At 40.6% G+C, this 288,358-nt stretch overlaps 12 protein-coding genes and 1 long non-coding RNA gene across 22 annotated transcripts; 5 read left to right on the forward strand and 8 right to left on the reverse strand.

Moving 5' to 3' along the window:
• Positions 1–7,490: 7,490 nt before the first annotated feature.
• On the reverse strand, positions 7,491–8,849 carry LOC124112590 (ras-related protein rapB-like). Its single transcript, XM_046472756.2, has 3 exons — positions 8,708–8,849; positions 7,934–8,107; positions 7,491–7,714 (listed from the first exon to the last, which is right to left on the reverse strand). The coding sequence occupies exons 1-3, from the start codon at positions 8,847–8,849 to the stop codon at positions 7,491–7,493; spliced, it is 540 nt and encodes a 179-aa protein (XP_046328712.2).
• Positions 8,850–26,936: 18,087 nt separating this feature from the next.
• On the reverse strand, positions 26,937–32,281 carry LOC124112546 (ganglioside GM2 activator-like). The gene is made up of 4 exons (XM_046472697.2): positions 32,134–32,281; positions 30,689–30,890; positions 30,238–30,436; positions 26,937–27,143 (listed from the first exon to the last, which is right to left on the reverse strand). The coding sequence occupies exons 1-4, from the start codon at positions 32,210–32,212 to the stop codon at positions 27,009–27,011; spliced, it is 615 nt and encodes a 204-aa protein (XP_046328653.1). The 5' UTR covers positions 32,213–32,281; the 3' UTR covers positions 26,937–27,008.
• An 11,191-nt stretch (positions 32,282–43,472) lies between these two features.
• Positions 43,473–50,878, reverse strand: LOC124112583. Its single transcript, XR_007221996.1, has 2 exons — positions 43,727–50,878; positions 43,473–43,632 (listed from the first exon to the last, which is right to left on the reverse strand). It is a non-coding gene; the product is annotated as an uncharacterized LOC124112583 (long non-coding RNA).
• A 987-nt stretch (positions 50,879–51,865) lies between these two features.
• On the reverse strand, positions 51,866–125,114 carry LOC124112581 (proprotein convertase subtilisin/kexin type 5-like). The gene is made up of 16 exons (XM_046472748.2): positions 124,566–125,114; positions 92,637–92,741; positions 76,913–77,020; positions 75,384–75,518; positions 74,681–74,757; positions 74,384–74,472; positions 73,298–73,470; positions 72,676–72,888; positions 71,764–71,864; positions 69,459–69,562; positions 68,856–68,973; positions 67,882–68,192; positions 59,760–59,923; positions 58,270–58,361; positions 56,964–57,157; positions 51,866–53,818 (listed from the first exon to the last, which is right to left on the reverse strand). Exons 1-16 carry the CDS (start codon positions 124,761–124,763, stop codon positions 53,442–53,444), a joined length of 2,559 nt encoding a protein of 852 aa, XP_046328704.2. The 5' UTR covers positions 124,764–125,114; the 3' UTR covers positions 51,866–53,441.
• On the reverse strand, positions 62,236–66,141 carry LOC124112582. The gene is made up of 2 exons (XM_048399163.1): positions 66,124–66,141; positions 62,236–65,733 (listed from the first exon to the last, which is right to left on the reverse strand). Exon 2 carries the CDS (start codon positions 63,288–63,290, stop codon positions 62,325–62,327), a length of 966 nt encoding a protein of 321 aa, XP_048255120.1. The 5' UTR covers positions 63,291–65,733; positions 66,124–66,141; the 3' UTR covers positions 62,236–62,324.
• A 14,158-nt stretch (positions 125,115–139,272) lies between the features above and the next one.
• On the forward strand, positions 139,273–143,152 carry LOC124112580 (alpha-ketoglutarate dehydrogenase component 4-like). The gene is made up of 4 exons (XM_046472747.2): positions 139,273–139,358; positions 141,220–141,277; positions 142,023–142,189; positions 142,889–143,152. Exons 1-4 carry the CDS (start codon positions 139,326–139,328, stop codon positions 142,904–142,906), a joined length of 276 nt encoding a protein of 91 aa, XP_046328703.1. The 5' UTR covers positions 139,273–139,325; the 3' UTR covers positions 142,907–143,152.
• A 1,038-nt stretch (positions 143,153–144,190) lies between these two features.
• Positions 144,191–165,787, reverse strand: LOC124112579 (protein AF-9-like). Its single transcript, XM_046472745.2, has 5 exons — positions 165,670–165,787; positions 164,074–164,260; positions 152,670–152,896; positions 150,019–150,156; positions 144,191–148,320 (listed from the first exon to the last, which is right to left on the reverse strand). The coding sequence occupies exons 1-5, from the start codon at positions 165,679–165,681 to the stop codon at positions 146,971–146,973; spliced, it is 1,914 nt and encodes a 637-aa protein (XP_046328701.2). The 5' UTR covers positions 165,682–165,787; the 3' UTR covers positions 144,191–146,970.
• On the forward strand, positions 154,208–182,664 carry LOC124112577 (DNA polymerase kappa-like). Of its 6 annotated transcripts, none has more exons than XM_046472743.2 (13): positions 154,208–154,313; positions 167,432–167,632; positions 169,974–170,108; positions 172,526–172,644; positions 172,798–172,950; positions 173,352–174,075; positions 175,581–175,705; positions 176,323–176,489; positions 177,013–177,045; positions 178,501–178,597; positions 178,745–178,916; positions 179,237–180,701; positions 182,144–182,664. In XM_046472743.2, exons 2-13 carry the CDS (start codon positions 167,455–167,457, stop codon positions 182,250–182,252), a joined length of 3,477 nt encoding a protein of 1,158 aa, XP_046328699.2. In that variant the 5' UTR covers positions 154,208–154,313; positions 167,432–167,454; the 3' UTR covers positions 182,253–182,664. The 6 variants fall into 6 exon arrangements, with proteins under 6 accessions (XP_046328699.2, XP_046328698.2, XP_046328696.2 ...); XM_046472742.2 differs by lacking the exon at positions 154,208–154,313 and adding an exon at positions 166,011–166,064; XM_046472740.2 differs by lacking the exon at positions 154,208–154,313 and adding an exon at positions 166,022–166,233.
• Positions 182,665–188,870: 6,206 nt separating this feature from the next.
• On the forward strand, positions 188,871–232,735 carry LOC124112576 (ceramide transfer protein-like). The gene is made up of 14 exons (XM_048399174.1): positions 188,871–189,232; positions 214,717–214,833; positions 215,607–215,714; positions 216,012–216,144; positions 216,499–216,603; positions 216,871–217,025; positions 217,807–217,893; positions 219,488–219,574; positions 220,374–220,448; positions 221,139–221,306; positions 221,907–221,970; positions 222,658–222,857; positions 223,700–223,823; positions 224,464–232,735. Exons 1-14 carry the CDS (start codon positions 189,002–189,004, stop codon positions 224,589–224,591), a joined length of 1,782 nt encoding a protein of 593 aa, XP_048255131.1. The 5' UTR covers positions 188,871–189,001; the 3' UTR covers positions 224,592–232,735.
• Positions 232,736–235,084: 2,349 nt separating this feature from the next.
• On the reverse strand, positions 235,085–244,022 carry LOC124112544 (perlucin-like). The gene is made up of 4 exons (XM_046472696.2): positions 243,951–244,022; positions 240,182–240,270; positions 237,363–237,456; positions 235,085–235,468 (listed from the first exon to the last, which is right to left on the reverse strand). The coding sequence occupies exons 1-4, from the start codon at positions 244,006–244,008 to the stop codon at positions 235,227–235,229; spliced, it is 483 nt and encodes a 160-aa protein (XP_046328652.2). The 5' UTR covers positions 244,009–244,022; the 3' UTR covers positions 235,085–235,226.
• On the forward strand, positions 235,888–239,190 carry LOC125372391. Its single transcript, XM_048382277.1, has 2 exons — positions 235,888–236,125; positions 237,378–239,190. Exon 2 carries the CDS (start codon positions 237,606–237,608, stop codon positions 238,689–238,691), a length of 1,086 nt encoding a protein of 361 aa, XP_048238234.1. The 5' UTR covers positions 235,888–236,125; positions 237,378–237,605; the 3' UTR covers positions 238,692–239,190.
• Positions 244,023–254,186: 10,164 nt separating the features above from the next.
• LOC124112575 lies at positions 254,187–257,383 on the reverse strand. Its single transcript, XM_046472738.2, has 3 exons — positions 256,972–257,383; positions 256,297–256,614; positions 254,187–255,589 (listed from the first exon to the last, which is right to left on the reverse strand). Exons 1-3 carry the CDS (start codon positions 257,361–257,363, stop codon positions 254,230–254,232), a joined length of 2,070 nt encoding a protein of 689 aa, XP_046328694.2. The 5' UTR covers positions 257,364–257,383; the 3' UTR covers positions 254,187–254,229.
• Positions 257,384–260,355: 2,972 nt separating this feature from the next.
• On the forward strand, positions 260,356–277,205 carry LOC124112573 (uncharacterized FAD-linked oxidoreductase ARB_02478-like). 5 transcript variants are annotated; one of them, XM_048399196.1, is made up of 8 exons: positions 260,356–260,484; positions 261,436–261,739; positions 265,874–265,979; positions 269,114–269,171; positions 273,932–274,331; positions 274,493–274,580; positions 274,897–275,680; positions 276,787–277,205. In XM_048399196.1, the coding sequence occupies exons 4-8, from the start codon at positions 269,153–269,155 to the stop codon at positions 277,143–277,145; spliced, it is 1,650 nt and encodes a 549-aa protein (XP_048255153.1). In that variant the 5' UTR covers positions 260,356–260,484; positions 261,436–261,739; positions 265,874–265,979; positions 269,114–269,152; the 3' UTR covers positions 277,146–277,205. The 5 variants fall into 5 exon arrangements, with proteins under 5 accessions (XP_048255153.1, XP_048255159.1, XP_046328691.2 ...); XM_046472735.2 differs by lacking the exon at positions 260,356–260,484 and adding an exon at positions 260,661–260,743 and having other exon boundaries at positions 269,114–269,248; positions 273,934–274,331; XM_048399190.1 differs by lacking the exon at positions 260,356–260,484 and adding an exon at positions 260,662–260,743.
• Positions 277,206–288,358: the final 11,153 nt, after the last annotated feature.

Genomic DNA, 288,358 nt, shown 5'->3' on the forward strand with positions numbered 1-288,358 from the left:
ACTCACAATAGAAATGTGTACCCTACTCACACACAGGAGTCCCAAAGAGGAACGGGTCAGCTGAAATTGCTTCGGCAGAAGGCGACCTCTTAAACACTTAATGCAACAACAACTTACTGTAGCATTACAACCTGAAATTGCTATCAGAGAGAGTAATAATTCGCAATCATGGAATATCGTAGAAACCGAAAACCTCGACAATGGGATTGTTTCGTTGTGGGAGAGAAATCCACTAGGACAATCAGCAACCCTTGCCGGGTGTGCAACCGTGGTTGTCGCAAGGGCGTGTTTTGTGAGCAGTGCAAGGCGTGGCACCACCCTAAGTGTGAGGGACAAGGAGATAAGTTCGAAGAATTGTCTGCCAGCAGTGGGGAGTATTGCTGCACATTGTGCAGATTCAACTACAGTGCTGTACTGGACACATTTGAGGAAGCTGCATCCCCCGGTAAGTTAAAAACCCCGACTCTTTGCACTTTTTTGTTGTTGATTTAGATAGTTCGTTCTAATTAAACATTTTTGTGCAGAACAATAATAATATAAAGCACCATGCAAGATCTACACTCCGATAAACTACATCGTTTTTAATTTAGATGTTAGTTTTGGAATACAGTTTTCCATGGAAAGTATTTTATGACATTGTCGGAGAGAATCAAGCAATACGCAATTCATCGAACCGCCAATTTGTTATAATAACATTAATTTATGGTATCGGTGAATCCAATTACTTGCCACTACTCACTACTTAGTATAACCCTTGCGAACACAATCTGCAATCGCCTAAACTTGTTATTTTAAAGGTATTGAGAGTCTCATTACGGAAGTCCAAGCCCTGGTTTCCAATTTGCCTGAACTGACTGTAAATAACAATCCGCACAGCGTGACCACAAGTTCTATTGATGATATTGCTGCGTCAATTATTCAACAGTACGGTGGTAAGATGCCGGTGACTCCACTGAAGGTGACAGGAAACGGGAACTGTCTGTTCAACGCTGTCAGTATTGGTGTCTTTGGGTCAGAAATCAGCTACAGAACTGCGAGAGAGGACATGCATTGAAATGACACTGAATGATCCATACTACACTGAATTATCAGACAACAGGTGTCTGACTCTTGTCAGCACAGACTACACAAGCGCCACCCTGGAATGTGCAAAGGATAAGTCACACTCATCTGCTTGGACCTTGCACGCTGTGGCTTCTGTTGTTGGAAGAAACATTATCTCGTGTTATCCCCCAATCAATGGCATGATGGATCAGTCTCTTGCTATCCTCATCCGTACATTTGAATCTGGCAGGACATCTTCCGCAAACCCCATTAAAATACCTTGGAAAAGTACCACAACACCCCCTGCATCGGAACTCGACAGGATTTGGTTACCTAACCATTTTGTCCTACTAAGTGAGCAAATTCACCCCCCGATGAAAAAGAGGAAATGGGCTACAGTGGGACTACCAGATATTACCGTAAGTGTATGTCAATTATTTTTATGTATTATATTTATTTTGTAACAAAATTATTTATAGATGCGTTTTTAGATGCAATAAATGTTGTATAACGTCGGTTATAACAGGTAACAATATAACATTAACACTTTAGAGCTATAATTCCGATCAATAAATAAATAGATAATAACAACTAATTAAGAGGCTTGGATAGGATCATCGTCATTTTAAACAACTTCAACAGGTGATGAATACTTTACACATTGCCCTTGAAGAGATGACATATGCATATTTGTAACATTCAAATGAGATCATATTATATGGCATTCTGTTATATTCCTTCATCTTTTCCATATAGTATTATATTTCACTTATGTTCCAGATTAGCAACTGTCTCTGAGATCAAGGCGACGGTAGCAGTGGTGAAAGAAAACTCGATGAAAAAGAGACCAGGGATGCTGTCAACACCATCTCGCCTGCACCATCAGTGAGGCCTCCTAAGATTGTAAGTGCTGATTCTGATGTAAATTTAATCTGTAATATATGAGATCAGAGGTGAGATATGGTTAGTTAGTCGACCAAAATATTGAATGGTCATCATCTCTTTGCAGAAGAAGCGTAAAAAACATTTCCAAAAAAAGAAGAAGAAGCCTCGTCACAACGACAAGACACAAACCGAAAAAAACGTATGTCACACATAGACCTGTATTAGCTGTATGTCTAGTGAAACCATATATTTATGCTATATACTAAGTGCTACATATCGGATACGTCTTGTAAGTTTTATCAATATACTGTTTGGTTGCAGATGAAACCAGAAACGTCTTCTCCGGTCTTCAGCGAACCCCGATTGACATGGATATCAGCCAAATAAAGGTACCATGATCTTACAAATTATTATGTCAAAAATGTTGATTAGAAAATGATAAGTACGCAAATGATTGTCTTAATATGAATTAAGTTGCCTAATCGGCGTGTACATGCAAACCATCGAATGACAGTACAACCTAAGATTATTCACTTTACAGGACGTGAACTGTTCCCGTGCTGCCGCTCTTGCAGATGAAACGATGGACCTTGATCTGACGTCACTTGAGTTTCGAGTTTATATAAAAAAGTGACGAGTTCCCTCTCCATATATATATAGAGAGAGAATTCGTCACTTTTTGCTTTTCAATACGAGCCTACGATAATGTCTTAGACGGGGTTCATATTTCACGTTCATAATAATAATTAACACTCGTGACGAATTCTATTCATCATATAACTTTTCTATTTAAATCTAATTCGCACCCGTGAAGACCCGGGGTAGAATAGGTCTTCAGCAACCCATGCTTGCCGTAAAAGGCGACTATGCTTGTCGTAAGATGCGACTAACGGGATCGGGTGGCCAATTTCGCTGACTTGGTTGATGCATGTCATCGATCCCAATTGCATGCATCGATGCTCATGATATTAATCACTGGAAATTTGTACCCATGTCGGGAATCGAACCCGGGTCTTCGGCGTGACGAGCGAACGCTTTAACCACTAGGCTACCCGACCGGCCGTTTTTTGGTTGTAAGAAAATAAGTCTGATATGACCAACTGCCTCAGAACTTTCAAATACCACCTGTCCAGAGGAAATACGGTAGAGAATTTAAACGCAGATAGAACAATATGTGGAGCTATTCGTGGTACCAGGCGCCAGTTTCTATAATATGAAAATAATTTTACACCCATGTCCAAAAGACGACAATCTATAAATGTAAAACATTATATATATAAAGGTTATATGGCTCGTGAAGATCTCTGTGATCTTGTCTCAGTGTTTGCTGGTTACAATATAAAAACTTCTTCACACCTGTAGACTGTAAACGCTAGAACTGTTAACGACTACGAATACTTTCTACCTAATACAGTGCGAATATGGAATGAATTACCGGATGATATTCGGTTAAAATACTGCATGTGGTTTCTCTAAAAGTATCACCACAACTGAAAATATAAAAATGGCTGGCTATAAATTAGACTTCAACTATAGCAACCCTTCTGTCAAATTATATCTCTCACCTCAGATTTATCATGCGCTGATATAAATGCACTCAGCCATATTCAGGATTCTACTGCCTGCTCTTGTGGATACTATTATGAGGCTAATACACATTACTTCTTTTCATACTATAATATATAATGATATGACTTGAATTCAGTATTGTATGAAAATGCTGACATATCTACTGATATTAACCTTGCTATTATACCACCTGTTCACGTTGTTATTGTGAACACAAAAAGGTTTGAACTTTTAAATATGTGGGGTTTTAACAATTACATCAATCTAATAGGTGAGGTGAAATGGTGTTTAACGTCGCGTCCAAGATTACTGTACTTATAGAACGACGTGCATGTAAGTGTGTGTTTGTGTGTGTGTGTGTGTGTGTGTGTGTGTGTGTGTGTGTGTGTGTGTGTGGCTGCTTGTACTATTCCGGACTGATGCCGATTTATAGTGCTAGCTCACTGAGATACCATGCCGCAGTTTAACATGAATACCCCACTCAGACACAGTATACTGACTCCGAGCCAACCAGTCCTTGTTTTAGCCCCTTAATGTCGAGCGCCAGACAGGGTAACAACAAGTACCAGCTTTTAACGTCTTTTGGTATGACGCTCTCCGGGCGGACGCTCTACCACTAGACCACGGAGGCGGTCGATCAGTCTAATAGTTGTTTGTATGTGTGATATACTGGTATGAAGAGGTATATGTGTACAGGCGTATATACATGATATTATATGATTATTCATATGTTTACGACACGAATGATGGAAACAATACACTAGTAGGTAATACATATATGCATATGTGCATGGATGCACCGGTTTGGTAAGGTACCGGTATTTGTATGTGTATATTTGCATCCTGATATTATTTGCAACAGTAGGTATAGTTAATCTCAGTGTATTATGTACAGTTTACTTTTATTAATATGTTTAGGGAAACGTGAAGACTCCCCAACACAACATCCTTCTGTATTCCTGGAGGCAAACCCGGGTGTTCTCCCAATGTCAGACTGATTGGGAGGCACTGAAAACAATGTGGTATCGAACCACTTGTCACTTGGGATGCAAGCATGACATTTCGAAAGCGAGGTCTGCATATTTGCCATGTTTTTTCCAGAATATTACCAATCACATTTGTTTCAAAAGGAACAGCAAAACCATAATATAAATGATTTCATTTGATTTATCAAAAAGATCAGGTTTGTCTGCCTGGATAGGTCTGAGATTGTATACGGGCCTATTCAAAAGAATTTTCCTTTTACCATTCTCCATGAAGCCATCTATATATTCTGGGTCGTATAGGGAAGCATAGGGAAGACAGTAACAAAACGATAGAGACACGCCATCATGTCGCTCAAGATACTGTGTTTATGCCAAAGCTGGGACATCCACTGACAATGTGTTGGACACCCTCATTAAATTCATTGCATAACCTACATATTTAAATCACGGTTTCGAGTGGGAACTGACTGGTCAGGAGCAGTAAACAGGACTTTTAATCTTTTAATCTTTTAAAATTAACATTTAAACTGATTGGTTCTGATTTATAAAGTTTCGCTTGGGTCATTCATTATTCGTTCATTCATTGTCCTGATTTGTGCATGGATAAAAGGTTTCAGTCGAAGGATCATTTTCGATTCGTCTTGAAGAAGTGTTCTGCCTTTTATTGTTGGTTTCTCATTTAATCTGTCTCATGTCAGGTACAGTGTGATGTTCACGAAGACAGCTCACGTAGAAAGGACAAGACAAATTGTGTGTTCGAGCACTGTGAAGCGTTGATAGACAGCAGACTGAGGGTTGGTTGAACAGTATGGTTGACTTCATTATCTAGTCCCGGTTAGGAAAAGTAACTGCATCAACGATACTGAAAATGATGATTGCTATCATCGTTTGAGACAAAAACATCGTCAACGTTCATAAGCAAACTGTCGATTAACCTCGGATCGTTCTCGTACATCTTCACCACTAATTCCTTCTGGAGGTGACATATTGCACATTTTTCGTCTAGTTACCAAACATGCTCAAAACGAGAGACAACGAATATTGCAAACCAGAGAACCAGATTCGAATGACTGTTAATTTTAAAAATATTACATTTCAATGTCTGTCAGATCTGACCTATGATGTATTTTTTAAAAAAGAGACGAGAAAAGCCGATTCTACATCGGCGACTGAATAATTACTGACCTTCCAGTTATATCATATAACCATTCAAGTGTTTTTTCTTCCCCATCTCCGGTTCTTTGATTCGTTGCATTCTATTCACAATTGCGTTTTCTTTGTTTAATTAGATCGCGAAGGAGAACCTTTTATCCGTTTCCTATATATTGAAGTCAAGTTGGTTATGGTATGATATGAATGAAGCAGGATATTTTCTTATCGAAAATAAGCAACAGGCAGAATATTTTCATCAAAACATTTTGTAATAGAGAACGATAGAGAAAACATTTCATGAAACGACACGATTTCTCTATATTGTTTTAATGTGTAATTTGTTCTTGGCATTGGTAGCAAACACTTTCTACATGATACCATTTCTTAGGTTTGGGAATGTCTGGTGTATTTCACTGTTTTCCTTATATCTGAAAATTAATCTTTGACAAAATTCTTTAAGAATATTTTCCTTTTCCCCAAATGTTCCGATGACACAGTTCCGACATAAGACAAGCCAGGTGGGGTTCTAATAAAGTCCTGCAACTTCCACAGTGGTCGCAGAAGAGTTTAGGGTATTCGGTAGTCAAGCATATGTTGATTATATGCTAAGGAAATTGTATTTCAATAATACATACAACGTAGATTACCATATAATACAGGCTTGTCTCCATAATGGATTTATGGATTTCAGAAAGCTGATTGAAAGGCAGGCATAAAGTCTTTAACCTAGGAAGGGCATGAACGATTAGTCAAACTGATGGGAAATGAAGCCCAACCTTTCATGACTGTACCTTAAATGAGAGTTGAGTTTAAGCGCAGTTTAAGCGTCTCTCTAAGATTACCCATGGTCAGGAAGATGACACAAACTGGACATGAAGACAAGAACACCCTACAGGAGGACACATTTATGGAATCCTAGAAGGGTCATATTCATGTTGTCACGCATTATAAAGGTCAAAGTGTCGCAATGTTACAGTTTTGGGCTTCACTTAATTTTGATACTTTTTTGTTGTTTTTGTAAGGGCGACAATGCGGCAACGTGGAAATGTTCCTCCCAGGATTCCATACAAAATCATGATCTTACATGGTACTATTTGTTTTGCACACTCTGTATAGTTGATCTTCAGTGATCCATTCAGATAACTCTCATAACTATGTTGCCTTTTACGCCTATTGGAGTTTGTCTTGGTAGATACTTGATACTGATTATACCTGGCGTTGACGTTTGGTATTATATTGTTGCAATGATTAATTGCTACTGTTCACAAAAGTGTTTTATTTGCGATTCTACACGTATACCTATTGATTGTTTAGATGCATTGAAGATGTATGTAGATTGTCATGAATTGTGATTGTGTTTGATTGTGTTAGGTGTTGAGTGAGGTTGATGTTTTACAGTTGGGGGGAGTTGATTAGGTATTCAATCCATTGAAGAGACTGGCACATTTCTAATTTACTTTCACAAATTCAGTTCAGTTCCGTCACGTTTAGGTAATTTCCAAAATGTCCAATTCCCTATACATACCTACCATATATTACCGTGCTTGTTTTTTTACATGGATTTGTGATTAATATAACATGATGTATGATGTAATTGGAATTGTACAATGGATTTTACAAAAAAATATTTTATGATTATAGACCATTGTCAAACGAACGTCCATGTTATGTGTCATTTTAGGTTTTCATCCTCAATTCAAGTTGACATACCATTTTGCAAACATTTTAAAGAAACATAAGCACTTTCTTATTGATGAAACACTTTTCTTCTTTCGTGTTGAAACATAACAATAAGACAAAGAAACTAACTATAACAAATTTATTGAAACAAAATAAAAAGAATGTAATCATGATCTAACACTCAGAACCGGTGCTGTCTAAACGCTGTTTCCTCCGACTGTTCATGGCCATCAATAAAGTCCCAAAGATATGATCAACGTCTTCAATGTTCATGGCACTACACTCCACGTGGCTACAATGGAGAGTGTCTGTGGCCACCTTGGATGCTGTGTGAGTGGGGACCACTCTGTTACTGTCCGACTTGTTCCCGACCAGAACTATTGGAGGTCTGTCAGAACCTGAAATGTGCAAGAAGAACGTTTAAGATATAACGAGATGAATTCAACAAACGTCACGTAATGGTACATGTCATTATAAGGAAGTATTATCATGGAATGAAGTTTGAGAAATAACATCGTCACATCAAATACGTTTTGGCAAAAAGGGCAGATTATCAAAACTCAATAAAAAAACTGTTCACATCCAATCTCATCACCTACATTCCTATGAAAACTCACCTCGAATCATTTCTATCCGAAGGCATATTTTAAGGGCTCTTGCGAAGGATTTGGCATCATCAACAGCATACACTACGACATAGCCATCCGCGTGTTGGGTGCGATACTCTCGCATACGCTGTCGTTTCTCCGTCCCAGATGTGTCGACAAGGTCTACAGAGAGCTGGCAGCCACCTGATCAAAGCGAGGAAACATTTTAAATAACTGATGTACAATCAATAACAGGATTGGGATGGTTGTGTGGTATTAGAATGACGCTACCTGACAATCAAAGGTTTATAATGTATAACGTCAGTGCAATTGAATAACACATACTATTCGTGTGATAACTCACCGCGAATCATTTCTATCCTAAGGCATTTTTCGGGGACTCTAAACAATAGCTCTAGCATCATCAACAGCATACACTAAAACATGGTCATCTGCTGCTGGATGCGACACTCTCGCATGTGTTATTAGTTATGGAGGGGGCACGGGTGGCCCAGTCGTCTAAGCCGCCGAAATTCGCTGTGCAGAATTGTGTCCCTTCGGCACGCCAGAAACCTGTGATTGTGGGTTCGAATCTCGGTTCGCCCCGATTATGTTTCTAGGTTTGTCAGCACCATACCCGTGCTCGTTGGTTTCACCGAAGTGGTAAACGTCTGAGCCCTGCATCACTTCGGGCTTTCCACCCACATTAAGCTGACACGCTGTGATATAACTGGAATAATGTTTAAAAAATCAGTGTTAAACCCAACTCACTCACTCACTCACTCATTCTATAACATGTCTCACCAGGCAGATTGGCTGTGGTTGTGTAGTAGTCCTCCTTTGTCTTGCGATGTTTAGCGGGGAAGGTTCTGGAAACAAACTGTTGAGCGATGGCAGACTTCCCCACTTTCTCTGCACCCAAAATAACGATATTTGATTCGTCCATTTCAAGTTGCTGGTGTAACGAACGTTTAAAGATGTCTTTTCTCTTGAAGAGTACCTGACTTTCTGCCGATCTATTCGGCTTTTATACCATTTCATTCATTGATGTCATCATGTTTATAACACCTTTCTTCGTAGATATATGTATTGAAACACAACCTTACATTCAATGCGTGACATTTAGATACCCCCACTGGGAACTATATTTAAATTTGACAGAACCTATTTTTCACAAGCATATGTTCATGTGTTACAAACAAAATACGATTACAGCAGGTGATCGAGAGCATCATGTCCCACAGTGGCACCCTGTCACAACACTGTGGAACCCGTCCCGAATACACGCAAAGTCAACTCATTTGTTCACCTGAAAAAAACACGGGGACATATCTTACAAATCAAAATAGTGAATTGCATCGAACATCATTTTGTCAGTGATGCGTCACATTTGGAAATGTCCTCCACATGTCTACCATCAGATTTTTACTGAGGCCTTGAATGTTCTAACCTTTATCAAACAACTTTTTTCAAGTTGGGGTGGGTAAATAAGTGGGAGGGAATTGTCTATCTTATTGTTATTGAACTATATCAAATCATCGATATACCTGAAGCTTAAGTTAGACTTCTTGGCCAAATTCCCTTGTTTGGACTTTGCCAATCCGAGCAGAAATTCCTATTCATATGCATAAAGAATCTTAATTTTAAGAATGTGAAGAGTCCGACCTTTGTTAAAATGCCCCAGCCGAGGAATTCTTTTGGAATCTTCAGTGTTAATGTCCTTCTCTGTTAAGGCTAGCCTATCTCTCTTCACCTTAATCAAACAGAACCAGTCATTTTAAATGTTAAAACACATCTGTGACGTCATTCTATTGTTTGAACGCTCCATAACCTTTCAGGAATGGAGAGTTTTTTGTCAACTATACATTATCTTGGATCAACATTCGAATTAATTTCCACTTAGAACAGAAGGAACTATTTTTTACTTTTATTGACAAGTAAATATATATTTCTTTCCGAAAGCATGTGTGGCCACATCCCTCTATATTTCCTATTATTCCCATCAGCATGTATTGACAATATGCAAGCGATTGATAAATACTAGTTTAGGACCCAACACAATTATGAAAAGCTGTGTACCATGCATTGTAAATGTCAGCTCGCGACGAACCTTGGCGCACGTGCAACAGCGGCTGATAACGCACTCTTCGTGCATCACTGACACAGTATAAATACAGACAACAAAGAGTTCTGCTTTATTTTTCAAATATTTTCCACAACAGAATATTTGGTCAAGGTGTTAAAGTAGGGATGAGTTTTAAGTAAGGGAATATCCTCGAAACTCGCCATTCCTTACAAATAATGGGCCTCGCCCCGTGCGGGGCCAGATATTAACTCGGACATTCCCCTCTACTTAAATATAGACACGATGCCAATAGGTTATCTAACCAATCAGCTTACTTTTCCCTTTCAACAGCCATTGAATTTAAAACTTATTTCTAGATATAATGCATGCGCACATTCGTTTGTCTTTCCATTTGCAACTGCTGAGTCGAGGTTGTGGAAACGTGTGTGTGTGTGTGTGTGTGTGTGTGTGCGTGCGTGCGCGCGTGCGTGCGCGTGTGTGTGAACGTCTCATGACGGCAACAATGATAGCAGAAAGGTTCGTACTGTTTTATTCCAAGTCCTCTCCATTCAGTCAACACTAGGCTACTGTCATTCATATCGATGTTAAAGATTTGGAGATTGGGACACAGCCGAAAAGATTTTTAAAATGTTCATCACCTGCAGAGTAGAAACGACAGGGTAAACGTGTTAGACAGTTTAACCAATGGAAGTGGTACAGTGTAAGCTGTGATGTAGTGCAAAAAGCACCCTTGCAAAATATCGCCAGTCTGCTTACTTAAAAGATATTCTGATCAACTATTATCCTAGAATTCTCTTAGAGGCTAGACCTTATGATAAACGTTAGGGTGTTGAACTATCTCTACATGACCTGAAAATTGTATTTCCTCCGAAATGGAGAGGAGAGAATTTACTGGGGAAAATATGTATGGAAGTCAGAGGTGTTCTCATAACTAAATACGTTGTTTGATCTAAATATGGGTGACAGATGAAAGAGACATTTTGTAAACGTGGAAATATGTGTTGTACAATCGCCTTCTATGGTCCATCAAATTTCAACAAGCATTACAGAAACAGAGAAAAATCAAGTATAAAGTCAAGAAAATAAGAATATGATAAGTGAACTATAGGAGTCCACGTTTGAGAGTATGGGTGAACTACCGAGATGAAATGTTTGATGTGGACCTGGCTGACGCGAGTCGATATGCTAAGGCAAAACATGGATTGCGATATTAACTGATTGTTATTGATATCCTGTCGAGGAATTTGTGGGTTGTCCCGTTACTGAATAAAAAGCCTGTGACGGTCACAAAAGGGTTGAAAACTATCTTCAAAGAGGGTCGGATTCCATGAAGAATTCGAAATGACAAAGGCATGGAATTTGCTGGAGAGTTTAGAAAGTATGTGACTTATCAAAACATAACGCTGATTGTGACTCAAAACGAAGACATAAAGGCTCATTATGCCGAGAGAGTAATTAGAAAACACTCATATCTAGATATCTGACACACAACAACACTGAAAAAATGTATTGATGTGTCAACAGATTTAAGGTAGAACTACAATCATAGTGTACACAGAAGCCTTGGACATTGGGCTCCTGCTGATGTGAGAAAGAAAAATGAACTCAAACTTTGGAAGCACTTGCGCATTAGACCAATGCTGATACATGTAAAAAGCAAGAAGCCATTCCATAAATTAGAGTATAAGGTGGGATATATTGTATGTATTAATCATTTGAGGAAAGCTTTCAGGGAGGAACACAACTTCCGCTGGACTGAAGAATTATTCAAACATGTATGATTTCCATGACGAGATCTTAAAAGGTCGGTTTTACGAGCAAGAGCTTCAAAACGTAAGCAAAAACAGGTATGGAATATTAAAGGTGTTGAAACAAAAGCGAAAAAAGGCGAAAGAGCATTACTTGGTGTGTTGGACTGAATGGCGGTCCAGTTTTGATTCGTGGGTAGAAAAAAGTCAAGTGCAAAGCATTCAGTCAACATTGGTTGTCATTATGCACAGGTATGTGGTCTTTAATAGGTTTGATTCCAAAGTCTATTTTTTTTAAAAACACCCTACCGCTTCCATGTCAAATTGTAACATTGTCTACGTTTCGAAGTTGTGTGGATGGTTGCCCTGGCTGAATTAAGGTTTTATAAACTGGATCTGACAACTATCGATAACCCTTATATAGACGTGTTGTGCAATGTGTGTAACTACATGCATTGGGGAAGAGTTTAAGCCCTTACTTAGGCGTGTCGAATTTAGAGATGTACCCAATTACCAATTTGAACACATGTGGTTTATGCCAGTAATACGGAAAGATGGCTCTGACTGTTCACATGGTTCACATTTAGTTCTTTAGTGTCACTTCTCCTCCGACATTATGGAGCGCCGTCTGTAAATTCCTGGTATACAACGGTGGATACAGTTCTTTGAACGCAGATCTAAAGCTCCTATCAAACCTGTAGTGACAGACAGGTCGTCCTCGATTTTACCGAGGCGTTACCATCGAGTTTAGACCTTTTCGAAATGCCCCCTTATCAAACAAGTATCTCGCAACAGTTCTAAGTGAACGTACGACCCCTGTCCGCTATCACCGACTCCAGTCCTGTGGAATTTCTCATCTCTAACGGTGGAAGTGATTATATAGATCTGAAACGTACTCGCTTGCATGTCCAAATGAGAGTCACTCATGAAGATGGAAGTGTTTTAACCGATAAAGAGCCATGGTCTCAAGTATTAGTGTACTTTCAAGTCCATCTGGTACGGCAAAGTACAATTTAGGACGGCCCTCACCAGTACACTCAACGCAATAGTACTCTCTCAGTCGCCTGCTCTTCTAGAAGTCGACCAGACACATGACGTATTTGTAAACTAAACAACATGAACAGAGAACAGTTATGGGGTGCCATTGACTACGATCCCATGCCACAAAAATGGGGTTACAGATGGGGTTACCTTCTTACCACTCGGAACCCAGTCTTTCCCGGGTTTTCACTCGGGAATCTAGTAACAATTAAATTTGGTCACGCAAGTTTCCACATAAATGGGCCTGGTGGTGTTCGTTCCCATTTAGACCCACAGCGTTGGTCTGGTAGCGACGTTTCCGTCATTTGGGGCTTAGCATTAATTATCTATTAACAATTATGTTTGGCGACGCGAGTCGGCACACAGCTAAATTTGGCCTGGCGTGGTCATGCCATTTAGTGGTTGGTTGGTTGGTTGGTTGTTTAACGCCGCACTCAGCAATATTCCAGCTGTATGACGGCGGTCTGTAAATAATCGAGTCTGGACCAGACACTCCAGTGATTAATATCATTGGATTGTCTGGTCCAGACTCGATTATTTACAGACCGCCGTCATATAGCTGGAATATTGCTGAGTGCGGCGTTAAACAACAAACAAACAAAATAAGTTGGCGGATAGTAGACATGGTAGAGTAGGCGAATAAATAAAAACATAAGCAAATACAACATAGAATCTAATAAATATATACAATCTGATAGTTACTCTTTTAATTTCTAAAATATAATATATATATCTTGACCTTGACCTGAAGATGGCAAATCCTGGAGTGGGGTCACCCTGGCCTGTCAGTCCTACCTACTTGTGCCTTTGGGGTCGCTATCTCTGCAGACAGATTTCAGCAGGCCTTCGATCTCCTTGAGTTGTCTGGGGGGACAGTGGTCTTGTTGATGGTGCAAGTCTTCTTGAGTGTTGATTTCCTCTGCAGCAGGTCATCTTCGACTTGGCGGAGGTACCTGAGGAAGTTCTCGTATGGCTCATCCTGGTCTACTTTATGGCTGGTTAGATCCTTCAAATCGGCACGAAGGCCAGTCCACAAGGTATCCCGAAGAATCTGTTCCATGTCGCTAGGTTGGACCCTACCAAGGATAACTCCTTGGCTGAGAATATCCTCCAAACTTCAGGCCCATTCAGTCTCATTGTCACCTTCCATAGCCGTGTACAACTGCGCCATGATGTTGAGCTCTGTGTGTATATTGCCAAATACACTGTCCAGCTTGTTGATGAGGGCATCCAGTGGGGCATTCTTGTCCACATGCATAGCCACTCTGGCCGCCTTGCCGCGAAGTGAGCGCCTGACTGCTTCCTGGACAATGTCCGTGGAGTAATGGGAACACCATACATGTATACTCGTGTATCCACTGATCAAAGTCAGCATCTCCCTTCCTGTCACCTGAGAAGTATGGTAGCTGTGGACTCATAGCTGAGGTGACGGTTGTGGGTAGAGAAGGGATAGTAGCAGCTGCTGTTGGTTCCTCCTATTCTTGATTCTTCCTACTAACCTCGGCGATCCATTGCAGTAAATCTTCAGGTGTTTCAGCTTTAGGTTGCAAACCTAACTTCTTCAAAGAAGAAACCAACTGATCCATCTCCTCCTGCGACATATTTCGTGTTGCCATACTGAAGTATGAGAAGCAGAATTACCGAGTGAATAGAGAATTGCTACCAGTGAATACACCTGGGTAATGTGGAAATGAAGCGCCAAAGACAAAATGGTACCTTGTTAAAAAAACAACAAGGGAAAATAAATTCTCACGTGGAGAACCGTAGTGTGGGAGGCTTAAAAACTGAGACTATACTGTTGGTTAGTATACTATACAATATACAAATGATATACGAGCTGGACGTACCTAGCGCAAGAGAAGCATAATGCACACATTCATGTGCACACTAAAGCACTGTGGAATATGACAGATAAACATCACTGAAATAGGTTCTGGAATAGGTTAGTAACCTACCAAACAGGTTACCTTGTGGCTTACCGGTGAAATATGTACTCTTTACAGTACGCATTTACACTTAACACAAATTTACCTGAGATGACCAACGCTTAGATAAGGAATAACACTAAAATAATGCTAAATATACTTAAAGAATAATGCTAAGATACAACTAATGTTTAGTAGCCAATATTATTCATGCAAATTGTGGCAGTGCAAATCGTAAGCAGACGCGCGCAATTGGATGCAGGTACGGGGCCAACAGGATCAATGAACGTACCATACAACATGAGACAATCGCACCAACAACCTAAGAGAAAGAAACAATACAGAACAGAACCTACGACACTAAATATTTACAGAACTATAACATACATTACCCTGTTATCAGCAAGCACCAGGAATAAACACATAAACCACACGTAATCTAACACAACATACCTAACAGTTTATTTAGTTGTAATAATTTTAGTAAGATAATTAAATAGTTTAGTTTTACTAACTACTTATAGGTTGCCTCAGCACATCATTCATTCACACACACACACACACACACAGATAGTGGCTGTTATTGATGCGAGAAATATGAAACATCTAATACAAAATCTAAATAAAATAAGAGTTTGAGTGCGATGGGGTATAGCGTCGCGTTCAAGATTATTGCACTTATATAGCGACACGAAGAAGAACACTAAGAGATTAAGTGTGATAATAAATATGGGAACTAACTAACTTACTAACTAAGGAATACTAAGAAAATACTAAGTCGGAGCGCTCCTGTTGAAACTAAAGTTTACATGTTATATTTATTAGACAGCACACAAGCAGTAGATACAAGTAATCGGGGTAACGTCACAAGTGTGGAAGGAGTGAAAACACATTGTTGTTGATTTCATATGTCAGTTACGTGAGGCTGCAGCACAATCTTCTGATACCAGTTGCATAAACAGCAATAGTCACATATATTAATAAATAGTCAAAAGTCACACATATCGACCAACGCACAGACACATCACATGTTGGCACAATCCGAGGAGTGGTTGTCCACGTAATGGCACTTGGTGGTGGTAGCAAAGACCAACTAGGACGCTTATTTATGTTTGTATTGACGCATGGACTTAAACACGTACGTCAGCCTGAAACAATGAAATAACAACATAGAATCTAATAAATATAAACAATCTGCTATAGTTACTCTTTAAATTTCTAAATATAGATATCACTTTCATTGAATAAATAGCAGTTACTTTACATCATCTAATTCTGTACATATCTGTACAATACATCAATACACAGATACGAAATATATTATTATGATAATAAAGTGATAACGAACATACTGTAGGTAACTTTGGTAAGAATTACAAATCATGGAATATAGAATATTTCTACCATATCTAAGATGACATTACATACCAGATAGGTGAGGCCTCTACTGGTAATACCGGTAACAATGCGTACACGGCGAACGTTGCCACTGACAAATCTGCATAATAAAGGCACATCTTCAATGTGGCTACAATGGAGGGTGTCTGTGACCACCTCGTATGCTTCGTGAGCGAGACCACCACTCTGCTACTGTCAGTCGTGCTCACGACCAGCACTATAGGAGGTCCGAACCTGAAATGTGAAAAAACAATGTGAACATGTCAGATAAAACAAATATAATAGTGAAAATCATTGAAAAATTATTATAATGGGAGGAAGTTTGGCTTTCGACAACTAATAGTTACCGTTGTCAACTAATGTGTATCCTGAAATATATGTCATAATATGCATGTTGTGGTCAATGCAATACAAAAACTCTGTTCATCACCCAATCTCAACACATACTATTCGTGTGATAACTCACCGCGAATCATTTCTATCCTAAGGCATTTTTCGGGGACTCTAAGCAATAGCTTTAGCATCGTCAACAGCATATATTAAAACATGGTCATCTGCTGCTGGATGCGATACTCTCGCATGTGTTATTAGTCATGGTGTCTTTAGTTGCCGTATACGGTGCCATATTAGGTTAGCAGGAAAATATTGGGCGAGGCTTGAGACGATTATGATATAAAAATGAGTATCCGAAATTATTTGTGCTACCTGACTTTCAGAGGTTTATAAAATAAGAACGTGAATGCCATAAAATAATCAGAAACAGATTCCCGAAACAGTCATGTCCAGTAACTGATATACAACGAAGTAATTGACATGCAGAGTAGGATACTTGACACACATCTGATGTTCAGATCATGTGCTATATCGTGTCGGACCTTGCGGTGTATAGTGGGGATGGTTTCGATTTAAAACATATTTATTCACAAGGAGTAAACGGGATTGGGGGACAAGTTCTTTCAACTTAGATTGCCCTCTAATATTTACAAAATTTCACAATTTCAAATTCAATACATATGCATACAACACTATAGAAGTGACATAAAATGTTGAGAGAGAGAGAGAGAGAGAGAGAGAGAGAGAGAGAGAGAGAGAGAGAGAGAGAGTTTGAAGGGAAGAGATGCATTGTTGAATGAACAGTTTACTTTACACACATATTTTAGTTGTACATATATAATGTTGTACTGCCTTAAATATAGCTTCATTTTCTGTAACAACGTGATCTGCATTGCCGTATAACAGTGTACATCAACAGGTATGCTATGAACAATATTTTTCTTCAATTGACTGCACATGTATCTCTGTTTTGTGTGTAAGATGTTATAGGTTCTTTTTCCATATGCGAAGAAAAGCAGGTGACGTGGGGTGGTGCTTTTGTAAAGAATTTTTAAAACAAAAAATCGTAGAATTTCGATCTGATAACAGAATAGAGTTCAACAATCGGATAGACGATGGGTAAAAGGATTCACACGAATGTCTTCGTCTTGTGAGAGGAACACTGATGTTTTCAGAGTTTCTGAGGCATATTTAGGTAGACCGGTTACAATGCGTGCAGCTTCTATTTGTAATTGTTCTAATTTCTCACTTTGTCCTTCTGTGCAACCATTCCATACCCCACATGGGTATTCGAAGAGTGGTCTTATGAACATTTTATATATATTGTTAATAGTATTTCTGTGGAATAGATGTTTGAGTTTTCTCATTGAGTAAATCATCTTGGAAGTTGTTTTAATTAATGTATCTATATGACAAGACCATTTGCCACTGGCTTCAAGCATAACACCCTAGTGCTGATGATTATTTACAGAGCTGATTTCTTTTCCGTTGAAATATGGTTTTAGACTTCCATTGGAGTCTTTGCGAGAGAATAGAACAGCTATAGTCTTTTGGGGATTGTAAGTTATCAGCCAAAGTTTCACCTATTCACTTAAGATTGCTAAATTTGTTTTTAAGGAACGTTCCAGTACACTGTTATCATTAGATGACATGTCAATCGATGTATCGTCGGCAAACAGTCTTGTCATACAGTCTAATTTATCAGTAATGTCATTTACATAAACAGTAAAAGAGTAAAGGGCTAAGCAAGGACCCATGTGGCACGCCAGCCTTCGTGCATCTTGGTTTGGATATTTCCCCATTCACAAATACGCTTTGGCTGCGTTAACTTTACTAACTGGTAAGCCATTTTAACAATTGGCCTTTTATATCATACCTATCTAATTTATACACATGTCCACTGTGCCATACACGATCAGGGGGCACGGGTGGCCCAGTCGTCTGAGGCGCCGCGATTCGCTGTGCACAGTTGCGTCCCTTGGGCACGCCAGAAACCTATGATTGTGGGTTCGAATCCCGGTTCGCCCCGATTATGTTTCTAGGTTTGTCAGCACCATACCCGTGCTCGTAGGTTTCACCGAAGTGGTAAACGTCTGAGACCTGGATCACTTCGGGCTTTCCTCCCACATTAAGCTGACACGCCGCGATATAACTGGAATACTGTAGAGTGGCGTTAATCCCAACTCAATCACTCACCCATACACGATCAAAGGCTTTTGATACATCATAGAATACAATACAATAGTTTTCTTTGTTATCTAACGCTGTACAAATTTGATGATAAAGTTCTATTAGTTGATGGACAGTTGAGTGACCAGCCTGAAACCCAGATTGGTACTTATACAACAATTTGTTCTCATGAAAGTAATTATATAAATGTTTGAACACAACTCTCTCAAACAATTTTCCTAAACAGCTAATGAGTGATATCGGTCTATAATTAGAAACGATAGTGTGATCACCTTTCTTAAATAATGGCATAACGTTTGCTTTTTTCCACACTGATGGAAATATACTTGATTGTAGTGACATATTTAACAGTAAACACAATGCTTCGCTAATAAAATATGCAGTTTTCTTTAATAATTTATGACAAATTTTGTGAGGACCGGAGGCTTTGTTCTGAGGCAAACACTGATTATGTCTTCAATTTCTTTTTTAGCTATGACTATGTTGTTCATCTCTGTCTCTGTACGAAATGTGAAGTCGAGCATAGTTGTTCTTGTATCATAGACATTAGATATAGATTGAAAATATATATTCAGTTTCTCTGCCTTTTCAATATCAGTAATCATTGGCGGGTGTTCGTCCGTATTATACTGTTTGAGAGCGACTATGCTGTTAGCTGAGCCAGAGTTCTTCACAACACAACGTAAAACTTTCCAGTAAGAGGGTTTGTTTTCTGCATGTAATTCGGACAGCAATTCATCGAGGTTTGAATACAAATGTTCTTTAGCGTGACATTTCATGTTATTTACTTTGTTCCTCTGATTTTTATATCCCCGAATGTCGTTTTCCTTATTACTTTTTTAGCTTTCTTTTTTAATCTATCTCTTTTCCTGGATTCTCGTCTTAAACTGAAATCATACCAAGGTTTGTCCTTTGGAAGAATGGTTACTACTTTGGTTGGAATGCATATTTTAACATTTTTATTCAAGTATTTATAGAACAGACTACATGCTTCATCAACATTTGAATTCTGACGAGATAATTCATTCCAGCAAGTGTTTTCAATGAGCGAATTTAGTTTATCATAGTCACCGTTTTTAAAACATGAAATTTATCTTTTATATGCTAATTTTGTTCGCAAATTATTTCTATTTCAATGTAAATTCCCCTATGGTCGCTAATTTTACTATCACAATCAATCAAATACACCACAGCCGATGACGTTTATATCTTCACTGATAATAATGGGATCCAATAAACTACTGGTATGGTCAGTAATTCTGGTAGGCTCGGTTATGATATTGTGTAGATTCTTCCTATTTAGTAATTCATTTACTTTTAAGCTCCTAGGCGGTAACATTTTTTTTATTTATGTCACCAACAACAGTAATCTTGCACGAAATATCCAAGGCATTTTCAATGCTATCATCTAAGCGAGTCTAAAAAATCGCTGAATTATGTTCGGGTCTGAAGACAGTGCACAATAAAACTGAGCTTTGAGGTAAGCATATTTGAATCCATATCGATTCGTCGTGTATGTTTTCTAATTCATGTCTTCTTTTAAAAGATAACAGCTTATTTACATATATCATAACACCACCTCCGAACATATTTCTGTCTTTTCGTACCGGGTCGTAAAAAAAGAATTCCCACCTCAAGTCTTCTTTTTTTAATACTGTCATCTAGGTGTGTCTCGGTAAAACAAACGACGCTGTAATCCGAAAGGTATTCACTCAAAAAAGAGAGTTTGTTACATATACCTCTAGCATTTAGGGGGGGCGGTCGGATAGCCTAGTGGTGAGAGCGTCACGCCGAAGACCCGAGTTTGATTCCCGACATGGGTACAATGTGTGAAGCCCATTTCTGGTGTCCCCCGCCGTGATATTGCTGGAATATTGCTAAAAGCGGCGTAAAACCATACTCACTCACTCACTCTAGCATTTAGGGAAAATATAGACTGTGACTGGTCTGCGTTGTCACGGTTCGGTGGTCCAGGATTTGGATACACGTCCCCGGCTAGCATAAGCAACAACAACAATACAATTGTTACATTAGCGCTTCTGATCTGAGCTTGCAAGAAATACAAACGCACTGCACGCTCTGCATTCGACATGCAGTATAGTATATCATACAATTTGTAAAATTCGCTGAGAAACGATACAGTGAATGAAGTACTACTTAGGCTGAATTTATGTGTGCAAAGCAGGCTCTTTTGACTACAAAATACAATTGAAAACCCCGATCACCACACGGTGTTGAGTTATATCATTACCCATTCGGTCAGATGAATATATACATGCTTCTCATAGGTATGTGGTAGTGTGATCGGGAACACAATAGTAAGATAACATATCATCCATATTTAACAAAACCGACAACGGAGATCTTGACAAGGAATTATGGCAAGGAGAGTTAGTCATCATAAAACTGTGTACACCAGAAAGCAGTAGGAAACGGATACAGGAAGGTTTCAGTAGGAATACGTAGAAAAGCTGGCAGAAAGTAGAGACAGAGGTAAACTTATATACAATTATAGTCTAAACGGCAAAGGAAAGTATAGGTTGTTAAACAGCGATAACTAGTGGAAAGTGGGAATTGGGAATATGACTGCCCAGGAACAGGTACCAAAAACACTTCACCCGAACGCGCCACCTTTGGCGGCGCTCTTGCCGTGACACAAAAAGGGGTGAAACAGGCTTCCCGCCTATGGCATAAACTGCAAGTGCATGTTAGCTGTATAAATGCGTTCGTCTGCAGGGTATAACCACACATGATGAAAGCACACAAAAAAATGCCACGACTTTCACAGGAGCAGAGAGAGAGAGAGAGGGCCATCGGTATTGCCGAAATGGGGCCAACACAGGTCCAAATTGCCAGAAGGTTTGGTTGTACACCATTGACAGTAGCCAGACTGATTCAATGGTACAGGAAGAGAGGGAGGACACAGGACAGACCTAGAACCGGACGACCCCGAGTGACAACACCACTTGAAGACAGTCAGATACGGCTCATTCACCTGCGAAACAGATTCGTAACGGCGACGGCGACGGCATCAACAGCGTTGAGAAATCCCATTAGCCAACGTACAATACTACGACGACTTCGTGCTGCTGGAATCCGAGCGTATCGTCCTTTCCGAGGAATGGTACTGACTGTTCAACATCGACGCCTGAGACTTGATGGGCGAGGCAGGTTTGACGCTGGAAAGTGAGAAAATGGCGTCGAGTGCTGTTTACTGATAAAAGTCGGTTTAACTTGTTTCGAAATGACGGCAGAGAACGACTTTATCGACGCAGAGGGGAACGTTTGGCTCCGGCGTGTATTCGAGAGGTCCATCCATTCGGCGGGGAAGGTGTCATGGTGTGGGGCGATATTTGTAGAGAGATCAGAAGACTGATCTGGTGATTATACAGGGAAACCTGAACGCTGTGCAGTACAGAGACCAAGTGTTGCAGCCAGTTGTGCTTCCGTTCTTACAAAACCAACAGCAGGGGACATTGTTTCAACACGACGATGCCAGACCCCATACTGCAAGACTGACTCGGAACTTTCTAAACAAGCAGAACATTGACGTTTTGCCCTGGCCTGCCCACTAACCCGATATGAATCCTATTGAACATTCTTGACAGACAGATTAGAGCACCCCATCAGCCTCCCTTCAACAGACAAGAATTGCAGCAGGCCCTGTGAGACGAGTGGCAACGGATTCCAGTCCACGTCATCAGAAGACTAACGTCGATCACAGCATGCATTGAGGCAACTGGACGCCATACACGCTATTGAAGGCAACTGTGTCGACAATGAACTTGTAGTGTGTCTGACAATTTTTTGGTGACAACTTTTGAAAATGAAATTTCTTACCCCATCATTGTTTACCCTGAGCTTACATTACCTGTGATTGCACAATTTCATTCAAACTGTGGTTGATCAATCATTTGTTACCCCTCCCTAGATTATATTATAATTCAGAACAAAACCTCTTCTTGTTATTTTTTTATCGATTATGGAACTCGACCTTTTCTTTTTTGGCCGCCCAGTTAAGTACATGACTTAACTAACAGTAACAACAGATACATGGTGTGTTTTCCGTTGTGTGGACACGTGGCAGTAGTTAGTTTATGTATCACTGTTGTATCGCAGTATGAGACCGCCTCCGTGGTCTTGTGGTAGAGCGTCCGCCCGGAGAGCGGAAGGTCCGGGGTTCAATCCCCGGCCGCGTCATACAAAAAGACGTTAAAAGATAGTACTTGTTGTTACCCTGTCTGGCGCTCGACATTAAGGGGCTAAAACAAGGACTGGTCGGCTCGGAGTCAGTATACTGTGTCTGAGTGGGGTATTCATGTTAAACTGCGGCATGGTATCTCAGTGAACTAGCACTATAAATCGGCATCAGTCCGGGCTAGTACAAGCAGCGACACACACATATACATGTGCATGCACGTCGCTATATAAGTGCAATAATCTTGGACGCGACGTTAAACCCAATTTCACCTCACCTTACCTATCGCAGTATGAATCACTTGTAACTGAAGCTATACAGTGCAGGGTACAAATCTAATGTAATGTAAGTTCTCTATAACATCAACGATATCTGTCCAGGTCAGATTCGCACAGAATCACCCTCATAACACCCTCGGGTTGTTCCTCAACATACACTCGGCCATCATAAGTCCACGTGGAAGAGATTAGTTGTTTTGCTTTCTCAGGTCAGTTTGAACAGTTTACTTCGATGCTTGGTTAACTCCTCGTTTATATAGACTGAACTTCTATTTTGTCTCAGCATTCTTCTGTTAGAAATTACTTTGTTCCTGTTTCTATAGCTGACGAATTTTATTACGATGATCTGTCGGTTCCTATCCATATTTTTCTTACCAAATCGGTGGCACCTGTCGATGTCTGATGCTGCATGTCAGGTTTTGTCACTGAGGACTCAGGTAGGCCCCTAATTCGTAGAGAGTTTCTTCCACTGCACTGTTCAAGATCATCAGTTCATGTCGAAGATGAATGATTTCTTGCTTTAGCGGTTGTACAATATCTCTGGCTAGGCCTTCGATAAGATCCTTTGCTACACTCTCAAATAACTTGGCAAACTTTTCTTGGAGTTGGGACAACATGAGAGCTCTGCTGAGTTTAGTTGTGAGAATGTCAATGGAAGCATCATTAATAAAGTTAAACATCGTTGATGGATATGAGATATCCTTCCGATTAGCCGACACGTTCCTAGAAAAACTGTCCTGTGAGAGATTTTGATTTTGATCACAGTGTTGTTTCTCAATTACAGGTTCAGTGTCCTCGTGACAGAGAATCACGTATGATCTTGCGATGTACAGCGGGGATGGTATATTAAGGCTTATTTCGCACTTAACTTCGATGTTTGTGACACCATTCTTTGACACCCAGTATCACTGAAGACGCCACGTGAACAGCAGAAACATATGTCCTTGTAAATTAGTGAAAGGTAAAGTGAATATAGCTTCTATGTTTCAAACGTCAACGTCGAAGAAGAACCAGTCTCAATTATCAGACGAAACATATTCTATTGGGCACAAAAGACAAAACAGCCAAGTGTTCGCGAAAAGGGTAAATTAGTAAAAATGTAAGTGGTTTTTTTGTTTCGTTGTAAATACATACATTGAAACACAACCACATTGCATTTGATGTGAACCTTTAGATACTTCCCATCGTGAACTATATTTTAACTTGACTTGGTCCATTAAATAATTTATAGATACTGATCATTTTAAACGAATTTCGAAATCATGTTTTGTATCCTAAGTTTTCCAACGTCATGTAAACATTGACATCAACTTTATACAACAAAATAAGTATCTGGCAAATACATGTAATGTATAAACTGATGTTAAATCTGTCCTTAACAAAACAACTCGGTGATCTCCATAATGGTAAGCCTGAAGTTATGCTCAATGGCATCTATCTTGTATTCATTTGACATTCTCAGTACACGACCGACTATGCCTCATCAGCACACCATTATTGATCACTCAGTCAAACATGATTGAAGTGTTTTCTTTGACTTGGAGCTCCGAAAACGCAATTTAAAGCAAGGGTTTGTTCTTCCTTATAAGCCGTTCTCTGAGAGACCATCAACTCTAACAACCACGTTCTTGCATACGTACTGGTGTATTGCTTAGGCTACAAATGACCGAACCTAAGGACATGGACACACAACAGTAGAATGCACTTTCCAGGATCTACACTGACTTGATATAGTGACATGGACACACTTCAGTAGAATGCACTTTCCAGGATCTACACTGACTTGATATAGTGACATGGACACCCTTCAGTAGAATGCACTTTCCAGGATCTACACTGACTTGATATAGTGACATGGACACACTTCAGTAGAATGCACTTTCCAGGATCTACACTGACTTGATATAGTGACATGGACACACTACAGTAGAATGCACTTTCCAGGATCTACACTGACTTGATATAGTGACATGGACACCCTTCAGTAGAATGCACTTTCCAGGTTCTACACTGACTTGATATAGTGACATGGACACACAACAGTAGAATGCACTTTCCAGGATCTACACTGACTTGATATAGTGGCATGGACACACTTCAGTAGAAACACTTTCCAGGATCTACACAGACTTGATATAGTGACATGGACACGCTACAGTAGAATGCACTTTCCAGGATCTACACTGACTTGACAAAGTGACATGGACACACTTCAGTAGAATGCACTTTCCAGGATCTACACTGACTTGATATAGTGACAGGGACACGCTACAGTAGAATGCACTTTCCAGGATCTACACTGACTTGATATAGTGGCATTGACACACTTCAGTAGAATGCACTTTCCAGGATCTACACTGACTTGATATAGTGACATGGACACACTACAGTAGAATGCACTTTCCAGGATCTACACTGACTTGAAATAGTGACATGGACACACTTCAGTAGAATGCACTTTCCAGGATCTACACTGACTTGATATAGTGACATGGACACACTACAGTAGAATGCACTTTCCAGGATCTACACTGACTTGATATAGTGACATGGACACACTACAGTAGAATGCACTTTCCAGGATCTACACTGACTTGAAATAGTGACATGGACACACTTCAGTAGAATGCACTTTCCAGGATCTACACTGACTTGATATAGTGACATGGACACACTACAGTAGAATGCACTTTCCAGGATCTACACTGACTTATTATAGTGACATGGACACACTACAGTAGAATGCACTTTCCAGGATCTACACTGACTTGATATAGTGACATGGACACACTTCAGTGGGGTAAGTTACATTAAAAGCATCTTCATTGTAAAGACAGATCATATTGACATAATGCAAATATATAAAAACCAACTGTCCAATGGGTTCTTCGACTGTGCGAGCCTTTTGAATGTTGCACACTAAAGGCCTCATAAGATTAGCCGGGTCTTTGTGGGACATGTAACTTTCCGAACTGGACAGTTGGTAAAGTATGTGAATGGATCTAAGTATCTCTTTTTATACGGGGTTGTATTACGTCAGGAAAGTTTAATGTCAGCATTTTATGTGAACGTGTCTCTTGATTATTGTTATTGACGCAAATGCGTCAGTGCTTCCAAGTTGATCCTTTACACGCCTCTCATATGAATTCAACAGTCCATCCCTGTATTGTTCATTAAGATATTAAGGCATGACAAGACAATTTTATTGAGCTTTGATTTGGAGCTTGAAATAGCAAAACATTCCTATAGTTCTCATCATTATGGTGTGCCTGTGTACAACACATCGACCTGTACAACTAATCCTCATCCTAATTGAACAGTGGTGTAGACTAGTGGTTAACGTGTTGGCTCGTCTGGCCGAGTGTTACCTCATTGATTCTTATGCCCTCAAGGGCAATTGGGTAGACCAGTGGTTAACGAGTTGGTTCGTCTGGCCGAGGGTTACATCAATGATTCTTATGCCATCAAGGGCAGTGGGGTAGACTAGTGGTTTACGTGTTGGCTCGTCTGGCCGAGTGTTACCTCATTGATTCTCATGCCATTAAGGGCAATGGGGTAGACCAGTGGTTAACGTGTTGGTTCGTCTGGCTGAGGGTTACATCATTGATTCTCATCCCATCAAGGGCAATGGGGTAGACTAATGGTTTACGTGTTGGCTCGTCTGGCCGAGTGTTACATCACTGATTCTTATGCCATCAAGGGCAATGGCGCAGACCAGTGGTTCAAGTGTTGGCTCGTCTTGCCGAGTGTTATAACATTGAGTCTCATACCATCAAGGGAAATGGGGCAGACCAGTGACAAGTGTTGGCTCGTCTGACCGATGACCTGGGTTCGACTCGAAGGTCCATCTTTATTATTATTTATTAAATCATCACATTATTATTGAATAACAATTCCCAACAATGTATTTATGCGATTCTTCTCCGTTTACCCGAGCAAAGCCATCCGGTACACGACCGCTGTATGGCAGCATCAAAGTGCACACACCCGTACAACTCTCCAGTGTCGGGATTCAAGGCGCGGCCCTCGATCGTGTAGTCACCCTAGTAACATAGAATAAACGTCGATAAACAAAATGCAGGATTGTGGAACAGACATCGTAGTTTGACACTATTTTAGCAAAGGAGGACATGAGGAGGCGAGGTGGTCACACACACGATAGTTCATTCAGCAGAGACCGCCTCCGTAGTCTTTTGATAGAGCATCCGCCCGGAGAGTGGAAGGTCCGGGGTTCGATCCCCGGCCGCGTCATAAAAGACGTTAAAAGATGGTACTGTTGTTACCCTGTTTGGCTCTCGGCATTAAGGGGCTAAAACAACTGGTCGGCTCGGAGTCAGTATACTGTGTCTAAGTGGGGTGTTCATGTTAAACTGCGGCATGGTATCTCAGTGAGCTTAGCACTATTAATCGGCATCAGTCCGGACTAGGACAAGCAGCCACACACACACGTGCATGCACGTCGCTATATAAGTGCAATAATCTTGGACCCGACGTTAAAGACAATTTCACCTCACCTCACCATAATCCAGCAGAGTCCGTTTTTCGACGCTTTCAGCAATAGTCCAGCAATACCACGGAGATGGGCTAAGAGAAATGACCTTCTTATTCGCCTGTGGGGGAGCAACCAAGTTGAGGTAACTGGTTTTAAACGTGTAAGAGTCCAGGTCCGCGATTGTCTCCTTGGTTGGATATTCCATGGTGATGACCTGAGGTCTGATTATGACGGACTACTTTCCTGATTGTAATTGTTTCTAATGCTTCAGTCGAATTCACCTACGTCTGTGTGGCGAAATGTCGAGAGATTTTAGAGTATTTTCTCTGATCTTATCTTTGCATTTTCAGCATCGCCTTGAAAATCCAGAGATATAATTGAAACCTTTTGTGGAGGGTCACACTACATGTAGGTATGAGCATTAAGCAGTAAGTTTAATGACGTCCCTCGTGACGGTTGGGTGATGTATTAATGCGCCACTGCAATCATGAGAATAGATTAAAGGTGGTGAAATTGGGTTTAACGTCGCGTCCAAGATTATTGCACTTATATAGCGACGTGCATGCACGTGTATGTGTATGTGTGGCTGCTTGTACTAGTCCGGACTGATGCCGATTTATAGTGCTAGCCCACTGAGATACCATGCCGCAGTTTAACATGACTACCCCACTCAGACACAGTATACTGACTCCGAGCCGACCAGTCCTTGTTTTAGCCCCTTAATGCCGAGCGCCAGACAGGGTAACAACAAGTACAATCTTTTAACGTCTTTTTGTATGACGCGGCCCGGGATCGAACTCTGGACCTTCCGCTCTCCGGGCGGACGCTCTACCACAAGACCACGGAGGCGGTCGAGAATAGATTAAATATATATAGATTCGATGCTAAAATGGGGTGAATTTAGGTTGTGTAAGAAAGAAATTGCAGCACACATGCCTTCAGATACCGCGAATCTTATAACTCGATGTTACAAAAACAACTCGTTGTAAAGTAAACGGTATCTGATAGAAACACGTGCGGTAATTAATCACCCAATTAACCCATGTGGGGAGTCGAACCCGGGTCTTTGGCATCGCGCTAACCCATGCATCGCCCTGGTATTTAGTCTCGGTCACAATTCTACCGAGAGTTCCTGACATGAGTCGACATCTTCATGTCAGTGGTAATTGTGTACAGCCTGCCTTTACTCGGACGCATTGCTGACATTCCCCGCTGTGGGTGTTTGATATCCACACTAGGCCACAAGACTACACACTAGCTGTTCTCATTGCACATGACCCCAGCCATCGGATCGGTGTACATTGAAACTGCATTCTCAGCGCCCTGATAAACACATGACAAACTTGCAGTAAGGCTCCCGCGGCATTGCATACACATTACCACCTTACCGGGCAACCATTCACTGCATCTGCTCTCAGCCACCAGCGGTGCTAGTCTTGATCTGTGGAGATGTGTGATAGGCCTCAACCCATATTACTCACATCAACCTCTGGTACTCACATCAGTCCCTGGTACTCAGTCCATCCCACCCCTGCATCTGGTACTCACATCAGCCCATCCCTGCACCCGGTACTCACATCAGCCCCTCCCACCCCTGCACCTGGTACTCATATCAGCCCATCCCATCCCTGCACCTGGTATTCATATCAGCCCATCCCTGCACCCGGTACTCATATCAGCCCATCCCATCCCTGCATCTGGTACTCACATCAGCCCATCCCTGCACCCGGTACTCACATCAGCCCCTCCCATCCCTGCACCTGGTACTCACATCAGCCCCTCCCACCCCTGCACCTGGTACTCACATCAGCCCATCCCACCCCTGCACCTGCACCTGGTACTCATATCAGCCCATCCCACCCCTGCACCTGCACCTGGTACTCACATCAGCCCATCCCACCCCTGCACCTGCACCTGGTACTCATATCAGCCCATCCCACCCCTGCACCTGCACCTGGTATTCATATCAGCCCATCCCATCCCTGCCCCTGGTACTAACATCAGCCCATCCCACCCCTGCACCTGGTATTCATATCAGCCCCTCCCATCCCTGCATCTGGTACTCACATCGGCCCATCCCATCCCTGCATCTGGCACTCACATCAGCCCATCCCACCCCTGCACCTGGTACTCACATCAGCCCCTCCCATCCCTGCATCTGGTACTCACATCGGCCCATCCCATCCCTGCATCTGGCACTCACATCAGCCCATCCCACCCCTGCACCTGGTATTCATATCAGCCCATCCCACCCCTGCACCTGGTACTCATATCAGCCCATCCCATCCCTGCACCTGGTATTCATATCAGCCCATCCCATCCCTGCACCTGGTATTCATATCAGGCCATCCCATCCCTGCACCTGGTATTCATATCAGCCCATCCCACCCCTGCACCTGGTACTCACGTCGGCCCATCCCACCCCTGCACCTGGTACTCACATCAGCCCCTCCCATCCCTGCATCTGGCACTCACATCAGCCCATCCCACCCCTGCATCTGGTACTCACATCGGCCCATCCCACCCCTGCATCTGGTACTCACATCAGCCCAGCCCATCCCTGCATCTGGTACTCACATCGGCCCATCCCACCCCTGCACCTGGCACTCACATCAGCCCATCCCATCCCTGCATCTGGTACTCACATCAGCCAGGATGTCTGCTGCCTTGCCCAGTTCCGGCACTTTGATAGTGAAGGTCTGCACATCCAGATTCTGGACCGCTATCGGACAGGCGATGCTGAAGTTGTTGTCCGACAGCATCTTCTGGACCTGAGATCCGACCGACTGCTGAGCTGCATCACCAGTTGTCATTTTGCCCAGGATTGTACAACCATCATATGTGCTGAAGACAATACACGAAGGATTGTAAATAAACACTTTGAATGAAGTCATATTCAAAGTGACGACTGTCAAACCAAAACTCAGTATGCGTTGGGATTATAACGTCTGAGACTGAGAACGATGAACATATATCAACTGTTTTGCTTGAAACACTCACCTAGACGGGAGACAATCAGAGCGATGAACTCACAAAGACCCGACATTCAAAGGCAATAAATTCACCAAGACCCGACAATTAGAGCCATTAACTCACCAAGACCCGATGTTCTCCGTACAAGGCACCAGTACCGTTGCGACGAATGTATGACGTTTGACGCTCAACTTGAGGCTCCATTTGGGGATGCTTTTGGTGACCTGCGCCTTGACGTGGACGACCAGATCGCCCGGCGTCTTCACAGGCATGGGGGACACCGACAGCTCCAAGATCTTCACAGCCCGGTTGGCATCACTCGCACCTGTCGGATAATCTTACACTGTCAAACTCGAGTCTTCCCTATTTAACTCGAAGCTGTAGGATAATCTTACACGGTCAAACTCAAATCTTCATTATTTAACTCGAAGCTGTCGGATAATCTTACACTGTCAAACACGAGTCTTCCCTATTTAACTCGAAGCTGAATGATAATCTTACACTCTCAAACTCGAATCTTCATTATTTAACTCGAAGCTGTAGGATAATCTTACACTGTCAAACACGAGTCTTCCCTTTTTAACTCGAAGCTGTAGGATAATCTTACACTATCAAACACGAGTCTTCCCTGTGTATTCTCATGTGGGCTAGCAATATAAAAAGTCCGGACCAGTACAAGCAGACACACGCACATTTTATTTCACCTTCAGTGCAGAACTGAAGCTAACGGATAATCTTACACTGATTAATTCGAAGCAGCCGAGTGAATCATTTTACGTCGCATTATATGTTGAGTACATTTATCACTTATTTGTGTTATCTATATATTTGGCCAACGCCACCGTTCCAGCGAAGGTTCATGTCAAGTATACGAAGGTTATAACCTATCTTATCTTGGATCAGCGCGTCCAGTACCGGGCTGAATATATTTCGTAGGTTCACATGTAACAATGCCGAAACCTTCAGGTTCAAATTTCAAACACTTTGAACTTTGAACAGTTTTACGATTTTCAAATCCAAATATACAAGCATACCTGTAAATAACGTTGGTAATTGAGATACATAGTGATGTAATTTTATGACATGTGGATATTTAAGTTATATCGTGGCCTGTCAGACAATTGGGGAGGAAGGCCCCAAGTGGTGCCCGTGGACGTTTTGACATTACTGAAGAATCACACGAGTGCGGCTGTGGTGCTCACACAACAAGAACTATTACCAGACCGAAGGTGAAATTCGAACCCAAGATTATAGGACCTTAGAACGCCTAAGGGACACCTAACGGATTTTCTTATCAAGGTCAGTGGAAACTTTTATCCCCCGCATATTCATTCAACTACTGCTAATCTGATAATCTAAATCAGCACATGTAACAGCTGTAGTGTAAGTGTCAAGACACCAGGGTATATTTGGAGACATTAGCGACAAACGTACCTTGGGTACTGACGCCCTGAAATCCGTAATAAAAATAGGTATGCACATTATTATACAGTATTGCTGATCAGAAATACAAAGACGTGTTAATAAAGTTGTTGATATAATTATAAAATTTAAAAAAATGTTCCTACCACAATCAGACCATGTAAATTGTGTTATTTTGGCGCTGACTGCCAGGACGAGGCATGGAAGGAACACGAGACACTTCATTGTTGCCAGGCACTTGTTCCAATATGTGACGTCCAATGTCAACTGATAGCAGCACCTGCTCGTCTCCGTGACGTCACGCTTGGTTTTCTTTTCGCGACATTTTCAGTGTGCAAATAGACTAAACTATCAACAAAATGTCCAACATCATGTAAGAAAAAAGCAATTTAACATGTGATCCTTATAGTTTGCATCAAAAAAAGATATCGGTGACATTTAAGGTACGTCTTGATGTTCACAAGTTTTATGACAAACGACAAGTACATCAATGCACAGCTGCCAATTGACGTCATTGGAAATCCGTTACCACCTGTCTCTCGGTGGGGCTTCCAGCTGTTGACGGTTCTGTAGAGGATGAGGATGCCTCCTTATCTAACGATCCAGGTGATCCCACATTGTTCAATGGGGTATAAGTCTGATAAGCGAGGGGGCACGGGTGATATATATATATATATATATATCCGTCTCTCTCTCTCTCTCTCTCTCTCTCTCTCTCTCTCTCTCTCTCTCTCTCTCTCTCTCTCTCGCCATGGTCAATGCGGTCTATACAATCTAACTACAAATGACGTAGACGCGGGGACCTATAAAATATACTGCTAGGTACCATGATCACCAAGAATCGCAACTGTGACTGTCTTGGACCACCATACAGCCTCATTAAAATCAGATCTGAGTTCTTGCTGCCGCTTAACAAAGATCTGAGGGCATCCCATTACGGGTCACGTCAGGCGGACCTTTCGCGAACTCTAACCGACTAATGGAATTACTGACAAGAAGTCGACATTAGCCAATCAGAAGGCAGCTTTCTCGTGCTTTACGGCACTAATTTCAAATTGGCGACTACGCTTCGAAACTTATTTTGACAAATTCTCGCTTAAAAATTTGAAACCTGAACAAAAGAACATTCTCGAATGGCTAATATATGGTCTAGATTGTATAGATTCAGTCGTTAAGCCCGTAACTATCGTTCGGAATACCCCGTTTTAAGGTTTTCGAGGCCGCATGATGAGATATCACATTCCGACTGTCACTTTCATGATCTGGTAAGCGACGCTCTGATTGGTCGGATGAAAGGTCGTTCTGACGTGACCCCTAATGGGATGTCCTCAGATCTTTGTTCTAGCGGTAGCGAGAACTAAGATCTGGTTTTAATTAGATTGGGCCACCATATGGCCTCTACGTGTCTACAGACTATATATAGCATGTTAAAAGGTCGCGTTGTCGCCTTCCTGAAGTGTCAAAACTAATCAATGCGATTATTTGTGGCATTGTCCTGCTTTGAATACTTATTTTTATTTGTAAGTAAAGGGCAGAAAAAAATGAGACAACGCGACATTTTTCAAGGCAAAAATATGTCGAGTTGTGGCATTGTCGCCTTATCTAAACTGTGTACAAAAGTGGTTAAATGCGCGATCATACGACATATACATCATGTGGCATTCTCCCATTGTCGCCCTCTATAATTAATGGTGCACATATGTAGTAAGTGAATTAATCTAAGCATGTGCACAATGGTTATACTCCTTTTCAAACTCGTGTGGTTTTTTTTTCAGCGCTAAATGTTCCAAAGTACTAATGGGAATAAGGTTTGCTTTTCTCAAAATGAAAAAAATTCTTTGATAGTTTCTTTAGAAATTGTTTCATATATCGTTACTGTCAGTGTCGTTTTATTAAAAAGAGTCACGTACCAGCATACTATGATCGTGGGTCCGAATACCAGCACCATACACTTGCTTCACTTCGGACTTTCCTCCCACAATAAGCAGAATAAAACTGTCAAATACTCACTCTCATATGATATCCCTTTTGACTGAACGACGCTGGGAGAGCTTGGTAAATTAGGAACATATTTCACTATAACGTTTTTCAGATAACACGACCCTTTTAACTCACAGACTTCTGTCAGCACCTTCCTAACGGACGTATGTATGCGCATTTGTAATTAGTGTGCCCACATTATTTCGAATTAAAAGCATGGTTGTTGTTTAACGCCGCACTCAGCAATATCCCAGCTATATGACGGCGGTCTGTAAATAATCGAGTCTCGGCCAGACAATCCAGTAATTAATATTGAAAGACATTTACACAAGGCGAAATTCCAATGTATACAAAATATACAATTTTGTATATATTGTATATAAAAAAATATACAATTTTGTATTTTTGGTATTTCCAAAAATATACAATTTTGTATATATGGATTGATTTTACCTCTGCTTCATTCAGTTTCTTTACACTGCAGACATTAATGCTCACAGTATGTGGTTGCTATTGAAAATATTACTAAGAATACCGGACAGTATTATTGTATGTGACAAGTGTATACTATTGTCATTATGACAACTCTATTTGGAGTGGTATGAAATAATTTGTATTTATTTATGTTGACAGCATTTTACATAATAAAGAAATAGAACACTTGAGCAGACAGTTATATCAATAATATATATAATAAGTGCGCCATCTGTTTACAAATACGAAGATCTATACATACAAGTCGTTCAGAGTAGTTTTAAACAATGAAGGTAAAATAAATATATCATGAATATCGGCAAATATGAATATATACAATTTAATATATATGTTTCTGTTATGTCATGGTATGGTGATTCTAAATCTAAAATGTTGCTTGATATTGTTTTGACAAACAGTTGTATGCACTGTCCAATGTAATACTCCTACGCAAGTATATAAAAAAGGATGTTCGTTTAGTCAATTGACATGCGTTCATTGTAAACAAGGATTAGTGTGACAGGACAACTTAGTTTGTCATCTGGTATAATGCACTTCCTCGATTAGCATAATTAGAACAGAGTTTGTAATTAGTTACATCCGGACTCCAGTTAACCAAGGCAGCCAGCATCAGTGGAGAGTGTGAGCAACTGGAGAAGAGGCGAGCAACTCAATGTGATTTATGAATTTGTGGAATTTTAATAAATAAACGAACGCCTGTCACAAAAATGTAGTTGAACAAAGAACACACAGAATCGCAGATTTTTCTATCGTACATTTGAGGGTGAACGTGAACGAAGCCGTGCAGGGTGCCTTACATCGATTTTACTTCAGAACACACAGTGAGCTCAGGTAAGTTTATTAATGATGATATTTTTATTCATTCGTGCAATAAATATGGCAATCATGAGCGATGACTCTGTATGTGTTCGCAATAGAACATTTGGAAGAAATATAAAATATGACTAACAAGTCTAGTACACAACAAAGCCATTAAAAGTGAATATCAAATAAATTGATTCACAATGTGACAACATCTTATCCAAAATTTGTTTAATGCAACAGGTTTAAAGCATTCAGAATTGTACAATCATTATTATAAAATACAGGATGTTTATAAATGTGTGTCGCTACCGCTCTCATGTTAAATACATAAATGTATAAAAATGTTTTAATATAATTTAAAATTACTATTAGTTTTACATTATAAGTAACATTATGGACCCTAGCATGTCGAGCCAAGAAACTATTGTATATATTATTCACCTTGGAATGTTTGTTTACTGTGTTTGCGGCGGGGTCCAGGCAATTCCCCAAGTGGACAATTCCAAATACTACTGCGTTAAATAGTAATGCCGATTTGGAGAAAATTACCAAGGGATGAAAGCAAGTAAAGTATAATCCAAAGAAAACAGAAACTGTTCAACTTCACGTTAAAGTCAGTCTAAATGCAATACCTAACCGTAAAATGAAAATATTTTTTTCAATGACTTTTGGTTAAATGTTTCAGTCAGATTTATATAGCATTCTGATATTGTCGATATAGTTAAAAAGCCCTGTGATTAATTGCCTTAGAAGTCTTATAATACCTTTCTGGTGTCCCCTGTCGTGAACCATACTCACTCACTCAGTTAAATACTTCCTTTCACATAAATCGTTAGAAGCTATGTACAAGCTTATTGCCCATATCTTTGCTCCCATATTTGGGATAATTGTACCAAAGAATAAGAACCAATCCGAGAAAGTTTACACTGCATTACGGACTATTTGTGGGGGGACAAGGGGTACAAGCCATGAGGAACTTTATTGAGAAACTAACATAGCCAAAAGAAAACACTATTATACAAGATGGAAAACATCTCTTCTGTTAGTGATTACATTTAAAGAAATCGAACCAATTTACAGGCTGCCAGTTGTAGAACAGAATGCTATGCCAAATCATTCTTTCCTGATACCATTAATACTTGGAATAGTCATCTGATATAATGGATTATTAAACTTGGACAATGTTACTAATATCCAGTTAAACCATTATACCAGATTTTGTCACATATCCTTTATCGCCTCGGATTTGGCTGTAGTGATTTAAACTTCCATCGGCTTGAAAGACACGTCTCAGATAAAGCATCATGCATGCTCTTGGGCTAAAGTATACTGCATTATATTTTCACATGGCCTTACTACAATATTTTAAGAAACGAATCGTCTTTCTATTCTAAAGGTTAGAGTTTTAATTCAGTGCTTCATGGGAAACAATCTGTCCATATAGAAATTTTAAATTCAGTCCATATCTACGTTCTGATGGATTTGTACTAAAGTAATAACTTAAGAATTTATTCATATTTTAAGCTACGTATTAAGTATTAAATAGTTAAATAGCTTTTCTTAATAATTGAACACCAGTCCATCAACCGCACTAATTTGTTGACCACTCATTTTTGTTCTATTTTGATGTATATATATGTTATGTTTTATAATTTGTATGTATATGTATAAACCAACACATATCAATATTACTTGATAAATATCATTTTGTTTCTGGAGCAGTTTTTACCAATCCCGATTCATTTACTGAATAAAAATATGTTAAAAGCATGTACAATTTCCCATTCTTAGTAGGACATCTCACAAAATCCCCCTTTTTTGTTGTTGTAAGAATTAATAAGAGGGCGTTTGGTGGCGGACTTTTGGGATATGAGAAATGAATACAGACTGCCATGTTGTCTGAGTGTAGATCTTAACAATCACCGTGTGTGACCATATAGACAGGATATCATTCGGGTTTCTGATTTTGACAATGACTCCATGAGCATACTGAGTATTGTTGCTTGGGGATATCAAATGTAACAGTTTGTTATCAGAGGAGATTGATAGTGAACTTTTAGTACCAGGTAGATATGATAGCTATATGATTTATGATCCTTTCTTTCTCTTTGTCAAAAGATTGTGGGTATATGTGTAGGTAATTCTCTCGCAATGGCAGAAAGTCACTCAACCAGTTCATGTATTCTACGTCAAAGAAGATCAGAACCCGTGTATAATTACAACATCCCCAGAATACCAATAACAACGAAATGTAGAAATTAACAAACATGGCCAACATTATTATTTCATGTTAATCTTTGTGCCATGCATGTAACTGCAGCTAGATAAACATATGTATACTTTTTCGGTCTGTGTGAAGTCGTGCATAAATACAGTTGATTACTTTCTTACTTATATTGGAGATTTTACGTGCGCTTTCCGACTGCAGCGAATTTCGCACACGGGCCCGGCCAGGCCATTTAATGTGTTTCCGAAAAGGGGAAAAAGTTGTTTGGCAATCCAGTATGGGTGTTTTAGTGGTTGCTTATATAGAATTTTGGAAATTTTGAGATTTGGAAAAAATGCCAAGAGGGTTTGGGGGGCGAACTACGGGAGCTGAGTATGGAAGTTTGTTAGTTTGATTATGTGGTTTGGTTTTGATAGTTTATTGGGGTTTTAAATGCGATTTATTAGTCCTGTTTTGATTAAGTATACGCCTAAGGCTTTGAATTTTCTATTTTATTTTGTGGGTTTAGGATTGCTTCTAGAGTAAGAGCCTTATTTAGATTTAGGGTGGTTTGTAGTGTTGTTCGGTGTGTTAGGTAGTGGGTGCAGTGTATGAGTGCGTGTTCTGGGGTTTCTTGTTGTTTGCAATGTGGGCAGGTTCCTGTTGCGTGTTTTTTTTTATATTTTGAGGTGGTTATTTAGGTTGGTATGTCCTGTTTGGAGTTTAGAAATTTCTTTAAACATTGCATATTTAGCAATTTCGTGCCGTTTGAACAATATTCATACCAACAAATGTAATAAGTCAGTGGCAAAAGTAAATAAGTCAAATAAACAAAGATGGCGGATGCAGTAAAATTTCAAAGTTAAATCAGTACTTTAAAAAAATTGGGAATAGCTTCAGCGCACCCGGCTACCCGCCAGGTCTGGGAGCAATACTGCTACAAACGTGCAATGTCTGACTCTTTTCCCATGTTGAAGAATATTGAGAAAAGCTTACCTTGTACTTACTTACCTTTTGTAAAACATTAATTGCAACATATATCTCCGTGTTATGAGTTTTCGGATGCTGAATAAACATCCATGGTGTTTTCATATGAACAACTCTAAAACATCTCATTGACTCATAAAAACAAGCCATCATCGGAGTATTTCTGTGTCATGCCACACCCCTCGTTATAGTGCAAGTATTCGTGATAGAAAATGTATGTTGTCCGGAAACTTAAGATCAGACAATAATAGTATTGTGTTATGAATAATAATAAAGGCATGTTTGATGCTGAAAGCTCTGATCGAAAACAGGACAATCCGCGACGGCTGTCCGGAAACACGATATTTTTACGCGGAAGATGATTTTTCCAAGGACTACTGTTTTAAAAAACGCGATTTTCAGCGTTTCCGCGGATATTTCACATCATAACAATGTATACCGTACAATTAAACCGTACAAACCAAATTCAACACTTTTATGTAGTAATGATTAGCTTTCATCCTCTGTGCAATCCACTCTGTTGGCTAATCTGCTATGCGCACGAGAGCATGTTACAAATCACATCGCGGCATCCCGTACAAACCAATCCAAGCTCAGCACAAATCGATTTCAACACTTTCAAGTGATTATAATAAAGAAGTCACCGCCAATGCAATCACCTGCGACTGCTAATCCGCTCTGTATATTTGACATTAAAGTCAACCCACATACCAAGCACCGCGCCAGGAAGAGTACCAGACGCCTCAATCGCTTACCCGTCAATATCATTGCAAGGAGAGTAAGGACTCCCGCTAACAGTGAGGAGTACTAATTAAACATCCCAATAATGTTACACGCCACTATATCAGTTTTATTTGTAACTTGCTAATAATATTGATCGGCATTTTGCACATACAAAACAATTATGGAACAATGCACAGCAGTTACCCCCCTTTATCAACATTTACAAAGAAACACAGTGCTCAACTTAAAATACTTCATTTTGCACATATACAATAATTATACACGAATATATTACAATTATCTCCCTTTACTAATATATACAAAGAAACACAATTTTGGATACATCATATATACAAAATTGTATATTTTTGTATATCTCATCATTCCAAACTTGTATATGCTTTGGATATACCATCTTTCCAAAGCATATACAAGCTTGTATATGTGGATTTATTTTTTTGCAGTGTTAGAAGTGTTACACCAAAGGAATAGAATTTATGGATGTCAACTTCTAAGTTAAGTAAGAATTAAGTTTGAATGACCTCATAATTGCGACAATTCCCAACAACCTCTGTTGTCCATGATTTGATGTTCTTTGTGCAGGTTTTGTCTGATTGAAAGATTCTATGATTGTATTTAGAGGACTCATATAAATGACAAACAGGTACACTGTTAAGTCCGAACGAATTGTTACAATGACAAACAGGTACAGTGCTTGGTCAGAACGAAATGTTACAATGGCAAACAGGTATACTGTTTAGTCACAACGGATTGTTAGAATGACAAACAGGTACATTGTTAAGTCCGAACGAATTGTTACAATGACAAACAGGTACACTGCTTGGTCATAACGGATTGTTACAATGACAATCAGGTACACTGTTAGGTATAACTGATTGATACAATGACAACCAGGTACACTGTTAGGTCACAACGGATTGTTACAATGACAAACAGGCACACTGTAAGGTCACAATGGATTGTTACAATGACAAACAGGTACACTGTTAGGTCACAATGGATTGTTACAATGACAACCAGGCACACTGTTAGGTCACAATGGATTGTTACAATGACAAACAGGTACACTGTTAGGTCATAACTGATTGATACAATGACAAAAAGGTACACTGTTAGGTCACAACGAACTGTTACAATGACAACCAGGTAGAGTGCTAGGTCACAACAGATTGTTACAATGACAACCAGGCACACTGTTAGGTCATGACTGATTGATACAATGACAAACAGGTACACTGGTAGGTCACAATGGATTGTTACAATGACAAACAGGTACACTGTCAGGTCATAACTGATTGATACAATGACAAACAGGTACACTGTTTGGTCATAACGGATTGTTACAATGACAATCAGGTACACTGTTAGGTCACAATGTATTGTTACAATGACAAACAGGTACAGTGTTTGGTCAGAACGGATTGTTAAAATGACAAACAGGTACACTGTTAGGTCACAATGGATTGTTACAATGACAAACAGATACACTATTAGGTATAACTGATTGATACAATGACAAACAGGTACAGAGTTAGGTCATACCGGATTGTTACAATGACAACCAGGTACATTGTTAGGTCACAATGGATTGTTACAATGACAAACAGGCACACTGTTAGGTCACAATGGATTGTTACAATGACAAACAGATACACTGTTAGGTATAAAAGATTGATACAATGACAACCAGGTACATTGTTAGGTGACAACGAATTGTTACAATGACAAACAGGAACACTGCTTGGTCATACCTGATTGATACAATGACAATCAGGTACACTGTTAGGTCACAACAGATTCATACAATGACAACCAGGCACACTGTTAGGTCACAACGGATTGTTACAATGACAAACAGGCACACTGTTAGGTCACAATTGATTGATACAATGACAAACAGGTACACTGTCAGGTCATACCTGATTGATACAATGACAAACAGGTACACTGTTAGGTCACAATGGATTGTTACAATGACAAACAGGAATACTGCTTGGTCATAACGGATTGTTACATTGACATTCAGGTACACTGTTAGGTCACAACGAATTGTTACAATGACAACCAGGTACAGTGCTAGGTCACAACAGATTGTTACAATGACAACCAGGCATACTGTTAGGTCATAACTTATTGATACAATAACAAACAGGTACACTGTTAGGTCACAATGGATTGTTACACTGACAAACAGGTACACTGTTAGGTAATAACTGATTGATACAATGACAAACAGGTACAGAGTTTGGTCAGAACGGATTGTTAAAATGACAAACAGGTACACTGTTAGGTCACAATTGATTGTTACAAGGACAAACAGATACACTATTAGGTATAACTGATTGATACAATGACAAACAGGTACAGAGTTAGGTCATACCGGATTGTTACAATGACAACCAGGTTCATTGTTAGGTCACAATGGATTGTTACAATGACAAACAGGCACACTGTTAGGTCACAATGGATTGTTACAATGACAAACAGATACACTATTAGGTATAACTGATTGATACAATGACAAACAGGTACAGAGTTAGATCACAATGGATTGTTACAATGACAAACAGGCGCACTGTTAAGTCATAACTGATTGATACAATGACAAACAGGTACATTGTTAGGTCACAACGAATTGTTACAATGACAAACAGGAACACTGCTTGGTCATACCTGATTGATACAATGACAATCAGGTACACTGTTAGGTCACAATGGATTGTTACAATGACAAACAGGTACACTGTTAGGTCACAGTTGATTGTTAAAATGACAAACAGATACACTGTTAGGTATAACTGATTGATACAATGACAAACAGGTACACTGTTAGGTCATACCTGATTGCTCCAATGACAAACAGGTACACTGTTAGGTCATAACTGATTGATACAATGACAACCAGGTACATTGTTAGGTCACAACGAATTGTTACAATGACAAACAGGAACACTGCTTGGTCATACCTGATTGATACAATGACAATCAGGTACACTGTTAGGTCACAATGGATTGTTACAATGACAAACAGGTACACTGTTAGGTCACAGTTGATTGTTAAAATGACAAACAGATACACTGTTAGGTATAACACTGTTAGGTATAACTGATTGATACAATGACAAACAGGTACACTGTTAGGTCATAACTGATTGATACAATGACAAACAGGTACACTGTTAAGTCACAATGGATTGCTCCAATGACAAACAGGTACACTGTTAGGTCAAAACTGATTGATACAATGACAATCAGGTACACTGTTAGGACACAATGGATTGTTACAATGACAAACAGATACACTATTAGGTATAACTGATTGATACAATGACAAACAGGTACAGAGTTAGATCACAATGGATTGTTACAATGACAAACAGGCGCACTGTTAAGTCATAACTGATTGATACAATGACAAACAGGTACATTGTTAGGTCACAACGAATTGTTACAATGACAAACAGGTACACTGCTTGGTCATACCTGATTGCTCCAATGACAAACAGGTACACTGTTAGGTCATAACTGATTGATACAATGACAACCAGGTACATTGTTAGGTCACAACGAATTGTTATAATGACAAACAGGAACACTGCTTGGTCATACCTGATTGATACAATGACAATCAGGTACACTGTTAGGTCACAATGGATTGTTACAATGACAAACAGGTACACTGTTAGGTCACAGTTGAGTGTTAAAATTACAAACAGATACACTGTTAGGTATAACTGATTGATACAATGACAAACAGGTACACTGTTAGGTCATAACTGATTGATACAATGACAAACAGGTACACTGTTAAGTCACAATGGATTGCTCCAATGACAAACAGGTACACTGTTAGGTCAAAACTGATTGATACAATGACAATCAGGTACACTGTTAGGTCACAATGGATTGTTACAATGACAAACAGGTACACTGTTAGGTCATAACTGATTGATACAATGACAAACAGGTACACTGTTAAGTCACAATGGATTGCTCCAATGACAAACAGGTACACTGTTAGGTCAAAACTGATAGATACAATGACAAACAGGTGCACTGTTAGGTCACAACGAATTGTTACAATGACGAACAGGTGCACTTTTAGGATATATCGTCTCTACTTCAATATGATTATCTCCCTCTGTCAACTTACAATGATTGTAGTAGGTGTAGGTGGCCAGGTAATGCTTCACATGAATAGTTATATTTATGTGTCAGCCTTCAAGGGCACTTTGTTCTAACTGTACCAAAAACAACAGACAAAATTCATAGTAAATGACATTTTATTCATAAAGAAAATATATGTATATATGTATGTATAATATATGACAATGCATCAAAATATAAAGTTGTTATTCACAGATTAACCCCTTCATACATACCTAAAGCCAAGGCAATGCAATGTTCCCCTTTATACCCCATGACTTACCTACAGCCAAGGCTATGCAGTGTTCCCCATTATACCCCATGACTTACCTACAGCCAAGGCTATGCAGTGTTCCCCATTATACCCCATGACTTACCTACAGCCAAGGCTATGCAGTGTTCCCCATTATACCCCCTAACATACATACCTACAGCCAAGGCGATGCAGTGTTCACCTTTATACCCCATGACTTACCTACAGCCAAGGCTATGCAGTGTTCCCCATTATACCCCCTAACATACATACCTACAGCCAAGGCGATGCAGTGTTCACCTTTATACTCCCTGACATACCTTCAGCCAAGGCGATGCAATGTCCCCCTTCATACCCCCAAACATACCTACAGCCAAGGCGATGCAATGTCCTCCCTTTATATCCCCTAACATACCTACAACCAAGGCAATACAATGTCACCCTTTATACTCCCTGACTCACCTACAGCCAAGGCAATGCAATGGCCTCTCTTAATATCCCCTAACATACCTACAGCCAAGGCGATATAATGTCCTCCTTTAATACCCCCTAACATACCTACAGCCAAGGCGATGCAATGTCCTTCCTTTATACCCCCTGACATACCTACAGCCAAGGCGATGCAATGTCCTTCCTTTATACCCCCTGACATACCTACAGCCAAGGCGATGCAATGTCCTTCCTTTATACCCCCTGACATACCTACAGCCAAGGCGATGCAATGTCCTTCCTTTATATCCCCTAACATACCTACAGCCAAGGCGATGCAATGTCCTTCCTTTATACCCCCTGACATACCTACAGCCAAGGCGATGCAATGTCCTTCCTTTATACCCCCTGACATACCTACAGCCAAGGCGATGCAATGTCCTTCCTTTATACCCCCTGACATACCTACAGCCAAGGCGATGCAATGTCCTTCCTTTATACCCCCTGACATACCTACAGCCAAGGCGATGCAATATCCTCCTTTATACTCCCTGACTTACCTGCAGCCAAGGCGATGCAACGTCCTCCTTTAATACCCCCTAACATACCTACAGCCAAGGCAATACAATGTCATCCTTTAATACCCCCTAACATTCCTACAGCCAAGGCATTGCAATGTCCTCCTTTATACCCCCTAACATACCTACAGCCAAGGCGATGCAATGTCCTCCTTTAATACCCCCTAACATACCTACAGCCAAGGCATTGCAATGTCCTTTATCAACATTAACTCACTTATTCAACTTCTTACAGACAGAAAAACGAGTGTATCCCAACATTGATACAAATATGTTCTCCACAGCAACACTTCCTGAAGTAGAACCACTATGTTGAAGAAGAATGAGTTTGGGGAGATATGTCCACACCTACTGATCAGCTGATATGCTCACATGAAAATAAACAATTTAATCACTGTGGATATAGGATTTCTGAACTTTTCAAAGAACATTTTCAAATGGGGAGCTAACTGATGACATTGCAAGTCTCTATTATCCTTTTCTACATACCAGGTCCAACACAAAGACTATTAACAAAGTAATCAAGCTACCTAGAATCTTCAAATGCAAGGTCTGTTGCAAATCGATTCTTGTACAAATCATGTGTCAATGCTATCAATTAATACATATATCAATATCATTCATCACACACAGATGGATCACATGCTTCACATCCTGTTAAGACATCCTAATGTCACAAATGTTCTGCAATGCTACAAAGCAGGCAGCCCAATGTCCAGAATGTGTGACCTCTCCATGCCATCTGGGTAAGATATAGGGCTCCCTTGAAAGGGACAATAGGCTCCTCTGGTAGTCAATCAATTCTCTTAACTGACAAGATCCATCATGCTTAACCTGTTTGCCAATCCTCTGACTTTCAATTATAAGTTGCATTTGTACATTGGATTCACAAAATACTGTTTAAATATATAAATGAAATTCTATTGAAAGTTGTGGTCCGGCAATCCCCTTTTAAGTTTCAACAAGCATAAAAATGTTGGACCTATTCTACCTTTGTTTGCACAACAAGCACCTCACTTTCCATAACCACCATGTTAGCACAGATTGATGAGGAATCAATGTTATCACATTTACATTAATTGATAATCAACAGGTAACACATGTAAATATACTACTCAACTTCTGATAGGGATACTCACATATTTCATATTCTACAATTACAATCATGAGCTCTGTATTCTGATTGGTCTGATTCCACTGGACAGGAAATATTTTTTTGAAAGCACTCCTTTCCCAAACCTGGCAACATTTACTCTCATTATGTTATCAAGTGGAAACACTGTGTTGCAGGTTATTTCTGGATCATTTATAGCATGTCAAAATATTTTGTAACAGAAAGCCCCCATACCAACATATTCTGATTTTTCAATTCAAACCTCAAGCTAATGCACTCATTTCAATGAAATTTACAGTAATCAAATCTGTTTGACACTTCAAAACTGTATGTTTATCTCTTTATTGAAACACAGTGGACATCTTCTGCAAATGTGTTCTAAAAAGCAAAGTGTTTCGTGGCAATATCGACAGATTTCACATATCCATGCAGTCACATTTATCTGGCTTCTCACAGTATCCCCATCAATAGTTGACAAGTCTAACAGATCACTTCTAAAGAAACTGTAACCAGGGTAGGAAAGTCTCGGCTTATGACAACTAACTCAACTGACACCAATATTATGTTCTGCCACATTCTACATACAAGCTGCTACTGCTGAGGTTCTGGTAATGAGCTGTTGACATGGAGTGGGTGGGTGGCTGCAGAATGGTGTCACTGTGCTGGTTTATTGTAGTGCCGGGTCCATGTGTTGTGTTGTTGTGCTGGGTCTTAATGTTGTCTTGTATTGCTGGGTCTATGTGGTGTGTTGCAGGGCTGGGTGTATGTTGCATTGTGTTGTAGTGCCGAATCCATGTGGTGTGTTGTTGTGCTGGGTCTTAATGTTGTCTTGTATTGCTGGGTCTATGTGGTGTGTTGCAGGGCTGGGTGTATGTTGCATTGTGTTGTAGTGCCGAATCCATGTGTTGTGTTGTTGTGCTGGGTCTTAATGTTGTCTTGTATTGCTGGGTCTATGTGGTGTGTTGCAGGGCTGGGTGTATGTTGCATTGTGTTGTAGTGCCGAATCCATGTGGTGTGTTGTTGTGCTGGGTCTTAATGTTGTCTTGTATTGCTGGGTCTATGTGGTGTGTTGCAGGGCTGGGTGTATGTTGCATTGTGTTGTAGTGCCGAATCCATGTGTTGTGTTGTTGTGCTGGGTCTTAATGTTGTCTTGTATTGCTGGGTCTATGTGGTGTGTTGCAGGGCTGGGTGTATGTTGCATTGTGTTGTAGTGCCGAATCCATGTGGTGTGTTGTTGTGCTGGGTTTTAATATTGTCTTGTATTGCATGGTCTATGTGGTGTGTTGCAGGGCTGGGTGTATGTTGCATTGTGTTGTAGTGCCGAATCCATGTGTTGTGTTGTTGTGCTGGGTCTTAATGTTGTTTTGTACAGCTAGGTCTATATGGTGTGTTGCAGGGCTGGGTGTATGTTGCATTGTGTTGTAGTGCCGAATCCATGTGTTGTGTTGTTGTGCTGGGTTTTAATATTGTCTTGTATTGCTGGGTCTATGTGGTGTGTTGCAGGGCTGGGTGTATGTTGCATTGTGTTGTAGTGCCGAATCCATGTGTTGTGTTGTTGTGCTGGGTCTTAATGTTGTTTTGTACAGCTAGGTCTATGTGTTGTGTTGTTGTGCTGGGTCTTAATGGTATCTTGTATTGCTGGGTCTATGTGGTGTGTTGCAGGGCTGGGTGTATGTTGCATTGTGCTGTAGCGCAGAGACTGAGTGTTGTGATGCTGGGCCTATTTGTTAAGATTGTGTTGTACACATGGTTGGAAGTGTCAGGGTACTGGCTATGCATGACAGTGTTAGTTTGAGCACTTTCTTCATGGGTAACCAGTAGCGCCATTGCTGGGCAACATGACATAACAATGGAGCTGTATCACAGGAATCAGTTTAAACACTCATGTGAGATCAGGGTAATATTAAGCAACGATATCGAAAGATAAAATAATACATCTGAATTATTTCAACAAAATGACTCAGTATTACTTTACCTAACTTCTGAAAGAGTGAAAGTTCAAAAGTAGCCAAAAGCATATCACTGCCTTGAAGACAGCCATGCTCCTGCATCTCCTCTGTTCCCACCATCATGGCTACTTCCACATTACATCCATTCACAAAATGTTATCATATTCATTGGACAAGTTTAAAGTTGGCAGATTTTCATCCTGAAAGTGTAAGCCAGGCATATATATAGAAGTCTTTGAGGACTGACCATTTGATATTGTAGGGTTGGGCCTGGGAATTTATTGAAAAAGAAAATTGTGCCAGAAAATGCTTTATGAAATCATTGTGCTTCTGAACATTGAAAAAAAAGGAAATTGTTAACCACTAAAGATACACTGTTGCAATCTATTTCAGGTAAACAAGTTTTAATTAAAAAAAATGTTTTTTGAGATGTAGCTGAAAAAATGGCTACAAAATCCCAGCCCCCCCCCCACACACACACAAATTCAAATGGTCCACCCCTTATCACCATGGAAAGTGAACAAGGCAGGTTTCAATGAAAGGCTACTTCTACCTTGACAGCACATCTCCCAAAATAACAACAAACACAAATACATTGGAAATATGGGACACATAAACACTGCTTACAAGTGGGGAAAAAATATCTGTTACAAAATATACAACATGTAAACCTTGTGAAAAGAAATATTCTCCTACGACAAGTATCTGCAACGGCTTTCTAACCCTCTTCTTAATCAGTCCACAACATATCAAGGCGGACTGTCTTGATGGAGCAGTAAACGTCCTGTTCAATAAAGTCTTACATCAATGGTGACAAGAAGTATAGATGTATGTACAGTTCTCAGTGGGGATGGATACCGGAGGTTTTACAATGTATCACAATATTTTACGATGCACAAGGCCATGATTACAATACGTATCACAACATATTGTATAAAATCTTAATTTTGAATTCAGAAGCAATTTGAAACAGCAGTGTTTGAACTGAAGTTCATAAATGGAACAACACAAGATGCTGGTACAACGTAATGTTTACGCATTTAATAAATAAACATGGGTATTTGGCAAGTATAACATTAAACACATAATAAATAATAGCGAAATCACCCAGTATACCGAGATTCAAACATGATATTGTGATACGTATCGTGGAAAGAGTGAACCTCAATATACCAATATACCGGTAATACCAAGTACCCTTAGTTGTTAGGTTCCATCAACTGTTTCTATTGTGTACATACTGGACACAAGAAATCATACATCAGTGTAAAGAAAACATACATGACAGCAAAGAAAATCATAAATATACTACTCAAAAAAAATTAAGAATCACAGCATGAGGGATCAACTATATGAAAGAATTGTTTTGTTTGTTTGTTGTTTAACGTCGCACTCAGCAATATTCCAGCTATATGACAACGGTCTGTAAATTATCGAGGCTGGACCAGACAATCCAGTGATTGACATCATGAGCTTCGATCCGAACAATTGAGATCGATGACATGCATCAACCAAGTCAGCGAGTCTGACCACCCGATCCCGTTAGTCGTATCTGACAAGCATAGTCGCCTTTAACAGCAAGCATGACTACATACAAGATGGCCATCATCTCGTCCCGTCCAGATCATGGCGACATTCACCTGGAAGTAGAGGAACGGGTGGCCCAGCTGTCTAAGGCTTCACAATTTCGCACAGTACATTTGTAGTCTGAATGAATCCCAGATTTGCCTTGATTATGTTTTTTTGTTTATAAACATCGTAACAGTGGTCATGGGTATCACCAAAGTGGTAAATATCCTGCATCACTTTGGGCCTTCCCCCCACAATAAGATGACATGCTGTGGTATAACTGAAATACTGTTCAAAGTGACACTAATCACTCACTCATTCATCTAACATTATGTAACTGGTCAACAGTCACTAACGACTGATCTACACAATGTTTTCAACTTTCTCAGTGACTTCAAGTGCTACTCTCCCTACCACTGCTATGACATTAGCAAACCCTGCAGTACAAATGAAATCCATCATTTAACCTAAATCTTAACTTGCTGCTTCTAAAATATTTCAAGGCCAGACCAATATAGTTACTGGGATATATCTAGACCCAATCAGGTCGATATTCAGACCCAAGTCTGAAGCAAATGACAGTAAAAATTCCCAATCTGACTTTAAAAATTCCCTATTCCTCAGAATGTACAAACATTAGAACATTAAATACATCCAATTTTTTAACAATATCATGATTTTCCCCAAAAGACACTTACTTTGGAATCCTAGATAAATTCCTGAATTACTTGCCGTAAGGATTTGTCCAAAAAAATTACTGAAGAGAAGAGAGAAATACAACAAAACAAATCTCTTTAATAAATAAAGAAATCATGGACTAAATTTATTATTGCCTTGTGTGTATTTCTCTATTCTGTAAAACACACACACACATTTTGAGGTGTTATTTTATTCAATTTTGTTTGTTCGAGTGAGCCACATGTCAACATGTCATGGTAATTGTAAAATTTAAGAGGGCACTAAGATAAAAGGTTCCTTAATGCAATTATTTCCTGTTATTTGGGGGGAAAGCGCTAACAAGTGACAGTCAGATCTGTAAATCAAGTACTCCAATTGGTATGGCCTAAATTGCAAAACAAACTTGAACTTAAATTACTGAAAAACAGTGCCCTGCTAATGTGACCTTGACGTGTGTCACACGTGAGTCCCTATCGATGGATTCAAAAATGTTATTTTGTCGTTTTTCATCAGCACTTTTCTTGCCTGTCAGGGGAGAAGCATTTCATTACAGACTTCATTTGTGATATATATTTTCTGTTTAATGATGTGTTCAAAATTATATTTCTCCAAATAATATTCTTTAATCCCTTCTATATAAAAAAAAATATGTTAGAAATAATTTCAGTCTAGGAGGATAAAATATATTATGACCTCAGGCATACAGATCAGCTGGTGACTGTTCCAATGGCATTCTAGAACTTGGTGAGTAAATAAGAAAACGTACAACATTATGGATAACAACACTCCAGCTTGATGACCATGTATGAATCAACATTGAATCATTGCTAATGCAACAAGAGTTTGCCACTAACGTGGCTATATCCCCCACCCCTGTTGCAGAATTTTTGACATAATTAAATCTAAACAAACCCTAACCTTTTTTAACCGAGGTCGAACTTGTCATGGAAATTGTGAAAAAAAGAAGAGTTTGGAACCTAAGTCCATCTTGCTGCCATGGAAACGTAAGAAAATAAAAATTTCTAAAATTTCTAAATAGCAAAAGGCACCAGTTCAGCATGTACCTGACAGACCTGCAAAGTTTGATGGAAAAATATTGAACGTTTTATGAGTTATGCTCCGGAAACGAACCCTACCCTCACAGAACCTAAGTCCATCTTGTTGCCAAGGAAACGTAAAAAATAAAAATTTCTAAAATTTCTAAATAGCAAAAGGCACCAGTTCAGCATGTACCTGACAGACCTGCAAAGTTTGATGAAAAAATATTGAACGATTTATGAGTTATGCTCCAGAAACGAACTCTACCCTCACAGAACCTAAGTCCATCTTGTTGCCAAGGAAACGTAAAAAATAAAAATTTCTAAAATTTCTAAATAGCAAAAGGCACCAGTTCAGCATGTACCTGACAGACCTGCAAAGTTTGATGAAAAAATATTGAACGGTTTCTGAGTTATGCTCCTGAAACGAAACGTGACGGACAGAGCCCGTTTCTATATCCCCTGCCAACTTTGTTGGGCGGGGGATAATAAACCAGAAGTTGTTATCCATAAAGTTGTACGTTTTCTAAGATCAGCTACAAAATACTGAAGTCATTGAAGTAACCTTGTTATTCAACTCCTGCCAACAGCTTCATGGTAATCTGCCGTCTGTGAAACAACCATGTACCAGGCACACAGTAAGCTCATCTTCACAGTGTGTCCATTCCAAGACACAATCTTAGTGCTATAATAATCTCCAACAACTCCTGTATTTTAACATACACAATGACCAAAGTGGCAGTGCTATGATGGGGACAGAGTGCTGGTTCCTATCCTTATTAATTGCAAGGCTCATAGATACTTTGATATTGCAGTTGTATTAAACATGAAAAAAGAAAGTCATGTTTCATCCGGCAAGATCTAGACCCAGCAAAGCCTGCTTTTTGGAGATATATTTTTTGTTCCATCTACTGGTAATCACTTTACCGGCTGATGGGATATTTGTGGTACTGGGGAATTTTGCTGTTGTGCTCCAAGACAGTATTGTGTAGAGAACAAATTTAAGAAGCTACAGTTGTTAAAACTATAAGACTCCCGCACCTTGATATAACAATACAGTCCTGTCATGAGAAGTCCATCTATGCCATAACATTACTATGGTAGGTCAGGAATTACCAGCATCTTAGGCTACGTATAAAGCCTGGAGCCTGGAGCCTGCAGCCTGCAGCTTGGCGCCACGGCAGATCAACAGTGATTGATATGGAGGTGGAAGGTTTGATATGATCAATGTACACAACAGTATTTACAAATTGTATGAAAATCAGAAAAGCCATAGAAACAAAACATTATCTCATGTCTAATAAAGAATGCCATTTTTATAGCAACCAGCATATATCACCTTTTAGATTTATGTTATATTGTGCATCAGTTTAGTGTTTGTGGGATGTAAAAAAATAGAAAATGATTATTCCATTTGTAACATATACATACATATTCCAAGAAACAAAGAAACAAGTTTGATCTAACGCTGAGACAAGAGGATCTGTTTTGATTCAATAGATTCAACATCTCCTACTGCTCTTAGTTCCCTTCAGTGATTGAAGATGGGACTACAACAGGGGAGATAACTCTACTTCACACATAAGCCCAGAGAAAAGTTCTCTGAAACATATTTTTTAAAAGCATTTATGAGGTTTATGGTTGTTGTAACTCATTGACCAAAAATGATTGTGGCTAGTTAAGTCCCTTTGATCATTATCAAGCTTAATTTCAAACAGTCTGTTAAACTAGATTGAACCACCTCTGTTAGAATGGCTTAGACATCCTTCTTGGTTATATACATAGGATATATTTTGCTGCAAAAATCAAGATTTAATGATCAAATGAATTCTGATACTAAACATAAACCCTTAGTGATACGAGACAGTTTATCCATTTACCCACAGGGAATTACTGATGAGGACAGGATACACACGAGGCTCAGCTTCAGTACCCAGTGTATGTCCAGCTGCACAGAGCCAGGCTTATATGTCCAGCACCCTGACAGCTCAGGGCCCACATGCACAAAGCAATCTTAGCGCTAAGATGATCATAACTCCCAGACGTTTACATATGCTTAAGATAATCTTAATGCTAAGATGGCTTTGTGCGAGTGGGCCCTGCCCGGAGGACCGGAATTTCAATAGACACAGTATTGTAATGCTGCACCAGTGAAACAATGAGGTGAAGAAAGACTTTAAAGTGTTCCCATCTTACACCACTGTAAACTGTTAAAAAAACTGAACTTCAACGGTAATAATATCTTCAGCCTCTCAGAGAAGGAAAAGTCTATCTTCTAACAGCTTTGTGACATCTGTACCTAACCTTCACGATGTAATAAACAAGGTGTGTCAAAATGAAGGCCTGAGGTTTATCGTGTCATACAAAATAAACAGAAGATGTAAAAAACTGCTGCAAATGGAAGCAAGCGCCTCTGCTGTATCGGGTGACATTCTTGGAATTATGCACAGATATATTATAGTCAACAATAATGTATCACAGGAAACTAGCTCATGTCATCTTCGTTATCTAAATCTGCTCTTGTTAGGCCAATTAGGGACTCCTTATCACTTGAAGGTAATTTGTTGTAATTATAATAGGACCAGCATAGGCGCTGGTTGGTTTTGGCGTATATGAACCCAGCAACAGCAAGTATGAGTACAATCAAGCCTGCACATATAGACACTAGTACCACCACAACACTACGTATTGAGTCAGGCATCCAGATGTTGAGTGACGACCGCTGTCCTTTCAGGCGGTGGTCTCCCTTGTCAACACACTTCTCTTTCCACAATACCTTCCCAGCCACACAGGCAGTGCACTTGTTGGAGAGATCGGAACATTTCTCGCACATCCTGGAGCACCTCAGACATTGACCATTATCTGCAGGGAAAATAAGACATTGTACATAAACAAGAGTTAATGAAAGTCCTTGTGTAACTTCATCAGATCCCAGATGTCTTTCTGATATTTCATTTAAATCAGTTTGAGCCGTACTGAAACAATTTTACCTCACCAGTGAGTCTTTAAGACTAAGACCATTTTTTATCTCATACAAATACCATGCATGCACCAGAAAAAAAAGACACTCTTTCATATCCACACACAACCTTACTCATGAATGTATGGTCAGTCACTTATGAATGTATGTCCTGACACACCCTCACTTATGCATGTATGTCCAGACACACCCTCACTTATGAATGTCTGTCCAGACACACCCTCACTCAAGCATGGATGTCCTGACACGTCCTCACTTATGCATGTATGTCCAGACACACCCTCACTTATGAATGTCTGTCCAGACACACCCTCACTTATGAATGTCTGTCCAGACACACCCTCACTTATGAATGTATGTCCTGACACACCCTCACTTATGCATGTATGTCCAGACACACCCTCACTTGTGCATGTATGTCCAGACACACCCTCACTTATGAATGTCTGTCCAGACACACCCTCACTCAAGCATGGATGTCCTGACAGGTCCTCACTTATGCATGTATGTCCAGACACACCCTCACTTATGAATGTCTGTCCAGACACACCCTCACTTATGAATGTATGTCCAGACACGTCCTCACTTATGAATGTCTGTCCAGACACACCCTCACTTATGCATGTATGTCCTGACACACCCTCACTTATGCATGTATGTCCAGACACACCCTCACTTATGAATGTCTGTCAAGGACACACCCTCACTTATGCATGTATGTCCCGACAAACCCTCACTTATGAATGTCTGTCCTGACACACCCTCACTTATGCATGTATGTCCCGAGACACCCTCACTTATGAATGTCTGTCCAGACACACCCTCACTTGTGAATGTCTGTCCAGACACACCCTCACTTATGCATGTATGTCCAGACACACCCTCACTTATGCATGTATGTCCCGACACACCCTCACTTATGCATGTATGTCCAGACACACCCTCACTTATGCATGTATGTCCTGACACGTCCTCACTTATGCATGTATGTCCAGACACACCCTCACTTATGAATGTATGTCCAGACACACCCTCACTTATGCATGTATGTCCAGACACACCCTCACTTATGCATGTATGTCCAGACACACCCTCACTTATGAATGTATGTCCAGACACACCCTCACTTATGAATGTATGGTCAGACACACCCTCACTTATGCATGTATGTCCCGACAAACCCTCACTTATGCATGTATGTCCCGACAAACCCTCACTTATGCATGTATGTCCCGACAAACCCTCACTTATGCATGTATGTCCCGACAAACCCTCACTTATGCATGTATGTCCACACACACCCACACTTATGCATGTATGTCCACACACACCCACACTTATGAATGTATGTCCACACACACCCACACTTATGCATGTAAAAAACACTCTTTCATATCCACACACAACCTCACTCATGAATGTATGGTCAGAGTCACTCATGAATGTATGTCCACACACACCCACACTTATGCATGTATGTCCACACACACCCTCACTTATGCATGTATGTCCACACACACCCACACTTATGCATGTATGTCCACACACACCCACACTTATGAATGTATGTCCACACACACCCACACTTATGAATGTATGTCCACACACACCCACACTTATGCATGTATGTCCACACACACCCACACTTATGCATGTATGTCCACACACACCCACACTTATGCATGTATGTCCACACACACCCACACTTATGCATGTATGTCCACACACACCCACACTTATGCATGTATGTCCACACACACCCACACTTATGAATGTATGTCCACACACACCCACACTTATGAATGTATGTCCACACACACCCACACTTATGAATGTATGTCCACACACACCCACACTTATGCATGTATGTCCACACACACCCACACTTATGCATGTATGTCCACACACACCCACACGTATGCATGTATGTCCACACACACCCTCACTTATGAATGTATGTCCACACACACCCACACTTATGCATGTATGTCCACACACACCCACACTTATGCATGTATGTCCACACACACCCACACTTATGCATGTATGTCCACACACACCCACACTTATGCATGTATGTCCACACACACCCACACTTATGCATGTATGTCCACACACACCCACACTTATGAATGTATGTCCACACACACCCACACTTATGAATGTATGTCCACACACACCCACACTTATGAATGTATGTCCACACACACCCACACTTATGCATGTATGTCCACACACACCCACACTTATGCATGTATGTCCACACACACCCACACGTATGCATGTATGTCCACACACACCCTCACTTATGCATGTATGTCCACACACACCCACACTTATGAATGTATGTCCACACACACCCACACTTATGAATGTATGTCCACACACACCCACACTTATGAATGTATGTCCACACACACCCACACTTATGCATGTATGTCCACACACACCCACACTTATGCATGTATGTCCACACACACCCACACTTATGCATGTATGTCCACACACACCCACACTTATGCATGTATGTCCACACACACCCACACTTATGCATGTATGTCCACACACACCCACACTTATGAATGTATGTCCACACACACCCACACTTATGAATGTATGTCCACACACACCCACACTTATGCATGTATGTCCACACACACCCACACTTATGAATGTATGTCCACACACACCCACACTTATGAATGTATGTCCACACACACCAACACTTATGAATGTATGTCCACACACACCCACACTTATGAATGTATGTCCACACACACCAACACTTATGCATGTATGTCCACACACACCCACACTTATGAATGTATGTCCACACACACCAACACTTATGAATGTATGTCCACACACACACACACTTATGAATGTATGTCCACACACACCAACACTTATGAATGTAAGCCTGTAAATATACACACAGGCTCACACATGTATGCCCAGACACACACCCACACACACATACACATCAGGCATGTAATACCCCAAACATGGTTATTTGAATAAACTCACTTTTATAGAAGCCGTCAAAGCATTCTTCAACACACACATGCTCCTTTGAAGTGATCAAGAGATAGTGGCCATCACGACACTTGATGCAATCCGACAAGAGTGGTCCTTGGCAGGTACTGCATGACTGATGACAGCTTTGACACATCTTCAGTTCCTTGTAGAAGCCGACTGGTGGACACTCTTGTACACACTCGCTGCAAGGACAATCAACCAGCTCAGCTTAACACAGCATAGACAATCATCTCAGCTTAACACAGCACAGACAGCCAACTCAGCCTAACACAGCATAGACAACCAGCTCAGCTTAACACAGCACAGACAACCAGCCCAGCTTAACACAGCATAGACAACCAGCTCAGCTTAACACAGCACAGACAACCAGCCCAGCTTAACACAGCATAGACAACCAGCTCAGCTAAACACAGCATAGACAACCAGCTCAGCTTAACACAGCATAGACAACCAGCTCAGCTTAACACAGCAAAGACAACCAGCTCAGCTTAACACAGCATAGACAACCAACTCAGCTTAACACAGCATAGACAACCAGCTCAGCTTAACACAGCATAGACAACCAGCTCAGCTTAACACAGCAAAGACAACCAGCTCAGCCTAACACAGCATAGACAACCAACTCAGCTTAACACAGCATAGACAACCAGCTCAGCTTAACACAGCATAGACAACCAGCGCAGCTTAACACAGCATAGACAACCAGCTCAGCTTAACACAGCATAGACAACCAGCTCAGCTTAACACAGCATAGACAACCAGCTCAGCTTAACACAGCATAGACAACCAGCTCAGCCTAACACAGCATAGACAACCAGCTCAGCTTAACACAGCATAAACAACCAGCTCAGCTTAACACAGCATAGACATCCAGCTCAGCTTAACACAGCATAGACAACCTGGTCAGTAAAAACAGCATGAACAACCACACCATTGCATCACAGCATAGACAACCATGCCAGTATACCACAGTAGAGACAACAAGCTCAGTATATATCAGCATAAACAACCACACTAGTGTCTCACAACATAGACAACCACTCCAGTGTACCACAGCATAGACAACCATGCCAGTGTACCACAGCATAGACAACCAGCTTGGCTTTATGCCATGCCAGCACATTCAGTAACAACAAATAAGACCATTCACCTTCTCTACTTCAGATTTCTGCTGAAATGCACCTTTCATCTTAATTTCGCATAAATCCTTCAATAACTGTGTCACAAAGATCAGTCAGCAGCAACGAGAGCCTGAAGACAGGGTGAACAGCAAGTTGGACTGGAATGGACTTACCCTGTGGAGCTGACCCTGAAGTTAGCACACTGCACGCACTGTGCGGGACTGGGGCCAGTGCAGTTGTTGGCGCACTGCTGGTCACACTCATACTGCAGGACAAACACAGAACATACAGCATCATTAGTAAGACATGAAATAGCTGATTTCATAGGACAGGTGGTAATGATTGCATGACAACAGTGCCATAACTTCTAGACATGAACATAACTTCAAATCTGCTGACACCTCATATGTAGAAGCCTACTTAGGGACCAGTTCAACAGTTTGATGTCAGATGAAAAACTTAATTTCTTGAGACATCTCCCCCACCCCACCAAACAAGAGTCATCAGAAAGATGACATATCCCCCCGTCAGCTGTCTGTAAAGTAACAACAAGTAAATGTGCAATTCTGTATGTAATATAAGTCAAGAGTTGAATGTTCTTTAAGAAGCATACATTGTTTACCAACAAAAAATACACCATGGTCGCATCCATATGAAATGGAAAGTAAAACGTGTGTTTCTGTGGTTTTTTTTAATGCAAACAAATGACAAATTACAAGAAACAAGCGTATAGTCAACGAAGTCATCTATATCCCCCACCCATTTTAACACGTTATTGTCCCAAACCAGGTAAATGACCCAACATTTCTCTTATCCCGTGTCAAAAGAGCTGCATTGGAAATTCTAAAATAAACATTTCTAAAACTCCTTAATATCAAATGGCACCTGTTCAGTATGTACTTTATATATGGACATGCAATGTTTGGCAAGGAAATATTTAACAATTTATTTGTTATACTCCATAAGTGAACCCACCTTATATGAAAACTTAAATCCAACTTGTTGCCATGGAAACGTAAAAAATAAAAAAATAAAAATTTCTAAATAGCAAAAGGCACCAGTTCAGTATGTGCCTGGTAGACATGCAAAGTTTTGTAAGAAAGTATTTAACGTTTTTTGAGTTATGCTCCGGAAACGAACACCACCCTTATAGAACCTAAGTCCAACTTGTTACCATGGAAACATAAAAAATAAAAATTTCTAAAATTCTAAATAGCAAAAGGCACAACTTCAGTATGTGACTGATAGATATGCCAAGTGTCGATCAAATACACTGAATTATTTTCGAGTTCTGCCCCGGAAAAGGAAATGATTACGGACGGACAGACGGACAGACAGACTGGCTGATTGCTATATCCCCCCGCATTATATGTCGGGGGAAAAAACCCCAACAAATCCTGAAAATGTTGAACTTAGTGGCCTCTTTTGTCACGCATTCTCATGTTTTGTCCATTTTTGGGGGGTCAAATGAATTGTGTTGATAATCATTTGTAGTTTTTTTATAGATCTTATATGTCATCATATATTACGCACTACACTAGATGGTCTATGTCGGCGACGATAAAACCCTAGGAAAGGCTGGATGTTTTTTAAAGACAAATCCTAACAGCATATAAATGAAAATAGGACCTCACAGGTGGAGACACCATCTGCCCTCTCTTACCGGTGTGGTGGGTCCAGTGCCTGGGGCCTGAGTGGACACTTTGTCTGATGCTGGAGTGGATGGTGCTGGTGTGGATGTAGCAGGCTCCTGAGAACCCTCGGGGAGAAGGTGGACGGGATCTGATGCCGTACCATGCAGGATCAGAGACCACTGCTGTAAAGTGCCTGTGTACAACAGAAGGAGAGTACAGCTAGACTGTAATCAGCAACAGTTCTAAGTCTGCTGCCATGGCAATCACCATGATGAGTACCTCACAGCTCAGTGGCCACAGTGCCAACACCTTCATCTTAATCCACCCCCTGTTTAAGATGGGTACTGAGTTTCCCACAGATACTACAACTGACTAAAACTTGTAGAATTTTCCTATTCAGAATATTCTATAAGTAATACGTTACCACTGTTATACCGAGGCTGTTGTCTCCCACAACTGCTCTTATAGCGAAATCTACCACAGCGATTCAATTACCTCATGCAGCACGTGCGTAGCCACCTGAGCTGCCATGTGACACCCTTCACTCTTGTCTCTTGTGAGAGCAAGTGCTTGGGGGACAGTCGGGCGGGCATCAGCCAAGTGGTAACGTATTACTTATAGAATATTCCGAATAGGAAAATTCTACAAATTACATTAAGTAATATGCTACCACTGTTATACCGAGGCTGATTACCACAGTAGGCGGTGGGGAGCGCTACAACCCAAACCTGACTGCTCGTTGTTCCTTTTCCGACCATCGGAAGTAAACAAGGCGGAAGCACACGATGCACATGCTCCCAGCTTGGCGTTACCCTATAGGAATACCAAAGCACTGTCAAGCGCATACCGCAAGGCTCAATCGTCTTTGCCAAATGATTGGTGACTCCAAACGGCCTCACTGGATAGGTATTTCATCGCCGCAGCGGATGAGAACACAGTACCCGTGTGAGCTGAATCTTAGATCAGGTTAAACAGTCGAGAAGAGGGAAATTAATTTCATCCAGACTGTATATCCCAAAGCAAGCCTACTTAAAGTATGCGATAGGCGCGTGACCTAATTCCAGTATTTGTAAGCATGCATTACAAGGTTGGAACACATGACGGACAATTAAATAAATAATTGTCAAAAATACAAATAAGGACAAAACACACAAAATGCCGCCTCACCTGTGTTGTGAGAGCGCTGGTTTGCGGGACCCCCCACTCCTATTACCCACGGCGGTGGGAACATTGGAGTCGACCCAGATTGACCACCGTGCAAAGGTCTGAAGCCTGAGGATTTCGGAACTGCGCTAGGCACACCCCTTAGATGATCGCTTGCGCTGCGATCAGCGGCCCAAGACGGTGCACACCTTCCACGTCTTCATCAGCAACCTTTCTGAGGTAATGATTGGCAAATACCGAGTCAGAACGCCAGTAACAACCTCTCAATATTCTGTGAACAGAGATATTAGAGTGTAGGGCAAATGTTGTCGCTAGCGCACGGATCTCGTGCGGGTTTGACCCCGCAACCGGTACCCCCCGTGACCGGTATGCCAGATTGATGACAGAACGAAGCCATAACGAAATCGAGTTGCGAGTTATGTCATCAGTCCGATTAGGGTTACACGATATGAACAGACGGTCGCGCCCTTGTCTACGTTCATTCGAGGCCTAACCGGACACAGTGATCTGTCCTCGGTATCAGCAGGATGTAAAATTTCATTGAGTGATCTTACAGTGAATTCTCTCTCCGTTTGGCCAAATTTCTGATTCTTAGCGACGAAGCCCATGAGCAGGCCCAGGCGGACCGCTCCTTCGTCGCCCCTATCGAATCGAACCTTGGTGACATCGAGTGCGTGTATTTCCGACACTCCTGCCGCCGTGGCAAAGGAGAGGAGAAATGCTGTTTTCCAAGTCACATGCCGGAACTAAGCACTACTCAAGGGTTCGCCCGGAGCCTTCGTAAGTGATTGCAACACTAAGGAGAGATCCCAGGCCGGTGCCCGAAGGCGGCCCTTTTTAAGATCTTGCTGCTTGAAACCCTTGATAATACCCCGAATCACCGGCTCTTTTGAGAGACTTGTAGCCATAGCAACGCCCCGTACCGTAGCAACGGATGAGACATAGTTTGCAATGGAACCCCCGGAGAGTTTCTGTTTCATAAGTGAGACATGAAACGAGCAATATCCAGCACAGATACCTTATCTGGCGAATGAATGTGATGTTTACAACACCACTTCGTGAAAATAGCCCAGCGTGCATTATACACCTTCTGGGTAGAATCACGATGCATACTAACGTATGCCCGAGACGCCCGACGAGAGAAACCTTTTCTCCTCAGTCGCTCGGTGACAACATCCACGCGTGCAGATTGAACTGCCCTGCGTTCGGTGCAGTCTTGGGCTGATACAAGTAGCCCTAACAGCTGTTCCCAAAAGTGAACAGTCTGTTGCACCGCGAAGACTTTGGCAATCATCGCCTGAATCATGTGCCACCGATCTTGGGGGACAAAGAGGCGATGGGTCACCGTGTCGAACCGACCTCCGATGAACTTCAAGTTCTGCGAGGGGGTTAACTCGCTCTTGGGGAGATTGACAATCCACCCCAATTGCTCAAAGAGCTGAAGTGCGAAATCGAGGTGGCTTGACAGGGTGTCCGTCATTCGATTGACCACTAGCGAGTCGTCCAGGTACGCGAAGTACCTGATACCCCTCTTGTGGAGGAACCCCACAAGGGGGCTGGTTAACCGGGTGAACAGCCAGGGAGCGGACGATAGGTTGAATGGGAGTGCTACCCATTCGCCGGCCTTGAAAGACGAACCTGAGATACCTATGATGGTCCGAATGAATCAGAACATGCAGATAAGCATCCTTCAGGTCGATCGATGCGAGCCAGTCGGCGGCCATGATCAGTGCTTTCAGGTCCGCCAAGGTCAACATTCCGAACTTGGGCGGTTTGTGTAGGTAAAACTCGTTGAAAGATTTCAGGTTGTGAATCATTCTGAGTTCGGCACTGTCCTTCTTGGGAACGAGAAATATCCTGGAGTAAAACCCTGGTGTTATTTCTGGTAGGGCTAACTCCCGTACCGCCCTCTTCTCCACCAACCTGCCAATGGCATCGGCAAGGATGGGAAGATCGGCTTCCGAATAGAAACCTTCCAACGGGGTGGCGGTGAGCGGCGGATCCGCCTTGAGATCTAGCCGATAGCCGTACCGGATCATGTTGACCACCCAGGGGTCGTCGAACACTTGTTCCCAATTCTCCCAGTAAGTCTGGAGTCTGGCTCCTACCGGGGAAGGAAAGGGAGGCCTGACAGGCTGCGGCAGGCGTAACTGTCCAGGGTCGAGTGTCTCGGGTTCGCCTACGGGCCAACCTAAGTTGACGCTGTCGGCATACGAACCCCTCCAGTGAGAGTCACCTGGAGGAGCCCTTGCCGTCCTTAGACGGTTTCGGCTGCCCCCAGTGTCCCTTCTTCCCGCAAAAGGGCGGCAGATTGCCCTTACCGGCGTCCTCGGGGCGGGGCTCCCTCCCGGAGGAAGAAGGACCCGACCCCTTGGACCTACCGGCCGCAGCATCATGGCACCCGGCACCTAGGCGTTGATGCAAGGACCCAACAAGATCCAGCTTGTGCCGAGAGGCCTCAGCAGACACAGCAGCCTGTTGTTCTTTGAGAACGCCAGGGATCTTGTTATTAAACAGGGTCCGTGCAGACCAAGGCTGCGAAAGGAGGCGGCAAGGTACGCTTGCGGTCTGAGGAAGTGGCACGTGCCAGAAAGAAAGGCCGAAGCCCCGGCGACGTACTCAAGCAAAGCATTTAAACCGATTTAACAGTTGTAAATGCGCTGGTTTTGGTCCGTGGGAGAACCTTCGACCAGACTGGCCGCTGCTGCCAAGTAGGTATCCCCGTGCGACATAGCGAGCATGGAGCGCCTAGCGAGGGTGTCTAACTGCTGCAAGGTAGCCTGGTGGGGCACGAACACCCAAACGCTCGACGTGGGCCTCCGCGGTCATGCACCGGGAATGAAACCTTTCTCCATGACGGCGGTGCAAAGGGAGTCCCCGACCGGAGGCTGCTGCAAAAGCTTTCTCCAGGGAAGGCCTAATACCGCGCAACAAGGTTGAAGCGGGGAAAGCCTTGTCGGACGACTCCTCGTAGACCTCAGCGGAACCCACGGAGCCGTGGATTCCACGCGGTACTGGCAAGGGCTTGGGCATGTCCTCAAAGAGTTCATAAAGCATGGCCACCCAGTCCTTAACCGATAGCGGACCCAACGGTTCGGGGGAAGGACCGGTGACCCCGTCGGGAGCCCCCCCGTCGCACCGAAAGACCCCACGTCCGAACCGAAAGGCCACCGAAGAGGCCGGGGACAGAACAGCCAGCGGCCTATCTTGGTATAAGGACGCCAGCTTGGAGTCAACGCGGTAACGGAGTCCCCGGTCAGCCCAAGGGCCGCCGGGGGATCTGCTGCAGACGTGGAAGTGGTACCCGCAAGGGGACCCCGACCGGACGAGCCGGCCACCTCAGGGATGGAGACAGACTGCACGTAGAGCCTGTAGCGCTCGAACGCCTCAGGCCCGAGACCGTTGCACAGGGCGCACCGGGTGTCCCCGCAAGGAACCCTGCACCGCGGGCAACGACCGTGGGAATCACGGGCCGATAGAAATTTGCGGCACAGCGCGCAACGCCTGGTTGCGGGAGTGGAGGGGGTGGAGCACGGTGAAGTGTCCATGTCAGACATTGTTTAAGCTATAAACAAAGAACAAAACATGGTTACAACACAAGCGCCACAAATATTCACAACGAACATTTTCACAAGAAAATAAACGAGTAATGCGAAAATATAGAACATACACATATTTTAGCGTGAGAGAAATAGGTGATGTAAAAAAAACCAAACATACTTTAACAGGGGAACGTAAGACGCAACGTGCAGACAAAACACCCCCTAAGTATATAGAGAAAAGGGCGGGAATTTTTTTTCCTTTTGGCGGGAAAAATATTTCCAAGCATAGTTAAAGCAAACGCCCTCAATAGATACAGTTTATATGCTTTTAATAAACAGTAATAAATATCACCAAAGGATGAAGAAACAGGAACGCTTCCGAGCAGTCTTTGAACGTCTTGCTGAGACAAGAGTGAAGGGTATCACATGGCAGCTCAGGTGGCTACGCACGTGCTGCATGAGGTAATTGAATCTCTGTGGTAGATTTCGCTATAAGGGCAGTTGTGGGAGACAACAGCCTCGGTATAACAGTGGTAACGTATTAATTAATGTAATTAAAATATCAACTGTTGTCCATTACTGGATCTTAACATAATCTGTAAATATCAAAAGATCAGTAAAGAAATTACTAACTGGTAACATACATGAAAAATCACAACTTTCACATTTACAGATATTTATCACAATCAATCCAAGTAAACTGAAATGGATCTACATACATATGAATTACTTCAATGAGAGAGGTAAAACATTTTGTTTGTTATCACAATGATAAAGTGAATTAATTGAGATCGAGACAGTAGGTGACGAGAGCTTACACACAAAGCAGAAGCAAACTAGAATTGGTGAAAGTCTTCTGGCTACAACTTACCTTCACTAGACTCACAGAAAGAACATCAAAACAATACACTAGCACAAAGCAGAAAGAAGCAAGCAAAAAATAAATATATACCAGTCAACTTTAGAAACAAATGTTAAGAAAATATTTACAAATACATCTAATCTCTATCAAAACTTGAGTAGTAGTAGTATATCAAGTTTTGCCTGTATGTACATCAGTCATGTCTCACCTGTCTGGTCTTACCTGTCTGTATGTCTCACCTGTATGTACATATCTCAGGTCTCACCTGTCTGGTCTTAACTGTCTGTACATCAGTCATGTCTCACTTGTCTGTACATCAGTCATGTCCCACCTGTCTATACATCAGTCATGTCTCACCTGTGTGTTGTTCAGTAATGTCTCATCTGTCTGTATATCAGTCATGTCTCACCTGTCTATACATCAGTCATGTCTCACCTGTGTGTTGTTCAGTAATGTCTCATCTGTCTGTATATCAGTCATGTCTCACCTGTCTATACATCAGTCATGTCTCACCTGTCTGTACATCAGTCATGTCTCACCTGTCTGTACATCAGTCATGTCTCACCTGTCTGTACATCAGTCATGTCTCACCTGTCTGTACATCAGTCATGTCCCACCTGTCTGTACATCAGTCATGTCCCACCTGTCTGTACATCAGTCATGTCTCACCTGTCTGTACATCAGTCATGTCTCACCTGTCTGTACATCAGTCATGTCCCACCTGTCTGTACATCAGTCATGTCCCACCTGTCTGTACATCAGTCATGTCTCACCTGTCTGTACATCAGTCATGTCCCACCTGTCTGTACATCAGTCATGTCTCACCTGTCTGTACATCAGTCATGTCCCACCTGTCTGTACATCAGTCATGTCCCACCTGTCTGTACATCAGTCATGTCCCACCTGTCTGTACATCAGTCATGTCTCACCTGTCTATACATCAGTCATGTCTCACCTGTGTGTACATCAGTCATGTCTCACCTGTCTGTACATCAGTCATGTCTCACCTGTCTGTACATCAGTCATGTCCCACCTGTCTGTACATCAGTCATGTCTCACCTGTCTGTACATCAGTCATGTCCCACCTGTCTGTACATCAGTCATGTCTCACCTGTGTGTTGTTCAGTTATGTCTCATCTGTCTGTACATCAGTCACGTCTCACTTGTCTGTACATCAGTCATGTCTCACCTGTCTGTACATCAGTCATGTCTCACCTGTGTGTACATCTCTCAGGTCTCACCTGTCTGGTCTTAACTGTCTGTACATCAGTCATGTCTCACTTGTCTGTACATCAGTCATGTCTCACCTGTCTGTACATCAGTCATGTCTCACCTGTGTGTTGTTCAGTTATGTCTCATCTGTCTGTACATCAGTCACGTCTCACTTGTCTGTACATCAGTCATGTCTCACCTGTCTGTACATCAGTCATGTCTCACCTGTGTGTACATCTCTCAGGTCTCACCTGTCTGGTCTTAACTGTCTGTACATCAGTCATGTCTCACTTGTCTGTACATCAGTCATGTCTCACCTGTCTATACATCAGTCATGTCTCACCTGTGTGTTGTTCACTTATGTCTCATCTGTCTGTACATCAGTCACGTCTCACTTGTCTGTACATCAGTCATGTCTCACCTGTCTGTACATCAGTCACGTCGCACTTGTCTGTACGTTAGTCATGTGTGGAAAATGATTGAGTAGGTTTAGATATATCATGGATCTGAACAAAAAGCAGTACAGTTATGTGTTTTTAAAATGTCCATGTGCTTAACCCAACAGTAGATGATTTTACGAGTGTTTCTATCACTTTTAGCAGTCAAGACATATCATCCAGCAACCCTGTCCCGTTTTTTATTGTAAGTATAACATACAATACATATACCACACACACTACATACAAAACATTCACCACAAGACTCAAAACTTAATGGCTCTTCATTCAACTGGTATCTGACAGCTGTGACTGCTGTTGACTGCCATTAAGAATATTAGGCCTAAAATATTATGTGTTCCAATATCACATATTAATAAAATATCAAAAGTGACATTAATCTATAAGCATAGTATTTGCAATAGCATTTTTCAAAAAGATTCAGCAGAATATAGGGTAAATATTTAACACTATTTATACATATACATAGGGGTAGGGGATGGGGGTCAGAGGGAATAAGGGGAGGGTCACCAAAGGAGGTTCATAAAAACTAATAAACATATTTGGGGAGGGTCATAAAAAGAAGGCCATTTAATAATAACACATGAAGTGCTTTTGTATTTTGTATTTTCAGGGAGTGTGGAAAAAAATGTACAAGGAGATGGGGAGGGACATCCCAAAATATGACAAGCATTAGATCAGGGTCATCATTTTCAGTAGATTAGCGCATCCAAAAGCTCGGACACCCAAACCCAACCCCCTGTAATAAATTACTGGTCCCTAAATCAAGTGATCTGAAACACATTTTGTTTTAAGCCTATTTGCAAAAAGAAAACAAGCAACATACCAAGCACAGTAACAGGGAGAATAGACAAGCCGTTATAGCGATAGTTGCGCCCAAAGTAGGGCAGAGAGGAGTAGGGGGACAAACTACCTCCCCCGGACCCATAGCTGCCAGCATCCTCAATCTCCAGCGTCCACTCCCCTTCTGACCGCTCCCCCCAGAAGTGGACGGACAGAAACGGCCAATTGTTGAAGTTTCCACCCATCGAATCATTTGGGCGTCGTGGTAGAAGTGTGGATCTCGTCCCACTGGGAGAGGTGAGGTATATTTTGACGTCACCGCGACGGTGGGCATTTAGCGACACTTTGGCCTGGACGTGCTCCAGGAACCTCACCTCCCTGTTTGTACCACCACATCCATCTGTTCGGATTTTTAATGTTACTTTTGTACCTGATAACGCTCTGTAAAAAAAGTTGAGAAAACTTCCTCACTCAAATCCATAAAGTCATAATTGTCGCAAAACTATCATTACAAGTCTTGAGAAATGGCAATATCACACAACATTAAACACACTCTAAACACATTATTCTTATGCATAATGTCCAGTATTCTATCATGGCTGCAGGTGAGCTCAAGGTCATCATTGCTTATTGGACAACAGATAATGTTGTACAGTGTTAAGTGTACCATCTCTCTCAGTATGAAATGCTTTTCTTTAAATAAAAATAGTATCTCTATTAGGTCCAAGCTATCCACTAATACACAACAGATCATGCCAAGACATATTTCATTTCTTAATCCACATGTATTCATGCTGTAGGTGAATGATCAACTCCAACTGGAAAGATGTTGTTTGCTTGTTTGTTTTTGTTGTTTAATACCGTACACAGCAATATTACAGCTATATGACGGTAGGCTGTCAATAATGGAGTCTGGGTCAAACAATCCAGTGATTGACATCACAAACAATGAACTACGCAATTGGGATATGACATTTATCAACCAAGTCAGAGGGCTTGTCCACCCGATCCTGTGAGTTGCCCTCTTATGACAAGCAAGGGTTGGTGAAGACCTATTCTGACCCAGATGTTCACAGCTGTATAAAGCCAGGAGGTAGTACTAACACATTCTGCTGCGCGGAGTGAACTTCACAGATGTGCTGCTCCGGCACGTTGGTCCACTGAAGGGCAAGGTCAACCATCTTGTCTCCGTCCATCAATCCATACCCATATCTCAGACTCACTAACAACAGACAAAAGAGTCAGGTGAGGGTACAGTTCAAAAAGTTGCAGGATAAAACACTTTTATTCCAAAAGCATTGAGACAGATGCCACCATCAAAAATAATGAAAATGTTGACATAATCAAAGATATTTTTGTCCAGTAAATCCTACGTCACAATCATTTAATAAAGTTGATGGCGCTGCAGAGTTTTCGACTTTGTCAAATTGACTGTTTTTAACTCAACTGACGACAGAGATACCGACCTTAAACTGTAAATCCCCTCAACAATTGATTTTGTCATATAGAAAACTTGTAGAACTCTTAACCTTGCAGGCCAAAATGAATTTTATCTGACATTAAGTTTTTAACAGCTCAATTAACATGATTAAAGGGATATGAAATATGTTAATGTCAAACATGTATCACACTCAATAGGAAACCAAACTATCAATTTCTGTTGATCTGTTATTCAGGTACCAACAAAAGGAAGTAATCTCTCATTACCTTTCCTCTTCAAGGCGTTGACAACCCACTGTCCATCAACAAAGGGTTCTGGTGTGGCAGCCATCAGCGTGATATACTGGACGTCCCTCCACGTCAAGCTAGGGCTGAAACAGCACAATACAAGGTGAGGGTACCTGGTGTGACTGTGGGTACAAGGTGTGACTGAGGGTACCTGGTGTGACTGAGGGTACATTGTGTGAGTGAGGGTACATGGTGTGACTGAGGGTACCTGGTGTGACTGTGGGTACAAGGTGTGACTGAGGGTACCTGGTGTGACTGTGGGTACATGGTGTGACTGAGGGTACCTGGTGTGACTGAGGGCACCTTGTGTGACTTAGGGCACATGGTGTGACTGAGGGTACATGGTGTGACTGTGGGTACATGGTGTGACTGAGGGTACATGGTGTGACTGAGGGTACATGGTGTGACTGTGGGTACATGGTGTGACTGAGGGTACATGGTGTGACTGAGGGTACATGGTGTGACTGAGGGTACCTGGTGTGACTGTGGGTACATGGTGTGACTGAGGGTACCTGGTGTGACTGAGGGTACCTGGTGTGACTGAGGGTACAAGGTGTGACTGTGGGTACATGGTGTGACTGAGGGTACCTGGTGTGACTGAGGGTACAAGGTGTGACTGAGGGTACATGGTGTGACTGAGGCTACCTTGTGTGACTGTGGGTACATGGTGTGACTGAGGCTTAATTGTGTGACTGTGGGTACATCGGTGACTGAGGCTAAATTGTGTGACTGTGGGTACCTGGTGTGACTGTGGGTACATGGTGTGACTGTTGGTACAAGGTATGACTGAGGGTACATGGTGTGACTGAGGGTACCTGGTGTGACTGAGGGTACCTGGTGTGACTGAGGGTACCTGGTGTGACTGAGGGTACATGCTGTGACTGTGGGTACATGGTGTGACTGTTGGTACAAGGTGTGACTGTGGGTACATGGTGTGACTGAGGGTACATGGTGTGACTGAGGCTACCTGGTGTGACTGAGGGTACATGGTGTGACTGAGGGTACATGGTGTGACTGAGGGTACAAGGTGTGACTGAGGGTACATTGTGTGACTGAGGGTACATGGTGTGACTGAGGGTACATGGTGTGACTGAGGGCACATGGTGTGACTGAGGGTACAAGGTGTGACTGTGGCTACAAGGTGTGACTGAAGGTACATGGTGTGACTGAGGGTACATGGTGTGACTGAGGGTACATGGTGTGACTGAGGATTCATGGTGTGACTGAGGGTACAAGGTGTGACTGAGGGTACATGGTGTGACTGAGGGTACAAGGTGTGACTGTGGCTACAAGGTGTGACTGAAGGTACATGGTGTGACTGAGGGTACATGGTGTGACTGAGGGTACATGGTGTGACTGAGGGTTCATGGTGTGACTGAGGGTACAAGGTGTGACTGAGGGTACCTGATGTGACTGAGGGTACAAGGTGTGACTGAAGCTACATGGTGTGATGGGGCTAAAAGATGTGATTGAGGAATGGGGTGCTGGGTACACATTCTAACCCAGATCACAACTGGGTGAGGACTACAATGAAAGTTTGAGGGTGGTGTGCATGGTGTGACTGAGACCTACTTTGCCAGGAGGGCGAGGGCAACAATCTCGGCTGTGAGGGTGGTGTGCATGGTGTGACTGAGACCTACTTTGCCAGGAGGGCGAGGGCAACAATCTCGGCTGTGAGGGTGGTGTGCACGGTGTGACTGAGACCTACTTTGCCAGGAGGGCGAGGGCAACAATCTCGGCTGCGAGGGTGGTGTGCATGGTGTGACTGAGACCTACTTTGCCAGGTTGCCAGGAGGGCGAAGGAAACAATCTCGGCTGTGAGGGTGGTGTGCATGGTGTGACTGAGACCTACTTTGCCAGGTTGCCAGGAGGGCGAGGGCAACAATCTCGGCTGCGAGGGTGGTGTGCATGGTGTGACTGAGACCTACTTTGCCAGGAGGGCGAGGGCAACATTCTCGGCTGTGAGGGTGGTGTGCACGGTGTGACTAAGACCTACTTTGCCAGGAGGGCGAGGGCAACATTCTCGGCTGTGAGGGTGGTGTGCATGGTGTGACTGAGACCTACTTTGCCAGGTTGCCAGGAGGGCGAGGGCAACAATCTCGCCTGCGAGGGTGGTGTGCAGGGTGTGACTGAGACCTACTTTGCCAGGTTGCCAGGAGGGCGAGGGCAACAATCTCGGCTGCGAGGGTGGTGTGCATGGTGTGACTGAGACCTACTTTGCCAGGAGGGCGAGGGCAACATTCTCGGCTGTAAGGGTGGTGTGCATGGTGTGACTGAGACTTACTTTGCCTCGAGAGTTAGGGCTACAATCCCAGCTGCAAGGGGTGCGGAGGCAGAAGTTCCTGTGTGAGAACTTGTGCACCGGTCATGGAGGTCCACCGTTGTCTGTCAGCAGTCAGGATGAAAAAAAAAGGAGGATGAATTAGCTTCAAGGATATATTTTCTGTCTGGTGTTTTTTTCGCATTGAATTTTATTGTATTGTAAACTTAAAAAGTCAACGTATCATGTAAACTTGAAACATCTGATAAGGAAATGGGAAGAATACCCATAGGTTACAAAGAGAAGAATAACTTATGACATTTGCACATATTCATTTCAGCATTTCTGCATGTTGACAGTTGAAGCAACATAATGTCACATGGCTTCACTGTTCATATCACAGATTGACAACATGAGAACAATAGCATGATTTCAGTGTTTCAGTGTAATGACACGGCTCATCAGACATTTCTTCATGTTCTTGAATCTCAACGAAAAACAAAAAGTAACCTGGTCAAATCTTGTATGATCTGTCCATCTCGAATAAATTTTGTAAGGCTAAAACCATTCCTTCCTGGACAGATAAACTGTAATTCCTCCAGCTAGCATCCTGGATGATCCAGCGTGTTGTACCTCCATTCTATGATGCTGTACACCTTGGACCCATTCTCCATTCTCTACCATAGATTTGTTTGGCCAGTGCCATCCCCAAAGCCATCACCGTTACCAAGCACATCACACAGACCCTCCTTCACTCAGGAGGGTCCTTTGTTTGGGTGGCTGAGTTCAGTGTTAGCTATCCATATCGGGCTCAACACATAGCTGTGGTGATGGTTAGCTTGAGGGCAGCCATAATAGAACAGAGCTGTAACACTGTGAACCACAGAGGATGTCTAGCTTGTTGGTTATTCTCTACAGCTGCTTGAGGTAACTCACGATCTGCTTCTCGTTGTAGGCGCCACTGCTGTAGGTGGTGGCAAGGGTGGAGCTGCACTCCTCCAGGTACCATGGCTTCGTCCCCTTCTCAGAAGTGCTGCTGATGGAGAGGGTGTAGATACTGTTGGTATACCCATCACAGTTACAGGAGTCTTGCGCACTGCCACCGTTACCGGATGCCCACACAAAGATTGATCCTTTCCCACCTCGGCCCTTCACAAGATAGAAACATGAATTGAACAGGGTTAGATGAAAACATCAACACAACTGATGTCGATAGACTACCGCAGCCCTTCACATGATATGAATGCACTGAACTGGGTTACATGAACACAACTGAGGGTGTATAGGGACAATATCAACTGATATCTAATGCTGTCGTTGTTGTTTGTTGTTTAACACCACACTCTGCAATATTCCAGCTATATGACCGCGAGGGACACCAGAAATGGGTTTCACACATTGTACCCATGTCGGGAATCAAACCATGGAGCTTCGGTGTAGCGAGCGAACACTTTAACCACTAGGCTACCCGACCGCCCCCATAAAATGAGAAGGAGACTAATGAGTGAAAAGATTTCCCATCATAAATGTTCTCCCTTGAATTGACATATTTCTCTACCTTTACGATGCCTTCTTTAAATGCTTTCTTGGCGAGCGGTCCAGGCCCGTCAACAACTCGGCCATCGTCATCCGGGCCCCAGCTGGCAGAGTAGATGTCAATGTGAGTGTTGTTGAAGCTCAGTGATGTTGCCTCAACAGCATCATATACCTCACCATCCAACATACGTACACCTGAAACACAGGAGTAAGATACAAGTGTGCCATCCATGTATATGACACATGCAAGAGATAACACAAGCAAACTGCATTATCACGATCTCCTGCCATGGGGCTCATGACAATTTTGTTTGTTCATAGTAGTGAATATAAACTATTAAAAAAAAGTCCTATAAAGCCATAAGAAGAGAAAAAAATGATTAAATCGTGAAAATAATACACACAAAGATCCCTCTCAGGAAAAATAATTTATGGCACCAATTCTTAAACTGACAAGTATCTCTTAGATAAGCTAACTTTAGTAGTTTCTGAGAAAACTTGTCCCCACTGCAGACACTATGCACCTTATAAAATAACATTGATCAAGGCCCACAACTGTGTATGCTGAAAATCTAAAAACATCTAGCCATAAAAAATATTTATGGCACCAATTCAAACTCAGTCTTGATAAGCATCTCTTAGATAAGCTTATAAACTTTCATTCATGTAACTTCAGTAGTTTATGAGAAAGGGTGTCCCCTCTTATGCACAAAGTTGAAAAGGATGAACAAAGGGCCATAACTCTGAAGAAAATAATTAAGACACCAATTTTCAAACTCATCTGAGATCGTGACAAGTAACATCAGTGTGTAAAATTTCATTTCTTTAACTTCAATAGAGTTTGAGAAAATTTGTCCTCCATTGATAAGGGACAGACGGACGGAAGGATGGAAGGATGGAAGGATGGATGAACTGCATTCCCATATCCCCAAACCCATATTGCTTATACATGAATAGGAAAACCTGTCTATTTATAGATTTCATATAACATGTCACACTTATCAGTGTAGAAGTGAAAATACGTCAATATTTCACATGCCACAATTTTCAGTTACAAAACACAAACAAATGATAACCAGACATTTACTGGACAGAAATGTGTGAGTACCTCCAATTCTGGACCTGTAGGCGATACCGACTCCACACTTGGAGTTGTTGGCCGCTGCAGACACCTCCCCTGCACACCGCGTGCCATGTCTGGAACACACACCTCGCATTGCATTCCAATTGTACACCTCAAAACCGATTGTGGAACTCTATTCCTTTATGAGATCAAAATTTTGTATCTTTGTACACATTCAAATACATATGAAAATGCATGTCATTACCTCTGGGAATATACATTGTTTAGTCATCAGCGTGTATTTATGTTTAAAACCATATATCACATCAACAGACTACAGACCTGTTCTCGTTTGTGGGATCATATCTCGGCATGGGATCGTTATCATGGCCATTGACATCATAGCTCGCGTAGGGATCCTGCAACAGAATGTGTCTCTGGGTCCAAATTTGATGTAATTTCAAGAAACTTTGACATTGGCACATAAACGTGGCAGAAAGGAAACACAATCAAGCAAGTGTGAGTGAGTGAATGAATGTGTACGGTTTTACGCTGCTTTTAGCAATATTCCAGCAATATCACGGCGGGGGACACCAGAAATGGGCTTCACTCATTGTACCCACGAAGGGAATCGAACCCGTGTCTTCGGCGTGACGAGCGAACTCTTCAACCACTAGGCTACTCAACCGCTCCCAATCAAGCGAGAGAGTTGAATCATTTCCAATAAGGAACTTTCTAATGGTTAACTTTGATGGTACACCTCATGACTCCCATGACACAGGGCTTGCAGCTATATTCCTAGCCAGTTGTTTCTCTGTCTATTTTCTGGAAGATGTTTTGTTTGCTTTTTTTGTTGTTTAATGCTGGACTCCAGCTACTATGATGGCGGTCTGTAAATAACCGAGTCTGGACAAGACAAATCAATGATTGATATTATGTGCAACAATCAACATCTTCAGAAATGAAGAATCATCTTTTATAAGATAAAATTAGATTGGGTAAAGTTCAGATTTCAACATAACCATGACAGAAAGTGAAAGCCTACATAGTTGTCAATGAGATCAGCGTGGTTCCTCTCTATCCCATCGTCCAGAATCGTGATGACGACGCCCTTGCCCGTGTAACCACGCATCCATGCTGGTATGACATTCATGTCAAATCCATTAGCAGCCCCGCCATGCTGCAACGAACAATAGTTATCAATCGTGAGATAAGAAGTCATTCATTTTACTGCTGCCATCACAGGGGACAGATGATTATGGCATCCATTAGTGAAATGGCATCACAGCAGTTTCACTTGAAGTGCAAAGAAATCCTTCTCCTAAAAGTACATACTTACTGTGCTACTTAGAATCTTGATCAGGATCCCTATTCTACTCTCACGTCTTGTTCCAGGTGCAACCTGAACGTGATTGCTTGGGGACATTGCCATATGAATCATATTCAATACTGACATGAGATTGATGTATTTCCAACTTCATTTCTGGCCACATTTACATAAGAAAACATCTTTAATACTCCTTTATATGAAACATCTAAAAAAACAGAAGGATATTTGATATATAAATACAAATTGGTTGCCTCTTAAATCTCAATCTCAGAGTGCAAATTATGAAGAGATTCTGCTGTCAATCAGAAAAGGTGGCGCAGCAAGGTTTGGCCACACTGTGTGGGTCACATTCATCGATAACATGGCAACACATGATATATCTCACAATAGTATCACTGACACAGGATATTTAACAATCCTCATACACCTTACTGTCACATGATGGACCCTACTGTCACATGATGCACTTAACTGTCACATGATACACTCTACTGTCACATGATACGCCCTACTGTCACATGATACACCCCACTGTCACATGATACACCTTACTGTCAAATGATACACCTTACTGTCACATGATACACCTTACTGTCACATGATGCACTTAACTGTCACATGATACACTCTACTGTCACATGATACACCCCACTGTCACATCCTATTGTCAAATGATACACCTTACTGTCAAATGATACACCTTACTGTCACATGATGCACTTAACTGTCACATGATACACTCTACTGTCACATGATACACCCCACTGTCACATGTCACACCCTATTGTCAAATGATACACCTTACTGTCAAATGATACACCTTACTGTCACATGATACACCTTACTGTCACATGATACACCCCACTGTCACATGATACACCTTACTGTCACATGATGGACCCTACTGTCACATGATGCACTTAACTGTCACATGATACACTCTACTGTCACATGATACACCCCACTGTCACATGTCACACCCTATTGTCACATGATACAACTTACTGTCAAATGATACACCTTACTGTCACATGATACACCCAACTGTCACATGATACACCCTACCGTCACATGACAAACCCTACTGTCACATTATACACTGTACTGTCACATGCACACCCTTCTGTCACATGACTGTCACATAATACACTCTACTGTCACATGACACAAACTACTGTCACATGAAACACCCTGTAACATGATACACATTACACACACACACACATATATATATATCTGCTTACCAGGTACCACTGGTCGCTGTAGTTGGGGTCATTCAGATGAAACGGAGGTGCAGGCTGGAGGTCCCTCTTCACCCTCTTCCTCTCGATCTGCTGCTCGAACCACAGCACCTGCAGCAGCAGCAGCAACAACACATTCAGCACACCATGTGACATAATAAACAACATTCTAGTTTTCCTCCATGGTCCTGAAGATGGAAAGTATGCATTCAAACTCAACCAAGGTTTACCACAAATGTAAACTGCACAAAATGTTGTCATGTTGCACAAATGTAAACTGCACATAATGTTGTCATGATGTTGCACAAATGTAAACTGCACATAAGGTTGTCATGATGTTGCACAAATGTAAACTGTACATAATGTTGTCATCATGTTGCACAAATGTACACTGTACATAATGTTGTCATCATGTTGCACAAATGTAAACTGTACATAATGTTGTCATCATGTTGCACAAATGTAAACTGTACATAATGTTGTCATCATGTTGCACAAATATACACTGCACATAATGTTGTCATGTTGCACATTTGTAAACTGAACGTATTGTAATCATGTTGCACAAATGTAAACTGAACATATTGTTGTCATGATGTTGCACAAATGTAAACTGAACATATTGTAATCATGTTGCACATATGTAAACTGCAAATAATGGTGTCATGTTGCACAAATGTAAACTGTACATATTGTAATCATGTTGCACACATGCAAACTGCACATAATGTTGTCATGTTGCACAAATGTAAACTGCACATAATGGTGTCATGTTGCACAAATGTAAACTGCACAAAATGTTGTCATGTTGCACAAATGTAAACTGCACATAATGTTGTCATGATGTTGCACAAATGTAAACTGCACATAAGGTTGTCATGATGTTGCACAAATGTAAACTGAACATAATGTATCATGATGTTGCACATATGTAAACTGCACATAATGTTGTCATCATGTTGCACAAATGTAAACTGCACATAATGTTGTCATCATGTTGCACAAATGTAAACTTCACATACTGTTGTCATCATGTTGCACAAATGTAAACTGAACATAATCTACATTCATGTCCTGTTGTACAGTGGTACACTTGACTTCAAATTCAACAAGATTCCATATGTTTTTATTCAAATACTTTATTTGAAACAAAAACTAAGAAATTGTAACATGGCTACATCAGAATTCACCAGCAAACGTTACAGATGTTGAAACAGTGAAGTTGTGAATAGCCTGTATTGTGCACAAGTTGGGGGAGATTGATTTGCAGGGTGCAGCCATCAGAAAGGCCTGGTCACACTAAATACCTTGCCACCTTCAGTCATCAGTGACCAACTACTTGCAAAGCTTATGTGGGATTAACAAAGTTAAAAAGTCGAAAAATACATTATTCATTCCTTCTCAAATGTTTTAGGCAGTAACAAGAAAATTACAATTTGATGCCAATTATCATGTGTAAAAGTCCCTACTGGTGTGAAGAGATCTTTTGTGACCAGATGTGTTCCCCAATATCAAGGCTGACTCACAATGCAGGACATTGAGTTATACCACGGAGAATTATCTTTTACAAATATTCCTGTATCTGCACAGTATGCACACAAACCTCTCAAACTCGGTACACACTGGGGGTATCACTACACCGCTGCACAATACCAACATGATCTTGGATGATAAATGGACAACATTGATAACGGCTCAAATGACCCTTAGCAGATACTGATGAAAGTCTACTATGTACATGGCAAGTATAATATTGTACAACCCCCACACAGTGACAATATATATGTCTTCATGGTATATGCCATTCAGCAACTGATGTACTTAGGGTATATGTCATTTGGGGGCTATTGTCCTCATGGTATATGTGATTCAGCAACTGATGTCCTTCTATATGCCATTCAGCAACTGATGTCATTATAGTATATGCCATTCAGCAACAGATGTCATCATGGTATACGCCATTCAGCAAATGATGTCCTCGTGACATATGTCATACAGCAACTGATGTCTTCCTGTATGTGATTCAGCATCTGATATCCTCATGGTATATGTCATCTGGGGACTATTGTCCTCATGGTACATGTGATTCAGTAACTGATGTCCTCAAACCGATATCCTCATGATATACTTCATTCAGCAACATTTCCTCATGGCATGTCATTCACATGTTCACATGGCAACAATCATACACCATTATCTACACATGGCATATATCATACACCATTATCTACACATGGCATATATCATACACCATTATCTACACATGGCAACAATCATACACCATTATCTACACATGGCATATATCATACACCATTATCTACACATGGCATATATCATACACCATTATCTACACATGGCAACAATCATACACCATTATCTACACATGGCATATATCATACACCATTATCTACACATGGCATATATCATACACCATTATCTACACATGGCAACAATCATACACCATTATCTACACATGGCATATATCATACACCATTATCTACACATGGCATATATCATACACCATTATCTACACATGGCATATATCATACACCATTATCTACACATGGCATATATCTATACCATTATCTACACATGGCATATATCATACACCATTATCTACACATGGCATATATCTATACCATTATCTGTACATGGCATCAATCATACACCATTATCTACACATGGCATCAATCATACACCATTATCTACACATGGCATATATCTCTACCATTATCTGTACATGGCATCAATCATACACCATTATCTACACATGGCATCAATCATACACCATTATCTACACATGGCATATATCTATACCATTATCTGAACATGGCATCAATCATACACCATTAACTACACATGGCATCAATCATACACCATTATCGACACATAGCATATATCATACACCATTATTTACACATAAATATCATACACCCGGTTATTTACACATGGCATATATCATACACCCGATTATTTACACATGGCACAGAGCATTCAGCAACATGTCAACATGGCACAGAGCTTTCAACATCATCATGATCATAAACACGGCATAATGCTGATGACTTCTTTTTCCATGTGTTCCAAGTCCAGTCGGGTCAGAATTGATTTTTCTTCAGTGTTCTTTGCTGTTTTTTGTCAAATTGTTCAAGCTAAACACACTGCATCCTTGGGCACCATACCAGTTACATTTTCCTGTGGGAAATAATCTCTTGTCAACATAAAAAATACCAAAGACATAATTGATTCCTGTCTGATCCAATTCATCAAGCCTGGATCATGTGTTTTGTGTGCTGGCCCGGAGGGACTTGCAAGCCAGCATCTGCAGCGTCCTGTATGGCAGCTGAGAACAACAGGCAAATCCATCACCACTCGGTGACAAAGCAACAGATGAATCGATGACCACCAAGTGAAACAGCAACAGGCAAATCCATCACCACTCGGTGACACAGCAACAGGTGAATCCATCACCACCAAGTGACACAGCAACAGGTGAATCCATCACCACTCGGTGACACAGCAACAGGTGAATCCATCACCACCAAGTGACACAGCAACAGGTGAATCCATCAGCACTCGGTGACACAGCAACAGGTGAATCCATCACCACTCGGTGACACAGCAACAGGTGAATCCATCACCACCAAGTGACACAGCAACAGGTGAATCCATCAGCACTCGGTGACACAGCAACAGGTGAATCCATCACCACTCGGTGACACAGCAACAGGTGAATCCATCACCACCAAGTGACACAGCAACAGGTGAATCCATCACCACTCGGTGACACAGCAACAGGTGAATCCATCACCACTCGGTGACACAGCAACAGGTGAATCCATCACCACTCGGTGACACAGCAACAGGTGAATCTATCACCACCAAGTGACACAGCAACAGGTGAATCCATCACCACTCGGTGACACAGCAACAGGTGAATCCATCACCACTCGGTGACACAGCAACAGGTGAATCTATCACCACCAAGTGACACAGCAACAGGTGAATCCATCACCACTCGGTGACACAGCAACAGGTGAATCCATCATCACCAAGTGACACAGCAACAGGTGAATCCATCACCACTCGGTGACACAGCAACAGGTGAATCCATCACCGCTCGGTGACACAGCAACAGGTGAATCCATCACCACCAAGTGACACAGCAACAGGTGAATCCATCAACAGGTGAATCCATCACCACTCAGTGACACAGCAACAGGTGAATCCGTCACCACTCGGTGACACAGCAACAGGTGAATCCATCACCACCAAGTGACACAGCAACAGGTGAATCCATCACCACTCGGTGACACAGCAACAGGTGAATCCATCATCACCAAGTGACACAGCAACAGGTGAATCCATCACCACTCGGTAACACAGCAACAGGTGAATCCATCACCGCTCGGTGACACAGCAACAGGTGAATCCATCACCACCAAGTGACACAGCAACAGGTGAATCCATCAACAGGTGAATCCATCACCACTCGGTGACACAGCAACAGGTGAATCCGTCACCACTCGGTGACACAGCAACAGGTGAATCCATCACCACTCGGTGACACAGCAACAGGTGAATCCGTCACCACTCGGTGACACAGCAACAGGTGAATCCATCACCACTCGGTGACACAGCAACAGGTGAATCCGTCACCACTCGGTGACACAACCTAGACCACTGTGACAGTCTCATTCAATATCAGAATACATCGACAAGTGTGGCACAGCCCCAGTTAAAAACTACTGAGTGTACAGACCACTGTCAAAGCCTCAGTTAATAACCGAGTACGGACCACTGTCACAGCCAATTGTCACAGCCTCAGTTAATAACTGAGTACACAGACCATGGTGAGTGTCACAGCCCCAGTTAATAACTGAGTACACAGACCACTGTCACAGCCCCAGTTAATAACTGAGTACACAGACCACTGTCACGGCCCCAGTTAATAACTGAGTACACAGACCACTGTCACAGCCCCAGTTAATAACTGAGTACACAGACCACTGTCACGGCCCCAGTTAATAACTGAGTACACAGACCACTGTCACAGCCCCAGTTAATAACTGAGTACACAGACCACTGTCACGGCTCCAGTTAATAACTGAGTACACAGACCACTGTCACGGCTCCAGTTAATAACTGAGTACACAGACCACTGTCACGGCCCCATACAGTTGAAATATTTCTGAGTGCGGCGTTAAACAACATACAAACATGATTTGTTAAGTGAATATTAGGTTATTTGATGAATAAACTACTGAGATGGTTGGTCAGGACATTTGTTTATGAAACACTCAGCAGCAATTTAGCAAGTGGTGCTCAGAAGGAAATACAAATATTAACTGACATATATTCACATAATTAATCATTATGATATATTAACGTGTCAACCCTTTAATGATGTTATGTCTGAATCTTGACAAAGTTGTAGGTTTTGATAAGTCAGTTCCTCCATTCGTTTTGAAAATTGTCTTATCAGTTGGCCTCAGTGTTTAAGATCTCAGCTGATTTGACCTTGACCGATATGGAAGTGGCCACCCACATTTAATCAAATGGAGCTCTTATCCTGGAGATCATGTGTGCCAATGTTCAGTAACAAAACCAATCACAAAGTTGCTGATTGATTCAACTGCTTGTCCAATGACCCCAGGCAAGAACTAGCAAAGGGCAGTTTCAATTTGTCACCAAATCAGTCTTAATATGTCATGACTCAGTCCTCATTGATAATGTTATAGACATCTCAGCTGACATAAATAAGCCTGAACACGTTTCTTTCTTTTGTTACATGGTTGTCCATTTATCATATTTATTTAAAAATATGACATGACTTGTCAATTTGTTTTCTTATATTTTACCCTTAAAATTTGTTTTCTTTCATAACTAGCAATTGATCCATTCCCCTGAAATAAAGAGCTATGCTTTGAAGTAGCAAGTGTCTGTCAAGTGAGCCTGATGCACACTTTTTCTTACTTGTATTTATGAACTGATTCCCTGCTTTATTGTGGAGGGGGATCTTGTAAACATTTGGAATTGAAGGTTGTTATATAAAATTTGCCAACATTCAGAATTTTTCAAAACTTCATGTCTACTTTATTCCATTAGGATGTATCAGATGCCAAAGCAGTGAAAGTCACTAGCACCTCACGCTTATTTCCCCTTGCAGATGCCAAAGCAGTGAAAGTCACCAGCACCTCATGATTGTCTCCCCATGCAGATGCCAAAGCAGTGAAAGTCACCAGCACCTCACGCTTGTCTCCCCATGCAGATGCCAAAGCAGTGAAAGTCACCAGCACCTCACGCTTGTCTCCCCATGCAGATGCCAAAGCAGTGAAAGTCACTAGCACCTAACGCTTGTCTCCCCATGCAGATGCCAAAGCAGTGAAAGTCACCAGCACCTCACACAGATGCCAAAGTAATGAAAGTCACCAGCGCCTCTTGCTTGTCTCCCCATGCAGATGCCAAAGCAATGAAAGTCACCAGCGCCTCACGCTTGTCTCCCCATGCAGATGCCAAAGCAGTGAAAGTCACCAGCACCTCTCGCTTGTCTCCCCTTGGAGGTGCCAAAGCAATGAAAGTCACCAGCACCTCTCGCTTGTCTCCCCTTGGAGGTGCCAAAGCAGTGAAAGTCACCAGCGCCTCACACTTGTCTCCCCATGCAGATGCCAAAGCAATGAAGGTCACCAGCGCCTCACGCTTGTCTCCCCATGAACATGCCAAAGCAATGAAAGTCACCAGCGCCTCATGATTGTCTCCCCATGAACATGCCAAAGCAATGAAAGTCACCAGCGCCTCACGCTTGTCTCCCCATGCAGATGCCAAAGCAATGAAAGTCACCAGCGCCACACGCTTGTCTCCCCATGCAGATGCCAAAGCAATGAAAGTCACCAGCGCCACACGCTTGTCTCCCCATGCAGATGCCAAAGCAATGAAAGTCACCAGCGCCTCACGCTTGTCTCCCCATGCAGATGCCAAAGCAATGAAAGTCACCAGCGCCACACGCTTGTCTCCCCATGCAGATGCCAAAGCAATGAAAGTCACCAGCGCCTCACGCTTGTCTCCCCATGCAGATGCCAAAGCAATGAAAGTCACCAGCGCCTCACGCTTGTCTCCCCATGCAGATGCAAAAGCAGTGAAAGTCACCAGCACCTCATCCTTGTCTCTCCATGCGGATGCCTGTTCCAAAGAAGAACAGGTTCACCTCATGCTTGCTCTGACAGGAAGATTGAAATAGGGATTGGGTGGTAATCTGACAGAATGAGTAATAGCATCCCTACTACTGGATCATTGTTCATGCAGTCACCCACTAGCTTTTCTCATCCACCCTGATTGTTGTGATATACTTTAAATTGCAATTTTTTTTACTGCAGTGGACAAATTGGAAACAAGATCAATTTGACAAGCCAACAAAACAAATCACCACTGCAAGCAAACATGCACCATCCATGTAGTCCAGGCTAAGTCTAATCGATGCACTGCAGCCACACATCAACAAATCACACTTTCCCCTCATCTGTCATGCTGCTAGAGGGGTGTCATAATCATCCACTAAGCTGCCAGAACATTATTTATGACCAACTCGTGACAAACAGATGTATCTTCCAAAATTCTGTCTCCTTCATCAAATTACAGAATTTTTTGGGGGAAGAAATTAACTGACGCTATCAGCCTAACACCACGATCACTGGAATTGAATGGCACGTTCATGAACATTTCAGATGTATTTGGTGACATATGAGTACATCAGCAAAATGGCCTCATCACTGAAAACATCCCTGACTAACCAACTTGTTGACATCTTACAAAGAGTGCTCATGCAAGGCTGTTATTCCTGCTTGATTTACAGGTTTGGGTGAAAAATCCCGGTCATGCTGTTCAGCAGCAAGAAAAGAAAATGTGGACACAATTTATATTTTACTGTAATAGCAACGTTTCGGTATACCAAATTTTCTTGAGTATAGTGCACACTTTTTAAAAAAAACACGGCTGTGTAGAAGGGGGTACACATTATACACACCATAATGAGATTTGATGGTTTTTTCCCCAAACACAAAGACATTACCGTGAGCTTGTAAAGCCGGAAATACCATGTCAACAACTTCGTACTTGAGTACGCAATGTAAACTTGTAATTACACTGTCTGGTTTTAAAATGTGTTCAATGTATATCTGGACTTATGTTTGTAACCTATTTCATTAATTTTATTCAAAATTCCTTTGAATATTGTTTAAATTAATTTTGGCGAAATCGTGTGTGAAGCAATCGGAAGATTGCACAACTCATCGTTATTTACAGCAACCACGGTCAGATAACCACTATTGATGCCTTGAAACGATCCTTATACTATTGCAACAGTATAAGGATCCATAAGCAACATAAAGAAGTTGTTATCAATAAAATGTGTCAAATTTGTCATCCGTCAACTTCAAAGAAATGCCTATTATACAATTCAAGAAAAAGAAAAGAATTTTCAAAACACTACCTGTGTATATTGCTATGAGGGTCACAGTTTTCATGAAGCTGGTCTTGCAATATAAACTTTTATTTCTACATATCTGGTCAACATGCAAGTTCAAAAATGAATATCAGTTTAGTACTATGATATGCATTAGTTTGACAGGCAAACAGGAAGTTGAGGGATGACAAAGTAGAGATAATTTATGGCTTACAACATCTTTATTTATCGTTGCTTGAAAACGGTATAAGGATCTATACCAAAACGTCGCCTTTACGGTAAATAAAGACATTGTTTCCACAAATGATCTCTACTTTATGAAATGCATCGTTTCATGCTAAAATTCAGGAAAGTAATGCAGTGTACACATTGTCATTCATCTGCTCAAAACTGCAGAACACCTTGTTAATCGGAGGTGCATTTTAAGAAAGATCCTGCAGGTGGTGCACAGCCAATACAAGCATCAGCCTGTTCTGCAGGCAATAAACACAACTCCTGATGGTTGATGCAACCCATATTTCATTCAGGTAACTGACAGCAATAAAACCTTGACAAAGTGCATACATATTGCAAATATCAATTTGATGATACTCACTCTCCTGACAGAGTGCATGAGGTGGAGGTAATAAACTGCAATCATGGCACAGTTGTGCTGGATGTCACATGGAGGACAAACACGGTTGTGCAACATGAAATTGCAGCACTGTCTATTTTTGTGTTGAAAGTGTCCAATTTGGTTGGAAAAACCTCTTGGTTGTTGATTTCAAGCTAATGAGCACTTCTGTGACAATTTTTAAGTATGTGGTCGGGAAGAGATGGCGATGCCACTTGCCAATTAAATAAACAGAGCTAGGGAGGGAAATGGGTCATGGCATTTATCATAACAGAAAAAAGATATGACACACTAGATAACCAAAGATGATATGGCAGAAGACATGTGAGAGATTCATTATGTCTGATGTAGGAGTAGGTCATGATTGTTTACAGAAACTTCTGGGCAGAACAAACTGACACTGAGTATCTCATATTTGTTCCATGTATGGTGCAAAGTTGTATTGTGGTGGATGTGAACAAAGTTGTATTGTGGTGGATGTGAACAAAGTTGTATTGTGGATGTGAACATGAATGTATTGTGGATGTGAACAAAGTTGTATTGCAGATGTGAACAAAGTTGTATTGTGGTGGATGTGAACAAAGTTGTATCGTGGTGGATGTGAACAAAGTTGTATTGGGGATTTGAACATGGTTGTATTGTGGATGTGAACAAAGTTGTATTGTGCATTTGAACAAAGTTGTATTGTGTATTTGAACAAAGTTGTTTTGTGGATGTGAACATGGTTGCATTGTGGATGTGAACATGAATGTATTGTGGATGTGAACAAAGTTGTATTGTGGATTTGAACAAAGTTGTATTGTGGTGGATGTGAACAAAGTTGTATTGTGGATTTGAACATGGTTGTATTGTGGATGTGAACAAAGTTGTATTGTGGATGTGAACAAAGTTGTATTGCAGATGTGAATAAAGTTGTATTTTGGTGAATGTGAACAGTTATATTGGGGATGTGAACATGGTTGCATTGTGGATGTTGTGAACATAGTTGTATTGTGGTAAATACGAACAGTTATACTGTGGATGTGAAAATAGTCGTATTGTGGTTGCTATGAACATAGTTGTATTGTGGTTGTTGTGAACATAGATGTGTTGTGGTTGTTGTGAACATACTTGTATTGTGGTGGATGTGAACATAGTTGTATTTTGGATGTTATGAACACAGTTTAATAGTGGTTGCTGTGAACATAGTTGTATTGTGGTTGCTGTGAACATAGTTGCATTGTGGATGTTGTGAACATAGTTGTATTGTGGTGAATACGAACAGTTTTACTGGGGATGTGAACATAGTTGTATTGTGGTTGCTATGAACATAGTTGTATTGTGGTTGTTGTTAACATAGTTGTATTGTGGTTGTTGTGAACAAAGTTGTGTTGTGAACATTGTTGCATTGTGGTGGATGTGAACACAGTAGTATTGTGGTTGTTGTGAACATAGTTGTATTGTGGTGGTTGTGAACATGGTTGCATTGTGGTGGGTGTGAACACAGTTGTACTGTGGTTGCTGTGAACATAGTTGTAATGTGGTGGATGTGAACATTGTTGTATTGTGGTTGTTGTGAACATAGTTGTATTGTGGTTGTTGTGAACATAGTTGTACTGTGGTGGGTATGAACAAAGTTGTACTGTGGTGGATGTCAACATAGTAGTATTGTGGTTGTTGTGAACATTGTTGTATTGTGATTAATACATGAATATAGTCATATTGTAGTGAATGTGATCATAGTTGTATGGTGGATGTTGTGATTGTTATAATAGTTGTATTGTGGTGAATATGTCAAAGGACACACCCAAATGAAACTCGCTATTATATAACTTTTCTGTTTAACAAGTAGGCTTTGTGTATATTTTAAGTTACATATGGTATGCAAAAATGCTCAGCTTGCAAAATATCAAAACCATCAGTAGTTTATTTACCTTAAAAAGAAAACATCGTGAGATAACGGCAAAAATTTAGCGGCACACAACTACCAGAAACGGCCATTGTTGACTTTTGGCACTTCACGTTGAGCGGCATGCAGCCCAATATTTTTATTATAATTTTATCATTTTACATATTCAATCATAATTTTTTGTTTGCTGATGAAAGGAAAACACTTAAGTTTCTTTATTTCTAAAAATTAGCAAATTTCAATGTAATTAAATCAAAACAAAAACAATCTGAATCGTAACATCATTGATTGGATGGAGCTTGTACGATCCTGGCAACGGCAGTAAACAAACAACTCCACATGCATAGTGATCCCGTTAGACTATTACAATAATTTTGTTACATCCAACTTAATCTTCTAGAATTATTGACACGGATGCATATTTCTTTGTAAAAACAAAATCTCATTTTATAGAGTTTGCAAATGATTTCTTTTGATAAACCTTTGGACACACTGACATGCCTACAAACATCAATGACACATTTAGGCGTGGCCTAACTCGCGATTTGTTGAGTTGAACAAAGTCAACAAACACTGCAAATAATGACAAATATTGGATGATATGGGGAGTGAGTGAGTATGGTTTTACGCCGCTTTTAGCAATATTCCAGCAATATCACGGCGGGGGACACCAGAAATGGGCTTCACACATTGTACCCATGTCGGGAATCGAACCTGGGTCTTCGGCGTGACGAGCGAACGCTTTAACCACTAGGCTACCCGACCGCCCCCTTGGATGATATGGAAAAAATGAACTGATATACATTCTAGGTAACCATTTACTAGCAAAATAATGCAGTTTATAAAAAGTAATCAAAATACTTGAATTATAGCTATCATTTCTGAAACAGGAAGCATGTACTGCATGACACACATCGAAGCAAAATATGGAAAAGTCAGTAAGCTATCACAATTTTTTTTTCGAAATTCCAAATTCAAAAGAAATTACATAATTTACAATCTTTCGTCAACTGTTTACTATTTATTGACATAAATAGCAGTTTTCACTCCTATTTGTTTCATATTTATTCGTGATTGCTGCCGTTGCGTAACATCAAATTTGTAAGTCTATATCCAAAACCGTAAAGGGTTCCATGCTCGATGATTTAAAAATTATTTTCTGAAAATGATGGCAGCGGAGAGCGATATAACATATTGATATGCCATAATAACAACAACATAATATTTTATTGGTCTGTCATTGCAAGAGGAACAATTTAGAATATTAAGGATCAAAGCAGGAACACGTCGACTGGATGATTGTAGGGCCTATGTGTACCCAAAACAAAACAGTACTCAAAGTACTTTGTGATTTTTGACGACAAGAAAACTGAACTAAATATGTATGATTTTATATTTTTTCATGTTTACTGCAAACAACGAGTTGACCATTATGATATAAAATATTTCATCAAGTTCATAATATGACTAACCTAAAGGCATGTGGTCCTTGAGTGAAGTCAGCCCACATTGGCACAACTCAAATTGTTTGATTGTGATAGGAAAGTAATAAATTCTTGTCACTGAATGAGGCCAGTTAATTGGTAAACCATAAGCATAAGTTAATTTTAGTGTTTTGACAGGAAAGTGATAATAAATTAATTTTTCAAACAAAAAGTAATGTGTATCCTTGAAACTACAAAACTGTACATACCAGTTTGGGTACCAGTACATACTCTATAAAAAATTTACATACAAAAAGCACATTTCAAATACATTTCATTAAACGATGGGATAAAAAAAGATTTCTTATCAGTCAAATTCCTTTTTACATTTTAAAACATGTTTTGTTTACGTAACCAAACTCGAGTAGACGGTTCATGTTTTGTCCTAAAAGTAAAAGTAGAAAAAAAAATCTGAAAAGAAGGGACACCTCAGAAATGAGGACTTTTAAAGTCAAAATTCTATCTAACTTGTCAGATGGTTTGACGTTTGTCTTCAAAGAAAAATCCTTATGAAATTTTAAAAAAATAATTTATGACACTGAAAATTTCAAGCACTAAACCTAGGATTATTCAAGGAAAGACAAATGTGTTGGGTATTTTTGACAAATACTTTTGTTTTCGACTGTTCTTGTTTCATGATGGCAAAGGCACTTTTATACACAGCAACTGAGGAACTTGTGACACACAAGCTGATGAAGCTGGATACTGTGATTGCATACAAGGGAAAAACAGGTTTGCAGCAGATCATGTTTGCGAAATAAACCATATATGGTGACATAAAGTCAGGGGGTGTGGCTGAACTATACTGACTGGATATTCAGAAACCCATCAAATGTTCAACGATGTCAGAACTAAAGCTGGTGGTGATCTGCATTTATTTTGAGTTTTTGTACTGACTGTTGATCACATTTTACAGTGGTTCATGTTCATTTAGGGGACATGCATGAGCGTCACTGTCACAAACCTGGAAAGTCCTGCCAGACTGATTACACATTATTTCATCATGTTCATTAGTGAAAACCCTGAAAAAATACATAACATAGGATATTTCCATGTAACTTTCTCCAACACAACACAACTGCAAGAATTGTCAATGTACGTAATGTGCCCTATTCCTTTTTCAAAAGATAACATTCTCTTATAAATATATATATGGCTAACTCACCAGCTTAAGTGCCACCCTTGTTCTTGTGATTAAACAAACAAAAATCTCATGCACTGTTACAAGAAATTAATGTATCATATTCATATTACAACTGTATTTAAGAATTGTTTTGTTTGGAAAACAAACCACTTCATACACAAGATTAATGTCCAATATGACTTGTGTATGTATATGTTCATTAGGATCTTATTATGGAATACAAACTTAAATAATGACATCAAATAGTTACTTATTCACATAATTGATGTTCAGGTGAACGATAATAATTGTTGAATAAAATATGTTTAAACTAAAGATAATAATTGAAGTTTGATCAGTAAAACTTTGCTGATTCATTGACCAATGTTTAGTGTCAATACATATAATCATTGTGGAAAAAAATGCCTACTAAATATAAAATATAACTTAATATTTTAGAAGCTGTGAACAGCTGTTAATAATTAAACATTAACAAATCTATCATCAATAACAAATCATGGCGGTCTCTATATTGATGGAATAAATTTTTAAATGCTCCGTGAAATTGTTCTAAAATAATGCTAGAATCAATAAACATGATAAATGTATTATAAAAGGAAAAATTCTTTAACTATCCCACTTTTAATTATAAACTAACACTGAAAATATGTATGAAGTATTTTACTGATATATACATCCTGCACTTGCGTATATCCTATCATATTCGGCATCGCATGAATGCTATTTTGAAACACGTTTTTGTCACGTCGAGTTTCGTGCACTTGTTGTGGAGGTTGATCATTGCTGATTGATGATATTTATAGACATATTGCCTGGGACACAATTTTTATAGTGAAAATAAAATCATCAGCGTGTACATCGCAGATACATGAAACATATCCTTATCATATCCGTGTTCGTTATATCCGTGTTCTACTGTATCATAAATGTTCAACCAAAACACTTGAAATTAGGATTAGTGAATATTTATGAATCATTGTTTCCTGCAAATTTTATAACGTGACACTAGATTAACCCGAATGTTCATATTTCTGCAACTGACATGATGACCCCCAAAATTGAGGGTTTTTTTGGTTACACGTTTGGATAATAAATTTACTGAAATGGTTCATAATTTACCATCCTGCCGTTATTCACCAATAAAAAACATCAAATGTATGCTCAGTTAAAATTAAGATATCGGAAACATATAGGAAAGATATCGGTTATTCACCAATAAAAAACATCAAATGTATGCTCAGTTAAAATTAAGATATCGGAAACATATAGGAAAGATATCGGTTATTCACCAATAAAAAACATCAAATGTATGCTCAGTTAAAATTAAGATATCGGAGATATGATTATTGTAATCAATTTGCACAAATGTAACGATTTAAAGAGGTTCCTAACATGAAACGTAAACCACCTTAAATAACGTAATTGAGGCAAGTTCACGAAAATTTACAAATTTTGCGTTCGCTTTGGTCTTAACCTTGGTATGACTGAAAACATCAGGAATTTTTTACATAGCAATGTGTAGTTTTCTATCAGGAATAAATGTGCAAAATATTTCTTCACTTGGCCCTTGTTTAATGAAGTACCGACTGTTTGAAATCCTCCGACGTCTTCTCAGCGCCTTATGCTAAAACAATTCAGCAGGCTAAAGGTTAATTGGATGCATTATTTACCTATGGATATGAACATTGTTTTCCTATTACGTGGATGCATTATTTACCTGTGGATATGAACATTGTTTTCCTATTATGTGGATGCATTATTTACCTGTGGATATGGACATTGTTTTCCTATTATGTGGATGCATTATTTACCTGTGGATATGGACATTGTTTTCCTATTATGTGGATGCATTATTTACCTGTGGATATGGACACTGTTTTCCTATTATGTGGATGCATTATTTACCTGTGGATATGGACATTGTTTTCCTATTATGTGGATGCATTATTTACCTGAGGATGTAAACATTGTTTTCCTATTATGTGGATGCATTATTTACCTGTGGATGTAAACATTGTTTTCCTATTATGTGGATGCATTATTTACCTGTGGATATGGACATTGTTTTCCTATTACGTGGATGCATTATTTACCTGTGGATGTAAACATTGTTTTCCTATTATGTGGATGCATTATTTACCTGTGGATGGGCTGCCAGGGATTCATGATGCTCAGCACTGTGACTAGCAGATCTCCGAGCACGCCCGGGGATCTCAAACAAATAGTGATCAGCGACACTTCCCACCTGAAACAAACAGTGCAAACAGTGATACACCCACAGAAAAATCAGGTTATAAAGACACTTAAAACAAAAAGGTTTATAAGAAAAATTCTATGAAACACTTCTCAAATGAGTAAGTGTCTCAAATCTACTCAATTTCAGCGACAATGATTGGCAGTGTAAACTATCTCATGTCAAGTGAACAGGGTCATGAATTGAGAAGTGTCATCATTATAGTTTGTCACCCATGTAACAAAGTCTTGACCAGAGTTTGTTGTTTAATGTCTCACTCAGCAATATTCCATGTATATGACAGTGTTCTGCAAATAATCGATTCTGGACCAGACAATCCAGTGATTGATATCATAAGCACCAATCCAAGCAACTGGGATACGATGACATGCATGAACCAAGTCAGAAAGCCTGACCACCCGATCCCGTTTGTCGCCTCTTACGACAAGCATATGGACCAGAGATACCAGAAGTTAACAGTACGAAAAAAAAAAAAAAAAAAAAAAAAATGACTGATATTCCCTTGATGTCCAAACATAATTCATTATAAAAAGCCATGTGACTACCTGATTACCATGTTAGTAAGCTATGGCAAGAACTAGCTTCCAACCGTTGGTGACCAACTGTGGCAAACACTTGCTATTGGTGACCTACTGAGGCAAACACTTGCTATTCAGGTGACCTACTGTGGCAAGCACTTGCTATTCAGGTGACCTACTGTGGCAAGCACTTGCCATTGGTGACCTACTGAGGCAAGCACTTGCTATTTGTGACCTACTGTGGCAAGCACTTGCTATTGGTGATCTACTGTGGCAAACACTTGCTATTCAGGTGACCTACTGTGGCAAGCACTTGCTATTGGTGGCCTACTGTGGCAAGCACTTGCTATTGGTGACCTACTGTGGCAAAAACTTGCTATTGGTGATCTACTGTGGCAAGCACTTGCTATTCAGGTGACCTACTGTGGCAAGCGTCAGTTTACAGCAAAGAAGCCCCTTGAGGTATGAGATCAAGATATAGTATTATGATTGTTACCTAGGTCTGCAGGGATTTGGTATATGCTTGTGTTGCGAGAAATGTCATTACAATGATGTCCTATCAGATGTTCTGCACTTTGATTACCATAGGAAAACATTCTTAGTACATCTAAAATGGCCACAATTTTTTTCACTGTCCCCATCTGAGCTTTCCATGTCAACAAAGCATCTTTTGTTATTGTGTTCTACAGTGTCCAGCAATACAGCTTCAGGAAAAACATAAATAATAACATCTGAACATTACATAAAATACCTTTCCCCTTTGATATGACAGCTAGATTAGCACTGAATCAATATCACCACTACACATGGTGGCATGTTGTCTTCTATGAACAGGCTTTCATCCCCATTAGATCCTGTCCTCAATACTGAAATACATTTCATATGTATAACATTAAAGTCACCTTACTCATAGATGCAGCACTTTGATGTAACGATAAGCTGAAAGTGCCTCAGTCAAAAAACCAATTCATCTGAATAACACAGCCTTGCCTTCAGCTGGTTTGACATAGCAGTCTGGAGCATACAAAGCCCTTCTGATCCATCAGAGGCATAAACTCCCATTTTACCATATTGACGCAGAGACACAGCTAGGAGGGCTGTTTGTTCAGTTATCAGCTGCACTCAGTCTGTATTGACTAAATGTCAGACTCATACATGATCTGCATTCAAGACATGGCAACAAACATGGCAATACACATGGTTTAGAACACATGGTGACTCACACACATGGAAAGCACATGAAAAGACACATGTCAAGTAAGTCAATAACAGGTGGCAGTAACATATTGCATCACACATGGCAGACACATCTTGCATCACACACAGCAGACACATTATGCATTACACATGGCAGACACATCTTGCATTACACATGGCAGACACACCTTGCATTACAGTTACACATGGCAGACGCATCTTGCATTACACATGGCAGACACATCTTGCATCACATCTTGCATCACACACAGCAGACACATCTTGCAATACACATGGCAGACACATCTTGCATTACAGTTACACATGGCAGACACATCTTGCATCACACATGGCAGACACATCTTGCATCACACACGGCAGACACATCTTGCATCACACATGGCAGACACATCTTGCATTACACATGGCAGACACATCTTGCATCACACATGGTAGACACATCTTGCATCACACACAGCAGACACATCTTGCATCACACATGGCAGACACATCTTGCATTACACATGGCAGACACACCTTGCATCACACATTACAGACACATCTTGCATTACACACAGCAGACATATCTTGCATCACACATGGCAGACACATCTTGCATCACACATGGCAGACATATCTTGCATTACATACGGCAGACACATCTTGCATTACACACAGCAGACACATCTTGCATCACACATTACAGACACATCTTGTATTACACACAGCAGACACATCTTGCATCACACATGGCAGACACATCTTGCATCACACATGGCAGACATATCTTGCATCACACATGGCAGACATATCTTGCATCACACACCGCGGACACATTTTGCATCACACATGGCAGACACATCTTGCATCACACATGACAGACACATCTTGCATCACACACGGCAGACACATCTTGCATCACACATGGCAGACACATCTTACATTACACACAGCAGACACATCTTACATTACACACGGCAGACACATCTTGCATCACACACATCAGACACATCTTGCATCACACATGGCAGACAATAGACACAAGGCAGACACATACTGCATCACACACGGCAGACAATAGACACATGGCAGACAAATACTGCATCACACACAGCAGACACCTGGCAGAACACAAAGAACATGTGGAAGGTCAGAGTTACTAAACCGAGCATTTGAGCACAATATATTGTATTACAAATAGACACATGATCATTATATCAATGCATCAAGACCCCAATGACAGAAACATAATTTACTGTCTGTGGGTACATAAATTTGTGCGTGTCATAAACTATCTTGCCGTCTTATCAGGGAACCTTACATGTGTGCTTCTTGTTTGACTGTTTATCAGAAGGGACCATTTCTAATCCATCCTGCCTCAGTGTGGGTGGGATTATAAGAAGGGTGCAGGTGTTATTATTAATTGTGAGCAGGGATATTTACATTGTATTTTAGGGGGTCACAGCCTATAATTGCAGGAATCCCAAGCTAAAAAACACTTAATTATGCCTGCAAGTGTGGTTGGGAGGGAGTGCAGATGTTGGTTCTGAGTACATGTTTGTTGAAGTGGATATTTGGTTATTGATTGTTTTGGGTTGGTTTGGGTTGGGTTGGTTGGGTTGGTGTGGTTGTGGGTGGTTGTGGATTTGGATATGGAATCGGAGTCAGAGTTGTGGTCTCGGGATATCAGGTTCTCATAGAGACTTAACTCAAAAACTCTTTGGAAGTACTTGCAAAAACAGAACCTGCCCCATCACCCCCATGGCCAGAAGTCCCTATCCCATCTTTACATACCTCCACACATTTCCAATGTGATACCATTATCTTCAGTTTGGCAAAATGCATGCCTACTACAACCTCATACCAGATTAAAGCAGCTTGCCTCTACCTAATATAATGAACACCCAAAGACATTTCCACTAAAATGGCTTCCCTACAAGTCTAATGACATCACTCCCAATTTGACAATTTTGCAGGGCAAGTCCCCTGCCTGTTGCCACCTAAATCACTGCCAGTAAGAAGGTTACATGCACCAGTTTATTGACTTCCTTTCTGGTTTGAGAAACACATGTCTAATGCAAGAATAAGAATAAATAAAAAGTTCTACAGCCTACCATTTGAACGAAATCACTGACGAGGGAAAATAAATGTCACTGGGTTCTACATGACACAGAAATGTGTGTCCAGTACTCACAATTATATAGAATGGATGCAGAAAATCATATATATTGCATCCTGAAGGAGGCACAATAATATTCATTATAGCAAATTCTTGACAAGAATCATAGAAGTCCTGTAATAAAAGCAATTATCAATCTTACAGTACAGTACACAACACCACTTCATTACTACACAGGACCATGATATTTCCCTCTAAGGACCCTTCAAATCAATTATTGGGGGTCCCCTGGAACCCTAGTTTTGTGAGGTTATGGTAAAACCCTGATGTCATATCCAGTTAATAAATAAGAAAGTTATATAGGCACTTCTGGTTTATGACATCAGTTCCTGTTTGGGAAAACACATGCATATCTAATACAAGATAACTTAAACACAGAAATGCCCATGCCTCTAGCTTACAGCAATAAAGATAGCAATGTGCAACTGAAATAGAGACTAAACTTGAAAAGTAAAGGCTAAAACTCCATAAATCAATCCAAACATGGAAGTGCTTTATTTCAATATGGATGCCATGGTGGCCATTAAGAGAATCGACAGCGTAATGCCATCACATAAAATTGGATTTAAATTCAGAGGGGATGTTTTAATGCTACCACAAGGGAATCCTTTATGGAGGGGTTCAGCTTAATGAGCATTGTGCTTCACAACAGAGGAAGACGTTCACGATAACACTATTAACAGTACAACCGACACCATTCCATGGCACAAGCTCACGGTGACCTCCAGTTGTCACTGCATGTTCATGTGAAAACACATCACACATCTCAGCACGTCCTAGCAGTGATAGAAATTGGCATAGATCCTCTAGTCCTTGCTAAACTGACCAATGGTAAAGGTATCATAAGCACTAGTAACAAATTACCATTTTAAGGGTTTTGCTGTATGTGTTAATGGTTTTGCTATATATAATCACTATATCTGCTATATGGACTAGTGGACTAAAAATTGTTAATTTCTATCGCTGGTCTCAGCTAGTGGATGTCTCTACCTAAAATCTTTCTGTTCATGTTAAAAGATTATTTGAGACATCACCACATGACAACAAATGACACAGTAGTGTGGCAACTGAACTATGACCAACAATATATATAACAAAAAAAAGTTAAAGACCACGCAATTCTTTCATATTACTATAGTTAATCTGTCAGGCCATGAAAGATTAACTAGAGTAATATGAAAGAATTGGGTGGTCCTTAACGTTTTTTGAGTAGTATAGATGCATTTAGCCCATGGTGTCTGACCATTAAACAAAGCAGGGAAAAAGTGAAACTGAAAATGGGTCAAAGCTTTAAGAGCAGTGTCATGGATATAAAAGAGTTTCTATCATGTACTGAGATAAAATCCAGTTTCAAGGCATTGCAGTGATCCAAAAAAATGTAAAAGAGAAGATTTTATCCGTTTCATCACACACTAATTAACTTCTTTATATACTGTTCATGAAGTGCATGATTCAGTTTCTAATGATCAAATCCCTTCGTTAAAATCTCTCAGATTACACATCACTCACAACTGACATGATCCCTTACCCTACATTTTGTAGAGAGCCTTTGAACATGACTACAGTAATATCTGGCAAATATGATTTTGATTATAACAAAATATTCATACCTTCAGTTCTATCTGGGCCACAGATGGGCATCACACATTACAAGTAATCTACAAGTAATCTACACAACCACAGTTAAAACTATATCAGGTTACAATCATCCCAATACAATCGGAAACCATCTTAAAAGTATGAAAATGGAACCGTTTTAGAATACTCCATAATTTTACCAGCAACAGTGTCCAAACACAGAAATGATGTGGATAGTGATATCACCATAAGACTTAGTGTACCTCAGTAATCCAGCATTCTATCAGCCGATGCCAATCATTCAGACATCACAAGACTCAGTCCATCTCAGAAAGTCAGTGCAAGCCCCGGAATCTACAGATGGTCTCCATAAGCAATTACAGCCAATTTATTCTGATCATGAAATACTATCAGATAATTAGCCGGCCTGACAGCACTGGAGTGTGCTGCATACAACCCAATGTGGGTGATTACCTGGTTCTCCCATAGTCCACTGTAGTGAGGGCAGGGAATCGGTGGGTAACTCTGTACTACTCCCCAATCAGGGCATGGGAATTGGTGTAACGGTAATTGTCATGCATCTCTGTGTGCCCAACCCCACCTTACAGCAGCTGGCTACAGCAGGTCTAAAACCCTGGAACAGCCAGGTCACAACAACCATAATACCGGAGATTGACTAAATAACATGAACTGGTAATAGCCATGAGGAGACCTTAAACACTAAGCAAATTGCCCAGACTTTCTTCGCCTGCCCTAATCTCTCGCCTGCATCGGACTTGTTGTGAAAGGTTCTTATTGTACATCAAACAGCAAGGTTTTATCAGGGGCTTTGCAATCGGAAACAGTATCACTGGAAACAAGTCTGGTACGTTTCCTAAGTTACAAACGTCAGAAAGTCTGTTTAAATAAGGTTGTAATTAGCTGTTGGGAACAGTGGACAAGTTCTGTGTTAATAGTCAAGGTATTCTCAGACACTTTACCACGACTATGGCAATGATACTGACATATCGATCTGGAAAGATAATTCTTAATTTATTGATATAAATTTCTATTACAAACTGCTACGACTTAAATGATTTCAGGGGAAAAAATCCAAATATGTAAGATGTATGTCTGTCTTAAAGATTCTTGAACACAGGAAACATAAACAAGTCTCTGGTGAGGCACATATTGATCAAAAGCACAGAGGTGCAGGAACCTCAGGTCAAGTAGGTGTAATATCATGTCATTGTTGCACATCATGTATCTACATCCTGTTTTACTGGTACATGAACCCAGTGGGGATTCCGGGTTAAAACTGGTCAGCAGCCTATGCTGGTTGTAAGAGGGGACCACATGCTTGGTGACTTGGTTGACGGCATATCATCGCAGACCGACGAGGTGGATCGTTGCTCACAATGTGAAGCACTGGATTGTCTGGTCAAGACTTGATTATTTACAGGTCACCATCATATACCTGGAATATTTGCTGGATGTGGTGTCAAACAAGAAACAAATACTTGTACATGATGTAGACACCTGTACAGGGGGATGATGCCGGAACACAGAAGCAGCCGCAGACAGACCCCAGCATGGATCTATGTCACGGAGCCTCTGGCAGGAAGTCAATACACGAGGAATGATACTTCAGATGTTCCTGATTTAACATCAAAGTTCCGACGTTACGCCACACAGAAGTACAATCAATACAGTGTGTATTGTGAATCCCTACTGACACAGGGAATGTGCTTGATCACCACATCGACATGTCCCCTGGCACTTCCTGAGAGACAGGATTCTACCACTCTTACATTCATGTCACTTGAAATCAAAGTAAATAAAGTCCACAAAATGTGTCCTGCGTACAGATAAGTGTGAAGGCCAACATCATTCAATATATATCATGTACAATGCATCATATGTAGATATATATTATGTACCATACATCACACAGATATATAATGTGTACCATGTATGACATAGATATACATCATGCACCATTCATCATACCTAGATAAATGTACATGAATCACAGAAGATACATATCGTGTATCGTGTACCATTTATGACACGTAGATATATATTATGTACCATGCATCACAGGCAGCTATATATTATGTACCAAACATAACATGTAGATATATATATATATATATATATATATATATATATATCATGTACCATACATCACAAATGTAACATGCATTGCAAGTAGAAATACATATATATCATCCACATCACGTGTACCATATTCGACATAATAAACACCCAGGGCGCTCTCAAAATTAGAAATAGGGGGCTCTTATTAGAATATTATTTTGCTGAAAAAAAAAATAATTCATGGTTTATGGTGACAGTCTGAAATGTTTATGTACGACGGATATATTTTTCCAGAATTTAACTGCCCATAATTAAGGGTGCATATAACACCCGTGTGTGTATTATATGTGAATAAATACTGTATTTGACCTAATAAGAGCCCCGCTCTAATAAGCGCCCACGGCGATACTTGCTAATATACTGGCTAGTGAACAATCCCAATCAGCATGATCAGCACCCCTTCCGATTGATCAATGTACACAAGACTTATTTATTTGTGTATAATACGCACTTGTGTGTTATATGCACCCTTAATTATGGGCAATTAATTTCTGGAAAAATATATCTGTCGTATGTCAACATTTCAGGCTGTCAGCATAAACCACGAAATTTACGATCTTTCAGCGCTGTTTTTTTTCACAAAAATAATATTCTAATAAGAGCCCCCTATGTCTAATTTTGAGAGCGCCCTGGGCGCTTATTACGTCGAAAACGGTAAGTCTTGTGTACATTGATCAATCGGAAGGGGTGCTAATTGGGACTGTTCACTAGCCAATATATCAGCAAATATTGCCATGGGTGCTTATTACTTCAAATACGGTAGATCTGTATCATGAGTCCTGCATCACACATTGGTGTGTGTGTGTGTGTGTGTGTGTGTGTGTGTGTGTGTGTATATATTATATATAGAACACAGACAGGTGGCAAGCATGGTGAAAGGTGAAATTGGGTTTAACGTCGCGTCCAAGATTATTGCACTTATATAGCGACGTGCATGCACGTGTGTGTGTGTGGCTGCTTGTACTAGACCGGACTGATGCCGATTTATAGTGCTAGCTCACTGAGGTACCATGCCGCAGTTTAACATGAATACCCCACTCAGACACAGTATACTGACTCCGAGCCGACCAGTCCTTGCTTTAACCCCTTAATGCCGAGCGCCAGACAGGGTAACAACAAGTACCATCTTTTAACGTCTTTTGGTATGACGCGGCCGGGGATCGAACCCCGGACCTTCCGCTCTCCGGGCAGACGCTCTACCTCAAGACCACGGAGGCGGTCGGCAAGCATGGTAAAATAATAAATCAGTAAGTCACACCTCTGTCACACGTATGTCCTACAAGGTTAACCTTGTTTAATTCGTTAGATAATTGGATTTTATAACTGTGACCTGGCTGAGATCACGCTAGAACTTCTGTTTCATTCATAAAAACAAATGGAGACTTCAAAACTGACACTTTATCAAACCAAACAAGCATTTGCTTGGCGAGATACCACAGAAAGTCCACTCGTTTCATGAAAATGCTATCTAACAAGCACAGAGAAGTATTCTTTATGCACAAAAGCATCACACACAGACAAGTGTCATGCATCATACAAAGATATATACCTATATAATGTATATACCTGAACTTGGTATTCTCAGACTGCTCTCTTATTATGTGCCTTTTAGCAGAATGAGACTCTTCATGAAGGAAGAACAATTAGATCTATAAAAGCCAATTTCCCTGTTCCATCATGTAGTAATAGGTTTTAGGATACCATCTTCACATCTGTCTGTGCTGGTCTTACTGATGTAATCTGTTGTCCCTGACTTCTGGTTGCCATGGAGAAGAATCTCAGGAATGTATGGGTTTAAAGAAACAGTAATTGGTACCATGAAAATGACGGGGTCACTGAGATCGAATAATGGCAATGATCTCCCATTTCTTGGCATTATGTATGTGTGAGCATTGCCAACACTGTGTAGACCAGTTGTGGACAGGCCAAACCCAACACACAGGAGAGTCTGAAACAGGTCAAACCCAGCAGGAATATAACAAACTAAGATTAAGAAAACCTTGTATGAACAAGTTTACATGGACCGAAGTAGACATGTTTGACATTGGCCTGGTTTGAGAAGCTTGCCTAATATACGTTGTAGCAGTATCACTAGGGGTACTTGTGATTTCATGAGTCCAGTTTTAGGTTTTAAACCGGTGGTCAATGTAAACTTTCACATGTAGTTATAGATCATTCCAATAATTGAATTAATTCACCAAATCCCCTTGGACCCGTCCTGCTCAACTCTCTTCTCTACTTGGGATGCACCGACATTTTACCTGTCCTGCTCAACACTCTTCTCGACTTGGGATGCACCGACATTTGACCTGTCCTGCTCAACATTCTCCTCTACTTGATACGTGGGGACATTTGACAAATACTGCTCAATGCTCTTCTCTACTTGGGATGCACCGACATTTGACCTGTCCTGCTCAACATTCTCCTCTACTTGATACGTGGGGACATTTGACAAATACTGCTCAATGCTCTTTTGACCTGTCCTGCTCAACACTCTTCTCGACTTGGGATGCACCGACATTTGACCCGTCCTGCTCAACATTCTCCTCTACTTGATACGTGTGGACATTTGACAAATACTGCTCAATGCTCTTCTCTACTTGGGATGCACCGACATTTGACCCGTCCTGCTCAACATTCTCCTCTACTTGATATGTGCGGACATTTGACAAATACTGCTCAACTCTCTTCTCTACATGGGATGCACCGACATGTGACCTGTCCTGCTCAACACTCTTCTCGACTTGGGATGCACCGACATTTGACCTGTCCTGCTCAACACTCTTCTCGACTTGGGATGCACCGACATTTGACCTGTCCTGCTCAACACTCTTCTCGACTTGGGATGCACCGACATTTGACCTGTCCTGCTCAACACTCTTCTCGACTTGGGATGCACCGACATTTGACCCGTCCTGCTCAACACTCTTCTCGACTTGGGATGCACCGACATTTGACCCGTCCTGCTCAACATTCTCGTCTACTTGATACGTGCGGACATTTGACAAATACTACTCAACGCTCTTCTCTACTTGGGACGTGCCGACATTTGACTTACCGTATTCTGCTGAACGCTCTTCTCTACTTGGGACGTGCCGACATTTGACACGTTCTGCTCAACGCTCTTCTCTACTTGGGATGTGCGGACATTTGACACATTCTGCTCAACACTTTTCTATAATTGGGGACGAGCGGACATTTGACACGTTCTACTCAACGCTCTTTACTACTTAGGATGTGCCCTGACATTTGACAGCCCTGCTCAATACTTTTCTCTACTTGGGCACTGACGACATTTGACATGTTCTGCTCAACGCTCTTCTCTACTGGGGACAGGCTGACATTCCCTCACCTTGCCTGGCCATGTCTACTGAATTCACCTAAGCCCTGTCTCACAACATGGTCATAGATCTTCACTTGTCCTACCTTCATTCCCATAACACAGAGGCTTAGCATCAGATTGCTTGTGAAATGGGACTAAACACTGCTATGTCTGCCAACAGCGCAACAAATACAACATGTCCTCAAAGATTTGCTTGGATTGAGTTGTACAGAAATTCTGCATCAGGCCAAAAAAAACATGATAATAATTTCGTGATTATGGATTTGAAGATGTGGAAGACAGGCTTACTTTTTTTATACAAAATGTGTTTGATATATGGGTTAATTGGGGAAATGAATGTACAATACTTCAATCTGACAGCTCAGCTGACATCGACTTAGATTTCATCTTACTTTTGTATTTTATCTATCTTGCTCTGCAGATGTGCCTAGATCTCCCAGGTTGTTGTGTAGAATCTACCATACATCCATGCCTGGAGGAGAGAAGCTTACAGGTGGCCTGGCAGAGCATACAGCTGTACATTGTTTTATATATTGATCACTAAGTACTTGTACAAAGGAAGCCAATCGTCTTCATATGGTTCAATATTAATTTTCACCTGAATTATTGGAGTTCCGTGACAGATTGCAAATAATGACCCAACAGGACAAACAACCAATATTTAACATGTTTAAGTGATTAGACTTTATATGAGTGGGACAATGTTCAAGCTGGTACAGAAATACATTTATTACCACTTTATTGCTCTCATCGAGGTTTACTTTATTTTGCAGAAATCCGAAGCTTGGCCATCCCTCAAATATGATGTCAAAGTAGATTTTATCATCGAGAGGGAGCACAATCTAATGAATGCGCTCCAAAGTGAAGAATTAGCCAAGTGCGGGAAGATTATGTTCTGTATTTGAACCAAGTAAAACATTTGTGTGTGAGAAAATTAACTTACAATAATAATATGAACTATTATTTCTTTATTAATGATGTTCCAATGATCTATTATCGATGATTACTTATTAGCTACCATACTTTCTAGAGTATAGAGAATACATTTCCCCAAAAACACAGCTGTGAAAGGGGGCACACATTATACATGCCACAGTGAGTTTTGATGTTTTTTCCCCAATGCAAAGAAATACAATACCATGTCAACAAATCCATACAGAAGTTCGCAAATTAATACTGCGATTACACAATCTGGTAATAAACAGTGCTCTTATAGATCTGTACTTATGTTTGTAACAGAGTTTGAAATAAAAATATAATGCCAGGCTGCCTTCAGGACCCACAGGTTTTAGAAGCTCCAGGCCCTGACTAAACTCTTCGAGTCCTCACATATTTACCGATGCCGGGAAAGATGAGTTTACGATTCCCGAAAAGGCTGAAAATCGGCAAACACGAACTATGATCGGCCCTGCATAGAGCGGGTTCCTTTATAGCGAGCAGGAAACAGGCATCGGCCGCACGATTTGGTTTACATCAGACGGGCACCATCCGGGTATCGGGAGATTACCAGCCATTCCCGCCAGATGACCGGTCAGTCACTGGACGGTATACATGGTATAAGCCTACCATTTTTTTCGAAAGTCCTTCAGACATCCTCCAGCCACAAGCCGGTGGCTGGAGGGGTATCAACCAATCATCTTTGGTTTCATGACTACTGCACCAATGTGTCACAGATGTGGGCAAAAATCTGTGGCATGCTGGGGCATCCGTGAAACCCACCGATGCCGATGTACAGTTGGCAGTGTCAGGTATGGTGCAATGGATGAAAATATTTACTTTTCGCAACTGATTAGTGTTTGGTGTAACAGCCATTAAAGTAAACATTTAAGGTCAGAATCAATATTTTTTTACTTTGTGTGCGACTGTGATTGATACTTGTATCGAGAAATAAAATATCAAAATCCACAAATGCATCTGTGTATCATCCCACCACCCCTATTCATTTAGTTTTAAATCATTTACAGGGATTGTTACGAAACATATCAAAATACCCAAACATCAAGAAACACTAGGGTTAAAAAAAATTGAATACCCTCCAAAACATCATCAAACTCCTGGGTAAACTACACAAATAACCAAAAGCTTATCTAAAGATCTGTTGCAAGGCGACGTATGTCTTCAGAAATCTGCGGGCCACTGTTACTTGATGGCAGCTCACATTTATCTTATGACGAGCTTCAGCTATCTATTCTATTGTTATGTGGCGTCATTGGCATCACGTTTCCTGTTTGTGACGACATACTATATAATGTCCTCTGACGTTCCTCTTCTTAAACCAGTGGCCTGATTTATGACGGCCACTAAACCAAAGCTGCTGCTTCTTGTTTAGTTCATTCTGGCATTAACCTACAAATTTTATCCATTTTATTAACAATAATAATATTTTTCAGGGCATTATCAGTTACAGAAACCCTCCTTCATCAGGCAGTTAATGGCGGACCTTGGGCTTCTGCAAATGATCATGTTCCGAAATATAAAAGCAATCCGCTGTACCAAAGTACCTCACTTATGGTTATTATTATTTGAAATATATATAGTAAAAGCTACACCTAAAATAACATTGGAATATAATATTCCTGATAAAATAATAGTTTCCATACAATAGTCTTCCAATCCTTGGACCAAACTCCTGACCCGTGAAAATCCGGGGTAGAATAGGTCTTCAGTAACCCATGCTTGCCGTAAGAGGCGACTAACGAGATCGGGTTGTCAGGCTCACTGACTTGGTTGATGCGTTGCATTGTATCCCAAATGCGTGGAATGATGCTCATGTCAATCACTGGATTGTCTGGTCCAGACTCGATTATCTACAGACCGCCATCATATAGCTCAAATATTCCTGAGTGCAGCCTTAAACAACAAACAAACAAACAAACAAACCAAAACTCCTTTATATATATATATTATTTGTTTCTTTTAACTGAATCACCAATAGATCTTCGAGAATGTTTATAACAGCTTATTGCTATTTTCGGCTTAGTTGAAATTTGCTAGTATTTGCAATCAGATTGGAATTCAACTGTTAAATAAATCCATTGTAATTACTTAGACATTAACAAAATAATCAGTGGATGCTGGCACAGTTAACATGGCTAAGGGAGTTAACCCTGCACAGCAAGATGCAGCGCCTTTGGTTCCCAGTGCCCTCTAGCCATTAGTTGAGGTATGACCACAGTCCAACACTCAAAAGTGTATAACCCTCACAAATGTGTATAACACTATCAAATATGTATAACCTTCTCAAATGTGCATGACCCTCTCAAATATGTATAACAATTTCAAATATATATGATTCTCTCAAATGTGTATAGCCCCCTCAAATATGTATAACCCTCTCAAATGTGTAAGATCCTCTCAAATATGTATAACTCTCTCAAATATATATGACCCTTACAAATGTGTATGATCCTTTCAAATGGTATATAACCCTCTGAAATAAGTAAAGTCCTATCAAATGTGCATAACTCTCTGTGACGGTTTTGTAGTGTGTATATCACAAAAATTAACACAGGTCCCTGACCAAAAGATTTTAAACTTTTTTAGCACACTGACTATGAGTGTCCACACGGTCAAGACAAACACCTTCAAGACTTGAATGTCTCGGCTGACTCATACACTGAACTCCCACACCAGGAAGTGCCCCAGTAGATCAGGCTCGGCCAATCAAAACCCCTCTTCTCCACTAATACAGAGGAGACCCTGACAGACCAGGAAGGAAAGTCACCTGTGAAAAAACACCACTTGCATTCTAAGCTTTCGAGAGGGAATAACACATTTATCAACTACGAAAAGACAAGTCTTTCAAGGTCTCCTGCTATGGCGGTCATTGAAAGTCAAATTTAACACACTGAGACTCATGAAACTGTACCACTACATAAAAGGAAAATATACATAGATCACACGTCATAACATATCACAATATAATTGCTGAACAGGGACCAATTTCAGTCAAACGAATGCTGATACAACTTTTGGAAAGGGAGTTAACGACAGTGAATATAAAACATCACATACTGTAAATCTCAAAATTAACGCGAGCGTAAATTAAATGAGACAACTCGCATTAAGTAAACTTTGTATTTATTGACTCCAAAATGACTATGAACAATAAGATGGCCTTGCTGCACACTTTGCATAGCGGGATACCAACTTAATTGTAAGAACAAACACAGTTAACTGAGCAGCAGTTGTAACCAATGTCATTCAAAGAATAGAAATTACACAATAGGCATCCTGTTCGTTATCACTGCTGGGGTCAAGAGTTCTACCCATTTATGTCGAAGTAGGCATCATTCAACACACCAGCAATCCTGACAGATGCCACCCACGCAACACCGCGTCAAAGGCCGACATGACCGAATGCGCACCAAAAGGCTTCATCACACTCAGATCTACAACCTTTGTCTTGTCATCTGCCTTCAAGTTTGTTGACACCGTCGTCGCATACCAATCAGTGAGCTGTTGTTGTTTCAAGTATTTTATTGCCTTTGAACTTCCTTAATGCCAGTCAACAGAATAAACATAATAAACTTTGTGTTGTTATTAGGAAAACACTGTTTACTGTTTTCACGGAAGTGCTCTACTCAGCGCTAATAAGCAGTGCAAGGATATGTATGATTCCAACATATCAGACCAACTCGTCGAAGGGATTTATGGGGCCAAAAGAAAAAGAATATTAGTGTGGCAAGAGTAATCTGAAGTTTCAGAATGGACAATTCGACCCTGCCTCAAGAAATCACAATATGTAAAACAGGTGCCAAAGAAGATTCCCCTCATCATGCTCATAATGGCAGCACACATAGAGTGAAGAGTTGAGTGGTGCATAATGAGGTTGGGGGATAAGATTTCTCTAACATGATTTTTGTCACTGATGAAGCCAAGTTTTAGTTCTTTAGGATATCAAAGAAACTATGGTCAGGAGGTGGTAAGTGCTTTTAAATGGTCCCAAATTCTGCCCAAGCATTGTCAGTGACTGTGGTGTGTGGCGTAATTCAAATCAGAAAGACGCTGCTGTCAGTTACAGGAAATTTGAATTCAAACAAATACTGACAGGTTTTACAAAAAGGCATATTTTATTCTCAATTTGGCCGGAGTGGGATTCCTGTCCATCATCAACAAGACAATGTCCATGTCCACACCTCGCACTTCACCAGTACCTGGCTGGATACCGGTCAAGTCTTCAGCCAGGGTTCAGATAATTGTTTTGAGGCATTGAGTATTTACTCACATGTTATCATTCACATTGGTTAGTGATAGTTTTGTTTGGGTATTCAAATATTTTTACTCTCCAGTCCAGCCTAATGGGTTTTGTAAACCGATGAGTTCACATTTTCAAAAATATAAATGTGTGTTTCTACACAAGCAACTCAAAACTAACTGGGTCATAGTGATTTAGTTTGCATATTTTATGCAAATATGCAGCTTATCTTATCCATACATAAGTGAATGGTGCTGGTTCATTCACCAGACCCAGATCACATACCACAATCGTACACAGACCATCTCATAAACAATGATATGCAGGAAGGACAGACCTTATCAACCAGTGTGTACAGAGGAATGGCCCTGTTACAGGTTAACAATAATCTCCTAGACATTCATTATGAGAAGATTTGTGCGAAACATTAATGAAGTTCTGCAAATATTTAGTAAATTATTGAACCTTGAAATTGTCACATTTTTTCTGCTAGCAAATACATGTACTACAGTCTGTGCCAAAAATGTGTAAGTCTTAGTTAGCCTGAAATTGTAGTTTGGCATTACTTTCAGTAGATATTACTATTAGTGTTAGTACATGGACAAGACTTGAAGTACAAGCTGATCTCATTGGAACCTCAGATATGTTAATAGACAGGGGCTTCGGACTAGTGGCTCAAGTCGCAGACTGGTACGACATATTGAGAAATATTGCTGGACTTTATACACACAATTTGTGAATACACTCACTCATAAGAGAAACTTATAGTCACGTTGGAAGTATTTCAAAAGCATTGTGGTCAAATATTATGAAGTTATTTATAACCTGTTGACAAAGGACAGGAAAATATCCAGTAACTGATCCTGATATATCCCATAGGCCATGTAGGATGACTCCTCATAATTTTAAGATATACTCTCCTCTATTAAGTCAGTTTGGATGTAAATATAGTGCACTTGTCTGGTGTCTCAGCTTGCTGTGGATGTGAGTGCCAGCAGAGATGGTGTGAGGTTACAGATTCTGGTAATCATATCCATCTGTTAGCTCAGGCTTATTTCAAGTCGGGAGTGTTCCAGACAAATTAGGGTCACTCTCCTCTCATTGCATCATGTCCTGGTTGGAAAACAGCTGGGGACGAAGCCAGACGCAAAATTCCACAGTTTAATACTTCTTCTTAGCCATGTCAACACAACAAACTACAGTCTGTTGATAAAAAAGAAACAACAAATTGACCTAACATTTGTTTGTTGATTTGTTATTTAAAATCTCACTCAGCAATATTCCAGCTATATGAAAGCTGTCAGTAAATAACCATGTCTGGACCAGACAATCCAGTGGTCGACATCATGAGCAACGATCTACGCAGTTCTGACATGATGACATGCCATCTAGTTAGAATCCGTGGACATGCCATCTAGTTACAACAATAGATGTGCCACCTAGTTAGAATCCGTGGACATGCCATCTAGTTACAACAATAGATGTGCCATCTAGTTAGAATCCGTGGACATGCCATCTAGTTACAACAATAGATGTGCCATCTAGTTAGAATCCGTGGACATGCCATCTAGTTACAACAATAGATGTGCTATCTAGTTAGAATCCGTGGACATGCCATCTAGTAACAAAAATAGATGTGCCATCTAGTTAGAATCCGTGGACATGCCATCTACAGTGATCGCTCGCTATTGCGCTACCAATGGGGTCCAAATAATTGGTGGGCGTTATAGACGATGAGCCGTTTAACCGAGGCCGAGGCGGGGGAGCGCGCTCGGCAAATCTCAAATCATCAATAGGCCTATGTGTTTATCTCACGTCACGTCAAAATAGTATATATTTTTATGGACCTAGATCTACCTGTAATATCATTCATTTATTAAATCTGTCATATTTCACAATGTCTGAAATACGTATTCCATTCTAATTTATCATTTTTATCAATAAATTAAAAAATTATTCACTATTTCCCGCGATGTTATTGAAAATAAAATTCTCGGACACACATTTCGACAACGGGTCCGCATCGAACATGTCAAAGAGCAAAATAAAGACTATTTTAAGCAAATCTTTAAATATTTTATACAAAGTGATAAATAAAATCAACTTAAATATATCTAAAAGTAATCAAACTTACATCTAAGTTATTATTTCCATCGTTTCGTGCGATCGCGTGTAATGTAAGTCAAATGACATCTCGGCTTTCGTCGCCTTGAATTCTCGGCTCGGACACAACGTTTAATGCAAAAATATATGCATGAAAAATCTTTGTCACAGCTCGTAACCTAGCACGATACATTCGCGAAGTTCCATATTTTTAATATATATCGTGATTTCCTTCTTAAAACGTTCAGAATAACACGATTTAACAAAAAGTCTTTCGCTAACTTCTGAAATTTATCAAACACAAGCTTGGTATCACAGCTTGATTGGCTGCCTGAGGTCACGTGCTCAAAATTGACCAATCACGAAACTTGTAGCAGATTTCGGCAAGAAAGCGTCATTAGAAACAAATTTTAATCCAATGAAATCGCTTGTTATAACTACGGGGAAAAACAGGCGATGTTACGAAAGCGCGATTACGAAATGAATGACCGCCGTGTTGTGACAGCAACTACATGTGTGTGACAGTTTAGCCTTAAATTGGATTGCCCACTAATTAAGAATATAAACTTCGCTTGTGGTTCTCTTTTATTGCATGCATGCGCTTCTAAGATCAAAGGATGTATAGTGTGAAAAGTTAACTAGTTGAACAATCGTATTTCCGGGACTTGCCGCGGATGTTTTCAAACAGATTATTAGAACTCCATTCAGTGATAAACGGTTGATTATGCAATGAGAAGCGTTATGTGCAAATGAACAACGAACAACAATACAATTATGTCTGTGTAAAACTCTCAGTAATAAAAGTGTACATAAATTTTGGGAGCCATGCGTTACCGCGCGTAATAACCGAAGTAGCGCTTTATCGAAGAGCGCAATAGCGAGCGATCACTGTAGTTACAAAAATAGATGTGCCATCTAGTTAGAATCCGTGGACATGCCATCTAGTTACAAAAATAGATGTGCCATCTAGTTACAACCGTGGACATGACATCTAGTTACAACAATAGATGTGCCATCTAGTTAGAATCCGTGGACATGCCATCTAGTTACAATAATAGATGTGCCATCTAGTTAGAATCCGTGGACATGCCATCTAGTTACAACAATAGATGTGCTATCTAGTTAGAATCCATTGGACATGCCATCTAGTTACAACAATAGATGTGCCATCTAGTTAGTATTCATGGACATGCCATCTAGTTACAACAATAGATGTGCCATCTAGTTAGTATTCATGGACATGCCATCTAGTTACAACCCTGGAATGCCATCTAGTTAACAACCGATGGCATCATGAAAATGATCAGTTTACACCTTCCACATGGCAATAATACATGGCCTTGTGGTGACAGACACACTGACTGCGTGAGTGATCAGATGGATAACACTGCAATTTCCATATCACAGGGCAATGATTACTGTGAACTGACTCCAGTTCTGGAGATATGAGAAAGGATACACTCCGATACAGCATACCATTCTGACACTCAGGATAAACAAAAGTCAGGTATGTAATGAAATATTGGCTAAACATGGCTAATGATTTCGTGCTTATGTAACACTGCTTATCATGAAACACTGCTGTCTTCAAATAACATAAAAACACCTATATCAGAAAAATACTTTCTTCCATTTAGCATGTTTAGCAGAGAATTGTTGATAATCATGATATTGAAAAGCCTGATCAATAGAATCAATCTCTTCTGATAACAAACAATGCCAACCATTGCTCAAGTTTGTTCATTAAACAATTTCCGATGTAAGCTGAGCATTTTCATAATGACTGCTAAGCAGGCTCAAAGCCTTCAAAGCAGGCTATGTGTGTCTCTCGCCGCTAGATTTCTCCAAGCATTCCCACACAGCACAAGCAATCCTCTAGTGGTATCATGTTGCAGTTTGGGCATAAATCAATGTGACAATATTTTTTTGTGTGTGGACTGCTCTAATTCCTACATATCAGAGCTGGGTTAGGAACACTGCATGGCTGGCAACACTGAGATTATATCTGTTCATGTCTTGCAGATCCTAATTGCATTACATCAGGAAGGTAAAACAAGACCATGCTTGAGGTCTGCGGAAAACAATTCTGTCTACCAGCCTGAACGTGTCTTTTGGAAACTTTCCAGCAAAAGTTGAGTTAGTCTTAACCTATGGACTATAACCTGAGCTAACTAAACCAAAATAAAATACTTGATTTCAGACACAGACAGACAGACAGACAGACAGACACCAAAGTGAGGAACGTAAACGTATGCTTGGATCCCTTCAGGCTTTCCTCCCACATTAACCTGATAGCTATGATATAATTGGAGTTCTCTCTTAAGCAGTTTCAGACCCACCTCACTCACTCAACGACACACGATGAAACTCTCAACCACAGAAAGTATATTCCTTTCCATTTCAGAGAACTACTAATGCACTATGATATTAAGCCTGGTGATGTCACGACGATCCGTAAGCAGGTGTTCTACAGGCACAACCACTCCACTATGCCCACTTCATCACCCACTCTTGCACTTGAACACTCACTATCACACTTGGAAGGAGGCGGAGAATATCAAACTCCTCCAACTAAATCATTTAGACTAAAACAAACAGATGATGTTAGGTTGGGCTGGAAAAAAAATTGATAAGCGGAATTATTGTCAATGGGTAGAAATATTAGCTTTTGGTTTGGTTGGTATGTTGTTAAACGCCGCGCTTAGCAATATTCCAGCTATATGATGGCGGTCTGTAAATAATCGAGTCTGGACCAGACAATCCAGTGATTAATATCATGAACATCAATCCACGCAATTGGGATCGATGACATGTATCAACCAAGTCAGCGAGCCTGACCACCCGATCCCGTTAGTCGCCTTTTACGACAAGCATAGTCGCCTTTTATGGCAAGCATGGGTTGCTGAAGACCTATTCTACCCCGGAATCTTCACGGGTCGGGAAATATTAGCGATATGAAAATAATGTCATTGATAATATCTTACATAAAAAACCATTGTGATAACATAAAGTTTACATTTAATACAACAGACTTGTTATTGTCAATAATGTCAATTGCCGAAGACAAAAAAGTAACTGTTTTTGTAATATCTCAAAGGTCCACAAAGATATCCTTGCATAACTGTGCCACCACTCACTAGTGGAGTGAAATATGTTGATTTCTCTGGACTGTTTTTGAGTATTTGGTCAAAGTTACCTATCAATATTTAGAGATAATTGATTGATATTAAGTTAACGATTACCGTTCTGTATGATCTGTGTCGACAGCAAGCCCTATTGTTTGGAAAAGAAAATATAAAATATTTCACAACATCTCCAGATGATACATGAAAGCATGCAAGCAAATCTCCGTAAAGCTGAATATGACTTCAAAGGCTTAAGGTATAACCTTTGAGCGTCACAAATAATCTCAATGTTTGGAAAACATGATCCATGTTGACCTTGACGTAAGTCCCCAACCGAATCAATATATATTCTAATGCAAAAGATGATGTCTCTACAAATATAAATCTTGGTATTTACAGAGTGGTCCCCCCTCGGTAGCTGTTGCCGATGCTATGCCTCTCACTGTTGACACCTGACAAACTTAGGCAAGTGACGAACACACGCCATAAATGCCCCTATTGCAAGATCGGAGCCATTGTCACCTACACACCGAGATAACATTTTTGGCGGTAAACGTCTTAGCCACGGCCTCTGCACTCTTGAACATATTTGTAAGTAAGGAACTTTGAGCAGTGGGAGACAGCGGTTTGTTATCACCAGGCATACAGACAGAGGGCGCTGTTGTTGCGTGAGTGGCCCTGACTCCAGGCAACAACAGACAGCCAGGCACTGTTAAGCTTTACAATACTAGACTGCTTCACAACTTCTCACAATGTTGCATTCAAACGTCAAATAGTTCATGAAATGATGACATCTTGTCTTGCATCACAGCCTTAGGCTTTGAGTATGTGTGTCCTGCTCACATTGCCATCTTGTTGGGGGGTAGACGAACGCTCTAAAAGCGACTACGCTTGTTGTAAGAGGCGACTAACAGGATCGGGTGGTCAGGGTCGCTGACTTGGTTGATGCATGTCATCGTATCCCAATTGCCTACATTGATACTTATGATGTCAATCACTGGATTGTCTGGTCCAGACCGCTGTCATATAGCCAGACTATTGCTGAGTGCGGCACTAAACAATAAACCAAACAAAAAAGTAAGCTGCACTCACTAACTAACCAGCCATTTTCATTTCACTTCTAAACTCGATGATATTGAAAACTGTATTGCATTGATAACTATGATATTGATATCGGTTTGACCTTGACAGATTGCAGAACCACGCCAGTGGTGCATTTGAGTCCTTAGCATCTAACCGGACCTCCATAACACATGCAGTTTCACATCCTTACAGGACAGTAAACATCATCAACTAGATATCATCACGTATTTGCCTTGATCAACTTCCGAAGAAGGTCACATCCACAAATAATGATGGTGAGGTGAAAGTTAGAAAATCGGAATCACTTTTCTGTGTCAAAATTAAGTATTAAAGTTGACTGATCCTTGATATTAATGTAATGTTAATACTAATCATGCTAAAGGTAAAGAATGTCTGTCGACAATACTTAACATGGTAGATGAATAGTTATTGCAAAAAACAACAGACCCCAGAGCTCCCTAATGTCAACACCACTTTGGTAAATCTCTGCTGTATTCTATATGATAAACAGCCAAAGTAGATTAGAATAGGTCAAATGGTCAAACACTTGCAATATTTTTCATTTTCAATATCTTTATACGCAGCAACACAAAAATTTGGAATAATAAGTTTACCCCAAATAATAATATACCCCAAAAATTGTAATAATTGTTCAACTTAACAAAATTGTATATGTTATATACTACACACAAGAAGTGGAATGGCAGATTAACTATGGTAATATGAAAGACTCGGGAGGTCCTTAACATTTTTTGAGTGGTATATACTAACACTGATAAAGCAGCACCCCTTCCCCTGTTTGCAGGGAAGGAGATGGGGAGAACCGTTACCTGGACCAAATCCTGAACAAACTCCCCGACACCAGACAGCCAACATCCCCTCCGAGCAAGTCACGGAAACCCTGGAAACCCATCCCCATCGTCTTTGATGGCTTCTCCCGATTAGCAGCTTCTCCAACACAGTGATATAAGACAAATATTTCTCTTTCAGGGACCAAACCTAGAGGTCATAAAGTGGAGCACAAGTAGGACACCTCACTGTCCCAAACACCTCCCAGACATCTGTAAGGACATCAGTGACCAAATACTTGTCAACTATACAATGTAATATGCAATAACTATTCCATAATCATGATCATTGTTTATACCTAGAACAGCCTGACCATGCTGACAAGCAGCCAAGCTACATGTACAAAGGTTGTGTATGCACAGCAGCTGCCACAGACATCCATCTCCAGTAAATACAATCAAACATTGTCTGTTGTATCAAAGTGGAAGAGACCTACATAAATACTTCCAGTTGTGCAAGGTTTGACTCAACCGAAAATGATGACAAAAGATGAAATTTTTGAAGTTTTTACTTCAAGACACACAGACATTCAACTCATCAAAGTTTTGACACAACAGTGTGTCACTGTATTAGGACCACATTTTCCTTGTAAATTAAGATATGTACCAAATCAGTACCATGGTTTGAGCAAATGTTTAAGATACGCATATGAGGTAACACGTTTCATAGATTATATGTTTAATATAATCATTAAGGTGATATAAGGTGACAAGTTACACCTCAACGTAACATGACACGGTCCTCCAGGCAAACTCGTAATGAGACATGCACGATAAATTCCTTTGATTTACATTCAAATTACAAGACATGAACATCTCCCAGTGTACCCTGTGGACCTTCAGGTGACGGAAGTTGTAACATGTTCATAATCCATTCACCCTTCCCAGTGTCCTCTGGGCAGATATTCAGACGACTTGTCTGAAGACACAGGCTAATGATCAGGCATTCCATTAGTCCATATATGAGTAAATATGGTACTCTCTCTAAACACAAAATAATATTATGCATATCATTATCATAATTATCATTATTATTTGAACATCATTATCGTCATTATTTTATCATTAATCATCATCGTCATGAATCATAATCATAACAATCAGCCCGATAATAATATTGAGGATTCAGCATGGAGCCACTGTCAGCTACTGTCGCAATGTCTGGAGTAAAACCCCTGGTATTTTTATCACTGCTTAGAATCAAAAGCTCAAAAAACAATTATCCTGGTTATGACAGCTTTGTGTAAGGCAGCAAACACTGCAGATCACCGTGACTTTGATGTCTGTGTCTGACAGTGATGTGATGGTCATACGTCACTGGGTGACAACATTGCCGCAAGGGAGGGAGCAACAAATGGAGGACATGCAGGAACTCCAGCTGTCGCCATCACTGCACAGACCCCACAAACAACATCTCCACAACTCACACATCATTGGGAGGTGACACCTCAGACAAGGAAACTGTTTAACTGTGGAGTGGAACATCAGGCCTATGTTTTCACAATCTGTGTCGTTGATTTGGGTGTTAGTATCGATAAATGACAATGCCACCCGTATCGGAATAAATATCATAACACTATTAACATGACAAAGACTGTGACATCTATCACCTACACCTTTATGGATTTGTTCCAGCAGTGGTCTTGTTAATGACATAATGTAATAGGCCTAAGCTTCACATATCGGTGTTCTGATTAATGGATTTCAAGTCAATACCAATCCAAGGCTGATTAATCAATCAATTAAGTTTGCAAAAGATTTAACTTATTTTGACTTTAACATGCTTACAATTTATCTGAAAATGCTCTTTACTGTGATGTCTGTCTAAATGGATTATCTAAAATATAAACATGAGAAAACAGCAACAAAACAAAATCAATGATCAGGTGTGCTCCCAATAATGTGCCTCATGATGATCGATCCCTGTATTCACTATCCCAGCTTTCACATGAATATATTTAGCAAGTCTAGATATTGCTGGGATGCAGTTGCCACAATTTAAGCATGTGAGCAGTGTCTGAAACTCAGCATAGTAAACTGAGAACCTGAAGGGCTAGCGCATTTAAAAAACTGTAGGCCCAGAATATTAATATAAATATGATTGTCAAAATTAAATTGTTTAATAATGTATTTTTTATAACTTCATTAAGTTCGTATTTAATAAAAACTTAAGCTTACACATTCATAAGGTCTATGTGAGGAAAAGGAGAAAGGAAGCGAAAATTATTGCGATTTTCGGCAGTTTTATGATATCATAATAGAGCTAGCTATACACTAACTTATTCTTTTTTATTTTCATTGTTAAAGTAATCTGACGATGATAAAAAGAATTTTATGTATGATCTATCATCACCTATTTCCCGATAATGGTGGCTTTTGGCTCAGAAAATACTGGGAAATAAATCTGTTTTCGAGGCTTTGAATAAATAACATGTGGGAAGATTCATTCCATCAATAACGTCACCGGGAGTATTTTTGTAGTTGTAAAGTGTGATTTTATCAGATATAAATTGCTTTCTCGTGACGCTTTTGCCATAATCTAAACATATAAGGATCGTAGCTAGTTAAAATAAAAAACATGGCCTATTTTAGGCAGCCAATCAAACAACAGCAATGGATACCGTCTTCGTGTGTGATATATTTCAGATTTAGACGAAAGTCTTTGGTTAAATTGTGTTATTTTGAACGTTTTAAGCAGGAAATCGCAACCTTTGTTTAAAACATGCAACTTCATGAACATATCGTGTTAAGTTATGTGACAAAGATTTCTCATGCATATAATCACGTCCAAACCTAAAAATTGAGGTGACAAATGCCGACATGTCGTTTGACATACATTACACGATCGCATGAAGAGATGAAAAGAGTAACTTAGATATATAAGTTTGACAATTTGTTGAAATATTTTTGTTTATTTTATCTATTACTTTAATTTATTTACGATTTGCTTGAAACCTCCATATATTGCTCTTTGACATGCTCGATAACATTGCAGTAAATAGTTCATAATTATAAATCTATTGATGAAACATGATTCATTAAAATGAAATACATATTTTCTGACTTTGTGAAAAGTGATGAACGGCCTGCAGTGTTGAAAGAGTTAACGAGCAGAGTACTTTGAAGCTGAACCCTGTTTCTCCAATTAACGTCAGTGTTATGATTCACTTACCATGTTTACTGCTCAAAATAAGGGATTCCAGGGTAGAATAGGTCTTCAGCAACCCATGCTTGCTGTAAAAGGCGACTATGCTTGTCGTAAAGGCGACTAACGGGATCGGGTCGTCAGGCTCGCTGACTTGGTTGATGCACGTCATCAGTCCCAATTGCGTGGATTGATGCTCATGATGTCAATCACTGGATTGTCTGGTCCAGATTCGATTATTTACAGACCGCCGTCATATAGCTGGAATATTACTGAGTGCGGCGTTAAACGACAAACCAACCAACCAAACCAAAATAAGGGCCTGCTGAAATTTCAAACTATCAGCCTGAGAACAAAACTGTTGGGCCTTCAGGCCGATGTCTCTTTAGGACACTGCATGTGAGTCAAGGGGTTCTTGTCGTTGCCTAACTGTCAATATTCATGGCTTCAAATACCATGTGGGAGCAGACCCCCTAGGACCCCCATTTATTTCAAAGACTGTTGACACTATCACTGTACGGAATCACAGTGCCGGTTTCAATGAACAGTACTCATTTTGTCATCAGCATGATCATCAATCTGCTTCACAGGATACCCATTGCAGCTAGAATTACTACATGTATTAGGATTCAAAGAAACAATTTCTGAATGGTCTGCCGATTGAAGAGAGAATTCAACATTTATGTTCCATTATTATCCCTATGCAATTGTCTAACTTTTCTCCAATCTGAAACATTCACAGTGTTCACTAAAGTCAAACTCAATCAACAAATAGGCTTGTCACAGCAATAGAAACAGTTTTAGTCCACTTGTCCTTATAACATGTATAATGATAACATATGACATAAAGCCCTTAAAAAGGGCAAATTTCTGCTAGTCCTTATGATACCTTAACTATTGGGCAGTTTGGTAAGGACTATAGGACCAGTGCCAATTTCTTACACTGTTTCAAACATATTCAAATATTTAAAACATGTGGGTTTTGGGGGCTCCCCTCGACCACCTCCCATGGGGCACAAATGCCCCACCGCTATTGGTCAATGCCACCCAGACATGTCAATTGCCTCTTACGACAAGCAAAAGTTGCAGAACAATTCTTACCGGGGTACCGTTCCACAAAGTGATCTTAGCACTACAACAATCGTAAGACACTGCCAAAGTATGGGAGTTATGATCACCTTAGCTCTAAGATGGCTTTGTGGAACGGGGCCCTGGATCTTCACAGGGAGTTGACGTAACTGTACCCTGAGCGTATAGTCTGTGTAGGTAGTATAAGTGAGTGAGCTGGGTCTAATCATGCTTTGAACAGATTGTATCACGGTGTGTCAGCTTAGGCCAGGTTCACACAATGCCGATTATGGCTCCCGTTTGAGATCAGACAGTGCTACAACACGAAAAGAGAAAAAGTCGGATTACTATCATTGTCTGAACGCAGTCATATACGTTCCAACAGAATCCTACGAGTCGGGAAAGGTCCAGAGATGCGGACCATGCACTCCCGACAGTATGGTGCGCCCCGTAACATTCGGGAAACTCAGCCCATTTTGTCCAGTCAGATTACAATCGTGACTATGTCGTGACAGATCCTGCTGTATCAAATCAAATTCGTAACAATGTCCTGTGTTGTCTGGATTGTTCATTGCTGTTTCATGTCGATTGAGTCCAGATCATGCCGAATGCCAACCATCTTTGACGGTCACTGTCTGATCAATGTCCGCCTTCAGGACGCTGTCGGAACAGATTAGGTCGTTTTTGCCATGCAGAAGATACATATCGGATCAGATTCGGATTAGACGAGTATGTCCTAAAGCAAATATCAAATATTTGGAATAAAAGTTTTAATATGCAAGTCCTTGGCAAACAGAATACATATAATATGTATTCCTAACATATATTACTACAACACAAATTACCTACCCAGGTACCTGATGCTCTATTGCCCGACCCGCGTACCCATTGTACAACAGCATTAAGAATTCCATTTAGTTTGCCAAATGCTCAATCTCATTAAAATCAGATCCCAGTTCTCGCTACCGCTAAACAAAGATCTGAGACATCCCATTATGGGTAACGTCAGAACGACCTTTCATCCGACCAATCAAAGCGTCGCTAACGATATCATGAAAGTGACAGTCGGAATGTGTTTTCTAATCATGCAACCTCAAAAACGTTAATACAGGGTATTCCAAAAGACAGGTACAGCCCGTACGACTGATTCTGTCAAAATTACCGCTATCTCTCACTTCCGGGGATACACATTTGAACGAAGGAGGCGTTCCACAGTACGTGGGGAGCACTGCCAAACAACCGCAACCATATATTAGACATTCCGGAATGTTCGTTTGTTCCGTTTTCCAAATTTTATTCGAGAACTGTGTCAACATATTTTTTTAGTGTAGTCTGCATTGTCTGAAAAGGAAGTCGCCAGGTTGAAATGAGTGCCGTAAAGTTGATATTGGCTGATATTGACTTGGTATTCATTTGAAGGTGGGTCAAAGTTCGCGAAAGGTTGTTCTGACGTGAACTGTAATGGGATGTCCTCAGATCTTTGTTTAGCAGCAGCAAGAACTTAGATCTCATTTTAATGAGATTGGTCAAATGCTGTAATAGTATTTCAGCGTTAGAAATTGGCACTAGTCCTATAGTCCTTACCAAACTGTCCAATAGTAAATGTATCCTAAGGACTAGAATAAATTGGTCAATCTTAAACAAATGTTAAAGGTTTTGCTATATGTTATCATTATAAGGACTAGTGGACAAAAACTGTTTTTTTCTAACCCTGGTATTTGCAGGTTCAAACTGTTCACAATTAACTAAGCATACTGTTAAAGAAATTACTTGCCTCATTAATCTTCTTTAATAATAATATAACAATGTCTGTCCACCAGATGAACAAAAACACTAAAACAATTCTGTTTACGACTTAATGAACTTTGACATCCTGATATCACGTAGAAGCATACACTCTGTATTCGAAGTACACTGACCACATCCAGATCACATATAAATACTGGGACTGTAATTACGCTTTTCTTGTGTATAAATAATGTGCATGTTTTTAAACAAAATACAGCTGTGAAGCGGGATTGCACATTATACAGGCAGACATGCTGTTTTGATTTGTTTTCCTCCAAAGCAAAGAAAATGTTGTTATTTTATGTCAATAAATTGTTTTCGCATTTGAAAAAGCCAAAACACAGGAAAACCTTATGATCACTTCTGTTTATTATCATGGGTATAGTTTCAGATATTCCATCTTCAGATCATAGCATAAAAATTCTTTGAAGTACTATTGGGTACCCATTATATTCAGGTGGGCCTTAGGTAGGTACAAGTTACACTGGCACATTTTCACACATATGACTGGCTCAGGGGTACAAATTCAGTAAATGCCAAGAGTATAAATATCTCCATATGAGTTATAATGTGTGATTGAAGAAATGACGAGTATGCCAACAAATTATCTTGGGTACAAAATGTGATTTGGGAATTGTTACCAGAGCACTGGGGAACTATTTTGATACATAGATAAAACATTCTAATCATGCCTACACTGAAGTAGTCCTTAAAAGTCAGCAAGAAAGATATCATGCAAACTTCTTTAGCGACTTCATGCTGTAGTGCAACCATCGACATTAGTCTTATTTATTTTCACATAACATAATACAACATATATATCATGTGACTAACCACGGGTCTGGAGAGTTCTGTGGGTACCCTGGTCCTACTCAGAACTAGGGCTGGGACGATACGCCAACTGTGCAATCCGATACGTAACATGATACCTTGTTCACGATCCGATACGTATCATGATACTTGCATGTGCTCTTATCTGTGGTGCGTAAGCCATGTTTTTCATGTTTTTCATGTCAAATACCTGGCACACTGACAATTTAGAGTTGGCAGTGTGAAGTATGGTGCAATGGATGAAAATATTTACTTTTTCATTACTAATGAGTGTTTGGTGTAACAGCCATTAAACTTAATTAAAGTAAACATTTAAGGTATGAATCCATATTTATTACTTAGTGTGCGACTTTGATTGATACTTGCATCAGTAAGTAAAATATCGCGATCCACCGATGCATCACCACTACTCGGAACCCACCCAACCCAGGTAACAGAGTTACCCCTCTCAGCCCTCATAATTACTATAAGTAAAATATCACGATCCACCGATGCATCACCAATTCTCAGAACCCACCCAACCTAGGTAACAGAGTTACCCCTCTCAGCCCTCATAATTACCATAAGTAAAATATCACGATCCACCGATGCATCACCAATACTCAGAACCCACCCAACCTAGGTAACAGAGTTAAGTTAATGATTTAGGGAACATGAGGGAACATTATGCAATATGTTTGTAGCAAGTAAATGGAGCTGATGTATGGAGCCTACTAAAAGGAGTACCTTCTACGTGTCCTAGGTGACTTAATTTTCATATTTATCGGATCATAACTGGTCTATTGCATCGACAACACTATCCATAATTATCATAACACAGTTTCACTTGTCAACTGACCCAAGGGACTTCCATTTTTGAAACAGTTACACTGCTATTACCAATACATCTATTCTATGTACAGGTGAACTGGTCAAAAAAGGGTGGTGCCTGTATGATTAAGTGAGTGAGGTTTTACACCGCTTTTAGCAATATTCCAGCAATATCACGGCAGGGGACACCAGAAATGGGCTTCACACATTGTACCGATGTTGGGAATCGAAACCCAGGTCTTCAGCGTGACGAGCGAATGCTTTAACTACTATATGTACTAGGCTACCCGACTGCCCCGGGCACTTATTAGAGCAATGCGCTTATTACATCGAATACGGTACTTCTAAGGGGCTCAAAAACACAGTACGTGGGGATATACAACACAGTGTAAGGTGAATTTGACATTCTGTTGTTTTCAATGCACACACCAAACATGAATTGTTTTCATCATTTATGTTTCCAAAATTTTATTCTGAAATATAGATAAACAATCAAATATAACCAAAAAAAACATTCATAGGAAAAAACATTATTGTTGAATAATTCCTGCTCAATATCGACCTTCTTTTAAATTTGGAATAGCCAAAAAGAAGAACACAGGTTTATGAGTTTTACAATTTCATATCATTTGTATATTAATTCAGTGAGGCAAGTCAAAATTAAAATGTTTTGAATTGTACTTGTGCTGTGTGTACGGAGTTTCATTGTAGTATCTATAGGCCTACTGTCAAAAAAGAACTAATACTGTGAACCAGGATATGGTCTAAACTCTGTAAACATGAATACAACATACAAAAAAGCCATTTAAACGGACGTCTTTAGTTAAAATTACTTATTTAATAAATGAAAGTTTTCAACTTACCTGCCCTTTATTAATCAGTCCTGTTGATCTTGCTACTCTGTCAGCGGCCTCGTGCCCCCCTTCTATGTTGACAGCTATATGATGAATATAGACGTTATCCAGCGCCCAACCCAAATCTGCTAGTAGCAGTGTCACCATACACCACACATACACATTCCCATACAGGCATCTTCCAACGGTCCTTAAGATATTCAACATATGGACAGTTGTTCTGCTAGACCGTCTTACCACGACACCAACGCCTTAAATGTGACGCCAATTAGAAAACACACTTTGCGTAACGGATAAGGCAAGACCCACACGCAATCTGACAGGCCAAACTGGAAGAGGCCAAGATGATAAAATGGGAAAGTGTATATGACTTGAACCCGTTATTATCCACCGGCATTGAGGTGATTCGAGTAAATATTGAACCAGGCCGCTATTACATACTTAAATCAATACGAAATTATCCCGGACCTTCTCGCGATTTGCAAGTCAACAGAACACGTCAACTCGGACTTTCGGAGACAGGAAGTATATTCACTAACTTGAATTTCTAGCGCCCTCTATTGTGCTTTCAAGGGACGCTACTGATGCGCTGCACATAATATTTGCTCGATACAAAACTCCATGGTTGTGTGAATGAGTTCGAATCTCACCATTCACTATATGTATTGTTCCACATTTTTAAAACGTATTCACAATACTATTTTCACATTTGCATATTCGTTTTATGCCAACATAAAACATGTATCTCCAAGTCCATGATGAAGGGTGGAAATATTTCGTCAAGCGCGAGATTCCTGATAACACCATCATTCATGATATGTGCATGAGTTTATTTTTGCATTCGCGTGGAGACGTACATATATTTATCATATAATGGGTAGGTTTCTCGGCAGGATAAAGCCAACGGATAAAAACGATATCCGTTTGGGTCATATGCGGATAGAGATGCAAATATCAAAGGTCAAGTAGGGACTACTTTTTGTGTTTATAAACAAACATGGCGTCGCCCTTGTCATTCGGAAATTCACACTCCGTCGCAGTACTATGCTAGCTGGCTGCCGGCCGCATGGAACTCTGGGTAGGAGAGTGTCGGAAATTGAGTCAGAATTAACCATCGGGAATCTGGATAAACTACAGAGATAATTGCTATCACAAGCAAAAGAACAGTCTAAATCAGTGTCTAACTGTGACGTCGCTAAGGCATTTTATAAGTTTTTGCAACTTTGGAGATATAAATTTGGAAACAATTTTGCGAGCCCTAGCCAAGCGGGATCAGTAGCCATATCTGTGCTTGTAGACCTCTGCGGCTTGAAACCTTTTCCACAAATTAAAATAGTTGGATTTGGCCGAAATACATTTGAATTGTAACCTTGTTTCGTTTTGTCGCTGTGTGTACATCTGATTGCACTTCTAACGTTTTGACAGGACAGGCAGACTGTCAACAACGTCTGATCGTGGCCATGACCACACTCCGTCGCAGTGGTGACTCAGCATAACACCACTGCCACAGGCTAATTTGCATATCATGTGACCGGACTTTTCTCTTGTTTGTAAACAAACGCGCTTTTTCAGAAATCAGTATAGAACGGACTAATGCAAGTATTTGGGGGCGCTTTACATATTGTTTTGCATAACTATATAGATATGCTACTACAACTGCGACAGTGAGTTGCATGACAATATATATTTATGCGTCAAAGTGACCGTGTCGCTAGCTCTCCGTTGGGCTTCGATGACAGCACGTGGAGCCGTACAACCAATGTAAACAAAGGATAACTACGCAAAAACAAGTAGATTTTTACGTATTTGCATACTTTCTCAATGAAAGTTAACCATTCTTTGACATTTGTTTATGAAAATGTGTAGACTTGTCAAACATGAAACGGATGAAAAGCATATGCAATATCTTGAATGGACTGTGAAAGATGTGACGAATCGTCACATGGCGCTGGCCTGTGGCAGAGGTACTATGCTAGCTGGCTGCCGGCCGCATGGAACTCTGGGTAGGAGAGTGGGCCATGACGTCTCATAGACTAGGCAAGCTCCTTCCCAGCGCGTGACACCTTCGTTACACTCTCGGTAGTATAGTGAGCTCCGGGAACTTACTATCGCTGTGAGGAGCTTGATAGACTAGGGTTAGAGTAGCTTCCCTTTGACAAAGGGCAGTTACTCCAGCGGACGGACCGATGGATTGCCGCGAAATGCAAGTACTTTTGTTTGTTTGTTATGCGTATATTTTGCTTCGCCACTGTCACTGTCCGACTGACACATCACTTACCCTGTGATGTAATAAATATTAATGCGCGCATTCCAGGAAAATTCGCAATGTTTAGGTAATGTTTGTGAGGGAGGACAGGCGATTTTCAAGCACAAAATTAAAGAATGACATTATATGATAAAGAGGTTATCACGCTTGTGTGTTTGGGGATGGTAAATATCCTGTATTAGGAATAAACACTATGTATTTAGCTCGCTAAGGCTCGCTAAATACAATATTTATTCCTAATACAGGATATTTACCATCCCCAAACACACTCGCGTGATAACCTCTATATATTAGTCTCTGATTTATATAAAGCACACGATCATACACAAAGGAAGTAGGGCATAGGTGCTGATATTCTGTGATGTATTTTCCGAGCCCCGTCATGAAATAACTCCTCTGACTGAAGAGTCGTGTATTATCCCATAACGGGACGCTTTAACTCAACAATATTCCAGCTATATGACGGCTGTCTGTAAATAATCAAGTATGGACCAGACCATCCAGTGATTGACATCATGAGCATCGATCCATGCAAACAATTGGGATACGATGACATGCATCAACAAAGTCAGCGAGTCTGACCACCCGATCCCGTTGGTCGCCTCTTACGACAAGCACAGTCGCTTTTTATGAAGACCTATTCTACCCCGGATCTTCACAGGTCGTAAGAACTTATTAGTTTCTGTTCTTAGTTGGCATGGAGACGTGAGGATATTATGAGGAAGCATCGTATGGACTAAGACCAGAGGGTACCACCACCCATGATGGCTAAGTTAGTTATACGGAAGACGAAATCAAAGCCCTTACGAACCGTGAAACTCTGCGAAAAGAAATATAGGTATTTCAAGCAATTTAACAAAACAGAGGCTATAAATATCAGAAATGAGAAATAAAGATCTGCTTGCATACTACATACATGATCAGTTAACGACTCTACATGCTTGCCGTAAAAGGTGACTATGCTTGTCGTAAAAGGCGACTATACTGTCAACGTGCATGTTGACGGGGAATTAGCTCTTGGGGGAATAAAGGACAAAATCGACATCACTGTCCCGGAACGCTTTATGCACAACATGTAAACAATAAACAACAATTGCACAATGAGCGGAATACCTGCTCTGACAACACAAACACAGCAATGAGCGGACTTTCCAGCTCAGGCGTACAAGAGGTGAGCGGAGCTCCAGCTCACCTCAGGGCGTTTCCTACGAGCAGCATATCCTGCTCGAGGTCGTCCCTATGCCAGCACTCGGAATACCAAGCCTGACTAACACCGTAGTAACTGTGTAATGGTAGCACATATATAGTAATGAACAACAATGGACAGACAAAGAGACAACGACGTTGCTTTGGACATATGGGCGTGATTAACAAGCACAGTTCATGGGATGATCAATTAGGGCAATAAATGCCATACTATAAAAAGCAACAGTTAAAGGGAAGTGATATGGTAGTCCAGGCTGACTGACAGTCAAAATACAATGAAATGTTGGTGAGGATTAACAACGGGGATTAGCGCCTAAAACGTAATGACAATTAAGTTATGGAGACATGGCTACAGGGTAAATTGCCCTTGAAGTCAAATGTACTGCCGACAATGGTAGTCATAAATCAGTCGCTATGACAATACTAACGGGATAGGGTGGTCAGGCTTGCTGACTTGGTTGATGCATGTCATCGATCCCAATTGCGTGGATCGATGCTCATGATATTAACCACTGGATTGTCTGGTCCAGACTCGATTATTTACACAGACCGCCGTCATATAGCTGGAATATTGCTGAGCGCGGCGTTAAACAACAAACCAACCAACCAAAGTTAACGACTCTTCCTGTGAATCAGAACAGAAACCAAACCACCGATGAGTATCAGCAGCTACAACTGTAATTATAAACAGCCTTTCACCAAAGTCCGGTGTTTGGATACACGGGGTAAAGCAACTTTTCTTCGAAAACAGCAGATCTGATGACATCCGTGACGTCTGATCATGCTCGTCCATGCATGCTACCAAGATTTAAGGAGCGCTTCACCCCAGTACATACCGTCGAGATAAGGGTGGTCAAGGCCCAGAAATGCATGTAATTCTACAGTAATTGTATGTGCAAGTGCGTTGTATCCAAGCTACAAATCGACATTTAACATCATTTCCTAAAATACCAAGGGGCTTTGTTCTTAGGTAGGCGACACTGACTTCCTGGAGTATATCGTACATTCGATGTCATCTGTTTATTGAAGACATTTAGGTACCAAATGATCCCCGAACACTGATTTTGACATAGTTTGCAATAACACACACATTTGCCGACTTTGGTAGATCGTCAGGTGGTGAGTGTTTTTGTTTGTAAAGCAGTTGTCAGTTGTTTTGCATACAGACCAATTTATGTTGATCACATGGTAGCACTTAACCCTCCAAAGCTTTGTTTTACGAGAAGGACAGACTATTAACATCACTATATTCCACCACCGTGGTACTCATCTTGGTATACTGCATCCGATAACCCATTAGGTATTTACCAACTGGAATAGTGGCTAACAGATCACCACTTTGTATTTTTGTACTTGTATGTATTTATATAATGATGTGAACGTGGCGACATGAACGCGCGCATAGGAATTGCTAAAGGTCTAATAAACCTTTCCACTACACAGAGGAATTTTCATAGAGGAAGAAAAAGTACCAGTTTATGTCACAATAAGGTTTAAAGCTACTGGATTTATGCTACGTGTTAAACCTGTATATCCTATACATGGCAGACTTGAGGTGCACACAGATGGGACTCTTTTAACAAGTAAACAGCGTATCCCCGTGTTGTGGGTTTTCGGACGCTTAAGAAACATTCGTAGTTTTCTCGCTAATCACGTGGACAACTGTAAAACATCTCACTCATTTGCAAAAGATAACTTTATCTTAAAAACAAGCCACCATCTGAATTTTTACAATGTCTGTGTGAAGCAATGCCCCTTGTTATAGTGCGAGTAATCGCGATAAACACGGCCGTCCGAAACCGTATGATGTCCGAAAATATATGATCTGACGAAAAACATGTACCCTTTGTGGATTTCAGTAAGGCGTTCGACTTAGTTAATAGAAATAAACCATGGTACGTTCTAAATGTAGAGGAGCTTCGTCCATGATGTTGAATGCAGTAGTAGTAAAACGGACAGTTTTCACACACCTCTCCCCAAGTTAACTAAACAGGGCTTTTATTACTTCCCTCGCGTCATCCCCACGCGAGGGCAACGTCACAATCTTTGTCTAAGTATATGACATCACATCCCATATTTAGACACGGATTAAGTCCATAACATTGTATTCTATAGGTATAGAATCCTGGGAAGATATGTATAGACACTGACATCATCGGACTGTCAAGTGATTGGTTGATCAAGGACAAGGACAAGGGTATACAATTTATACTAGTATACAGTGTATTCTCCCAGTAATTGAGGTAGCCGCAGGTTTAACCTTACCATGTAGCCCGCTCTGTGTACACCGATCTCATAACTGACATCCCCTCACAATCAACATTAGGATTACATTCTTATCACGCAGAAGACACAAATCACATTCCTTCATTGTCCAATGTCCTATTGAAAACAGCACGAAAGAAAGTTGCTACGAGGGGCTGGCTGAAAAGTTCTCAGCCTAACTGTGAAAGACGTCATCATTACTAGGAAAATGGCGACCGACTAGTTCCTTTTTCATTTTGGGAAACAGGTGGAAGTCTGACGGGGCCAAATCGGGTGAATAAGGGGGATGGTCAATGAGTTCGAAGCCACAATCATGGATCGCTGACATGGCAACCACCGATTTGTGAACATGAGCATTGTCTTGGTGGAACAGGACTCCTTTAGTGAGCATTCCCCGTCGCTTAGCTTTGATAGCTTCACGCAACTGTCTCAGTAGGTCAGCATTATATCTTCCATTGATAGTCTGGCCTTTTTCAAGATAGTCAATCAGTAGAATACCGTTGGAATCCCAAAAGACTGAAGCCATCACCGTTCCAGCAGAAGGAACCGACTTGGCTTTTTTGGGGGCTGGCGATTCCGGATGCTTCCATTGTTTAGTCTGAATTTTGGTTTCTGGTTGAAAGTGATGAATCCAGGTCTCATCCATTGTAACAAATCGGGCTAAAAAATTATCGGGATCTGCTTCAAAACTGCATAAATTGTCACGGGACGTCAGGAATCTGACACGTTTCTGATCCGCTGTTAAGAGCTTCGGCACCCATCTTGCAGAAACTTTTCTCATTCCCAACTCGTTGGTGATAATGTGCTCAACCATCTCATGAGAGATACCCACAACGCTGGCAATAAGTCGAGTGGTCAATCGTCGATCAGCCATCACCATGTCATGCACCCGGGTAATGTTTTTCCGGAATGGTTGCTTTTGAAGGCCTTCCTGGACGCGGGTCATCGTCAAGGCTCTCACGCTTGAATTCCGCAGCCCACTTCTTTACAGTGGAAAAGGAAGGGGCTTTATCCCCTAAAGTGGAGACCATGTCAGCATTTATCTGTGTTGGAGTTAGCCCTTTCAGTTGCAGGTACTTGATGACTGCCCTATAGCCAGTTTTGTCCATTTCTGGTGATTTCAATGGGTAGGTTCACAAGATGGTCTGGTACAAAGACAATAATAACACTACAGTTGCAGTTCTTATGTCTATGATTCATTAAATGATTGTACTTGTTGGTGGCAAAAGTTTGTTTCAATCCGATTGAGATATCCCTTAGGCTTAGAACTTTTCAGCCAGCCCTCGTATATATGTCTCTCTGCAGCATAAAACTGTCCATATGTAATCCCTCCGCTCACTCACACTGTGTTGACTCCCCCGGTCGTTCGATCTCGGTGTTATGACTTGAATTAAGGGCAGTGTTTCTGGATCAGCGATTGAACTGTTGTTGTCTGATGAACGGTTGAGGTCTGATGACAAACATTTTCAGAAATAGATAATAAGTAGTATTTTTAGTCTAGCTCTCACTCTTTATCAAACAGGAAAACGGTAAAATGTTAAACACAACAACAGAACCATCATAGATACATGTTTATTTACAATTATGAAATATAACAAATGTTATATTTGGGATAACACTTTTTTGAGTTGATTCCCGTCCGGGATTTGAACCCACACTGCCAGAGTGAGGCACCTAATCATCAGCACACAAAGTCAGCGATCTAACCCTAATAATGAAATAGTCTAATATTTGTTTTGTTTGTTTGTTGTTTAACGCCGCACTCAGCAATATTCCTGCTATATGATTGCGGTCTGTAAATAATCAAGCCTAGACCAGACAACCCAGTGATTAACATCATGAGCATCGATCCAAACAATTGGGATACGATGACATGCATCAACCAAGTCAGCGAGCCTGACCACCTGATCCCGTTAGTCGCCTCTAACGACAAGCATAGTCAGCTTTTACGGCAAACTTGGTTTGCTGAAGACCTATTCTACCCCGGATCTTCACGGGTGTAAGTAGTATAATAGATTTTTTTGTGGTAATAATAGACTTTGTTGTGGTATTAATACTATTATGATCACATACATAAGCTACAATCACCTATGGTAAAAAAGATGTAGGACATATTTAGCACAAGTTGTAGCTAGGAGCCAAAACTTTGGGAGCCATAGGAGTAGGAGCCCATGGAGCCAGAGCAGTAGGAACAGGGGATGACAAAAACCCTATCATCACTTGGGGGGAGGTGTGCTTAAACTGTCTTTATCACAACTACTGTTTGTTTGTTGTTTAACGCCGCACTCAGCAATATTCCAGCTATATGATGGCGGTGTGTAAATAATCGAGTCTGGACCAGACAATCCAGTGATTGACATCATTGGCATCGATCTACGCAACTTGGATGCGATGACATGCATCAACCAAGTCAGCGAACCTGACCACCCGATCCCGTAGTCGGCCCTTACTTCAGGCTTAATCGCCTGTTACAGCAAGCATGGGTTGCTGAAGACCTATGCTTACCCGGATCTTCACGGGTTTCACTACTGCTGAATGAATACCTTAAAATCAATTTGTAGTTGTGTTTATAGCATGTGTCAGAGCTAACCGTATATTTATTGTAAGACCATTTTGAATGTCCACAGACAAGCATGGATTTTATGCCCACTATTATTCTCAATAATTATTAATTAACTTTCTGATGAAATCGTGTTTATCCAGTGTTCAGCTTCACCCAGATTTTACTCAATTATTTCTGCTTTTGTTTGCCGATGATGTGGCACTTATTTGAATCACACTTATTGGTCTTAAGAAACAGATTAATACTTTCGATAGTTTTTGTACTGATTACAATATTTCAGTTAATTTAGATAAAACAAAAATACGTGTACTTGTATTTAAGAATGGTGACATTGTGTCAAGATGTGGAAAATTGTTTTATCGTGTCAAACAGATAGAATGTGTTACATAATATTCGAACCTTGGAATATTAACATCTATAAATTTAGAAAATGAATTTTCCAAATTAAGATGCAGTTCCCATCAGTTAAGAATGAAAACCGGGAGGTACTGCAAACAACCAAGAAGCGAGAGAGTATGTTTACTGTGTAGCAAATGGAATATAGAAGATCAGTACCATTTTATCCTTATCTGTGATATGTATCAATCCATTAAGAACTGTTGTATAACAGAAAAATTCTTTGTAAATGCTTCTATAAATTTCTATAAATAATTAAGTTTAATATGTTCATGTCCTGTAAAAATGAAGATTTTCGCGTATGTATATAAATCTACACCACTGAGAAGAGCAGAACAAACTAACAGTGTCTCTCTATATTATTGGGGGGGGGGGGGGGGGGGGGGGGGGGGGCAGTCGTCTAAGGCGCCGCGATTCGCTGTGCAGAGTTGCGTCCCTTGGGTTCGCCAGAAACCTATGATTGTGGGTTCGAATCCCGGTTCGCCCCAATTATGTTTCTAGGTTTGTCGGCACCATACCCGTGCTCTTGGGTTTCACCGAAGTGGTAAACGTCTTAGACCTACATCACTTCGGGCTTTCCTCCCACATTAAGCTGACACGCCGTGATATAACTGGAATAATATTAAAAGCGGCGTTAAACCCAACTCACTCACTATATTATAAGGATAACGCTATTTTTCAGGCCATTAGCATTTGCAGAAGCCCGAGGTCTTCCATTAACTGCATACCCGACGAAGGACCTCTGCCACAATAAAAGGCAATGATTATGCGGGCGGTTGAATGATAATTCCATCAATTTTAGCTGTAATGAACACCAATATGACGACACCTACCAACGGGCGTGATAATGGCCCGTTGCCAAGCAATGAGGGCATTATCAAGTTACAGTGGCCGCTCATTTCTGATAACATGCGGCCGTTTCATGATAATTCTATCCATTTTAGCTATATTTAGTGATATGGGACGCTGGCCTACACACCTCGGCGAATAAAGCCGATAGAGAAATAGAGAAATGTGCACTGGACTCGGAAACAACAGAACAAGAACAAGAAATACATGAAGTCATAACTCATATTAGAAATGGAAAATCATCTTGTGTTGATGAAATGTTTATTACAATGCCCCACGAACTATCATAATGCTCTTTTTCAAATCACTTTTTAATTATACTTTTGACTGGTGCGTTCCCTGGGGTATAATCAAACTCATTCTGTTCCACTACCTAAAAAGGGGGAACCCCACAAATCCTGATCATTATGGTGCAATAACTCTATTACGTATCTTGGGTAAAGAGTCCTCCTTTTTGGCTCTGAAGTATATGAGGTCTCAACACTATCGTGCGTTAGAGAAGTCCATCTTTCAGCACGTAAAATGTTTTTAAATGTCGAAAACCAACTCCTAATATATATTAAACTAGGGTGAATGTGGTCGCTACCTACTCTACGTCAACTCAAATATTCGAGCGGTTAAATATTGGCTTAAATTAATAATTATGCATGTCACTCAAATTCCTAAGAAAGCTCATATTTTACTTTACTTGACAGTTGTTGCCGTGAGACACGGGTCTAAATTCCTTTTTTAATTCGTATGGTTGTGTAATAGAGTTGGTGACCACATGGCATTAATTAAAGTGTCCAAACGAATTCTGAAACTGTTACATATTTTCACAAACTTGGGAAGCTACACTAAACAATAACTCAAGGTATATGTTGTGTAGGAATGTAAAGGCTTCTTGGAACCAAGGAAATATGTAACAGCTCTGTAACACTTCTGCCGCAGATAATACTCATGAAATTCAGGTGTACTCAGGTGTACTCTATACACAGATACCTAAGTATCTAAAGTATATCTAAGATAGATGGTTGGAAATTAATTTGTATATATAAACTGGGCGGCAAAAGAAAGTATAGGTCGAGTTCATGGTGTGGGGTGGCATCAGTCATAACCATCGAACAGAGCTCCAAGTTTGTCGTGGAAGAGTTAATGCCCTTTACTACAGGAATAACATATTGGCAAATCACGTCATCCCATTCTTTCATCAGCACCAGGATATGCACACCTTGTACCTAGCGAACAATAATGTGCCTCTGCTTCAATGGCCAGCCCTGTCACCCGATCTATCGCCAATTGAACATCTGTGGGATTACCGGGGGCACGGGTGGCCCAGTCGTCTAAGGCGCCGCGATTCGCTGTGCAGAGTTGCGTCCCTTGGGTTCGCCAGAAACCTATGATTGTGGGTTCGAATCCCGGTTCGCCCCGATTATGTTTCTAGGTTTGTCAGCACCATACCCGTGCTCGTGGGTTTCACCGAAGTGGTAAACGTCTGAGACCTGCATCACTTCGGGCTTTCCTCCCACAGTAAGCTGACACGCCGCGATATAACTGGAATACTGTTAAAAGCGGCGTTAAACCCAACTCACTCACTCACTATGGGATTACCTGGGTCAACGCCTCTCACGTCGTCCGCAAGTACATAACCTGAGAGAACTTGAAGATACACTACGTCAAGAGTGGAATGCCCCAGAACACTATTCGCAGACTTATTCGATCAATGAGAAAACGTTGCATGGCCTGTGTTGCTGTTAATGGCGGACATACCAGATATTGACTTTTAATTTTAACCCTATGTGTCTTCCTTACACTGATGACGTAATTGTAATTACTGTGTGGTATTCCTGTTTCCTTTGTCGTCTTTCTTAAGAATCCCTCTATGCCTGTTCTAATCAAAAATCGGTCATTGCTCAAGTTGTTTTTGTAATATTTCAAGATTTATTGCTGGTGCGTTTTCAATGCTGTTCAGTTTATAATCTAGGGAGGGTAACAAATGATTGATCAACCACAGTTTGAATGAAATTGTGAAATTGTGAAAAAGTATAGTGAAAATAATGATTGCGATTTTGTTGCGAATATCAGTTATCCTATATACATTTAGTCATTTTCCATAGTCTAAAATTCATAATATTCGTAGGAAGTGTTTAAAATGTCCAAGTGAAAGTGCTGAAATCGCACGCTCCGTAATCGGCTTCCAAAACAAACCTGTTTAGGCCTAAAGCTGCCAGCGCAGCGGTGACAACTGTTTTCAATGGGTGATAGGTTTGCCGCGTTTATCCATCTTGTGCGATATGGCTGAAATATTGCCGATGTGACGTAAAGCATAAACTCACTCACTCACTCCATCTTGTGATTCACAGCCGTTATACATATACTGTTCCTGCTATTTCTGTTAATCCTACAAAAGTAACAACATTGCACACATTGTGGAATGTGTGAAACGACCTTTGATCTTGACATTGTGAATAATTAAAATAACAATTAACAATCAGTAGCCAGCGTTTAATTGCTAACATCCTATTTGGGTAATAAAAACTCAGCTGCCCTCGACCCTATTCCACACAATAAATGCATGTCTACATTGTTACTAAGGAGATATAAGTTGTGGAACGGTAATCAAATGAATGAGCAGACAGAAAAGAAGACAATTTTCAAACAATCTCATTAAAATCAGATCTTAGTTCTCGCTATCGCTGAACAAAGATCTGAGGACATCCCATTACAGGTCAATCAAAGCGTCGCTTAACAGATCATGAAAGTGACAGTCAGAATGTGTTTTCTAATCATGCAACCTCGAAAACGTTAACACGGGATATTCCGAACGAAAGTTACTGCCCGTACGACTGATTCCGTCAAAATTATCGTCTATCTCTCGCTTCTGGTGTATAAACATTTGAACGGAGGAGGCTTTGCACAGTAAATGGGTAGCACTGCCATACAATGTCAACCATATATTACACATTCCGGAATGTTCGTTTTTTCAGTTTTCAAAATTGTAATCGAGAACTGTGTCAACATATTTTTCAAGCGTAGTCTGAAATGGCAGTCGCCAGGTTGAAACGAGAAAGCGGCCAATTGGCTGATGTCGACTTCTTGTTAGTCATTTTGGTCAAAGTTCGCGAAAGGTCGTTCTGACGTGGATGTCTTCAGATCTTTGTTTAGCGGCAGCGAAAACTTAGATCTGATTTTAATGAGATTGACGTACAACAGAATCCGAGGCAGAAACATGCAGACTGAGCGTCGTCCCGATCGTCATGATTGTTGATATTGCGCAGCGCGTCAAACACCGGGAACCCGTTTTAACCTCCAGGAAGGGAATCCCCTTACTGGGGGGAATTTAACGTTTAGGGAACGATTTCGCGTGTAGTTTTTATATCGTTTGTTTTACGCTATTTCCTTTTTTCAAAAATAATTTAGTCAAGCATTTGTGATTGAGTTTGCCCCAAAGTATTAAAATCTGCAAAGTTGTTATGTTGACTTTACTTGGCCTTTGAAAGTCGGCAACCCATGCTTGCCGTACAAGGCGACTATGCTTGTCGTAAAAGCGACGAACGTGATCGGGTGGTCAGGCTCACTGACTTGGTCGATGCATGTCATCGTATCCCAATTTAGTCATATAGCTGGAATATTGCTGTGTGCGAGTTTAAACAAAGTCTTTGCTAACCAAAAAGCATGGTTAGTGAATTTGGGAGTATTTTCCTGGAATCCTCACGCGGGTTAGCGTATATGTTTGAATTATCGGATTACAAACGACGGAGTTGATAAAAGTTGGCACATGGTAAAGCTAAGACTTGGAACTAATAATCAGTATTTTACTAAACAAACACGAGGTCATGGTCGTTAGCTGAGAATTGTATTAAGGAAGAGAATGTATGGATGTCAACTTCTTTATTATGAGGAACACAACGTTTCGGAGTATATGCTTACTGTTTCATAAGGCGAATGCTCTCTCATTCAAAATATTAAAACTTTATGTGTATATCATTTTTCCTACTAAAAATACTGTACCACAATAAAAAAGAGGGGAATTCTTAGCTGTACACAAATAGCCATTATTGACTCATATATTCAACGAAATATTTTTACTGTACCCTACGAGGTCGATAAGAAGCCCAAAATATAATTGATATCCTGAGCAACATACTATACCAAGCTGTGTACGAGGGCTGGGACGGGTAACTCGGGTACTCGGGTCGGGTGGGTCCTCAGGAGGACCCGGGTACCCACAGGACTACCCGGACCCGTGGTTAGTCGAGTTATATAGAGTTTTTAATGACAAAAACTCACTAGAGCTCAGTGGTTGCACTACAAGCCGCTAATGTGCGCATTTCTTTCTGGTGATGCACACATTCCTTTTGACATGTATATGTTTGAGTAAAGATAAAGCTTGAGTGATTGACATGATTTGATCGTTTCATAAGAGACCATATATATCTATCATATGGTCTCTGGTTTCATACATGTATCTGAACAGTTTTTGCCAGGGCTACAGTTAAGAAATGACACTCACAGTTGGTGAATATTTGTCACAAATGGATTTGTAATCGCTTTCTTTAACGCGTACCAGTGTAGAGAAAACATACTGTATCTCCAGTCATCAAGAAATCCGGGTGTTGCACTGTTTAGAAGAGTTTGTTATCCCAGTGTAGAAAACAGCTTGTATTTGCCAAGCCCACGTGGCCCAATGGATAAGGCACCGGCCTCCTACACAAAGACAGTGGTCATAGCCGTGGATTGCGGATTCGAGTCCCGTCGTGGGTAGTACATTTTCTTGAAGGTTGACAAACGGTAGACACTTTCAGAAATGACACTCACATTTACATTCACATATTCCCAATTAGACATTGTGTTCCCAACTCTTGAGACCTACAGTGGATACCCGGGTAGGGTCGGGTAATAAGGGGTCGGGTACCCGTTTAGTAAATTTGGACTCGACCCAGCCCTACTGTATACGCATAACTGTTAACCTTACCTCATAACATATTCATCTAATAAAAATATAACTTTTCTCCACTTCTCCTTATGATGATAACACATAGCAAAAACCTTAAAAATGACAAATTTCTACTAGTGCTTATGATACCTTAACTATTGGGCACTTTGGCAAGGACTATAGGACTAGTGCCAGTTTCTAACAACAAACAAGATATTTGTATAACTATATTGATCATTTTACTTGACAGCGACCGTGTGGAGAAGACACGAGTTAGCTCCCTTCCTTCACTTCCCTTCGTCTGCCAAGATGGCTGCCTCTGCGGGGAGAGCGTTGTTGATGGTAACTGTGCGATTATAAATGTATCATAAGAGCTTCTATGAGTGTCTAATTTTTCATGAATATTTTCCAACATGTGATGTTTTGATTCTTCGAAAAAAATTAGTCACCTGTTATGTCAGCGTATTTCTACATTCTTTTCCCTATTTGACTTCTAACTTTGATCGTGCTCTTCAATGTCATTCAGCACACAGAGATACAATATCCTAGCCCTAGGCTAGGGCTGGGACCAGTCCAAATTTACTACCCGGGTACGCAACCCCCTATTACCCGACCCTACCCGGGTACCCACTGTAGGTCTCAAGAGTTGGGAACACAATGTCTATATTGGGAATAGTTTAACAGTAGCCCTGGCAAAAACTGTTTAGATACACGTATGAAACCAGAGAGCATATGATAGATATATGGTCTCATATGAAACGATCGAAACATGCTTTCACTGAATTGACTAAAGCTTTATCTTTACTCAAACATATACAAGTCAAAAGGACTGTGTGCATCATCATAAAGAAATCGGAACATTAACGAATTGTCGTGTAACCACTGAGCTCTGGTGAGTTTTTGTCATTAAACATTATGTCACGTGAATAACCACGGGTCCGGATAGTACTGTGGGTACCCGGGTCATACTCAGGACCCAACCGACCTGAGTACCCTGTCCCAGCCCTACCAGATCCGACATTCATCTTCGTGACTTCATTATTTCATCTGTCTGGATATACTTGTTATCATATGTCTTATTTGCGAAAAACGTATGAAGGGTTTTGCATGATCAAAAAAAAATAATTGTTAACTGCAAGTCACTCTAGAAGATAACATCACACAGGACCATATGTTTATCAGGAGCCTATAGGGCCTATAATATTAGTAAGAAGCCTCGTCTGTGAGTTTGGTAGTATAGAGTACTAGTTACTAGTATGAACAGGCACCCAAACGTCAGGCACAATGACAGTTTTCAGTCCAAGTTCTTCCTATATTGAGGTCATGCCCATTGGTTAAAGCATTTGCTCATCATTGCCTTACATGGGTAGGTGTTAAATGTGTGAAGCCCATTTCGGGTGTACCTTGCATGAATATTGCTAAAATCAGTGTAAAACTACTCCCTTACTATGGTGCTCTGTATTGTAACTAGACTACCAATGTTTAAAGCAAAGCGTTTAACTTGTGGGGCGATGAACCAGAACATGCGCCTTCAGTATTTTTCTACTCAGAAAATGGAGCTAGATTTGACAAGGAAGCCCCCTAAACATGAGATGTTGACACCTTCATGATCAAGTGTAGGAATGCAAGCTGGCACAAACCTCAGTTGCCCATTTAAAAACATTGACAATGACACCAGTTCTTGTAGACTTTTTATTAAAAGTACTCTTGACCCCCTCTATTTTGAGCCATGTACTCAGACCTTTAACTTCTAACACAGGCCTCTCTTGGCCTCATTACATAAAGTAATTTTAGTGCAATGACTGTTGCAAATCGTATACTTTAACATACTTAAAGACAGCCTTTGTGGTCTAGTGGTTGAGTGTCACAAGCTGTGTCATACCAAAAGATGTTAGAAGATAGTACTTCTTGTCACCTGCCTAGCGCTTGGCATTAAGGGGCTGAAACAAGGTCTGATCAGCTCGGAGTCAGTGTGGGGTATTCATATTAAACTGCAGCATGGTTTCTCAGTGGGCTTGCACTACAAATAGGCATTAGCCAGCTCTTGTACAAGCATATACACAAACACACATGTGCATGCACGTCACTATAGAAGTGCGATGATCTTTAATATGATGTTAAACCCCATTTCACCTTACCTCACCATGGACTTATATATGTTACTTGTAGCACTAATTTTCACTTAGCTGCTTTTATTTTTCAGAATGTAAAACCACATGTGCCTTTGATAAAGTTTCCATCCAGAGTTCTTTCCCCAGCAGGTAGGTTTCTTACTATTGTCCGATGTCAATCAAAATATTGGGATTTTTATACTTGAGATTATCTTCACATGTACCAGTCAATGTTTTCACATTTTTGTCAGCCAAACCAGGACATACCTTTACTTTACCTTCATGTTGTAGGCACATGGATCGCTCCATTCTTTGTTTATTCTATCATTTTGAGTCTTGGTGACTTAATATCACGAGAAAGAATGGACTATGGGTAGCCTTGTGGTTAGTTTACGCAAGAGGATTCAATTTCCTATATTGGTATTAATTAATGCTAGCTCCGAAACAGCTTTTTGGAAAAAGAGGGGTGCATTTTATCACCACAACATACCTCTGTTCTGTAGGAATGCAGATGTTTTGCTTTTGTTTATGGTAGGAAAGTTATTTATTGACGGCTACACAGCTGTACTGTTCAATTTTGAAATGTCAGCATTTGTGTATTTTTTCCAAGGTAATGATGGGACATGTGCCCTGGTGTCTGAGGTACTGCAATTCCCTGTGAGGAGTTTCACAGGCATCTATCAGATGTGCCAGGATCCAATGATTGTTGATTTAAACCAGATTTCCTCCTTAGTTTGTCATCACCATGTCCGTTCTCATGGGCGGCTTTCACTGAAGTGGCAAATGGTTAACAACTGCAACACAGCATTCCTCCCACATTGAGTGGGCATTTATTCATAGCATCATTAAGTGCCCCTCACTTACTCACAGTAATGTTATATTTTGTGCATGTTAGGTGCAGCAGCCACACCACCCCTAGCACATGCATCTTCTCCAGCAAGACCACCAGCAGACAGCAAGCCCATTGGCCAAGGAACTCGTGGATCAGGCATTGATTATAATGATCTCCCCCCGAAGTACCATCGGAAAATTATATCTCAAGAGGAAATGGAATATATAGAAGTAAGAAATTGGTGTAAATTATTTTTATCTGGAGTAAAGCACATTGTGAAATTATACAGTATGAAATGAAGTACATGTGTTTGTGAACATATTTCTTATTTAGGTATTTCTTATAACATAAGAGGGATATTATTATTTTTTGCCATATGATAGTTCAGAATTTCAGAATCAGCAGTGTGTATAGTCCACTAGAAAGCTAGAAAATCGAGATATACACTCCAAGCTGAATACATGTATGTAGTACAAAGATAATTTGCTGACTGCTAAAATTGGATAACTAGACCAGTTGGTTAAACTGTAATTGTTTGGCTTAACACAAAATTTTGATCCCTCACCATCACTTGTCAGCTATCCCGAAACACAAATACTATGGGAAATGTCATGCTTCAATTTAATTTAATAACTGCAATATGCTTGAATGCGACGTTAAACCCCATTTCACCTCACCTTTATATGCCAACACGTTTGGATAAGTAATTTTCAAAATAAGGAGACCTATTTTTCTACTCCTTTGAGCATGTTGAGGACAACATGCCAAGGACTCTCAGGTTGTTGGTTGGAACCGGGATTTGTGCTACTCCGTTGCCACCCTTTGTTAACACCAATAATTACACTTATGGAGGAGACTCTTTTCCAAATTTATAGTTGAACTAATTTTCAAGTTTAAAAAAGTGGCAATTTGTGACTTTTGTGTTTCAGAAAGGCGGCCAAGTGTGATGTGTGTCCTTCCTGTGTTAAGTGTAGCTCCTCAACACAGCTTCCCTCGTCGAGCTACACTCACACAGTAATCCTTAGTAAAATACCTCATATTTTCACAATCACAAGTAATCAACAGTGGAAACAACATGACCTTCTGTGAACGGCAGTGGTGTCTATAGTGCTTGAATAGGATGTGGATGTTATAATTAATGAATGACTGAATGAATGTGTGTATGTTGATAATAAAACTGTGTTTTGAGTTTTCTCTGAATTTTTTTATTGTTCCTGTTGTACAAAACATTATCTTGCTTCTGGATTATTCTCATACATGCCTGTGGATAACTCAAAATTCAGCATACCCGGTACATACAATGAGCAAACCAGAAAAGGGTTCTATATGTATAACAGAATTCTAGGAAACACACAGACATGAATTGTGCTGCTGCCTGGGTCGACTGATTGTAGTTTGGGATTCTAGATTTGTTCTGTTTATAAATGTCCAGCATCACACACTGGCTGAACCCTGGGGAAATGTTCCAAATTGTGAAAACGATGCATCACGGTTTTTTTCTTCTCAGAACAAGTATCGATCACCATCTCACACCAAGTAAAAGTCTTGATTCTTACCTTAAAATTCTTTTGTAAATGTTACATGAATGAGTAGCGAAAACAAATATTTTCACCAATTGTATTAACTGAAAATGTTGGTGCCAAGTAATTTGTTTCCCCATCTTTGAAAATGATGACTTCTGCACCACAGAAAAGAGCGCATGCAAGTGTTAGGGTTCGGATCGTGAGCAATATTGTGATACTATCAGATCGCACAGTTGGTGCATGTCCTAGTCCCAAGTGTATATGCTTGTATAAGTGGCAACCAAATGTTGGTTAATCTCTGTGACTAGGTTTATTGCATTTCGTAAGATTTCAGACTTTGTTCAATAACATCAATCACTGGTTTGTCTGGTCCAGACTTCCAGGCTACTTGGTACATTGCTGAGTGCGTCTTTATACAACAAACACCATGGTTCATAAATTTCACTTGAGGACCAAAAGTCGTCATTGGCCTTCCCTCCAAATCAGTGCATGACAGGGCTTCTTCAGTTATTGCATGTACCAGGTATTTCCCAAGTTTAAACTCGGGATCATAATATTAGATTTGCATCTCACATATATATTATTCCAGTTTGTCCTTGAGATAATTTTAATACACAATCTCAATCATTCACAGCCACATGAAACATCCAAGTATTGATAGTCTTTGAAGAGTAGTAATCTTTCATGAATGATAACAACAACCACCACTGGCATAACAGCATATTTATTGCTTAACTGCTGTTGTCAATACAAACATTCTTCACCATCACTGGTATTGTGACTCGTCCCTCTCTGGGGTTGACATTATATAGGACTTACTCCTAGAGCACCGTAGTGTAGCACTTACCACTGTGATGTGATCCATCAACACCATGAAATCATCATTGAAAAGTTACATAACACATTCCCCATGCTTATAAATGAAGTGAATGTTTGACCATGGGAACACCATTAACATTCAAACTTATAATCTACACAAATGACATTTTAATGTACCTTGTTTGACATGAAGAGTAGTGGGAGCCGTAGAAATTCATTTTTTCAAGTAGAAACTTATTTTACTTGTCCGGGTGAGCGAAATGTCCTTGGAGGATAATGTTTCTTTTCATTAACTATGTTTACATTTTCTGTAGGTTTTATTCAGTTCTGATTTGGAGCAAATTTAAACATTGAGAACTGGTTCAAAATAATAGACCTCAAATGCTGGTATTCAATGAGGACCCGTATCATTGGAAATGTGGTTGTCCTCAGCACAATATAATAGTCTCGGACAAGAGGATAAGCGTGAACTTCGAAGGCTGGCTAGAAGTGATACACTTTATCATGATACTAAACAAGTGGTTGGCATTCTCTGTCCATGCCTTCAACGACAACTCATTCTCTGGATTGGTTATTCACCCGACAACCAACATATGCTCTACTACCAATCTTCACTACCATCATAGGTCATTCAAGTTAAAACATGGATGAACTTTGGAGTATGTCTTTCAGAGAAAAAACAAAAATAATTCTCATACACAGAATTAATAGCTGCCAAGGCATTCATGGAATGAACATGAGACAACAGAAGCATGGAGCATGAACATGAAAACAATGTGTGAAACATGGCGGTTCTTTCATAGACTGGTGATATGTTCAATAATTAAACACATTCATCCAATCACCCTTACTGTGTTAACTGACCAGAGGCTGGGGAAGAGAGTGAAACATGTCTTGGGCATGTCACACAGAAGGGCTGGAGTTGAAATGACAACATGGGCATCATCATCACGTATACCTGCATTTAAAGTAAAATCTGGAAATTAATGCGTCTCTAATTTGAAACGACTGCTGACCCCTAGCGAAAATGACTCAATATCAATGTGACTCCCCTCCCCCTACCCCATCCCCAATTGAATGATACATTTATTTACCTTAATCCAAATCAAAAAGCAAATAGTACCGCTTATTAGCACTTCCGTAAAAACAATAAAAAGGTTTTTTTCCTAAAAACAACACATAGTTTATATGTTTACTCTGTTGACTGGCATTAAGGAAGTTAAAATGCAATAAAACAATTGAACCTAACAGTTCACTGATTGGTATGCGGAGGTGTCAACAAGCTTGACACAAGTGGGTAGCACACTTGACCCCAGCAGTGATAACTCACCGGATGCCCATTATGTAACTAATATTCTTTGAATGACATTGTTATATACCAGTTACATCTGCTGCTCGATAAACCTTGTTTGTGTTTATATTCTATTCAAGTTGGTATTTCCGCTGTCCAAAGTGTGCAGTGAGGCCATCTTATTGTTGATAGTCATTTTGGAGACATAAATGAGAAGTTAATTAATGCGAGCAAAGACCACTCATTTTTGCATTTAATTCACGCTTGAGTTAGTTTTATAATTTACACTACCTCACAGGACTAGCAAAGTTGCTGAATTGTCTCCTATTTGATGACAAATGCTGTGTACAATGTATCACCTCACCAGCTTAGTTTCTATCCAGATGAAAGATTTTAAGCAGAAATTGACTTCACAAAAATCATCTGAACTGTTGATGCATAATGTGAACTAGAATAGACTTAACATATCAAATCTTGTCTAAATAGTATGAAAAATTACCTTTGATATTAAATGCTTAGGTCCATTCATGTTTCTGTAACTGTTCAAGCATTTCTATCAAAACAATGAGACAAGACACATAAAAACTGACAGTAATGATGACCTGGTATATATAGTATATAAGGCAGCAGGTTGTCAGCAGTCGCTGCCTGGTAAGATCCATTCCTTTGTATATTCGAATTTAATACTCCTTTGAAAATGGAAAAGCAAACAAGGTCAATATTGAATACACTGTGGATGATTCCGTCTCGTTATGACTATCATGAGACTAGTGCTGACTTGGGGTTCCTGGCAGTCATACTTGGGCAGTAGTGAGACAGAATACAACATTATAGTTTCAGTAAATGCAAACAACAGAACTCATAAGGCTTGGCTTAAAGCATAATCGTGTAAACTCATCCTTGGTCAATACACAAGAATAAACAAAATGAGCTCCCTCTGTAATTAAATAAGACTTTCCAGCACTCATGCAATAAAATAATAACATAAATATATCCCAATCATTGACTTTCTGTAAGGCAATGATATCAGATGAGAGTGGTTTCCTTGGGAAACTTGTTTGCAAACATATCTAGTTATTCTATTAAAGATGTCTCATTCAAACAACACTGTCACAATCTCACACACAAATTCACACACAAAATAAGCATTTCAGTCAAACAATATATAATATGTATCAATTTCATGTTCACACAAAAGGAACTTTCCATTTCCATCTTCAAAAACATACATAAGGAACTTTCCATTTCCATCTTCAACTCGTGAGTCCAAAGAATCTTGTGCCCTTCGGTCAATAATGACCATACTTCAGTCAGTAGCTGTCATGCGCTTCAAGCACTTGAAATTAAAAGCATCTTGCTTTTCCAAATTGGATACTAATTACGAAATAGATTCGGAGATCATATTCCTAATTTTCCTAACTATGTCTGACTCAAGGTTACAAAGGTCAAAGTTGAAGGACGTTTCTGTGACCTTGAAGAGACCAGTCTGACCAATTAAGTTGGCGATTTGCTGTAGTATCTTGCGGTCAGTCATTCTACAGAGGGTCACCTGCATGTCCAGCAACTCCTTGATATTCTCCCCATTCGAAGCCTTCTCGGGGAGGCCATTTTCTGACTGACCACTTTCCTTATCTTTCACTGAGTCTTTCTTCTCCTTTGACCCTCGACTGTCTTTACTTGAGTGTGAATGTTTAGAGGAAGAAGAAGATTCAGATCTTTCTTTTTTATCTTTTGAGTCTTTCGATTTTGTTTCTGGCTTTGAGGATTTTCTTGAACTTGATGAACTGCCATGTTTAGACTTTGATGATTTAGATTCTACTTTCATTGGAGAACTTTTAGATTCATTTTTGAGAGGAGAGGATTTCCGGTTGTCTGAAGTGTTCTTGGAGGGTTTGGGTGAGTTGTGTGAATGGTAGTGAAGCTTGGTGTCCGCAGAGTGAGTGGACCTGACATCCTCGTCCTCACTGTCACTACCGGAGTCAGGCTTCACAGGTTCACTATCACACTTACTGGAGCTGCTGCTGGAATCATCCTCCGCCTTCCCCTGCAGGATCTTCCTTGTCATCTCCTCCTCATCCTCCGAGAGCGACGATAAGGTTGAGCTTTTTGGTGTTGGCAGGGGATGTTTAGGGCTTGCACTTGAATCACTGTCACTCTCAGAATCAAGCGTGTCTGTTTTGACGGGAGGGGGGCTGGCAGATCTAGAAGGGCTGTCTCGGAGGGGGGATAGCAGTTCAGTGTCAAGTTTAAACTCTGGCAAAGACTTACTCAAGCTAGAAGATCCCTTAGAATGTGAACTGGAGCTGTCAGACTTATCCTTTTTCTTGTCTTTATGAGATTTCTCTTTGCGATGTTTGGAGGAAGATGACTTTTTCTTTGACTCACCCTCTTCAGATTTATTTTTTTTGCTTGATGACTTGTGAGACTTGTGTTTGGAAGATTCAGTGGTGGAGGAGGTGGAGGAGCTTCTCCTCATCTTCTTCCCCGACGTCTGCTCTGTGGGAGACGTGGTAGAAGGGCGTTTCTGACCCGTTGTCTCTCTAGAGGATGAAGATGAGGAAGAAGAAGATTTAGAAGTCTTTGGTTCCTTGGACGCAATAGGTTGCGTGCCCGGGCCAGAGGAGGAGGAGGATGAGGATGTGACGATGGCGGAGGCATGGGATGACTGTGGGGTGGAGGGTTTAGACACCACACTGCTGCTGCTACCTTTGCTCTTTGAGCTCTTTTCCTGAAACAGACAGCAGAGTATCAGCTTCTGTGCATACAAGTTAGTGAGCTTGTTTGCTTCACAGCCGCTTCGGACAGTATTGCAGTGATATAGGTATGTCAGCCCAATGTGGGAGGAAAGCCTGAAGTGTTGCCCTTCTCAAATGTCCACCACTTTGAGCAGGGGATGGTGAGGACAAACCTAGGAACATTAGGCGAGTCTGGGATTTGAATCAATGATCATAGTTTTGGTCATGCCTGATAAGGGATGCAACTGTGCTAAATGAATTCTTGTGCCAAAGATGATTTGACCATCCATGCCCCAAATACTCACATACTCTAGCTCATTGACTGTATTGAAGTTCAAGAGTTGTCTATCCAATAAAATGAATCAGACAGAAATTATGTGTTGTGATGTTTCGATAAGGTTGAGTGGGTGACTGTTTTTCTCCTCGGTCAACAATATTCCATCACTGCAGACAGTAATGTCGTTATAGTGGTTATAGCCAAGTCAACCAGTGGTTGAAAGCATGAGCATCAATCCATGCTATGACGCCCAACCAGCCAGTGCATCAACATGTAGGCCCTACCCACCAAATAGTCTTACCACTAGGACGATCAGAACTCCCTTGAGTGAACTTAGACTTAAGACAATCGCATCGCCCAATATCACTTCATGGAGCAGAGCCAAAGCCTCATCTTAGCTGTGGGGAACTTGGGCTGAGTAATAAGCCCACAAGGAGGTCATTGTGACCAGTTACATCTGATAGATTCCGAAATGTAGTATCAATTCAATGTAGTGTTAATTCTGTATATCATATTTAGAAGTTTCATTTGGAAGCAAGCTGGTTAGCCAATTTTAGATTTAAGTAGTCAGTTCTTTTACCAAACCAAATACAAGGAAACATCTGGTGGAACAGAGCGAAACATTATTTCAAGTCAACAAGGCTAGAACTACAGGACAGGTTGGACCACTGAATAACAAGAGATACTGTTTTTATCAATTGGGCTTATTTGTCAAGTGAACATTTTTATTTGAAATGGGGGAAGAAAGTTTCTATATTGAAGCTCATTAGATAGAATTAAAGGTTGCCAGTTGGGCTACCTATCTTTTTATTTTCACTGGCAAGACAGAAAAGAAAATAGCCACGGGTAACTAGGCAGGCGCTTTTTGCACACTGCTGCATGTCATGCCTATGCTATCATGGAAAAAAGATATCTTCAACCACTTGCTGCCATAGGTTCATTTTGATAGTGACATTCCCATAACATATTTTTTGCTCATGATTAACAACCAACCACAGCTCCTGTTTACATCAATAGTAATAAAATCTGTTTTAAGTTATGAACCACTTCATTTCTGGCTTGCTTAATGTGTAATTGAATCTCTGTTTAACTTTGTAATTAAGTTAGATATCTGACATAAGTCTTCGATTATAATATTAAGTCAAAATATTTTTTGCCCCTACCTTAAATTTGGAGTATCCATTAAGTTTATATTAAAGACATGTCCCGGGCCGCATGATTGAGAACTCATTTTGCTCAATTTAATATGAACCTTCTCAGACCTATGTTGGACGCCAAAGTGGCGATCATAAAATTTCTGTGATGGGAATCGAACCACGGACCTCCTGATTTGAGGTCGGACATGTCCACATGATGAAAAATATTCACCCTGTCAGCAAGCTGACAAGAAAAGGATGACCTAGTTGTGGCTCACCCTGTTGTTGTTGCTGCTGCTGCTGCTGCTGCTGCTGGAGGAGGAGATTCCGGCCGGTCTCTTGTTGCCAGTGTCAGGGGTGATGGGGGGTCCGAACAGTTCAGTGAAGGGTTGCTGGGAGTTGCTGTTATACTGCACCTAACCACAACATACACAACACAAATCATCAAGTCATTCTTATGTTTTCTTATTTTGCCTCAGCGGATTCCTGCTATATCATGGCAGCCTTAAAATAACCTTCAATACCAAATCAACAAGACAATCCAACTTCGTCGCCTCTAACCCAGGCAGAGTACTGGGAACCTCATCATACACAAGTCCTTGAGGGTATAGACAGTCTCAGCACAAGAGCTTATGTTCTAGGTGTATGGAGTACCCTTTTCATATAGTGGTATTATTTGTGCCAAACACTCCTTAGAAGTAACCATTTTCATCATATACTTGGAAAGATTTCCACCTGTAGCGCCGGCTTCACATTTTGCTTGGATTAGAGCAACCTAAGCCTTCACAAATGATATTTAATACTTCTAGCCAGGGCTTATGAGTTTTTTTATTTCAAAGCAGGAGTTACACATGAATGCTTTTCAAAAACAAATGAAAATGTAACCATAGTAACATATTAAAACTCACAAACTCTTTGAGAGGAAATAATGTGGTAATGAACTAACACAATATATGCACATAAGATTCCTGAATAAGGTCAACATTGTTTGTCAACTGCTCTAACAAGAAACCCAAAACAGGTTGTAAAGTTTTTACATTCAAAACTGACATGTGGGAATCGGGCATCTTACCTTCATGATAAACAAACAGTTGACTATGTCCAACTATGCATGTATTCCATGAAGTGTGATTAACCCACATATATCTACATCCAACTGTGGTAGTGATGCTTGTATTCCCTGTAGACCAACAGGTGATTATTTGCAACTATGGCATAACCGCGGTATTACATGTGGTGACATACACCTCCATCTGGCAGCAGGTACCTGGACTACCACCTGTCTTGTTACAACACACAAGCTCAGGTGTGGAGATCACTAATTACCCAAGCTGACCAGCACACGGTGGAGTTAAGAGCCAAGCTGAACATGGGCTCGTTAGCACTGAGACTTAATTAACCTTCCTTATTGCAAGCTGTTAAGGTGTTTGTCACAAACCTATTGTAACTGTTTGTTAATTAGACATACACTCGTTTATGTAGTTTAGCTTCGATCATGTGGAATGGTAGTGTAGGAAAGTGCTGCCACAACAACAGTGTTAGACAAACACAAGTCTGTTAATGCCAAGGCTTGTGGAATCTGAAATGACTTCTCGTTAAAAAACAAGAAGTCAAATCTTCATGTTACGTTAACCCCGTTTGAAGCTGGTATGAATGTGTTAATCCTGTTGTTATATACCAAGTTGCTCATCAGTGCGAATCACCTGGACCACTTGGGAACAATAACACTTCCTGATAACTTGTCTGTGAAACAGGCAGGGAATTTTTATATTTCATGCACCTTTTATCCTTTGAAATTCAAATCCATTTTGAAGAAATTAAAGTAAATTCCTGCAACATTCCCAGAAATGAAACTTATTACCTACTTCAAGTAATTTCAAGGTGGTTACAACACTATCCCTGCCTGCCTTGACAACACCTACCCAATCTGCAATGACAACACCTACCCAATCTGCCATGACAACACCTACCCCATCTGCCTTGACAACACCTTCCCCACCTTCCATGACAACACTCACCCCATCTGCCTTGACAACACTTACACCATCTGCCATGACAACACCTACCCCATCTGCCATGACAACACCTACCCCACCTGCCATGACAACACTCACCCCATCTGCCTTGACAACACTTACCCAATCTGCCTTGACAACACCTACCCCATCTGCCATGGCAACACTCACCCCACCTGCCATGACAACACCCACCCCACCTGCCATGACAACACATACCCCAACTGCCATGACAACACCCACCCCACCTGCCATGACAACACATACCCCACCTGCTTTTACAACACCTACCCCACCTGCCATGACAACACCCACCCCACTTGCCTTGACAACAGCCATTCAACCTGCCATGACAAGACCTTCCCCCACCTGCCTTGACAACACCTACCCCACCTGCCATGACACCTACCCCACCTGCCTTGACAACACCCACCCCACCTGCCATGACAACACCCACCCCACTTGCCTTGACAACAGCCATTCAACCTGCCATGACAACACCTTCCCCCACCTGCCATGACAACACTCACCCCACCTGCCTTGACAACAGCCATCCCACCTGCCATGACAACACTCACCCCACCTGCCATGACAACACCCACTCTACCTGCCTTGACAACAGCCATCCCACCTGCCATGACAACACCTACCCCACCTGCCATGACAACACCTACCCCACCTGCCATGACAACACTCACCCCAGCTGCCATGACAACACCTACCCCACCTGCCATGACAACACCCAGCCCACCTGCCATGACAACACCCACCCCACCTGCCTTGACAACACCCACCCCACCTGCCATGACAACACTTACCCCACCTGCCTTGACAACACCCATCACACCTGCCATGACAACACCCACCCCACCTGCCATGACAACACATACCCCACCTGCCATGACAACACCTACCCCGCCTGACTTCAGTAGCTTCTGTCGGAACTCTTCAGTGGGGTTCTGGAAGGTGAGTTTCTCACAGCGGTTGTGGTTGATGGACGGACCACCTTCAGCATTCAGGTACAAATCATAATTAAACCTGAGCTTCTTGGGCGATTCCTTGTTGCGGAAGTAGATGTCGATCGGCAACAGGAAGCTGGCGTAGCCCGACTCGGTCACCTGATAGGGGGGCTCTTTGACAGCTGTAGGAAGAAATGTCTCCATCAGACAACATGGACTATGTGACATCCAAAACAATGGTAGAACACATGTTGACACGTCAATCCATATGAATTCTCCTACAGACAGGTTGAATGTTCATGTGAGAAAGGTCGTTATACGACATGTCACAACATACAATTTGTTTATTTTAGTGCTGTTTTCATTGTCCAGTGTTTCATTTCACAACATATCCTGTCACTCACAAATCAAACATAAAATATATGAATTTTAATCTTTGTTCGTCTTGAGTTTTCTGGTTCTAATCCATGCCCCCTAGGGCTGGCATGAGTCCCAACTGACTAGGGCCGTAACGATACACTCTCGTATTCAGTAAATCGAATCATATCCATTCATGAATTGAATTCTTTATTAGTGGTCACTAGAATGGAATATTTATGAATATACAATCATGTGCATTTAAAAAAACCTGTACCTAATACATCCATAAAAACATATGATATGCAGAGATTTCTTTAAAGACAACACTCTTATAATATTTAATTTGACAGGAATTTGGTCACTGGTCATTGTAGCATTTGAGCAGGTAATAAGACTAAGTACCTGGACAAGTGCAGTATATAAATGTATAATATAGATAATTAACAAACCATGTCAAATAATTTATGTTGTTAATGTTTCACTAAATATAACAAATAATACATCAACTGCTGACTTATTATTGTATTCGTGAATTAATATTCATATTCATCACGCTATATTTCGTGATACAAATCGTATTTGCCTAATAGGTTATTCGTTGCAGCCCTACAATTTACTGCCCAGGTAAGGTGATTCCTAACTCACCCATGGTATTCGCCAAACACAAGCTTTAACAATGACCTCACTACGCATGGACAGGCTAAGTGGAGAGCCTGTTAAATTTACTCCATTAATATCAGTATATTAAATAAGTGCAATAAACTGTTTTCATATTTTTTCCAAGACAGTGTCAATCTACAATATGAAAAAGGACACACAAATAATAAATTTGTCTTCTGCTTAACAAAGTCGGACACCTTGTGTATCACACAGACGTATACAGTATACCCTCGGTCTTTGAAGTATACTCCCTTCTCCTATTCTTGTGGGTTCTAACTAGAAAGTGCGAGGAGATTGTGTGTCGCTAAATTTTCCAGAATGTTCTGACTATTCGTAAGAATGAAATCCTAACATAATGAGGAAGTGAAAACCTGGGTTATCAGGAACTATTTGTTTACCACATCCTGTACCTGGTTCTCTCAGGAAAAAAGATGAGATTGTACAACATCCTGCCTACTGATAACAGATGTTTCAGCCAACGCCCCTTTTGGAAAGTTTTCACCAGTTTCCTCCAATGTATCAACAACTAGATTCGTGTTTTACACAACCAGGCAATTTATTTTCATCCCAATAAAAGAGGTAACCCCATTTGCTTTTATTATCATCTTAAAAAGTCTAGTTGTCAGGTCAACAAATAAAGTATGTATTTTTGTCATCAAATAACCACAAATAATGCAACAATACTCTATATTCTATTGTTACATACAGTCATCGTTAACTGTGTCACACTGCTGTCAAACTGTCGATATCTGACAGTCTCCATGCAGGGGTTGTCAGTTTGTTCAGGCCCGACTTGCCTGACCCATGAAAATATAGTGTCGGGCAAGTGGGAAAATATCATTTCTTTGCCCTCGGGCAGGTATGAAAATCAGCTGTATTAACTTTGGAACTTTGAAGATGCATCGTGCATTTGATAACTGCAGATGAAGTACCTGACTAGTTATTTTCTGCACATCTCCCAGCTGGTGCTTCAGTTAAAGTTTTGTTGTCAGATTAAAGTTTTCTTCTTTTCCTGGATGTAACACTAACAGGACAAGTTGAAAATCAGACTGGGCATAAATATGTTTAAGTAGGTCATTTTGCTATTTGAAGCTCACTGCTCCATGTCTGATCATGTGATAACTGGCATCTTTATTCAACAAAACTTCTCATTTGATTCACCAGTGAAACTGTGTCACATAGTCAAATATGTGGAAGACGTCAAACTAAGGTCTCAAATGATGAGTTAAAGAGTCGTTTTTTCAATATAGAATTTGTATTCAGCATAACCATCAGGTACAATTCACACAAAGCATTTCAACACAAACACATCAGGTTTTCTGAAGTGTATTCATAATCCTTGGACCACCAGGACTAGAGAAGACATCTGTTGACCATGTTGACAGGACCAGGGCTTTACCTGGATTGTTTTTTGGGGGGGTCCAGGAGACTCACAATTGTAGGGGTCACAGGCTAAAACGTGGGGGTCCCATGCAACAAAATGGGGATCCAAGAGAAATGTCAAAAATCGTATATAAAAAATATAATTTAATTAAAAAAAGGCATATTCTTTGTTTGTTTCTATTTTGTTCAATATGTAATATCAGCACAACATTTACTCATGTTTGAATGCTGAATTTACCCTTGAAGATGCATTCAACTTGCCCTGCATAAAACTTTCCCAAATCTTGTTTTGCCATGTTTTGACCCTGATCTGTACAGAGACTGTGCTCTTTCCACAAGTGACATAAGATTGTGCATGCTCAGAATCTGTTCGTTGAAAATAGATATAGAATTCCACAACTGAAACGAAACGACAAATGCTAGGTTAACTTACTGTAAGACTGACAGGGAGGCCCTGGTTGCACAATGCAAATTTTGTGATATGACTGTCATAACTCATATACTTTAACATAAGACCTATGACAATCATAGCACTACCATCCCTGAGGTTTTTGAAGTATGGGATATTGGTCCAATCATGTTTAACAAAACAATACACTTTAACAATAGCATGGTGTAGATGTTGAGGTTTTGATGTCACTGGGTTTAAAATATGATGAACTTGAACATCATAAATCATACTCTTATCACAATTTCTTTGTAAAACCCCAATAAAGTGCTGAGGAAAATATAAAGACTCAAAGAACAGATTTGTTTGTGTGTTATTAATGCCAGCAATATTCCAGCCATACGACAGCAGCCTGTAAATAAGTCCTGACCAGACAATCCAGTGATTGATATAATGAGCAAAGATCAACTCTGTTGGGGAATGATGACATTTAATCAACCAAGTCCCCAAATGTGACCACCTGATCCACTAAGCTGCCTCTGTCAACCAATTTTGAGGCCTACCATATTCGACGTAATAAGCGCCCTGCTCTAATAAGCGCCCACGTCGAGATTTGCTAATATATTGGCAAGTGAACAATCCCAATTAGTACCTCTTCCGACCCCTATTCACATATAATACGCACCGCTTCCTTCCCCTATTCGCGTATAATACGCACTCGTGTGTTATATGCACCCTTTATTATTGGCAATTAAATTCTGTTAAAAAAAATTCTGTCATACATAAACATTTCAGGCTGTCAGCATAAAGCACGAAATATATCTTTCAACCCTGTTTTTTTTTCACCCAAAAAATATTCTAATAAGCATGATAAGAGCCCCCTGTTTCTAATTTTGAGAGCGCCCTGGGCGCTTATTACGTCAAATACAGTATATTGAATCCCCATATGGACTCAAATAAAAGAGTCATTTACAGTGCTACATTTGTAAAAAAGAGAAGCATTGAAGTCACTGACACTTGCATGACTGAATGAACCACAGATCGTATCACTCGGACTCATGGGATGGTTTATGTTTTGGTTTTAATTTTCAGCCTGGCATCATGACTACACATCCTTGCCCAAAAATGAAAACTCAGTATCATTTTAGAATTGACCAATCAAAAGGCTTCAAGGCAAATTTGAAGAAAAACATTTCAATTTTTACCCAGGCCTTTAAATGACACACCAGCTGTTTAGATATTACCAGGCTTCTGTGGAGATCACAGGGAGAACTTACCTACAGATCGCAGCAGCAGTGACCATGGTGACTGGCTGACAGAGTGAGTGTGACTTGCAGCTCGATTTGGGCTCTATATATACACACACATGAGATCAATACTGGGAGAGAACTGCTGACTCAGGCTTCCTTTTACATTACAGTATCACACACCTGGCCCTTAGTGTCTGTGTGTGTCACGCCAATATTGATCAATGTCAGTCTTTTCAATTGTCACTATGAAGCATTCTGCTTACCATGCTTACTGTGGTTTGTGTATACATTGTTTTTTTCTTTACATTTTCTTTGTTCTTTATTTCATAAGGGGGTACACTTTTTTATGAATTTGTTAATTTAGAATTAAACAATGAGCTTATTGTAGCAGTCTTGGTAAGTCCAGTTGTACCCAGCGTATCCTGTAGCAATTAGGCCACATGGACACAACAGCAGGACACTGCACAACTCAGTGCACCTGTCACTAACATCTGCTGCATCCACCACACAGTAAGTGGGTGGGCGTTTGTGAGTTAGTGAGGGAGGGAGGTTGAGTTAGGTGGTGAGGTGAGGTAAAATGGGAGTAACGTCACATCCAAGATTATTCCACTTATAAAGCGACGTGTGCTGATTTGTACTGCTAGCCCACTGAGATACTATGCCACTGTTTAACATGAATCCCCCACTCAGCTACAGTATACTGACTCCGAGCCGACCAGTCCCTGTTTTAGCTCCTCAATGCTGAGTGCCAGACAGGGTAACAACAAGTACTATCTCTTAACGTCTTTTGGTAGGACGCTTCCAGGGATTGAACCCAGAACCTTCCGCTTTCTGGGCGGACGCTCTACCACTAGACCACGGGGGCAGGGGTTGAGTAAATGAGTGGATGGGCAAGTGAGAAAGTGGATAACTGACTGAGTGAGTAAATTGGCAACAGTTAGAATTAGTAAGTGAATAATTGATTTCAGTAAATGGCCCTCTTACAGTTAAAGTGATTGGGAACGAAAATTTCTTCATGGGCTTATGGTCCCATTATTAAAAAGTTTATAGACCACTTTTTGCCACTGATAAATACAAAGGGCCATAAATTCAACAAAACTGAAAAATGATTGCAGCTGAATAACATTTAATCCTTCATAATCTTAATCTTGAACTTCAAACAATAACATGTCATTTCATCAACAATATTGCTGTGCCAACTTCCAAATGAAACTTCAGTCGTCTCTCACTATAACGCCCTTTATGATACCACAGAGCCGTTTAAACTATGGGATAATCAATGGCTCCCATAAAAATCATTATTTTCTTTCACATCATCGGAAATATCAACAAATCGGGACTGAATTACATAAGTTAATCTTGTTGTTACACTATCTGGAAATACAAAGTGTTCATTGTAAATCTTGATTTATCTTTTTAATCTATTTTATTAATTTCATTCAAAGTTTCATTCAATACTGTTTACATTAACTTCGGTGAAATGACGGGTGAACTGATTGGCAGATCACACCAACTCAGGGATATATACAGCCACCACGATCAGATTACCGCGATTGACGCCTTGAAAGGAACCTTAGTTTTCAGAGAGTGAATACATGTATCATGAATATCATACCTTGACTCGTTTAATGACATATTTGTTTATTTTGAATATTATATGTGAACATAAAGTCTTCGCTATCGAAACAGCAAAACCATGGGAAGCCTCAACAGTGACTTGTCAAACTTTTCCACACATAAAAAATATTCAGCAATATACCAAAGTGGTATACTTATTGTTCTTAATATTTCAAATATATAAAGAAAAAGCTTCAACGAATAATAACATATTAGAATATATTATTTCAGGTAAAATAACAGTTTCTGACACTATTTTTTCTGGTTATTGTATAAAAATTCTTTTAAGTTATGTTTTGTATTTTGTAACCAAATAACGAGTAGATTGGGAGAAAAATGTGTGTAAAACTGATTGCTACTTCCGGCTTAATTAATGAGACAAATACACACAGTGATCTTAATCTCTACACATAAAACAATGCCTAGCAAAACCACAAATACAGTTGAAATGGTAAATGATCATGTCCAGAGATATTTTCTCGCAATAATATCATTCTCTTTGACCAAGTTTGCTAACTCCTGCATGGTTATTCATCTAGAATGTAGTTTTTGACAACACTGTCACATGAAACTAAAAAAATGATTGATATTGAATGAATGATTAAGGCAGTGTAAGCAAAGATGGGGGCAAATCGGCGATTCATTGGTCGTGATGACAAAAATAAATTGAGTGTGTCAATCAAAATCAACTTGGTGGCACCAGTAAAAAAGTAATGCGCATGCAGGCACCCTACTGTATTTTTCTATGTGCTGTTTTTTACATTATCAGTGAATTGTGCATGGTGTATGACCTTCCCTCTCACTGCTCTCCTGATGGCTGCTGACATGACACCTTATCATGAGGATTGACGGGGTCAATGGTGCTTTTTTTCAGGTCCATAAAACAAGAATTGACCTCACATGAAGTCTATAATAGCTATATTATATACTACTCCAAAGAGGTTAAAGAACACTAGATTGTTTCCAATAACTATAGTTAATCTGTCAAGGCTGGTGGGTACTGTGACACACAGCTTTCCAATTGCGGGTGCTCTTCAACTTGTTTTCAGGGGCATAGAACAAAGTAACAAAAAAAAAGATTCAACATATCAAATCATGTTAGCTACAATAACATTAGGGGGCTCCAACAACCTGGCAGAGATATCTGATTGGCTGAGGCTTGTAATTCCACTTCCAGGTAATGCCCATTCTATATTTTGTAACTCATCAAACCTGAGTCAATAAGCATACCTATCGAATGACGTGACCGCTTCTCGCCTAATGAATATGGTAGAAATCTTTGCATTATATAACAGTCTGTACCAAAATCTTTTGAGTCTACAAGACCGTACTTAGCTATACAAGCATGATTTTCTATAGATTTTGATGTTATTATTACTATTAGACTACTATTTGCTGAGTTTACAAGACCTAACAGAACTTTACTGGACTCGGGCTTCAGACAAGTGACCAAAGTTGCAAACTGATGTAAAAGTACCGATATAAGTTGGGATTCTGTGGTGAAATCACAACTTCACCATAACAAGACCTAGTTTGTGGACTACCAATAGGAGAATGAGCAGGTGAGAGGTGAAAGTACACCTAAGCATGTTAAGTCTCTGTTTTAGTCAGGTTTAAATTATCCACAAAACTGTTACCATGGTTACTGTTGTCATGAATACAATACATAACTTTAAGGGAACCAATAATAGGACTGCATGGTATTAAAGGTATACTGCAATATGCTTTTCAAACGATATACGTACTGCAATATTTTTTCTGGGTACTTGTAAATTGGGTAAAGAAAACAAAACAAGTTTTGTTAATTTTTGTATTGTTTAACCTGAGTGAATGAGTGAGAAGCGTTATATGCCGAAAAACACCAGAAACAGGCTTCACACATTGTACCCATGTCGGGTGTTTAACCTGAAATCTACACAGGAATTCATTTACAAATGATTTTTCCCATCGAAATTGATTGACAACATGGTGGAAACACAGAAGTGATTTCTCCAGCATGTTGTTATCTCCCCTGAATCCATGATAACAAAATGCTGGCAACAGGCCATCCAGTGAGTGAGTTTGTTTTTTACGGCACTGGCGGAGGGTCGGGGGAGGAGAGAGACAGAGGGTGCGGGACATCAGAAACAGGCTTCACACATTGTACCCAATCGAACCCGGGCCTTCAGTGTGACGAGCAAACGCTTAAACCACTGGGCTACCCCACCGCTCCACTATTACCAAGACATCCAGTACAGTTGAAAATTATTATTAAGATCATTATAAATCAGTATACAGCGGTAGAAACTAACATTTTTGGTCCACTAGTCCTAATAATAATAATATATAGCAAAACCCTTAAAAATGGCAATTTTCTACTAGTCCTGATGATACCTTAACTATTGGGCAGTTTGGCAAGGGCTATAGGACTAGTGCCAATTTCTAACCCTGTTTTACGTAATTTATAAGACAATTATGATCAATGACACGCACACTGAAAAAGCACCTGGCTTTAGCGGTATACCATTGGATTCCTTCATTGCTTTTGATTTAACTGTCGTAGGTGCTTATCGCCATGAATATATATATAAATAAAAGTAATTTAAATAGCCCAGATAATTGTGGTATCTGGAAATATGCACGCAAAAAAGAATATGTGACAGATTAATAGATTGGGCCATAACATATATAACTCCAGAGCCGGCTGTTTTTAGGAAAGATTTCCAAACAGTTGATAATATATTCATTACTGATACAGTTATCACAAAATATTCATCTCTGTAAAATGTAAGGCTTTCTTGTGCATTTGGAGATTCAGTCCCTGCTGTGTTCTGCAATCGTAGGATCTTTTGCATGTTTTGTGCAGAACGTGCAGAATTTTGCATTTTTCTGCTGCAGAATTCGTCAAAAACACTGCAGATACTTAACATAGAAGTTGAAAGATGGTTTTAAATTTGTAAAAGTGGCCTAGGTTTACTGACATGAGCAGTCATTATATGAATTGTGCACTGTATTAATTTAATAATTTCAAATAATTATGTGAGGTGTTTGTGTTACAAAAAGCAACAACAATTAACAAACAATCTTTTAACATTGTACGTTTTGAGCAATGGTTAAATGAAATCAATATCCTTTTTTTGACTTTCGTATTATTGATTACTAGCAGTGCATGCCTGTATGATTTCACTAGTGATCACCAGATTCACTTCAATAACCTGTCCAAGCTGTTGAGAAGTTTATCAGAAAAATGCCTGCAAAAAACAGGAGAAAACTAGGTATTCATGAAAACTAGGCATAAAAGTTTACAGAATTGTGTGCAGATATATAAAAGAAAATGACTGCAGAAGTTAGATATTTTGGGGGCGGAATACAGCGTGAACTGGAGATTTATAGATTGCTTTGATTCAGTTCCACAAAGTTATTTGCATATAACATTGTTCTTTTAGAAAGTACAGTAATTGATCTTCAAATTGCATAAGTTATACCAATATTGTGATAAGTGGCAACTTCAATGATAAAAGAAAGTGACAGCACTTTTTACAAAGCAAGGACATCTAATTCAAATAAAATATTTGATCTAAAAGATAACCTTATAGAAATTTACCAACTCAGTATTAGGGAGTTTATCTATCCAGATCATGGTACATCATGGTTCAGGGTTTCACCTTGACTTACGAAAGTTGGGGTCCTAGGGACCCGCAATAATTAATTTTAAGGGTCCTTGATAAAGTATTGGATCTGCTTGCTTTACCAAGAGAATAATGTTATTCTGAAGCAGGTATGTATGCAGTCGAACCTTATTGTGTCAAACTAACTGGGATCTGGAAAGAAGTTTCAAGATATCCTAGTTTGAGGCACCAAACAAAGTGACTTTCTGAAAACCAAACATCATGTTGTGAGAGATTATTACCAGGCCCAGATGCAACACTAGATTTCAAGGTGTATGTAAATTTCAACGCCCAGACGAGTGGGATGAGTGGAAGATATTCTTTTTTTTTTAACTGATGGAGTGATCAGGCGAATTTTAGGCATATTTTGGATACTTGGGACTCCAAAATGAGTTCAAACAACAGGGAATTCAACACATTCAGTTCAACAGATCCGAGTTTAAAGGATGAAAAATATAGGTGAGGTGAGGTGAAATTGGGTTTAACGTCACATCCAAGATTATTGCACTTAAATAGCGATGTGCATGCACGTGTGTGTGTGTGTGTGGCTGCTTGTACTAGTCCGGACTGATGCCGATTTATAGTGCTAGCTCACTGAGATACCATGCCGCAGTTTAACATGAATATCCCACTCAGACGCAGTATACTGGCTCTACCACTAGACAAGGTAGACACAATTTTATGGATAACAACTTCTTTAATACTGTAAAAATAGATCCTTATACCGTTGTCAAGCAAGACTGAATGAGGGACATTAGTACAGAATATATATAGTTGGTGGAGGATTAACAGTAACAACAATTGCATACATGAGTGGGATAACATCTATACCGAAACGTCGCTTTTTACAGTATTAAAGAAGTCGTTATACATCAAATTGTGTCTACTTTTTCATCCGTCAACTTCTAAGTAATGCCTATCAAACAATCTACCACTAAACCACGGAGGCGGTCAATGAAAACTATGGAAGGAAACTGTAAGGAGCAGATACTCTGTAATATGTACACACGATTCTGAGTCTCACTTTTGTTTGGAATGCCACTTCTATGCCCTCCATCCCAAAATATTATGATAATATTCCTACAGTACAGAAATTCTACCTCCTAAACGCAGAACTGTGGTCAACAACATTATTCAAAGTATGTGTAGCAATACATTTTGGGTGGAATAAGACAGAGAGAATATACTTGAAGTTTTTATACAAAAAATGCACCTCTATCGCAGTCTGACGGACTGTGAAGTCATATCATTTGAATCGCAATATGTGGTTGGTTGGTTGGTTTGTTGTTTTACGCCGCACTCAGCAATATTCCAGCTATATGACGGCGGTCTGTAAATAATCGAGCCTTGACCAGACAATCCAGTGATTGACATCATGAGCATCGATCCACGCAATTGGGATCGATGACATGTATCAACCAAGTCAGCGAGCCTGACCACCCGATCCCATTAGTCGCCTTTTACGACAAGCATAGTCGCCTTTTACGGCAAGCATGGGTTCCTGAAGACCTATTCTACCCCGGAATCTTCACGGGTCCGCAATATGTGGTGTGAGAGGTCATAATAGTGGTGTTCAGAATAGAACAAAACTTTCCAAGGCTAGCTTATTTAATTTAGGTGGCAACAATTTCTACTTACAAAGTATACATTAGGAGACTAAAGAATATTAAATGTGAAAAAAGGAGTAAGTACAGGGACGTACTTAGGTTAATGGCTATTTCAGGGGTTTCTTTAATTCAAATTGACCAACTTTTCACAACACTGGACACAACCGATGCCACACACTCAATATACTCGCTAACACCAAAGAGATTGCATTTAATTTGTCCTAGTACAATCGAGATTGACATACTGCATTTATGATGTGTATAGATTTATAATACCTTGCGATTCGAAACCTGTATGTTTTTCAAATTTGCAACCTTATGCTGACGAGTTTAGTTTCAAATAAAATTTACAGGTATCAAATCAAATTCAAAACCTATACATTGAAATCAAAGTAGTTTTATCTCCAAAGGAATCTCTGCATGAAGTTTAAAGTGATTCAGTCTTACTTCTCTTGGGTCTGTTGAAGGTGTCATGGAGGTTGAAAACAACTTTTTCAATGAAATGCTGAATCTTTGATCCGTCGGGACCTCGTACAAACACTGTCCAGTCATGTGTGAACCCCTCCGACGTTTGTTTTTTGCGGAAACTTGCTGTGTGGCCAAGTTCGATTGTTACCTGAACTTGGCTTTGTGACTGAAACACAGAGAGGCCATTTCTAGAGAACAGTATTCACAGGAATGTTCTGTAATTGTAATCTTAAATCTCTGCAAATTGAAACAAATTATGAAACAAAAGGACTGCATATAAGTATATAACTATATAAGCGATGACCTGTGCCATTTAATATGTTCATTTGGTATCTTATTTCAATACCCAAGTCAGGAGCTTAGGATTTACCATTGTACTGAATAGACTTCCAATTTGTACTCAGTATTGTCTCAGAAGGTCCGATGGGCTTTCAATGAAGGTTCGAGCCACTCAAAGGGCTTAAGTAAAGTCAACAAAGTAACTTAGTAATAAATGAAAATAGTGTGAGATACACAATAACAAATGACAGCAGAAATCATGTCCCGAAAGAATAATTCCGCCACTGAGGGGATTCCCCCAAAATTATTGCTACCAAATAACTGAAAAACAACCTTTTTAATAAACAAAACAGACACTAAAATAACCCACAATTTGTCAAACTGCTATAACAGTAATAATAATGATTTCATATTGATATATTTATATGAACCTCTTATCTGCATCTACAAATTATGCAAAGATCAAAATTAGTCACCATGGTCACGCATAAAAAACCTATATTGATTTATAATTCCTAGGATAAACAGATATATTTGTAACTCTTCAGATACTCAGATATATTTGTTTCTCTTCAGATATACAGATATATTGGTAACTCAATACACAGTTAATAAGTCATATTTACAATTGCGAATAAATGATATGCATTAATTTAAATTACCTTGAAATTACCATGTAATACAGACATACAAGCGTTAAGTACGAGTGGCATCAGGGTGTTATTTACCAAGATGAGAACAAATTGTGTGTGATAGCACTAGAGCTCCATTGGTAGAATGTTGGTTGGTACCAAGTGACCACTGCAACGAGCAAGCAATGCAGATTCAATCCCCTCAACAAAATGTGGAAGCTAAATGGAATGGGCAAAAGTGCACCCAGTATTGTTGAGAATTTTGGTGGTGGATGTTTCATTAATTGTGACATATTTCTGTGGATCAATTTATATTGAAAGTTCCAACAATGTCCAATCAAGGCCTAAACTGGAAACACAGACCTCTCCTCATCACTTAACTAAAATTATGCAGTGGTTTGTTTGGTGGAGCGGTTGGTTGGATAAGAAGTATATTGTGCAGGAGAAAGTGAAAAGAAAATGAAAGAGAAAACAATTCCACGTATATATCAAATACTAGCATCTCATGACTTGTTAGACTAATCACGAACATGAGTATTTGTTACGACGGAGTTGACACATGAACTGCATTGCCTCCTTGCCATTGACAGCTCATAAAATCAACTTTGGCGGAATTTAGTCACTTTATATTTTACGTATCGGTTAAAACTTGTAGCAAACTTACCAGTTGTGACATTTTATCCTGAAATATTTATATAAATAACCTGTGAAGGATTAAAACAATGAGTAGATTTGTAAACAATCATTTTTACAGATCAACCGGAAATATCCTGATAATGTGTACAAAATCTACGATCTGATATATCATGCGGACAGAAATCTAACATCAAGATTCATAAAGATTTGTGTCTTCCTTTCATTATATCTATAGCAATGCTTGTTGTTTTTATTCAATGTGTGCTAAAATAAGATTCATATTTTACTTACAAAGTAAATAAATAATTGATTGACTATTATTTCGTTCCATAACAGCAGTGCTATTTTCGTAACTAATTATTATCTCCCTTTCTAAGATGGCGGGAAATAGGACAAGTTCAAGCAACTGATCATTACATTTCGGTTATTATTTCGATAAATCCATCCTTTATAGGTGCGCCCAAAAGCACAATAAAGATAGTGACACTAGGTTCGATTGTGTAATTTCGTGCTATTGACAACATTCGTTTCGTCACTGGGCCCGCCCCAGTTTCGTCGAAACATTTTCAGCTGAGTCACAAGGTCTATTCAAGTGAGCTTGATATGAATGAGCATTTACGATCATGCTTATGCTCCCATCATCTCTCGTTTTGAGGAACTGTATGTTTTCCTGCGATTCATGTTTTTTGCATGGCTGTCAATGTCAGCTCGGGCATTGATTCAACTTGGCTCACACTCTGCAGAGATTGTTTCAATGTTTGGCCCATTCCTTTAACTAACACAATGTGACAGTCATTTTTAAATGGGGGAACAGTTGAATGATGAAATATAGGGAGTAAAGGGTGCTAACAATCACCGGAAAGGAGAGCCAAGGTCTAATGAGTGGGGCTTAGCCTTACCAAAACAACACTAACCCTAAGTGAGTGAGTTTGGTTTAATCCTGCTTTTAACATTATTCCAGTTATATCACGGCGTGTCAGCTTAATGTGGGAGGAAAGCCTGAAGTGATGCGGGTCTCAGATGTTTACCTCTTCGATGAAACCCACAAGCACGGGTATGGTGCTGACAAACCTAGAAACATAATCGGGCCGAACCGGGATTCGAACCCACAATCATAGTTTTCTGGCATGACCAAGGGACACAACTCTGCACAGCGAATTGAGCGCCTTAGACGACTGGGTCACCCATGCCCCCACTAACCCTAAGGATCCAAGAGGCACAGATGAGATCTGTGAAGCGGGAGCCACAGTCAGCAGCCTGAGCCAATTAGCAAGCTGCGCTCGCTAAACTGCATTGTTACCGAAATATCTATGACAGTCTCCTTCTCAGACATGGAATCTGAAACATCTGTGTCATGTACAGCAACACATAGGATTCACATATGTTCATGCCTGTTAAAAAATATTTGAAGTTTGGAAAATCTTAGAAAGCTCTTTTTATATAACTTGGCTGAGAGATCTGAAACAATGAAGATATGTAGGACTTGGTTTTGTTCATCTCATGGAATTCCTAATTTAGTTTATATTATTTAATTGAGAAATTATTCCATTCTTTAAAAAAATGATGTATCCAAACACCGATAAACAATGTTAACATATATACAAGTAGTGAGCCAAAGATATCAAATGTTTTTATGATATCTCAAAGCGGTGTTAAACCCAACTCACTTCTATAATGATCTCTCCTTCTTGTTATATTGGATGAATTACCAACACATAGAAATCTAAAAAATGTATGCGGTCACATTTATTTGATTTTATTAGACTTGACTTTGGACTACTCTGTTGTAGCAAGGTGACGGTAACTAGTTGCCATGGAAACTGACACTGATGAGCTAGAGGATGAGGAGGCTGGTGACTGGCTTGACACCAGGTGGTCTGCACCAGTTGATCCGTTTTCAGTGCCACACGGAATTGCAGCATGTCAGGAAGCTCTTTGCCATCCATCATCATCTCGGCCTGCACCAAGTGCACAGCAGCAGGACACAGCAGGTACGTCATTGTTTCGCTGTCAGTGTTGCATTAATTGTAATAACACTGCATGCTTGTTATAGAAAGGTGTGTGTGGTGATGCAGGAGGTATCAACATACATCTAACTGAAAAAAAGAGAAGAAATTAATGTAATGGTGATGGCTAATGTGATGGTTATTCATTCAGGTGTTTACTGCTTTGATGTCAGATGTTCAGGTGTCTACTATGATGGTGTTCTTGTGTCTTGTATTCCCTGCAGGTGTCTACTGTCATAGTGTGATATGATCAGGTGTCTGCTGTCATAGTGTCTTGTGTTCAGGTGTCTTGTGTTGCCTGCAGGTGTCAACTGTCATAGTGTCTTGTGTTCAGGTGTCTTGTGTTCCCTGCAGGTGTCAACTGTCATTGTCTGTTCAGGTGTCTTGTGTTCCTGCAGGTGTCAACTGTCATAGTGTGTTGTGTTCAGGTGTCTTGTGTTCCCTGCAGGTGTCTGCTGTCATAGTGTGTTGTGTTCAGGTGTCTTGTGTTCCCTTCAGGTGTCAACTGTCATAGTGTGTTCAGGTGTCTTGTGTTCCCTGCAGGTGTCTGCTGTCATAGTGTGTTGTGTTCAGGTGTCTTGTGTTCCCTTCAGGTGTCAACTGTCATAGTGTGTTGTGTTCAGGTGTCTTGTGTTCCCTGCAGGTGTCAACTGTCATAGTGTGTTGTGTTAGGTGTCTTGTGTTCAGGTGTCCTGTGTTCCCTGCAAGTGTCAACTGTCATAGTGTGTTGTGTTCAGGTGTCTTGTGTTCCCTTCAGGTGTCAACTGTCATAGTGTGTTGTGTTCAGGTGTCTTGTGTTCCCTGCAGGTGTCAACTGTCATAGTGTGTTGTGTTAGGTGTCTTGTGTTCAGGTGTCCTGTGTTCCCTGCAAGTGTCAACTGTCATAGTGTGTTGTGTTCAGGTGTCATGTGTTCCCTGCAGGTGTCAACTGTCATAGTGTGTTGTGTTCAGGTGTCTTGTGTTCAGGTGTCCTGTGTTCCCTGCAAGTGTCTACTGTCATAGTGTGTTGTGTTCAGGTGTCCTGTGTTCCCTGCAGGTGTCTGCTGTCATAGTGTGTTGTGTTCAGGTATCTTGTGTTCCCTGCAGGTGTCTACTGTCATAGTGTGGTGTGTTCAGGTGTCTTGTGTTCCCTTCAGGTGTCTACTGTCATAGTGTCTTGTGTTCAGGTGTCTTGTGTTCCCTGCAGGTGCAACTGTCATAGTGTGTTCAGGTGTCTTGTGTTCCCTGCAGGTGTCTACTGTCACAGTGTGTTGTGTTCAGGTGTCTTGTGTTCCCTGCAGGTGTCAACTGTTACAGTGACTTGTGTTCAGGTGTCTTGTGTTCCCTGCAGGTGTCTACTGTCATAGCGTGATGTGTTTAGGCGTCTTGTGTTCCCTGCAGGTGTCAACTGTCATAGTGTGTTCAGGTGTCTTGTGTTCCCTGCAGATGTCAACTGTCACAGTGTCTTGTGTTCAGGTGTCTTGTGTTCCCTGCAGGTGTCTACTGTCATAGCGTGATGTGTTTAGGCGTCTTGTGTTCCCTGCAGGTGTCAACTGTCATAGTGTGTTCAGGTGTCTTGTGTTCCCTGCAGGTGTCAACTGTCACAGTGTCTTGTGTTCAGGTGTCTTGTGTTCCCTGCAGGTGTCTACTGTCATAGCGTGATGTGTTTAGGCGTCTTGTGTTCCCTGCAGGTGTCAACTGTCATAGTGTGTTCAGGTGTCTTGTGTTCCCTGCAAGTGTCTTCTGTCATAGCGTGATGTGTTTAGGCGTCTTGTGTTCCCTGCAGGTGTCTACTGTCATAGTGTGTTCAGGCGTCTTGTGTTCCCTGCAGGTGTCAACTGTCATAGTGTGTTCAGGTGTCTTGTGTTCCCTGCAGGTGTCAACTGTCATAGTGTGTTCAGGTGTCTTGTGTTCCCTGCAGGTGTCTACTGTCATAGCGTGATGTGTTTAGGCGTCTTGTGTTCCCTGCAAGTGTCTACTGTCATAGTGTGTTCAGGTGTCTTGTGTTCCCTGCAGGTGTCAACTGTCATAGTGTGTTCAGGTGTCTTGTGTTCCCTGCAGGTGTCTACTGTCACAGTGTGTTGTGTTCAGGTGTCTTGTGTTCCCTGCAGGTGTCAACTGTCATAGTGTGTTCAGGTGTCTTGTGTTCCCTGCAGGTGTCTACTGTCATAGCGTGTTGTGTTCAGGTGTCTTGTGTTCCCTGCAGGTGTGCTCCCAGTTGTGTCAGGTGTCTTGTGTTCCCTGCAGGTGTCTGCTGTCATAGCGTGATGTGTTTAGGCGTCTTGTGTTCCCTGCAGGTGTCAACTGTCATAGCGTGTTGTGTTCAGGTGTCTTGTGTTCCCTGCAGGTGTGCCCCCAGTTGTGTCAGGTGTTCAGGGTGGTGGGCAGATGCTGACGAGGATGCTGCTGAATGACAACAAGGCTGGCATGGATGGACTGGACAAGGAGAAAATCAACCAGATCATTTATCAGGCCAGCAAAGGTGATTTCATCAACCAAGTAGAGACTTACTTTCACACTCAAGTGATTTCATCTTCTTAGCAAAGTGTGTTATCCACATGTGCAGGTTGTGAGTCTGGATAACAACAAGTTGCCTGCCAAATCTCACACATTTGACTTGAGACTCACATATTTCACTTGAGGTTCAAACATTTGACTTGAGACGCACACATTTGACTTCTGACCAACACATTTGACTTGAGGTACACACATTTGACTTGTGTCTCACACATTTGACTTGAGGTACACACATTTGACTTGTGTCTCACACATTTGAGGTACACACATTTGACTTGAGTCTCACACATTTGACTTGAGGTACACACATTTGACTGAGTCACACACATTTGACTTGAGGTACACACATTTGACTTGTTTTTCATGTTTTCTGTTTTCAGTTTGTACCGTAGCCAATGATCTGATTATGTTTGTGACATAAATTCACTAATAGCAAGCTAGCCAATGCAGTCCTAATGTACTGTGTGCAAGAAGTAAAATACTCGCCTTGTGTTGCTTGGCAACGTATTGTATGTACCTGGTGCAAGAAGTAAAACACTAGCCCATCTATCTAGTTGAAAATTTAATCACATTTGACATTAAGTGTAGATTTAATTTACAACTGAAATGTGTTGCGAATTGTGTCAACGCTACCTGGTTTTCATTTTCTTTGTGTCTGAATGATTCATCATGGGCAGCAGAACAATCATTCGATTGATGAATTCCCCTACCAAAATGGCAGTCACTGTATGTAAGCATTTTGTTGCTAGGCTAATGGTTTAATTTTTTTTTTTAAATGATTTACAATGTCTCAATTGAAGATATTTAGTTTCTGGATAAAAACTAATAACTTAAAAGACAACATAGAATACAAGATCACAGTTACAACAAACATTGACAAGAGAGGATGATTTAATCCAAATTGGCGTCTGAATTTCAGTGGCTAATTACCAACTCAAAGAACATGTCCATTTATCCCTAGTACATAAACTTAAACCTGAATTATGTATTTACAGATACAGGCCCACATGGCCATCTTTAAGGCTTGATAATTATATTAATCAATGTAATAGAAATGAATAAAGTATTGCCGAGTATGTCAAAGTTGGCCTCCAAGTGGCTACTCAAATCAAAGGTGTCATAATCCTTGCCAATCAACAAACAGCAGGTTTCATATTTTCAACGGTGTCTAGCCGGGAGCGCCACATTTCAGAAATGGCTATTGCCGGTAGGGCCACATTTCCAGCTGAGTGCATTTCACCTATTCTAGCGGGTAATTAATTAATCCGATTACCGATACCTTTAAATGAGTGTCCCACATTTAAATTACTAAGCGTGGTGTTCTTTAGAGATACCTTTAAATGAGTATCTCACATTTAAATTACGAAGCGTGGTGTTCTTTAGAGATACCTTTAAATGAGTATCTCACATTTAAATTACGAAACGTGGTGTTCTTTAGAGATACCTTTAAATGAGTATCTCACATTTAAATTACGAAGCGTGGTGTTCTTTAGAGATACCTTTAAATGAGTATCTCACATTTAAATTACTAAGAGATCAAAGGCCGTCTTAATTGACATTGAGTTCATCCTGTTATTCATAACATATTTAAGTGATGTCGTGTTCACGTAATCCAAAACAGGAAAAAGGGCACAGCCCCAGGATTAGACCTAACTTCTTACCAAATAATTAAAAAACTCCCCCTAAAACTACTCCAGGCACTACTCAAACTATACAATCTCATCTACCTAAACGGACAGGTTCCTACTCCCTGGAAACAGGCCCTAGTCATACCAATCCCTAAACCTAATAAACCAGCTAATCAAGCTAACTCATATAGACCAATATCCCTAACTTCAAACTTATGTAAAGTAATGGAATCAATGGCTAAAAATAGATTACAACATTACTTAACCCAAAATAACATCATAAACCCAGATCAAAGCAGTTTCACTCCTGGCCGCTCAACCCTAGATAAGCTCGCCCGACTAGAACAAGATATTAAGACAGGACAACTAAATAAACAATATACCACAGGCATCTTCTTAGACTTCTCTAAAGCTTTCGACATGGTATGGCACGATGGGCTAATACAAAAACTTAAAAAAATAGGACTCAAAGGTCAGATAATAAACAAGACTTGTTTTGTTATATACGGTAACCTGTTAGAATCACAAAGCATGTTTTGACAGCATAGCCGTGAGAGCCACATTATACAATCACGCAACCATAACCATTGCCGGGAGCGCCACATTGATTTGGGCTATCTATTTTCGAAATGTGGCTTTGCCGGCCTGTAACCTTTTCAACAATTGGCATTTATAAAATTCCTTTCGATATAGAACAATTGTAGGGCAAACAATTACACTCCTAATGAACCTGATCATTGTCGCTGTAATTCAGGTTCCAAATATTTTGAGAATGAAAAGAAGAAGGAGGAGCAGGTTCAACAGAGGATCGAGGAACAGAGAGTGAAGCAGTCAAAGATAACCGAGAGCCAGCTGAAGCAGGGACTGGAAGAGGTGAAATGACACTGTAGACAGGTTAACACTGCCCACCCCCATTAACACATACTTTAGTTGGACAGAATAGCTTCCTGGTGTTGTTCTTGCTTATAAGAACAGGCTACTGTAATGTTATTTACAACGAACCAACAACTGTTTACATGGTTACAGGCAAATCGGCTGTTGGAGGAGCTGGAGATGTCACGTGATCTGAGTCACATCATCGTCCACATCGACATGGATGCCTACTATGCAGCAGTGGAGATGAGAGACGACCCCTCTCTCAGAGACAAGCCTATGGCTGTTGGAGGGAGCTCAATGCTGGTGAGTCTGTGATCACATGTCGTGGTGCTGGGTGAATCATGGATCACTTCGGCCATGCTGGTGCATTAGTCATGAATCACATAATGTTGAGTGAGTCACACGTCACATATGTTGCTGGTGAGTGTGTCACACATCTCATGTTGCTGGTAAGTGTCATACGTCACATATGTTGCTGGTGAGTGTGTCACACGTCACATGTTGCTGGTGAGTGTCAAACATCACATGTTGCTGGTGAGTGTCACACGTCACATGTTGCTTGTGGGTGCGTAACATGTTGCTGGTGAGTGAGTCACATGTCACATGTCACATGTTGCTGGTGAGTGTGTCGCATGTCACATGTTGCTGGTGAGTGTGTCAAGACCATGTTGTGTCAGTTGATACTCACACCCCCTCTGTTTCAGTCCACCTCAAACTACGAGGCCCGCAAGTATGGAGTGAGAGCAGCCATGCCCGGGTTCATTGCCAAGAAGCTGTGTCCACACCTCGTCCTGGTCAAGCCCAACTTTGACAAGTACACAGCTGTCAGCAAACAGGTGAGGGAGATCCTAGCTGATTATGATCCCAACTTTTCTCCTATGAGCCTTGATGAAGCTTACCTTGATATCACAGAACATTTGAAACGGAGAGCAAACTTCACCGACTTGGAGCGATCCTACCTGGTCAGATCATGTGATGAAGTGGGGTCTGCCTGGTGTGGATGTGACCTGAATGAAACCTTAAGGGACAGAGTTGTAGGGGTCTCCCAGCCCAAACAAGTTGACCATGATGGTGATAAGCAGGTGCAAGATGACCAGTCAAACAAGCACCTGCTAGGTGACCAGTCAAACAAGCACCTGCAAGGTGACCATTCAAACAAGCACCTGCAAAGTGACCAGTCAAACAAGCACCTGCAAAGTGACCAGTCAAACAAGCACCTGCAAGGTGACCAGTCAAACAAGCACCTGCAAGGTGACCAGTCAAACAAGCACTTACAGGGTGATGATACTGATGGTGAAGACAGGTGTCTGATGTGTGGCAAGGTGTTGCCCCAATATGGTGTCGAGGTGTTCGGCCGGACTGTGGAGGAAGCAGTGAAGGAGATGAGGTGTCGCATCCAGCAGAGGACTCGCCTCACAGCAAGTGCAGGTAACAGCAATGAGAGTGAACTTAAAACTTGTACACAGCATTTTGCAGCTCTTTCCTACAGTCGGTGTATGGCTTATTTGTCAGTGAAACAATAATTACAATGAACAAGTCAAGGATACTCTAGTATGTGAATAGTATCAACTTGCAAACTTGACTTTTAAGTGACATTTAGAAGCTGTTGTATTAATTAAGACTGCATGTAGTATTTTTTCCTTATTTCCCAGGTATCACAGCTTTAGAAATTGGCCCTAGCCAAACTGCCCAATAGTAAAGGTATCATATATTATAAAAGGACCAGTAGATATTTATGGGTTTTGCTATATGTTATCATTATATGGATTAGTGGACTAAAACAATTAGTTTCTGCCACTGTTATCATGCTGTATTGTAGTCTGATTGTTGTCACAAGTGTTGGGGCGGTCGGGTAGCCTAGTGGTTAAAGCCTTCAAACAAAAGGGCTTCAGGTATGGATCCCATACAGCAGAACATAAAAAACCCTACATTGTTGGTCACAAGCAAAGCCAGGCACCAGTTTGTACTAGACAAGCTCTGTTACTGCTCCTGTCTCATCCGGGGCGGTCGGGTAGCCTAGTGGTTAAGGCGTTCGCTCGTCACGCCGAAGACCCAGGTTCGATTCCCGACATGGGTACAATGTGTGAAGCCCATTTCTGGTGTCCCCCGCCGTGATATTGCTGGAATATTGCTAAAGGCGGCGTAAAATCAAACTCACTCACTCATAAGTATTGTGGTGTATTGTAGTCTCCATTGTTTGATTGTTGTCACAAGTATTGTGATGTATTGTAGTGTCCATTGTTTGATTGTTGTCACAAGTATTGTGGTGTATTGTGGTGTCCATTGTTTGATTGTCGTCACAAGTATTGTGGTGTATTGTAGTCTTCATTGTTTGATTGTTGTCACAAGTATTGTGGTGTATTGTAGTCTCCATTGTTTGATTGTTGTCACAAGTATTGTGGTGTATTGTAGTGTCCATTGTTTGATTGTTGTCACAAGTATTGTGGTGTATTGTAGTGTCCATTGTTTGATTGTCGTCACAAGTATTGTGGTGTATTGTAGTCTTCATTGTTTGATTGTTGTCACAAGTATTGTGGTGTATTGTAGTCTCCATTGTTTGATTGTTGTCACAAGTATTGTGGTGTATTGTAGTGTTCATTGTTTGATTGTCGTCACAAGTATTGTGGTGTATTGTAGTGTCCATTGTTTGATTGTTGTCACAAGTATTGTGGTGTATTGTAGTGTCCATTGTTTGATTGTCGTCACAAGTATTGTGGTGTATTGTAGTCTTCATTGTTTGATTGTTGTCACAAGTATTGTGGTGTATTGTAGTGTCCATTGTTTGATTGTTGTCACACGTATTGTGGTGTATTGTAGTCTTCATTGTTTGATTGTTGTCACAAGTATTGTGGTGTATTGTTGTCTCCATTGTTTGATTGTTGTCACAAGTATTGTGGTGTATTGTAGTCTCCATTATTTGATTGTCGTTCCAGGTATCGCACCTAACACTATGCTGGCCAAGGTGTGCTCTGACCGGAACAAACCTAACGGTCAATTCCGCATCCTCCCCAACAGACAGGAAGTGATGGACTTCATCAGAGCTCTGCCCATCAGGAAGGTAGGCATGGTAAAACAATAGTGACAGTGAGACAGAAATCGGTTCTTGTATTAAAGTGTTATTTAATAGAATACATTTCCCACAGTCATCCCCATGGCATTCCAAACTTTCACTCCACACTGTTCCAAATGTTATCAATCTCATTAAAATCAGACCTCAGATGTCTCCTGAGGACATCCCATTAGGGGTCACGTCAGAACGACCTTTCATTCGACCAATCAGAGCATCGCTTTCCAGATTATGAAAGTGACAGTCGGAATGTGATTTCTGACCATGCAACCTCGAAAACTTTAACTCCGAACGACAGTAACGGGTTTAACGACTGAATCCATACAATCTAAACCATCTATTAGCCATTCCAGAATGCTCTTTTGTTCAGGTTTCAAATTTGTAATCGAGAATTTGTCAAAATATGTTTTGAAGCGTAGTCGCCAATTTGAAATTAGTGCCATAAAGCACGAGAAAGCTGCCTTCTGATTGGTCATTCCATTGGTCGGTCAAAGTTCGCGCAAGGTCGGTCTGACATGACCCGTATTGGGATGTCCTCAGATCTTTGTTTAGCGGTAGTGAGAACTAATATCTGATTTCAATGAGATTGCAAATGTTATGTGCGGCAGATATCTGGAATTGGTAAAGTGTCCGAGACGATGCTACGATCACTGGGTGTGGTCAACTGCCAGGATCTGTTTGAGAAGCGCGGCCTCCTGTTCCACCTGTACTCCACTGTGGCCTTCAACCACTTCATGCACATCTGCCTCGCCATTGGCGCCACCACTGTAGAGAGGTCGGTACCATCTGTGGGGAAATAGACCCGGGTTAAAATAGGTCCCCAGCTTTTCGGATGCTTTTTGTAAGACGTGACTAAGGGGCTTGCTTTTCATTTTAAAGGGTATGTGTGACCGGTGAGATTGATATACAACCCCTACCCCTGCCTATATTAAATTACCAGTCCCTAATAATGTGAAACTTTCTAACATTTATATTTGAAAAAATTAGAACTGCTTCATTTTTTCATACTCAACCTGCAAAGTGGTAAACATCCAAGACCTGCATCACTTCAGGCCTTCCTCCCGCATTAAGCTGACATGCCATGGTAAAACAGAAATACCATTCAAAGCGTCTTTAAGCCCAACTCACTGCATAGTGGATTGGGAGGCCTGTCACTCACTGATTGTTATCATTGTTATAATGTGTGTCATTCTTCCAGGTGTGACAGTGTACCCATCCACTGTTATATATAGCTGTAGATGTAATGAAGCCCTTGTTTTCAAGGTATGTTTGTTACTAACTTCATCTTGTATTTTCAGAGACAGTGAGCGGAAGAGCATAAGTACAGAAAGGTAAGATTGTCTATCATGTCTATGGACATTTTATCAAATTTAAAATTACCAAGCAGATTCAGTAACTTGTCTGATTGCTTGCCATCATGCCTCGATGGCATGTGCTGTTGCTCACTTTTCAATCTGAGGTTTGCATGATGTAGACTTGGTTCTGTGCCAATCTCATAAAATCAGATCTTTACTCCGTTACGATATCACTTTGTGTGAAAACCTGAGGACATCTCCTTTGGCAGTTACATACCACTGTGTTCCGAAATGATGGGATGTATGAAATATCCACAACACTACACTATGCGCTGATACTTTCTACTTTTTGATATGCTGGTTTGATACTGAGAATTTAGAAACCTCAATGCTGATTGGCTGATTAGAAAGTTCTCCTGACACAGGGAGAGATATCACATCAGAGGCTGCAGTGATACAGCTGGGCTATTGTTGACTGTGATATTAAACTAGAAAAACAACCTCAAAGCCAAAGGCCATTGTACTGTGGATCAGGAGGCCACAATAGTAGCTGAGTATGCAGAATCTGCAAAGGATATTGCTGCTTGGTTATTGTAATGTTGTTGGGATATTGTTGTGATGTTGCTGTAATGCTTCTGTGATATTGTTGTGATGTTGCTGTGATATTGCTGTGATGTTGCTGGTGTGTTTCTGTGATATTGCATGTGTGTTGTTGTGATGATGCTGGGATGTTGCTGGGATATTGCTGGTGTGTAAGTGTAATGCTGCTGTTATATTGTTGTGATGTTGCTGGGACATTGCTGGTGTGTTAGTGTAATGCTGCTGTGATATTGTTGTGATGTTGCTATGATATTGCTGGTGTGTTGCTAGGATATTGCTGGGATAGTGCTGGTGTGTTGCTAGGATATTGCTGTGATGCTGCTAAGATATTGCTGTGATGTTGCTGGTGTGTTGCTAGGATATTGCTGTAATGTTGCTGGGATATTGCTTGTGTGTTGCTGCAATGCTACTGTGATATTGTTGTGTTGTTGCTTGGATATTGCTGTGGTGTTGCTGGTGTGTTTCTGTGATATTGCTGGTGTGTTGTTGTGATGTTGCTGTGATATTGTTGCAATGATGCTGTGATAATGCTGTGATATTGCTGGTGTGTTGCTGTGATGTTTCTAGGATATTGCTGTGATTTTGCTGTGATATAGCTGGTGTGTTGCTAGGATATTGCTGTGATCCTGCTGTGATGTTGCTGGGATATTGCTGATGTGTTGCTGTGATGCTGCTAAGATATTGCTGTGAGGTTGCTTGGATATTGCTGGTGTGTTGCTAGGATATTGCTGTAATGCTGCTGTGATATTGTTGTGATGTTGCTGTGATAGTGCTGGTGTGCTGCTGTGATATTGTTGTGATTTTTCTGGGATATTGCTGGAGTGTTGCTGTGATATTGCTGTAATGCTGCTGGGAATTCTCCCATTCCTGACATGTTGTATCTCCTTCAAGGACCTTCAATGAACTGAGTCGGCCTGGTGACCTGTACAAGAAGTGTTCTGAGCTGTGTGCTGCCCTGGTGGAGGACCTGGGGCAGCAGGAAGTCAGGGTAGATAACTCCACACTTCTGATCTTATGCTTAACCGTTCATTATAAAAACACTGCATGCATCTGTTCCGACATTTGCAGATCAAAATTACTTTGAAACTAATTCTTGTATATACACAAAAATGTGACAGATTGTTCCTGACTTCAGGGTAAGACCGTGAGCATTAAGATCAAGACGGTGAAGTTCGAGGTGAAGACCCGGGCTCACAGTCTGCCAAACCACACAGCCGAGTACCAGGACATCTTCACCGCAGCCAGGGAGCTGCTTAGGGTGGAGATTCAGGCCGTTCAGCCCCAGGCTCTCCGGCTCCGGCTCATGGGTATGTCACATGAAGACAGATAAAATATCACTCGATCACTCACTCACTCACTCACTCACTCACTCACTCACTCACTCACTCACTCACTCACTCACTCACTCACTCACTCACTCACTCACTCACTCACTCACTCACTCACTCACTCACTCACTCACTCACTCAGAGGGTGCAATAATTGTGAATATGACATTAAACGAAATTTCACCTCACATCACCCCACTCAAACATTCAGCTTGTTACTGTTGACCTGCCTTGATTGATTTTGTCATGATTTGCACTTAATAAAGCATATTCTGACTCTTTCTGAATTCTGATCCCAGGTGTGAGACTGTCCAACCTCCTCCATCTCAGTCTGTGCGAGACGAAACGTCAAGACACGATCACAGGACTCTTCAAGAAGATGGCAGCAAGGAGCCCACAGAAGACTCTGACATCGGGTTCTGTCCGCCATCTTGACTCTAGACAAATGGACCTTCCTCAACTGCCCGTTTATTTCAGCGATGTGTGTGATGATACTGGGGACCAGGCCTCTGACGCACAGAGTAAAGATGGTGCAACCATTGCAGGAACTGACGCTACAAACATTGAGACAGATTGTCTTGAAACAAAAGGTGTCTCTGAGCTTGCTGCAGTAACAGGAAGTCCTAAACCTGTTAAAGGACGTTCTAGAAATACCAGAAAGAAAACAAAGTCTAAAACACACCCAAGGTTAGTCGCACTGGTAGATCTGGCTGTGACAGACATCGGCAGGAAAACGTCCTTGGCTGAAGTGAACAATAATACATTCAGTGATGCCCAGAGTCATGACTCTGATCCACAAGGACCTGGGAGAGGGAAAGCATCAGGACAGAAGGGCAAGAGGAAAAGACAAACTGATCTGGACATCCACAAGGGTCCAGCTGAACAGAGCGGAGAATCTTCCGGGTATGAGAGTGCCAGACAGGCAGAGCACTGGCCACCTACAGGACTTCAGCCAGTCTGTGTGGACGTGGTGGAACATGATAAGAGTCCCCAGGGAGGTTCTTGTGATGTTCCATCGCTTGCTGGATCTAACAGAAGTGATCCATCTGCTGGAAGTTCGTGTGAGGATATTCAGAATCTGAAGGTTTTCCAGTGTCCAGTATGTCAGCAAGTGGTTGAGTGTAGGAACCTTAATTACTTCAACGATCATGTTGACATCTGCCTCTTCAGACAAATCTCATCTCAAGAACAGGACCATCATGAGAATGTTGTCACTGCAACGGAGGTTGATCATGATAAGGATGATGATGAGGAGGACCTAGTTGATGTAGCCAGATCGTCAGAGAGGGATCACATGTCAACAAAACATGTAATTCAAAGTGTTCCAGAAATTGAAACAAACAGTAATGATTATGCAAAGGTAGTTGATTCTTCCGAGTCTCCTCAGCAAGATAATTCCAAAACCACAGCAACTGCTGGTAGGATTTCAACCCACCCGGGAGATAAGTCTGCTGTCTGGCAGCACTCCACACTGATTGATGGGACTGACCCAGGTGGCTCCTGTGTACCAACTGATGGGGCTGATCCTGAAACTGACCAAGGTGAGCTGAATGCTTTACAGTATTCTGGTGCTGATTCAGTAGCTGCCGGCCAGATTGCTAGTGAGCTGCAGGCTGAGTTCTATGCCTGTCCTATCTGTAATGTGGAGAAGATTGGTTGTAGTCTGGAGGACTTCAATGAACATGTGGACTCCTGTTTGAGCAGACGGGCAATCAAGCAGATCCTGGAGGAACAGAAGATGCATGACTCTCCAACAGGAAAGAGGTAAATAGTCCTGTTGTGCCCAGTGCATGTCTCGGTACAGATTATTCTGTACATAAAAGTCTCGGGTAATGTGTATGAAAATGACACAATTAATGACAACAAACATGTTTGAGCTAGCTCAGTTTTGAACATGAGCTGTTAAATATTTTGATAATTGAAATATCAAAACCCCTAAGCCACATTTAAAAAAAATCATGCACCTGTAGCTGAGTTTGTTTATTTGTTGTGTTGACAACTCATGGCATTCCTTGTAATTCATCCCAAAGTAATCTATGCTGGGTCAGGCTGGGTGACTGGGTTAATTGCATACCATCATACCCCTGGCATGGGACATGTCTCTATCAGTTGTTGTATCAACCAATGGTTCCTCTATCAGTTGCTGTATCAACCAATGGTTCCTCTATCAGTTGTTGTATCAACCAATGGTTCCTCTATCAGTTGCTGTATCAACCAATGGTTCCTCTATCAGTTGTTGTATCAACCAATGCTTTCTCTATCAGTTGCTGTATCAACCAATGCTTTCTCTATCAGTTGCTGTATCAACCAATGGTTCCTCTATCAGTTGCTGTGTATAACCAATGCTTTCTCTATCAGTTGCTGTATCAACCAATGCTTTCTCTATCAGTTGTTATATCAACCAATGGTTTCTTTATCAGTTGCTGTATCAACCAATGGTTTCTCTATCAGTTGCTGTGTATAACCAATGGTTTCTCTATCAGTTGCTGTGTATAACCAATGATTTCTCTATCAGTTGCTGTGTATAACCAATGGTATCTCTATCAGTTGTTGTGTATAACCAATGGTTTCTCTATCAGTTGTTGTATATAACCAATGGTTTCTCTATCAGTTGCTGTGTTTAACCAATGGTTTCTCTATCAGTTGTTGTATATAACCAATGGTTTCTCTATCAGTTGCTGTGTATAACCAATGGTTTCTCTATCAGTTGCTGTGTATAACCAATGGTTTCTCTATCCCTGGCTTGATTATTTACAATCAGCTTCCATGATCTTGCTGGAATTTTGCTGACTGTGCCGTAAAACAACAAATAAAAACAATTTGGACATGCTCCTTAATATTCTGAAATGGCCATATATGTTCATGTTTTCACATCAGTTCAAGTTCTTGGACATTGACCGATTGTCATCTAAAATATCCCAACACTGCTTTTCTTCAAATGTGTTAATGGTATAAAAGAATGTCCTGATACCATTGCTCATTTGTCCATGAAGATCGGGGCTAGAATTGGCCTTCAGCAACCCATGCTGACTTGGTTGAATGCATGTCATTGTACCACAATTGCGTAGATCGATGCTCTAGTCCAGACTTAATTATTTACAGACTGCCATCATATGGCTGTAATATTGCTGAGTGTGGCGTTTAACAACAACCAAACACATGTCTCAAGAAAAATGACTAATGTGTTCATGTGCTTCCTTCCCTAGATCATTGTCGTCCTCCTCTTCCATCGGTCCATCGCAGACTCCACCAGCGAAGAAGAGGCGGTCTACCTGTGGGAAGATGAAAACCATTGACTCCTTCTTCAAGCCTTGAACACATCTCCTGAGGCCATGAATAACCACCAACTATTTCAAACCTTGGAGGGGGTCACTGGTGGCCCACGGGGCCCTGGTGGCCAAAGTGTCTAAGGCACTGCTAATTGTCTTGCAGAGTTGCATACCTTAGTTTGCCAGGATCTGATAGTCACGTGTTGAAATCCATTCTGATGATTATCTTGGTTTGTCAACCTGACACACCATGCAATAGCTTAGCAAAATGCTCAAAGCGCTGTTAACACCGACCTGCTCACTTAAATGTGCCAGACTTAAACTTCATGTAAATGGAGATTAATGTTGATTCTTTATTAATTGTTTTCTGTGGATATATTTTTCTTTTATATGCCTACAAAATAATTGTAATGACTGTCTTTCAACACATGGATGAAGAATGTTTGAATAAACATTTATAATAATTCAATTGTATTGTTTTTAAATGTATATGGCAGCAAGAGGTACCTGGAGGTTGGCCTCTTGTTCAACTAAGTACAAGCCAGAGGAGGCAGTGTCTGCACTCATACAGCTGGGTACAGGTCGGGTGGTGCAGTGTATGTAGGCCAGTGATACAGTTGGTTGTATGCCAGGTGAAGAGATCGCAAGGAAGCATTCGTAAAATCTCAAACATTTTCACCTGAATCTCGGATTGTACCTTCTTTGACATCCTTATAACACAGGGTACAAGGTATGGATACCTGGCGTCATGTCGGCGAGGTACAGATAGTTTTTCTACCTGTGTGCGATACCATATCAAGTATAACACGCATCATTAATAAAATATTGTTTCTAGCACAACAATGAGCTGAGTTTCCAGCTCAGACATAAATGATGTTTGTTTGTTTAACGCAATGCAGCGGTAGAAACTAACAGTTTTCGTCAACTCGTCCTTATAATGATAACATATAGCAAAACCCTTAAAAATTGCAATTTTCTACTAGGCCTTATGATACCTTTACCATTGGGCAGTTTGGCAAGGACTACTGGACTAGTGCCAATTTCTAACCTTGCAATATTGGCGGTCTGGACCAGACAAACCAGTAATTGACATCACGAGCGTCGATCTACGCAATTGGGATACAATGGCATGCACCCACCTAGCCTCACCTGAGTCTCCTTATACGACACGCATAGTCGCCTTTTATGGCAAGCATGGGTCCCTGAAGAACAATTCTTACCCGGTGTACCCATCTATATATACCAATTGGATAGATATCGTAACATCGTTGCAAATAACGTATTCAAAACACCGAAGGCGGGGAGTAAAGATTTATTTGCACTTTTGTCCTGTCTATCAATTTTAAAAGCTCAAACGACATACGGTGGAGACGGAGCCTTTACAGAGACTCAATATAAAGTCTTGTTGGAGGAAATTACGTTCAAAATTCAATCGCTTGCACAAGCTACCTCCAAAATTACACGATTAATCCGCAGGAACTCGACGATAGCGTGTATAGCATAATATATTCGTATAGAAAAAAAATCACAACCCTCTATTTACATATAGACGTCTATATATACAGAGGGGTGTGAATTTTTTTTCGGCAAGGGTGGAAACTGGACTTTTACAGTCAATTAGCTCCCTTGAAACTGCACTTTTATAGTTACACCTGATAGTGTTTGTGAATGGAATCGCCTCCCTTTCAGACTCAAAAATGCTCCTATGGCATTTCTGCAAACCATTTCAGAAATGAACAAAATCCTGAAACGTTTTTGGAAAATTTGAATCACCTCAAGGCAGCACTCCAAGTATGACACACTCTAAAACCAAGCAAATTTAAATTTGCGACAAAACAAGTTACCTACTTTTGGCATAACTTCAGCAAAGATGGCATCCATGTCGATCCTTCAAAAATGTCGATTGAACCACACAGTGCCCACCCTCTAAAAATGTCTATGACGTGTGTCATTTGTTAGATTTGGCTTCGTATTGTCACAAATTTGTTGCAAACCCCTCTGGCATCGCCTTCCCTCCATAAAACCTTCTGAAAAAAAGACGCGCCTTTCGAATGGTCCAACAATTGCAAACAGGCATTCGAAAAGATAAAGCAAGCTCTTACAACAGCCCCCATCCTTGCATATCCCGACCAAAACAAACCCTTCGTCCTCACAACTGATACATCTCAAACTGCAATAGTGTATATTTAGGCCAATTTGATTCCAATGGCGTAACTTGTAATGATGCTGTTAATTCATTTCTTTTGACCATACAAGTATCTTCCTGTTCTGTGTTTTTAGGAACAAACAATGTTGATTGGTCACATTTCTTTTTCTCGTCAATTTCCAAGTAAGGGTATATGATGCTTAATGGTCATTTCCCCATCAGTCAACAAATGTTATGGCCTCTTGAAATGGAAGATTTGAAATGATTATTAATAAATAAGGGTTACAGGCATATTGGGGGCACGGGTGGCCCGATCGTCTAAGGCGCCGCGATTCGCTGTGCAGAGTTGCGTCCCTTGGGCACGCCAGAAACCTATGATTGTGGGTTCGAATCCCGGTTCGCCCCGATTATGTTTCTCGGTTTGTCAGCACCATACCCATGCTCGTAGGTTTCACCGAAGTGGTAAACGTCTGAGACCTGCATCACTTCGGGCTTTCCTCCCACATTAAGCAGACACGTCGTGATATCACTGGAATACTGTTAAAAGCGGCGTTAAACCCAACTCACTCACTCACTCACTTACAAGCATACTGTCTCTCATGGTAATGTCTCTCTGTCAAAGATTATGTCTTTGCTCACGAAATATTCTGTATTTATGAGGATTGCCATATTGTGGTCGAGACTTTTTATTGAGGCTGAGTTATTTTTTTTCATCCCGGATGGAGATGGAGATGGAGGCTAAGTCTTTTATGTACACAAAATTATGAGCTGTGTTTTTTTTTCTCTCATGTGTATCATGCCAATTACGGTCCATCTTTCACCAAAACTCGTCGTCGAGCCATGGGGCCGAATTATGCATCAAACGAGATGTATTGATGAAGAGGTGGGGTGAAATGGGGTTTCAAGATTATTCCACTTTTACGGCGACGGACGTGCGTGCGTGCGTATGTGTATGCGTGCGTGTGTGCGTGCGTGTGTGTGTTGATGGTTGTACAAGTCCGGACTAATGCCGATTTTAGAGTGCTAGCCCACTGAGATACCGCAGTTTAACATGACTACCCCACACAGACAGTCCTCCTTTTAGCCCCTCAGTGTCAGACAGGTTACAAGTACCATCTTTTAACGTTTTTGGGCATACGACGCTGCCGAGGATCGAACTCCCAACCTTCCGGGGAGACGCTCAACCACTAGACCACGGAGGCCGTCCGTATTGATGAAGACATGGCCTGTACAGCAAAACACCTGGTGAAAGTTGGTTGGTTGGTTTATTTGGTTGTTATACACCCATCTCAGCAATATTCCAGCTATATGACGGCGGTCTGTAAATAATCGAGTCTGGATCAGACAATCCAGTGATTGATATCATGTGCACCGATCCATGCAATTGGGATCGATGATATGCTTTTAAAAAGTCATCGAGCCTGACCACCCGATCCCGTTAGTCGCTTCTTACGACAAGCATTGTCGCCTTTTACGGCATGCATGGATTGCTGAAGACCTATTCTACCCCGGATATTCGCGGGTTGAATTTTGAGTGTGCCTCACCTTGATCACCACGTGTATGTTGCAGCAGGCAAGCTGTCGGATGACAATCAAAATCTATGTATGGTAAGTTGTTGTTTGTCATATCACTTTGTCATTTTCAGTTTCATTTTTAGATGGCATCATTTCAGTTGGTTGGTTGGTTTCTTGTTTTACGCCAGACTCAGCAATATTCCAGCTATATTCTAGGTCTGTAAATAATCGAGTCTGGACCAGACAATCCAGTGATTGATATCATGAGCATCGATCCACGCAATTGGGATCGATGACATGCATCAACCAAGTCAGCGAGCCTGACCACCGATCCCGTTAGTCGCCTTTTACGACAAGCATAGTCGCCTTTTACGACAAGCATAGTCACCTTTTACGGCATCATTTGAGACACTGATGAAGGTGACATTGTTTAAACTCGGTAAAAATAATTGGTAACCAAAGGGAAATTCAACATGTTCAACGTGGCCGCTAACTAAACTAAAAGTGTCGCAACGCAAAACTGATGGGAACCAGTCTCGGCTGAGCGTGGTTGAATTCGCTGTAGGCACTCGTTTTGAATATAATTTAACATCAGATTTGATGAGTTTCTGGACAATGAGTAGTCTGTCTTACAGACCCTGATACATTTATATCAACTACAGCCCATGCAAGTCTATAATGTTTGGCAAGTCTAGATTCGATTACTGCAGTATCTGAAAATGAAGAGAATCACTGGGCTCCCTTTTTATTAGATTTTTATTAAGATAACTGAACAACTGTTTTTTTCTGTACGATATGTTCATTTCAGAGACTATATGTTAGTCTAGACAATGAGTTACGTATATGATAAAAACTTCAACACCATCGGGTTAATACACTACCAGGGCCACATTGGAACAGCTGCCAGACATTGTCTTCATTAACCCCTTCATATTTCAAGTGGGCGTACGTAGCATGTTTTGGTGTTTCATGCTATTGTCATTGTTGACTTGTTGTCTGTTGACTGGATTACGCAGCACGCGGAGTGTCAGCTTGGCTCGCCGCCAGTGTTATCTGCTCATCTCTGACCTTATCTGTGACCCGTCTGCCTCCTGTCACGTCGTCAGCCCCCACATGACCTACACAGTCTTGTGATGGGCGAGATGGAGCTGTCTCCTTCACGCAGTATACATGGAATTGAACATACTTGGCCCATACTTCATCAAACGATAATAACTTTGACATGCCCTCCCAAACGGATATAGCTTTTTGCAAATGATGTGGCGAATGAGATTTCAGGTCCTTTCACGATTTTTTTGCACTTGAATATAGAATATAGCGACGTGCATGCGCGTGCGTGTCTGGTTGTACTAGTCCGGACTTATGCTGGCTCTTTAGCGCTATCCCACTGATATAACATTCCGCAACTTAGACACTGTTTACTGACTCCGTGCCGACCAGGTTTTATACCCTTAATGCTTTGCGCCAGGCAGGGAAAACCAACACTACAACTACATATACTACCTTTTAAAGGTTTTGGTATGATGGAGCCAGGGATCAAACTGCCAACCTTCGACTCTCTTGACTTACTCTCTATCCACTAGACAGCGGAGGCGGTCTTTCGAAACGGATGGGTGCATGTTGTCATATGGCCATTGTGGCGGCCATGTCTATAATCCGATCAGAATTATATGAGCATGTGTTAGTGACATCATAGCTGGGATAATTCATAGAACGTTTCAATCCCAAAGCATGCCAAACAGCGCATTTTGTGTGATTCGGGTTTCCACTTTAATACATGCTGCATATCAGATCTATTAATTGTGATACATGCAGGAATGGCTGGGTACTAGGGGCAAAAAGACATGTTATACGCCTTTTAAATCTCATTCGAAATCTCTGAGCCTTTTCAGCGACACCAATGCTGGAATTAATCAAAGTTTCAGCTCGATATGTATTGTAGACACAGAGAAGATGTCGATTAACGACGGACAACGTGACACGACATAAGCTGATGAGGTGAGCTAAATGTTCTAGAAATCAGTGTTAGAAAACAATATATGACATAGAAAATTATTGTCATGATTGTGTAATAATAATTGGGGTTGGTGTGGTGTGCGAGTGTGTGTGCGTGCGTGCGCGCGCGTGTGTTTTGGAGGGGAGGGGGGGAGATCCGGATTCACGACTATGGGTGACAACGGTGATGCCATACCTGCGTTACGTGGATATGATACTTTATTACTTGTCACACCATGGTCAAGAAGATTTCTTGTCCCGCCATGAGCATTAGTCGTCGTTATCCTTACAAAGTTTCATGTCTTCATAAATGGGACCAGACTATATAATAAATATAACGGTACATCAATGAAGCATATTTACCTCTTTCCAAACATATACTGGATATAATATATTGTAGTTGATCAAGATTTGTTTATTCTTTTACGTCGGAATTATTCCAGCTGCAAATGATTTCATTTTTCAATTTCATAAAGAAACAAACTCGGTATACTGTCTTTCGCCTCTCGTCTGAAGCGTCTGAAGCTGGAGCTCCTTGATGTGAGTATAGGGTCACTTAAAAGTTGCACTAGCCGTAACTTTTGCTTATTTATGCAATTAAAATGAAAAAAGAAGTGTTTTGATGAATGAAAAATACAACACATGTGAAATTTATAAAGGGCGATCTCACCCGAGATCAGAAGGAGATTACAGCTGACATCTATATATGCGTCGACATGTCGTCTACATGACAACACCTCTTTAATGACATGAAGATAGAAAAGTTGATTTATTTTAAAGGTAGCTGATGGTTTTTGCTTCATATAGATGATGTGATATCAGTGTCTGCAGTGGGCAAATGTATCAATTTTTAAAATAGAAACAAAACTTATGTTTGAATTTACTGTACAGTTATTGATCTATCAAATTTGAATGCCTGAAATTCAACATAAAACGTTTAGTGGGTTCCAATTGCAGACACAGAGTAAAGTCCCTTGACTTCCGGTATGACGTCATTTGACATCATGACCCAAGCAAAATGGCGAATGTAGAAGTGTTTACTATGTGGAAACGTGACATGTAACTGTGAATGCAGCTGACACTACGAGCCCCTAGCTACTGGCTATGAGCCAGAAAAGATTTTTAAGACATTAGAAAATATGTCCGAAGAAAGAGACATTTTGAGTCTCACAGATGACGAAGATGAATTCGAAGAAGAAGCCCATGTCCCGGATAAACACGGCACGCTAAGCAAATGGACAAACTATTTACATGGTTGGCAAGATAGATATATTGTGCTCAAAGATGGGACACTGAGTTACTACAAGTCAGAAACAGAAACAACATTTGGATGCCGGGGAGCTGTAAGCTTAGCGAAGGCCTGTGTAATTGTAAGTTTGCCAGTTTGCAAATCAACAAGTGATAGAACATTTGATGTGTCGACATTATTCACGTGACATGCAAGCAGATGCATGCACCGTGACACTAGTCACTGGGAAGGGCGTGTCACTGATTTGTTTTTCTCGTAATCACCCTTTGCAAGAAACAATTAGGAGACGTATATCAAAATCACACCATCTAAATTCTAATTGGCTGATTGGATTTGTTTATGAAATCAATTAGAATAAACAGTTCAATTTGTGACATGTCTATAGATACTAGGTAGGCCATGTCTCCAGTCTGTGTGAGCTGTGGTAAATAATGGTTTATTTTTGGTCAAGTATGTGATTAAGTAATTGGTCCCTGGTGTTAAATGCTGCAGGTTTGATGAAGCTATTCACTATTGTGATTTACATCATCAATGATGAAAGCAAGCATGTTAATGTTGGGTTTAATATTATGTATGTATACTCTGACCCCATGGTACCGCGGCATTCATCGTATCGCGGCATTTGTGATTTCCAGTAGTTCACGCGGGACACGCCTCTTAGTAGCTGTGTATTAATGCAAATCAGTAACCAGGAAGTGCACACTTCGTAAACAACTTCAATTTCCTCGGAATGTTCCGTCTGCTGTAAGTAAGGAGTTATTAATGCGTTGATACATATTTCTGGCATCTTTTGTAATATTGCCTTACCCCCATCTATCAATTGCCAACGGTATAACCCGCAGTTCCCCAAGTAAACTTTCTCTATCGACCTGAACTAGATCATCTGCATATTCATGACGACTACTAAGGTAACGGAAGTTATGTAGTCCACACATTCTGTGTCCAGAATCTATTGGGAGATCATAAGGGCCATAATGCCAAACTTAGAAATACGTTCTTCACTAGTAGCCAAAAGATAAATACATACTTTGGGCATACTAGGAGTGTTTTTTTATATATTTATTGTTAACATTTAACCTTTTTCCATTATGTCACAAATTATTGTCATCCAATTTTTTTTATAAACGATCTTAGAATATCATTTCTGATATTTTGTTTTTGATTTTTAAAATATTTTTCTCTTACTTTTCTGTAAACATGCATTGAATACCAATTATAGATAACACATTTAGAATTTTACTTGTGCTGTCTTTGCACTTGTCTGGACAAATCACTGATATCTGGCATGATCATACTAAGTGGTTGGTAGAATTATGTCCTCTTTTTGTCCAATTCGGACCTCCATACACAATTTGTCTCTGTACTGCGATACGATGGAGTTCTCTCCCTCGTCAAACTGAGCGCGAGGCCCGGCTTTTACTCGGAGCTACTAATGTAAATAATTAACTTTTATCGGTAAAATATGCATTGTTAGATCAAATAAATGACATCTGATATAGAGAACACGAATAATCATAACAGTTAGGGAGTGCATTTTGTTCTGTTCAGCGTACATGACAAGTACCGCGATACCCCAAGGTTGCAGGCTACTGTCTGTGTTTTTGTGACTTATTTTTTTGGTCACAATTTTCTTTCAGCATATGACATTATTTCACATGGGCAAAGCCAGTAATGCTTCCGAATTGTCCTTGCCAATGAATCTCTGCTGTCTGAGATGTAACACGATACAAGATACAATCAACAGGAAATTTGTATGCATGACAGGAAGAGGATTGTGAAATTGATAGTGATCTCTCATAATATACCCTTGAGCATGATCAATAGGAAATGGAATTAGTCATGATAGTGCAGTCAGGTTACGATGTGAATTTCTGATGATGTAAGTTTGCTCGATATACTGAACAGAATGTCAGTCTGACCTAAGCATGATTAGTATTACAGTGATAAGTACTGTGAGTGTGATTATGATCCTGTCATTTGTTTGTTTATTATCTTGTTATATCATGACTGGAGGTAGATCAATAAAGCCACAATCATCTTTTACACAACTGATAGTTGCTGAAATTATGTGCACAATAGACATGATAGTGCATTGGAAAGCTATGTTATAAGCTGTCCTCATGCGACTTAAGTACAGCAAAACACGGATATAAAAAAAACAAACACGGATAGAGCGACCAAACGGATACAATGAACTGTTAAAACATCCCCGATTTATCACCTATACATTATCATATAAAATTTACGTACATAACGAACTCTCTACAGCGAACTAACCGATACAGCGAACTGAGATCTGATCACCGACAAGCCCATCTACCACTAATTAGTGACGTGTATAGCGAACTGAGAAATCTCACTCAGCGTCAAGTGTCACTGACAACTGGCTGTACGCTATCAGACGTGAATCAACACAATTACTGGTGACGATTTAACCTAGTTAAACTTGCATTATGTTAATCTTAATTCTGATCAAATAATAACTTCAGATACAAGTTCATCCGACCATTGCATTAAAATGTTGGTACTTTTTAACTGAATCACCAGTAGATGTGGGAGGAAACATGTATAAACGTGTATGTGTATTGTATTTTGTTTTAGCTAAGATGGCAGAGCGAAAACGTATATAAGGAACAACGAATATAACGAATTGATTTCTCCGGTCTCTTGTAGTTTGTTATATCTATGTTCTACTGTAGTTTAGTGGTGATTTCAATTAATGACACGTTGAGGATCAAACTGTCATTGACAGCTTGAAGCAAAGCTAATGAGTAAACCTAATTTGCCAACACTTTACCATCAGATCACTTTTGCTATCACAAGTAATTGGTGCTTGTTTACCTTTATGTGAAGTTGCCATTTGTTTCCCTGCAAAACTCGAAACTTGAAAAATATTCTACAGATTACCTTAAAATTCAGTTAGATTAATTTGTTAGAAAGCTGACCCATATCCTAACTCACACTAGACCTAAGGAATGTAAAGGCGTGTTTGATTGGCAAGAGGGGCTTAACAAATGATCGTGGAGGGGTACTCAATCAGAAAGGGGTACCTAACCCGTGAAGATCCGGGGTAGAATAGGTCTTCAACAACCCATGCTTGCCGTAAAAGGCGACTATGCTTGTTGTAAAAGGCGACTAACAGGATTGGGTGGTCAGGCTCGCTGACTTGGTTGATGCAAGTCATCGATCCCAATTGCATGGATCGATGCTCATGATATCAATCACTGGATTGTCTGATCCAGACTCGATTATTTACAGACCACCGTCATATAGCTGGAATATTGCTGAGTGCGGTGTTAAACAACAACCAACCAAACAAACAAAACCCTAATGGTTGTAAACAGGTATTTTATCAGAAAGGGGATCCAAGGGCTAAGGATAAAGTTTGGGGTATCCTAAACTAACAGTAACTTAACTTACCCCTAGGATTGATGAGGTATGAGATTAGTAAAGCAAGATACACAGCAGGCAACCTGAGACTGTTAGCGTTATACGCTTTGCCAGGTTAACTGGCCTGGGACGGGTAACTTGGGCACCCGGGTCGGGTGGGTACTGAGTAGGACCCGGGTACCCACAGGACTACCCGGACCCGTGGTTAGTCACGTGATATATTGTTTAATGACCAAAATTATCTAGAACTCTATGGTTACGCTAGTGTTTTTCATATGGTTAAATAAAGATATAGCTTAATTCAACTTCAGTGTATGAATGACCAGATTGTTTAATACATGTATCTTAATACGTTTTGCCAGGGCTATGCTAAAAATGTTCCCATTCGGACATTTTGAGACATCTCCTGAGACCTACAGTGGGTACCCGGGTAGGGTCGGGTAATAGTTGGTTGGGTACCAGGATGTAAATTTGGACTCGTCCCAGCCCAAGTTATGACCGCCCCTACTAAAACTGAATATTGACATATTTTCTTGGGCATAATACCTTGATTACCATAATCATTATAATCATGATGATTTACAGATTATGTTTTTAAGGTAGACACAGCAGTGCCGAATAGGTATTTAACCAGGGTAACTGCCTAGTACTATTATTGAAAACATTTTTAGTTTCATGGATATTTGAACTATTTCTGTGCTCAACCACTCTATATCTGACAACAAAATTAACTTGTATATGCATGGGTTTTACCTTGAATTACATCACTCTGGTTCAGAGGACACCCAATAATTAATTTCAAGGGTCCTGTAATGTAATGGTGTAGTGTTCTGTGCTGTAAGATTTCATTAATACTTCAATGACAGGACCTTTATATTTTTTGTCAAGAATTTGGTCAATGAATATTATTGTGTGCCAAATGGGATGAAATATTTTCTCTTCTACACATTTGTACGTTGTGTAAAACCCTGTGTAGAGTTTTAAGAAGCTGGTTCATTATTGATATTTCATGGTGCTCTGAGGCATATGTCAACAATTGCCCTGATCATAGATATGCAAACTTGCAGTCATTATCATTATTGTATGATTATTATTTAAAAAAATGAGTCATGATCCAGTAGGTACTTCTACTTTCTATTGACTCAGAGTAAACATATCATGATATTGCTTGTCTAGACATGCAACATGTTCAAGGCATAGCTTGTTATCTACCTGTATTAGTTGACGGCCCCCAAGATAAGTGTGATTATAACCAAAACATACGAGGGGTGTTCATTAAAGATTTCCCCTGACCCACTTCCGATGGACCTAGTGGAATGAAACTTGGCATAGGTATTAGTCTTTCTCCACATAGGAACCACCAAAAGTTACACACTTCTCCCATCGTTTTATGCAACTATGGGGACCTCGCTTGTAAAAGCCCTCATTTTCGGCTCAAACCAGGACTTGACTTCAGAAATCAGTGTTTCATCATCTGTGAAACGTTTTCCCTTCAAAAATGACTTCGTGGTTGGAAAGAGGTGGAAGTCAGATGGTGCAAGGTCAGGAGAGTAAGGAAGATGTGGAAGGATTTCATAGCCACAGGACCGCGCTTCTGTCTGGGCAACATGAGAGTTGTGTACTGGAGCATTGTCTTGCAGGAGATGGTCACCCTTGGTCAGCATGCCACGCCTCTTAAGCTTGATATGTCATTTTTGTCAAGGTAAAACCCTGCTTTATTATACCATGTATATTGTAAACCAACGGTTCTTATTGATCCTTATACCGTTGTCAAGCTTTCTGTTTAATTGTCTTCATCGTCGTGTGTTCTCTGTCCATCATGTTGTTACTCCATTTTCCTTCTGTTGTTATTAGTTAACTTAGTCATGTTAATCCCTCTGACGAATGATAATTGTTGTTACTGGTAATCCTTCACCTACCATATATCATGATATCTGTACCATCTTCATTATTCATTCTTTCTTGACAGGGGGCACGGGTGGCCCAGTTGTCTAAGGTGCCGCGATTCGCTATGCAGAGTTGCGTCCCTTGGGCACGCCAGAAACCTATGATTGTGCGTTCCAATCCTGGTTCGCCCCGATTATGTTTCTAGGTTTGTCAGCACCATACCCGTGCTCGTGGGTTTCACCGAAGTGGTAAACGTCTGAGACCTGCATCACTTCGGGCTTTCCTCCCACATTAAGCTGACACGCCGTGATATAACTGGAATAATGTTAAAAGCGGTGTAAACCCAACTCACTCACTCACTCACTCTTTCTTGACAACCGTATAAGGATCTATACCAAAGCGTCGCTATGATGGTGTCATAAGGAAGTTGTTATGTTATCCATATTTTTTTTCTACTTTACCACCGTAATGTTGGAAATACCGATGAGCTACTGCATGTTCAGAGCCAGTCTTGTGTATTTGCTTGACAGACTTAAGGGATATTGATGTGTAGGGAGTGGTTCATTTAGAAAGCCTAATTACTATTGTCATGATGTCTTAAAGCATGCAAATGTTACCTATACTTGCAGGTATGCTATTGTCAGTAATGTTAATGTTTGCTGTTATCAGTTATTGCATGTATTGAAGAGTTATGTTTCCCATGGTGATGGGCAGAATGTGTACATGGTTTTATTACTTTTCTATCATGGTTGAGGCGAGATCAAAGGTGCCGCCCATCCATAGAAGGCAGATTGTGCCCTAGTTGTTGCATGAACCATCCCCTCATTGAGACTTATCTAAACAGTACACAAGTCACCATTTTCTGGGCTACCACAGGGTCTGTGGGATCAGTATTGATCATGTTGATACATTTGGAGGGTTCACTCCAGGAATTTTCCGACATGGGCCCTTTATTTGAAAATTTCATATATCCAGAAGAATACCCACACTTGTCCATACCATGCATACAGCACAATGTTACAATGCCCCTTTGTATTTGAAAATGTGGGCCTTTTTTTCAAATTTAGGGGCTAAAAGCACAAGGCCCCACCCTAGAATTATCCCTGCATTTGGAATTATTTCCTCATAAATTATTAAAGTTTAGTAACATTCAACAAGACCAATGCTGTTCAAACATCCCTTGTGACTCTAATCGGCAGCAGCCGTCGATCTGTGGGGTACAGTTCCATCTTCCATGTCTCAACTAGTATCTGTGACTCCATGTATCAGTCTGTTTCCAAGGTGTTCTACACTCCTTCTTTCCAGGCTACTTGTTCTACTGTACATAAAGCTGTATTTGTAGAATAACTCCCGCAGTGGCCATGACCATGCTTTTCACTTCAATTTCAAGGACATGATTACTCAGTGACACAATGTCAACTTGACTTATTTTTCTTGGTTTTCGGTGTTGGTTCTGGTTTGTTTATGTTTTATTTGTGCTCATGTTGTGAGCCATGGGTATTTTCCCTATATCATGTATATCAGCTGAACATGCATGTTTGTTGAAACACCCATGAAGATCCGGGTAAGAATAGGTCTTTCAGCAACCCATGCTTGCCCTAAAAGGCGACTATGCTTGTCATAAGAGGCGACTAATGGGATCAAGTGTTCAGGCTCGGTGACTTGGTTGATGCATGTCATCGTATCCCAATTGCGTAGATCGATGTTCATGATGTCAATCACTTGATTGTCTGGTCCAGACTTGATTCTTTACTAACCACCGTCATAGACCTAGAATATTGCTGAGTGCGGCTTTAAACAAGCTTCTAGAAAATACTACATGTAAGTCTTGAAAAATATGTACATAGGAGAAAATCTCTGTCGACGTGGTCAAAAACCGAAGATTTGTCTCAATTTTTAGCACATTTTTCTCCTAATTTGACAGTTTATTACTCTTCTTATCACATTGTTTTCATGTCATTTGATAACTGGTATGATGATCAATAACTGTACTTATTTTTGTTTTATTATTTTCATAAATAACACTTGTAGAGACATTTTTGAAATCCACGGTCCACTGACAGACAGTCACGCAGACGAGTGACCTCCCTCTCGGGTGGTCACTTGTACATGAGACGGGTCTACGTTACGTCCACTACTGTTAAACAACAAACAAACAAATGCTTGTTGATATGTAATAGTTATCATGGCAGTAACATTAAAAATCTGATAATCTAAATAATTTGGGGCCTGCCCGTCTTTCTAATCCTGTTACCCCGATTATGTTTCTAGGTTTGTCAGCACCATACCCGTGCTCGTGGGTTTCACCGAAGTGGTAAACGTCTGAGACCTGCATCACTTCGGGCTTTCCTCCCACATTAAGCTGACACGCCGCGATATAACTGGAATACTGTTAAAAGCGGCGTTAAACCCAACTCACTCACTCACTCACTCTAATCCTGCTAATTGACCGCAGATGATGCCTACACAGAGTACTGTGACCATGGTGAATATAGTTTCATCAGTATATGCCTACTTCAGCATGTTCACAAATGAACTGTCATCAGGCAGGTATACATGTCGGAGAGAGAGTGTGTTGAGAACATCAAAACCTTTGGGTTCAAATGTATACAATGTTTTCAAGAGATCACCTTTGATATCATCATGACTCAAGTGTTAGTGCTGGAGTTAACCTGAACAGTTTCCAGGTGAAACCCAGCAGGCCGGTACATTCGGTCGTGGATGTCCCTTTGATGTGAGCGAGTGGTGGTGTGGATCACGAGTGACCGTGTATTACCTGTGAACACTTCCTATTGGTTTCTGGGGGCGGTCGGGTAGCCTAGTGGTTTAAGCGTTCGCTCGTCACGCCGAAGACCCGGGTTCTATTCCCGACATGGGTACAATGTGTGAAGCCCATTTCTGGTGTCCCCCGCCCTGATATTGCTGGAATATTGCTCAAAGCGGCGTAAAATCATACTCACTCACTCACTCACTATTGGTTTCTGTGACAGCACTGGAACTGGGAAGCGTATTGTTTACGCAGGTACCTGACCACTACTGTTGGACACTGTCTCTATAAGGCCACACTCACTTAGTTCACCAGGGTGCCATTGTACACAACAACCTTAGTGCTACGACTATCGTAAGTCTATGTTAAGGTATGGGAGTTACAATCACTTTAGGGCTAAGATCGCTTTGTACAACGGCACCCTGGATGGAAGTAGGTCCAAGCATGCTTACCATAGTTGTGGTATGACGTGTTGTCCATCATCTGTCCATCTGTAACATCCGAACTGCTGAAACAAGAGGGAGCCTGAAACTTGGGATGTCTAGGATCATTATGGACTTCAGAATTGAAACAGTCAGTTTCAGTAAAATGCGGAAAGAGTGCTGTATTCATACCAATAAGCACCCTTGGCGCTTAGAAAATTACCAGAAGGGAGCCTTCTTAAAACATATGCAAGTTAAATCGATAGAAATCTTGCATTAGAAAACAAACTCTGCTGAAACATCGATGAAACTACAACCTATGTTGATAATAGTTCCAAGGCAATTACCGGTATTTTCCCCTTCTACATGGCTGTATTTTCTGTATGGAAATCAATATTCACATCAGCATGAAGAACATGAAGAAAATATGGTCTGTTATGCAAATTTTCAAACTTTGTAGAGGATACTTGCAGATAGATTATAGCAAATTAGGATGTCACAGTAATCAAGCTGAGACTTTGTGTCGATGATAATATATACTTTTATACACCACCGTCTGCCCTCATGGTGCTCAATGTGACCTTTATTTATGATCTGGCCACTATGAGAATATCTTAGTACATGTATTCTTACATCTCAGAAATGCTGCGTAAAACCTGGGCCTCTATGTGGTATAGGTGGTACATCTGGCTCTAGTTGCCAATGGGGTCATGTCATGTCCAAGGAAGACGAGAGTAGATAACCAGTTTATGACTATCAACAGATAACCCTATTAGATTCTGATACGGTTTTGAAAGATTTACATGTCATCAAATGTTTGCAAGCCCATGTCATTGGGTTCAGCTGAGTATATGGGGGAGGTATAAACAAGTTACTGGCTTGTTTATTTAAGGACTGACTTCAATATGTTTAGTATTAACAATGATTAATGGAGGTATACAGGTAAGCAGGGTTCACTCCAGGAATTTTGTGACATGGGACTTTTATGTGAAAATTTCAAATATTCAAGAGGTACACCCACATTTGGCCATACAGCACAATGTTAAAATGCCATACTGTATTAGATTTTTTTTTCAAATTTAGGGGCTAAAAGCACAAGGTCCCACCCTAGAATTATTCCTGCGGCAGCATGGTAAGACCAGTGTGCTCACTGGTTTTTATGCTTATGCCTCCATGAATGCACACAAATATTGAACATCTTTTAGTCAATTCTTATAAATAAATCGGTCAATAATAACTTCACAGACTGCTTTCTAAGTCAGTTACACAGTTAAATACTGTGGACAGCCATACGATATCAGACACTTCATTCAGCACAATAACGTTACACAAGCCCTGCCTACTCATCCAGTCAGGAAATGGTCATCTGCTATTGCATGTATATACTTGTGGTCTAATGATGCTAATATTTTTTAAAGGTCAAATTTGTAGAAATATAGTTCCTGTTTTCTACTTGATCATGCTGATATTAGACAGGCACCATGTGTAAATACACCCCCCACAAAGTTATCAGCCTTCAAACAAAAGGGCTTCAGGTATGGCTCCCATACAGCAGAACATAAAAAACCCTACATTGTTGGTCACAAGCAAAGCCAGGCACCAGTTTGTACTAGACAAGCTCTGTTGCTGCTCCTGACTCATCCGGGGCGGTCGGGTAGCCTAGTGGTTAAAGCGTTCGCTCGTCACGCCGAAGACCTGGGTTCGATTCCCGACATGGGTACAATGTGTGAAGCCCATTTCTGGTGTCCCCCGTCGGCATATTGCTGGAATATTGCTAAAAGCGGCGTAAAACCATACACACTCACTCACTCCTGACTCATCCACTAGTGACTACATTCTCTGATAGGTAACCAGATACCATACGTGTGGAGCTTTGGTTACATGATTGAACACAAAAATGTCACTTCAGCATATTTAATGTCTGCAGCGTTAGCCACTAGTCCGAAGCCCAAGTCTAGTCAAATTGTGTTCAGACTTGTGAGCTCATCTATTAATAGTTCACAGAATAACACTAAATTCTACAGAAAATGGTGCTAAGAGCCAAGATCAGGCTAGCAGTCCTAGATGTTTTCGGCACAGACTGTGAGGAATAAAAGGAGGGCTTAAGCATGTTAAGTGTCGAACAACTTTTTGAACAAATGAGTATAGTCTAATAATCGTGAAAAACACATGATAAGCAGTGGAAAAGTGCTGAAGACGAAATTCTTCATGATAAATGCATGAAGAAACAGGCAGATTCTGTATTCCATTATCTGTTCATTGTGTGTTAATGCTCGTATCATCATGACCATCACCACCATCTGTTGCATTACTCTATGCATGATGGAGTTGTGTGCGCTGTTAGGATGAGTAGGGATGTAGTGCTGTTGGTAATCATGGTAATCAAATATCTACAATAACAACTGATATAACCCCTGAGCCCTGAATGATTCATAGACATTGTTTTCTGAAGCAATAAGATCTGGCAACTAATCAGCTGACTTCTATCACGTCAATGTTTGATTGAACCAAATATTGCTGAAACAATAAGATCTGGCAACTAATCAGCTGACTACTATCATGTCTATGTTTGAATGTACCAAATATTGCTGAAACAATAAGATCTGGCAATTAATCAGCTGACGTCTATCATGTCTATGTTTTATTGAACCAAATATTACTGAAACAATAAGATCTGGCAACTAATCAGCTGACTTCTATCATGTCTATGTTTGAATGTACCAAATGTTGCTGAAACAATAAGATCTGGCAACTAATCAGCTGACTTCTATCACGTCTATGTTTGATTGAACCAAATATTGCTGAAACAATAAGATCTGGCAACTAATCAGCTGACTACTATCATGTCTATGTTTGAATGTACCAAATATTGCTGAAACAATAAGATCTGGCAACTAATCAGCTGACGTCTATCACGTCTATGTTTGAATGTACCAAATATTGCTGAAACAATAAGATCTGGCAACTAATTAGCTGACGTCTATCATGTCTATGTTTGAATGTACAAAATATTGCTGAAACAATAAGATCTGGCAACTAATTAGCTGACTTCTATCACGTCTATGTTTGAATGTACCAAATATTGCTGAAACAATAAGATCTGGCAATTAATTAGCTGACGTCTATCATGTCTATGTTTTATTGAACCAAATATTGCTGAAACAATAAGATCTGGCAACTAATCAGCTGACTACTATCATGTCTATGTTTGAATGTACAAAATATTGCTGAAACAATAAGATCTGGCAACTAATCAGCTGACTTCTATCACGTCTATGTTTGATTGAACCAAATATTGCTGAAACAATAAGATCTGGCAACTAATCAGCTGACTACTATCATGTCTATGTTTGAATAAACAAAATATTGCTGAAACAATAAGATCTGGCAACTAATCAGCTGACGTCTATCATGTCTATGTTTGAATGTACAAAATATTGCTGAAACAATAAGATCTGGCAACTAATTAGCTGACGTCTATCATGTCTATGTTTGAATGTACAAAATATTGCTGAAACAATAAGTTCTGGCAACTAATTAGCTGACTTCTATCACGTCTATGTTTGAATGTACCAAATATTGCTGAAACAATAAGATCTGGCAACTAATTAGCTGACGTCTATCATGTCTATGTTTGAATGTACAAAATATTGCTGAAACAATAAGATCTGGCAACTAATTAGCTGACTTCTATCACGTCTATGTTTGAATGTACCAAATATTGCTGAAACAATAAGATCTGGCAACTAATCAGCTGACTACTATCACGTCTATGTTTGAATGTACCAAATATTGCTGAAACAATAAGATCTGGCAACTAATAGTCAGTTGGCCACCAGCAGAAAAGAGGCTTAGTTTAGATTTTCGTTCCCACATTTTCCTGTATACCTTAAACCTTTTCTGTTGCATAAAGGAGGTATCTGTACACAATTTTCATTGGGTAGTAAGCTTGCAAGTGTGTGCAACAATTTTCAGGGGGTCAAAATTGCATAAATTGAAGGAAAAATGCATACTTTGACAAAATTGGCTGTAACATTTTCATTAAGTCATTAAATTATCCAAATTAAGTCTTTGATTACAGGTAATAGGTTCGGTTATCTGAATTTGGCAAACATTTTGTTTCATTTAACTGTTATTCTAATTCTCAGTGGAAACTTTGGTAAAAATCATGTTTTTTTACTTCATTTTCAAATCTTGTGAGTAGGTAAAACACTAATTCCATTGAATTGTGACAATAAAACCACTATAACTGGGTATTAAAATCTGCCTTAACCATTGTACTATCCTATACAAAAAACAAAATGAAAATATATTACATAGGGGTTGAGATATTGTATACAATGTTACCCCACCCCCCAAAAAACAATTTTGATGAAAATTGCTTATTGAGTTATGGTGGTAGATGATGTTGCTGTAGTGGATGAGTGGGATAATTGCAACAATGCCTAAACACACCAAAATAGTAAACTCAGAAAGAAAAATTATGTTTCAAGTTTTTCTGTGAGCATTTATGGTGGCCATCTTGAATTTCAAGATGGCCACCATTTTGACCTGTTTTTAAAAACAAGATCTTATATAGTTCTTCAACATGGTCATGTAATATATCATATGAAAGCTTTTTACATTGTCTTTTCAATGATGTACATTATTCACTGACTCCTGTGGTAAATTGACCCCCAACAATGAAAAAAGGAAATATTGAAAGCTAATTTCTCTCGTGACTTCAACCCATACCCAAATTTAGATTTAAACTAAAATGGACATATTTTCACTCAAAATTGTAGATATACAGCACTTTTGTCTGAGCATTTCACTAGTTTATAATTTGAGTGAAGAAACAAACATGAGAATACTTGTAGTATTATTAAGTATTAAAAATAAAATGTGAAATAATGTCACCGTCAGAGTCCGTCGCATCTGGAGAGGTAGGTAAGTTAAATTGTTTCTGTTTAGGCATGACATAGCACAACTGCATCAATGGGAATATCCCATGATGTTCTTGGCGCAGCTACACCTGAATGAGGAGCATCTGCCTGTTGTGCATTTACATGTGAGCAATTCTAGACACAGTGCTGGCATTCATTCCTGGGTCATTGGGATGGGTTCTGTGACATCGTCTGTAGACATCCACCTATACCCTTCTGGTGGTGGAATGTCCTTTGTGTGCGGAACACCACGTGATGCAAATGTGTTGACATCTGAGTAGAGGTTGTGTGGTGGGAGTTCCTCTAGGTCTCCAACTCTGTGGAACATGTCAGCTGTAAGTGTATTAATGCTACTTGCAGTCGATGCTGGATTGTACACTTTGATGACAAGTGAGTCTGTCTCTTTCATGTTGAAGGCACCAGTTTTTTCTGTTGGTTGCAACAAATATGGTTGTGCGATAAATATGTTCCAGGTCCACAACCTGTGACCGCATGGAATGCTGGTAGAGCTGCTACAATATCTGAGAGAATGAGAGATTGATGTACATCATCAACTGATATGCACCCATTCATATCTGAGCAGAAAACGATGTTTATGATGCGTCAACTGTACTCTAACATCAGTGTCTCAGCTGTTAATGACACTGTGGTCGTATCCATTGCAGGAGGCATCCATGACATTGATCACCATTCGTGTAGCTGCCTCTTTATGTGTTGACAGTAGATTTGGCATTGCTTCAGATTGATCTATGGAAGATACTGCTGTAATTGGGCTGCTTAATCCACCTACAATGATGATGATTTGATGATTATGATGGAGATGCTGTGCCTGTGTGTGCAATTATGTGGTCAAGAATTGTATCAAATTTTGCTTGTTCATTTCAATAAAACTGGACAATGTAGCCAGCAGAAGGATGTCTCATTTATCTATTATTCTTCAAGTTTTCTTTGATCGATCACCTCTTTTTGTCCGAGTTGCAGATTTTACTGACTTTGCAACATATTGGTCAAAGACATCATCGACTTAAGTACAAGTTTCACCGAAGTTCTTCAGCACATTCCAATTGAAAACATCAGCCAAATCTCCAAAGGGCCTAGCTTTGCTTGGTTTGCCTATAACCTGTACAAGAGCCATGCCAGAAATAACAATGCATTATGTGTCATCAGTTGATGGTACCATGAGAATCTGCAAGCAAATGTGATAATGCAGCTTTGTTGTACAGTAGGCCATCTGTTGTTGCCAGGGAAGGTGGGGTCTGGGACAGCTCATGTGTTAGAAGATGTGGTACGTTTACTTCTCTTCCACTGAGGGTGGCACTCAGCAACCTTCTGAAACGTTGTCTTCCTTGCTTAAAGGTATTGGTTTGAGTTGACTTCTTTGATATCTGCATGATGTACAGTGCGGAACATGTACTGTTGGACACACTTCTGATATTTTGTCATGAATACTCTCAGCATTATTCGCCAATCGATTGTCAGTGAACTCTGACAAAAGCTTGTCACCTCGATTCATACCATGATGATGTAATATCTTCCTTAGATCAATCTGCAGCGATACCAAATCTACCAAATCAGATATAGGTGGGTACAGGTACTGCAAAGGACCTACTATTCATACAAGTTGATGATGTACATCAATCTCTCACTCAAGATGTTGTAGCAACTCTACCAGCATTCCATGCGGTCATGGTTGTGACACAACAAGCCAGTTCAGTGGTAATGGCAAGAAGTCGACCTGGAACATATTTATCGCACAATCAGAAAAAGACAGAAACATTTGTTGTCAAAGTGTACAATCCAGCATCGACTGGAACTAGCATTAATACACTTACAGCTGACATGTTCCACAGAGTTGGAGACCTAGAGGAACTCCCACCACACAACCTCTACTCAGATGTCAGCACCAGTGCATCACGTGGTGTTCTGCACACAAAGGAAAGGCTGACATTCCACCACCAGAAGAGTATAGGTGGTCATCTACTGAGGATGTCATAGAAACCATCCCAATGAGCCAGAAACGAATGCCAGCACTGTGTCTAGAATTGCTCACATGTAAATGCACAACAGGCAGATGCTCCTCATCCAGGTGTTGCTGCGCCAAGAACATGTTCCCTTGGATGCAGTTGTGCTATGTCATGCCTAAACAGAAACAACTTACCTACCTTTCCAGAAGAGATGGACTCTGACGGTGACTAGAGGTGACATTATTTCACAGCCCTTGACTCTGTGATGTAATCTTTAATACTTCATAATACTACAAGTATTCTCATGTTTTTTTTCACTCGAACGATAAACTAGTGAAATGCTCAGACAAAAGTGCAATTTATCTACAATTTGTGAGTGAAACGATGTCCATTTTATTAAAATACGACTTTGGAGGTTGGTTGGTGTTGCTAGAGAAATTAGCTTTCGATATATCATTTGTTGTATTATTGGGGGATAAGATTACCACAGAAGTCAGTGAATAAGGTACATCATTAAAAAGACAATGTAAAAAAGCTTCCAAATGATATATTACATGACCATGTTGTAGAACTAAAGTGCTGTATATCTACAATTTTGAGTGAAAATATGTCAATTTCAATATAAATCTAAATTTGGGTATGGGTTGAAGTCACGAGAGAAATTAGCTTTCAATATTTCCTTTTTTCATTGTTGGGGGTCAATTTACCACAGGAGTCAGTGAATAATGTACATCATTGAAAAGACAATGTAAAAAGCTTTCATATGATATATTACATGACCATGTTGAAGAACTATATAAGATCTTGTTTTTAAAAACAGGTCAAAATGGCGGCCATCTTGAAATTCAAGATGGCCACCATAAATGCTCACAGAAAAACTTGAAACATAATTTTTCTTTCTGAGTTTACTATTTTGGTGTGTTTAGGCATTGTTGCAATTATCCCACTCATCCACTACAGCAACATCATCTACCACCATAACTTAATAAGCAATTTTCATCAAAATTGGTTTTTGGGGGGTGGAGTAACATTGTATACAATATCTCAACCCCTATGTAATATGTTTTCATTTTGTTTTTTGTATAGGATAGTACAATGGTTAAGGCAGATTTTAATACCCAGTTATAGTGGTTTTATTGTCACAATTCAATGGAATTAGTGTTTTACCTACTCACAAGATTTGAAAATGAAGTAAAAAAACATGATTTTTACCAAAGTTTCCACTGAGAATTAGAATAACAGTTAAATGAAACAAAATGTTTGCCAAATTCAGATAACCGAACCTATTACCTGTAATCAAAGACTTAATTTGGATAATTTAATGACTTAATGAAAATGTTACAGCCAATTTTGTCAAAGTATGCATTTTTCCTTCAATTTATGCAATTTTGACCCCCTGAAAATTCCTGCACACACTTGCAAGCTTACTACCCAATGAAAATTGTGTACAGATACCTCCTTTATACAATAGACAAGGTTTAAGGTATACAGGGAAATGTGGGAACGAAAATCTTGTTTTTCACCCCTGGCCAACTGACTATAATTAGCTGACGTCTATCATGTCTATGTTTGAATGTACAAAATATTGCTGAAACAATAAGATCTGGCAACTAATTAGCTGACTTCTATCACGTCTATGTTTGAATGTACCAAATATTGCTGAAACAATAAGATCTGGCAACTAATCAGCTGACTACTATCACGTCTATGTTTGAATGTACCAAATATTGCTGAAACAATAAGATCTGGCAACTAATTAGCTGACTTCTATCACGTCTATGTTTGAATGTACAAAATATTGCTGAAACAATAAGATCTGGCAACTAATCAGCTGACTTCTATCACGTCTATGTTTGAATGTACAAAATATTGCTGAAACAATAAGATCTGGCAACTAATTAGCTGACGTCTATCACGTCTATGTTTGAATGTACAAAATATTGCTGAAACAATAAGATCTGGCAACTAATTAGCTGACGTCTATCACGTCTATGTTTGAATGTACAAAATATTGCTGAAACAATAAGATCTGGCAACTAATTAGCTGACTTCTATCACGTCTATGTTTGAATGTACCAAATATTGCTGAAACAATAAGATCTGGCAACTAATCAGCTGACTACTATCACGTCTATGTTTGAATGTACCAAATATTGCTGAAACAATAAGATCTGGCAACTAATTAGCTGACTTCTATCACGTCTATGTTTGAATGTACCAAATATTGCTGAAACAATAAGATCTGGCAACTAATCAGCTGACTACTATCACGTCTATGTTTGAATGTACCAAATATTGCTGAAACAATAAGATCTGGCAACTAATTAGCTGACTTCTATCACGTCTATGTTTGAATGTACCAAATATTGCTGAAACAATAAGATCTGGCAACTAATTAGCTGACGTCTATCATGTCTATGTTTGAATGTACAAAATATTGCTGAAACAATAAGATCTGGCAACTAATTAGCTGACTTCTATCACGTCTATGTTTGAATGTACCAAATATTGCTGAAACAATAAGATCTGGCAACTAATCAGCTGACTACTATCACGTCTATGTTTGAATGTACCAAATATTGCTGAAACAATAAGATCTGGCAACTAATAGTCAGTTGGCCACCAGCAGAAAAGAGGCTTAGTTTAGATTTTCGTTCCCACATTTTCCTGTATACCTTAAACCTTTTCTGTTGCATAAAGGAGGTATCTGTACACAATTTTCATTGGGTAGTAAGCTTGCAAGTGTGTGCAACAATTTTCAGGGGGTCAAAATTGCATAAATTGAAGGAAAAATGCATACTTTGACAAAATTGGCTGTAACATTTTCATTAAGTCATTAAATTATCCAAATTAAGTCTTTGATTACAGGTAATAGGTTCGGTTATCTGAATTTGGCAAACATTTTGTTTCATTTAACTGTTATTCTAATTCTCAGTGGAAACTTTGGTAAAAATCATGTTTTTTTACTTCATTTTCAAATCTTGTGAGTAGGTAAAACACTAATTCCATTGAATTGTGACAATAAAACCACTATAACTGGGTATTAAAATCTGCCTTAACCATTGTACTATCCTATACAAAAAACAAAATGAAAATATATTACATAGGGGTTGAGATATTGTATACAATGTTACCCCACCCCCCAAAAAACAATTTTGATGAAAATTGCTTATTGAGTTATGGTGGTAGATGATGTTGCTGTAGTGGATGAGTGGGATAATTGCAACAATGCCTAAACACACCAAAATAGTAAACTCAGAAAGAAAAATTATGTTTCAAGTTTTTCTGTGAGCATTTATGGTGGCCATCTTGAATTTCAAGATGGCCACCATTTTGACCTGTTTTTAAAAACAAGATCTTATATAGTTCTTCAACATGGTCATGTAATATATCATATGAAAGCTTTTTACATTGTCTTTTCAATGATGTACATTATTCACTGACTCCTGTGGTAAATTGACCCCCAACAATGAAAAAAGGAAATATTGAAAGCTAATTTCTCTCGTGACTTCAACCCATACCCAAATTTAGATTTAAACTAAAATGGACATATTTTCACTCAAAATTGTAGATATACAGCACTTTTGTCTGAGCATTTCACTAGTTTATAATTTGAGTGAAGAAACAAACATGAGAATACTTGTAGTATTATTAAGTATTAAAAATAAAATGTGAAATAATGTCACCGTCAGAGTCCGTCGCATCTGGAGAGGTAGGTAAGTTAAATTGTTTCTGTTTAGGCATGACATAGCACAACTGCATCAATGGGAATATCCCATGATGTTCTTGGCGCAGCTACACCTGAATGAGGAGCATCTGCCTGTTGTGCATTTACATGTGAGCAATTCTAGACACAGTGCTGGCATTCATTCCTGGGTCATTGGGATGGGTTCTGTGACATCGTCTGTAGACATCCACCTATACCCTTCTGGTGGTGGAATGTCCTTTGTGTGCGGAACACCACGTGATGCAAATGTGTTGACATCTGAGTAGAGGTTGTGTGGTGGGAGTTCCTCTAGGTCTCCAACTCTGTGGAACATGTCAGCTGTAAGTGTATTAATGCTACTTGCAGTCGATGCTGGATTGTACACTTTGATGACAAGTGAGTCTGTCTCTTTCATGTTGAAGGCACCAGTTTTTTCTGTTGGTTGCAACAAATATGGTTGTGCGATAAATATGTTCCAGGTCCACAACCTGTGACCGCATGGAATGCTGGTAGAGCTGCTACAATATCTGAGAGAATGAGAGATTGATGTACATCATCAACTGATATGCACCCATTCATATCTGAGCAGAAAACGATGTTTATGATGCGTCAACTGTACTCTAACATCAGTGTCTCAGCTGTTAATGACACTGTGGTCGTATCCATTGCAGGAGGCATCCATGACATTGATCACCATTCGTGTAGCTGCCTCTTTATGTGTTGACAGTAGATTTGGCATTGCTTCAGATTGATCTATGGAAGATACTGCTGTAATTGGGCTGCTTAATCCACCTACAATGATGATGATTTGATGATTATGATGGAGATGCTGTGCCTGTGTGTGCAATTATGTGGTCAAGAATTGTATCAAATTTTGCTTGTTCATTTCAATAAAACTGGACAATGTAGCCAGCAGAAGGATGTCTCATTTATCTATTATTCTTCAAGTTTTCTTTGATCGATCACCTCTTTTTGTCCGAGTTGCAGATTTTACTGACTTTGCAACATATTGGTCAAAGACATCATCGACTTAAGTACAAGTTTCACCGAAGTTCTTCAGCACATTCCAATTGAAAACATCAGCCAAATCTCCAAAGGGCCTAGCTTTGCTTGGTTTGCCTATAACCTGTACAAGAGCCATGCCAGAAATAACAATGCATTATGTGTCATCAGTTGATGGTACCATGAGAATCTGCAAGCAAATGTGATAATGCAGCTTTGTTGTACAGTAGGCCATCTGTTGTTGCCAGGGAAGGTGGGGTCTGGGACAGCTCATGTGTTAGAAGATGTGGTACGTTTACTTCTCTTCCACTGAGGGTGGCACTCAGCAACCTTCTGAAACGTTGTCTTCCTTGCTTAAAGGTATTGGTTTGAGTTGACTTCTTTGATATCTGCATGATGTACAGTGCGGAACATGTACTGTTGGACACACTTCTGATATTTTGTCATGAATACTCTCAGCATTATTCGCCAATCGATTGTCAGTGAACTCTGACAAAAGCTTGTCACCTCGATTCATACCATGATGATGTAATATCTTCCTTAGATCAATCTGCAGCGATACCAAATCTACCAAATCAGATATAGGTGGGTACAGGTACTGCAAAGGACCTACTATTCATACAAGTTGATGATGTACATCAATCTCTCACTCAAGATGTTGTAGCAACTCTACCAGCATTCCATGCGGTCATGGTTGTGACACAACAAGCCAGTTCAGTGGTAATGGCAAGAAGTCGACCTGGAACATATTTATCGCACAATCAGAAAAAGACAGAAACATTTGTTGTCAAAGTGTACAATCCAGCATCGACTGGAACTAGCATTAATACACTTACAGCTGACATGTTCCACAGAGTTGGAGACCTAGAGGAACTCCCACCACACAACCTCTACTCAGATGTCAGCACCAGTGCATCACGTGGTGTTCTGCACACAAAGGAAAGGCTGACATTCCACCACCAGAAGAGTATAGGTGGTCATCTACTGAGGATGTCATAGAAACCATCCCAATGAGCCAGAAACGAATGCCAGCACTGTGTCTAGAATTGCTCACATGTAAATGCACAACAGGCAGATGCTCCTCATCCAGGTGTTGCTGCGCCAAGAACATGTTCCCTTGGATGCAGTTGTGCTATGTCATGCCTAAACAGAAACAACTTACCTACCTTTCCAGAAGAGATGGACTCTGACGGTGACTAGAGGTGACATTATTTCACAGCCCTTGACTCTGTGATGTAATCTTTAATACTTCATAATACTACAAGTATTCTCATGTTTTTTTTCACTCGAACGATAAACTAGTGAAATGCTCAGACAAAAGTGCAATTTATCTACAATTTGTGAGTGAAACGATGTCCATTTTATTAAAATACGACTTTGGAGGTTGGTTGGTGTTGCTAGAGAAATTAGCTTTCGATATATCATTTGTTGTATTATTGGGGGATAAGATTACCACAGAAGTCAGTGAATAAGGTACATCATTAAAAAGACAATGTAAAAAAGCTTCCAAATGATATATTACATGACCATGTTGTAGAACTAAAGTGCTGTATATCTACAATTTTGAGTGAAAATATGTCAATTTCAATATAAATCTAAATTTGGGTATGGGTTGAAGTCACGAGAGAAATTAGCTTTCAATATTTCCTTTTTTCATTGTTGGGGGTCAATTTACCACAGGAGTCAGTGAATAATGTACATCATTGAAAAGACAATGTAAAAAGCTTTCATATGATATATTACATGACCATGTTGAAGAACTATATAAGATCTTGTTTTTAAAAACAGGTCAAAATGGCGGCCATCTTGAAATTCAAGATGGCCACCATAAATGCTCACAGAAAAACTTGAAACATAATTTTTCTTTCTGAGTTTACTATTTTGGTGTGTTTAGGCATTGTTGCAATTATCCCACTCATCCACTACAGCAACATCATCTACCACCATAACTTAATAAGCAATTTTCATCAAAATTGGTTTTTGGGGGGTGGAGTAACATTGTATACAATATCTCAACCCCTATGTAATATGTTTTCATTTTGTTTTTTGTATAGGATAGTACAATGGTTAAGGCAGATTTTAATACCCAGTTATAGTGGTTTTATTGTCACAATTCAATGGAATTAGTGTTTTACCTACTCACAAGATTTGAAAATGAAGTAAAAAAACATGATTTTTACCAAAGTTTCCACTGAGAATTAGAATAACAGTTAAATGAAACAAAATGTTTGCCAAATTCAGATAACCGAACCTATTACCTGTAATCAAAGACTTAATTTGGATAATTTAATGACTTAATGAAAATGTTACAGCCAATTTTGTCAAAGTATGCATTTTTCCTTCAATTTATGCAATTTTGACCCCCTGAAAATTCCTGCACACACTTGCAAGCTTACTACCCAATGAAAATTGTGTACAGATACCTCCTTTATACAATAGACAAGGTTTAAGGTATACAGGGAAATGTGGGAACGAAAATCTTGTTTTTCACCCCTGGCCAACTGACTATAATTAGCTGACGTCTATCATGTCTATGTTTGAATGTACAAAATATTGCTGAAACAATAAGATCTGGCAACTAATTAGCTGACTTCTATCACGTCTATGTTTGAATGTACCAAATATTGCTGAAACAATAAGATCTGGCAACTAATCAGCTGACTACTATCACGTCTATGTTTGAATGTACCAAATATTGCTGAAACAATAAGATCTGGCAACTAATTAGCTGACTTCTATCACGTCTATGTTTGAATGTACAAAATATTGCTGAAACAATAAGATCTGGCAACTAATCAGCTGACTTCTATCACGTCTATGTTTGAATGTACAAAATATTGCTGAAACAATAAGATCTGGCAACTAATTAGCTGACGTCTATCACGTCTATGTTTGAATGTACAAAATATTGCTGAAACAATAAGATCTGGCAACTAATTAGCTGACGTCTATCACGTCTATGTTTGAATGTACAAAATATTGCTGAAACAATAAGATCTGGCAACTAATTAGCTGACTTCTATCACGTCTATGTTTGAATGTACCAAATATTGCTGAAACAATAAGATCTGGCAACTAATCAGCTGACTACTATCACGTCTATGTTTGAATGTACCAAATATTGCTGAAACAATAAGATCTGGCAACTAATTAGCTGACTTCTATCACGTCTATGTTTGAATGTACCAAATATTGCTGAAACAATAAGATCTGGCAACTAATTAGCTGACTTCTATCACGTCTATGTTTGAATGTACCAAATATTGCTGAAACAATAAGATCTGGCAACTAATCAGCTGACTACTATCACGTCTATGTTTGAATGTACCAAATATTGCTGAAACAATAAGATCTGGCAACTAATTAGCTGACTTCTATCACGTCTATGTTTGAATGTACAAAATATTGCTGAAACAATAAGATCTGGCAACTAATCAGCTGACTTCTATCACGTCTATGTTTGAATGTACAAAATATTGCTGAAACAATAAGATCTGGCAACTAATTAGCTGACGTCTATCACGTCTATGTTTGAATGTACAAAATATTGCTGAAACAATAAGATCTGGCAACTAATTAGCTGACGTCTATCACGTCTATGTTTGAATGTACAAAATATTGCTGAAACAATAAGATCTGGCAACTAATTAGCTGACTTCTATCACGTCTATGTTTGAATGTACCAAATATTGCTGAAACAATAAGATCTGGCAACTAATCAGCTGACTACTATCACGTCTATGTTTGAATGTACCAAATATTGCTGAAACAATAAGATCTGGCAACTAATTAGCTGACTTCTATCACGTCTATGTTTGAATGTACCAAATATTGCTGAAACAATAAGATCTGGCAACTAATCAGCTGACTTCTATGTACATGACATAGTTTGTTGCATGAGGTGCACTGATGGACAGATAAGCCTTAATTTTCACGATTAACATGGCTTGTTGCATGAGGTGCACTGATGGACAGTTATGCCTTAATTATCACAATTAACATAGCTTGTTGCATGAGGTGCACTGACGGACAGTTATGCCTTAATTATCACAATTAACATAGTTTGTTGCATGAGGTGCACTGATGGACAGTTATGCCTTAATTATTCCGATTAACATAGTTTGAGATTTCAGCAAGTTCAGCCAACATAACATAGTATTTCCAAAAAACTACATCATAATTGTGATAATTAAGGCATAACTGTCCATCAGTGCACCTCATGCAACAAGCCATGTTAATCGTGAAAATTAAGGCTTATCTGTCCATCAGTGCACCTCATGCAACAAATTATGTTAATCGTGATAATTAAGGCATAACTGTCCGTCAGTGCACCTCATGCAACAAGCTATGTTAATTGTGATAATTAAGGCATAACTGTCCATCAGTGCACCTCATGCAACAAGCTATGTTAATTGTGATAATTAAGGCTTATCTGTCCATCAGTGCACCTCATGCAACAAACTATGTTAATCGTGATAATTAAGGCATAACTGTCCATCAGTGCACCTCATGCAACAAGCTATGTTAATTGTGATAATTAAGGCATAACTGTCCATCAGTGCACCTCATGCAACAAACTATGTTAATTGTGATAATTAAGGCATAACTGTCCGTCAGTGCACCTCATGCAACAAACTATGTTAATTGTGATAATTAAGGCATAACTGTCCATCAGTGCACCTCATGCAGGAATTCAGTAAGCTTTGTTGATATTCTGATAGTCAAGGTGACCACAAATGAAATATTATTATTGTTAATTATTTTGTACACCATTAACATGATTAAACATGTTAAGGTATCAAATATAAGTTGAAGAAGTCATTACATCCGGGCATTTATGGTGACTGTTATTTTGTTGTGTGAAACAGTTACTTTTCATGTCGCCACCATCTATATTACAAAGTTGTATTATCATGATTATATATCCAGGGTATTATGATAAATGCCACAGAACTTTTCACTACCATAGCTTTATTTTGAGACCACTTCATGCTGAAAATAGCTGTCCAGTCAACTTACACTCATGGAAGACGGAATTTCTGTGTGGAGTTATGACAAGGCAGGGGTAAACATATTTAGCCCACTAGTCCTTACAATGACAACATATAGCAAAACCCTTAAAAAATGGCAAATTTCTTCTAGTCCTTATAGGGGCGGTCAGGTAGCCTAGTGGTTAAAGCGTTCGCTCGTCACGCCGAAGACCCGGGTTCGATTCCCGACATGGGTACAATGTGTGAAGCCCATTTCTGGTGTCCCCTGCCGCGATATTGCTGGAATATTGCTAAAAGCGGCGTAAAACCATACTCACTCACTCACTCTAGTCCTTATGATACCTTAACTATTAAACAGTTCGAGGTGTCACTTCCAAAACAAAGCTATGGTGATGAATGGGTCCAGGGTATTTGTCATTCATGTCAGCTGAACTGAGATTTAATACACTGGATGATGTATTTGTGAACAGTATTGTTGTTACTAAATCATAGACCACTAAACATTTCTGTATTCTATCTGTACTGCAGCTAAGTTCATTTCTCCATTTCAGCCCCATCAGTTTGACGAGTGTCGGTTTGACGTGAGCGTCAATGACAGTCTGTGGTACCTGCGGGCAACCCACGAAGATGAGCGCCAACAGTGGGTGGACGCTATCGAGCTGCACAGGGTAAGACACAAAAGTTGGATTTGGGTGTCTTGACTTCAGATCCACTGACAATAAAAATTCGGAATTGTGGGGGAAGTAATCATTCCTGTTTCAAGCTTTGTTTATTACCATGGTTACTACTGTTTCTGATAATAACACCACATAAAACTGTGTGTATACCTAGCAGTGTGTGGCTTTGTTCCCATGTAAAATGATGTGAAAGCTATAAACAGATTTCACAAGAATGTCAAATGTGACACTTTTCCTAGCCCTATTATTTACGCCATTTTGTTGTTGTCTAATTGTACTTTATTTCAATCACCAACCCAACATGCCCAAAGTGATGAGAGAAAGAAAAGGCCTAACAAGACACATGCTGTTACATGGTTAAAGTCAGACCTGTATGTGTGTCATATTCCCATATTAATGGCATCACTGCACACCACAGATACTCTATGAGAGTCAGTGTTGTTCTATACTGCTTCTCTGGTCTAGTGGATAGAGCGTCTGCCCCGAGAGCTGAAGGTCAGTGGTTCAATCCCGTCACACACACATGTGCATGTACGCCACTATGTAAGTGTAATAATCTTGAATGTGACGTTAAGCCCTATATTATCTCACCTCTTTTTTGCTGGCTGCCTTTAAATAATCAAGTCTGGACTAGAAACGTTAGCAGTTGACAGCATAAGTGTTGACAGAAAACCTTTCTTTGTGTCACTATACCCCAGGCAAGGCTAACAATGAACAAACATTGCTTAACCATTTACGGACCATAATTGTTTTTCCTTCGTTAGCAAACCGAGTCAGGTTATGGAAGCGAGAACAATCTGCGTCGCCATGGCTCCATGTTATCTCTCACCTCCGGCACCAGCCTTTCCACGGCATCAGCGTCATCATTCAAGGTAAATACTTTGCTCACATTCAAGGTCACCTGCTCATCAAACTGTTATTTTCACGAGTATTACAACACACATCACGTTGTGAGAGATGTATACAAATTATCAATATACTCGAGGTAATATATATGTGACAGTACATTGACTTGTTTTGTATTGAGGTTGTTATTGTTTGAGTTGACTCGAAGTATGATGTATTATGTGAGAGTACATGGGACTTGTCTTGTATTGAGGTCGTTATTGTTTGAGTTGACTCGGGGTATTAAATATGTGCGAGTACATAGGACTTGTCTTGTCTTGCAGCGAGGTCGGGGGTTGCGGGAAAAGCTGATGGAGATGGAGACATTTCGGGATATCCTGTGTCGGCAGGTGGATACGCTCCAGAGCTACTTCGACAGCTGTGCCTCTGCTGTGTCACATGGGGTGGTTCAGGAACGTAAGAAGTTTACACTTACTTTAAATACATAGGGATCTGATATGGATTATTTCACAATAAGGATTACTTCATGGTATGAATTAGTTTATGACAAAGATTATTTTCAGATTTGGATTATTGCATGATATAGATTATTTTCAGATACAGATTATTTCAGAGTATTTCAGGCATGTCTGGAAACAACTCTACACAGATATGGCCACCTACATTGATTACCGTACCTCAGTGGTAGGGACACAGGTGGCTTGGATGGTGGTACTGCTTTTCTCTGTCCCCATTAATGTTACTTGATGCAGGTTCATGAGTCATCCATGATGCATCACTGTATGTGTATAAGATTTTGTTGTGTTGCAGTGGCTGAGCCTGATGACATCGATGCTGATGTAGACATTGACAAGCCGGCCACACCTACAGAGGAGCCTCACCACACATTTGAGGGCTTCAAGGGTAGGGACCTTGGTGAGTTGGGGTCAGCCATGTTAAGATGTTAACAAAATATCCCTGAAACAGAATGCTGAGAGTGGCAAGTACACAATGACCTTCAGATGGAATGACAATCCCACTATGGACACTTTGAGTAAATATCTATGTTTTTATTATGTTCAGCTATATGTTAAAGATAAACAAGTGTCATGAATCTAGACTTTTATCTGATTGAAATCACTGATTGCGATTAGCTTGTTGGTGGAAGTGTGAGTAAATTGGACATGTATCTGACATCCGCAGCCTCTGTCCTACAACAACATGGTGGCCATGCTGTGGACTTTAAGGGAGAGGCCTTCACCTTCAAGGCTACAACGGCTGGCATCGTGGCCACACTCTCCCACTGTATCGACCTGATGCAGCAGAGAGAAGAGGCCTGGAAGAAGCGTCTGGAGAGGGTAAGTGCAGTGTTTGATACATGATCGTATCTCCAGCCCCTTCAGGTGCAGCGTTTGATACATGATCGTAACCCCAGCCCCTTCAGGTGCAGCGTTTGATACATGATCGTATCCTCAGCCCCTTCAGGTGCAGTGTTTGATACATGATTGTATCCTCAGCCCCTTCAGGTGGAAGTGTTTGATACATGATCGTATCCTCAGCCCCTTCAGGTGCAGCGTTTGATACATGATCGTATCCTCAGCCCCTTCTGGTGCAGTGTTTGATACATGATCGTATCCCCAGCCCCTTCAGGTGCAGTGTTTGATACATGATCGTATCCTCAGCCCCTTCTGGTGCAGTGTTTGATACATGATCGTATCCCCAGCCCCTTCAGGTGCAGTGTTTAATACATGATAGTATCCCCAGCCCCATCAGGTGCAGTGTTTGATACACGGTCGTATCTCCGGCTCCTTCAGGTGCAGTGTTTGATACATGATCGTATCCCCAGCCCCCTCTGGTGCAGTGTTTGATACATGATCGTATCCCCAGCCCCTTCAGGTGCAGTGTTTGATACATGATCGTATCCCCAGCCCCCTCTGGTGCAGTGTTTGATACATGATCGTATCCCCAGCCCCTTCAGGTGCAGTGTTTGATACATGATCGTATCCCCAGCCCGTTCAGGTGCAGTGTTTAATACATGATAGTATCCCCAGCCCCTTCAGGTGCAGTGTTTGATACATGATCGTATCCCCTGCCCCTTCTGGTGCAGTGTTTGAACTCAGTAATTGTTCTTACTTACAGGAAGTGGAGAAGAAGAAGAAAATCGAGGAAGCATACAAGTCATCAGAAAAAGTCAAACCTATTGTTGTTGGCGGACCAGACTATGAGGTATGTGCATTTGAGGTGACTGGTTAAAAGGACTTTATGGATATGAGAGGACTGGTGGACATGTTCCAAGCTTGGTGTAAGGAGTTGAAGTATTATTCAAATTCTTCTCCATTGTAGTAGGGTTTGTCTGTTTCCTATTTTCCTTTCTATGGATCTGCCTGTATTGATCATTGTCACCTCCTCCTGGTTGAAAGCTGCCTTGTTGACATGATGCCACATGGTAGTACCTGGTCTTATGTGCTGGACACAGGCCAAGCTAAGCGAGAGAGTCTCGGAGAGTCTCGGAGAGTAGATGGATGGGTGACCATGTTCATCATCTTATCTTTGGAGAGTTTCTAGGGGTTCAATCCTGAACACTGAACCATGTCATCACATGTGTCTCCTTTGACAAGTGACTTTGTTCAAACTATGCCTCCGTTCAGCCAGCAGTGAATTGGTACCTAATAGGATGAAAAGGTAATATGACTGTAACCTTATAGTGCCATATATGTCAGCTTGTAATTTCTACTCCCTTGTGAGCTAGGAATGAAATTAGCGTGCACACTGAACGAAGACTGTGGTAATAATTAGGGCTGCAATGAATACACTAAGAGGTGAATACGATTCATATCATGAACGAATATGAATATTTATTCACAAATACAATAACAAGTCAAGAGTTGATGTTTTATTTATAATATTCAGTGAAACAATAACAAATTAAATTATTTAACATGGTTTGTTAATTATTAATTTATTATGCATATATATACTGCACTAGTACTAGTATCTGCTGAAATGAGACAATGACCAGTAACCACAATATGCCCAACTAAATATAAAAGAGTGTTGTCTTTGAAGAAATCTATGCATATGATATGTTCTTATGGTTATTTTAAGGGTCAGGGTATGTAAATGCACATGACTGCATATTCATAAATATTCGATTCTAGTTACTACGAATAGCGAATTTAACTCATGAATTGATACGGATCGATTCACTGAATACGCGAGTGAATCGTAACAGCCCTAGTAATAATAACACAGCACCATGACCCTGATGAACATGCACTTTGTGACTGGGATCTGACGCAATATACATGTATATAGCATATAATGGATAGCCTTATCGATAGGATAAACCAATCCGATAAAAACGAGGTCACTGAGCAGGAACTACTTTTAAGCCCCATTACATCAATGTAATGTATGCTCAATCAATAAGCTATTGACTAACATCCCCAATAAGTTCTGGTGTGGGTTTCCTGATGTGTGGGTGTTCCTGTTGACAACTATTGCGCATTAATATGCTGCAAATCATTTGCACTATGTTATAGATGGGGCGGTTCACTCAAACATTGTATTCATACCTAGTTTCTAAAGTTACTTCTTTGAGTAAAAATTGATTGTTTTTAGAATGACATTATATGACAAAGAGAATCCAATTCGTAAATGTCAAATGTTAGAAATGGAAAAGGCTCACATAATACAAGTGTTATTCCTATCATATGATATTTGCCATTCAGAGACATGTGGGTAATAATCTCTATTTATCGTTACTATTTCTACGCTGCTGCCTTGATATAACAACTGCCATGTGTGTTCTGTGTTCCAGGAAGGACCGCACTGTATGATTACTGAGGATGAGTTCTACGATGCTGTGGATGCTACCTTAGATAAACTAGAGAAGGAAGAAGAAAAGGTACTCACTTTATCTGCTATTGTCAGGGATCTTATCATGTTTGACATGCAGCCCATGCATCCGACACAGGTTTTGTTTGTTTGTTTGATGTTTAACACCACACTCAGCAATATTCCAGCTGTATGACGGCGGTCTGTAAATAATCGAGTCTGGACCAGACAGTCCAGTGTTTGACATCATGAACATCGATCCATGCAATTGGGATACGATGACATGCATCAACCAAGTCAGCGAGGCTGTCCACCTGATCCTGTTATTCTCTTCTTATGACACATGTGACAAGCATAGTCGCTGAAGACTTATTCTACCCCGGATCTTCATGGGTCCCGACACAGGTACAGGAGTGTAGGAGGGCTGTGCTTCAATCACAGTTGACATCTGGAGTCACAGCTATTGATAGCTGAGTGAGTGAGTGAGTGAGTGAGTGAGTGAGTGAGTATGGTTTTACGCCGCTTTTAGCAATCTTCCAGCAATATCCCGGCGGGGAACACCAGAAATGGGCTTCACACATTGTACCCATGTCGGGAATCGAACCCGGGTCTTCGGCGTGACGAGCAAACGCTTTAACCACTAGGCTACCCGACCGCCCCCTTATTGATAGCTGAAACTTTGGTTGTGGAATGTGAGTGAATATTCACTCACTTTCTGACGAGCATGTAGAGAGGACTTTATTGGGATAGATATGTGCACAATGCGGGATACTTACGAGTAAAAAAAAATGGGTTTAGTCAAATAGCAGTGTGTAAGAAATAATTACATGAATGTTTCTCAATAAACAGCTATTTTTCATGTGTTACAGAAATCTTCAAGCCAGGCACCCATGAAAGCACCACCCAAGATATCACTTCTACCCAGCAACAAATACTATGAGGAGGTTTGTATGTTTTATAATTGTTTAATTGGGTGATAACATAGTGTACCTAAAGATTGATCTGTTTCTAAATCGATAATAAATTTGAAAGACTGGTGTGTGGAATATTTGGAAGATGTGTTTGGATTTACAAATAGATCCTGACTACGGCATTAAGGAGGATTCCAAATAAGTCTGTTAGAAACCACACTCAGGTCTTACTGATGGCAATGAGTGCCCAAAACTACTGCTCCAAACCTGTATCTTGCAGTTATTTTCAGTAAAAACAGGGTTTTATGCGGCACACAAATCTGCATCCAGTACGCACAAATGTAGAGAATGGATGCAGAACAAAATTATACTGCGTCCCTGAGGACGCACAATAACATTCATTGTACCTACAGCGCATCAAGATCAGTTATTGATGTTATGTTATTCCCCCAGTCAATCATGACCACTGTCCACATGATCATTGATTCATTCCAGGCTCTAAAATAATTATCTAAACGTTCAGAACGATACATCATTTCATTACCCTCATTGCGGACCCGTAACATTAATTATTGGGGTCCCCTGAACCCCCACTTTTGTAAGTCAAGGTAGAACACTGCAGTATAATGTAGTCTTTGTGTACACATTGATATACAGAAATGTAGCAGCTGATCTTACGAGACCAAAAGAAATTTCACTGGACTGTTTTGAAAATGTTTGCAGATCAACCGTGTGGTAAATGAGCACATGTACCGGCTGTACGAGAGGACATCGGATGGGGCGGACACGTGGACCTGCATTGCGGAGGATGGAGAGCTGCGTGTCTACAAGCGAGAGATGGAGATTGAAGGAGTTGTGGTGGATCCTCTCAAGGCCGTCACGACTGTCTCGGTAAGATCTCATGCAGTGGCCACACAACACTAAGAAATCAGTGTGTATCGAGATGAAATTTAATATGAAAGTATCTTTCGATAAAGGCAAATCTTATCTGGGGTTTCGTGGTGATATTGTAGTGAAATTCACTTAGTTTTGAGGGGTCAGCAAGCTCACAACTTTTGTACCTGTACCATGTACGTTACACTGATAACTACCTGTAAAGGGTAGGGTTGCAACAATACCTGCCTGTATAACATTGCTCTAGAATACAATTCATCATATCTAAATGAGTGAGTTCTGCAGTGCTCAAGGGTACAATATGATCTTAGCCTTCACATACTGGAAGATGATTATGACTTTTGTTTATCATTACCGTCTTACTAAAGCAGGTATTGTACAAAGTTTTATGGATACAGTAGCTCCTGTATTCAACCTCTTCCACAAGCAGGTGGACAAACTGATAGTTTTCCATGTCACATTTGATTGCACATACCATTGTCTTTAAGATTGGACAATGGATGGGGGATATAGATGACATCGTCTTCTTGTTCTTTCTGTATCACAATGTGTATCGTCTTCAAGCCTTAATGTTAATGATTAATGACACTGTTGCAGGGCATTACTGGACATGAGTTGTGCCACCACTTCTGGGACATCGATGTCAGGATGGAGTGGGAGGGTGAGTGAGTGAGTGCTGCAGCTGTGTGTGGAGCTATGGGCATACTGTTACTACTACACATGGTGGAGTCATGTTGTGCGAGGGATGCTTCCTGGTTTGTGCATGTACAGGGTAGAGATTAACCCTGAAAGTTAGTCCAGCAATATCACATTTGGCAGCAAGAATAGGTTTGTTTAGCACATTGGAAATGTTGGATCCATGTGGAGGATGGAACAAGAACCTCATTCCATGAACGGATCTCAGTGATGTCAAAACTATTCAAGGTTCACACAGAGTTTGAAAACCCCCTGAATTCAACAACTGTCTCGAAAATATTTGAATTTGAATTTGGATTTAAATACCCTACATTTCATCTTCACGCCTTGAAAATACAAAATTGACCTTGGCTTTCACTTGTTGCAAAGTTTGGCAGTTTATTTTATCCAGATTGAACATGTTGAAGAAATATTTGGTGCTCTGCACCTTCATGGAAGGATTCTTGGCCTTACTTATACCTACCCCTGATGACCACCATGTTGAGCCATATCAACACTTTAGTGATTCAAAAATGTATGCTTAATACTAAGATTAATGTAGTTTTGTAGACCTAAGGAAGGTCCCTGAATGTATGAGGCCCCTATCTGTTTGCACCTTGTTAAACTCTGAGCAATTTATCCGCCTGACTGATGGCCTCCTCTGTGTTGTCAGCCACCCTGGAGCATTGCAGGACGGTGGAGTGGTTGTCCGAGGACACCCTCATCTGCAACAATGTCATCAAGCGAGTGTGGCCAGCGTCACAGCGAGACGCCCTCTTCTGGTCCCACATACGCAACATTCAAGGCGAGAACGAAGATAGTCCGGATAGTTGGATAGTCGTCAACTACTCCTGTGACCACCCCAACTGTGGGGTAAGTCCCTCCTCAGTTTGTCATGGAGTGAGTAAGCCTGATCAACAGGCATTTTGAGTGATAGTACATGACTTTATAGCGTTTTATGTTATTAACATTTGAGTCCAATTTGTGTCACCCACCTACTTTGTTAACTCCTGATTTCTGTTCATTGATGTAGGGGTGAGATGAAGTTGGGTTTAACATTGCATTCACGATTATTGCAATATATAATGCATGTGCATGCGTGCATGTACTAGTCTTATTAGTCCACTGAGAAGTCATGCAGCAGTAGACACATTATACTGATAAATCCTTGTTTTAATTTCTTTACGACAAGTGCCAGGCAGGGCAACAACAAGTACCGTCATTTGGTATAACTCGTGAAGATCCATGCTTGCCGTAGGCGACTATGCTTGTCGTTAGAGGCGACTAACGGGATTTGATGGTCAGGCTCGCTGACTTGTTGATACATGTCATTGTATCCCAATGATTTCAATCACTGGATTGTCTGGTCCAGGCTTATTTAAAGACCGCTGTCATATAGCTGGAATATTGCTTAATGCGGCATTAAACAACAAACAAACAAGCAATCGTCATTTGGTATGATGCTGGGGATCAAACCTTCAAACTTTTGCTCACCGCACAGATGCTCTATCCACTAGAACACAGAGCAGTTTTTTTAAAAGGAATGGTACATGTTGTTATTTTGCCACCATGACGGCCATGTTTAAAATCGAATCAGTGTTGTGTTGGTTCATATTAGGGCTGCCATCTCTGTGTTGTTGCTCATACTCCCACTGGATCAGAATGACGGTTTTAGTATTGTCATATGGTTACCATGGTTACATGACTATTTCCAGGGTGGCAAGTATGTCCGGATCCAGATGAATGTGGCAATGATCTGTCAGACAATTGTAGAGCCACCCGCTGAGGGAAGCATCAGTCGGGACAACGTCAAGTGTAAGATCACCTACACCGCTGATGGTAAGAATCCTCTACCAGTGTTATATTCTGTCAAGGGTAACCATTAAGGGAATTCCAAAATCCAACCTTCATCATGTTCATTGCACTGTAACCATTGCTAGTATTCTAAAATTCAACGTACATGGCACTGTAACCATTGCTAGTATTCTGAAATTCAACGTACATGGCACTGTAACCATTGCTAGTATTCTGAAATTCTACGTACATTGCATTGTAACCATTGCTAGTATTCTGAAATTCAACCTACATTGCACTGTAACCATTGCTAGTATTCTGAAATTCAATGTACATTGCACTGTAACCATTGCTAGTATTCTGAAATTCAACGTACTTTGCACTGTAACCATTGCTAGTATTCTGAAATTCAACGTACATTGCACTGTAACCTTTGCTAGTATTCTAAAATTCAACGTACATTGCACTGTAACCATTGCTAGTATTCTGAAATTCAACCTACATTGCACTGTAACCTTTGCTAGAATTCTAAAATTCAACCTACATTGCACTGTAACCATTGCTAGTATTCTGAAATTCAACGTACATTGCAATGTAACCATTGCTAATATTCTCAAATTAACGTACATTGCACTGTAACCATTGCTAGTATTCTGAAATTCAACGTGTCATTCTCCCTTGACAGTGAACCCTGGAGGCTGGGCACCGGCATCAGTATTGAGAGCTGTTTACAAACGCGAGTACCCTAAGTTCATCAAGCGTTTCACCTCGTATGTGAAGACAAAGACGGCCGACAAGCCGATCATGTTCTAGATCTACTCACACATACTGGAAACATTGTCCACTGACCACGCCCGACGGATGGGATGTAGTCAGCTGGTCATAACAAGTGTCCACTTTTGGAACCTGTGGGATGGGTTCCGTGGACCGCAGGTCAAGAGGCGTGTCTCGGTCTCTCTCCTTGTACAGTTTTATTTTGCAGGTGTCAGTCTCCAGCTCTCCTACAGGGAATAGACACATGGGAAGAATGGGAAGGAGTTCTGTTTATTAACATTTCACAACCATGTCAAAGATTCCTGCTGATGCACAGCTTGTCAGTTCAGCTAAGAACTCATCGTCACTCTCAAATGAATCAAATTCCCACATGGGTGCACCATATGGTGTTCGTGTCATGATTAAAGTGTTGCGTTGCTAAAGCTTGTATGAAGGCCGGGTTGCTGTGACTTGCAGCTGCTGTGCCCCCTGATGCTGCTGAATCAGTAGACTATTCTCTCCACCTGCACAGAGACGTAGGGTTTAGAAAAGCCTTGTTGGATTGTATTACTTGGTTTACAGTTTACTTGTCATGCCACAGGCCCAGGTTTGATTCCCACATGGGTAAAATGTTTAAAGCCCATTTCTGGTGACCCTGCTGTGACATTGCTGGTATGTTGCTAAAAGCGCCGTAAAACAATACTCATTCACAGACTTGGTTTTCAATTCCAAAATGTTTTTAAAACGGTGAATGGAATGGAATTTTAAGAAGACTTATATTTCCACCATCGTGACTGTAAAAACATTTCAGCACATGAGACAAAATCAAATGAAGTCAATAATAAGGGAAGTAGCTATTTCACTTGTTGTTTAAGGTAACATTACACTTCTTCAAGTCTTTGAAGAGCATTTAGAAGTGATACACATAAGGAAGAGAATTAATGGATGTCAACTTCTTTATTATGAGGAACACAACGTTTCGGAGTATATGCTTACTCCTTCATCTGGTGAATCGGATGAAGGAGTAAGCATATACTCCGAAATGTTGTGTTCCTCATAATAAAGAATTTGACATCGATAAATTCGCTTCCTTTTTACTTATACACTTCTTATTGGCATTTCAAGAACGTTTCATCAGATACTGTAAATCATGTAATACAAGCACAAGGCCTGAGGTTGTTGTTACTCTCAGTATTGCGTGATTGCGTGTACAGTTGTATGTATATATACTGTTGTATAGGTAGGTAATACACAGGTACTCTGTGGTGGGAACTAATTACATTACCATGAACCAACTGAATAGTGCCCCTCAATGAATAATCACCCCAGATTACCACAAAACAAAACTGTCCACCCTTCACTGTGAGGTTCAGACAGTTCAGAAGCCGTGTGTGCTAATTACGTTGATAATGGCATAATTTTTGCGTCCGTATCGGATGAATCTGTAGCAATCATTAAGTGGTGTTTTTGTTTAAAATGCAGTAGAAATTAGTTGCCATTGTTTCTAGGTTTTCATGACACCCACACAAACACGAGTATCATTGTCATATTGTATGGGTTTTACAGTAGCTGTAGAATACTTGGTTCTGTTGTGTGTTTAGCAGCACCTGTCCTGTTAGTTTCCTTTAGACTGATTGTATTTATGAGAGCCACAGTCAGCTGTCCACCAGCATTGTGGCCACAGCATGATGACAGCATGTTGCTGCGTCATGCCTCCTACGTCACCTTCTTTGACCTTTGTTCAAGATGGTACAGGAATTATTTTTCTACCATAAAATGCTATATTCTTTAATATATCTGTCATATTTTTACATAGAAAGCCAATCTATTTCTTGCAATATTATCTGGTATGTATGTCGTGGATACCCAATGTTTGTTGTCTGTCAGTAAGTCTGAGTATTTTTCAAAGGCAGGAGCTTGCAACAATGTTTCAACCTAACTACACCAAGCTTGTTGGGCTCTTCTCTGTGTGGGGCATCATTTGATGACTATTGCTCATAGGATATGAGACCAAGCTGGCAAGTTCACAAAACTAAGTTTACTTTTTCAGTCGCCTGGTCTGATATTTTTGAAACCCTTCAAATGACTCCATTTTATAAGGTTGAGAATACTGTCCATACATAGCCGCTGGCTTCAACTTTAACCCCTAAAGTATGACTTATTCTGAGTCAAAGGGGCTGGTAAGTGTGTCAGCCAACTAACCTAGGTGGTTTATGAGTGAGTGAATATTCTGGGGTCAGCAGCAGTCGGGTGAAGGTCAGTTATCATACTACTGGTGTCAGGCATTGCGATCAGGCATTTTGTTGTTTGCTACTGATTATTGTGTTGGTCAGTCCTTCACAGATTGAGTTCTCCGGCATTCTGTTGTGTTTGCTACTATGATTGTGTTGGTCAGTCCTTCACAGATTGAGGTCTCTGGCATACTGTTGTGTTTGCTACTATCATTGTGTTGGTCAGTCCTTCACAGAGGGGGTCTCCGGCATTCTGGTGTGTTTGCTACTATCATTGTGTTGGTCAGTCCTTCACAGAGGGGGTCTCCGGCATTCTGTTTTGTTTGCTACTATCATTGTGTTGGTCAGTCCTTCACAGAGGGGGTCTCCGGCACTCTAGTGTGTTTGCTACTATCATTGTGTTGGTCAGTCCTTCACAGATCGAGGTCTCCGGCACTCTAGTGTGTTTGCTACTGTCATTGTGTTGGTCAGTCCTTCACAGATCGAGGTCTCCGGCACTCTAGTGTGTTTGCTACTATCATTGTGTTGGTCAGTCCTTCACAGATCGAGGTCTCCGGCACTCTAGTGTGTTTGCTACTATCATTGTGTGGGTCTGCATGTTGTTACTGTTGAGACATTCAGTCAAGGGCATGGTGCTGTTTGATGTTGAGTTTTTGAGAGGTTGACCAGGAGTGTACACCAGTAGAAACTGGGATGCTGCATCATCCTGGCTCATTGAGGTCAAGCTCAGTACTGATGAGAACTTGTGGCTTTGATTACTTGCAAGAACAGCATACTGACCCGTAGCTCACAAGAGGCTAGGGTTCTCACCGCTGCACTGATCTGCAACCATCTGATCATAAGTAACGTGTGTCCCCTATGCATTTAAGGTGTGTACATGTTTTCACACATCTACATGATTACAATACACAGCCCTATTGCAGACATCTGGATCAGGTCAAGGGAATGTAAATGTAAGACTTGGGCTGTTCCAATTTTCCAATTGCTCAAATGATCATGAATTGCAGGCGTTTGTATGGAATTTTATTTGAGTTGGTAATCACGTTGATGATATTGTGTTAGTGTTGGACATTGCTGTTCTAGTGTGTAGTTATGACACCTTTTCAGTTTATTTGTTAAACAACAGGAATGATGACCAGACTGTGAGGAGGAACGCCCAGTAGCTGGGTGGTGGATGTGTTTGCTCACCGAGCAGCAATGAAGGTTTGACTGTAAAGATTGGCTCTATGTTCCAGTAGGGCGGGTTCCAGATGTTGAAAAAACATAGGTAGGGAATTAAGGAGGATGTCTACTTGCAATGTTAAGAACGTCAGTCATTTACTCATCTTGGAGTCTGGAATTGGAAACAGGTGCTGGTTTCAGTAAAGTAACCCCTAATCGTCTGTGTGAGTGAGTGAGCCGTCGTGAAGGTGCGTTGTGTACATAGGGTTGTCTCTGCCTTCTGGTCAAGGTCATCATGCCCTGTAGAATACATCATCATTCAATGTCTTAGTAGCTTTGAGTAATGATTGGCAGGAGGGTTTCTGCTCTCCTAACTGTTAGTGACACTCACTGTGGTGACTTCAGAATACCAAGGTTACTGGAACCTACCCTTGTCCCTGCCCCCATTCACTGATACAATATAGATTACTCCTGTAATCCTCCCAGTCCACCAACCCCCTCCATCTTACCCTCTCTTCACCTAATCTCCTCTCCACCTAACCCCCCTCTGCCAACCCCCTCTTCACTTAACCTTTCTTAATCTAAACTCCTCTCAACCTGACCCCTCTCCACCAACCCCCTCTTCACTTAACCTTTCTTAATCTAAACTCCTCTCAACCTAACCCCTCTCCACCTGACCCCTCTCCACCTAACTCTCCATTGCACTACTTCGCTATCTCAGTTGAACACCATCATTTGTAAATAGTGCTATGAGGCCAGACACATTTTTGTGTGTGCCAGTTTTCTTAAGAAATGTTGTGTTTTGTTGTTGAAACGAGTAAACTGTATAAACATAGATACACACCAGACCATGAGGACAAAGCCATGTAGTAGGACAGGGTATCCGATTTGTACATTTCTATTGATAAGGATGTAGTTACTATTAACATTGATCACGCATCTCATTGGAAGCTAGCCCTGTTCAAGGTTCACACACAGTTGAGAAAACCCTTAAATTCAGCAGCTGTCTTGAAAATCCCAAACATTCAACAGCTGTCTTGAAAATCCCAAACATTCAACAGCTGTCTTGAAAACCCCTTGAATTAATCAACAGCTGTCTTGAAAACCCCTTGAAATCAACAGCTGTCTTGAAAACCCCTTAAATTCAGCAGCTGTCTTGAAAACCCCTTGAATTCAACAGCTGGCATTATAAGCGTATAAATTTCAACTTTTAGCTTTGAAAATGAAAAAATGGTTCTTGAATTTGGCAGTCATCTATAGATGTTCAGCATTCTTCAACATGGAACATTCAGTAAACAATTGGTGTTTTCCACAATTTTACTCACTGATTCTATACACTGGTTGTTATTTGCCCTGATGGGTACAATGTCAAGTCATATCAACACTTTGGTAGTTCCAAAATGTATAAGTAGTGTTAAAGTTGCAGCATTGCTGGAGTCCTTCAAAAACACAATTTTGCCTTGAAAAGTCCTTGAATTCTTAGGCTGTATGATCTCTGCAAGATAACCTTTGTTTTTGTAGTAACATGACCTCTTTTAGATATTTAGAAATAATTGGTTTTCTGCCTCTTAAAATGCAAACATGCATCCTGTTTTAATGAACGTCAGTATAATATAATGTCAGATATTTTTATAGTATAATTTCAGGTAACAATAGTAAAGAAGTAATGAAATGGTTTTGAAATAATAATCTGAAAGCCAGGGCAAACTGTAATGAACTGTAATGAACTAAAAATAAAATATGCACACGATGTGAGACGAATAATAAAGTTTGGAAACTTGATTTGCAATGCAATGATGCACAGTGACCTGTGTTACCACAAGAGATTCCTAGGAACATAGGATGAGCTGACATGATACGTCCGAAACAAGACTTAACGAGATTTACCTGAGACATTGACCAATGATCTGAAAAACTACTTGTTCTGTGATACTGTGATGAACACTGGGCACTTGGTTCGCAAACACTCCAAACACTTTCATGTGGAACTTCAGACACCGTAGCACAGGTCTGGTAGGAAATTTGTGGGTAAACTTGCATCCGATGTCATCTTATGTTTAGTCCACACTTCTGTAGGCTACAACTTACACATACTCAAATCCATGCTTGTTTAGGCTACAGCGACTACATACTCGAGTCCATGCTTGTTTAGGCTACAACTTCCACATACCCAAATCCATGCCGGTTTAGGCTACAGCTACCACGGAATCAAATCCATGCTGGTTAAGGCTGCAGCTACAACATACTCGAGTCCATGCTTCTGTAGGCTACAGCTACCACGGAATCAAATCCATGCTGGTTTAGGCTACAGCTACCACGGAATCAAATCCATGCTGGTTGAGGCTACAGTGACTACATACTCTAGTCCATGCTTGTTTAGGCTACAGCTACCACGGAATCAAATCCATGCATGTTTAGGCTACAGTTTCCACAGACTCCAATCCATGCATGTTTAGGCTACAGTTTCCACAGACTCCAATCCATGCTTCTGTAGCTACAGCTACTACTAACCTGAGTTCCACCTGAGACTGGTAAGTGACATATTCTGTACAGTGCTGTATTTGCGGGTTTGCTCACTAGATTTGAAGCAGAGGCTTGCCTGCTGTAGGCAACTCTGGGTGACATTGTTTATGGCCTTGCCATTTTCTGCAATGTTACAGACCTTCTGGGCACTCAATTGTATATTTGTCTCCAAGCTGTGTATCCTGCTTGTGTTATAATTTATTAAAAAACAACTTGTTTGTATATTGAGGTAGACTGTGAGGGAAAATTGTTGAGAAAGAAGACAGAAAGCAGGTACAAAAATGCCACTATCCATATAGTCATGGTTTCGGATTTCTTTCAAAGAGGATGAGGTGTGCACAAACATTGTTTTTTGTGGTTGACAATTGTGTGAAAACGGTTAAAAAAGTTCCTTGACACAAAAGACAATGTATGTGGGCTTCTCACTCTGCCGTTGTCAATAAGTGAATTGCTAGCTGGGTTGTGTACCTGTATAGTTATGTATATACATACTGTTGCTTTCTAAAGTGTATGACTTAAGAGAATCTGATCAAAGTGGACTTTAAATTTTTCATTTGTAAACCTGTGCATTTATGTTTGTCATGTTAATCTCCATGTTAGATTGGTTGCTGCGTTGCAGCTGACCGTGTTGAATAAGCTGCTGACTGAGGGTACCAGTCTGCAGTACTTGTACAACATCTTTCGTAAATCGTCCATAGCTCAAATAAAATTGGAGCTCAACTCAAGCAGTTGAATTGTATGCAACGTGGGGATAAAAGATGTCATCTTTGTTTTACAATGAATGAAACGTTTCACTGTTTAGTTTATTTGCACCTCGTCCACATGAATTTGCACACTCTGGTGCAGTGATGACTAAGCGTTACACCACTGCCACAGGCTAATTTACAAATCATGAGACTGGACACTTTTCTTGGTTGTAAACAAACTTGTCTATTCTGAAATCAGAACAGACTGGCCAAATGCAAGCATTTTGGTGCACTTAAATTGTTTTGCATAATTATATGGATATGCTACCACAACTTCAACAGTGAGATGCATGACAATATATCTTTATACATCAAAGTGACCCTATTTCTAGCTCTCTGAAGGGCTTCGACGACAGTACGTGGAGCCATACAAGCAATATAAACAAAGGATAAATATAAAAGTGGAATTTTCTTTTCACGTTTAAGGATATTTGCTCAATGAAAATGGCAAATGGCATGTTTATCTATTTGTGTAGACTTCTCAAAAATGAAACACATGAAAAACATGTAATATCTTGAATGCACTGTGTAAAATGTAATGAATCGTCTCATGACACTGGCCTGTGGCAGAGGTAAAAGGAACTATGGGTAGGAGAGTGATGAATCTGTAGGTCGTGTTAGTCTGTGACCATGGTTACTGAGGGTCAGATGTTCTGCTCCTCTGTTAACTCTGACATTAAGAATACAGAAAGGAATCCACAGGTTCCAACAAGCATGAGATGGAACAATACAGAAGTATGTCACCCCTGACCACTCAGTTTCTTCTTTTACAGATGAGGCCATTCTGATCGTTTCATGAGTTAGAATGAAGAAACTTCTAATTTTTACCTGGAAGTACATGCATACATATTTCAACATCAGACTTGTTGGTTTGGAAATTCATTCAGACCTCTCCACTTAGAAAAACAACAACTTGTACCCGTACAATCTGCAAGAATTGAATAAAGGAAATATCCTGAATTGTTTAATTCCACTGGTAAACCAATTTATGGAAAAATAGTTTTGACATGCCTTGGCATTTTGGCCAAAAACATCTTTACAAGAAGAAAGAGAGCTGGTCAGTCATCAAAAATGTTTAATGTGTATTCATGTGAATCCCATGTATCGTCCCCTCTGTCATGTCTCCTGTGTGTGCACCATCAACTCCACTGCACCACTGTTATACAGCTGATGTCATCATTATGCATGTTGTGTTGCCTCCACCAAAATAACTGTTGTAAAAACAAAAATATTTTTTGGAATCTTTTTCTTTTTTTTAACCAAGTCTTTTATGATAGCTTGAAAGGCTAAAAACTTTTCACACCAGTTTGGATATTATGCTCAATCACACACCAATATTGGTGCCCAGATTGTGATATGGGACTTTTCTATACTTGTAACAACATTCACTGAAAAGACAAGAAGGTAGGTAGCAATGTATATCCTGTGTGGAGCTTCATCTGTACATATGCCCACCTGTCTGCTCAACATACCTGTTCAACATACCTGTCCCATGTGTAGGTAAACCTGGATACCCATAATAAACATGTTCAGTTTGTTGATACATACTTGTTGGTTGTTTTTGAGATGAACTCATGGAAATATACATCTACCACTGTCAGCCCCTAAAACTATGTGTAGAGCTGATAGCGACAAGGCTATGGCCCATGTTTGCACATATTGTCAAGCGAGAGTGGTCGTTTGCATGATTTAAGCTGATCGGTCATTGGTGTGAGCACAGCATGTTGTCTTATGGGTGGAAAGCCCAAAGTGAGTTAGAAATTGACCACTGGTGAAACCCACAGACACAGGTAGGGTGCACAATGGTGAAATCTTGGATTCGAATCCATGATTATGGCAAGGTATGCATCTCTACATGGTGGAGGCCCATCTTCCCTAGGCAAGAGATTAACTGACTATAAAAGTCCATGGAAACTGGACTTTTAAAGTCAGTTAACTCTCTTACCTCCGGAAGATGGGTGGAGGCCTTGACTACCCTCTGTTCATGAACAGGATTCCAGCATGTCACATGTTTGAGTATGCCAAGCACATGGTGTCTATGTATCTGGTTTCTAAGCATGTGCCTTCCTTAAGGGAAATTAGCATACTGACAAATAGGCCCCAGTTAAAAACAAAAAGAAGTAAAAGAGTTGTGTTAACAGGTTTTACCTGTACCTCATGTCATGCCTCTCAATGACCCATGATATCATTTATTGACTTGTCTGTTCTTAACTCAATTATTCACAAGCCGCTGTGACATAGCTGTTGAGTGTTGTAATATCCAATCGGGGCAACCGGGATTCGAACCCACAATCATAGGTTTCTGGCGTGCCAAAGGGACGCAACTCTGCACAGCGAATTGCTGCACCTTAGACGACCCCTGCATTAGTCCTGCACCATGACTGTGAATATTCCATATTATTTTATGGAAAAAACCAACCAATCTAGATATGTATACAAAAGCAAGTCTAGCCAGCTCCAGCTAACTCTATCCACACAAGAAATCACCATCTATAAAATTATTTGTTTAATTTTAGAGTGGAGAAGGGTATTGTGTAATAGAAGATTTCATAGACTGAATGTTAGTCTACCCCTGAATCAACAGGTAACCTAGAATACATGACTGAGTGAAAGACTGTAAACTGAACCCCTGTTTATAAGGGCAGTGCTGTCCATAATGGAATCCTAGGGTGTATCTATACTGTCCACTGAGTGAGTGGGTAATATAACTGTATTCCTGTTATGTCACTGCGTGTCAGCTTTAATGTGGGAGGAACATCGAAGTGATGCAGATCGCAAAAGCTTACCGCTTCTCTGACAGACCTTGAAACATGAACGGGGCGAACCTGCGGCAGAGACCATATATGGTCTCTGCCTGCGGGCAAAGGTTTCTGGCTTACCAAAGGGACGCAACTATGCAAATCGAATTGCGGCGTCTTAGACGACTGGAACACTATTCTAATGCGGCGTAAAACTATACCCATTTACAGAACCAATCGATACCCTACCGCCACTATAATACAATGTAACGTCATATCGGATTTTTTATCCACATAGTGACGAGTATAATAATATTCAATCATTTATATCATTTTGACACTAATGTGATTGACAAGATTCAGGAAACACATTGCAAATATGCAGACCTCGCTTTCGAAATGTTACGCTTGCATCCCAAGTACCAAGTTGTTCGACTCCCCATTGTTCTCGGTGCCTTAGGTTTGGTACCTCCCAATCTGTTGACTGACATTTGGAGAGGACCCGGGTTTGCTACCAGGAATACAGCCCTTCTGACAATCTGGGTAACACAGAAGGCTGCAGTGTTGGGGAGTCTTCACATTCCCCGAAAGGTGCTGGGTGGGTTAGACTTGGCAGCGCTTCCTGGGAGAAGTCCCATTGGCTGTCTGGGCTGCGTGTCAAGGGGGCAATGACCCTGAGTTGATGAACCAGCCTGACTGCCAGGATCACCCAAACCCTCTTTGCTGCATTTTTTAATTTTTAACTGTACATACTACTACTACTACTACTACTACTACTACTACTACTACTTACCCATGAAGATTGGGGGTAGAATAGGTCTTCAGTAACCCATGCTTGCCGTAAAAGGCGACTATGCTTGTCGTAAAAGGCGACTAATGGGATCGGGTGGTCAGGCTCGCTGACTTTGTTGATGCAAGTCATCGATCCCAATTGCGTGGATCGATGCTCATGATATCAATCACTGGATTGTCTGGTCCAGACTCGATTATTTACAGACCGCCATCATATAGCTGGAATATTGCCGAGTGCAGCCCTAAAGAACAAACAAACAAACTACTACTACTACTACTACTAGATCTACATGTACATGAATAACTGAAACAAGTATTGCGAAATCATTGGATTTGGTTAATCTGGAAAGGTTCACGGTTTATTTATTTCTTGATAGCATACATATACCAAAACGTTAACTTTGAAGCTAAATATAATTGATTACAATTGTCTTTGATTGCTTGTGAAGTATATTGAAAAGGGTCGACTCGATGTGTAGTATTTCATTAATCAATGAGCACACTTCATTTGCTGCAGCAACATCCGGACACCCTCCTTTCACATATGAAGTTCTCGGCTGAACCACAGTCAACATTGTTCCACTCATGGTCATAATGTCTATATAGTATCAGACATAGCTCCAGCTTGTCCCCTGTGCTCAAGTTGTTAGGTTCTCCAGGTGTCCAGTTGGTGTAGTTGAGGGGAAAGCCCCCCTCCCACATGAACGCCCCTTCCCTGCCGAGATCCATGGCACCAAGCCAGTAGCCTGGGAAGAGAAATTGCTTTGTCTGGTGATGGTGGTCAAACAAGATGTACGGTTCTAAGACAAATGGAAGTGAACAAAAGCCTTCACAGGAAAGTTAATGAGAGGTGAGAGTGACTCACAAAACATGACATGACAAAACGTTCCATATGCGTAGTGATATGTGATCAGGCGAGTGTTGAATTTAGTGACCCACCATATCAATATAGGCCCCTCAGTTATTTAGCGGTTATTATAGGACGGTTTTCATATCCAACCGCCTATCAACCCTCGTGGTGGTGTCGAGGGCTAACATGGGGTATGATATAAAAACTACCATGTAATAACCTTTTTATAATGATACCATCACACCAAATGTGCAACTTCTGCGTACTCAGCTCGTGTTGTTGGTTTGCCATAGTGATGTGGTTTGACAAGACATATCAGCCAGGCAGGGGGTGTAATAAGGGTCTGGGTATTACATCCTCTGTGATACGACCGTCTTTTTGTTTGCACATGCAAAATGCCTCATATCATCAATGGGTATATGATAAGACGAATAGCCCAACTCAGGGGTAGAGTGTTGCTGTTATTGTGTATTTGGATTACAATGTAAAGCTCAGGGTGACAGTTCAGGGGAAGAGTGGTGCTGTTGTTGTTTTGGAAAAGATAAATAACATGGTGAGTATTGGAATAGATTAATAACACAAGGTGAGTATTGGAATAGAGGAATAACATGGTAAGTATGTGGTGCTGTTGTTGTATTGGAAAAGATAAATAACATGGTGAGTATTGGAATAGATTAATAACACAAGGTGAGTATTGGGATAGATGAATAACATGGTGAGTATTGGAATAAATTAATAACACAAGGTGAGTATTGGAATAGATGAATAACATGGTGAGTATTGGAATAGATTAATAACACAAGGTGAGTTTTGGAATAGATTAATAACTTGGTGAGTATTGGAATGAATTAGTAACACAAGGTGAGTACTGGGATGAATTATTAATAAAAAGGTGAGTATTGGAATAAATTAATAACACAAGGTGAGTATTGGAATAAATTAATAACACAAGGTGAGTATTGGGATAAATTAATAACTCAAGGTGAGTATTGGGATAAATTATAACACAAGGTGAGTATTAGAATTAATTAGTAACACAAGGTGAGTATTGGAATAAATTAATAACACAAGGTGAGTATTGGAATTAATTAATAACACAAGGTGAGTATTGAGATAAATTAATAACACAAGGTGAGTATTGGAATTAATTAAAAACACAAGGTGAGTCTTGGATTTAATTAGTAACACAAGGTGAGTTGGAATTAATTAAAAACACAAGGTGAGTATTGGAATGAATTAATAACACAAGGTGAGTATTGCAATGAATTAATAACACAAGGTGATTATTGGGATAAATTAATAACACAAGGTGAGTATTGGAATTAATTAGTAACATAAAGTGAGTATTGGAATTAATTAGTAACACAAGGTGAGTATTGGAATAGATTAGTAACACAAGGTGAGTATTGAAATAAATTAATAACACAAGGTGAGTATTGGAATAAATTAATAACACAAGGTGAGAATCGGAATAAATTAATAATACAAGGTGAGAATCGGAATAAATTCATAACACAAGGTGAGTATTGGGATAAATCAATAACACAAGGTGAGTATTGAATAAAATAATAACAAAAGGTGAGTATTGGAACAGATAATAATAACGCAAGGTGAGTATTTGAATATGATGACTAACACAAGGTGAGTATTTAAATATGATGACTAACACAAGGTGAGTATTTAAATATGATGACTAACAAAAGGTGAGTATTGCCCTAGGTGTTTATAGCATTATGACGAAGTTTGCACATTGCTATGCAACTCCCTTTGAAGATACATTCACAACTCACTTTTCCCTGTTCCAGTTGCATGGCTTCTAAGGAAATTGTCCTCGTCTTTGCTGGTTATCCGGGCAAGGTGGCTCCCAAGGAACTGACAGTAGGACTGACAAGAGATATTAGAGTGTATTACAGGTTGCACAGCACACTTGGAGATATACATAAGGTATCTGATGTACTTATAACAGGCTTATAATCGCTGTAAGAGAGAGAACTTGTGTCACAGATCGACTTTGTGTTGTCAGTAATTCCGTCATGCTTTGTGATTTCATCATGCCTAGAAAGTCCATCATGCTTAGTGATTCCGTTATGCTTTGTGATTACAACATGCCCAGAAAGTCCATCATGCTCAGTGATTCCGTTATGCTTTGTGATTACAACATGCCCAGAAAGTCCCTCATGCTCAGTGATTCCGTCATGCTTTGTGATTCCAACATGCCTAGAAAGTCCATCATGCTCAGTGATTCCGTCATGCTTTGTGATTACAACATGCCTAGAAAGTCCATCATGCTCAGTGATTCCGTCATGCTTTGTGATTCCAACGTGCCTAGAAAGTCCATCATGCTCAGTGATTCCGTCATGCTTTGTGATTACAACATGCCTAGAAAGTCCATCATGCTTAGTGATTCCGTCATGCTTTGTGATTCCAACATGCCTAGAAAGTCCATCATGCTCAGTGATTCCGTCATGCTTTGTGATTCCAACATGCCGAGAAAGTCCATCATGCTTAATAATTCCGTCATGCTTTGTGATTCGATCATGCCTAGAAAGTCCATCATGCTCAGTGATTCCGTCATGCTTTGTGATTCCAACATGCCTAGAAAGTCCATCATGCTCAGTGATTTCGTCATGCTTTGTGATTCCAACATGCCTAGAAAGTCCATCATGCTCAGTGATTCCGTCATGCTTTGTGATTCCAACATGCCTAGAAAGTCCATCATGCTTAGTGATTCCGTCATGCTTTGTGATTCCAACATGCCGAGAAAGTCCATCATGCTTAATAATTCCGTCATGCTTTGTGATTCGATCATGCCTAGAAAGTCCATCATGCTCAGTGATTCCGTCATGCTTTGTGATTCCAACATGCCTAGAAAGTCCATCATGCTCAGTGATTCCGTCATGCTTTGTGATTCCAACATGCCTAGAAAGTCCATCATGCTCAGTGATTCCGTCATGCTTTGTGATTCCAACATGCCTAGAAAGTCCATCATGCTCAGTGATTCCGTCACGCTTTGTGATTCCATCATGCCGAGAAAGTCCATTATGCTCAGTGATTCCAGCATTCTTAGATTCAGACATGCTCAGAAATTCCAATATGCTCGGCGATTCCAACATGCTTAGTGATTCCAACTTGGCTTGGCAACCAACTAACCAAAATAAGAAACGCATTGGTGGTCACACTTTTTTCCAGTAATTACAACATGGTTAGAGATTCCAAAATGATTAGACATTCCAACATACTTAGAATGTCCATCATGAATTGTGATTCCAACATGCCTTGTGATTCCAAGATGGTTACTGGTTCCAACTTTCTGAGGGATTCCAACATGCTTAGAGATTCCAACATGCTTAGAGATTCCAACATGATTAGAGATTCCAACATGATTAGACATTCCAACAACCTTAGAGATTCCAGCATGCTTAGATATTCCAACATGATAAGAGATTCAAACATGATTAGACATTCCAACATGCTTAGAGATTCCAACATGATTAGAGATTCCAACATGATTAGAGACTACAACATGATTAGTCATTCCAACATGGCCTGGCTTGTTGGTTGGCCTCAAAGTAATCGAGTCGGGACCAGATAATACATTGACTGATATTATGAGAAACGGAAGAGCGGAAGGTCTGGGGTTCAATCCCCGCCCGCGTCATACCACAAAAACGTTAAAAGATGGTACTTGTTGTTACCCTGTCTGGCGCTCGGCATTAAGGGGCTAAAACCAGGACTTTCGGAATCAGTATACTGTGTCTGAATGGGGTATTCATGTTAAACTGTGGCATGGTATATCAGTGTGCTAGAACTATAAATCGGCATTAGTCCAGACTAGTACAAGCAGCCACAAACACACACACACATAGTACAAGCAGACACACACACACACACACACACACACATACACACACACACACACACACACACACACACACACACACGCCGAGCGCCAGACAGGGTAACAAGTACCGTCTTTTAACGTCGTTTGGAATCACGCGGCCGGGGATCGAACCCCGGACCTTCCACTCTCCGGGCGGACGCTCCATGAGGTATGGAACCAACTCTTATGGGCGAAGAACAGATCTGGTTTTTAGGTGCGCGTTTTCGGGGCGAGATTCGGCTCTGCGCTCTGCACCAAGCGCCAATTTTCAGCATGACAAACCCCGCACAGCACGATTCTGTACTGATTTCCTTGGAGTGTAAATGATGAAAGTTCGGAACCCAATTGAAAGCATACAGCAATAACGCCAAGCTCTTCGGGAAGAAAGGGCTGCCACTCCACAAGGTGTCATCCGCAGGCTTCTTTGTTCCATGAGCAGGACGTGCCGTGCAGACATTCAGGCCAATGGTGAACACACGCGGCGCCGTGCGTGACCTTATCGCGAACACCTGGTATCATCATTATTTCATAGGGAATCACTAACCAATGCTTATGATATTTTATTTATGAGTTGAATATTAATGATACGGCAACTCAGACTGATTAACCAAATTGACATTTTTTTTGTTTTTTAATCGTTTAACACAACCTCAATGACATGATACAATATAAGAGCTTCTGAAAGTGTGTTAAGTTTCTTTGTTTGTATACCATGAGTGATATACTTACTCTTGCCTCAGCAAATGTTCCTTTTATTCTGGAGAACCAATAGCAAGCACCACCGTGCTTAATAAATCCCCCAGGACATCGGGAAGTATCTGCAGAACAGCAGACAAAATATTCAAAAGGCAGTTACTGAATGTCTGTAAAACGTCGCATGTTTCATGTGGTTATCTGCATAAGGAGAGGGTGAGTTAGTGAGTGGACGTTGTTTTACGTCACAGCCAGAAACATAAGAGTACAGCTTCGGTGCTTTGTGCATAGTGTGAGTTTTGACCAGACGAACCAGTGGCTAGTAGCAACGGATTGTGACAATTCACGCATTTAACAAGTCTGGAAATTGTCACAAACTGACGTCCAAAAGAAAGTACACCACGACTTTTGAGAGAGCAAAGTTTTGAGTTAAACATATATACATGTATTGAGTGAGTGAGTATGGTTTTACGCCGCTTTTAGCAATATTCCAGCAATATCACGGCGGGGGACACCAGAAATGGGCTTCACACAATGTACCCATGTCGGGAATCGAACCCGGGTCTTCGGCGTGAGAAGCGAACGCTTTAACCACTAGGCTACCCGACCGCCCCTATACATGTATTGAATGACGGTGACGTTTCAGCACTCATAACCAAGAATTCATGGGACCTAACTCCTCCACAACGATATAAACCAAAAAAGCGTTGTAATATATTATCTAGCTGTCATCAGCGATAACTCCTGCAGTATTAATTGCGGTTAATTAGCAAGGGTTAATTTTAAAACAAACTTTTTTATTGTTTTTTAATTATAGCACGAACCCCGTGCTGTACATAATGCGTTCGAACCCACGTGTAGATACATTCTGTGTAGATATGTTACATTGTAGCTTGTTCAAAAACTAAAACAACATTGTATTGTATCATGTTCATGAATGTATAATTTGGTATGTGATACTTTATATAATAATATACTTTGTATAATCGGAATATTATGTAAATTATATAATCATCTCGCTATGTGTATTTTGCTACACAGCCTGTTTTTAAAAAAAGACTACCACAAGGTACTATATACTTACGCATAAGAAATATACAAGCACCTTACAAGCCATAAACTCAGCTTATCAACTAAATAAACAAAGTGTTGTACTGAGGTTACATATTCATTTACATGAAGATATTAATAATATACTGCATTGTGCCAAGCATGTCACATGTCCAAGACACATAAACAGCTAGACCTACACAAAGTTCAGTTCTGTTTGCTTGCCATCTCCATAAGTTTGAGCATTGAAGTAAAATGTCACGGAGTCCCGAAACTGGCAGTTCGCTCAAATTGACATCTTGGGTTGGTTGAGACGTGATTACTTTAGTTATGTTTGACCTTTTCCCCTGTCTCACTTCATTCGTCGTATCTTATCAATACACAAGCTTCCTTTTGCTGAAATGGCGCTTTTCTCGATTTAGATCGCAATGGTTCTCCATTCGTTTTCCGGAGTTTCAGTGCCTCAATAGTTGCATCCCATTTATTTGATTTTTCCTTACGTATTTTATTTTCCGAATTTCATCATTTGTTTCTACAAGGGCCTTACAAGTGAACTGAATAGAACCATAGCGAGCAACAAAACCAGGGACGTGGTAAATCAAACTGAATATGTGACGTTATTCGCATCTTTTGGTACAAATTCATTTTACAGATTTGAAAAGAATTGAAAAGAATAACTGAACCCAAATTTTAGACATTTCAAAAACCTCCATTGATGAGGTACCTGGTGAACAAAGTTTGGAACAGATTCCTGAAAGGTTTTGACAAAGATTGATGATGATGCTGTCGAAGTCAGGATTTAATTTGCCTCTAACCTTTGAAGGTAGATATTTCAAAAGCTTTTTTCTTTTCCTGGCTCGAGAGACTTGTCCAATATAGTTTTTTGCTCTCTCCCCCTCTCTTCCCTAACAGAAAATGAAACTCCCCAGGACCTGATAAAGTGAACTATCTCGTCAACGTCTTTTTCTTCTCAACTAGACACTTATCCACGTCGCATGCCTTCACTATCAAATTCCTTTCAAGCACATCTGCTATTCTAAGTAGTAGATGCAACTCATCCCGAATGTAGTTTTGAACCTCAAGATTAATAAGGAGAGTACCATGGGAACATTTGTCTACACAATTTATTACGTCTTAGCCGTCCAAAAGAAAGCAAGAAGTATTCTGTCTAATTACTTTGTAAAGTAAATGATAGAAATAAAATCGTGGTGAAATATGTCGCACAAACACAACTAAATGAATCCCATGAAATATATCGTGAAGTGTATATTTTAATGAAAAACGTGAATAGAGTAAGATTGCTATATCCGACTGCGCCACCTACGTGAAAGGACGACCACAGCCACCTCAACCTCATCCCAAATACCCGGACTGGCATCTCCGACCAGACCGTACGAAACCGTTTAAGAGCAGCAGGTCTACGAGCAGGACGTCCTATTCGACGCGTCGACAACATCGTCAACAACGACTGCATTGGTGACGTCAACACAGGGTATTTCCTCAACTGCAATGGAGATCGAGATGTCTGGTTCAGCGACGAAGCAAGATTTCTCTTCTTTTGAGAGGATAAAAGAGCACGGTTCTATAGACGTCGGGGAGAACGTTACGTCGGAAACTGCGTACAGGAAGTGGACAGGTTTGGTTTGGGTAGCGTTATGATGTGGGCAGCTATCTTTCATCATGGCAGGACAGGTTTGGTCCATATCCAGGGCAATCTTACGGCAGGACAACGCTCGACCGCATACAGCACGGATCACAAGAGCCTGTCTACACAACAACAACGCCCTCCAGATCCCCGGATTTGAACCCGATATAGCACCTGTGAGATGAATTGGATAGACGGATACGCCGACGTCAACCACAACCCCAGACGTTGCAGCAGTTGGCTTTTGCGTTGCAGGCCGAGTTGGCTACCATTCCCCAGGATGTGATTCCAATACTCGTCTTTTCCATGGGCAGGAGATGGCAGGCCGCTCTCGATTTCAACGGGGGACATACGCGTTATTGATGGTAGCTGACCTTCACCTTGGACTTTTCCTAAGTACCGATAACTGAGATGATTACAATCACCAAGTGTTCTCTCCACAACAGTTTGTCTCAATACCTTGTACCGTTCCTCGAATAAATGTATTTTCCTACCTCACACAAACCTGACTTTGCGTTTCTTTTTTTGAAGAGTATATTTTCTTTGAGAGCTAATTTCTAACACTAAGTTCTAAATATTTGCACGAAATATGTTATCAAAAGGAGTGAGTTTGAGTTTAAGCCGCCTTTTAGCAATATTCCAGCGATATTACTGGAAATCGGCCTGATGTCATCATATAAAAAGAGAAAAAAATATCCCAAAGTACAACTTCCTCTGTCTGACAATATCCGAGAAATTGTTCACATTGCGAAAAAATGCATTTTGGTAAAATTTAAGAACATGGTCAAAACATTTCAAAGTCAAAAACAATAATCACGAAATACAGACCGTATGTTTGTTTATTTGTTTGTTGGTTTGTTGTTTAACGCCGCACTCATTAATATTCCAGCTATATGACGACGGTCCAGACCGTGTGCGATGTGGTGGCCATACTGACAATCGGTTTTGAACCTCTTTAACAAATTGATGGGGAACAAACATATGAAGTTTCAGTTTCAGTTGTCCATTGTCATTTGAGAAGATGTTTACGGAAAAGTGCACCATGCCATAAGTTCACTTGACTTTCAGTCAGGTGAGCAAAAAATGAAATGTTATGATGAAAATATTTACCTTCCGCAACAGCGAATGCAAGTGAGCACAGTAAGACAGATGCAAGTTCAAGTCTCATGGTTCTGGTAGACACTTCTTATTTGGTCATTGGTTTGTCAACGTTGCAGTCAAGATGACGCTTTAAGTATTCCAGCAAGGAAGTGGATTGCTCTATGATATGTGATCAGCCAACGAAATAATTGTTTGTCATGAAGGGAAAGCCGGGTCTGACCCAGGGGCCGCATTCTGATTGGTTAGAGAGGGACTACGTGCCATTTCCCGGAGTCCATTTCCGGTGAAGGTCTGGGCGTTGTAATAAATTCCCTGTCTGACCTTGCGTGTAACTTGGGTAATCGTGAACTGCTAGAATCATAAATATTGAACATTCTAGTAAGCAGGCAACGAATGATGGAATAACTGAACAGTACTACCATGGAAAATGGGAAACATAAGTCAGGATGATGTCAGTCATCAATCCGTAGGGGAACGGGACAGGGTGTCGACCTTTCTGAAGCTCCGCTAACGGTACTGCTCGACATGTAGAGCACAGGGTGTCGACCTTTCTGAAGCCCCGATAACGGTACTGCTCGACATGTATAGGACAGGGTGTCGACCTTTCTGAAGCCCCGATTACGGTACTGCTCGACATGTATAGGACAGGGTGTCGACCTTTCTGAAGCCCCGATAACGGTACTGCTCGACATGTATAGGACAGGGTGTCGACCTTTCTGAAGCCCCGATAACGGAACTGCTCGACATATATATATAAGTCATTGGAGATAAATACGCAAATATTTTTCACATTTTAGGATATTTTCTCAATAAAAGTTAAACATTTCGTGACGTATGTTTGTCTTAATGTGTAGACTCGCCAATATGAAACAGATGAAATACACATGGTGGACTGTGTACGATGTGACAGGGGTGCTCGCCTGGACACAAGGAACCCTGGGTAGCAGAGTGAGACCGAGGCGTATTTATATTGTAATCTAGGCTTTTATAACATTGGCTTCTAATCTAACCACGCTGGCAATTGGTATCTTGTAACCAAGCCGTAAGAAAAACACACGGGTTTTCTCTTCAATTCACCTCTATGAAAAAACAAGAGTGGAGCAAGTTTACTCTGGCCAGCGCTTGCGTTGTCGGCTTCACTGTTCGGAGCTCTATTCTTTTGGTTTAAGAATTGAATTGTGCATGTGACGTCACACTCGAAAATGATTTCATGCATGATTTAATAACACACAGATCCGTCGACGTACTGTCCCTTTTACCGAAGAATTTTAACCACTGTGTCGTGCCACGGCAGCCACAAAGGTGTCCGAGGCGGGCGTTGGTGCCCTTGGAATTATGGCTGTCTCTGGACACAAGCATGGACAATCGGTGAAAAGTTTCAGGGTTGGGCGTTTATATCCATCAATCTCTTGCCATCTTGGAATTTTTGGTCACCGGGGGGATCTGGTGACAGAGTTTCTTATCTAAAAGTGTCAACTATACTTCGGTGAGTTAGTGTGCCAAGTAATAATTATGCATACAAGTACTAGTACACTGTTTTAGAGTTAAAAGATTCCACAGTCTAAACACACATTAAGTAGTCAGCCATCTTGAAATGGGCGGCCATTTTGAATTTTTTGTAAATTTATCAATAGTCGAAAACGTTCAGTAGTTGTGAATATCTTTTTAGAAACACAATATGGCTATTTCGTAATGCAACACATCTTTTTTTCATCATAAAGATTTAACCTCGTCTGAAATATGGAAGATATATTGATAATTGGTGGCCATATTTGGTTATGCAAATCAGAAATTTTTCCCAAACTATGATTACTTGGGACGTTTAGTATGTTGTTTTGGGGACCTTGAAGAATTGCATTGTGGTGAAATACATCCTGTTGCAATTTGTTCCAAGTGAAACCTTGTTTTTCCTGGACTATTAGCAGCATACTGCAGTCAAACAAAACAACGATGTTGCTCTTCCCGTGAACTAATATCTAGTCTCTGAAATTAACATTTTTTACAGATGAAAACAGTTGTTAAATTATGCAGTATAATAGAAAGGAGCCCAGAGACTCATTTTCAGATACGGATACTGCAATAGTATAGACTTGCCAAATATTATAGACTTGCATGGGCTGCATTAGATATAATTGTTTCAGGATCTGTATGACAACTCTTCCCATGGCAACGCCATCTCACGCTTCAAGCCGTCGATTCACGACGGTTACCGTATGAAGCTGTGTAACCAACTCGGTAAGCACTCCATTTCATGGCTTGCAGTTGCTCTTGTCTGCACACATTAGTGAGAGAAACAAAGTTCCAACATTTGCATCAGGAAACACCTCAACTCCAATAACCAGCGACACAGAACATCTTCTAGGTTTACGTGTGTTCGCTCGGCCCCAACAATGCACTTGTCGAATGTTTTCAAAGCAAATTAATATATACACTTAAATTGAATCTCATTTATTGCTGCATGGGTTTATGGGTAATGATACAAAGATAGGATAATAAAATGAGACTTAGTTAACTATAAATTGAAGAGTTTAGTTATCTTTTATCTTGTTTAGAACGTACTTTGTTGACGTAAGGGTGCAGGCACCGTAGGTGGGACAACCCGTTAGTTTGCCCTGTTCGAGAAGTTTCAAATCACGATACCGCTTATTAATTTAATTTAATTTTAAACTAATCTCTAATACTACACAAAGTTAGTCTTAAGCTCCGGATCTTAGTAATCAGGCATCAAACAAAGTAATAAAGTTTGCTCTACCCCCATGTGTAGCGTAACAAAATATAGTTTTGCCCTGAACTATTAGTGAATCAAATCAAGCGTCTTTAACAATAACAGTTCAGAGCAAAACTATACTCCATTGTACTACACGTTGTGTAAAAAAAGTTCAGGGCAAAATATTTTATTACGCTACACATGGTCTAAAGCAAACTTTATTTCTGAAGTACAAGGTGGATTTTATCACGCGATGATAATACGTTATATGTCCGTGTTCAATGTCATTATGTCCTACTGTATATGTACTTATTACAGTGTACACATGCTTCTAGGCGAGACCATCCTGGTCAATCAATAACTGTTATCATTTTAAATCTGCATGTCAACATACAAGGAAACAGTGTGTCAGACCGATTGGTCCTATTTCCAGCAGAGTGCTTCAGCGGTATTATGACTTCAAACCAAATTATAAAAGTCTTTATAATAATAGTTTATTGTTGTCAGTAGGTGATGCAGTTTTACATTGTTTTGTGAAAATCAAATAAATTTACAAAGTTAAAAAAGGTAACGCCATCTCACGCTTCAAGCCGTCGATTCACGACGGTTACCGTATGAAGCTGTGTAACCAACTCGGTAAGCACTCCATTTCATGGCTTGCAGTTGCTCTTGTCTGCACACATTAGTGAGAGACAACAGTAACAGTCACCTTAGTAGTTAAAAAATAGCAGGTGCCTAAAGACATGACTTACATACACATACAAAATGGAGGGGATGTTAGGAAAATATTCTGCAAATAAATCTGCATGTCAACATACAAGGAAACAGTGTGTCAGACCGATTGGTCCTATGGGTAAGGAACACGCAACGTGCGTAAATACGCCTTTCCGTTCTGTTAGCTGTTAGATAACACTTGCTGACACAACTTTCCCTGTTTTTAAATGTTAGTGGCGGACTAAATCACAAGGAATAACGCACATAAATAGAGGGAATAATAAATACACCGTTGTTTGATTGTTTGTTGTTTAACGCAGTATTCCAGATAAATGACGGTAAACAATAGTTTTGAACAGACAATCCAGTGATTGATATAATTAGCAACGATCCTGGCAGTCGAGGTCACATGACACGCCGCCAGCCAAGTCACCGAGCCTGACCACTGCCACGTTACGTCGGCCTCTTGTGAGAAGCTGGATCGGTTATCTCCCAAAACCCCTACATGCCATTTCCCCTTCAACCCAGTTCCCCTACAATTAGTTAAAACAACACGCGGCATTTACCTGTCTGGCATTATGAACTCACCTAAAGGAGAGATTAAGGTCTGGAGTAGAGGTAGTAGAAATGAAAGGGGTAGAGCTTTGGGGGATTGGGGGACTTAAAGGAAAGTTAAAAAAAAAAAATTAATGTAAGTGTAATGAAAGATGTCTGTATGATGAGAAGACAATTTTTAGAAATTACAAAAATAACAATAGGAAGAAACAATTATTACACTGAGAAACTGAGATGAGACGATTTACAGTTGAGATGAAAAATGAACATTTTATTATAATGCATTATGAATTTTGAAAAATGAACATTTTATTATAATGTATTATGAATTTTGAAAAATGAACATTTTATTATAATGTATTATGAATTTTGAATAATATCGTAATCGTAATTAAATATTTATCTCAATCTATTCGAGTTTCTTGGGTTGTTCCATTGTATGAAATAGGTAACAGACTAGGGATTAGCAGTGCCATGGACCGTGAACTTTGTTGTCTTAAGCTGTAGGGGAAATGGGATGTAGGGGTTTTGGGAGGTTATCGCCTCTAACCCTGAATCCCCAAGGGGTATTAATGCATGTGGACAGTGACTGGGAGAAGGGTGCCAATGTGCATATATAAACTGATGCGAAAACACACATAGAATGTGGCTTATATCCAATTTGTCAATCGTTAATTATAGATTATATATTCACTGTAAAATATGTAGATCTAAACGTGATTAGGAATGTGGGTAAATTCTAAACGGAATACATATTTGGTGTGTTCTATATGAACGCATTGCGGCCTAAACACATTGAATGAGCTATCGTCGCACACCCTAAGCTTCACCTAAACACAACATCCCCATTCTAAACATGTTCAGAATTGATCGGGTGGTCATGCTCGCTGACTTGGTTAATTTATCTCATCGTATCCCAACTGCGTAGATCGATTCTCATGATGCCAGTCACTGGATTGACTGGTCCAGATTCGATTAATTTACAGACCGCTGTCATATAGCTTCGCGTGGTCTTAAACACAGAACAAACACATGTTTAGAACATATGTGTACATGTTTGCAGCAGAGTGATTCGGCGGTATTATGACTTCAAACAAAATTATAAAAGTCGTTGTAATTATAGCTTATTGTTGTCAGTAGGTAATGCAGTTTTACATTGTTTTGTGAAAATGAAATACAATGTTAAAAAAGGGGTTTAAAACTGTGTTAACACATGTTGTAGTGGTGGTAGTCCTTTACGGTTATATTGTGGTTCGCTTGTAATATAAATGTTGACATTCAGGTCTATCTTTCATCATTTATCATTTACCTTTGTCAGATATTCCAACTCCTATATATTTATCACTGCTGCACTTTATTTCCTTTAGTTTGTCTGCTACTGCATATTCCATCACACTCACTCATGTACTGTATGCACACACAAGTAGTTCATTGCATGTAAATACCCTTCATTTACTCTTGTGTTTAGTGGCACAATGGTGTTCTACTTCAACAGGGTTTAATTATGAAACTTTGAGATACTGTATCTGGCATATGATTCATACTTGGGAAAGTTGAATTAACTCAGATTCACATAAACCAATGAATAGCAAACCTGTTTGTGCCCTTGTCTTGATAATACTATTTCCTGTGTTAGCAAATGACTTATTTGAGTGCCGAAAAAGCATCGTTAGGTTTACATTAAACAAATGTTATTAAACTCACCTAAGAAAGGGAAAATTCCACAATATCAATCAACCATCCACTGTATACTTTAGATGGTTGTTATTATGAACACTTTTATACGTCACAAGTCTCTTACAAAGAAAGCTGTGAATGATAGTATATGTTATTACTACGATAGACCCGTAACAATGATTGTAGTTACCCCGTCACCAGCCCCCTCAAACCACCCCTCAAATTACACCCGAACCCACCCCCCACCCACACAGTCACCCTCTGTATTCTCATATGACAACACAGAAAGCACCCCTAAAACATCACAATACTAAACATATTAAGACCTAATCATGTCAACGTAATTAAGTTTGTGTTTAGGTTTAAACACAGTTTTTACAGTGTAACAGTCACCTTAGTAGTTAAAAAATAGCAGGTGCCTAAAGACATGACTTACATACACATACAAAATGGAGGGGATGTTAGGAAAATATTCTGCAACCCCTAGTTTTCATATGGCAACACAAGGGGTTACACCGAGCAAACGCATGTTTAGATTTTGAACATATTTGTACATGTTTCCAGCAGAGTGCTTCAGCGGTATTATGACTTCAAACCAAATTATAAAAGTCTTTGTAATAATAGTTTATTGTTGTCAGTAGGTGATGCAGTTTTACATTGTTTTGTGAAAATCAAATAAATTTACAAAGTTAAAAAAGGTAACGCCATCTCACGCTTCAAGCCGTCGATTCACGACGGTTACCGTATGAAGCTGTGTAACCAACTCGGTAAGCACTCCATTTCATGGCTTGCAGTTGCTCTTGTCTGCACACATTAGTGAGAGACAACAGTAACAGTCACCTTAGTAGTTAAAAAATAGCAGGTGCCTAAAGACATGACTTACATACACATACAAAATGGAGGGGATGTTAGGAAAATATTCTGCAACCCCTAGTTTTCATATGGCGACACAAGGGGTTACATTTGCAACTGCCAGTGTTCATTTGCCCAAAACGACCTGAACTCACTTTTTAAAAAGGTTGTATGATTGCACCATACACCATTGGCAATGTGTGTAAGATTGTACTCTGGGCCAGGGGCCTCCAACTGTGAAACGTGTGAAGCCCATTTCTGGTGTCCCCCTCCGTGATTTTGCTGGAATATAGCTAAAAGCGGCGTAAAACCATACTCCCTCACTCACTCACTCCAAAACTGTGTGTCTGTCTGGCTCACCATTTTGAGACAAGTAGATGAGTTCGAGTGTTGGCATATAATGGCCTTTAAATGTTATTGATCTAATTTTGATGACTTACAGAATTTAGAAATTTATGGCATGTACTTCATGAAGAAGGGTGGATTGTTAAGTTTATCAGTGTTAAACGATATTTGTTTATTTTGTTTACCTGTCAATTACCTTTTCGTAGTAGTGTGTCAATAAAAGCTATTTCAGTAGTAAATGCCACTGAAAATCATTATATGTTATTTTTCACCTGTATTGTTTATGTTATTTGCTTGTTCTTTGCAAATTGTATTCATCAGCTGTCAACAGGGATCGCAAAATAACAGAGAAACGAGCCTTTATCTAAGTGTAGTAAAACTTACTACAAGCTCAGTAAATATAATATTGTAGTCAGTAAATTATGAGAAGATCAGTTAGGAGAGATTACTATCCATCTTTCAAAGAAAGATGGATAGTAATCTCTACTAACTGATTTGTAAAGTGTACTTGCCTACGATAGGTCACCAAAACTAGTCTAATTAGCAAATATTTACTAGGTGGTTAGTAAAATCGCCTAAAAAGTTAGTGTCTGAGTGGGCAGTGAAATTAATGAAGTAAGTAAACTTCACTAAGAATTGCTGTCAGTGAAGGATGGTTAATTAATTGCTGAGACAAGCAGTACGTGGTATAAGGTCTGGGTACGAAATAGGTGTAATACGCCCGTGAAGCACTCAAACAGAAAGGTAGTGAGGTGACACAAGACCAGTGAATTTAATGATAGTGCGAAGTGTGTTCCTTCACCTGTGTATGTCAACACTCCAGTGACAATGTATACTGTTTGTTTGTTTGTTTGTTGCTTAACGCCACACTCAGCAATATTCCAACTATATGACGGCGGTCTGTAAATAATCGAGTCTGGATCAGACCATCCAGTGATTGACATCATGAGCATCGATCCACGCAATTGGGATACGATGACATGCATCAACAAAATCAACTAGGCCTGACCACCCGATCCCGTTAGTCGCCTTTTACGACAAGCAGCGTCGCCTGTTACGGCAAGCATGGGTTGCTGAAGACCTATTCTTCCCCGGATCGTCACGGGTCCAGTTATACACTGAATCAGTTGGGGTGATTCATTTAATAATTGTGTGAAGTGTGTTCCTTCACCGGTCTATATTTTAACACCCCAGTGTCAACTGTACACTGAACCAGTAACGAATCCATTATGCCGAAATGTTTTCACTATCTGGTATCGCACATGTCTTGTCAAAATGAAAACTTGACACTTTCAACCGTTGACGTTTAGGGTCAAAGGGAGACAACTCTCAAAGCTTAGAGGCCAAACCTTGTGGAAATTTTAAACTATAATTTTCATTAATAAAGTCATGAACTTGCTATTGATTGTTTTATTGTCCTTGCACAAAAAGCAGTATCGAATAACGAGTTTCTGTGAAATATATAAGTGAAGTGGGTTAGGGAAAATATGGGATGGCTGTTACTGACGGTATACGGTCTCTTATTAGGTCAGTAAAAACCATCTTGGACTTGTACCGACGGTATACGGTTGGTTGGTTGATTTGTTGTTTAACGCCGCACTCAGCAATATTCCAGCTTTATGACGGCGGTCTGTAAATAATCGAGTCTGGACCAGACAATCCAGTGATTAATATCATGAGCATCGATCCACGCAATTGGGATCGATGACATGTATCAACCAAGTCAGCGAGCCTGACCACCCGATCCCGTTAGTCGCCTTTTACGACAACCATAGTCACCTTTTACGGCAAGTATGGGTTGCTGAAGACCTATTCCATCCCGGAATCTTCACGGGTCGACGGTATACGGGCGCACATTGGGTTAGTAGTCCCGCTCTCGGATTGGTCAGTCTCACTTTGACGCACAATAAAAGTTGTTAAGCGTCAACATCTTTAGTATGTCAAAAAGTCCAATCTCGGACATGCTTAATGTCGTGATCTGATGAGAGGTTCAGATGTGTTGTTATTGTATAATGTTTATAGTAGTAAGATGTACATGTCTGCTTTGCCAATACCAACTCGTACATGTATTTATGTATGTGGATATACTCCAAGAGGTACATTAAACATATGTCAGATAAAGTAAATAAAAAACTTACTACTCAATTAATGTTTTACTGTGTCATTGTTTTTTCCCCTGCAACCTAGAAATAGCCTCATTTTATGTTATCCTTGTGATAAGTTAAACGTGCGTGCGTGCGTGCGTAATTACGTGAGTGAGTTGTGTTTAACAGAACGGTATTTTTTAGGATGTGTCAGCTTATGCAAGGACAGTCAAAGATGACGTCACCAATTTCGTGAATACCGAGTGAGTGAGTATGGTTTTGCGCCGCTGTAAGCAATATTCCAGCAATATCACGGCGAGGGACACCAGAAGTGGGCTTCACACATTGTACCTATGTGGGGAATCGAACCCGGGTCTTCGGCTTGAGTAGCGCACGCCTTAACCGCTAGTCCATCCCGCCGACCCTAAAAAACCACGAGCAGGGCGTTATTCTGCAAACCAAGGCTCATAATCCAGGAAATGGAGCTTGATATGATGTAGGTAATCGGGGGCATTAATAATCAGTGATGAAGACAGCTTCTCACTTACGCGCATAAAGTTTGTTTATTTGTTTGTTGTTAACCGCCACACTTAGCAAAACTCCAGGTACATGATAACAATCCAAGGATTGATATTATGAGCAACTATCCACGCCGTCGGGGTTACTGCCCGCTATCAAACAAGACCACAAGCCTGGCCATCCAGGAGGTCGCTCCTAACGCCCAGGATAGTTTGCTGGGAGCAAATGCTACCGCGGAGTCGCCATTGTTCTATGTCAGACTGATCTGCCGATTGCACTGATTTCTGTTTGAGGCCATATCATTGTTACCTATATCCCGCCCACTAGGCTAACATTCACGTGGATTTAATAAAAGATTAACCCTTCACATTTGATATTAGTTTGACAGATTGGGTAGCATCGTGGTTAAAGTGTTCATTCGTCACGCCGAAGGACCAGTACGATTCGCCAAAACAGATAAAATGTGTGAAGCCTATTTCTGGTTTTAAGTGATTTTTCGGAATCCATGCTTGTCGTAAGAGGCGACTGACGGGATCGCATGGTCAGGCTCGCTGACTTGGTTGATACATGTCATCGATCCCAATTGCGTAAATCGATGCCCATGATGTTAATCACTGGATTGTCTGGTTCAGATTTGATTATTTACAGACCACCGTTATATAGCTGGAATATTGCTGAGTGCTGCGGTTAACAACACACAAACAAGCATGATATTGCTGGGATATTGATTAAAGCGGAGTGAAACCTTACTCACTCACTCCTTCTGTTTTAAAAAAAGAAAATAACCGAAAGAAATATGCTTATATTTATTGCCACCAGATAGACTGATCAACGTTCAGTTCTGGATAACAGTAAGGTGCACGGGATGACCATCAGAACACGCTCCAGCGTGGCCATCGCAACTCTTGATCTCAAAGCCTGAGGTGCCCGGACGGACGAAGACCTCAACGTTATGACTGTGACCAGAGTTGGTGGATGTCTTGACGCTGACGGAATGCCCAGCACCGAGTGACTCCATCTGTGCAAAGGTGAGGTTAATGGTGTGGGTGTGGTGTCCATGAGCTAAATCTGATGGGCCTACACGGAAGTGGACGCTCGGCTTTGCAGTTTCCATGGCGGTCGCATTGGCAACGGGAATTGGGTTCTTCTCAAACGTTGCAGCGTGCTTCTGTACGTTCATAGCGATGTCCTTAAGAGCATCCAGTTCCTTCCAGACGCTCATCCCCTCGCCATGCACTGGCAGAATGGGATAACGAGTCCTCACGGGTCCAAGTCCTGGGATATTCGGAAGTATGGTGCGGGCTCCCGAAGCCATCACCTGTCTTGGTGTTCCCTTTGAGTCCAAAACACCCGCCACACGATGGGCTGAGTTGTGATCATTCAAACCAGCTGGGTCAAAGAACTCTTTAGGTATATGATACCAGTTCATGTTGTTGGAGCCGTCATATGCAGTGGCCTGGGTCAGCCCACCATGCCTGTTGTTAGCAGTGACAGATTTCCCATAGTTGGTGCTGTGATCACCCTTGTATTGGATGTTGTAGGGGTTCCAGGTATGGAGAGGGGTCAGGTATATTATCTCAAGGGGTATAGCAGCAGTGTACTGTCTCGTGATGGTTTCGCAATCCGTTTTCCTAGTTGTACGGTTCTTATGACAATCTATAAAAGTCATGCTTGCCACTTCCGGCTGGGTAGTCTGTGCAATGAAGAAAAACGAATCAGCAAATCCCCTGTGGACAATCTTTACTCCCATAGCCCCGTTATCCTGAACCTTGTACCATCTGTGATAGTATGCCGTGTTGAGTGGGGTAAAGTTAGCAAACTTGATTTCATCGACTGTCTCACCGAGGAAATAATCGTGAATGACTGCGTCATAGTTGTCTTTGCCTGGGATCTCCTGCATGACCTTGTCCAACAACCCATAGACGTAGGATTGATCGTCGGACTTTTCATTGAGGTCAAACCTGGCTCCTGGACTGTGCCTGTATTCTTCATAAGTCAGGTTGTTGGCCATTCTAACACTCACATCGTCCACCAGCTTGAGGTTCTTCAGTGGGATGTCTTCACTGATAGGGTGGCATGCGACCCTGTAGTTCCATTGGGCAGTATCTATTTTACCATCGATAACGTTCATGACATACCGGGGTAGGTAGGCAAAGTCTTGGGTGCTGCTTTGAATTCCAGAGTACGCTGAAAATCTGGAAAGCAATTTGAAAGCATATTTAATCTTGTTTTATCAGGGAAATATCTGAAATATCTAAATTGTGAATTATATTTTATCTGATTTTATCAGGGAAATATCTGAAGTATGTAAATATATATAAATACCTTACTTGTTAAGACATACATGTATTTGTGAAGATGTGATAATCCTTTTTTACTTACTTTCTATAACATGATACACAGTGGATGATACGATAAACAGTCAGACATCACAACATTTTCCTTCATTCCGAAACATCTGGTATCATGACAGAATGACATGACTAAATCCAATTGGCTTGAGTATCATGTACAAGTTGGAAATAAGATAATGGATATGTATTATAGCTCTCATTAATACTGAACACCAATAGTGAGTGAGTATGATTTTACACCGCTTTTAGCAATATTCCAGCACTATTACGGCGGTATCGAACCCGGGTCTTCGGCGTGACGAGCGAACGCTTTAACCACTCAGCTACCACACCGCCCCCGAACGCCAATAATTACGACGTTGACGTTGTGACGGTGTTAGCTCGACACGCCGAAGGTCACTATTGGATTCCTCACATGGGTGTAAAGCCGATTTCTGGTGTCCCCGCCATGAGAAGGCTGATGTATAACCTAAAGGGAAGTGAACCCCTGCAAACTCACACAATCATGTGACTGTAACATAGGTATTGGTTGACAAAGCGTGACGCACCTGATCTTCTGTAGCATTTCATCCTGTGTCAGGGCATCTAAACGGTGCATGCCTACCTCGGCAGGCTCATACATCTTTTTCAAATCCCTCATCATGAATCCCTCCAGGTAGCACAGTGCTGGCGTGAAGTGGCTCTTGTATGGTCTGTGGGTTTCATTCTGATTCTGCCAGGCAGAGAACCACTCCCGCATCTCCGCCACCTGTTCCTTAGCGGTGCTGAGACGACTGACGGCGTCGGGGACGGGCGGGAAGGGTACGTCTCTTACTGCATTCATCACCTTCTTGTTGTCCGGCATTTGGAGCTTGTAGTCGTTGTGTCTGAAAATAAGCTGGTTATAATGCAACAAGAATAAAAGTGAATGAGTGAGTGTATTAGTGAGGGAGTGAGGGAGTGAGTGAAGGGCGAATACTTACAGAATTAGTAAAGTTATTGCACCACCAGGGGTACACGATTATCTAACTAATCATGAAGCACAAGACTAACTCCGTCGAGTTACGATGACCAATTATTAGACAAATAATTCAATATAACCATAAGATAACTACGTAAAATTGAGTTTAGAAAGAGGTACGGCATACCTATACCCAGAAACCAAAAAGAGGAAAACTTTATCACTGGTATTATGTTCTTGGGGAATAGAACCCCAATTATACTGGAAACAACTAGATCCAAACCTTGTCCTGAAATCGATGCCATTGAGGACAACATCCATTTCCCCAAGTCCCATTGTCCGATATTGTTCAGGGTGATCATGAATGGCACCAGCCTGTTGTCCCGAGTGAGACTCTGTGTCATACGACCTTGGACCGTCCCTTGTGTACCGGATCTGTTTCACACCAGAGTTGTAGCCGGTCCGGATCCGCTCATTGTAAGACAGCTGCTGAAGCATGACCTGTCTAGCAACAGTTTCCATCAATTTCTCAAGGACATCCATCTTTTCATGCATCAGATCTTCAAGTGTCTTCGGTTTCGGGGTTGTCGTGGTGCGGCGGTTACGGTGAGCAGCCATTGCAGTGCCCACCAGGCACACCAAAGCGAGTACATGATGAAAGCTCATCTGAAACATATTCAAGAGTTAGGTAGTATGTTATTACATCGCCAGTATCGACAATCCAGACGTATCGCGGTGATGGGGGACACAAAGAACTAGCTTCATACACTGTAGAAACCAATGCGCTGAAGCGAAACCAGTGTCTCCGGCATGCTGGGCCAACGCTTTAACCACGAGGCTACCCTACAATCCCGTTAAGGATCTAGAACGTGTGCGGTCTGACATCCCTTCTGAGGAGCTACGCTACTCCTCGTCTAAAGTGATCCGAGAATAATATTGATTCATCGGCTGTAAAGGGGAGAATGTTTCATTGACGTAAAAGATTATTATTATGCATGTGTATGGTCTAGTTAAGGCATCCGGAGCGGCAGGGTAGTCAAGTGGTTAAAGCGTTCGCCTCGTCACGTCGAAGACCCGGTTCTCCATTCCCTACAATGTGTGAAGCCCATTTTTGGTTGATGCTTGATAAGCTTTAAATCATGTTCCAAGTTAGGCGTAACGACTCATTGAACCATCGATGCACTTACTTGCCCGTGGGGCAAGGGCAATACATTCGAGTTAAAATACTCATAGCGACAGGACACAAGATTAGCCTATTCATAGTTTCGATGAACTCAACAAAATGAGAAATATTCCGTCGGAAGTGATCAGTAAGTTTTCACGTGTATGATGAAACAATCAAAGCTTTATCCCTATCTCCCCAACAAAGATTTTAGGGCCAGTGAACTACGAAGTGTTTAACATGGCTGATTCAGAAGTTGTATGTAAGTTCTCTACTTACCATTCTGACCACTCTGAATAGCATGCCAATATTTCGCTGGATCTTTATACTTTTCTCTTATCTTGCATGTTATCCGTTAGATTACATTTTGTTATTCTGGTTCAATTTATCACGAAAAGATACCAAGCTGTTGTGCTCGGACAGGGTTATCTCCCCTGTATCTGACTGCAGCCTATCCCGTGGACAAGCTATCTTTGGAAACATGACAAATATGCATTACAATCTGCATGCTCTCAGCTATAGCCTGATATGTAAGACATTCCAAGCAACATGTGGTTAAACCTAAACATGGAGACCGCCCCCGTGGTCTAGTGGTAGAGCGTCCACCCGGAGAGCGGAAGGTCTGGGGTTCGATCCCCAGCCGCGTCATACCAAAAGACGTTAAAAGATGGTACTTGTTGTTACCCTGTCTGGCGCTCGGCATTTAGGGGCTAAAACAAGGACTGGTCGGCTCGGAGTCAGTATACTGTGTCTGAGTGGGGTATTCATGTTAAACTGCGACATGGTATCTCAGTGAGCTAGCACTATAACTCGGCATCAGTCCGGACTAGTACAAGCCGCCACACACACACACACACACACACACACACACACACACACACACACACACACACACACACACACACACACACACACACGTGCATGCACGTCACTATATAAGTGCAATATATAAGTGCAATAATCTTGGACTCGACGTTAAACCCCATTTCACCTCACCGTAACATGGAACCCCTTCTCAGGGGCTGTCACATAAATACGGAGCACAGACACACAACTCGCTTGCATCTGTTCGAGTAATGACAATGTAGGAGTATTGAGCTGGCCAAACTTTCTGCTTGTCCGTTTCTGTGTGATGTCCATACTGGTTAAAAAACCCAAACAAAATGATGCACAAATAGAATCATTTTGGAGGCAAAGTTGTCTTCTCTTTTACGAGCAGTAATTGACATCAGTCTAATGCAAAATGCCCACAATGAAACAGGTAATCAGCCTCCCCATCTTTGTTGTATTTGTTTTTTTGTTTGTTTGTTGTTTAACAATATTCTAACTATTGACGGCGGTCTGTAAATAATCGAGTCTGGACCAGAAAATCCAGTGATTGACATCATGGACATCGATCCACGCAATTGGGATACGATGACATGCACCAACCAAGTCAGCGAGCCTGACCACCCGATCCCGTTAGTCGCCTCTTACGATAAGCCTAGTCGCCTGTTACGACAAGCATGGGTTGCTGAAGACTTATTCTACCCCGGATCATCACCAGTCTCTTTGTTGGAACCCCTGAGCACGCGTATGTTGCTGTAGCAACCAGAGACAGACCAGAGGTCATCATCGGGTTGAACACACCATGTACAAGAGAACCAAGGCACTTACACTGACGAATCACCAGTACCTGAGCAAGTGGGGACATGGGTGGCCCAGGCTTCTAAGGCGCTGCAATTCGGTGTGCAGCGTTCGGTCCCCTAGGTATGGCAGGATCCAAAAATCGTAATCTCAAATCCCTGATCCGTGCTGATTATGACCCTGGGTTTGTCATTAGTCTGGCATTTTTCGATGAACTGCCAATTTCCGGTACACTCAAATAATATACTGAACAAAAAGGTTAGGGATCATGAACAGTTTTTCATATTTTTATGAAAGCGTATGATAAGTTTTCAATACAAATATATATATCTCGAAATTCATGATCCATCATATTTTTGATTCAGTACAGGATATTTGAACAAAGGAATATTCAGAGTCTGTTGTAAAGGATTATTTAGCACTTACTAAATTACACATCACGATCAACACAAACACAAACCATCAGATATTCAAAATCACACTTTCCCACAAGTCGTTATATAAATGCAATAACCCTATTACGTGAAATCTTAATCTTCATAATTATAAGTGCATAATTGGCATCACCTGCTCTAATGGATATTATCGTTAATATTATCGTTAATATCAGTTCAGCAAGTAAGTGTTTATATACAACACAGTAACACCGTTAGAACCGGCGGTGCACTAAATATGACCGTCAGGTAATTCGAGCCGAGGCACCTCGTCAACTGGAGCGAAACGTGTGGTAATTGAAGTGCATTATTCAGACAATTGTTCCTATCACGCGATGTGACACAGCATTAGTCTCCGCTCACAAACGTTAAATTCATTATCCATGTTCCATATATGTAGATTGCATCGCTAGGCCATGACCATGGCTAGATAAAGGTAAATACCTAGTAAACACGTATCCATGTTTTGTTGCTACACACAATCGGACGCGCCTCATGTTTTGTGGGATAGGTTAATATATTTCCTTTTCTCTCACCACTTGCCGAGATGTGACTTGACGTTCGTTACTGACATGTAAGTACACACACAAGTATGAGTTGTCGGGATTGTTTTAGTGTTACGCATCTTAGTGTGTTTGTGTTCGTAACAGGACAAGACAATTTCGAGGTAAAGACGCGCCCGTGTTGCATTGGAACGTTGTTGGCAGTGTTCATGTTTCTATTCACACAGTCTGTTCGTGGCCATTCTGCAGACGTTGATCACTCTGTTTGGCCTGCACGTCCACCATTACACAATCATGACGTATACCTACACAGAACCCGTACAAATCCAGGTTAGAATTGATCTTCAGCAACTCATGCTTGTCGTAAGAGGCGACGAACGCGATCGAGTTGTTAGCATTGACTATGTTGATGCCTGTCATCGTATCACAATTACGTTGATTGATGCTCATGATGTCAATCACTGGATTTACTGGGCCCGACTTGATTATTTACAGACCGCCGTCAATAGATAGAATATTGCTGCACAACAAACAAATAAACAAACAAACATGAACAGTGATTTATATGGTATATTTGATAGTGTTTGGTTCAGTCCACCGTGAGACCGTTTTAGTCTGGTATATGCACAAATCGGTTTTGACCAATTCCACAAAGCAACTGAATGACTACCGAAACAAAATGACAGTTACAGTGGAGTTGAAATCTCCACATGGATACAATATGTCAAGCATTTTTCTGGTGTCCCCAGTCCTGATATTGCTGGAATAGGAATAAAAGCGGCGTAAAATTATACTCACTCACTGTGTATTTTCAATGTTAGTTTTACCACAACAATAAAAACATACCATTTTAGAAATTTGAACATAAAATTCTGGAAGTGTTACTTGTTTTATAAAACGCTCGGTTTAAATTAAATTATCCATGATGGCTTAAAGAATTGGCGTTCATTGCTCAAATGTCATGTTTGTAGATGCTATGATATATAATATATGAATTGTGTGATGTACACTGTGACTTTCAGGGTCATGCAGATGTACAAAGACAAAAAATACGAACCTGCCAATTACAACAAGAAGATAACAAACTACGAAAGTAAAATAAAGAAGTACGAGGTGAAGAACTATGATACGATCAAGCAGTATGATACTATAAGAAACTATGACAAGATACGGACGTACGACAAGATTACACCTTATGCGGGTTATAAGGAATACGTACCACCTTGGTCACGTGACAAAGAACCGTACGTAAGAAAACCAGCCAAGCAACCAGAACCTAAAACACAGAAGAAACCCACCGAGGAGGCAGTAGAAACCCCACCAGTGGTATGTATTTGCTATGCATATTCAGTAGGCATCGTTCATCTTGAGTGAGTGAGTGATGATACTTTATGAGACAGCGAAAGCAAGGTGGGAGGTCACCAAAATGTTTCACAATTACATGAGGGGAAGGGGTGGGGGGTGGGGGGTGGGGGTGGGGGTGGGGTGGGATGGGGGTGGGGGTGAAAAAATGACACAGTTCTATATTTTCAGATATAATGTATAATTTGAACAGTATTTACACTGAGCTGTCAAAATTTATGCAATTTAATAAAGGGGCGGTGGTAGTTGGGGTAGGGTGGGAGGTCATTAAAAAATGTTAAATGTATTTGGGGGAGGGGGACAGGAAAGATATGTTACTTAAAATGGGGGGAGCGGAGGTGAGCATCAGCAAAATATGATACAGTCCTAAGACCAACCTTAACCCAGAGTAATTGCCTGGGACAATTTATACATATATGTCGATAAAATCTCAGGACATTAAACGACTGGCTTACCAATGCCCTCGCTAAACATAGCGACTCCACACACAATCAAATCTACCGGGAAATATAGAATATGTCTTCGCAACTACTATCAAGAGCTTCGTTATTTTCCAAAATACATATAAAATTAAGAAACCTTGATAATCCGAAATCCTCGACATCGTCGAATTTTTATCGAGTTTAATGTAGTTCGTGAAAAGCAGACTTAGAATATTATTCAATCAACATAATACAGTACCACTAAGGATTGTGTCGAAGCGAGGTCCTAAACGATCTATCTTGACAATATAGTTCGAGTTGACAATGTGATCCTGTACCTCTCTATGACCCATGTTGGGATTCAGGGTCCCCAGAAACTTGTCCCCAGCAACCTATTCTTGTTGTAAGGGGCGTTTAATGGGTCGTTGATGATGATATCAGTTATTGATTTGTATAATCCTGACTCAGTTATTTAAAGGCCTCTGCCACAAACTAGTAGTTGGACTATTTTTGAGTGCGGCGTTAAAATACCAACAATAACACCCGATAAAGCAAACGCCTGTGTCATAAGAATAGTACTAGCGGAAACGATTAAATGTGCTTCATATAAAGTGGTATAAATGTGACGTTATTGAAAAGAACATACTTTTGGGTCATTCGCCTTATCAATGTTTTATCGCAACAAATTCATTGACAAAACCTACACCTGATAGCAGGTGAGGTGAGGTGAAATTGGGTTTAACGTCGCGTCCAAGATTACTGCACTTATATAGTGACGTGCATGCACGTGTGTGTGTGTTTATTGCTGCTTGTACTAGCCCGGACTGATGCCGATTTATAGTGCTAGCTCACTGAGATACCATGTCGCAGTTTAACATATACGTATACCCCACTCAGACACAGTATACTGACTCCGAGCCGACCAGTCCTTGTTTTAGCCCCTAAATGCCGAGCGCCAGACAGGGTAACAACAAGTACCATCTTTTAACGTCTTTTGGTATGACGAGGCCGGGGATCAAACCCCGGACCTTCCGCTCTCCGGGCGGACGCTCTACCACAAGGGGTTGTGTAGCAACTCAATTAACGATGCCTATATCGGATGTGACCACCGTCGACGTTGATACGGGCGAGGCAGCGGCGATGCATTGAAGGCATCAGGAGGTTGTCCCAACTGAGATAGCTGTACCGGCTGATGATCCTGTCGTAGGCGTTTGCCATCTCATCCCAGAAATTTCTAGCGGCGAGAGGTTTGGAGAAACAGTCGGCAACAGCAGTACAGCAATGTTTTACTGCCTAAAAAGGTGTGTTACAACAGGTGCATGTGTGGCTTGCATTATCCTGCTGCAACGTAAATTCACCTCCCTGCAATTTGCACAAAAGGTGGAACATGATCTCGAACGATGACGTCCCGGTGACGCACGCTATTCAAATTGCCATCAACAATGATGAATTGTGTTCTTTCCATATCATTACACTTCTAGCCTTAAACTGACGACGTTGAGTAAGGATAAGGTCGCTAAAACACTCGCCTGCCTGCCTGTAGACCCTTGCACGACCATCAGATGGACTCATGTGTGAATAGTATACTGTTCTATATGTGCCTTTTGAAACCCAGATGGTGTTTACACTAAGCTAGGCGTGCCTGACGGTGACGTGGGAGCAAACTTGGGCGTATCGCTGGACGTCGAGGCCGGATGTTGTGTTCCCTTAACATATTGCGTACGGTTCTGCCACAAATTGGTCTCAACCCTGTAAAAACTGTTAATGTGGCAGTTTGGTATCGATTCCGTAGGTGCACCAACCGAATGTGGTTATCGTGTTGACGTGACGTCACATGTGGATGATCGGCACGTGGCAAGTCAAGAGTGTTGCCCTCAAAGAGATGATAAAGTGTTTCGATGAACATGTCTGGCCATTTGTTTTGCGCCATTCCTGTTTGCAGTATAGCCACGGCGCGTAAACGCTGATTCGTAGCAAGCCGTTGCATTGCGTTAGTGATTTTTACGGTTAAACAAATATGTTTTTATGAGCATCTGGTAGCTAACCAATCATTGTGTGCTCTTCACATTAAAAACACACGCTTCTGAGTATCATGTTCCCTGCACACACTCAAACATCCACGTACAATTTATGAAATACGACCTTAATGTGAAGGAGATGTCTTCATGCATGTATATTGAAAGATGCAGTATTTAATTTCAGAATAAGTTTATGTAAAGTGACGGCCAAAAGAAATTTTACCACTTTAAAAATGAAATTGCAAAAATGTAAAAACACAAGTATAAACTAAATCAATGTACAACTCATCGTCCAAACACAACAATGCTCTATGCAAAAAGTAATACACGTCCACGGCACGTTTGTTTTGTAGAAATACCACGACTGACGCCTGAACAACGCGAGCGGGCCCTGAGTATGATACAGATAGGAGCCACCCATGCCCACATTGCTAGGACTTTTGGTTGCTCCGGTGTTACTGTAACTGACGTGATGCAACGTTACAGGCAGGCCGAAGCCAGGGTAACTACAGCCCAATGAAGACCGGCACTCGCGTACTTTGCATCTCCGAAATCGATAGGTGATGAGACGTCATCAGCGACGAATGCCTGAGGGCATATGGTTAGTCGACATACAGTGGCCAGGTGATTCTGGGCTCAAGCATTAATGGCTAACATACCTTACAGAGGACAGTTATTGACAGCATCGTCGTCAGAAATTGACATGGGCCCGAACAGTAGGTCGTTGGCAGCGACGTGACTGACAGATTGTCGTCTTCACTAATGAAAGCAGGTTTTGTCTGTTCAGAGCTGATGGAAGACAACGTGTTTACCGCCGAAGAGGAGAACGAAAGGCGGAATGTTTGCGTTCAGGAGGTCGTGCCGTATGGTGGAGGAGGTGTTATGGTGTCGGGAGGAATTTGTTGGCAGGAGAGAACACCACTGGTCATCGTTAACGAAAATTTGACTGCTCAGTGTTATATGGATGACATTCTTCGTCCGATTGTCCTACCATTTCTACAACAGCTACCACGTTGTGTCCTTTATTGGCACGAAAACGCCAAACCCCAAACAGCCCGAATCGTACAGAACTTTCTTGCAGCCAACAACGTCAACGTGTTGCCGTGGCCTGGACGCTCCCCAGACATGTCCCCCATAGACAACCTCTTGGATGTCATGGATCGTCGTGTTTGACAGCGAACACATGCTTCAGCCAACCGACAAGAACTAATCCAGGCCCTTCAAGAAGCATGGCGACGTTAACCACGTGACGTCATCAGCATCCTACTTTTTCTATGCGCGAGAGAGTTATTGCGTGTCTTGTAGCAGGGGGTGATTATACAAACTATTAATGTGACGTGTCACTGAACCTGAGTTTACATGTGTGTGCCCTTTATCCATTACGTAGAACGCTTGCTTTTGCTACCCCAACTCAATTCAGGCAACTACCATGTTAATATTTGATGCTCTATACTGTCATTTTAAATGGTTATTTCGTTGCGGATTTGACCTTTTCCAATACATCTTTCTTTTGTGTTTTTATAACCAGAGTGATTTGAAAGCTTCTTTTGGTCGTCAGATTATATTGAACTTTATATGAAGCACAGTTACTTTGCCCGTTGGTATATAATAGAAAGGTCAGTGGAATATGTGTACATTATTCTAATGCATTGTTTCAGAAGAAGGATCCGGACTTTGCATCCCTGGGTTCTATACAGCGATCTCTACAAATATTCCAAGAACGACTTTAGTACAGATTAACCTGCGTTCGCAGTGCACGACAAGGTACACAGGAACTTGTCCTTGACGCAGAAGGTGTGTAGTGTGAGATGTCAAATATAACCTCAGGAGCTGACTTACGTCACATAGCATGAGGAAGACACTGTAATCATCCGACCCTCAACAGACAACAAACATATCGTTATGAGTCGAATCTTTACTACAGGTCAAAATGTGCTCATACACTAAAAGCCAACATAATCGTTCCTGACTTCGACCATTGTCAATGTGTTGTTATAAATGCTTATCCGCCAAACAAACATTGTTGTGTCATCGCTTCTGTCCGCGATCCACGTGTTCACGCTGTTCTTCAGACTCGTCTTCCACACGAAAACACCAGGTGTCATCACCCATGTTCTCTATCTTCGTCCTTCTGGTATCCTACAGACTCGTCATCCACACGATAACACCAGGTGGCATCACCCATGTTCTCTATCTTCGTCCTTCTGGTATCCTACCGACTCGTCCTCCACACGATAACACCAGGTGGCATCACCCATGCCCTCTACCCTCGTCCTTCTGGTATCCTACCGACTCGTCCTCCACACGATAACACCAGGTAGCATCCCCCATGTTCTCTATCTTCGTCCTTCTGGTATCCTACAGACTCGTCCTCCACACGATAACACCAGGTTTCATCACCCATGTTCTCTATTTCGTCCCTCTGGTACCCTACAGACTCGTCCTCCACACGATAACACCAGGTGTCATCGTCCTTGTCCACGATCAGTGTCCGGTAGCTTGTGTGTTAAGCATACCTTTGTCAGAGCACTCGCGGTGTCAGCATCTCTAATAATGGGGCCCCTGATTCGACAAAAGACTAGAAGTCCACCAAGAAGTCAAACTTTGAATTGTGATCTTAAATAAATTTTGTTTGTTGGAGACACATTTTTCGTTCATCTTAAACAGACATGATGGGAACTAGGTGGGTTAGTTTTGATGCAAACATCATCATAAATTATTGATTTTTTATATGCAGATACTGGATATGTGTGCATGTAAAATATGAGTGGGTGGGTGAATGTATGTGAGGCTTTGTGCCGACTACATATGAATGAAATAAACACTATGGTTGTGGGCGACGTGTTTCCCAAATAACGTTAAAATTCTCAATACTGTTCTATCAGTGTCCTTTCTCATCCAAAGAATTTGAACTCCTGGTATTCACACGACACAAATCACTTACACGTGTACATTGCCACATTATTGTACCTCAACCTCATAGTGATATTGAGTACAACTGATTAAGGAAAATGTGTTCAGGATGTAAACTGATACTAGACATGTTTAGATCAAGACATGATTAGGGATGTGTTGAAATCCTAGAAATTAAACATGTTTAATAAAGTGCATATTCATTGGGCATGAAGTCAAATATGGATAAGATGTTATAATTATATAGTGAAATTATATTGGTACAAAATAAACGTAGCAATATACAAATACACCAAGCTGAGTTAAGTTACTGTTGACGAGGAAAATTGACACTTGTGATGACAAGAGTCTCCGAAGCAAGAGAGGTAGCGTGAAGGACTACAAATAAAGAGGTTGCAAGATTGTTTCCAGCCGAGGTTTCAAAAGTGTTGTGTTCATAAATATGTTGTTGCTGTGTGGCTAATAGTATACTTACAGGAAAGCTGACAAGGAAAGCATATCTGATTACGACGACAGACTCTAAACCTTTTTAAGTTACCCCCTCCCCGCCCCCCCTCCCCGCCTACTTCTATATGCCTATAAAATGCTAAAAACATATAGAAAGCACCCCCTTTTAAATTACCTACAATGTCCCACATTAGCGGTTAAATACAATCCTAAACTTGTTAAGACCCTAAACAAGCAAACTTATGCGACTGGGAACGTGTTAAGGTTTGTGTTTAGGATCTAAACACATTTTTACAATGTAGTAGTCTTTTGTGACCAATTTGTACAATCGCACGTATCTTCCCAGTTATCACATCGCCATGTATCAGGGAGGTTTACGTTTCTCGTAAAGGGTCAAGAAGTGTTACGCTAATGCCATATATGGATATATAAAATGATTTCACAGCCTACACCCCACCCAATGCCCGTTTACTATACAGACACATGCCTGTGTATTTCACATCCTACACTCCGCCCAGTGCCCGTTTACTATACAGTCACATGCCTGTGTATTTCACAGCCTACAACTCACCCAGTGTCCGTTTACTATACAGACACATGCCTGTGTATTTAACAGCCTACAACTCACCCAGTGTCCGTTTACTATACAGACACATGCATGTGTATTTCACAGCCTACACCCCACCAAGTGCCCTTTTACTATACAGACACATGCATGTGTATTTCACAGCCTACAACTCACCCAGTGCCCGTTTACTATACAGTCACATGCCTGTGTATTTCACAGCCTACACCCCACCCAGTGCCCGTTTACTATACAGTCACATGCCTGTGTATTTCACAGCCTACACCCCACACAGTGTGTAAGATTATTTAAGAAAGGTAAGACTGGCAACTGTTATAAGAACATTTTCCAATAGGAAGCCCAGATTCGAGAATAGATTACTGTGGTTATTATTCGAGATTATGTTTCGATACAGTGAGTGGTGGTTGGGGATGTGTTGTATGATGTAAGATGCTCACCTGGTGAGTGCCATGATTATTTTTTTCCACCCCTAATTATGAATAGTACTACCTCCGTGCGTCAAAAACATATTAGTATGTGCCTACCACGCCAACCATGTAAATGGTCGACTCTGGGACAGACAAACCAGTGGTTGATATCATGGTCATCGTCCTACGCTATCTGTATGATCAATTAGGTGATAAACACACTGTGTTTTTGTCGAGCTAGGTTAACTGTAGATTTCACCGCGCTAGATTTAATTTGGAACCGAATCGCGCATTAAATAAATCAACCTTTTGTATTTGTTTACAGTAAATCTGAATACAGTAATGATTTAGTTGGGTGCAAAACTGTTACCATATGAGTTGACTTCTGGATTTCCAAGCGACGACTCGTCACGGTCAGGATAGTGGCCACTTCTTTGATAAGGGTAAATGTTTAAAATCTTTCCTTGAAACTATAATCAGTTAACTCCCTTGTCTCGAAAACAGAATAATTGTCCGCACCAATCAGAAGCTAGTTTATTTTGTAGGTCAGATAATCCTGCCTGGCTCCAAAGAAGGGACTCGCCATGTCGCGTCCTGTAGACACCGCTGTAGCTATATGACCCCGACAACATTCATGTTATAAAGGTCAACCTGTTGTTGGTTGGAAAGCCACCAGGAAGGTAAGACATATTTTCTTGGGGGAAGTTCTACGTTGTGGATTAGCTATTTCGGGACCACATTTCAAACATTTGCTGCTCGCCTATCTATCTTTAACATATCAGTTGCGGGTATCTTTAGAAACGACGTACGGATAACGACGGTAAGACATTATTCGCCTGTAAAGGGAGTCAGAATCTCACTGCGAGTTCCGGGTGAAGTGGCGTGTCGGTCACAAGGGACGCAACTCCTTATGTTCGTAACTTCTCAAGTGAGAGCTGCTTGGCTGTCAGCCAGACAGGTGTGCGTCGAATGTGCATGCTCTGTTTGTGTTTATTGCACTTGTAATTGATCAAATTAGTACTGTTTTATACACACGGTTGTTATTAACAGATACAGATTTCCTGCGACTTATTGGTTGGCGGGATAGCCTAATGGTTAACACGTTCGCTCGCCTCGACGGACGCCTGGTGTATGAGGCTCATCTCACTTAGGTCTTGCCTGAGACTGCTCCCCTAGGCTCAGAGCAGTCCTTCCTCGTAGGCCCAAAATCACTACCGGGGCCAAAATCACTCCTCCTATACTATTTCAAATAAAAAATATTAATATTGGCTATTGCTCTTTCATTGAAATATTATGTATTACTTTTGAATTAACACGTCACACGTGACATCTATCACTCGTGACAAATCTGAAAAGATGTTTAATTTTACCCTAAAATAGTCAAATCTATCATTTTTTCACTTTAAAAGTCACTTTGTTTTTTTTCTAATCATAATAATCATATCAGGTTTATGTCAAAGGAATATGATACATCTGTACAATTTTTTACATCTTTATCAAATACAAGTAAATTATATTTCTTCTGGAACTTCTTTTCGAGAATATATTTTTTGATTATTATTTCATAATACTAGTAATCAGAGGATATTGTACCTGAACACTGTATGTTCTTTACATGTAAATTCAATACAATCTTGTGGTGTTTTCTCATTACCTGGGACTGTCTGTAGTGTCGATCTTCCCCGTTTCACTAAAGGCACGCGCACATGTAAAACCTTACATATAGTCTCTGAAATGAACATATCGTACAGAAAAAAACAGTTGTTCAGTTATCTTAATAAAAATCTAATAAAAAAGGAGCCCAGTGATTCTCTTCATGTTCAGATACTGCAGTAATCTAGACTTGCCAAACATTATAGACTTGCGTGGGCTGTATATAAATGTATCAGGGTCTGTAAGACAGACTAGTAAAACTAAATAAAGTCTTGAACACCTTGTATAGAAAAGGAATGTTTTAACATGCTATTACTGAATGTCCACAGGGACAGACTTACTGGGCAACATCTGTTAATTATGAGCTCTGTTTATGTTGTAATGTTAATATATGGACAGAACTCGGGTATACCAGATCGTAGGTGATTTTACTCAGACGTTAAACGATATGCACATTCAAAATTGACATTGTTCTCGATCATTGTCCAATAAACTATCAATATAGTTACCTCCTAAAGTTACATGAACATCTGAAAGCTTCAGACCTGTATGCCACAAACAGAACAGTAGAAGTAGAATACTGTGAGGTGAGGTGAAATGGGGATTAACGTCGCGTCCAAAATTATTGCACTTATATAGCGACGTGCATGTATGTGTGTGTGTTTGTGTGGCTGCCTGTACTAGTCCGGACTGATGCCAATTTATACTGCTAGCTCACTGAGATACTATGCCGCAGTTTAACATGAATACCCAACTCAGACGCAGTATACTGACTCCGAGCCGACCAGTCCTTGTTTTAGCCCCTTAATGCCGAGCGCCAGACAGGGTAACAACAAGTACCATCTTTTAACGTCTTTTGGTATGACGCGGCCGGGGATCGAACCCCGGACCTTCCGCGATCCGGGCGGACGCTCTACCACTAGGCAACGGAGGCGGTTAGAATACTGTGAACATGGAGGGGTGGATTTGAGCCCAACGGGGAGTGTTCTGAGTTTAGAGTGAGTGTTTGGGGCCACGTAGAGGGGAGTGACCTGACTCAGTCTCCGCTAAAATCACTCTGCAGTAAAGTTTTAAGGGATTGATTTGTACCTGCTACACAGGGTTCGATTCCCCACGTGGTAGTGATATTGCTGGAATTTCGCAAAAAGCAATGTTGAACCACACTCGTTCACTCACACACTCGTATGTCATAGGCTGTAGCTATGCTGCTTGTAGAATCATTATTTCAATAGCGTAACCGTATTTCCAGTTTAATTGTCATTGCAAATGTATTTGACAGTTCCACACTCTGTACAAATAAAATAAATGGAGGAATATCCTCTGACGAAGGCTACTTTTGCGCCTGTCGACTCCAGAATCATGTTCAAATGGATTGGTAGGTAACATAATCAAACGAATACCCTTGTGTAATCTTGAGCTACATGAACATGTAAAATAACTTGGCTATTCCTATTAAAGGTCACATACTTTCAAATGCCTCTCCGAGAGAAAGGTGTTATGTGTTAACCTTGGTGATTCAAAGTAGGAGATTTTAGCAAACCTTTCAGACCACAGGGTTTTAAAGTCTTTCATATGCATTTAGAAGTTGGAAGAACATTGAGTAAGCGTATATGGTTCCTGATATGGTTACACAAGGTAGGATTAATGGACAAAGATAATACTATAAGGATTAACCGTGACGATAACAAAGAGCTGACCAGAATGACAATGTGACAATAACAAAGAGCTGACCAGCATGACAATGTGACAATAACAAAGAGCTGACCAGCATGACAATGTGACAATAACAAAGAGCTGACCAGAATAACAATGTGACAATAACAAAGAGCTGACCAGCATGACAATGTGACAATAACAAAGAGCTGACCAGAATAACAATGTGACAATAACAAAGAGCTGACCAGAATAACAATGTGACAATAACAAAGAGCTGACCAGAATAACAATGTGACAATAACAAAGAGCTGACCAGCATGACAATGTGACAATAACAAAGAGCTGACCAGAATAACAATGTGACAATAACAAAGAGCTGACCAGAATGACACTGTGACAATAACAAAGAGCTGACCAGAATGACACTGTGACAATAAAACAATCAAGGTTTCATTTGCGAGTAATGATTAGTTTACTGCAGCACATGTTCGGTAACAGTCAGTATTCCATACCAGCAACCCCAAAGAAAAAACAGCCAACATAGATGTGACTTCACCACTGTCAATACACTTAGAGTTTTTTGTTTTGTTTAACGCGGCACTGAGCAATATTCCAGCTAGTCCAACACTTACAAACATATTACATGTCAATGTACCCAGTCTGCCCCAAACCCTTAGGGATGTGTGTGCGAGATTACATGCAAATGTTGAGACAAATACACTGGAAAGACTTCCCGCCCCTATCCACAAGGACAAGAGGCAACATCAATAAACTGTAGACGTTAAAGGAAACACGCATGTCATTAAGAGACCAATGCATCAACCTGACCAGCACGTACCCTACTGTACCAATCAGATTGGTCTAGCTGGACCAATCATAAGTAAGCAACCTTCTAACCACTCTATCGTCTATAGAGGTCACATTTACACAAGAACCTTATGAATCGTTACCTTGTGTTCCTCCCTAGAACATATACAACACTGATTCTTTGTTCAGAATTGCGCCCCTTGCGGGTTCCAGGAGCCAATCATGCAAATCTATATATCTGTGAGTGTCACACTTAGCTCGTGGGCACATGTCTTAAGCGTCACGCTTATCCTCGTGGGCACATGGTGTTGCCTGAAATCCTATATTGGAGCATCACAGTTGCTTTGTATTCTATCACCGGTGTTCCTTTTCCAAATTCAATTGAGTTTTATTCAATAAAATCGATTTATAGGCACAGGAACATATTGTACAAGTCAAAATAGGGAATTGCATCAGACATAATTTGTGTCATTGATGCGTCAAATTTGGAAATATCCTGCACATATCTACCCTAATACTTTTTGAAAGCTTTACTGAGGCCTTGAATGTTGCTTGAATCCTTGATCAAACGTTTGAGCAAGAGTCGTATGGCGCGTTTTAAAATCTCCGAAGAAAGAGCATGCTCGATTTTACCTAAAATGTTGTGACATGTACACATCAAAGGCTGGAGCTGCTGGAATGCTGCTCGACATGAAGGGAAAGTTGACCATCGGAACGTTGAAGAAGAGTGTTTGTTACTCTGAATCTTCATGAATCTTCATGCATTGATGTAACTATGAAACAATTAAGGCGTTCTCACGTCTCCTTTATTTCTAGTTCAGGTGGGTAAATCAGTGGAAGGGAATTTGCAATTTGATGGTTACTGAACAATAGCAGGCTAAAGTTAAACTTAAGCGATTTGTTTTACTTTGCCAATCTGTGCAGAAATTCATATGCATGAAGAAACAGATCAGCAAGAAGGGAGGTGCAATTAGTGCACACGGGGATGCCTAAAACTCGTACTTCTTGCCTAAATGTCTTACCCCCACATTTTACATAGGTGTTATCAATGAGGAAGCCAACCATTCCAGCATGTCTTGTAGCGTCCGCCAGATATAATTTGCATAACAAAGTATCTGTTTGTTAGTAGAAACGCGGGTAGTTTCATAAGTTGTTTATGTGTACTATATATTTAGGACACATAATCATTCAATTATATGAGATCCGATATTAATTCTAGAGATGAAAACATATGTATGTTTTAATGCAGATGGCGACTCTTGTTGCTCCATTGGTCTTGGTGTGCCTTCTGGCAGGATCCCTAAAAGCTGCCAGTGACCAGTGCTCTGAATTCTGCTATCCCGGCATGAGTTGCTTCCCTTCTCAGGAAGCAGTGGCTAAAATGGCAGCTTCTTTAGACGATGGTTTTGGTGCTCTCCTTTGGCCAGGTTCCCCACTTTATGGCAACCTCACCATCATGAAAGATACGCTCTACACAAGGTTCCCTTCCTATATAATTCTGGTGAGGTCAGTCCAGGATGTCCAGAAGGTGATGCTCTTTGCCCGGAAGTACGACCTGAGAGTAACCATTCAGTCGTCCGGTCACGACTACATCGGACGGTCAACAGGGGACGGTAGCATCATGATCAACCTCAGCAGGATGCAAGGGTAAGAAAGCACCAATCTTTTACATTTTATATTGTTTCCTTCGAGGCACTAACTGAGTTGCTTTTACAAAATAGTTGATTATTAGCAAATATAGCCCTATCTTAAATAAACCCCATCCGGACTTTTGCACAACCTTTTTCGGTTTTCCATGTGATTTTCAGGATCGACATAAACCTAAATTCTCCATTGAACGCCGACGGTGTCATCAGATCAGAGAGCGGAAACAACTGGGCAAGGGTGTATGAAGAAGTTAGTAAACAACACTATCTTTCAAGTGATACATCATTCAGGGCAACATAATATCAATGTATCTTAAAAATAATAATAAAGCAGTAAAACTATTAACACAATCATAAGAAATCTCCGATGCTCGATTCCGACTATGTCATAAGCATAAGTTTATTAATTACTATAACTTACTGATCTTACCAGTTGTTTTCTAAAACGGTTAGCAAAGACAAAATGACTCTGAGAAAAGAAACTTTAAAATCACCTACTCATTAACTTTCATTCATTAGCTGATATATTGGCACATGACCAAACTCCTTGCAATGCTGTCTTACAGGTGAATAAACAGGGTCGTGTTGTTGTTGGCGGGAGCGTCCATACAGTGGCCATGGGCGGATACACCTTGGGTGGAGGTCATAGTCCTATGTCAAGGACACTTGGTCTTGCTGTGGACAACCTTTTGGAGGTTACTATAGTAACAGCAGATGGTTCTATCGTCAATGCGTCCGCATCTGGGACAGTAAAAGTCTCCCACGATGGATCTGTTACACACTCTTCCGACCCTGACTTATTCTGGTCTCTCAGGGGAGGGGGAGGAGGAACGTTCGGCGTCGTGACCAGCTTTGTCTTCAAACTCCATAAACCACCATCAGCATTTGGACATTTGACATGTGTGTTTCGATTCCACAGGCAGAATGACCAAGAAAAAGCGAAAGATTTAATAAAATTCTACTTCGACCTTGCCAAGACACTGCCTAATGAATGGGGAGGTTACTTTCTTGGGTACAATGACTTTAGTGATTATACATACCAGCATGTGGTATACATTGTATCAATGCTTCACTACGGCCCTTCCTCTCTTCCATCATTTGCCAAGATCCTGCCGTTGGTAGATTATCACCCAGAGTGGCAGATTATCAAGTGTGCTAAACAGGACTTTGCTTCATTCTGGGACTATGAGAAGGGCATAAATGATGCCATCTATGTACGTTCCGCCCTGGTTACATCCCTGGTCAGATCTGCCGACTTTGATGACAACATGGCTGCCATGATACGCGATATTGTCATGGTAATGCCTACCAACACGTCCATCGGTGCTTGCACAAACACACTCATCGGAGGTAAGAACTGTCTTCAATATGATATGTTTGCATTATGATTATGATGCGTTCGCCGTGCAACTGTCGCTTTATTAGGTGTCCTCCATTTTGAAGGCAATGGTGTCTTAACTGTGTTGTTTCCAGGAAAACAATGAAAGCTCACTTACTGCCCAAACCAAAGGCTTGAGGCACTCTAACAGCGCGGATACAGCTATTTGATTAGGGTTAGATTAACCCCACCCCGATTATGACCCTCGGTTTTGGTCATGCCCAGAACCATACTGATTGGTTTCACTACATTGTAGTTTCACTACAAATATCTCCCATATTTGTTGACATGCCATAATATTATTGAATGTTGTTCAAAGAGGTGTGAGTGAGTGAGTATGGTTTTACGCCGCTTTTAGCAATATTTCACCAATATCACGGCGGGAGAGACCAGAAATGGGCTTCACACATTGTACCCATGTGGGGACTCGAACCCGGGTCTTCGGCGCGACCCCACTGGCCCTCAAAGAGGTGTACACGGTTTTGAGAACTGATATTGGCCAGTCAGTTGGATCAGTGATCATGTGGATAAAATGTCAAATCTTGACAGTGTAAAATATATAAATAAAATAAACTCAGATCTTTTACTCCCTCAAGATTCCACCCACATCGGGTGATAATTGAATGAATTGACACTGACCAATATCAGCTTTAAAAATCGTTCCCACAAACTGGCGGCCGTGGTCCTTGATTGAAAGACTGAAATAGAGTTTGAAACATAGAGCGGCCATTACTGACAGAAGCGAGATACGTTGCTCCGAACTCATTTCTTGCTGGAGAATGAATAGAATGTTCCCCTGATGTGACGTCCTTTCGGGAGGGGTGGGGGTTGCCATATCTCGACTGGAAAGGGTATCTGAAGCGATCAGAGATCTGATTGATATGATAGTGGGTTTACCCCAACTCACTTTCACTATTCGAATTTCAGTTAATCGGATATGAAAAGCCTGCTCAGTGTAAATAAGTGTCGAATACAAGTAAGTATAACAGTAAAAAGGGAAGGAGTCGTCCACGAAAAACCTTTTGGTTAACCCCAGATTTCAAGTCAATTAGGTCTATGTTTGTCTCTCTTACTGTAGGTCAGGTGAGCACCGTGGGCGATGATGACACCTCTGTGAGCCCCAGCTTGAGGACAGCCCTGGGCTCCATGTCCTGTGCTGTAAGTTGGGCGAACGACCCAAGTATCGATGCTGAAAACCGTGTTGCAGCGAACAAGCTTGAGAAGCAACTACATGGTTTGGGCCATGGCATCTACCTGAACGAGCCCCCCGCGCAGATTGACAACTGGAAAAAAGACTTCTGGGGGCACCATTACCCCAGGCTCCTTGCAACAAAGAAGACATGGGATGCCAGCAACTTCCTAACATGTCTGTACTGTGTAGGCTCCGACCTCGGCCGAAACTACGGCAACCATAGAGGGACATCTATCATTGGCTGACATTCGTGTTGAGGAATATAATTACTTGTAACAAGCATTTAATAAAATATTGTTTTTGAATATAGTTTATCGTCAGAAAAATGAAAATTTCGTCACTTGGGTAAACAGGATATTATTAACAATTCAGCATCCTCTAAAAGTCATGAAAACGTTGACAAAGTTCTCGAGAGATTAGACCACGTGGGGATTCAGGGAAAAGCTTGCTCAAAGCACAAATGGCTGTTGTAAGAGTTGACTGAAACTGATATCAGATAACTATGGTGGCTCCTGAGTGGGACTAGTACTAGAATGGGTAACCGGAAGATGTTGCCAACACCCAGGTCTGATTATCGTGTAATATAACTACGAGTCAAACATACCATTTACCAGACTACAGAATTGTTCAGTATTAGTTCCTACCTACCGAGGCACCTTCGATAAAAATCCAGGTAAGAATAGGTCCCCAGCAATCTTTTCTGTTCATAAGAGGCGACCTTAGGGATCAGGCGGTCAGAATCAGTTATTTGGTTCGTAACGTGTCATACCCCAACAGCGTTGATTGTTCCTTATAATATCAGTCACTGTGTATATACACTATAATGTCACAATACGGCAAGCATAGTCGCCTTTATGGCAAGCATGGGTTGCTGAAGAACTATTGTACCCCGGATCTTCACGGGTAAAAATATTTTAAGTATGATACTTAGTATTGAAAAGTGCCCTTTGCTAAAATCTGCAATATCAAACCATAACCATGTCTTAAAGACCGGAGACCGCCTCCGTGGTCTAGTGGTAGAGCGTCCGCCCGGAAAGCGGAAGGTCCGGGCTTCGATCCCCGGCCGCGTCATAAAACCATGTTTTGGTTCATTGTCTTGCCCGAATTCCCACCCGACACCAAACAATACTATTGCTGTTGGAAGAATATGTCCCTGTAGAATACCAGTGTACCCTGCACTAGTTATGTTACCTTAAGAAATACCTAATGGTGATGCACCCAGCCAACCCCACGGAATTTAGGACTGTACTTTCGACGCTGGCACATTTGTTGCTCTGTAACCTAAATATAAAGTCCACATTTTTATGCACTTTGGGATAAAGTCACACTTAACTTTCATCTGAAAACATGACATTGTCCGAATTGAAATTTGTATGCTCCAAGCACCAGTTCAAACGTCATTGTTGCTGTTCTGGCTTCAGGAGTGGTGATGGAATTCCCCGTGATTTCTGCAAATCAGTTGCATGTAAATGCGTTCTTATTGTCTCTTTAGAAACTTGAACCGTTCCTCTATTAATCATTTCATGCGTAATATTTTCTATGCTCATTCATCTGTTATTAGGTTAGCAGAGAAATATTAGGCACGGCTGACGCCTCGCCCAATATTTTTCTGCTTACCTAATATGACACCGTATACGGCAACTGAAGACACCATAACGAATTTATTATGCCGAGTTTATACAAAGTATAAAGTTTATATAAAGTTTACTCTTTGGTATCCATATCGCACGTGTCATGTCAAAATGAAAACTGAACACCTTACAGCCGTACGTTGACGTTAAGCGTCAAAGTGAGACTACTCTTGAAACCTTACAACCGTTATTAATGACAGTACGAGTACACGTTTCCGATACAACTCTTTAATTTCAACACAAACGTTAACAATGGATTTGTGATATGCATCCGCATGGCCTTGATAATCAGTACAGTGAGTTTATTGTTTATGGTGCTGTTTAAACTGCTGATTGTGCAGTTGTAAAAGATATACGTGTATATACGGGCATACGTGTTGTCTGTGTGTTTTTGTAGAGACACTTGGTTACACTGAAACATACTGTCAATATCAAGCTGAGCAAGATCGTCATCATCATCATCATCATCATCATCATCATCATCATCATCGGGGAAATCGGTCATGGCACACGCTTTAGACGTAACGACTATCGGTGACGTGCCGGCTGGTCTGGATGCTGGTTGTCTTGGCCTAGATTGTGGTGGTGCGGGTAGTGCTGGCCATATATGAGTGGATGGCAACGGCAGGGGGGAGGAGAATCTATTTTTCCCATTTTTATTGAGGCAGTCAAGGTACCTCCCGTATCAAACTTCTCATTATGGGTCACTTGTTGGTACACAGCCAGAGAAGAGACAGATTTGTGGCCTGTCACAGACATTATTTGGGCCGCTCCAAACCGTTTCTCCGACAAAATACTTGCCCCAGTCGCCCTTATTGAGTGGATTGTGTAGATCGCTGACAACTATGCATCTCTGCTGAGCTTGGACATAAATGTGCTGAGCGTTTTCTCCCCTAAGGCACGGTTGCAATACCACACGCCCCCCCTCGACGAAAGCGTCCTTGGGTCCTTGCCACAGACGTGGACAGTTGGGATGAAACAAACTGAGATACTTCACAACTGAAGCATCAGGGCTGTAATTATTGCCAGGAGTTTCAGGCATAATTGCAGAAAATGTTTCACGGTCCGCTTTACGGTGATTTTTGGTCAGTTCATCCTCTTGTTTTTCAACATATTTCAGACCAGAATGGTTCATTTTTATCTTGAATGTATCCTTTGTCATTGCCAGCATGTTTTCTCTCCCACGTCTAAAAAAATACAGTCTAATATCAAACTGAAACTTTCTTGAGAAGCCCAGTTGGTGTAGTTGTTGACATAAACAGAGATTGATTCAGATTTTGTCTGTCGTCTGCTGAGGTCATAGGATGGTGGTCAATATTGCCTTTTCCCATTCTCTTCAGTTCAACCAGGGCAGCTTTGAAATTTGCATTGGCATCATTGAAACTGGCATCTTTAATTATATCAATATCTTTGTTGTTTGGTGTGGTACCTAGATAGCGATTAATAGAGTGTCTGAAGTTTTCCAAACTGCTTGCCTTGTAGTGTTCGGTTTCCTCGCATCAACATAGAAATGAGACTACACTTCATTCAGACGCACAACATCGATGTCCGAATCCTGTTCCTTCTCTCTCAAGTAATCCCTCAGCACATTAGCGGCCCTCTGGTTTGCTTTCATGGTGTATTTAGCGTGTACATTTTCCCCTTTATCAGAGATGTCCTCACCGGTGCTGGTAGCAAAGCGTTTGACAGCCATTGCTGACGTCAAAGGGAGACCACTCTTCAAACCTTAGAGGCCAAACCTTCTTGTAAACTTTAACTATAATCTTTATCAATAAAGTCAGGAACGTGATCTACCAAACAGATTAATGTCCTTCGCATATCACAATTAATGATAGTAAAACACAAAAAAGTGTCAAATAACGAATTTCGGTATCAGAATTTCCATGTGAAATATGTGAGGTTGGTGTTGGAAAATCCAAAATGATTGTTACCGACGGTATACGGTTTCATATGAGGTCAGTATCAACCATTTTGGATTTTTACTGACGGTATCCAGGCTCATGTGGGATCAGTAGTTCTGCTCTCTGATTGGTCAATCTCACTTTGAGGCATTATTAATTATAGTTATTCGACATACAGATGAGCCTAGGGACATACTCAGAATTACTACACACAGTTATTCAACATACATGTACATCAAGCATGAACCAACTCAGAATAACCAATTTCAATATCATATATATGCATATATTAATATGATAATGGTTGTTTTAAATACAACAACGACTGCCAAAACAAAAAACAAAAAACTTTGTTATACATATATAGGGAATATGTCTATTCAGGGAACATGTATAATTCCTGAATTTGTCAGGGAAAATATGTAATTTCTGACTCGATTGGTTTGAGAGATGACTCGCTTGGTTTGATGGCTGACTCACTTGACTCTTCAGTCTTTGTTGGTGGGGCTAGCGCCGCCAGAAGGTCATCTTCACTCTGTAGCTGAGTGATAACTAGTGATAACTAGCAATCACTAGTGTTGTCGTCTCCCAACAGGGTCGATTGTACAAACTGAGTTTGTGGGACTGTAGCAACTGAGTTATCGGTTCTGATTACACTCAACACACTAATATAAGGACAGACAAAAACGGGGACCTAATTTATCAGTATTAAAAGCACGTAAGGGCAGGAATAGTGAACATCGATTTGTAACACTTCTATGTCTCTAGTTGGGTCCTTGTTTGATGAGGCGTTTACTTTCAGTGTCTTCAGTGATACCAGTAGCTCTTTTGGAATTCTCCATCTTGTCTAGTTGTTGGTACTCTTCTGACCCAAGAATAGAACTGGGTTTATTCCTATGTCGGTCGCAGGTGTACATTGTGAATACAAGAAGCTGAAACAAAACATCACGGGAAGATGTAACACAATTCATAGAGGGTGTGCATTTTCGTCATGGGAATTAACAAAAGTTGAACAAAACTTTATCTCAGCGAAACAAAATATATGAAAAGACTTGGACACAAGCAACACGTGCTTAAGGGTAGTGTTGTGCTTTCTGACTATAGAACTAATTTTACTTATTACGAATGCACATGTAGAACGATCGAAAATTGACTTGTGTATTAAATGCTATTTTGAGTTTTTCTAAAACATTGTTCTTCAATAAATGACATATATTACAAATATTAATCAGCAGTTAATAATATAAACATACTGTTTAAACAAATAGTCATCAATTAGGAGATAAACATACTGTGTTTTCAATGTAGAGCTAGGTTACCTGTAGATTTAACCCCGCTAAATTGAATTTGGAACCGAACGCGCAGCGTGAGGTTTCAAATGTTAAATTTAGCGGGGTTAAATCTACAGGTAACCTAGCTCTACATTGAAAACACAGTATGTTTATCTCCATTCTACCATAACTAAATTAAATGCGAACTCTTTGGTGTTAGCAAATATACTGAGTGAAGCGTCATGGGTTGAGTTTAGTGTTTTGAGTGCGTTATCGATCTGAATTACGGAATCACCGAAAAAAAATATGGTGCTGTATATCCTTAAGCAGTTTGTTTATACCGTAATACTTCAATCGAACATATGACAGGCATTGAAAGCATATAAGCACGGCAACTTGGTAACCAAACATGAGGTGGGCATCCGTAAAGAAAACAAAGCAAGCTTTGCAAGGCTTTCGCTCTACATCGCACGTCACCTTTATGACGCCATGCCGCTCATTGTGACGCAAAAGATATGACGTCACAGTCATATATAGAAAAGCGCCAAAATTCCAAGCTCTCTGTTGTCTCCAAAACGTAAATACATTCCCTTTGTTGATTTCTGTCGTGTTTTTCTGCACAAAATGTATTGCCACACATCCTTTGTATATTGTATTAACCGCACCTGTGCATTTTGTAACCTGTAATTGCAGATATAATTATTTAAATACGCCCACCGACAATGACTGAAAATAGTACCATTCTACGAATATTAGCTTCCGCGGTTAAGCGGCCGTCAAACCAGCTGTTTCAATCAGAGGGGGTTTATTGTGATTTAATAGCCTCTGATTGACCAATCAGAATCGAGTAAATTCCAAATTCATGGTAGAATGCCCAATAACATATTGTGCATGTGCAATACGACAAAGGAAAGCGATGTATGCTACGCTGACATTTTATGGGGAAAGAATGATACTTTTCCCGATATTCTTTACTCTTAATTCATTACTTTTCACTACAAATGTATTCTCAATAGCGGAATACCGCACGTTTTCAAACTGGACTTTGATTTTTTAAAAATTATTCATCATTCATCAAAAGGTTATTTGATCATAATTATTAGCTTAATTGAATCCAGGATTTAAGAATAAGGTAACTGCAAACACTCTTTGGTTATATCTGTAATACAAATGGAAATATAATCGTCACTGTGTCTTACTAATCTGACATATTTAGAGAAATGTATGCCCATTGGACATGAACTTAATGACTTATACGTGTAGCCTGCCAGTGACATATATCTGTCCAAATCCCTTAACTTAATAACTTTAACATTGATTTGTGAATTGAAAAGTGAGCACCCCCCTTTGATTCAATTTTGCAAGTTTCAAGTACACAATATAATTTGTTGCGTAGTAACAAGACTAACTAACACAGCCAGCAACTCGTGTTCTCATTAACAACGAACGTAGGAAAATCCACTCGTTAATCTGAAGCTATTCTACTATTTAAGAGCATGTACATTGCCCACGCATGGATGTTAGGGGAGCGAATTTCTAGGAAGAATTGTACTTAACATACTGTCATGAAACAGAAAACAGAGCCTGATGTCGTTGCCCAAGCAAATCCAAAATAGTCTGTTAATACTCCTCCAATCACTGGGCCAATGAAATGTCTGAAATGTCGAAGACAACAGCATGGAAATAAGATGTGTGCATTTTTATGAAGATTGACACATTGAAAAATGAAAAAGTAGGAAGTAAGGTTTCGAGGTTTGCTGGTGTCTTTACTTGTGTGAATGAATGTGTATGTGTGTGAGTGAGTGTGTGAGCGAGCGGGATCAGTATTATCATGTATACAACGATGTGTTGAAATAGTGAGATTCAGACAAAAACACTTATGGATTTGTACCGTTTTATTTTTTACTCCAATTTGCAATTCTTGTTATTTCTTGTTCAGGAGAATCACCTGGCTTGATTGGACTTACCCCAAAGACAATGCGGACATAATGAGCCCTGAAATGAGGCCCTGTGTTTGAGAGTCATCGTTCATTCCCATCTCTCTGTAACAGAAAATGCACATCCAAGTTACAATAACCCAATGTATTTTCGCTTATTCCTTGTATAACTGTCATTTCAATATATGACAAAAGATGACACGCGTTACTTTACTTTAATGTCAAGTGCGTCATTTATGTACATTCTCTGATTGATGGATATCTATGAGATCAACTCTACCTTACGCCGGTGAATATACACGATATTGCACCAATATAAACACAGGCGGTGAAGAAACCCATACAGACAGATGAGAAAATCTGTAACCAGAGAGCTCTGAAACAGAAATGAGTCGCCCTGTTACATTTAAATTCATGTTTTTAGCGCCAGTTGTGGGCGCCTTAACCACAAGGCTACTCCACAATCCCTGTCTCGATCTGATATGGTGGTGTAGGTTGAGTGGGTGAGCGAGTGTTGCATAATGCTGGTTCTGAACTTCTGCAATCATTTTCTGAGAACGTACACCAGAATTTCAGTGAAATCATATTTTTTCAGTAAAGGTTGCTTAAGTCAATAGACATCGGGGAATATTTCTACCAAATGCACTGTTATACTTTGTTACATGCTGTTCATATACACCGCCTCCGTGGTCTAATGGTAGAGCGTCCGCCCGGAGAGCGGAAGGTCCGGGGTTCGATCCCCAGCCGCGTCATACCAAAAGACGTTAAAAGATGGTACTTGTTATTCCCCTGTCTGGCGCTCCGCATTAAGGGGCTAAAAAAAGGACTGGTCGCTCGGAGTCAGTATGCTGTGTCTGAGTGGGGTATCCATGTTAAACTGCGGCATGGTATCTCAGTGTGCTAGCACTATAAATCGGCATCAATCCGGACTAGTACAATCAGCCACACACACATACACGTGCATGCATGTCGCTATATAAGTGCAATAATCTTGGACGCGACGTTAAACCCCATTTCACCCCACCTCACCTGTTCATATATATCGAGCAGTCTTTTTTCATTGTGACCGGAGAATATTGTTAGGCTATAGTGTATACTATTGATCAACATAACCACTACTCTGCATGTATATCATATTAATAATTCTTGGGGCTATTGCAAAATGTGACATTTGCAGTTGTTTTTTTTACCACCGTTTATATTGTGAAAAACGTGTCACCTTGATGAAGGCACACATTATGTTTGTCTCCAAATGTTAAATTTAGTATGTTTATCTCCTGACTAGCATCATTCGTTACCTCGGGAGGAATGTCAGGAAGGGTGCAGGGCCATAAAGAAGCATTGCAACACTCAGCGCCGATAGGCTTGTCAAGATGACCGGAATAACAGGTATCTGTAAACAGAGTTCACGGTGGTCAAACACCTCAAATGTCGGATTACACACAGTGGATTTGCTCATGGGACCACAAAACAGTGTCAGAATAGACATGTCATATAACACAGTGTTTTACATGATAATAGGCTGTAATAACTTTCCAACGCAAAGTCTACTGTAATAATAATATTAAATGATGATACTATTTCCGCACAATATAGTTGATTGGGCTTTTAACCTTTTTCTCTTGTCAACGGACCAATATACAAACTTTTACAATGCTATCTCCCTGTGCAGTATACAATCCAAGGTTCTGCAATAACCTTCCAATCTCACCCTGCTATGTACATAAGCGCTGCTGAGTTATAGTGACATACCAAAGGATACACCGCACGTTATATAGCGTGTTTTTCACTGTCAGTCATAAAACGATCTAATTAACAACACATACTGTATGTGCGACTCACCCTGGTTGGTACGAGGAAGCTAAAGACTGGAGATACGATGATATATGTAAAAGGTAGTATGAGAAATACCAATCCGATGGTGCTTGTCTTCAAACCGAACTATAATGAGAAAATAGGAAACTATCATCAATGAATTTATAGGACATGTGAAGCATATTATGAGATCTAAGTTAACAATATGCTGATTCCTTTATCACTGGACAAGTTTCACCTCACCTCGGTAACTGTCAAATTTGACGACTGTTACTGTTGCGATTCCCCAAATTGAAACAATATGTCAACCAAGAAATCTGTACGTAAAAGAATTTAGTGTGAAACCAACAAACAACCAACAAATGGTACACACTCTAAATTGTATAACACAATTAAAAAGGTTTACAAATCAATACAGGTTACTGCACAGCAATTACAAGGACAGTCTGCAAAAGAGGGGTCGTACAAAATTCCATGGCAGTATCAAATACAAAATATGATGGCAGTGGTGATATCAAAGCTCAGTGATAATAATATTCACTTATCCGCAACAGTGGTCAGGCTTCCGAGATAGGCCTAGGCTAGGAATCCTGGGTGATAAGTAAGATAGGGATGCGCCCGCTCCACTTTTTTTTTTGTCTAACCTGCTTCCAGCACGTTCTACCCAGTGGCAGTATCAAATACAAAATATGATGGCAGTGGTGATATCAAAATGTTCAGTGATAATATCATTCACCTGTCCACAGCAGTGGTCAAGATTCGGTAATAGATCTAGGCTGGCAATCCGGGGTGATAAGTGATCTTCACACGAAGCTGGTCTTGATGTAATGTCAGATGAAATGTGAGATGAGATAAGGGACGCGCCGCTCCACTTATTTAGTCTAACCAGCTTCCAGCACTTTCTACACACTGGCAGACCAGTCCAGTGTCACTCGAAAATCACAGAATATTCCACATGTTTCTGTAACGCCTGACACCCAACCATGCTATTACAGAAATTTCCAGATATACTCATCAAAAAAGAAACAAAGTCAGCTTTGTGCGAGGTAGGAAAATACATTTATACGAGGAACCGTACAAGGTTGTGGCGAGAACACTTGGTGATTGTAGTCATCTCAGTTATCGGTACATATGAAAAGTCAAAGGTGAAGGTCAGCTACCATCAATAACGCATATGCCCCCCGTTGGAATCGATAGCGGCCTGACATCTCCTACCGATGGAAGAAACGAGTATGGGAATCACATCTTGGGGAATGGTAGCCCACTCGGCCTGCAACGCAAAAGCCAACTGCTTCAACGTCTGGGGTTGTGGTTGACGTCGGCGTAGCCGTCTATCCAATTCATCCCACAGGTGCTCTATCGTGTTCAAATCAGGGGATCTGGAGGGCCAGGGATGAACATAAACGTTGTTGTTGTGTAGACAGGATCTTGTGATCCGTGCTGTATGCCGTCCTGCTGGAACACAATGCTGCCGTTGGCTGCAATTGGGAGGACGTGTGGTAGGAGAATTTCGTTGATGTATCGTTGATCCGTAAGATTGCCCCGGATATGGACCAAAGCTGTCCTGCCATGCTGAGAGATAGCAGCCCACATCATAACGCTTCCCAAACCAAACCTGTCCACTTCCTGTACGCAGTTTCCGGCGTAACGTTCTCCCGACGTCTGTAGACCCGTGCTCTTACATCCCCTCGACGGAAGAGAAAACTTGATTCGTCACTGAACCAGACATCTCTCCATCGCAGTTGAGGCCATGCCCTGTGTTGAGGACACCAATGCAGTCGTTGTTGACGATGATGTCGACTCAATATAACGCGTCGAACAGGACGTCTTGCTTGTAGACCTGCTACTCTTCACGGTTTCATACGGTCTGGTCGGACATTCCGCGCAGTCCGGTTATTTTCGGATGCGGTTGAGGTGACTGTGGTCGTCCTTTTACGTAGGTGGCGCAGTCAGGTGTAGCGATCTTCGACGGGGTTGGTTACTCTTGGTCGTCCCGAACTTGGCCGATCACGTGTTGACCCATGCTGTTGAAACCGATCCCAAAGCCTTGTGATGGTGCTGGGCGCTACATTGAAAACATTGCCTACAGCTGATCGGCATTCCCCTTCCTGCAAGCGGCCTGTTGTTTCTTTGCACTTAATCTAAGCATGTTTTTGAACTGTCACTGTTCGATTGACGCAGATGCCAGGCAAATAAAAACCCTGCACTTTAATACCGTTCATAGTGCTGCTGCACCTTTTGGCCCTTTTGTTAATGCACTGGGTGCGTATTTCGGAATCGTACGCGTTTCCTTACTAATGGTTTGCATGTCCTTGTTGTGATTATTGTGATCCGGTAAATTTGTCACTGACACTATAACACATTAAACTTCATTTTGCACCTATTGGTCCGCTAATTTTGTTATTATGGCCAATGATATCCGTACTGCGTTTCTTGAAAAGAATATTTCAATAAGCGTATGTATTTCAAACCACTGTTCATTTATCAGTCCATATTTTGCAATAACCAGGTAAACATAAGTCGTGCGCATGCACAAGTTTTTAACTTTGTTCTCTCCAGTCAGACATTAATGTTTGTGTATTGTCAAGTGTAATCGACATCGAAGTTCCGAATTTCATCAAAATTGCTATGTTTATTTGAGTCTGACTTACAACTGGCTGTACTATCGGGATCAGCCTCGAATCGTTTCGCAAGTTATGGTGCCGGGTATGGCAAGCTGAGGCAGTCGAAGACGATCATCCAGATCAAGCTTGTAGATCATTGGTGCTGATCTAAGCAGTCGTTAAGACAAAGGCGACAGTGTCCACAGGAATAGGACCGCAGGTCATAGATATGCGGGAGTCCCTGCGAGTGCCTCAGATTCAAATCCACCCAGCTGGACAATCGCGACGGTTCGCAAGCGG

Source organism: Haliotis rufescens, unplaced genomic scaffold (genome assembly GCF_023055435.1).
Source record: "Haliotis rufescens isolate VD_foot unplaced genomic scaffold, xgHalRufe1.0.p SCAF_1, whole genome shotgun sequence".
NCBI classification, from domain to species: domain Eukaryota; kingdom Metazoa; phylum Mollusca; class Gastropoda; order Lepetellida; family Haliotidae; genus Haliotis; species Haliotis rufescens.

Bases quoted from the DNA above. Each gene is read 5' to 3' on its own strand.
- LOC124112590 (XM_046472756.2), bottom strand. From the start codon at position 8,849: ATGGACGAATCAAATATCGTTATTTTGGGTGCAGAGAAAGTGGGGAAG. The intron at 8,108-8,707 runs GTGAGACATGTT...CGCTTTGATCAG, and splicing joins AACCACAGCCAATCTGCCTG to GTGGCTGCCAGCTCTCTGTA. The intron at 7,715-7,933 runs GTGAGTTTTCAT...TGCACATTTCAG, and splicing joins TCGGATAGAAATGATTCGAG to GTTCTGACAGACCTCCAATA.
- LOC124112546 (XM_046472697.2), bottom strand. From the start codon at position 32,212: ATGAAGTGTCTCGTGTTCCTTCCATGCCTCGTCCTGGCAGTCAGCGCC. The intron at 30,891-32,133 runs GTAGGAACATTT...ATTATCCGACAG, and splicing joins ATTTACATGGTCTGATTGTG to GTGCGAGTGATGCCAACCGG. The intron at 27,144-30,237 runs GTGAGTACCAGA...CTATGTTACTAG, and splicing joins CAGCAGACATCCTGGCTGAT to GGTGACTACACGATCGAGGG.
- LOC124112582 (XM_048399163.1), bottom strand. From the start codon at position 63,290: ATGATGCTGCGGCCGGTAGGTCCAAGGGGTCGGGTCCTTCTTCCTCCG.
- LOC124112581 (XM_046472748.2), bottom strand. From the start codon at position 124,763: ATGTTGAATATCTTAAGGACCGTTGGAAGATGCCTGTATGGGAATGTG. The intron at 92,742-124,565 runs GTAAGTTGAAAA...TGTTTGTTTCAG, and splicing joins GACTGATTAATAAAGGGCAG to GTGGGAAGTGTCGCTGATCA. The intron at 57,158-58,269 runs GTAAGTCCATTC...TTGTCCTTGCAG, and splicing joins TTCAGGGTCAGCTCCACAGG to CGAGTGTGTACAAGAGTGTC.
- LOC124112580 (XM_046472747.2), top strand. From the start codon at position 139,326: ATGGCTGCCTCTGCGGGGAGAGCGTTGTTGATG. The intron at 139,359-141,219 runs GTAACTGTGCGA...TTTATTTTTCAG, and splicing joins CGGGGAGAGCGTTGTTGATG to AATGTAAAACCACATGTGCC. The intron at 141,278-142,022 runs GTAGGTTTCTTA...TGTGCATGTTAG, and splicing joins CAGAGTTCTTTCCCCAGCAG to GTGCAGCAGCCACACCACCC.
- LOC124112579 (XM_046472745.2), bottom strand. The intron at 152,897-164,073 runs GTAAGACTGAAT...TTCTTCCTACAG, and splicing joins CTTCAACAGACCCAAGAGAA to CTGTCAAAGAGCCCCCCTAT. The intron at 148,321-150,018 runs GTGAGCCACAAC...TGTCTGTTTCAG, and splicing joins GCAGCAGCAACAACAACAGG to GAAAAGAGCTCAAAGAGCAA.
- LOC124112577 (XM_046472743.2), top strand. From the start codon at position 167,455: ATGGAAACTGACACTGATGAGCTAGAGGATGAGGAGGCTGGTGACTGG. The intron at 176,490-177,012 runs GTCGGTACCATC...TTGTATTTTCAG, and splicing joins GGCGCCACCACTGTAGAGAG to AGACAGTGAGCGGAAGAGCA. The intron at 178,917-179,236 runs GTATGTCACATG...TTCTGATCCCAG, and splicing joins TCTCCGGCTCCGGCTCATGG to GTGTGAGACTGTCCAACCTC.
- LOC124112576 (XM_048399174.1), top strand. From the start codon at position 189,002: ATGTCCGAAGAAAGAGACATTTTGAGTCTCACAGATGACGAAGATGAA. The intron at 219,575-220,373 runs GTACTCACTTTA...CATGTGTTACAG, and splicing joins TAGAGAAGGAAGAAGAAAAG to AAATCTTCAAGCCAGGCACC. The intron at 223,824-224,463 runs GTAAGAATCCTC...CTCCCTTGACAG, and splicing joins GATCACCTACACCGCTGATG to TGAACCCTGGAGGCTGGGCA.
- LOC125372391 (XM_048382277.1), top strand. From the start codon at position 237,606: ATGCTTTGTGATTTCATCATGCCTAGAAAGTCCATCATGCTTAGTGAT.
- LOC124112544 (XM_046472696.2), bottom strand. From the start codon at position 244,008: ATGAGACTTGAACTTGCATCTGTCTTACTGTGCTCACTTGCATTCGCT. The intron at 240,271-243,950 runs GTAAATATTTTC...GCTGTTCTGCAG, and splicing joins TGCATTCGCTGTTGCGGAAG to ATACTTCCCGATGTCCTGGG. The intron at 235,469-237,362 runs GTGAGTTGTGAA...TTCTCTTCCCAG, and splicing joins TGCAACTGGAACAGGGAAAA to GCTACTGGCTTGGTGCCATG.
- LOC124112575 (XM_046472738.2), bottom strand. From the start codon at position 257,363: ATGTTTCAGATGAGCTTTCATCATGTACTCGCTTTGGTGTGCCTGGTG. The intron at 256,615-256,971 runs GTTTGGATCTAG...GCTTATTTTCAG, and splicing joins GGCATCGATTTCAGGACAAG to ACACAACGACTACAAGCTCC. The intron at 255,590-256,296 runs GTGCGTCACGCT...ATTGCTTTCCAG, and splicing joins GAAATGCTACAGAAGATCAG to ATTTTCAGCGTACTCTGGAA.
- LOC124112573 (XM_048399196.1), top strand. The intron at 274,332-274,492 runs GTAAGAAAGCAC...TGTGATTTTCAG, and splicing joins AACCTCAGCAGGATGCAAGG to GATCGACATAAACCTAAATT. The intron at 274,581-274,896 runs GTTAGTAAACAA...GCTGTCTTACAG, and splicing joins GGGCAAGGGTGTATGAAGAA to GTGAATAAACAGGGTCGTGT.